Here is a 226,213-nt window from a genome sequence, read left to right as displayed (position 1 = left end):
GGGAGCACGGGGGGTAGATGGGCGGGGAGCATGGGGGGGCTTGGGGCTGGGGGGACGGCCCGGGGGAGGGGCAGTCAGGGCGTGGGGAGCACGGGGGGGTAGATGGGCGGGGAGCACGCTGGGAGGGGCGGCCCGGGGGGCGGGGAGCACGGGGGGGCGGCCGGGGGGGACACGCCCAGTGTGTGGGGAACGAACCACGTGGCAGCAGCCGCCCGCCCCGATTCAGCGCCCGGCACCGAGACGCGACGGCTCCGAGCCCCCCGCGACGCCCGCCCGGGTCCCTGTCACCCCCGCGCGGCCCGCCAGTGCCCGCCGCCCCCAGCCCGGCATGGAGGGGCCCGGCCGCGCCCTGCTCCGCCTCGCCGCCGCCTGCCTCCTCGCCGGGGTGCTGCTGCCGCCGCCAGGTACCGCCGCCGCCAGCCCGGCCCCCCCGCCCGTGCCCGGGGGGCACCCAGCCAGCGCCCCCCTCCACCCGTACCGGGGGGGCACCCAGCCAGCGCCCCCCTCCAGCCCATTCCGGGGGGCACCCCGCCAGCGCCCCCCTCCACCCGTACCGGGGGGGGCACCCAGCCAGCCCCCTCCAGCCGTGCCCGGGGGGCACCCAGCCAGCGCCCCCCTCCACCCGTACCGGGGGGGCACCCAGCCAGCGCCCCCCTCCAGCCCATTCCGGGGGGCACCCAGCCAGCGCCCCCCTCCACCCGTACCGGGGGGGCACCTAGCCAGCCCTCCCTCCGCCCAAACCGGGGGGGGGCACCCAGCCAGCTTCCCCCCTCTGACCATTCCCCGGGGGGGAGGCCCGGGGGACCCACCCAGCTCCCTCCCTTGCCCATACGGGGGGGGCGCCCAACCAGCCCCCCCTTTGCCTGTGCCCGGGGGGCACCCAGCCAGCTCCTCCCCCTCCACCCGTGCCGGAAGGGGCACGCAGCCAGCTCCCCCCCTTTGCCCATACTGGGGCAGCACCTAGCCAGCCCCCTCCTTTGCTTTTTCCCGGGGGGGGGGGGAGCCACTCACCCAGCTCCCTCCGCGCGGCTCTCCACTTCTCTGCCCATACCCAGCCAGCTCCTCCGGGGGGGGGGACCCGCCCAGCTCCCCCCTCCTCCGTCTGTGCCCAAGGGGGACCTGCCCAGCTCCCCCCCTCCATCTGTGCCCTGGGGGGCACCCGCCCTACTCCTGCTCCTGTGCCCTGAGGGGGCAGCCAGCCAGCTCCCCCCCTCTTCATCCGTGCCCAGAGGGGCACCCACCAGCTTCCCTCCACCCATGCCCCAGGGGGAGACCCACCCAGCTCCTCCGCCCCCTCTCTGACCATACCCCGGGGGGGGGGCATCCCGTCAGCTCCTCCCCCCCACCCGTGCCAAGTGGGGAGCACCCTTACCTCCCCTCCTCCCCTGCCAGTGGTAGTAACTCCGCATGGCCCCCAGGGGGATGGCTGGGGTGTGGGGCTGGTGCATGGTGCCCTCGCCACCTCCGTGGGTCGGAGCGCTAAGGACTGCCCCAGCTCCAGGCACTGCAGCCTGCTGCCCTCTGCACAGCTGGGGGGGTGCCTGGCTGGCACCTGAGGTCTGCACCAACGGGTGTGCGTGGTGCCAGAGCAGAGTGCCTGGCGCTGGCTCTCCCATCACCTGGGGCCGATCTCATCCCGCAACGCAGGCGTGTTGAAGGTATGCCAGTCACCTGGTGAATGCTATCAGGAGGCAGGGTTAAGCTCCCTTGCCAGTGCTGTTCACCCAAGCTCCTGCTGAGAGGTTGGCCCAGTCAGGACCTGCTGTTAATGTCTCTCCACTTCTTACCCATCCTTTGAGTAGACAGGTGGGATTCATCTAGATCAGTAGTTTTCAAAGTTTTTGGGCTCTGTATCCCCTTCCAGATAACATAGTCTACAGCATACCCCGGTCTGAGATAGGTGTATTGTTGTGAGCCTGGGATTAGATTGCCAAGCCTTACTAAATAAAATGTGTTGTCTGCCATTACAGGGTTTTTCTCGTGTACTCCCCAAGAGCTTGTGTACCGCTAGGGATATGCGTACCCCAGTTTGAAAACCACTGATCTAGATCCTTCTGGGGCTGAGTCATGGATCTTCAAGCTATAGGTTTTGCCGCTACTGCCTTCTGCCCCAGGGTGCTCACCCCTGCCTCTTGCACCTCTTTTAGGCTTCTTACAGCATACATCAGTGAGTGCCGAAGAAGACCCCGCTGCTCATGGTGCTGATCAGTGCCCTCGGATTGTTTCCTTGTACACCTGTTTGCTTATTCTTAGATTGTGCGCTCCTTGGGGCAGGGGCTGTTTGTTCTGTGTTTGTACAGCTCCTAGCACAATGACGTCCCGGTCCATGGATCAGGCTCTTAAGTGCTACAGTAAAATACAAATACATTGTTTAAAGGGGATTAACAAAGCTAAGAAACCCTTCAGTATTTGATGCTGAATGCCTCCCAGAACGCAGCATGTGTCTCCCTTCAGTGCATTGGAAGGGGGGTTGCTGTTGCAGGTTGTGGGATTAGGAGACCTGAGTTCTGTGTAGGTCCAGCTGGACCTATCTTGGGGGTGGGAAGCAGTGACTTTACAGGGCTGAGTCATTCACCTTCACAAAGTGCTTTGAAGTCTGTGGATTGAACGTTCAGTAGAAGGGCCAAACAATTAACAGTAATTTAAGTACTTGCCTCTGCCTGCTGTGGTGCCATCATGGACCCTTCATGAGATACCAAACCCACCATTTACCAGCACAGAGCTGGGGTGAAGTAAACCCGACGCTTTGGAGAAGTGATCAGCGTCCTTCGTTCAGAGTTGCATGTAGCTCTTATACCTAGGAGATAAAAACAGGAATGCTAACTTTAAATAAGTGCTCGAGTTGTATGAGTATTAGAGAGCATTCTTTCATTCTTGCAGTTTATACCAGGTTCTCACAAAACTGTTACAAGTCACATGCTACAGCATAAGTTGACCCCGTATCAATGAGACTAGTTAAGAGTTAGGGGAATGTTTCTGGAATATGGAAGGGAGACTAATTTTGTAAAGCACTATTTCAGTAGTGGGATTTGTCCTTGTCTGTTTGATCTAAGCATTTAGAGAACCTTCGTCGGAGCCCTGCCTGTGTGTGCGATAGTAATCAGTAGCACACGTGCTAGGGGCTCATGCTGAGTGAGAGCTAAGGATTAGGGGGAAGAGTTAGGTCTCTGTGGGCCTTCTGAAAGAAGAAGTGACAGAGATGGAGAAGTATGAGGGACTGATCCTCAGCCCACTGAAGTCAGGGGAAAGTCTTGACGTAAGTGGGCTTTGGAGCTGGTCCTAAGCAATTAATGTGCTGAAATGACAGGTGGGATATTTAGCACATAATACTAAAGGAGGGTATGGATGGGTTGACTCATCGCTGGAACCTCACCCCCATACCCTGGCATGACAGACTCTCCCCCATCTGGTGATCCCCACTGACAGCTGCTATGGCCCTGTAGTGGTCAGCCTCTTCTCATGCCAGACCTCCAGCCAGGTCAGATTTGGACCTCTCTCTTCTGGGCCAGTAAACGGAGCTCAGACATAACTGCTCACCCTTAGCAGGGCTTGCTCCTTGGCAGACTCTTCAGGGCTCTAGTCTGCAGGGTCGGTCTCCTGGCCTGGTGCTGAGCAACACCTCCCAGGGCTTTCTCCCTGAAGCCCAGCTCCTAATTCAATAGTGCTTCTCTCTCTTCCCCCCCTCCCCCTAGTCAGGGTGTTTCTGCACCATCTTTCCCTGTGGTCAGCAGGGGAACCCAGGCCCTTCCTCTCCTCTGAGTTCCAGTCCAGGGACCCTGCAGCGAACAGCTGAGGTCTGCTTCTGCTGCCTCCCTTGACTTCTTCCTACCGTGGCCTTCCCCACAGCCCCCTCCTGGGCTTCTGTGCATCTGCCTCACAGTAGGCCCTTCCTGGAATCTCCAGCCAGCACAGAGAGACCTTAGGATCCTTTCCCCTCTGGGCTTCTTCCTTTTATGCTCATCACCCACCTCCTCCTGCATCTGGGCCTCATCTTCAGATGGGCCTTCCCAGCCCTGGTGCCTTCATTAAGCTCTCTAGCTCCAGTTTAACCCTTTTAGTGCCAGTGTGGGGTAGATACCCCATCACAAGAGGCTTCTTTCTTCCCTAGCCCCCTGGTAACCTGTTTCAAGGTATAAGTGGGTGATCAGCTGGGGATCAGAAAAATCTCCACTTCTGGGCTACAGCCAGGTACTGTCTGTGGCATTCTTCATTCTTTGGATTATTTGCTTTCGGCCACTGTTTGCCCCTGTGTCTGTTCTAATGTGGCAGTTTCTGTGTTCCTGGATCCTTAGCCAGAATCCGAGATGCAAATCTCCTGAACTTTGGGGAAGTTCTGGTTAGGATCCGAACTTCTTTGCAGGTTGGGCTGAGCCCTGACTGGTGCCAAGGGCCTTCAAACCCCAGAAGTCTCGGATGCTCCGTTTGTTAGAGAAGAAGCTTGTCTCGCAGGATCTAATACCAGAAGGGATGTCACACTTTCTCATACCTCACACTGGACCTACGTGAAAAGCTGTTTGTTACTTACCCCTGCCCCGAAGGTGACTTGTGCAGCCCATGCCCCTGCCAAACTGCTTGTGCACTGTGGCTGATGCGGGGTTGCTCAGAATCTAGGTTCCTAGGAAGGAGAAATCTACTGAGGATGACGCTGAGTTGTGCCTTACAGGATGTGTAAGCAGTTGTCTGGGGGAGAAAAACTCCCCCGTTTACTTTTCACTTATTGTAGAATTGCAGGGCTGTCAGAAACTTGCATGTAGGAGCTGCCATGTTCAGTTGAGCCTTCTTTATCCTAGATCTGTGTAATTCTTCTTGTTGGTCCTCACTGCAGTGCCCCCAGACACACATGGGCAGGCGCAGACGGAAAGACATAGTAACATGCTTGTGGCTTCGCAGTGGGAATATTCGCCCCCGGCCTAAGCTAACCTGAGTGCTTGGACCAGGCTGCTGATCCATGTGGATTAATTGTGCAGTGCAGACATAGCCTGAGTGTGTAACTTGGTTGACTTAACATGTGATCCGTTTAACACCTGCGTCCTAACCACACTCCTAGCACAACACTTAGGCTGCATCCTGGTTCTAACAGCTTTGCTGCTTCTCGCAGTGCCTGGGTAGTGAGGTGAGACAGTCCTAGCTCTCTGTGCAGGGAGACAACCTGAAAAGAGCGCACCGTGGGAGACACCCGCAGGCCTCTGCCCTTGGCCCCAGCAGTTGAGGCAGTAAAGGAGAGCTGCCTGTGTTTTCCCAGAATGCACCAGCACAATTACACAGTGTGGTGGGTGTATGACCAATGCACAGTTGCACTGGGAAAAAATCCTGTGTGCATGCGTTGACTCGTATCGGCTGTAACCACATCAGAGTAGTATGTAAGATACCAAGCTCCTCTCACAATCCTAGAAATTGTCATATGGCTTTGGGATGGTGGCCATCTAGACCAGTGTCTTGTCTGACAGTTGCCAGTTCCAGCTGCTTCAGAGGAACTGCAGCACAATCTGTAGTGGACAGCTGTGGAATAACCTGCCTGCACAGGAGGCTTTTTTCCTACTGAGCTGTTTTCTCAGTTAGCCATTGGTCAGCTTATGACCTGGATAGGAAGGTTTATCATTACATCAGGCAGGATTTTTAGACAGCTCGTGAATGAGATAATGGATGTTCCCGGAGTGAAGGCACTAGTCTTAGATTTGGGAGAAACAGTTCAGTTCTTGCTCTGCCACTGATTTCCTGTGTGAGCTTGAATGTCGGGCCCGGTCTACACATAAACGTTTTGCTGGCATAGCTGGGAATGTAAAAAAATATCACCACCTGAGGAACCAACACAGCTGTCCTTGCAAAAACCCCTAGTGTAGGCTCGGTTATATTACTAAAAACCCCTTTTGGCAGCAGTGCTTATTTAGTTGCCCATGCAACCGTAATGCAGTCCTTTTGTGCGCTTTATGATCCATTCTTTAACTACACAATTGTGTGCCATTTTTTCCATGGGACCTCTGCCTCCTTCATTGCGCAGAATAGACCTGCTCTGGGGTGGAGCAGGGTTGTGTGCGAGGGAGGCTGTTTATAGGATCCCTGCCTCAGCTGTTGTGGAAGGTCTGTAATGATGTGGCAGGGGATGCAGGAAGAGAAAGAATGGGGTCATGGTTAAGGCAGCGGAATGCTGCCCTGGAGAATTGGATTCTGTCCCTGCCTCTGTCACAGTGTGCCTGTGGGATGCTAGTCAAATCACCTTAAACCAGACTTTTCACAGGAGGCCACTGATTGTGTGTTCCTCGTTTTCTGGGTAACTGAGTTGAGACCCTGGGATCTGATTTGAAGAAGGACTAAACGGTCGCAGCTGCAGGTGCAGTCAGAGGGAGCTGTGCTTTCAACACACAATGTGCTATATCATGCTAGGCATCTCAATTATTTGATATTTTTTGAGTAATCTCTCCAATGGGGATAATCACATTTCCTCATCTCACAGGGGTTGGGAAATGTAATTGCAGTGTGTGAAGCACTCAGCCACCCTACTGATGGGCACCACAGAAGAGCCCACGAGGAAATGAATAATGTTGTCTTCAGAGCCAGGTTTGAATAGCGTGCAGTAAATAAGACCCAGTGCAATACATTGAACAATATGGAGAAAACAATATTGAATAGCTGTTCATTGATTTTGCACCATCTGTCCTTTGCCCTGAAGGAGGCAGAGGTCCTGTGGAAAAAGTAATATCTGATCATGTAATTGACGATTGTGTCGTAATGCAGCTGCACAGGGAAGCTGGATTAAAGTTGCATGAGCAGCCTTAATTCTGACTTTGCCTAATATTGAAGTTCTTGGCTTTGCAGCGTTCATGTTCTTTTAATGTAGGTTTTTGTGTGTGTGTGTGTGTGATCTAGAACTCAGGATGTTTGGAACATCCTTTGAACCTTGCTGCCTCTGTGACCCCGTTTCCGCCAAGGAAACTTTCTAAAAGTTGCCAGCAGTAGTCACCCTGCTACAGCTCTGCCAGCACTCACAATGTTGGGATCCCTAGTGCAGGTGAGACTTGGGCAGGTGCTAGCTGCTGCCATTAGGGGTAAAACTTTCTAAAGTCCTTAATGCCCATTTGCAGAAGTTACGCAGACTCCTGACTTCCAGCCAGACTCTGGCTTGTCTGGTCACAAGAGTTTTACTGCTCTAACTATATTGCTAGAAGCTTTAGTATGAGCAAAATTATACTGGTATAAAAGTGCCTGTATGGAAAGGAGAATAAACTACTGGTGCAAGGCACCGTAATGCCCCTGTGTCTGCGTCCACATTAGGCCTTGTACTGGTTTACCTATTTCAGTTAAGTCCCCCCCAGCTGACTTAGCTGAAACAATACAAAGTTTATGTAGACCAGGCCCTGGGAGCTTCCGTCACTTTTGAACTTATTCCCCTAGACCAAGCTGAGCGGGGCTACATGGAATGGCTGGGGCAACAGCCCACATGCCTATCCAAGGACTTCCAACATTGCTAACACTTGGAGGAAAACTTGTACCTATCCGGTCCCACTGCTGCAGTCAGGCTGGAACTCTGGCAACTCTGCCTGGTGATAGGTATTTAAAGTGCTAGAGACTTGCATGCATGCCCATTTAAAGACCTCTTTCTTTTGTTAAAAAAACCAAGGGACTTGGGAGGATCCCTCTGGAAATGTTCTGGCTGCTGCCGGCTGTTTGTTATAACTCGCCCATTCACTCTCTGCTGAGGGTGAGGATTTGGCCTGTGTTAGCGTCTGTCAATAGTGTCTTTCTTTGCTGCCTTTGGAAATCCGTTTCCTTCGGCAGCATTGGGCTTGATTTTAAAAATAAATGTGTCGAGTATTTTGGTCCATGAAGCCAGCTTGTTCTCCCAGCCACCTTGGGCTGTGCTGGGGTTGCTTTGTTTGTTTTACTCCCGGGATAAACGGCTCCACTCACAGTCTGGGGAGGGGCAGCAGCTATGCATAAAGCTTGGATTGTCACAGCTCCAGCTCCCTGCCAAACTGTCTCATTGCTGTCCTGAGGAGAGAGATGCATAGAACAGTGGTTTGCACAGGGGTTATGGTGGAACTAGCTCACCTTGCCAGCTCTGCAAGGGAGGTGGAAGGCCTGTGATGTAAGGGAGCCGCGTTTACAGCCCAGCCTAGACAGAAGAGCTTCTCTTGGAGGGTGGGAACGTGGCCCCTGAAGCTAGCACCCACTCTAAAAACTCCGCTTGGGCAGGGTCACGGTTACAGGGTGAGGCTGCACTTTAGATCCTGTTAGCCCTCCTTGAGGGCACCCCCTTGCTGCCTTCCTCTCTCTCTGGGTGGAAACCACAGGATCCCACCACTCATAGGCTGGCTCTGTGGGCTCCAGCCCCCTGTTCACCATCAGTCAAGCTGACAGGCCCAAGGAAGTTTGCACCTGCAAGCCTTTTTTTCCCTCCAGGAGCCTGTGATAGCAGCTGACTAAAGGGACTCGAACAGCTTCTTCAGAAGAAAGCCTTGTTCATTCATTCACCCCAGTGTGCATGGCAGTCAGAGGCAAGGCCGGTCCACCTCTTTCCCCTTAGGTAAGCCTTAGTCATTCATTGCACACTTCAGAAAGTCCCATTCAGCCGTTACTTGTCTCCCTAGGCTGCAGTTAGCAGAGCAGCTCCTGACAGCCCGTTGTAGGCTCCCTTCTTCCCTAGGCCAGCATCTCCAAGTGATGGTGATGGATGGGAGAGGCGAGTGGCTCTGCTGTGACCTCTCTGCCATCCTTGAATCAATCCATGGCAATTTGTTATGAAGGGTGAACAGTGTTTCCTTTAACAGTGAAATGTGTTAGCGCTGTGAAGCTTTTGTTTTAAAACCAGTCAGCCCCCCCTTCCCCGGCATGTGTCTTAGTGAGGGAAGTGACCAGGATTGTCTGGGTAGCGAGCAGTGCTCAAAGATGGAAGAAAAAGGAGCTCAGAGAAGATGGGGTGCAGGGACCCCACCCTGTGACACTGCAGGGCAAGCTGAGATGGGCTACAAGGGAGCAGGAGAGTTTAAGGGAGGCACCGTGCTAGGTTGCAACAGACTTACTGTGTGATGTTGGGCGAGTCCCTTTACTTCCTGTGCCTCTATTTGCCCATCTGTAAAAGGGGGCCGTGGACACTGTAAAGCATGTGAAGATCTGTAGATGAGAAGGCCTGGGTGGCATTAGTGCCGAGGAGCAGATTGTTTCCTCTGCCTCCACGGCCCAGGAAATCCTTGGCCACCGCTGCAGGAAACGCCAGCAGGGCTGCCAGTTGCGGGGGTGGTTTTTGTGATGTGGACACTTAGCCCCTTATGAAACCACCGGCTCATTTCACACCGGTACCCAAGCAGCCATCGGACGGTAGTGACCTCTGGTCCTTACCACCCATGGCTGGATTTGGAGCAGTAGGCAAGAAGGGACTGATGCTGTAGTCCGTCCCCTAGTCCCCTGGATCATCCCATTCCCCTGGTGGGGTTTGGTGTTGTAGTGGGGACGTGGGTGAGACTTGTACTTGTTGTGCTGGATACAGAGTTATAGCTGGCTGGCCTCCCTGCTGATGCATAGGGGCCCCACTGTGGTGGTTAGTTTTCTGGTAACACTCCGAATGTTTTCTTGCTGGTGGCTCTGACTCTTGTATTTTAAGAATCAAGGCCAGGTCTCAGCTGGCGCCAAGTCTTCTGTCTACTTTTAGATTGATTAAGCTTGCAAGTTAAAGAAAGAACCAACTTTAAAATCCCAGCTGGGTGGGCACCCGGAGGGCAATCTCCACAGTCCCTTGTGGGGAAGAGAGCCCATTCGCTATAGCTTGGCCCATGGACAGTACCCAGGTGCGAATTAAACAGAGGTGCAAGGCTTGGCAAGAGGAGATTCCCAGAACCCCTCTCCCAGGGGTGTCATGCTCTCACGGGATCTTTCACTGACTGGCAGCAAGGACGTCACTTAAACGAGAGCAGCCCTGAGCCAGGACTTCCCATCCTTCGCCTCAGCATTAGGTGCGGGGCCTCCGCTTGCTAAGCCGTTGCCTTCCCCTCTGAAGCGACACCTGTTGACCCTCCCACCTGTGCTCAGCATCACAAACAGCTTCGGAGCTTTGCAGTTCCCATTACGCCACCTATGAGTGTCACCATACCCGGGGGGTGGCCAGCCTGCGGCTCTGGAGCCACATGCAGCTCTGCAGAGGTTAATAGGCGGCTCCTTGCATAGGCACCGACTCCGGGGCTGGAGCTACAGGCACCAACGTTCCAATGTGGCAGGGTGCTCACTGCTCACCCCCTGGCTCTGCCCCAGGCCCTGCTCCCACTCCACTTTTTCCCCCAAGGCCCCCGCCCCTTCCTGAGTCTGCTGCACCCTTGCTCCTCCTCCTCCCCCTCCCCCCAGCCTTCTGCACACCACAGAATAGCTGATTGTGGGGGGCGGGAGGCGCAGGGATGGAGGGTTAGGTGCTGCTGGCGGGCGGGAGACACTGGGAGCTGATGGGGGGCTGCTGATGTGTTACTGTGGCTCTTTGGCAATGCACATCAGACTGCTGGTGTCTGTAGGCTGGTCCCTGGTACCCCAGGGACCTCCCGGAAACAGGGCTGAAATGCATGTGAGAGGGGGAATGGCTGTCCACTGGCACTCTGCTTCCTGTCGGTTACACGCTAGGAAGTCAGACTGTCCAGCTGGCAAGCCTGCAGACATAGGGGCTGAACTAGGGGTGCTGGGGGTGCGGTAGCATCCCCTGGCTTGAAATGGTTTGCATCAGATCCAGGGTTTACAGTTTGGTTCAATGGCTCTCAGCACCCCCACAATACAAATTGTTCCCACCCCCCCGCGCACTGTGACCCTTCCTGGGAGGGTGCGTTAGCAGCCAGGAGCAGGGTGGGGGGAGGCAGTGGCACTACCCTGCCATCGTCACAGGAGGCAGTTCCTGGCTCTCCACTCAGCGGCTGTTGAGACTGTCACATCGCTATGTAAACTGTCTCCCTCCCATGTCTCTTAGGTTTGCTCCTTCCTGGCTTGTTGTCAAGCCCTGGCACTGTGTCCGGTTCATTAGGACTCTGAGTAACTCATTAGCCTGGTCCTCATCTCTTTTAAGTGTTTGCTTGGGTAATTTTAATGCCCACAAACGGAAAGGGCTGGTGGCCTGGCTCTAGGGGTGTGCAGGTCTTTTCCTGATACGCGCTCTCAGTATGCCTGCATCCCAGCCCGCACCACCCCCTGCTAGTCCAGTGCCAGGGCTCTGAGCAGAAACCACACTTTTACCCTGTGCCTTTGTTTTTGGGGGGTGGATTCTGAGGAAACTCCTCCCGGAGCAGGTCGTGCAGCCTGAGGTGGTGCATTTCCCCATGGTGCCAGCTAGTGCCTTCCTGACTGCAGGCTGCACACGTACACACGCAGAAACCCTCATCTAGGCAAGTGTGGTCAGGTTCAGAAAGTGTCTTCAGAGCTGACGTATAGGATGCCAGCTAGAGTGGTTTGAACACTGACTTCCTCTGGTGGGGGGAGGGCGGGTTGTAGCGTGACTGTGTGTTCACTAGTTATATGCTGAGCTGTATGTTTACCAGGGGCTGCAGGAAGTGCAGGGTTAGTGATGCAGCCTTTAAGTAAAGCAGGATTCTCTGACAGAAGAGCCTTAATCCTAGGGCTGTGGCATGCACTCCTTGATCATCTTCTGATGGAGAAGGCTGTGAAACCCTGCACCTGCTGGACACAACATCTGCTATCTGCCTACCAGGGACTGGTCGAGCATTCTCTGCCAACATCTCTGCACCTGCGTGCTCAGTCCAGTACTCCCACCTGCAAACCCTCGTCAGGAGCCTCACTTCCACAGCTCCTCCCCCAGACCGGTGTAGAGCTCCAAGTGGAAGGAGAAGCAGAGTTTGGGGCTGGGGGAGGGTAAAGAAGAGGCACAAAGACTTTCTGCACATGCCCCGTCTCCTTAATGCCAGCTGCTGATGCTCACAAACTCTTCCAGAACAGCTGCTGCCCGAGGGTTAACTTACTTACCTTGATGCTGAGTGATGGGGTTTCCGCAGAGCCAGCTGCTGTATTCCCAGCTGTGCTATGGTGCAGGGGCTGTCCTGCTTCTGGGCTCGGGCAGGGGGCTAGTAGTGACCTGTTCTGATAGATTCCTAGGTTAGGCAGGGGAGCGAGGACCTCGAGAAAGCACTGGATAGTCCTTTAATGAGTATTGGCCTGGGTAGCCAGGAGCATATAAAGATTGGGGGTGGGGAGAAGGGGGAGGCGAGTTGCAATTGCTGTAAGTTTCAGAAGGGACTCAGTGCACATGCTGCCCCCCCCCCCCGTTGAAACCCTCCAGACCTAAGCACCTCGGTGCTGCAGATAAAAAGAGAGGGCACATGCAGCCTTCACGTAAGGCTGCCAATTCCAATCCAGCCCAGGTCAGCAGTGCCTGAAAGCTTTTCCAAAGGGTCCCCCAGATCAGGAGCTGGTGGGCAGGCCCATGCCTGGTGGGCAGGCGTCTCTTCGAACAACCCATCTCAGTTGGTACCAGTTGGCTTCCTGGGCAGAATCAGGTGCCACAATGTGAATGGGTCAAAAAGATTGATCTCCTCACGCATGGGCTTCGCAGGGCAGGGTTGAGGGGGAGCATAGAGGCCCCTTGCCCTGCCATTGTATGTGCTGTATCTGCGCGGTGGATAAAGAGGGGACAAGATAGCGCCTTTCCCCAGAAGTGATTCCAATGGGAAGAACATAGAGAACAAGAGAAAGATGCACTCAGACTGCTCTATACTGAAGGTCCCATAAACCCACCAGACTAGTTATTGCAGTGCCAGACAGCCACCTGCCCCCTGTGTAACAGATACGCGTCGGAGTCTCTCTGACCTTTGCTGTGTGTTTGATCAGGCTGTTGCTGCTTTATTGACTGGAGCTGGAAATATCTGCATGAGCATCTGTTGAGATTTACTCCTGGCCTCTGGCCTTTGGCGGAAGATCCAAGTCCGTTGTCCATCACTTAGGGAGGTGGGAGGGCACAGACCTTGCTTGGGAGTTGAAGGGTCACGTGGAGCTGCAGAGTGCTTGTCAGCAGAATGCTGGGCGTCCTGACAGTCTATGACAGTGGTTGGGTTTAAATAGAAACTTGGTCTCTGCAGGCTGGAACCAGCTGTGCCTCCCACGCAACTCAATATCAGAAGGCTCACGGGGGAACAAAGAACCCTGCTACCTCTGTCTTCTCAGCTGGGGAAAGGAGCCTGAGTCCAGGCCCAGCTGCTGCTGGCCACGCCCTAGTTTAATTCAGAGAGTGATGCTTCCAGCTTTGGATCTGGATGGTGAATTGATTCTGAAAGTGAGCACGGGGGCTCCTGGCTGAGATTCCAAGAGACAAGGCACATGGAACTGGGGGGGCTCTGGTTCATCAGGCAGACGGGAGGCACTCTGTCCCTGTGTGAGGGGAACCCTCCTTGTCTCGGGGATGGCCTTGCAGACCTTGGCTCCTGGCGAAAGGCTGCCTAGGCTGGGAGATGGGGAGTGAAACACGCTTTACATTGGACTCTCCAGGAAAGCGCAGGCACAAAGCAGAAGCCTTCGGGACAAGGCTCAGCGGCAGCTCTGCTTGTGCCCCTGGTGCAGATGTCTCCAGCCCCACCAAGAAGGCAATTTAGATCTGGAGCTGGTTACAGATTCTTATGTGTTCATAAACCCCTCAATCACTTGGCCTGGCGCACTGCAGCTGGATTGCTGGGGCATGGCTGTGAAGTCTGAGCTAAGCCATTGCACCTCACGCTCAACTGGTGTCCTTCTTTCTTCTGCTGTACTGTGGCACATGTATAGTGTATTAGCCTCAGAGCTGGTGTCAGCTCAGGTTAACCCTGGAGATCTAGTACTGTAACAGCACTGCACCACAGAGCAATACCTAACTGGCTCTCATCCTTAGCAGATAGCCCTCTCTTCTCAGCGGGGACTAGGTGCATTTCCCACCAGTGTCTGCATCGGGGTGCATTTCTTTCCTCAAATGGTTACAGCCCTCCTCCTCTAGGACTCCTCGTGATCAGGGAACTATCCCCTCTGGTTCCCCAGCCAAAGGTCATTGCAAGGAGCTGCATCTTTGCTTGTGTTAGTGCGCTCTTTGCCTTTCCTGAAGTGCCAGTTTCCTCAACAGGAGAGTCTGAACCCAATAGTTAGAGAAAGTGCTGGATCTTTGGGTGGGAGAAGGGCTCTACAGCACATTTGGTATTCAACAGAAAATAGTTGACTGGTAATCATTAAGTTTCAGAGTTAATGTCCAGTGAGATGAGTGAGCAGCTGTTGCTCCAAACTGATCAGAGTTGGTTTTTAAAAGTGATCACATTACAGTCAGAAATGCTGTAATGTTGTGTGTCGTAGGTGGGTGCAGTGCCAGAGCACTGCCTCAGGGTCTGGAATGGTCCTGCAGGCACCCTGCCTCAGTTTCCCCTTGAATTCTGAGAATAACCCACTTAGAGCCACCTACATCCAGAGTACAATATTCCCCCAGCCTTGGGACTATTTTAGTCAGATTAACTAGCTTCTCTCCCCTCAGAGCTCCCTTTTAGGGTATGTCTACACTGCAATGTAAGCCCAGAGTTTGAACTCATGCTCAAGCCTGACCCTCCTTCTGTCTACACACAAATCACTCTAACCCAGGGCTTGGATACAGGGTCCTTAGACTCCTGAAAGACGGTTGCACTAAGATCCCTGCGGGCCACACACCTCAGTGATCTTGTTGGGGCAGCAAGAAGAGACAAAGCCCAGCCCATCTCTCCCAGACCCTCCACCCTGTGAGTTCCATATTCCCCCTCTCCCCTGCAGGAGAGAGGTGAGAACCCCTCTGACTGGTGTGTGTGCGTGTGGGGGTATTGCTGAGAGCCATCTGGTCCCTCAGCACAGCCAGGCGGCTGTCTCCAGGTAGACAGACTGTAAGGCCTGCCGCCTGGGTACAGCACAACCCCCAGCAGTGACAGGAGGGCCCTGACTGCCGTGGGAGTGGGCAGGGGGTGCACAGGGACAGATAAAGGGGTTTCTTGTACCCAGGGATCTGTTGCACCATGAGACAGCAGAGACCAGCTCCCCTAAGCAATATAAATCTCCAGGAGCTCCCTCAGCCCAGCAGCAGTGAAAACCCGAAGGCTGTTCGCATAGACAAGCCCCTGCCTGCACCCCCAACACTTGCTCACTCCCAGGAGCTCAGTCAGCCCCCGGTTCCAACTTCCCTACAGCGGCTGAAGGAAGGGAGAGGAGCTGGTATTTTAGGGGCCCCCTGCTCCTCCCCTTTTCCAGCATGCTTTGCCATGGAAAGCGCCAGAGTCAGGCCGTCCCTTTCCCTGCTCCGAGAGGGCCTCAGCCAGCCTCATGTGGCTTAGGCCTTCCTGTAAGATGTAGAGCAGCAGCAGGGCTGCTCCGCACCATTCCCTGACTCCCTCCACCCGTCCGGTCTGAGAGCAAAACTTCCTGGCCTCCGCCTCTCCCTGGAACCAGAGCACCCCAGTCTAGCACTGGGGAACTCAGCCCCCGAGCCCGGGAGCTCAGCGCTTCCGCAGCATGCAGCCTTGCGCCTTCCTGTGTGAGGCCGGGCTAGTCCACCCAGCAGCGGCAATGAGGGCTGGAGGTCGTGGGTTAACCCTGCACCCTGCTTTGGGCCAGGCTGGTTCTCTGAAACTTGGACTCTAGGGGCACTTTGCTCTTCTGGCTTCCACCTGGGAGCCTGCCCTGTCCTTGGAAAGGCAAAGCCAATCCTCCCCGCTCGGCTCCCTCTTCTCCAGCTAGCTGGCTGGGTGAGCGTCTGCACGCATCTCTGAGCAGCTTCCAAATGGGGAACAGGCCTTGTGAGCCTGGGGCGGTGCTGGCCTCCCAGCCCCTCTCCTCTCGTACCCCCTCCTCCTGTCCACATACAAGTACTGCCTGTTTACAGGGTGTGTGTCTGTGTCTATCAGGAGAGAAGTGGGTGCGTGTGTGTATTTATTCCCAGGCTAGATGGCTGAGTGCTGCCTAGCGTGGCCCAGGAGATCTGGCCTCTTACCAAGTGCTTGTGAGTAGGGCAGGGTAGTAGTAGACACACACCACTTCGGACCCAGCTTGATTCTTGTCAGAAGGCACCTGGGCTGTCTTAGCCCGTCACACAGCGTGAGCTTAGCGGGTCCATCTGCCAGTCCCTAAACCCCTACTTACGCCTGTGTATTTTTCAACCGTGTTATTACCAGATCTTAGTCCTCTGCTATATATTTCCCTTCAGATATTTATAGGGCTTTCACAGTCCCATAAATACCATTTCCTTTAGCCTGTATAAATTTAGCTCCATCAGCCTCTCCCTTCTAAGGCCTCAGCTTGGTGCCTTTTGTTGGACACACACACACTCCCTCTCTCTCATGCCTTCTTAACATGCAGTCTCCTTGCTGAGTCACCGGCTTCTCTCAGCTCTGTCAAGAGATCCCAAAACGATGCTGGCAGCGTTTCTCCACAGTGTTCCTTGGGAGCCAGATTTGTAAGGGAGACATGATGGGGGGAAGGAGGGGTCTAAGCTCTTGAAACCAGCCTAAGCTGGACTGATGCAAATTACAGCGAGCTTTGCCTACACTAGGGGTTTGTACTGGTGCCAGGCCACTGATGGCTGGAATCAGGGCAAGACCTATGTGAGTGTAACTTACACCGTCTGGCCTCTCACTATGTATGGTGCACCACTTGGGCTCCCCTCTGTGGCTGCCGTACTGCCAATATGTACACACAGTTGGCATCGGTTGTATTATTAGGGTGACCAGATAGAAAGTATGATAAATCAGGATGGGGTTGGGGGTAATAAGCGCCTGTATAAGAAAAAGCCCAATATATCGGGACTGTCCCTATAAAATAGGACCATCTGGTCACCCTAGATATTATACATGTGCTTAAAGTTAAGAACATGAATAAGTACTTGCAGTATTTTCAGAGTCACGGCTTTCCAGGATATTGTCCTGCATCTTGCTAGATGTACAACTTTGCATTTGGCTGTATTAAAACACATTTTGTTTTCACAGACTAGCTTACTGAGTCATCCAGATTCCTCTGTATGACTGCCCTGTCCTTCTCATTATTTGCCATTCGCCAGTCTTTGTGCCAGCTGCATATTTTATCAAGTGATTTTATATTTACTTCCAAATCACTGATGAAAATATTGAATAGCATCAGACCTAGTACCCTGCAGAACCCCACTATAAACATCCCCATTTAATGATGGCTCCCCAATGACAGCTGCCTTTTAAGATCTGTCAGTCAGCTCTCAGTCCATTTAACATGTGTTTTGATATTGCATAGTACTAATATTTTAATCAGAGTGATGGGCTACATTGAATTAAATGCAGCACAAAACATATTTATATCTTTATCAACCAAATGTATAATCTCATCAAAGTGAAATCAGATTTGTTTTGACAAGACCTGTTTTCCAGAAAACCAGTTGAATGGCATTAATTCTATTCCCATTAGTTATTTATTGAATCCTGCATCGACTTTTCCATTATTTTGCCCAGGATAGATGTCAGGCTAACCAACGTATAGTAAACCGGCTCATCGTGCTTGCCCTTTCTGAATACAGTATTGGCCCAATATTAGCATTCTTCCACACTTGAAATTTCTCTACTATTCCAAGATTTATTAAAATTTAACATTAGTGGGCCAGAAATCTCAGTCAACTCTTTTGGAATTCTTGGATGCAAGGGATCTGGGCTTGCTGATTTTTTTAAATGTCTGTTTCTCGTAGATGCTGTCTAACATCATTCTCCTTTACAGATACAGAACAGAAATATTTATGGAACATTTCTGTCTTTTCTGCCTCAGTAACAATTTTACCATCTCCATCTAGTAATGAGCCTCTATCATTGTTAAGATTCCTTTTGTTTCTAATATATTTAGACACCTTTTTAGTTTTTCACCCTCGTGTCCTTAGCTTCCCTTATCAATATTTTACCTTTCATAACCTCTGATTTATAACGATTGCTATCTACTTCCCCTTTTTATCCTTTTGTTATGTTTTTTTAAAATTTATTTTAAAATGGCACCTTCACTTCCCGATTGTACCAGGGTGGGCTTTTTTTTTGCCGTCATCCTCTTTGTTGACTGTGGAATTGTGGCTCTTTGGCCTTCAGACACTCTTCTTACTGAACTTCCAGTATTTAGGGGAGTGTGGAGAGGTTCCAGTCACGTCCATCCTTTACAGTGCGATAGGAGTGGGAGGTTTGGTAGTGGAGCTGATGTGGCCTCCCTCTGATCAGGCATCCTGCCTTCGGTAGAGACCAGCACCTTCTGCTCCAGAGTCAGGCTTGCTGCCCGGACCCCTTCTCTGGTCCCTGTGCGATGCTGTATGCAGCACAGGCCAGCTGGGGATTGGTTCCTTCCCTCCCTCCCTAGCCTGTCTACGTCCTGGGTTCCCTATCGTGTGGCATGGACATCACCCCTTTCAGCGTTTCTCTCTTTCTTTCCTGCACTAGGAGATGGGCAGGAGACCCTGACTGAGCAGACGGTGTCACCAGCTCAGCCCAGCACTGGGCCAGGCTCACTTCCACTCACTGAGGCTGGTGGCTTCAGCCTGGAGACGACCGCCCCTCCTGTGACTAGCGCCGATAAGGACGGGGTGGCCATACACCCAAGTTTTAGCACCCCCCGCGCTGTTGAGCTGGACGAGTCCATCCCACCCGATCCCAGCGCAACCACCACCAAGGGTGCCAGGCTGCAGACTCCTGCCCCAGCCATCTCAGCGGATGCTACGACGGGGCTTCAGAATAAGAACCAGTCGGCCAACAGCAGCTCAGAGCTCCCCACTCCGGCTCTGGCTGCCAACACCACAGATGCAAACCAGCCTGGCCAAAATGGAACAGAGCCCTCCAGCCTCACGGGGCCGACTGGCACCGCGACTGTGGCTCCAACGCATCCACCACCACAGGATGCGCTGGGTGAGGCTTCTTGCAACCCCGCCACTCACCTGGGCGTAGGGGGCACTTTCTCCCACAGCACACCCAGCATAAGGACGTAGGGCCTGGCTCCATGTGGTGCTGAGTGCCTTTCTACCTTTATTGACTTTGCCTGGAGTCAAGGGCACTCAGCACCTCACAGGATTGGGCCCTTGGTACACGAAAGGGGGATCCTGATGCTAGGGCAAGTGGGAAAGGTTTGCGGCAGCTACTGGTTCCTCTTTCATATGCAGATAGGGACCCTGCTTCCTGGCTTTTACCACATCAGCCAGCTGTCCTGGGAGGGGGAGAGTTATAAACCATTGCTGCTAAAGGCCCTTACAGCTTTCTTCAAAAGTATAACAATTTAACCGTTTCCTTCCTAGGTACACGCACGCTCACCCAGGGGCCGAGTGCTGCTCTCCTTTGTACTCACGTCACTCCAGAGCGGCTCTTGTGACTGTGGTGAGGTCACACCAGTATAAGTGAGAGCAGTACCTGGCCCGGCTGGCTTTAAAGCAGGATTGCCCAGCTGGTATCTGGGGCTGGCAGCTTGCACGAGCAACCCCTAAATTTTATAGCATGGGGTAGATAGAAGCCAACCCCTGTCCCTCCAATCATCAACGAGAAACTGTGAGGAAAATCCCAGCATGCAGTGCGGCTAGGTGGCTCTGAGCAACAGAGCGCATTGCATACTGGGATCCTTAATGGCAGCAGGGCACAGCTGCCAGCGTAATCTCTCTTCTCTGGCCTGACGATGTTTCCAGAGAGGCTATTGCTGTTGATTTTAGGCCGCCTGTTAAAGGGGAGGGTGGCCAAGGGTGACCTGGTCTACCACACTGCCCTAAAATCATTGGATGGCATGGGGACTCTCACTGACTCGGTTTTCTGGGCTTTGCTGCTGATGAGAGGGGGGCTCTCAGCTGAGAGACCTGTTCCCCTCAGCATGCCTGGGCTCTGAAGGGGGCTCTCTGGCTCTGACAAGTTGTGAAATACTTACTGATTTGATGATTAATCTGTATGGCGTTTGTTACTGAGAGCGGTGGGCAGGCTGTCTCCAGGGCAGCGCCCCAGCTGTCCTGGGTCGTGTAGTTTATTCCTGATCAACAGTCCTGTCGCCCTTTCCAGTGCCGTAGCTGTCAGGCACGTCCGCAGGCTACTGGGGATCCCTGCTCTTCTGGGGCATTGTCATGGAGATTCATCTGCTAGGAGATGAGCACCATTTGGTGGCCACGTGGAGGTGATGGGATGTAGCCATGGAGAGGTGGGGGAGAGGACAAGATAGGGTTAATGACCTTTTCAGAGTCTCTCTCAACCTCCAGAAGAAGTAAATTTTCAGTGGTGCTAAAGAATCTTCTTTGATGGGGGAATCGGCCTGCTAGCCTGGAGAGGCTTGAGATGCCCTCCCAAGCCTTGCCCACGTCCCATCCTACTCTGTTCTCCGGCACCGAGCCAGGGCTCCAGTTGGTGGCCTTCTGAACAGCTCGACACAGAACAGCAGGGGTCTCAGGGCCTCTCCACTGCCTCCCTGAGGATCCCAGGGGGAACCTGGAGCAGAGAGCGCTCTGGGCTCATGCCAGGGGCTGGGCATGTCCCCTAGGTGACAGCAGCGCTGCCTGCTTCCCATTTCAGGCCATGCAGGGTGGGGATGGGCAGACTCAGGATTTCGCCTTGTAGATAACTGCCTCTTTTTCTTCTGTGCAGCAACAACGAGCAGCGCCCAGCTGGAGCCTTCTGCATTCAACACCTTGGGCCCCACGACAGGGAACCCTGAACCCACCCCACAAACAGCCCAGGAGAATGCCACCGAGGAGAGCATCGCAGGGCCCGCTACAGTCCCTGCTGTCACGACCACAGGGAGCACACCTGCAGCTACCACCCCCAGCACCGCCACGGCAACCCTCAGAGTTTCCTCCCCCAACAGGACAGCCACAACAGCCGCAAGGCAGCCATCAGCCGATCCCGTGCACGAGAAGGCTTCTGTGTTGGATGTGGGAGACGATGATGGTCAAGGTAAATGCTCTCGAGGACCCAGTGCTCCCATCTCTGCTCTCCCTAACTGGTTATTGAGAGCGTAGCAAGTGCAGGGGCATGGGAGAGGCATTTGACCTGTGGGTTTGAGCTGGGGGAGCCCTTGTGGTGCTGTAGGGCAGAGCCCAGGGGGAGACTGGGATTGGCTGCTCCAGCCCTGGGGACTGCCCCGGGACCTTACCCTCTCGGTACCGTCTCCTCCTCTCTGCAGACCTGCCCAGCTCCGCTGTTGCTCTCAGAATGGGGGCCGACCCCCTGGTGATTGGTGTCATCTCCATGTTCGTTGTCATGGTGGGGATCCTGGCCCTGGTGGGCTTCCTGAGATACCGGCAGCGCCACAGCCGGATGGAGTTCCGGCGCCTGCAGGACCTGCCCATGGTGAGCAATGCCCCTGCCCTGCCGGCCGTGTCCAGGGCCCTTGTGCCTTGAGCGCCTGGCTGGCTCCCAGCTGTGGGGCCAGGCCAGGCTGCAGCTCCCCTTCCAGCTGTACTAGCAGCGATGGCGAGAAGCTGCTCAGAGGGAACTCGGCTCATTCCTCATGCAAAGGAAGAGGTGCCAGTGACTGGGAGGGGTGTGAGGCTTGGGGTGGGGTCTGGAGAGCCTCCTCAAGGTTCATTGCCAGGATGTCAGGTGACAAGAGATTTAGCGACAGGATCCACTTTGCCAGCCCTGTTCCAGAAGACAGACAGTGTGAAGGCAGCCTGACATCCTGTGCCATGGTTCCCTCGTGCTTCCAAGTAGTCAGTATTCTTCCTCACTCCTGCCCTGATGTGTTATGCAGTGTTCACTCTGTGTAGTCTCTGAGATACAAAGTTCTTCTTCGAGTAGATGCAGCCATGTATTCCAGTCAGGTGTGTGCGCGCCCAGCACACTGAAGCCAGAGAAATTTGCCTAGGAGCACCCATAGGGGGTAATGTGCATGCCTCATGGCCACAGCCCCTTCCCTGGCTATATGAGGCAGTGCTGCTCTGACCCTCCCTCAGTTCCTTCTTATCACCCCTCGGCTGGAGTCAGAACTTAAGGGTCTTAACCTCCCAATATCTCAGCGAGTTTAGTTTTTCTGTCCGCTAGATAGATAGATAGTACCCTTTGTGTTAGTTGTATTTGTTTGTTTTCCTCGAGGATGCCCTCCCCAGGGTTTAAACGTTGTCCTTCGCGTGGGGGAGCGATCCCCACACACAGTGCTTGCTCTGTCTTGGCGAGGCCCACATTAAAGAGCGTTGTGTGATCTGCACATCATTCAAGGGACAGGCCCAAGGGGCTCACGGCCTTTGCCTGACACAGCACCTGCTTCAGTCCCAAGGCATGCGTCGGGTTGGAGATCGGCTGCGGACTCCCATCGCTGCCGCTTCACGTTCCCGAGCAGTTGCCTCCCCAAAGAAGCGGAGGAGCCCTTCCCTGTCGCCTCTGCCAAGGAAAAGGTTGCATAATACCACTCCGGACTGCTCCAGATCTCGGAGTGATTCTTCTGCCTCCCCAGGAAAAGCATGGACTGCCACGGAGTAGGTACTGGCCTGTGGGATGGCACGAGTACCGCTAACCCTTCTGAGTCGGGAGCGTAGAAACCCTGTACCGTTGACTCCCGTTCTGGCCCCCGGGTGTCTGCTGAGTCCGGCACCAATGAGGGAGATGCCAGTACCAACTGTTTCCAGGTCAGTAGCATACCAGACAGCTACAGACCTCCTTTGCCTTTTGGTCCTGACCTCTTCTTTGGTCCAGGGCTGTGTTGTCTGTAGCCTGGTCAGTCGACTGAACGAGCCACTGAACCCTCAGGTCTGTCTGCACCGCACCCCAGTATGCAGAGCCAGTACCAGAATCAGTATAGGGGACCTTGGGAGTGGGATTCTGCCCAGCAAACACTTCCATGGCGGCTTTTACCACCCTCGACATCGGTACCGTCGAACACTCCCATGCTGCTGCTCCTGACTTTGGGATTGACACTGCTTCCGGCACCGGCATGCTCGCTGACGACAGTAACACTTCCATGGGCAACGCCGCTTCCTGCCTCATTCTGGGCAACGGACAAGTCAGTTACATGCTTCTTCTGCTCTCTCTCTACGCTTATCCCCGGGATCCCAAGGCTCCCCAACCTCTGAGTCGGAGCTGTCATCCTCCCACGCTCCATCCCCTGATCAGCATTGGGGACCGCTGACAGACCATTATGGGTACCAGGATTGGCGTTCTTCTCTGGCTCGGTGTCTGCTGGCTACTAATGCCTTATCCAGGCCAGTGGCCTCCATGGAATCTGTGGGATGCTCTTCTTTTGTGAAGGTCCCACCCTGTCTTGCTTGAAGGCGAAATCACTGGCCAGGTCTGCAGTGGTGACTGTCAATCCGCTGCAGGTCCAACCCTCCGTAGTTGTCCCATCCGGGTCCGTCAGCCCTTTAACAGGATCCAGCTTTGGTTCAGTTGAGGACCTCGTCTCTGTCTCCAGACAATGCTGTGCTGCCTTGCTCATTCTTGCCTTCGATACCAGAGGATTTTAAGGTGTGCTAAGACCTTTTGTGGCGTGTAGCTGCTTCTCGCAGTATCCAAGTGGAGTTCTTGCAAGAGAACACACACTTATTGGTGGATATCCTGCAGCTGTCTGCCCCTGGGAGAGTCACCCTCCCTATCAGTGATACGCTCCTTGAACCGGCTACAGCCCTCTGGAGCATGCCTGCGGCTAAGCGGAATTTGGGCATTGCCCCAATGTCCAGTAATCCATTGAGGATTTGGCCTTCGACGGCCAAACACTGTTCTTGGACAAAACTGACAAGATGCTACACTCCTTCAGGGACTCCAGGACTCCCCTGCGGTCTTTTGGGGCCAACCATGCAGAGACGTGCAACAGCAGCAGCAGACTTTCACTCCTGCGAGGCACAGGGGCTATCCCAGAAAGGAGCACAGTTCCCACAGGAGGAAGCAGTCGGGCTCAGGGTTCGGCCAGTCCACATGCCCTCTCTGGAACTCTGGAACTTCCAGTGGTTGCTCCCTCCCTCCTCATCTCCCCACTTTGGGGACAGACTGGCCCACTTTCACAATGCTTGGGGCTCGACTGCTACCAATAGCTGGGTCCTAAGCACTGTCATGTCAGGTTATGCTACCCAGTTCCTCCACATCCCTCTTCAGGGACCCGTCTCATGAGATATTGCTCTTCGAGCAGGTCCATTTTCTCCTGGCTTTGGGAGCAGTGGAGGAGGTTCTGCTGGAACACCAGAGTCATGGCTTCTACTCCCAGTATTTCCTCGGACCCAGGTCCATGAGAGGAGTAAGACCTGTCCTCGACCTTCACAGCCTCAACAAATATCAAGTACATGAGGTTCCGAATGGTACCTATTGACTACTCTTCCTGCATGGTCTCAGAATGACTGGTTTGCTGCTCTTGATCTTCAAGATTGCCACATTTAAGTGGGTATTTTGCCAAGCCACAGAAAGTTCCTTCAGTTTGTTGTGGCAAAACACCACTTTCAGTGTGCAGTGCTTCCATTTGGCCTCTCTTCTGTCCCCCCTGGTTTTTATCAAATGCATGGTGGTTGTTACAGCATCTCTCAGGAAGAAGAGAATTCACACCTTCCCATATCTGGACGACTGGTTATGAAGGGGAAGTTCTTGTTCACATCGGCATCACAGTGCATTTGCTCAATCATCTGGGTCTCATTCTAAACACTGGAAAGTCAACCTTGGCTCCCACTCAGAAAATAGAGGTCACTGGGGCCCTGTTAAATTCCACGACGTCGAACGTTTCTTCCAACTGACCATTTTCAGCCAATTCCCCATCTTTGCCTTAGTCTGCAGTCTCAGCCTCCCACAATATTTCAGATGTGTCTGAGGCTCTAGGGCGCCATGTCTGCTTGCATGCACGTGGTCCAGTTTACAAGGTTGCACTTTTGCCCCCTTCAAATGCGGCTCAGGATGGTCTACTGTCTTACTCGTCACCCTCTATACGGTTTGGTTTGTCTTCATCCACTGGTCCTGGACTCCTTGCCGTGGTGGATGTGTCCAGAGAACATTTGCCAAGGCGTTTCGTTTGTCTGGCCCTTGCCAACCAGGTTGGTTGTTACCGAAGCATCCCTGATGGGTTGGGTTGGCGCACCTGGGAGTGCTGACAGTACAGGGGCTGTGGTTGGAGCGGGAGGCCTTGCTCGATATCAATGTGCTGGAGTTTTGGGCCATCTACAGTGCATGCTGTGCCTATCAAGAGATTCACACAGTTCCCACTGCCATGTATTATGCGAACAAACATACGAACAACTCCAGGTTGTTTTGCCTAGAGATGATCAGGCTATGGCATTTCAGCATTAAGGAGAATGATCCGATAGCCATTCACTTGCCCAGGGTTCAGAATCATCGTGCGGACTGTCTCAGCAGGTATTTTTCCCTGAGTCACAAGTGGTCCTCGAAGACTAGTGCTCTCCGGGTCATCTTCACAGCTTGGGGCATCCCTACAGTCAAGCTGTTCGCTACAAGAGACAACAGGAAATGTCATCTGTTCTGCTCTTGGGGGTTCCCTGTCCGACTCCTTCCATCTAGCTGGCAGTGGGCTGTCCTGTATGCCTTTCTCATGATCCTGATCATCCCTCAGGTCATCCTCAAGTTCAAGGCCAATCAGGCCAAACTCATTCTCATTGCCCTGGCCTGGCCAAGACTGTGCTGGTTCTCCGACCTTCTCGCACTGTCTATTCAGCCTCCCATACCACTGCCTCCTCATCCCAACTTACTCAGAACCAAGGCCACACCTCGCATCCTGTGCTCAGCTCCCTGGATCTCACAGTGTGGCTGCTGCATGGCTGAAGTGGGGGAAAGAGCAGCATTCGGCAGCTGTCCAAGTTCTCCTTAACAGTAGAAGACCCATCCACCAGGATGGCCTATTCAGTGAAATGGAAGCGATTTTTGGTGTGCTCATTAGCCCGCAGAATCCAACCGCAGCTGGTCTCCATCCAGGGCATTTTGAAGTATCTGCTGCACCTTCAGTTACTGCGGCTTGCATTCAGTTAATTGAAAGCATGTCTGGAAGCAGTATCAGCATTTCATCCTCCCATTCAGGGAAGATCTGTCTTCTCCAGTACCATGGTATCAAGATTGTTAAAACTGCTCCTTTGTCTGTATCCCCCGCTCAGAGAGCCGGTTCCTCTGTGGGACTTTAACTCAGTCCTAGCGGCCTTAATGGGATCTCCGTCTGAGCCTCTGGCATCTTGTCCCTTTCCACTTTTGTGTCAGAAAACTGCATTTCTGGTAGCAAGGACCTCACAAGGAGAGCATGAGCATTGCAGGCTCTGATGGCAGAGCCTCCTTATACACCATTCTCCAAAGACAAATGTGACTTTACGACCACATCCAAAATTTCTGTCTAAAGAGGCTTCTCAGTTTCATTGGAACTGGGCGGTACCTGTGTTCTTTCCTAAGCTGCATTCATCTCCGGAGCAGCAACGTCTCCATACTGTAGATGTCAGGTGATGTCTAGTCTTCTGTCTGGACTGGACTAAACCGTTTCATGCTTCGTCTGCCTGTTTGTATTATATGCAGATTATATGAAGGGTCAAGTGATCTCTTCACAGGCGATCTCCAAAAGGATAACACTCTGCATCAAGACACCATATGAAATAGCTTCAGCTATGCCCCCTCAGTAAGTGTGACTCACTCTACTTGGATGCAAACAAAGCCCATAGCCTTCCTCAGTGACTTTCCATATTGGATGTTGACAGGGCTGCTACGTGGTCGTTGATACGTAGGTTCACAAGCCATTGTGCCATAACTGCATCTTCCAGGGTGGAGGCAGGCTTTGGTAGGCTTAGGTAGACTCCGAGCCCTGCCTCCAGGGAGCGTAGGGGGAGGTACTGCTTTGAACACGCGTCCGCATCTACTCGAAGACGACGAAACGGTTACTTACTGTAACTGTGGTTCTTTCAGATGTGATGCAGGTGTGTTTTGCACAACCCACCCTCCATCCCCTCTGCACTGGGCTCTTGGGTCCTGGCATTCAGTGCGAAGGAACTGAGGGAGGGTAGCCAGGGGAGGGGGTATGGCCACAAGGCATGAATGTCACCCCCTACGGGTACTGCTAGGCAAATTTCTCCAGCTATGGTGCACTGGGCCTGCACGCACCTAAGTGGAACGCACGGCTGCATCGCATCTGAAAGAACCACAGTTAGGTAAGTAACCATTTCATACCGGTCATCCTGCGTAGTGACGCCACAGAGGAACAGCGATATATTCACCATCCTAGGCGTGGTGTTTGCCTCGCATCCTTCCACAGAGACCACCCATCTGTGTGATGAATCCTGCTGATGGGGGACCTCACTGGCCAGACTGGTGGTGGCCTTGAGGGGGATAGGATGAGGGAAAGGGAGCCTGGTCCCAGCACACCACCAGGGAGATACTGGTCTGGGCCTCTCTGAGACTCTCCTCTGCCATCTGAGCAGCATGCGTGGGCCTGTGGGGCAGGGGAGTCTCCCAGCCGTGTTCCCACACTGCCTCCTCCAGCCCCTTCCAAAGGCCATAGGAGGAAGGGAAGGTAGCTCCTCCAGAGAGGGCAAGCCCTTGCCAGGGGCTAACGGAGGCACTGCTCAGGGGGCACAGGGGCTGGAAATGGCAAAGCAGCTACACTGTGAGTGGAGGGGCTGTGGGCCTGGCACTGGACCAGTCCCCCTCCATGCCATGACGTGACAAACACTAATGTGGGTCTTTCTCTCCTTTGCTCATAGGACGACATGATGGAGGATACGCCCCTCTCCCTCTACAGCTACTAGGCAGCGAGAAGAGGACCCTCCATCCAGGTTTGGGGGAGCGCTGGAGTTCCCTGAGCAGTAGGCCCCTGAGGATCTGGTCCAGGAAGATCCCCTGAGGATGGGGGGAAGGCGGCTCTGGTTTTGCACTTGACTGAAACACTCATTGCAGATGGGTGGGTTGGTTTGTTTTAAAAACTTTTGTAAAAGTTTGGTTTTAAAGTTTATTCTGAGAGCTGGAGCCAGTTAGAGCCCAGCACTGGCCCTTCCCTCTGCTCTCCATACGCCGAGTGTCCTAATCCTCCTCAAAATGCTGAGGAGATAGGTGAGGGGCTTTTCACCTTGCATTTTAGCCTGGCGGTCGAGCTGATGTTTTGTCAACAATCTCTGGAGAAGACTCGCTTGGAAGGCTCAGAAGCTGCTGCTCTCAAAATGTGCCTTGTGTCAGGAGACGCAGTGTCGGTCCTCACAAGGCAAGCAAAGGAGAATGTTACTTCCCACTGGGAGACAAGGGCAGGGAGCAGACTGGCTTCCTCTTGCTTTGTGTTTTTTTGCACATGTTGTTCCTATTTCAACTTCAGCAGTGGGATTCACTCCTGAATTCCCAGAGAATCTAGCAGGACTGTGGTAAACTGCAATCCTCTCCTTGCCCCCTGGCTGCGGGAGGAGAATGTGCCCCTAGGGGTGGGCTGGAGGTTTTTCATCACGCTGCAGAGGGAGAGAACAAACGTAATTGGGGCTTGTGTGGCCTTGTCTTGGGTGAGACTCTCCTGTCTGTCTCAAAAGAAAACAAAATCCCTGGTTCTCTGCCTCGAGGCAGCAGCACAAGCCTAAACCATTCCCTGCAGGCAGGCTGGCCCGTGGGAAGGGAACGTGCAGGCTCTTCTCCTGGGTATCAGAGAGTCGCTTGTTGCACTTAGTCCCTGCTCTGAGCTCTGGCGGCTGCCCTGCGCGGCCTGTGCCATGACTTCCCTCCCCAGTACCGCGAGCTGGGAGCGCCTTAGTTCACTATGGAAATAGCCTTGCCCCGTGGCAAGGGCCTTGTCGAGGCTGCTTGGTGGCTCTCAAGGGCACTTTATGCCCCGCACCCCCGAATTAGCCTTTGCTATTTTTTTGTGCCTTGTCCCCCCCCAGCGTGTTCGGTTTGGAGGTCAAGAAATGCTGCTTCTCTGCTTCTCAAGTCCCTTGAGCAGTCCCAGCAGCTGCCAGCTCTGCCCCTGCGTCTCCTGGGAGCCTTTGCAGCTGCATAATAAGCAAACAAACAGGAGCGGGTCTGGGGATAGCCAGATGCCTTTGGGCTCCCTAAGGACAGACGTTAGCGTGTTGGGCAGGATGCGTCTTGTCCATGTGTGCAGCTAGCGAGAGGCTGTGTGGTTTTTTCTGTTCTGTGTTACCACCTGTCCCCATTCTCCAACACACACTGGGGTATCTCTCTTCCCAGACAGTGGCTCCTGCCTATTTCTACTTCCTATCTTGTTAAACCTCCTGAAGGCTCCTCTGGGTCCCGCTCAGCTGTTCCTGGGACCTGGGCAGCGGTTGGTGAGGGCTCGCTGTTGAGGGTGATGCTGGGATGGTTGGTATAGTACAAAAGCCTTGCTTTTCTCAGGTCTCAGCTTGTTGTCTTGGCTCGAAGGCAGCCAGTGCTCGTGCTCCCTCAGGCCAGCAAAGTCTGGGGAAATTGTGGGCAGACAGGATCTCTTCTGGCGAGGCTCCTGCCCCGTGAAGTTGCACCATTTTCACAGCCATGCTATGCCCACATTAGTTTTCAGGAGGGCTTAGTCTCCCACCAGCAGGGCATAGATAAGTCCTGTCATTGGCTTTAATGGAGATTATTCAGGCCATGCAGGTGGAGAACTGGTCATCTGGAACCAGGGCAGATGAGCTGGAGAAGGTGTCTTCCCCACTCCCTGCAGACATTTTTTTTTTTTAAGACTTTGTTCTTTTGTGCTGTTTGTCCCGGGGTTGTGAGTGAGGCTTGCTGAGAACGGCCAGGACCAAGCAGACCACCTGTAAATCCACCGGTGGTAAAGCCCCCCGTAAGCAGCTGGCCACTAAAGCTGCCCGGAAGAGCGCTCCTGCAACCAAGGGAGTGAAGAAGCCTCATCGTTACCGGCCCGGCACTGTTGCCCTGCGAGAGATCTGCCGCTACCAGAAATCCACTGGCCTGCTTATCCGCGAGCTGCCCTTCCCTGGGGTGAAATCGCCCAGGACTTCAAGACCAATGTGCACTTCCAGAGCTCGGCCGTTATGGCCCTGCAAGAGGCCAGCAAAGCCTACTTGGTGGGGCTCTTTGAGGATACCAACCTGTGCGCCATTCACGCCAAGAGAGTCACGATCATGCCCAAGGACATCCAGTTAGCCCGGCGTATCCGAGGCGAGAGAGCTGAAAAGCTTGCTTACACCCACCAGCTTTTGGCAACTAGAAAACTATTACAAAAGATCCCTGCATCGCTCTGTGGCTTTGGGAGTAGCTGGTGAAGAGATCATGCAGTAGTTAGGGTTTTCCTGTTGGCTGTAGACTTGGGTCTGTTACCTGTGATGAGACACACCCAAAAGTAAATGTAGGAAGGAGTGTATTTGATTCCCCTGTCCCCTCCTTGTTGTGTGAAAATTAGAGGGCAGTTTTCACAGGCATCAAACTCCCAAGTTGGAACCACAAAAATTTCACTGGCGCTGCAGCCTTGTTTCCCTGGCTGGAGGGCAGGGTGTTGCCAATTTTTGGCACCAACAGATGTACAGACAGTACTAATGGAAATAGCGGAACTTCCTCCTGGCTGAAACTGGCACAAGGGTGTCAATGGAGTTGTTGTTGCCAGAATGAGCCACTCCGCACACAGCTTGAAGGGAGAGGACTGACTGTCCTAGCCACGCCTGCATCTCTGTCCCCCAGGGGCGGGAGGGGGGTGGGGAACAGAACTCGCCAAACACCAAAGTGCAACTTTCTTTGTAAAATATGTTAATAGTGGATTTTTCTGCAATAAAGTTACAAATGTTGAAGGCCTCACTTATGGTGATTGCACTTATCTCCAGCAGCTGGTCTGAGTGGATCATGTGCTGCACAGCAGACCCTGTGATGGCTAAATGACACCCCTGCCATACTGTTTTGGTTTGAGGATGTGTTCGGCGAGTCAGAAGTGCAGAGCAGGAGATCTCCCAGCGCTTAACTGAAGAAACAGGGTGTTGAATCCTTAACAGGGAGAATTTCTCTCTCAAGCAGCAAAGCACACTCAGTTTTAAAGAGAAATATTCACCCCCCCCTGTGCCCCCGTTCAATCTGATTTCCCTGCCAGGGCATAAGTGATGTAATCCTATCAGTTCTCCAGGCAGCCATACCATCTTTTAGGGCGGATTCATAGATTATAAGGCTAGAAGGGACCACTGTGATCATCCACACTGACCTGCATCACCCAGGCAACGCCACAGGTAAACAGCTTGAACTACTAACCCCTTTCACAAGGGGAAATAAGAACACCCTTCTCTTGTTACAGCATCAACAGGACTCTCAACCACTCTTTCCCCCTCCTTTACAGCTCACTTTTAAAACAAGGCTGGACAAAGCCCTGGTAACAGTTTTCAAATGTGTTAAGTGCTGATACAAAGAGGAACTGAAGGCAGGACAAGAGGCAATGGGCTTAATCTGCAGCAAGGGAGATTCAGGTTAGATGTTAGGAAAAACTTTCTAACTCTAAGGCTATGGCTACACTTGAAACTTCAAAGCGCTGCCGCGGCAGCGCTCTGAAGTGCGAGTGTGGTCACAGCGCCAGCGCTGGGAGAGAGCTCTCCCAGCGCTGCACGTACTCCACATCCTCATGGGGTTTAGCTTGCAGCGCTGGGAGCCGCGCTCCCAGCGCTGCGGCACTGTTTACACTGGTGCTTTACAGCGCTGTATTTTGCAGCGCTCAGGGAGGTGTTTTTTTCACACCCCTGAGCAAGAAAGTTGCAGCGCTGTAAAGCGGCAGTGTAGCCAAGGCCTAAGGGGAGCTAAGTTCTGGAACAGGCTTCCCAGGGAGGTTGGAATCCCGTCACGGGAGGTTTCTAAGAACAGGTTGGACAAATACCCACCAGGGAAGGTCGAGGTTTACTTGGTCCTGTCTCAGCACAGTGGACTGGACTGAATGATCTCTTGAGGTCCCTTCCAGCCCTACTTTTCGATGAATAGGCTGCAGGGAACAATCCTGCCCTGCTCAAGGATGGGAGTAGTGACCTAGTGCTGTTTATGTGCTAAATTATAATTAACATATAATTTTAATGCGTAGATTTGTCTAATACAATTCACAATGACATGGTTGTTTTCCATCTCCCATTTCTGGGTGCCTGTAACAGGGATATGATCACAGTGTATAGCTTATAAAACTCCTTCAGATGAAAAGTGATATAAATTCAGGCTCCTCAAGTAGCATCGCAGTCGGTGCCCCACTTCAGGCACACGTATGCCTCTCAAGCCCTGGGTCGGAGATTTTCTGTTAGCAGTGCGGGTCCTGCCCACGCACATGCTCTACACAGCCTCATGCCACACACCAAGGGTATACAGATCTGCACGGGCGAACAGCCCAGTTCCATCTCTACAGCCTTGGCCTGAGATGGAGCCTTGTGGTGCCTGAGCGTGTCCTACATTTGTTCTTTTAGTTTTGTGTTTCTAGTTCCCGTTAGTTGTCCGTATCGGCGGGTAGTGATCGATCTATCAGGGATCGATTTATCGCTTCTCGTCTAGACACGGATAAACCGATCCCCGAATGCGCTCCCTGTCGACTCGCAAGAGGCAGAAGTGGAATCGACGGGGGAGCAGCAGCAGTCGACTCGCCGCCATCCACATGGCCAGGTAAGTCGACCTAAGATACGCCGACTTCAGCTACGCGAAGTTGCATATCTTAGGTCGACACTCCCCCTTAGTGTGGACTGGGGCTAAGCCTATCCGTTGCTTGGGAGAGTCTGATATCTGTCAAAAGCGTAACTGTCGCCCGGCTCTCAGATCTAGAGCTCAGAAGTACTGGGAGACCAAACCGAGGTTTCTGATGATGGCGTGCTCCCTTTGACCTGCTTCTGAGTCAGGAGACTCACTCCCCTGTATATCTGTCTCCAGACAGATCCAGTGCCCCTTCGACCTTGGCTCCGGTCTCCCCTAAAAGGGTGAAGACTTCAGAGGACTCAGGGAAAGCTCTGAAGAAGGGGAGCTCAGTCTCCCACCACCAGGAGATGGCTCCCAAAAGGCCTCGATCTCCCACTAAGTCTGTGCCATCAGAGGCCTCGACTTCTTGGTTTGGTACTGTGAAGGGGAAGGATTCTTCCTCCGGTACCAGCAGGACCAGGAGATCCCGGACTGCTTTGGAGAAGCACAGCTCCTGGTACCATGTATGAAGGACAACGAGGTCCAGGACAGACATTTCTCTAAAACAGCACCATCTACATTAGACTTACCAGCAGTGCTTTCTCACTTGTCTGTCAGTACCGGGAAAAATTCAAGTGCTAGACGCCTTCGGACCCAGCATCTATGTGCTCCAGGTTAACGGTATCATCTAACTCAACCGCTTCGTGGGTACCCACCGGAATGCTGTTGCACCAGGGACTTGTCAGGTTTAGACAAGCCAGAGTCCTCACTGCTTATGGCTACCGAATGACTATTGGTACCAAGACCCCCGTCTCTGGATTACCATTGCTTCCCAGTACTGCAGGATTCTTCTCCTTTTTCTACTGGGGCCTCCCCACTGAGGAAAATCTAAGATGACTCAACAAATTTGCAAAGTCTCAGAAGTTCCGAGTGGTGATTCTGGCAGCTGTATTCCCTTTTCTAGAGGCAGGAGATCGGTTTTTGCAGGGCTGGCTTTAGGCCTATTCTACCAATTCCCCTTAATTGGTCCCCGCACCTAAGAGGGCCCCGCGCCCAGTGAGAATCCTTTCCCTGGCTAGAGGCACCTTTTTAATTTTTACTCACCTGGTGGCACTCTGGGTCTCCAGTGGCACTTCGGCAGCGGGTCCTTCGCTTGCTCTGGGTCTTCGGCAGCACTTCAGTGGCAGGTCCTTCAGTGCCACCGAAGACTTGGAGCTCCGCTCGGTGAGTACAAGCCCCACGTGTTTTTTTACATGTTTTTTTTTCAAGTCATCCCTGCCGGGGCCCCATCAAAACTGTTCGAATTGGGCCCTGCACCTCCTAAAGCCAGCCCTGGGGTTTTGGGCCTTGACTTACAGTCGTCTATTTCCATGTAGCAATTCACCCAGCACATAGGAAATAACTGTTTTACCATGGGACAGGCATGTTTTCAATACTGAGTACTTCACTTCAGCCTCTCTTCAGCTCCAAAGGTGTTCTCAAAAGTTCTGGGGGTAGTGGCACTTACCTTCAGCAAGGGGCAATTTTAGCCTTTCCGTATCTCGACAACTGACTACTCGAGGGCTGATCTTACAAAGCAGTGCTGACCTCCACCCAGAAATCTCCTGTTTTCTCCTAGGACTGGGGTCTCCAGCTAAATGTAAAGTATCAGAGGGGTAGCCGTGTTAGTCTGGATCTGTAAAAAGTGACAAAGGGTCCTGTGGCACCTTACAGACTAACATACGTATTGGAGCATAAGCTTTCATGGGTGAATACCCACTTCATCAGACACACGTGTAGAGTGTGTGTGTGTCGGGGGGGCAAATGGACACTGCTAACAAAAAATCTCTGATCGAGGGCTTGAGAGGCGCATTCACACCTTAAATGGATCTCCCATAGGGTTAAATATCTCAAAGAATTGCAGTTACTGCACGAAGTCAGTAACCTCTTTTTATTGTCCTGTGAGCAAGTGTCACAAAGACATAGTCTTCCTCCTGGGAGCAGCAGCCACAGATCCGTGCTGAAGGCCGAAGCTTTAAAAGGGTTTCTGCCCTATTTACCATGCATTGCTGTTTCAGGGAGCAGGATCTCAAACCAGATCAAGACGCAAAGTAGGAAATTTTCATTTTGTTGTTAGGTCCTATGAATTTGTGTGAAATGCAGGACTTTTTAATCATGCCACTAGCAGAGTAGTGCTCTGGGCTCTTACTCCAGAGTGTTTCCCTTGGGCATGGAAAATTCACAGCATTATTTCATATAACCCCACAAGGGAAATCTGGGGACAGCAGCACTATACTGTTCCCTTTTCCTGAACTCTCTACAAATGTGGGTTCAGGAAAAAAAGATTGCCCAACCTGTGTCAGTATTGCCCCATGCAATTGACAGAACTCTGATCAGTTGCAGCAGGGAATAAGAGGGTTCTCTTTCCCACGCCCCCTGTAAAACAGAGAAGGAATCATTTGTTTATAATCTGTAGAAGAACTAAACCAGTGACCACACTGACGTTCCAGCAAGTGACCAGGTGCCAGAGCTTCAAACAAAGATGGAGAAATGCAATTGCCTAACAATGGGCCTGATCAGCATCAGGCCCCAACTCTCGTGCTGCATTCAGGGCTAGACCGCTAATGCTTGCAGATCCTGATCAATGGGAATGGATTCTTTTTGCACTGAGCCATTTATGCTAGAGCTGCCCTCAAGTCTCCAGCACTGAAGTGAAGACTCCTGCCGCCCTGCCACGCTGCTGAGGAGGGCAGGCTGGCTCCCCCCTCAGCTCCAAGAATCAGCCATGTCTGGCAGCTAACTTTAGAATGATCTGAGAAGGTAGTTCAAGCACCTAGTCCTGTTCATTGTACAACAGGAATCCTGTTAATGTTGGTTGTGACACTTAGATTGTGATCGGGTCTCCTGCTATGGTTGATTCTGCAACATCAGTAGGCCCCCTTACTGGAAATAACCACGTTTAAAAGATGGAGATCAGTACCATTCTGATCTGAGCACAGCCAGGGCCCTGGGCTAGCTGTTTCTCTCTCTCACACACACACTCTCTCTCTAACAATTTTTAGCCTCAACCACAAGTCCGGCATGGTGTTGATCACAGATGCAATAGCAGTAGGGTGACCGGACAGCAAGCGTAAAAAATCAGGACATGGGGTGGGGGTAATATAGGACCCTATATATGACAAAGTTCCAAATATCGGGACTGTCCCTATAAAATCAGGACATCTGGTCACCCTAAATGGCAGTCACAGCCATAAGGGATTAAAGACACTTTCTGCAGAGCCCCCGGTTCCTGAACTTGCCGTTGGATCCAGCCCAGCTCAGCTAAAGGAAGAGGTAAAGAAGTTACCCTGTACTTCCCCCGGCTGTAAACCAGCTCTCCCTGTTAGGAACTGCCCAGAATGAGTATGATCCTGCAGCACTGGCTTTTTGCCAGCACTCTTTCAACTGTAATGCAACATCTGTTGACTTAATCTCCCACAGGCTAATTTCCCCCTCCCCCACCTTTTAATCCTCTCTTCTGAAGCACTTTTACCCTGAAATTGGACATACTTCCCCGTTCACACAGGCTTTGCCAGCAGCTGAGGAAGGGAGATGAGTGCCGTCAGCCCTATTTGATGTGTTCTTAACAACTTCTTGTGTCAGCGCCACAAAGACTCCGGATGCTAAATGACAGGCTGTGCGTGGAGCAAGACGAGGCTTGCGCACTCTGGAATGTACCTGAGTCGGCTTTAAGCCGTTAGTGTGACTCAGCGACTCATTAAGCAGTGTTTTATCGGGTGCAGCTATAGACAATTGAAATTAGTGTGGGGCTCCTAGGTTCTAATCATAGTGCTGCCCCAACTCACTAATAAATTACTCAGTGCCTCAGTTTCCCCATCTGTAAAATTTCTTGCCTGCCTTTGTCACACATCGTGAGCTCCACGGGTGTAAATACTACAGCCACGTTCATCACTGTCTGTGCCTGTTTCGGTGGAAGGAAAGGGGAATCGGGCATCTTCCAAAAGGGACTGTGCGGAGCTTTCAGGGAAAATCACCTCATTCGTTTTTCAGGCAGCCAGGTTGTAGGCCAGCCCCGAGACCATCCAGCTCAGGTGCTGGGCAACGCACCATCATTCCATTGGGCCTTGTCCAGTTTTAGTTTCTGGATTCCGGGGCACCAAGTCCCAACCGAGCACCAGCAGTCTCACCTCTGTCCAGGCAGGCTCTGGTATCCCAACCAGAAGCTAGTGGCTGCCATTCACTCCCTGTGGTCCTCCCCAAGGAAGCGGAGCTGGGTGCTGGGCAGTTGGGAAGCAGCTGCTCCCCGTTTAGAAGGCGACTGCTCTCAGCCTAATCTCTAAAGTGGCTGTAGCTACCACCGTGAGAGGCACATTGTATTAGCACCTGAAATAATTCCTGTCTTTCCACCCTCCACCCATCCTCACTCGGCCAAGCCCTGCCTCATTAGCAGAGTTAACCTCTGCCCCTCCGTCTTTTCCCTTGCTCCTCTCTGGCCTCCGACCGGGGTGGGAATAAAGTTCTGGCAAGGAGATGCCTAGCACTGACCCCAGTATGGTGGCAAGAGTCACACCACAGTTATTTAGAGAGGAAGCACTCATCCTGCACCAGCCTTTCTGGCAGCCATCCCCCATTGCAAGACCATACTAAACATGGCACCCACTCTCACCACAGCAGGTCTCTAGCAGGGTCACCGCTGCCCAGCTTTCCTGTCCCTTCCAGGGTGGGAATTGTCATTACGCTTCCCCAAATATACAAACTAAATGGCACTGGAGCACTTTCTGCCTGTGTCTCTGCTCTGTTGGTCCTCGATGACTCACCTGGCTGCTGCTACTCCCAGGTTAGCACCAACAGTGAATTTCATTCCCAGGCTATTTATTCCCTTGGCTGGCTGTTCAAACACTGAGCTCTACCACACTGCACTAAACAGTGTAACCCCCAAATCAGTGCCACCCCCCTTTGCTACCCACTTTTCAGGATGAGCAACACTGGTATCTCAGCGAAGGGTAGGAGGCAGGGAAAGGTTAGTGGCATTTCTGCGTCTCTCCTGCTTCACAGCCCCGTAGCCCACGTCCAGACTACCCCGCCGTATCGGCGGGTTAAAATAGATTGCTCGGGGATCGATATATCGCGTCTAGTCTAGACGTGATATATCGATCCCTGAGCGCGCTTACATCGATTCCGGAACTCCATCAACCCGAACGGAGTTCCGGAATCGACACGGAGATCCGCGGACATCGATCCCGCGCCATCTGGACGGGTGAGTAATTCGATCTTAGATATTCGACTTCAGCTACGTTATTCCCGTAGCTGAAGTTGCGTATCTAAGATCGATTTTCCTCCCCTAGTCTGGACGAGGCCTTAGACGACGACTCTCGCTCACTAATGCTGGACCTGGAATGTCAAGCACACCTACTCCCCTCCCCCCCCTTCCCCTTGTCCTCCCCCAGCCCCGGCTATAAAGTAGCTCCTGTAAAATCAGAGTAGTTACTTAGGAAAACTTTATTTAAAACACCCCCGACGTGCAAGGCCTGAAGAATGGGAATGGCAGGATTTTAGGCCACAGCCTCTCTCCATTTCAGCCGCCTTCTCCTTAAAGCAATTTTCCTTTTATGAATGACATGAAAACACTGTTCCAAGAATGGAGCTTTTTAAACCACTTCAATTACCTGCATGGGAAGGGATTTACCAGCACCTGGCAAACTCAGCTGCCACTTAGAGGCTTCTGACACTTACCTGGGTAAATGTATGGATCACCTACCAGGGCTCTGTTCCCCAGCCATGCAGAGAGGGGAGAACAGGTCTCCATATAGGTGCCCAGCACGTTAGCTGACAAGAGTTAGAACAGATCTTACAATCTGAAGCTCAGAAATACACAGCCCAGTCAGTTTCTTCTGGAGAGTGCTTGAAAGTCAAAGTCAGTGGAGGTTCAGACTGCCTGATACCAGGCTGGGCAGAGCCCGTCTCCCCGCAAAGGGATCACTTTGGGCCACTGCAACACCCCTCCACCCCCCTCCGCCCAAGTGGCTGACAGTTCAGAAGAGGAGCCTGTCCATTTTGAGATGCCAATTCCCTTTCCATCTTTAATTTTTCTTATTTGACAGATGGGGGCTTTCTTTGGCTAAGCATTAAAGATCACTCAGATTAAGTTCAGGCAGACTGTCAAACAGGTCACTGCTGAGGTCCTCATCCGACATGCTTCCAGCCTCCTCCTTGGGGGTGCTGTCCTCCAGCTCCAGGCTTGGGGTGGAGAGGTCTTTGGATCCTACAGACACATTGCAGAGGAGTTAGCCATACTGTGGACTCAGGCTCAAGTCCTCACCATCAACCGAGAAAAATGGCCCACGACCTCCCTGTAACTGCAGAGTGATGGCAAAGCTGATCTGCTGCTGGTTTGGCGTCACCAATGAACTTGAAGCAATGCCAATTCGTCATCCACTCAGGCAAATACAAATACAAGAAAATACATTGACAATGTGGGTTTGACTAATTTATATTGGCAAATATTTTTTAATCATGGCCCCTGCCTCCTAGCAGGCTTTGGGCACTCCACTAGGATATCAATATTTACTACCAATAACATAGGATAACTAGCTTCCTCTTATGCAATTATGCATGTTACCTGACAGGGCTTTGCTGATCAAAAGTTAAACTCAGTCCCTGGCATGTGCCTGCAAGTAATATTGGAGAAGGGAATTTAACCCCTCGATATGTCCTGGGGAGACTGCTTAGGGAACATCCCAGCAGCAACTGGACATGTTACAACTGCATCTGCAAAGCTGTTAATTGTAGCAGCTTTACTAGCAAAGACTGACTCAGCAGGATTTGTACTTAGAAAAAACAGAACTCAAGGCAATTTCATGTGCCTTAAAGCCCCCATTCACGAGAATCTTAAGCATCTTACTGAAGTAGGGCATGAATTTCCTTTAAAAGAACATTACTCCTTTGTTCCTGGAGCTGGGAATTCCCCCAGGGCTAAGTGTTAATACAAACAAAAGGGTCTTTAACATCCTGAAGCAATGCTGAAATCCAAAGGGATATAGAGTGTGGAAGATGAGCCTTTTGAAAATTGGTGATTTTCACCTTCCTAACCTCATTGGCTGAGTGTCAGCACCAAACCAAACATGGAGTGACATTAAAAACTGACCTCCTGGCACCCCTGGGGAATGCTAAGTATTATTATTATTATTGGTAGTATTATAAATGGCCCTCATACTGCAGCTTAACGTTACCCTGAAACAAGACTGGAAGGGAGGCTCAAACAACGGACACCATAGGGCCCCACAGTTTTAACCGTGATCCAAGTGCTTTGGATGCCAGTGTCACAGGTCCAGTCAAGTGCCCCTCTTGGCCACTCACCAGACTGTTGTAAGCCTCCAACGTCTGAACAGAACCCATGTACTGTCCCTATCTTGGGGGCCTCTAGGCTCACCCTCAAGGTGCAGATCCACTATCTAGCACACCCTCCTGAGAGCTGTGACTATGCAGCCCATTGCTCAGCCCCTGGGAAACAGTGATGGCCACTCAGGTTTTTCTTCCTCTTCATCCTCCTCCAACCCCCCTCAGCTGAAACATTTCCTCTCTCAGAACACCAGCCGGGGGGTGTTCTGGGTCTGTCGTTTACTTCTTCAAAGGGCGTGTGTTAGGAGCAACAGGCAGCACACAGACACTTTGCACAGAACTCTCCTACCACAGCTTGTTACGTAACTGCACAAGAAATACACAGATCGATACAAACAATAAACTCTATTTGCATTTCCCTGACTCAGTTTCCTCACTACTACTCAGCTTTCTTTGGGCTAGTATCAGAGTCCTCTGGGGCCATCCAGGGTCCTTCTGCTGCAGGGCCTAGCCTGCGCTCTGAGACACAGAATCGCCTCTCCCCACCTCAGCTCTCTGACCCTGGCTGTTCTATCTCCTTACCCTCTCCTGCCCAAAACTCCCCGTGTGGCTCTCAGGGGCTGTTTAAACTCTCCCATTCTCATGCCTCTCTTTGACCTTTCCACTCTCTCCACTTCCCCCACGCCCTGCAGACAAGTTGGGGAAAGTATCTTCTGGCCTCAACTAATCCATTTTCCTTCAGGTGTTTCCACCTGGATAGGCAGCCATTAAATTCTGGCCACCCACCCCTGTCCCTAGTATGGACAGACCTGACACAAGCATGGTGGATACCATATATACATAAAGGCATTCCATGATACAAAAATTTCTCAACAACTTCACAATACTAATCAGTTCACAAGCTGTGTAGATGGGAGTCCCAGATCATCACAGCCAGCATTCTAGATTGTCCTTGTCCGATAAGATGCTTTGGTAAAGGGGGAAAAGTGACGTTCTCCAATTCAGACCACAAACAGTCTCAATCTTTAGTACACAACTTGGACAGACTAGACAGCAGCACGCAAAGGAAAGCCTCTGGGTCACTGCATGCTAGAAGATACTGTCCCTCCCTCCTCAGGGCTGCCACTCAAGAGTAAAGGTGAGAGAGGCTGCAGTATGCTCTGTTTTATGCAAAATCATACTTCTGTTTACACAGCACCTTCCACCTGATTAGGCCTGACACCAGACAGACAAGGAGCTCTGGAAAGTAAATCTGTTAACAAGTGGAGAGCTGGGATTAGAACCAAGTCTGACTCCTAATCCAATGCTCTGACCATTAGGCCATACTGCCTCACACATTTAGATGCCAAATACATGCACCTACATTGGGCACGGCCTTAGGGCTCTTGTCAAGTTGTGCGTTTGACCTTGGTTTGGGCATTACAAATACTGCAACACTTTTAGGGACACAAAACAGGGACTGGACATACAAAGAGATCCCCTCTCCCCACAAGGCAGTCACACATCTAACATTCCCACTGAAAACAACTATATTCTTAGGGTACCAAGGGCTTCTCAGCCAGCCATACTTCTCTTACCTTCAGGCTCCTTAATCTCTGTGGCACTAGAGAGCTCGTCAGAGCTGACATCTGTGAGACTGAGCTCAGAGGCAGAATCATCACTCAGGGAGGAAGAAAATGTCTCCTCTTCTCTCAACACATTATTGCTTTCCACTAAGAGAAACACACCCACAGGCAGGATAAGTTAAGAGCTGAGCTCATGGTTAAAGAGCATAGGCCTGATTCCTCACTGTCTTCGTAAGCAATACAACCATTCTGGTTTCATAGCATCGTACTCCTACTCTGCACTGGTGTAAATAACTGAACAAAGGGAAGGACAGCCAGGCCCTGAATCATGTAAATTGAGACTAGACGTGCACCGGACACGCACTGGGGGCAATGCCCCTGCAATGAACTCTCCCATCTCTGACTCTGTGGTTAAAGACAAACCAAGCAGGATCATAGGAGAGATGAAGGAAACAGAGAAGCCAGCCAGATTCCTGGCCATCCCCGACCCATAAACTACTCCTTGCCCTTGGGAAGTGGTTATCCGGAGAAGGAGTCCAACAAAGCAACATTACTAGAATTCTCAGGACTTCCAGGCTCTCTGCTGCAAACCAGGGAGTCGAGCCTCAGTTAGATCCAGGACTTCTGAGGCTTTCAGGCAGGGAGCCTGCAATCCCTGACATGGAAGGGCTGCTCAGAGTCACAGACCAAGGAAGCCCCCTGCTCCCTGGCCCCCAGGCAGTCCACATGGTGGGGCTACCCCAGAGCCATGGACCCTGGGAGCCCACCACCAAACCAGGCAGGTTTCCATTGGAACCTGCCTGTGATTTGATGAAAGTTTGTCAAACCCAAGGATGTTTCCACTAAGCATTTCAGGTTCAACAAACCAGCATTTGCCAACGAAACTATTTTGTCAGAAAATTCCCAACCAGCTCTACCAGAAGGACTAGCATCACTTACTTCCATAAGCACTTTCTTTTTCTACGGGCTTAGTGTATGACTTCTCTTCCAAGGGCAGATTTTTCATTTGGTCTTTCAGGTCAGTGACCGTGGATCTGATTGAAACAAAACCAACAATACTGATTAGCTCCAGGGACAGAAACAGCTGCCAGGAGAGAGACAAAATTCATTCTTGGGATCTTCTGCAATGAGGGATTTTGGTAAACTCATGGTTCAAGGTGGATTCAGCTCTGCTGAGCAACTCATTGTATGTGGAGTGTAGGGCATGGGGGGCAGGGAGACCTGAGGCTTTTACAGAAAGGGAAGGGAATCAATACTTAATTACAGGAGAACTGCAATTAAATCTCATTATTGAAGAGGACTCACTGAGCTGACATAACATCCTTCATGGTGGGTTATTATAGTACAGGAGGCAAGTTTGGTTTCTGATGTCAGAGCAAATTCATCAAGGAGATTCTAATAACAGAGTCATGCTGGACCATGGATGTTTCCACAGATGTTTTCCACTAAGAACATTAATGGTTATTTATGGATTTTGGGGAGTAGGAGTGAATATAAGCAACTAACGGGGGTATCAGAAGAGAAAAAGAAGTCAGGACACCTGGGTTCCAGTCCCAGCTCTGGTACTGTTCTTTTCCCCGTCTACCTCGCTGGGGTGATGATGAGGACGATTGTGAGAATGAACTGTGTCTGAAAAGGGCCTTGAGATCCTTGGCTGGAAAACACTAGGGAATGCCGAATGTTTTTAGTATCATTCCTCATCAATCTCCCTCAAGGAGAGACCTGGACATGGTTTCTTGCAGAGCCAGCCAGTGCTGCATGTGCCCATCAGATGGGGCACTGCCGAGTGATGTGAAGGGCTCATGGCTGCAAGGGCCATGCATGCGTCTCCAGTGTCCCAGCTCAATTCTATTTGCAATATAGGAGAACCTCAGAGTTAGGAGCAGCAGAGTTACAAACTGACCAGTCATCCACATGCTGCATTTAAGTACGCAATCCGGCAGCCGCAGAGACCCCCAAAAAGCAAATGCAGCACAGTGCTGCCTTAAACATAAACAACTAAAAAAAAAAGGAAAGTAAAAAAAAAAAAAAGATTTGACAAGCTAAGGAAACTGTTTCTGTGCTTGTTTCATTTAAATTACGATGGTTAAAAGTAGCATTTTTCTTCTGCACAGCAACGTTTCAAAGCTGTATTAAGTCAATGTCCAGCTGTAAACTTTTGAAAGAACCAAAATGTTTTGTTCAGTTATGAACAACCTCCATTCCCGAGGTGTCTGTAACTTGGAGGTTCTACTGTAGTTATACTCTGCCTTCCTAGGCTCCTCCCACCCCATGCATTTTCAGGTAGACAATATATGCATCACATCCTGCCCCAAACTGTTGTAAAGTGTTGCTGTTGGGTGGTAAAGAGCCTACCAGGTGCTACCCAGTAGTGACAGCACTGCAGTGGTGGGTGTCACCACGCTGCACACTGTTTGAGATATTGCTTGGCATTGACTTACCTGCTACATCTCTAGAGAACACAGGGATTCCAAATAAAGACCTTCCAGGAACAAATATTTAATAAATAGTCCCAGCCCTGCTGTATTGCAAAGGTCTTCAGTATCAGCCTGATGTTAATGAATGGACAGAGTGCTCCCGTAGGAAGGGAGATCTGGGGCACACCATTGAGGAAACACTGCCTGCCAACTGAAGGGGTGGTTGGCATTCCTGTGACACGTTATCCCATTGTGGCACCTGGGTGTGTGGGAAAGAGGGTTAGAGACAGTGGCACACACAGAATCCCCAGATACCCCTGGGTCAGCTGGGTTGGAAAGACAAGGGCACAATTAAAGGAACAGTAGCACAGAGCTAAGAATCATTGAAGGGAAAGCTCTAATGTCACCATCCTCTCCAGGGAAAAGGCCAGAGTCTGCAAGGCCCAGCTGTGTGGAGATCGCAGCCAAAAGTAGAGTCAGTTTCCTTTCTCGGCATGGTCCATCATGGGAACGTGACAGCACAGGAAAGCAAGAAGAGAGGAGGGTGGTGCAGGGGTTTAAGGGACACAAGTGGGCATCTCTTCAAGAGAAAAGGTCCCAGGCTGAAGGGAATTCCTGCTGAGGTGACAGAAAGGGAAAGAACTAAACAGGGGAATCACCACTTTCTGACCAGTGCCAAGTGGGTTCACTCAGTGAGTGACAGAGAAGGAGCTTCAGAAGTCAGCCAGTGCCCATGGTAGAGGGTTTGTGGACGGGGAACATGAGCATGCTTGCTTACACAGTGTATAGCCGCATGGACTAGAGGGCACAGGAGAGCCGTGATTAGATATGGAGCCTTTCATCTCCAGGCCAACCGTCTAGGGTCAGCCCAGAATAGGAACAGCAAGAAGTCATTCACACTGAATGGCTGCTCTTTCCCTGTGGTACTCAGTCTAGTTCAAGGTATAGGTGTCTCCATCACAAACAAACAGATACCATCACAACTGCTCCCCTAGTTTGCTGCCTCAGCAGAGAGATCAAAGACTGAATGGATCACTGAGCCTGAACTCTCCATCTGCCCCTAGTTGGGACTCCTCTCCTAGGCAGTGGGCAAGCTTGAACTGAGCTGCCCACGTTCTGGAACCTCCAGGGCTCGCAGTTTGGCACTTTATGCGTTTAAAAACTGGAATACCTCATTGGCCAAGGCGCTGGATTGCCAACCCTGGAGATGGATGTTATCTATCCACCAAGCAGGTACAGTGATGCCCTCCCCACACTGCCTCGATAACAGGTCTCAATCGTGACCCGCAGAGACCCCCTCTAGAAGCAAGTGAGGAATTCAGCACTGACTTCTCTGAGGGTGCAAGAAAAGGGTCTATTAGTGTTAGTTGTGATGTGGACACCTGCCTACTAGCAACTGAGCTGATATTACCCACAACTCCTTTCACACGGGGGTACTGTACAGTGGTCTCACAGCAGAGCGCCTACTTGTGCCATTCCCTTGTGGTTTGTGGTGAAATATCTCTTGGATATAAGAGGAGCTGCACTTGCAGCTGATGTCCCGAGCTCAGTTGGGTGAGGAATGCACCCCATATTGCCAGCAATGCATGGTGCGTGCACACATGTGGTGCCACATGTCCCATAAGACCCGTGGAAGGTGCATGTCCCCTACTTGATGTGGCCAAGCTCCTCCTGGGTGCTCCGCGTCTCCAGCCTGGCTTTGTCCAAGTCATCAGATTGAGTTTTGTGACTGATCATCAAATCTTCCAGCATCTGTGGATGAGGGGGGACAGTCAGTCACTGCCAAAAGTGCACCCCACAAAGAGCCTCTGATTCTACACTGCAGTGCTGAGCCCAGCAGAACATGCGTGTGTGACTTGCTCTCTGTACAGACCTGGAACAGCCTAGAAAAAGCACAGCTGACACAAAACATGCTATCCATGGCAACAAGCACTTCACCTTTCCAACACAGAAGGTGGTGGGCTTATGTTCCTTTACAGTTTGGTGTGCTCAGATCAAGATGGGGTACAGCATAATGGAACCTGTACCTCTTGACCCAGCCTCCTTAATGGAAATTAGGGGCACACTGTAGATCTCTGCTGTCCATGCTTGGCCCACTGACTGCATTTTAACCAACCATAATGTATAAAAACCATCAATCAGTTTGAGAATGTGCTGCTAGAGTCTCTTGGGCAGCAGGTTATGGGGGCTACTTGTCCAGAAGCGCCAGGCAGCAGGTGGTTTCTAAAAGGGTTAGAGGGGCTGCAGCTAGCTGAGAAGTAGCCAGGTCTGATTGTTAGCACCAACATATTTTAGGCCCTTCACAACTCTGCCCCTCCCTACTTGTCCATGTGTTTCCCACCACATTATCTCTTCTCTCCCTCTGCTCTGCCAGCCTCAAGCACAAATTTCTTCACGCCTTATGCATGGAATGCTCTCCTTGAAGTGACCCGTAAGGGCAGTACCCGTTGTTCCAAATCCCTCCAACTTCTGCAGTGACGTCTACAAGAAATCAACCAAGTCCTGGTGGCTATGATGGGGACAGCGAGAAACTTTTAGATATATATGCCGGCTTTTTTCTACGAACATGAACACTTGTATATATTTTGAATATACTCTTCTCCTGAACTCTTCATATATCACTTGTCTTCTTACATTGTTAGCTCTTTGAGTCAAGGACTGTGTTTGTCATGGCACTACTGCAATACCAATACCAAATAAAAATAAGCCATCCTCTGCAGACTGTAACCATACTGATCTTAGTTTTCAGTACTGTCTGATAAACACTTATATTATATAGGAAAGAGAACTGTTACAGTTCGGCCTCACGATTGAGTATCAGTGTTTAATTTAATTAATGTGGCCCCTTATGAACAGGGATTACAGTACCCCTCCCATAATTCCAGGTACACACAGGAGTTGGTTCTAGCCTAAGGAATAAATACTGAAATCAGAAGCACACTGGAAAACACAGTAATATCCTCGTGTTGATTAATGTAGCACCAATAAATCTTTTATATAATGTTAACACAGGAAGCCTGAGAAATAACGGTTCCGCCATATGGGAACAGATCATCAAATCCATGATCTTTTCTCCAGCCTTCAGAGGAAGATATAAAACTCCCATAAATTTCCTGGACAGTTTTACAATACTATTCAAAGAGAAGATATACTTCCTGCCCCCAGCTGATGATTAGTATACGCCAGAAGCATAAGGATCGACAGCCAATGTCATTTACTCTAGCTGCTTGGACTGCAGCTACTATTCATACATGTGCCTAACCCCTCTTTTAAGAACTTTACTTATAATTTTCCTATCATCTGGAATCAGTGAGTTCCACAGGTTACCAAACTATCACATGCTTTAAAAATGCATGTAATGATTTTGCCTGGGGAAGGTGAACCTGTAAAGCTATGTACCTTGCAGTATCGACTTTGAGTTCTCTTCATTTCATCAGTTTCAGACATCTGATTGACTAGATCCTCCTCCTGTCGGTCTAAGAAGGAAAGCAATGTAACTTTACATAGTGAACTGGACTGGTTTTGGCCACAGAGCTGAGTCATAGCAGAATCTACTTCTATTCTGTGCCTGATTTTTAATAGTCACCTCAGCACTCACTTTTCTCTGTGCATATTCAGTCAAAAGTTCAGTGGGCACCTCTCATGCCAGGACTACATTCTACTGAAGAACTCGTGAACAGCAGGAGCAGTTGCCAGATCTCCATGGGACTCTCATACAATACCCAGATCTATTACTTTCACAGCTATATAACAGGCACAAATGGGAAAGCTGTTATTGACACAGAGCCCTTTACGTACAGACTCTGACAAATGACTGTGAAAATGACATTGGTGGTTCCCCATTTATTGCCGTTCAATGACTATATTTGACATGCTCAGTTTATAGTAAGTAAAAAAGGATGGTTATATTCCTTTCCCCTACTCTGTGTTTTGTTTATTCAGACTGTAAGCGCTTTGGGACAGGGACTGACTCTCACCATGTGTTTATACCGCACCTAGCACAATGGGGACCTGATCCTGGTTGGGAACTTTTGGCCTTACTGGAATGCAAACAAGCTGCTGCAGTAAACTCAGCTTGGCATCTGAGAATCAAGCTCAGTTCCTTTTGTTTCATGTCATTACCAAAGATTCCGCACCTCAAATTCTGCCTTTGGTTACAGGTGGGACACTTAACTGCCTCCACAGAAGCTGCTGCAATATAGGGAGGGCAGAATTTAGCCCATAACTGGAGATTCTGTTTCTGGTTCAAGAGCCAGAATAGAACACAGCTCCCTCTCCCATTGTTGTCAGCTCTGCACCCCTAATAGGAGTGATGTAGTTAAAACTTCAAACAGACGCTCTGACTGAATGGTGCTTATGAGTATGAAGGGGTCACTTACACACATTCACTTTGAAGAGTAGAGAGACAGTTTGATAATCTAAGACCAAGGCGTTTTCAGGACTGTCTCTGGCTTATGCCCAGTCAAGGTACATCTCTACCCGATATAATGCCACCCCATATACCACGAATTTGGATATAACGCGGTAAAGCAGCGTTCCGGGGGGGGGAGGGGGGCGGGGGCTGGGCACTCCTGCGGATCAAAGCAAGTTCGATAGAACGCGGCAAGATTTTTTGGCTCCCGAGGACAGCGTTATATTGGGGTAGAGGTGTACCTGACATCCTATAGCATCCTTGAGAAAGGCCCAATAATAATAATAATGGCAGCCAGCTCTCACATAGCACTTTTCAGCAGTAGATCTCCAAGCACTTTACAAAGGAAGTCAGTGTCATTATCAATTCCCTCCCCCTCTTGTCTCTCTAAGGATAGAGTGGGGGTGAAGTTTGAAAAACAGCTACAGAAGTGTATTGCAATGCACCAACCGTTCACTGAATGGACCCCATCTCTCAGAGCACCACAGTGCAACAGCCAGAGTCAGACAGAGTGGGGAGACCCAGTGCATGTTCCTCTCCCACCGCTCTGCCCATGCCCTGGTGGGAGTCTGACTGAGCTAGCAAGCCCTGTGCATGCTCCCACACTTCCCCTCCAACTCTGCCAATTCACCACAGCATCCCCTACTCTTCCATTCCTGAGCAAACTGTCCACTACAACAAACAACATGATGCTCCTAACTTCAGGCTGCTTCCCTCCCACTTCCAGTCATCTGTCAGGCCCACAGGGCAAGGACCCGCACGGGGAGCAGTCCAGAGCAACACTCACTGAGCTTGTGCTTCAGTTGCTCCACCTCTCTCCTCACACACTCATATTCTCGCCACAGGAGCTTTTTGCTGAAATCAAGGAGAGAGAGGGTTACCCCTGGGGAAAGGAAGCAACAGCCTTAATTTCCCATGACTCACATGGCTATAAAGGCCCAGAGCTGACCTCTCATGCACCTCCTGCATGACGCTGGAGCTGGGATACAGATCCGGGGTGCAATCTCCATCCGGCTGGTGAAACACTTGCTGTCGCAAGTTACGAAGCTCGCTCTTCAGCCCTTCCATTCTCCGCCCCAGCAGGGACTCTAAGCCACTCTGAGGGCTGTTATGCAATCGCCCAACCTCCTCTGCAACAACAAACAAAAGGACAGAAAATGATTAGGCTTCAGCTTGCAAGGGGAAAGGGAGGGATTGGATGTTTTCACCTCTTAGCTCAGAGAGCCGAGAAGCGACACAGTACAATGGTCTCAAAAGTCAGTTCACGGCTGATGTAAGGCGCTGGACTGACCGTGCAGGGCACTGGGGGCCTCTGCTGATCCCCTGAAATGGTACAGCATAATCAGTGCCAGTTCAAGAGCTCCCTTCACTACTCTGCCAGCACACTCCGGGGCATAAGCGGAGTCCGGTCTTCATGGCATATTCTGAACAAGTGATACTCTTGAGTAGAACACAAACCAAGTGCTGGGTTGTAGATGTAAAGGTTGTATTCCGTAAGGGTTAGGGCAAAGGACTATGAGTTAGAACACCAGGTTCCTACTCTAGGTCTGAGTTCTATATATTCAACAGAGTAGGGAACGGGACTGGGCCCCATTGGGGAGCTGCACTCACAGCCTGCTGTCTCATCAACAGGACCCCAAACAGTCAGATGGGGAGCAATCGCTGAACATCCCAGAATGACTGCAAAGCCAAGGGATTCATCAGTACCTTCCAGGTGATGGATCTGCTGCTGCTGGAACTCCTTCTCCTGCTTCAGTCGATTTACCGACTGGGTGAGGGACTCAATGACCTGGGGGGAAAAGCAGGATGAGAACAAGTCTCACATGGAAATAATTTAGTGCAGGGAAGAACTCCGTTGCTTTGTGCAGTTTCAGAAGCTGGGAATGTTGCGGGGCACCTCGAAACTGACTCAAAAGCAACCATACTCGGCTGAGCAGGATAGAGGGGCTTCCAAGGAATCTCCTATGACCCTCCTTGTTGGAAGGATGAAGGCTGTGATGAGGGGCAGGGAGACGATTCAGCGCTCAGAGGGATACAGGGGGCCTCCGAGACAGGAAAGGAAAGTGAGTGCTCCTGGGAAGTTACTGTGACGGTACCTCCCATAAGGCTTGATGGAAATATGCTTAGAATGTGTTTTATGTTACATATGCCATGTAACATATCTCCGTAAAGGTTATGATCTACTGAATGGATTAATCCTCTTTGTATGCATGTATCATTTTTGTATTTGAAGTTATGAATGTTGACAGTGTACTGGCTTGATTTCTAAATAACCTTAGTAGAGTATTTGGTCAGTTCCTGGAGAAAGAAATGTTGAAATTAAGTACTAATCAAGAAACACTTAAAGGACAATGGATCTTGGAACGCTCCAATCCACATAAGAAGTCTACTTGAAGACATTCAAGGTAGCATGTAAACAATGGATACTACCTGTAAAAACTGAGAGTCGTGCATGGACATGTGACTTGCGCAGGTGACTCCTAAACTCCATCTTGGAGCTGGACTTTGCATAGGAAAGAGGAGGGGGTCTCCACTCGCAAGAGAAAGTCTATTTAAACCCCCTGGGAAACCTCTCCATTTTGTCTTCAGCTGGCTAAAGAGAGAGCCTCTCCACCCCCCAGGATACTTGAAAGAAATTGGAACAAAGGATGGTGTGCAAGGGATGTGAGCAATTGCTGGACCCAAGCTAAAAAGGAGATTAGTCTGTAAAAGGGAGCATTCTGGAACTGGTGAGGATCTTATCTGTATTCAGTTTGATTAGACAAAGATTTGTGCATTTTATTTTATTTTACTTGGTGACTTACTCTGTTCTGTCTGTTACTACTTGGAACCACTTAAATCCTACTTTCTCTATTTAATAAATCACTTTTTACTTATTAATTAACAGAGTATGTGTTAATACCTGGGGGTGCAAACAACTGTGCATCTCTATCAATGTTACAGAGAGCAAAAAATTTATGCGTTTACCGTGCATAAGCTTTATACAGGGTAAAACAGATTTATTTGGGTTTAGACTCCATTGGGAGTTGGGCATCTGAGTGTTAAAGACAGGAACACTTCTGTGAGCTGCTTTCAAGTAAACCTGCAGCTTTGGGGCAAGTAATTCAGACCCTGGGTCTGTGCTGGAGCAGATGGGAGTGTCTGACTCAGCAGGACAGGGTGTGGAGTCCTGATCTGGTAGGGAAAGCAGGGGCAGAAGTAGTCTGGGCACATCAGGTGGCAGCTCCCGGGGGGGTTCTGTGATCTAACCCCTCACAGTTACTTTCCTTTAGAGGACACGTGAAGTGTCCCTGCAGCTTCAGCCACGTGCTGGCAGGAACTGGGAGTGCTGCAGAGGCAACACACTCTCAAGCAGGGTGATGGGGAGAGAAAGGAACACCTCAAATCTTCATGTGGAGACCTTTCCAGCTGTCTCAAAGAGCAACATTCACTGGCTCAACAGGGAGAGGCTTCTCCCATCATGTGACAAAGAGAGGATCTCCGCAGTCCAGGGCATCCAGTGTAAGGAGTGTGTATTTTATGCTCGCTAGTTAAACCTGTCTCTTTCCCCTTAGCTGAGAACTAATGTCATCAGCACTCTGGAGTTACCTTTGCTTGCGAATGCAGCTGACTGCTGATGGCTGCAAGCTCCTCTGTTGCCATCCTGCAGTGTGGAAGACTTAGACAGGTAGGACACGAGTGCTGAGATCCAGCCAGAGACTCATCAAATGCAACCTTCTCAGTGTTTATTCTGTCAAGCAGCAAATCCACTAAGAGATCAAAAGTAACAGGAGTTACCAGGGCTGCAGGGAAGGGAACCCACTTGTTTACCACACTGTTAAACTTGCCTCAGTTAGTGCCCAAGTCAGGGAACTTGGAAAAGGGAAAATTGAAGTTTTAAAAAGCAGAAACTAGATTCTTTCCAATCTCTGCTTCAATTATACAATCACATGTAGAGTCATTAGAACTGGCAGGTCTGCACACCATGGAACCACTGTATGGATAACCAATAAGAGGGGCTTGAAATGGCCATTTCTTTGCTACGTGGGTACAGAAGTTACCTGGATTTTAAACCCAAGGCATCAACAGCTCTTACACAATACAAATAAAGAAGGTATAATAATCCATTTGAGACACAGCAATAACACATGCTTGTACAACGCAATGCATATTCCTACAGAACCTCAATGCTATGGTAGCAAGTGCTTTTCAAAATGCTTGAGACAAACAGGTTGTTACCTTTGGAAGAGATGCTGGTTGTGTTCAGACGCTGCTGTAATAGAGAAAGAGAAACCAGATTAAGTGGTAAAGACACTAAAGGACAGGGGAAAGTTACACACACAGGAAGGAGTGGTAGGGTACTTCACACTCCTTTCCACAGTGGATGTCTTCATACAGAAGCAGGATGGGGTGTTAACAGTAGAGGACAGATTAGAAAGTGCCCTCATGTTCTCAACGGTGACTCCTCTAATCAACTAAATTGCAACAACAGTGATAGAGGAGTGGACAAAGGTACAGAAGGATGAAGTATGCAGGGCAAATCCAGGAGGGAAACCAGTTGAAACAGGAATGAATTTAGGGAGGTCCTATGGTCTGTGTTACATGGGAAGTCGGACTAGATTTCACAGTGGTCCCTTCTGACTTTTTAATCTATGAAAAATGTTCACAAAGACACGTTTTTAATTATGTGAAACAATTACCATATTAGGTACATCAGGATAGTCACAGAACTTGGCAAAATCTAACAGCATTCCTAGAGCTCTCTCTAGCCAGACTGAAAGTGCAGTGCAAATGGGTCCCTTCCCCTGTGGCTGATTACAGAGCTCAGGTCTACATTAGCCAGGGGGGAGGGGGGATGGCAACCTAAGATATGCAACTTCAGCTGGCATATCTTAGGTCGATTTACCTGGTCGTGAGGACCACGGCGAGTCGACTGCTGCCACTCCCCCATCAACTTCGCTTCCACCTCTCGTGAGCTGGAGTTCTGGAGTCGACGGGGAACGCGATCAGGGAGTGATTTTATCACATCTACACTAGATGCGATAAATCGACCTCCAATAGATTGATCCCCGATAGATTGATCACTACCCGCTGGAAGACCTGCCCTTAGGAGTAGCACCAGTAGCTTGAAAACAGTAGTGTACCTCTAGCACCCTCTATAGCCCATAATCTCCCATTTTATAGATGGGGAGAACTGAAACAGAGAATATCATGGCTTGTCCAAACAATAAATTGGGGCAGAGGTTGGAACAGAGCTCAGCAATCCCAAAGCACAGTTCCCCACTCTAAGTACTAGACCACTCTCCCCCTAATGTTATTGCTGCCTTCTCTATAACACAGCCATCTGTCCTGGCTCTAATGATAAAATAATACATCTCAGAGCTGCGTGTCATACTACCCACAAATTGGCTCCCTGTCATGTCGATCTATGCTTTTATGGGGTGGCTATTGCAGCAAGGCCTGACAAAACCCGAGGTGCTCATCTGCTGCTCTTTAAAGAAAACCACTTGCATCTATCCAAGAGCACACCCCTTCCTCTGAACTGTTGTATAATAAAGGTTCTATAGGGCTGACACAATAATCCTGCTCAACAAAAGATCCAACTTTCTTGGGGAAGTCAAGAGAATCTCTGTTCACTGAAGGGACAATGAGCTGCACAGAGGACCTTGAGGACATAATTTCTGTAAGCATCTGCAGTAAACATGGAGGTGAATTTTATTTTGGCAAAGAGGCCTGGATTGTGATGTTTGCAAACAGTGGACACCCATCCAGTTCTAGAAGTTGCTTATTACACAGGAATTAGGTGCTTCCTCTCAGTCCAGTGCCCTATCCATGCTGCATTCCCATTTTATCCCTTTTCTCTTCTAGGCCTTGGAACACCCTGAAGAATTGCTCCCTCCTCCTGGGCATTTTTGTCCTTGAAATATTTGCAGAAGCATTTCCATTTTCATCCCTTCTAGGGACACTGGAAGCCTTGATCGCTCCTTTCTAGCACTGAAAAAGACTTGTGTGAGAGTAATTTTTCCTGAATCCAACTATCAACGTGAAACATTCAGCCAGTCTCTAGAGGGAAGGGAAGTCTACAATGGTTACAATATGTGGAAGTGAAATACTAGCCAAAGCAGCTACAGAAACCAGTCTGGTGACTTCACCTACAGCAACGTTACCAACATGGTTCAAGGAACCAAGGCGTCCAGAACTCGTTTAAATAGGACTTTCCCAGAGTGAGAGTCTAAGCCACAAGAAAGTGATGACAATGCAGCTGAACTTGCCTTTATTTTAGCCACGTTGCTGTCTGTTGCAGTCAGTATGGAGTTGAGCTGTGTGTCCCAGTTCATGTGGCTGGTAGGCAGGTGCTTTTAACTGTTTATCAATGACAAAGTAATCTAGGATCAACCCTTGGTGTATAAAGCTGAGGGATGGAACAGAGCCCAACGTGGTGAAGATAGTTGGATTGACCTGTAAAACCATTAGCAAAGAGATTTTTCTCCCTATACAGTCTATGCTCCTATTACAGTTAAAATAAATATACATGTATAGTAAGAGAAATAAATGAGAGGATATAAGACTGAGGGCAAAGTGCAGGGTCTAAAAATCCTGAGACTCCCACATAATTCACACCCAGAATGGATTTCATAAGCTAGGCCTGATGGAGGCTCACTGGTACAGGTTCAGGGCAGTGCAGAAGCAGATTTCCATACAGACTACCTCCTAGGGCCAAGCACAGCACCCTGCCATAGCACTGGCGATGCAGTAAAATACACACCATCCACTTTGTGAGAGCCTTAAATGAACGCTGGGGCAGGGCCATGCCCTGTCCTCAGAGTGGTGAAGGAGGCAGGGAAAGCTCAGGGCTCCCACCATCTGCACCACTAAGGACACAGAAATCTGCCAGATGGTTTCAGGGTGTTGGCAGAGGAGGGGGGTCAGCTCCCCCCCCCCACCATGGGGTGTGAGGTCTCAGAAGGGTCTGGGGAGGTGCCAGTGGGGGGGAGCTCTGGAGAGGGGCTGGCAGAGGAACCTGGTGGATGGGTGGGGTGAGGGAAGATATCAAGGGAGTGGGGTTCTCTGGGGAGGTGTTGGGGAGCCTGGGAGAAGGGTGGAGTGAGGGGGCTCTGGGGAGGTGTTTGGGGGCCTGGCAGATAGGCAAGGTGAGGGGGCTGGCAGATGGGCGGGTGAGGGGGCTCTGGGGAGGCTGGCAGATGGGCGGGTGATGGGGCTCTGGGGTGGCGTTGGGGGGGCTGGCAGATGAGTGGGGTGAGGAGTTCTGGGGTCTGGCTGATGGGCAGGGTTGGGGGGCTCTGGGGAGGTTGGGGGCTGGCAGATGGGCAGGGCTGGGGGCTCGCAGATGAGTGGGGAATGGGGCTCAGGGGAGGTTTGGGGGTTGGCAGGCTTTGGGGGGCTAGCACATAGGCAGGGCTGCGGGGCTCTGGCAAATGGGCAGGGTGGGGAGGCGTGGGGGGGGTGGCAGGGCTCTGGGGAGCTGGCAGATGAGGCTCTGGGAAGGTTTGGGGGCTGACAGATGGGCAGGGCTGGGAGGCTCTGGGGAGGCATGGGGGGCTGACAGGTGGGCGGGACTGTGGGGAGCCGGCTGATGGGCAGGGCTGGGAGCATTTGCAGATAGGCAGGGTTGGGGGGCTCTGGGGAGGCATGGGGGGGCTGGCTCATGGGTGGGGGGCTCTGGCAGGTGGGCAGGCAGCTCTTGAGAGATGGGGCTGGCAGGTGGGCAGGCTCTGGGGAGGTTGGGGGGCTGGCAGGTGGGCAGGGGGGCTCTGGGGAGGTTGGGGAGCTGGCAGGTGGGCTCTGGGGAGGTTGGAGGGCTGGCAGGTGGGCGGGGGAGCCCTGGGGAGTTTGGGGGGCTGGCAGGGGGAGCTCTAGGGAGGTTGGGGGGCCGGCAGGTGGGCAGGGGGGCCCTGGGGACGTTGGGGGGCTGGCAGGGGGCAGCAGGCTCTGGGGAGGTTGGGGGGCTGGCAGGTGGAGCTCTGGGGACATTGGGGGGCTGGCAGGGGGCAGCGGGCTCTGGGGAGGTTGGGGGGCTGGCAGGGGGCTCTGGGGCGGTTGGGGGGCTGGCAGTGGGTGGGGGGCTCTGGGGAGGTTGGGGGGCTGGCACGTGGAGCTCTGGGGCAGTTGGGGGGATGGCAGCAGGCAGGGGGCTCTGGGGCGGTTGAAGGGCTGGCAGGGGGGCCCTGGGAGATTGGGGGGCTGGCAGGGGACGGGGCGCTCTGGGGCAGTTGGGGGGCTGGCAGCAGGCAGGGATCTGAGGATGCTGGGGGGCTGGCAGGGGGCTCTGGGGAGGTTGGGGGGCTGGCAGCAGGCAGGGATCTGAGGATGTTGGGGGCGGGGCGGGGGGGCTCTGGGGAGGTTGGGGGGCTGGCAGCAGGCAGGGATCTGAGGATGTTGGGGGCTGGCGGGGGGCTCTGGGGCGGTTGGGGGGCTGGCGGGGGGCTCTGGGGAGGTTGGGGGGCTGGCAGCAGGCAGGGATCTGAGGATGTTGGGGGCGGGGCGGGGGGGCTCTGGGGAGGTTGGGGGGCTGGCAGCAGGCAGGGATCTGAGGATGTTGGGGGCTGGCGGGGGGCTCTGGGGCGGTTGGGGGGCTGGCGGGGGGCTCTGGGGAGGTTGGGGGGCTGGCAGCAGGCAGGGATCTGAGGATGTTGGGGGCGGGGCGGGGGGGCTCTGGGGCGGTTGGGGGGCTGGCGGGGGGCTCTGGGGAGGTTGGGGGGCTGGCAGCAGGCAGGGATCTGAGGATGTTGGGGGCGGGGGGGCTCTGGGGAGGTTGGGGGGCTGGCAGCAGGCAGGGATCTGAGGATGTTGGGGGCGGGGGGGGCTCTGGGGCGGTTGGGGGGCGGGGCGGGGCGCTCTGCGTCGGCCCCGCCGTCTCCGTGGGGACGAGGCCTAGGGCGGAAGCGGAGGGTTTCGGGTCCCAGCGGCGATCCCGGGCTCGGGCCGCGCTGGGAGGCCCAGGGCGGGGAGAGGGGCCCGACTACCGGTGCCACAGGCTCCCGGACCTGCCGCGCGGCTCCCGCGCCCTCTGCGCGCCGCTTCTCTCCCTCGGAGGGTTTCAAAACGCGCACAGCCGCCGTCGCCGCGCCGCCCTGCCCGGGGGGCTGCTGGGGGATGGAGTCCACCCTGCGCTGCCGGGCCCAGAGAGGAGCTGCCTCGGGACTACACTTCCCAGCAGCCATGGCGTCATGGGAGCGGCCCGCCGCCATGGTGCCGCCACCGCGCGCGGTGTATCATGGGAGGCGTAGCCCTCTTTGCTGCCGCCGCTGCCCTTCGGCGCAGGGCACGATGGGATATGAGGCCTGTCTGCCCGCGCCGCGCGCGGCCATAGCGTGGGAGCGGGAGGAGCCGAGCGTTGCCCGTGTGCAGCCGCGGGGTGCGGGAAGGACTCTCTTTCCCATGATCCCCCGCGCGCGCAGCCATGGCGGACGGGAGACTACACCTCCCGTGAGCCCCCGCGCGATGGGCAGCATGGAGTCAAGAGTGGCTGCGCTGGAGAGGCGGGTCCGCGGTTGCCTGTGCGACTTCGGCTTCGAGGTTTCTCCCCTCAAGGTATGAGCCGCGTGGCTGGAGCGGGGGGCTGCTATGGCCGCCAGGCTCCCTGGGTGGTGCCCACGTGGCCTGCGCAGCCTCGTGGTCTGTGACATCATGCAGCTATCACTGTGACATCACATGGGCACTGTGACGTCATGCAGCTGCACTGTGACATTCCATCCCCACGTGGGCAGCATCACGGCTCTCTTCATGGGGCAGCGGGTGGACACGGTGTGTGGTGACGGGGGCCACCAGGCCAGCCCTGAACTCAGGCTTTTCCCTGGTGCTGCAGGCGCTTTGGGGTGCAGGGTCCTGGTTATATTCCAGACGTGGTGGTGTCATTGGCAGTTGCCAATAGGGAAAACTGTGGCTGTCCAGTGGATTTTAGAAGATAAGAACAGACATACCGGGTCAGACCAAAGGTCCATCTAGCCCAGTATCTGTCTACCGACAGTGGTCAATGCCAGATGCCCCACAGGGAGTGAACCTAACAGGCAATGATCAAGTGATCTCTCTCCTGCCATCCATCTCCATCCTCATTCTCTGACAAACAGAGGCTAGGGACACCATTCCTTACTCATCCTGGCTAATAGCCATTTATGGACTTAACCATCATGAATTTATCTAGTTCCCTTTTAAACACTGTTATAGTTCTAGCCTTCACAACATTTTGAGTCAAGTGGGGCACAGTGGGCCCGCACACTCCCCCCCCCACCCCCCCGTCTGTATCCCAAAGTATAGTATGTTGGTGACCCTGTATGGAATGTACATGGTGTAATTACTTCTTCACTAGGGCCAGGTGCTGGAAAAGGTGGCATTGAAGTGATGAGCAACATGTGGTAGCTTCTCACCCAGACATCTTCATGTATTCCTGAGTCTGCAACTCTTCCTGAATTACATTTTGTTGGCCAGGGCATCCAGACATGAACTGAGTTTGCCCCATATCTTGTTGCTTTTTGTCCCTTCACTTATTTCCATCGATTATTTTTATCTTATTTCCTCTGTCATGCTGTTTAGACCATCAGGGAAGATGACATGCCCAGTCTCCTTCAAAACTGGCATGAGTGCCTTTCTGTAAAGGGCCTGATCCTGTGAGAAGCTGGGTACCTCTTGAAAGCTGTGAAGGTCCTTTGACTCCCAATGATATCAGTCCTACCATAGTGTAGTAGCAACCTGTCCCCTGGAGGATGTCTGAGAGCTCCAAAGTGTATTGCATCTCCATCCTTTCACATTATTTCCACAACTGCCATGTTGTTCTTCAGAGTGCATCATGGGACAGTATTTTATTTGTGGCAGTTGATACTGGGGGGCTTCTGAGAAAGGCCAAGTATAATTTTTAAAATGTGTGGGAGGAAAAAATTCTCCATGTATGTTGTGAAAGGTATAAACTTGTTGAAAGTACAAGGAAAGAAACGGAAACTAGCAGCTGAAAAAGTCAGAAGTTGACTGGAGAACATCAAGAGTAGGAGATAAAAGTGGAGGAAAGTGTAAGAAGGGATTGCATGACTTCACAGGTGAGCTGCACAAAATGATACTAAACAGATAATTGACTTCTGTTAAGATTAACATCAAACTGTATTGTCTTGAAAGTTAAATATTGACAATAGTCAGGTAACTGACTACTGTAGAAGTAAAGTTTTTATTGACTTGAGAATTAAATATTAACCCAGGCAAAAGTGAAACTAAGATTTGCCGCCAAGGTCAGTGAATGTTGATTTTCACAGAGACACAAAGTCATTATGTGCCAAGGTACGTACATTCTGAAAACCTTCATCAGGAATCTCCCCATTGAAATTGTGAATTTCTTAAATGAAGCTTTTTTGTAAACTAACGTTTTAGGAGAGATGAAGTTAGGTGACTGACAAATAAGACTATTGTTGACTGCTGACAAACCAATCTGTTAGGAAAAAGAACAAGGATTACTTGTGGCACCCTAGAGACTAACAAATTTATTTGGGCCAAAACCCACTTCATCAGATGCATAAAGTGGAAAATACAGTAGAAAGATGTGTATATGTGTGTATACACACACAGAGAACATGAAAAGATGGGGGTTGCCTTAACAACTCTGACAAGTCAATTAAAGTGAGCCATTATCTGCAGGAGGAAAAATCACTTTTGTAGTGGTGATCAGGGTGGCCCATTTCAAACAGTTGACAAAAAAGTGTGAGTAACAGTAGGGGGGAAATTAGCACAGGGAAATAGTTTTTAGTTTGTGTAGTGACCCATCCACTGCCAGTCTTTATGCAGGCCTAATCTGATGGTGTCCAGTTTGCAAATTAATTCCAGTTCTGGAGTTTCTCACCACGATTTGAGGACTTCAGTAACTCAGACATAGGTTAGGGGTTTGTTACAGGAGTGGGTGGGTGAGATTCTGTGTCCTGCATTGTGCAGGAGGTCAGACTAGATGATCATAATGGTTCCTTCTTACCTTAGAGTCTATGAGCCTGTTTTTGAAGTTTTTTGTTGAAGAATTGCCACTTTTAGGTCTGTAATCGAGGGACCAGGGAGAATGAAGTGTTCTCCGACTGGTTTTTGAATATTATAATTCTTGACATCTAATTTGTGTCCATTTATTCTTTTGCGTAGAGACTGTCCAGCTTGGCCAATGCACATGGCAGAGGGGCATTGCTGGCACATGATGGCATATATCACATTGGTAGATGTACAGGTGAACGAGCCCCTGATGGCGTGGCTGATGTGATTGGGTCCTATGATGGTGTCTCTTGAATAGATATGTGGATAGAATTGGCAACGGGCTTTGTTGCAAGGATAGGTTCCTGGGTTAGTGTTTTTGTTGTGTGGTTGCTGGTGAGTGTTTGCTTCAGGTTGTGGGGCGGTCTGTAAGCGAGGACTGGTTTGTCTCCCAAGGTCTCTGAGAATGAGGGATCGTCCTTCAGGACAGGTTGTAGATCCTTGATGATGCGCTGGAGAGGTTTTAGTTGGGGGCTGAAGGTGATGGCTAGTGACTCCCAGAAGCAGTGGCATGTCCCCCTCCGGTTCCTATGGTTGGGGCAGCTAAGGGGCTCCGCATGCCGCTCCTGCCCCAAGCGCAGCCCCCGCAGCGCCCATTGGCTGGAAACGGTGACCAATGGGAGCTGCAGGGGCGGCACCTGCTGACCGGGCAGCGCACAGAGCTGCCTGACTGTGCCTCCGCATAGGAGCCAGAGAAGGGACATGCCACTGCTTCTGGGATCTGCTTGAGGTAAGTGCTGCCCAGAGCCTGCACCCTGGTCCCCTCCTGCATCCCAACCCCCTGCTCCAACCCTGATCCCCCTCCAACCCTCTAAACCCTCCTGCACCCCCACCCCTCATCCTCAGCCCCATCCCAGAGCCCTCACCCACAGCTGGAGGCCCCCTCCTGCCCCAGCCCAGAGCCTACTTCCACAACCCGAACTCCTAGTTTCTGGCCCTACTCCAGATCCCACCCCCCCAGCCAGAGCCCTCACCCCCTCCTGTACTCCAGCCCCCAGTTTCTTGAGCATTCATGATCCGTCATACAATTTCCATACCTAAATGTGGTCCTTAGGCCAAAAAGTTTGCCCACCCCTGATTTAAGGGCACCTCCTGAAATGTGCTAAGTGCCTCTTGAGAGGGTCCTTCACGTCCTTAGCTTGTACTGGCTTCAGTAGGATGACTAAACGCGGACCCAGTTCCGCTTTCGGTAAAGCCAATGGAAGGAATCCTCGGTGGGCATTGGAGCCTGTCTGTGGGAGTCCTGATGCGGACCCATAGCTATGAAGAGACAGTAGATGGCGCCGCCTCACCAGGGTTTTAGGGCTGAGCAGAAGAAATAGCTCTTTCTATAGGTCAGAGGGACTGCTCCTGTAGATAAAGCTCATCATATGTTTGCAGGTCCTGGGCCTGACAGAATGCAGGAAATTGCACCTGGTATATTACAGTATTTCTAGGGAACTTGGAGACTTTCCTTTGACAGAAAATAAATCCATACTCGTCCCTATCCGCACAGCCGTTTGCTTGGCACCTGTCCAGGAGTAATGATCTGTCCATTGGAACCTACAGAGATGCATACTGCATGGCTAATAATTCAGTTTTAATGTATTAATTATTATTATTATTGTTTTATTGTTTATTTTATTATGGTAAAAACCCAAACATACAAGATGTCTGTGTGTGGGATGGTCCCCATTGCTCTTCCCTGGTGAAAAACCCCACATAGTATTTAAAAAAGATAGTCCTTCAAAAAGAATCTTAAGGGACAGTAAGAATACATTCCTCCAGGGCTTTGGAGCGGAGCTGGAGCAGGGAGCAGCTCCGGAGCAGTGGAGCTGCAGGTTTTTGCCTGGAGCCGGAACACAGCTCCAAAGCCCTGCATTCGTCATTCCATGTTATTTCTATGCTAGTAGTTAAACTGGATCATGACTAATAACATGTGCAACCTCTTTTCAACACTGTGTAATAACGTGCAGGCCAACTAATTATTTAAACCAGTGGTTCTCAATCGGGGTTACACATACCCCTGAGGTACACAGAGGTCTTCCGGGGTACATCAACCCATCTAGATACTTGCCTCGTTTTACAACAGACGACGTAAAAAGCACTAGCAAAGTCAGTTCAAACTAAAATTTCATAGAGATACTGACTTGTTTATACTACTCTATATACTATAAGCTGAAATGTAAGTACAATATTTATATTCCAATAGATTTTATAGTTGTATGGTAAAAATAAAAAAGTAAGCAATTTTTCAGTAATAGTGGTTGTGACACTTTTGTATGTTTGTCTGATTTTTGTAAGCAAGTAGTTTGTGAGGTAAAACTTGCGGGTACGCAAGACAAATCAGACTCCTGAAAGGGGTACAGTCATCTGGAAGGGTTGAGAGCCACTGATTTAAATGAAGGCCAAACCAAAACTTATCTCCGTTTTACTGGTGTCAGTCCTGAGTCCATTGAAATCAATAGTTACTCCAGATCAGTGGTTCTCAATTTATTACGGTCCACAATGTGTTACCTGGGCCACAGGGGCCTGTTGGCATGGACCGCTGCTGTGCAGGGCCGGCCAGCTGCCTTCCCTAACCACCCCTCCATGTTTGTAATTGGTTTCTAAAATATAAAACCTAAATATGGAACACTAGATATTTAAGAGCAATCTCCATTACCCATTACAAAATTAAATGCTCAGTAACACTGCTGAAGCTGGCTGCCCTCATTCTGCCTCTCCCCCACAGGCAGGGGTCGAGAGGTTATTGATTGTCTTGTTTCACCCACATAGTAGTTGTTGGGGGCATTTGATGCACTGAATGAGGGACACCACATGTTGTAAGATAGGTATATGTAGGACACATGGATCTTGAAATGTGTGTTATGGTGGGTATTTCTGAGCAATAGAGATATGTCTGCAGGTTTTGCATGTCTCAGGGTCTGGTGCCGGTGCTGTTTTTAAGTTGGTATGTCCTGGTCTCAGACAGACTCTGGTTTCATGACTCATTACAACAATCTGCACCTACCAACCTTCCCTTGCCCTATAACTTCAGGTTGTTAATTGCCCACGTCATTTTAAGGCAACTCCCATCTTTTCATGTGCTGTATATTTATACATGCTTGCTGTATTTGTCACTCCATGCATCTGATGAAGTGGGTTATATCCCACGAAAGCTTATGCCCAAATAAATGTGTTAGACTCTAAGGTGCCAGAAGGACGACTCATTGTTTTTACTTCATTTTAAGTAGTTTCTTGAGTTACATGTTAACCTCTCATGCTTAACAGCCTATCCCACTGTATATTTAGTTGTGATACCCTGGCTTCCTTTTCCAGACCTGAATAAAGGTCCGTGAAGCTTTCCACTAACAGAAATTGGTTCAGTGAAAGATATTACCTCACCTACCTTGTCTTGCCCGTATCCTGGGGCCAGCATGACTACAACAACATTGCAAACGAACATCAAATATTGATTATTTCAACCAGCCCAGATAGATGTTGGATCAATAGAAAGAGAACTACTGGGATGTTAATTGCCCTTATTCTGTTTGTTTTTAATTGTTAATTATCAGGATAAAAAATTAAAGCATAATTTCTCTTTTGGATCTGATATTCCTGAGAGCACCATACAGGATTATAACCTCAGCTATGACCTGCTATAATAGAGGAAGCAAGAACTGTTTTTTGGTCATTTGTCGTAGGCTACGTTAATTCTGGAACAACAAGAGCTTTATATGTAGCAAATGAAATATTGAGGCCTTTCCTAGCTAATGTCAGGATACAATCCTGGTCTGATGGCCCAAAGGAAACAAGGTCTTGTTAGAAGTGATTCTTCTAGCATTTGGAGCAGAATTTGATACCTTCCCATTTCCACAGAAAGATGAAGCAGAGTGATTGGAAGAAACGGGCAACAAAAAACGCTCTAGCTACCAAATAAAAGAATGGTAGCATTGTGGCTCCTTCAATATACAGTTCTCATGTTTCTAGTGGCATCTTATTTCTTGATCTCAGCTGCAAAATCAACAAGCTTTAGATTCAAATATTTCAGCTGATTTTTCAGAAGTCTCAGTTCAGCATCTTAAACTGACCCCATTTCTAATTAAACAGTGGGACTGACATTGTAAGGCAGCTAATTTTACTGTAAATTTCATTTTCTTTCTGGATCCTGATCCTGTGTGGTGCTGTGTACCTCCTCCTCTCATTAGAGTGACTTGCACTCATATTTAAAGCTGCTCAGCGCCTGACAGTTTCTGAAACCACTACCCTCCTTTTTAAATATTAGCCATGGCCTTTATAACCTCCTAAGGGGCAAAACTGCAAGAAGCTAATACAGTCACAGGGTCCTATACAAAAGAATAAACTTGCTATGTGTAATCAGGTTGTGTAATACGTTGTTTGTGAATTATGCTAGTATTTTTAGAGTTATTACCTGAATGTGCTTAGCACTCCTGGGGCCGAGTCTCTGTTCCCCTGCTCATATCTTCCTGCCTTCTTGGCTTGATCTGCCCCCTCATTTCTAATACTGTCAGCTGGGCTGCATTATGACCCATCCAGCCACAAAGGTAACTCTTGAAATCTGGGAGCATCATAATGTGTGTGATGCACCTAATGTTCCGCTGAGGGATTATTGTGCTCTTGGGAGCAGCATGTCATTTACCTTCACAAATAACGGTTTATGCCTAGAGAAGTAAAGCATGTGGCCTGTCTTGATTGAATAGAAGTATCAATTTCTTTCCAGCAGCCTGTCATGGCCCTTATGAAATCACAAGGGGCAGGGCAGCTGTGTGTGAGCATGCTTATTTGATCCTTGGGGATTTTTTTTTTTTAAAGGTCACCCCCTCAACTAAAGGGAGAAAACAAGGATCAACCAAACAATGGGGGACAAATAACAAAACACAAAACAAGAACAAAAAAAAATCCCACACCCAGCTAGGAACAGGAGTGAGATCTCTGGGTCAAAATAAAGGATCCAGCGAGGACACCAGTCAGAGAATCCCAGATAGTGTCGACCACCTACGGCTCCAAGAGAGAATCGAGAGGGGCAGTGGATTCCACTCAGAACGAACTCTGTCCCAGTGTGTGAATGGTGAAGTGCCGGGAAATATGCTCCACAGTCACTGACAATACCCCCATCCAGCCTCCCCTGCGTTAGCGAGAATGACGTCAGAGAAGTGTTTCTCGTTATTTCTAGTAAACGGGCTTGAGGCAGACATGGGTTGTGAACTCTTCAGCTCAGTGCTGTAATTTGTAATTTCTCTGCTTCAGTTTCCCTATCTATCAAATAGTGATCCTGATGCTCACCAGCCTCAGTGCGGGCCTTGTGAGGCTGAATTAATTGACGCTTATAAAGCATTTTGAGATCTTTAGAAGGAAAGTGCTACTGAAGGGCCAAGCATTATTATCATTTTATTATATAGATGCAGTAAGCTGCTGGACCCTTGTCTTGAGTGATGAATAACTGTGGGGAGGAGGGGAACAGAGAAGACATGATAACCAGGCATTTCTTTCAAGGATCTGATTTGCATTGGCAGGTCTGGCTGGTGAGATTTTTAATGCATCCGTTTCTATGGCAGGACTGGCCAGTATAGGGCTCAGTGCCACATAAGGCCATCCTGTTTTTTTTTTCCTGTGGAGGTGACCATAGACAGTAAACCCCGACATGCAATGCTCCCTCTTGATTTGAATGGAAGGCAGTGCATTCTGGGATCTAGCCTGGGCAGGCTGCACATCCGCATTACATATGAAGATAGCCACAGTCTCTTTCATGTTATGAAATTCTGCAAAGCCATGGTAGGACAAAATCTAGGGGTCTTTTTTCTAATGGATGTTTTTCTTTATTTGCTGAAGGTTGGGTGGTACAATGCTGTTCTTCAGCCATCCTTTCATCTCCGATACTCCGAGGATACACTGGCATTCATTGTCCTCAGCACGCCCTCAATGTTTGACAGAGCCTTTAAACCCTTTGTGGACAAACAGCTGCTGAAGAAAATCAATGATCCAGTGGATCAGTGTGTTTCTTATCATCTGTCACTTGTGAAGGAGGTAAGAACCTTTGAAAACAGTGTCCTCTTGCTATTGAGAGTGCGGCCTAGTGGCTAGAGTGGGAGACTGGGAGTCAGAACCCTTGGGTTTATTTCTGTTTCCTAGCTGTGTTCATGACCATGGGAAATCACTTATCCTCTCCGTGCCTCGGTTTCTCAATCTGTAAAATGGCAATAATGATATTGGCCTATTTTATGGGTGGAGAGTTTGTGACTGAGGTTTTTTTAAGTGCTTTGGGATTGTCGGATGAAAGATGCCATGTAAGTGCACAGTATTATTCATGCTGCCAGGCTCACGGTTAGAGTACCCAACAGGGTGTCGATTTCCTTTTCTCTCACACGCAGCCCCTTTTATCATTGTACCCTTGGTATGTACATGGTGCTCTATGGACATGGAGTAAAAACACAAAGCTGTTGTTGGATGGGTTCAGGGGTTGGGGTGATGGTGTTCACCAGGTCATACAGAAAGAAGGTCAACATGGGTCTGCCCCACTATAAGGGGAATGGACCTGAAGGAGTGATGAGTCAAAAATGTCTGACTCCTGCCTTGAGCTTTGGGAAGCTGAGAGAGGAAGATTTGGCTGACAACTGACACAAGCCTCGATCTGTGCTTTGGTGGAGGCTGCACCTCCGTGTTGGAGCTGAGTCGTGGGGCTGGATGCCCTTGTGGTACCAGAATCCAACAGGACATTTGGGGCCTGATCCAAAGCCCATTGGAAGTCTTTCCACTGACAAGAGGCAGATTAAGGTTTCCTGGGGCTCTGGGCCAGAGCAAGTGGGGTCCCCACAGGCCCACCCTTTTCTGCTCTTTCCCCGGGGCCTGCCCCTGTTCCAGCCAGGGTCCCCCCCATTCCACCCTCTGCCCTGTAACCCACAACCCCTTTTGCTCCTTTCTGCCCCCTCCCCTGCAGTACGGCCCCAAGACCAGAGAAGCTGTGTCCCTGTGCCACGGCCCCAGGATCACAGTGGCTCCAGTCCTAGGGCTGCAGTGGGGATCTGGGTCCTGGAGCTTCCCCTACCACCCCCTGTGCTTCTGTGGGGGAATCGGGTCGGGGTGCTGGGGCTTCTCCCACCCCACCCACCTGGCGCTTCTGCCTGAGAGCAGGGTCGGTTGTGGGGGCTTGCTCTGCTGCCCCGCAGCTTCTGCCAGGGACAAGTGGGGTGGAGGCTGCTGTGGGGGGGCTCCCCCACCCCACTGTTTCTGCTAGGGATACATGGGGGCTACTGGGGGGGCTTGCCCCATCCTGTAGTTTGGGACGGGGTCCAGGCATGGGGTCTTCCCCTGCCCTGCTGCTGGGGAGTGGGGTCAGGGCATGGGAACGTCCCCCGCCCAGCCCTGCTGCTCAGTGGGGTTGAGACAAGGGGGCATTCACCTGCCTGGTAGCCAGGGCTCTGGGCTTCTTTCCAGGGCTCCTGGGCACAGGCCCTGTCTTCTCAGTGGCTAATCCACCACGGCCACCAACTGCACTGAACTTTGGAACAAACCCTTGGAGGAGATTGTCCTGCTGAACAGATCATGCAAGCATGTATATAACTAAATATCTCACTAAATACAGAAGGGAGCTTGCTGAGAGAAGTCATCAGAGCCTTTATTTTTACTTCTATGACCACTGCAAACTCTAATCGAGACACTGTAAATCAGGGGTGGACAAACTATGGCCCGCGGGCCAGATCCAGTCCACCAGCCATTTTAATTCAACCCTCGAGCTCCCGCTGGGGAGTGGAGTCTGGGGCTTGTCCCACTCCGGTGCTCCAGCCGGGGAGTGGGGTTGGGGGCTGCTCCACACGGTTCCCGGAAGCAGCGGCATGTCCCACTCTGGCTCCTATGTGTAGGGGCAGCCAGGGGGCTCCACACATTGCCCCTGCCCTGGAAACTGTGGCCAATGGGAGTTGCAGAGGCGGCACCTGCAGGTGGGGCAGCGCACCACAGAGCCACCATGGGGGAGACATGCCTCTGCTTCCAGGAGCCGCTTGAGATAAGCACCGCCCAGAACCTGCATCCCTGAGCTACCCCTTTGCGCCCCTGCCCCCTCTGAACCCCTCAGTCCCAGCCCAGAGCACCCTCCTGCACCCCAAACCCCTCAACCCCAGCCCCACTCCAGAGCCCGCACCCCCAGCCAAAGCTCTTAACCCCTCCCGTACCCCAACCCCAATTTCATGAGCATTCATGGCCCACCATACAATTTTTATACCCAAATGTCAGGCCAAAAAGTTTGCCCACTCATGCTGTAAATCCTCAAACCTGCATAGGAGTTTTTGGTAGTGGTGATACCCCATGTTACGACTTTAGAGATCATGGTGTGACAGAAGATTTCAGGGTGGAGACTTAGAAAAAAAATTAAAACTTTCTCACTGAATATCTCCATTAATCAGACTGCATTGGCTATTCACTGGTATCTTTAAATGTAATTCAGTGATACAGTGCTGGAAGACTGCAAAGCTTACTATGTAATCCTTGTGTCTCCTTAATCCTCCATTTCTGGGTGGTTAGCATCTCCCTTGCGGGAGCTGACTTCCTTTCAGGTGAACCCAGGGATTTGGGTTGTGGTTCTGCTTGCAATTCACTGTGATCACCTTAGCGAGTCTGACGTTAGTCCAGCACCTGCAGACCTGTTCTCTGAGGGCAATGACCGTCTTAATCAGTGACCAGCCAGCCTCAGTAAAGTACAGCCGTTGATCATAAGAAAAGCATTACAGAGAAAATATATGGTAGAAGAAATGGCTCATACACATGCTTACCAGGTATCTACCACGTAAGACCTTGCTAGCTTTCGAAGTGCTAAGTTCAAACCTTTCTGCAGGATCTGTCCTTTGTCATATGTCAGTTCTTGGATGTAATCAGAGTGACCCCTCAAGCTAGTCATGTTATACAATTCTCATGTCTTTGTTTGCTAGCCAACTTCAATCAGTTAAACCAGGATATGCCATTCCCCAGGTGGATGGGGCCTCTCTAGATTTATTTCCCTGTCCAAGGATTTGCATTAATTACCCTCCAGTGATTTTGGTTCTTGTAGGAAACTCCAGTGATTTTAGTTCCTGTAGGAAAAACCAGCCCATGCAAGTACGTATTCATAAAGCTAATACAGTCTTTGAGTATTCTGATTCTATAGCTCAGTTCACAGGTTGATAGTTCACTCGTGCTTATGTGATGTCCCCCCACCCATTACTGCGTTGCTTGTCCTGTTTTAAAGAAGACATTAATCCCATCGTGCCGGCTGGTTACAATACAAGGTCAGAGGGGAAACCGAGACACACGTATCTTTTCATTAAAATAAATCAGAAGTTTCCCAGTTCTCCAGTGTCCACAAGGAAGAGAGGAGGGACATGCCAAAAAACTCCCTTATAAGGGGATGAAACTCATTCATAATGCACTTTTCGCTGTAGGGTCAAGGCGCTTAGTATGTGGAAACTAAGGATCACTCAGAAGTCATGTATGGAACAGGGCCTGATCCTGCAAGCCCATTGATTAGAAAGAGGGAGTTCAGTAGCCAGCTGAGGGAGGAAGCTTCAAACCCATTCCCCATATCTCCAATGCGCCTGTAGCCAAAACTTTTCAGTACTTCTGAGCTGATGCTTTTCTTCCTCCAGAGTCTCCCTGACCAGAGGGTGGACATCATTTATGATTATGAGATCCTGCCAAACCGGAAGCCCAAGTTTCTGGCCCAGACAGCTGCCCATGTGGCTGGAGCAGCATATTACTACCAGAGGAAGGATGTGAGGTGTGATCCCTGGGGAGAAAAGGTGAGCTACAAACCATAGCCCAAGAGTCCCCCGGGAGCAACTGAATGTAAAACTTTTGTTGGTTCACTGATTCCGTCTTCAGGGAACTCATGATGTATAAATGTGACAGTTATTTGAAGTGTGTCTGCCAAGGAGTCGGGAATTCTTTGGAATGGTGCAGTGGGCATAACTAGGTGAGGAGAGATGAAATTGAGCAGAGGAAAATGTAGGCTGAATAGGAGGGGAAATGTCCTGATCAATGAGATTTATTAACTTCTAAAGGAAGAGACGGAAGACCAATTGCCTGGGACATCTAAATCTAGCCTAGATAAAAGCACAGGCAAATGTAGCATAGGGAAAAATGCTGGCTGAGGACAGGCAAAAAGGGCTAGAGAATGAAATAGGCCTTTTCCATTTCTCTGGGCCAAATCCTGCAATCCTTACTCAGGGAAAACTTGCACTGTGTTCAGTTTTTATTCTGGAATTTTAACAAGGGGCTCCTGAGATCCCCCTTTCAGCACATCATATTTGGGGGTGTGAGGGAGAGGGGTGCATGTGCATGCAGGTGTGTGAACCAAATAAGGGGAATCTAATATAATAATGTTTTGGAGTCTAAGGTCAGGAGAGAATTTCTCTTTCTTCTTGGACAGCGCTGCATCACTTGGCCATGTGCATTAGAGGTTCTCTCAAAGGCCAGAGACTAGGCACTGCTAGCGACAAGGCCAACCCTTAGATATAGAGCGTCATACCAGTCCTCTTTCTTCTTTTCAGAAGATCTATGGTGTTTGTATCCATCCCCGGTACGGAGGCTGGTTTGCTATCCGAGGTCTCCTCATATTCCCAGATGTTCAGGTGCCATTCCTGGAACAGGTTGCCCCTGTTGATTGTGTGGCTTCAGAGGAGAAGCGAATAGAGCTGCTGAAGAAATTCAATTTCCACTGGCGGGACTGGAGCTATAGGGACATCATTGAAGTGAAGGAACGGTACTCGGAGGAGCAGAAAGCCTACTTTGCAGCTCCTCCAGCAGAGAGATTCAAATGGCTAGAGCTGCAAGGAGTTGTCCAGAGAAGTGTGTACTGCTGAGTAACACGGTTCCGAGTGTGGGGCAGGGAATGAACAGAGTGCCGCTCACAGACGCCCGCATCCTCCATAGCAGTTATGAAGGGGTATGTGACAGTTCAGAGGTGGCAGATCCCACATGAATGAGTACTGGGTTTACAATGGCACCATGGTGCCGGGGCCCCAGCCTGGCACAGCCTGCTCCACGTTTGCTGTGCCTGGAGCAGCTGGCTTCTCTCTACCCCCAACCCCAACTCACCTCCCACCGCTCACTCGTCTCGGCCCACTGAGGGATCCTCTCTGCCCCCGTTACAGCAGGCGACTGTCTTGGGGAGTTGGAGGGTCCCTCTGCCCCTCACCCGTGCAAGGAAATGCCTCCTCCACCACAAGCACCATCAGTGCCAGGTGGGTAGAGCTGGGTGGGGCCCTGGGAGACAGGGGCCGCTCTGTGCTCCTGAGCTTCAGTGGTCCTGCCCCCTTGCACTGTGCTGGGAGGGGATGATCCCTGCTCTGCACTGGCTCAGCAGGGTTTTGGTGGCAGGGTGTGGGGGAGTGGGTCTGTGGGGGGGATACTGGGATGTGAGGTGGTGGGAGGTGCTGGGCAGTGAGGGAGTTTTGTGTATTTTGGGGTGCTAGGCAGTGGGGGTCTGTTGGGGGGGGTGTTGTGGTGATGGGGCTGTGGGGAAGGGTACTGAGCAGTGGGAGTGACGTGTGTGTTGGGGTGCTGGACAGTGGGTGGTCGGTATTGGGTACTGGGCAGTTGTGGTGGGGCTGAGGGCAGGGGGGTGCTGGGCAGAGGTGGTGTTCACGATGCTGTGCATTTGTGCAGGGGGTGGGCGCTGGGCATAGTGGTTCCAAGGGGTGCTGGGGGGGAGGCTGTGTGGTACTGCATGGACCCACCCCCACGGGGAAGGGGCCCACTGGCAGCACAGGGCTGGGCAGGCCAATGTGCGTCTAGCGACTGCCAGTTTGTAAACAGCGCCCTTGCACTGTGCGGAGCAGGGCTGCCCCTGCCGTGCCATGCCCCATTGCCCCGGCCAGCCCCTTGCTCCAAGGACTGACCTTCCCGTGCCATGTTCCATTGCCCTCAGAGGGGCCCACAAATGTTTGGAGCCGGGCCCACAAAAAGTTAATCCGGCCTGTATGCTCCATCTCAGTCTAGACACCTGCCTCTTGGATCAAGATGGAGTATCGCATGCTGGGGTTTGTGGTCTGGCCCCATCTTATAGAGGAAGGTGGCTGCAGTCTGCTCCGTGTTCTAGCTAATAGGACTGGATTCCTCTGGCTCCTGGTAAGTTACCAGTTGGGCAAAGTTCGGGTGCCCGTGAGGCTAGGAGATCCAGGCTGCTCTTTAGAAATACTGATTATTTGTGGTCTAATAGGACTTATTTTTTTTAAAAGCTTAGTGGTTGTTTTTATTCTATTTAATAATAAGGATTTACTGAGTTGTCTGCAACTGAACTGTGAAATCACTTGCCTCTTTGTATGACCTTAGAGGGGAGATTTTTCAAACATATCTAGCACCCTTTCTTCTGTGATGCAGTCTCTCAGCGGAGTGAAGGTTTTAAAGGACACTGTCACTTTCAAATCTAGTCGTCTTCACTCAAGATTAGGAAAAGGAGCTGGTTTAACTTGATTGAAAACCCCTCTTACTACCACCACCACCCCAAAATCACACACACACAAAACACTTAACACCCATGTGGATACAGTTCAACACGTTTAGTTCAATTTTAGGATCTTGCTTCAGCTGTAACTTCACAAGGTAAAATGATGGGAAAGCAGTTGCACTGTATCTGTGCAGGTGCAGAGTGGGCTTTTCAATCAAGATCAAGCTCGGTTAGCGGGAAAAAAAACATTTTTTCTTCTGGTCTTAGACAAGACCTGAGTTGAAGTTTTTCAAGTACTTCACTTGCCACAGCCACATTGTGTGTGGGGAGGAGCGGGGGGGCTCAATACGTAAATGGGAAAGCTTCCTAATTGAATAACTAGGGGTATCCACAAAGCTTACCATACGTAAAATGCTGCCAAATGTAGAGTAAACAGGCTGAAAAGAGAGAGAGACTTCGATTTTCTCTGATCTGTGTGTTAGTGATCAGAGGTGTTACTTGCATCACTGGGTAAGATATCTTCAGATGGACTGTGTCTTTTTATGTTCGCTGAGCTCAAAGGAGCGCTGGAAGTCGGGGATTAATTTATTTAGAAGCCATTTGTAAGGCCAGAACCTTGTATACTAAGCTGACAATTAATGGTGCAATTTGAAAGGCTGCTTACTTCTTGGGCTCAATCCTGCAAGGTGCTGAGCTCCTTCTCTTTTCCTTGACATCAGCAGGAATGTGGAGGGTGCTCTGCACCTAGATTGTAATTTGTGCTATGGTTCTGCATTGTTTGTTGTTTGGTACCCAGACCCTAATGATATTATTTAATGTATTCTGTCATGGTCTGTGCTCAGGCTAGGTCCTCTTGCAGCAGGGCTACAAGCTTTAGTGCCTTTCTGCCCTTCTTCACACATCCTAGGAGAGTTGGAACGTTCCAGTTCCCAACAGCATCTGCTTTATAAATCACTTGCGTTTAGTCACTGTGAGCTCTGCCTACTGCCGCCCTATAGCAAATCAAACCCTTGCTCACGTTGGAGGTGAAGGTGTGTCCATGGCATAGATGTCACGAGGAGCCCTGCCAATTTCAGGGCTCAGATTGAACAGCCCAAGCGAACGAAGTATGGGGCTGGGAGACAGGCAGAGCAGGCTCCAGGCCCCAGCATGCCAAGCGTGTGCTTGGGGCAGCATGCCGTGGAGGGCGCTCTGCCGGTTGCCAGGAGGGCGGCAGGCGGCTTCGGTGGACCTCCCACAGGCGTACCTGCGGAGGGTCCGCTGGTCCCGCGGCTCTGTTGAAGCATCTGCAGGCACACCTGCGGGAGGTCCACCGGAGCTGCGGGACCAGCAGACCCTCCGCAGCCAAGTCTGCGGGAGATCCACCGGAGCCACGGGACCGGCAAGCGGCAGAGCACCCCCCGCGGCGTGCCGCCGTGCTTGGGGCATCGAAATGGCTAGCGCCAGCCCTGGAAACAGGGACTCCCAAGTCCTAATCATAGCTCTGCCATCAGCTCTCTTGCACACCTTCAGACAGGTCACTTTACCTGACTGTACCTGACTTCCCCAGCTGTAAATTTGGGGAATATCCCAGGCTCTTCCAAACGGGAGCAATAATCTTCACCACTGGTTTCTGAAATGGTACTACCCTTATTACAAGGTAACATTTGACACAGTAACATACTGAGGCACATAGCTTAGCAGTGCCCTTAAGTGGATATTGTTACAATAATTTGCTTTATGAGCTTCTATTACAACACTAATTTCTATAAAGTTTATAAGGCAAGATTGGAATTGCAGATAACAAGTTCTTAGTCAGTTTTTTGCATACTTGGTTTAGGCTGAGATTGCGTAAACTATCGTTTGCCTTGGACCCTTCAGTACTTTAGCTTTCTACAAGAAAAACAAGGACAGGTGGCTGTAGTTGATTGTTACAAAGTAATTGTGAATATACTTTCTGGTGAGCTTCAGGAGACACTAGAAGCAGCTTGGAATCATTCTGCATATTTGGGGTTATTGTTACATTAATTGATTTGCATGTGTCAGAGAGCAGTTTGGCTATGACTAATCATTGTGTGGTTGTTGGATTATGAGTATTTAAATTCTAAATTTCTGACTTCAGAATTACTTCTGGTTGAACTGTTACAAATGGTCCTTCTGTTTGTTGATTGGAATACAACTGACTTGGAATATAATAATGGCACATATTAAAGGAACCACATTAGTATGCAAATCACGCTCTCAGAATAATATAAAATGGAATTAGGTACATTTACCACTTTTGATCAAACTTTGGTTTGTTTGAGTTGTTATCCGTTTGCCCATGTTGAACTCTTTGTGTTGAAATTAACTCAATAAATAGTAATGCTATCATATTCATCAGTAGTTTACTTTTTTAACTTATTTACCTCTATTTTATTTTGGTTAATGAAACTTAGAAATATCTAAATAGTTCTGAGTACTGAGTGTACTTTTGCATAAGCAACATGATACTCAGTGAATTTGTTTGGGAGCTTGAGATGCTTAGCCAAGAACTGACTATTGTGTTTTTAACACACTGAAAATATTTACACCCCTGAGACATAGAAGCAAATAGTTTCGGAATGAGAGAAAGTAGGAGCTGGGATCAGGCAAGGTATGACAACAAGCACGTCAGAGTTTTAAAAAAAAACAGCAGTTTCTTCAGGAGTATAGTGAGGCAGAATGGCCTCCCTCTGAACCCAAGGGAGCACTACACTCCCCTGGTGGGTGAAGCCAGCCCAGCCCCACCTCCCATCAGAAGCAAAGGGGTGTGATGGGAAGTATAAAAGGCGGGTCCTGCAGCTCAGTTGGGCTGGAGCCGCTGGAGGAGACAAACACCTCCTGCCCACTGCTGGGGCTGGAGCCTCAGGAGGACCCCTGCTGCACTGAGGACCTACCTGAGCTGCCAGAGCCACCAGGTGACCAGGGCACCGAAGAGCTCCCAGGACTGCCAATAGCAGAGTACCCCATGGAGATGGAAGATGACGGGTACACCTCGAGGGGAGAGTGGGAAGGTGTCCTGGGACACGAGACTGTAGTTTTGTTGTGGTGTTGCCTGAACCCCGATCAGTGTGTTTTGGGTGGATCCCCGCTGATCCAGTGGGCGGAACACACCGTCACTGTTAGGGTCCTGGGCCAGGACCTGGTGGAGTAGGGGGGACCTGGGTCCACCCTGCCCCTGCAGCCACCCCACCCCTGGAGTGGCTACCTCCCCTCACCTTAGGCCAAGAGGCCTGCGTTTGTCTGCTATCTGCCTGATTTAAGACAACAGGCGAGAGACTGTTTGGTGTTCCATCCTGCCTGAGGGCCTGAGCCCTGTGGACTGTTTGTTTGCTGGCTGCCTTAGCCGAGAGGCCTAGGCAAAAGCCTGCTCTGCGCTCTGCCTGCCAGAGGGCCAGAGCCCTAGGCTGTTTGTTTGCTGGACGCAGCAACACAGAGTGGCCTCCCTCTGAACTTGAGCCTGAGGGACCACTGCAAGGGGTAAATCTACTTTATTTGTGAGTACCTGACCAGATCACTTGTATAACAAGAAACTAACATGTCAGTGCGCACCACAAGAAGATTTAATTTTTTTTTAGATCTTGTAATAATTTAGAGTTAATAATAATCCATGAAAGCCTCTAGTACCCAGCAAGATATCATTGATAGTTGGTAACTTTTCTTCAGTAGCTCAGCTGTAATGCTGGAGTCCTGCAAATCTGATCAATAATTATTGGAATTCTAATTTGCTAAAGCTAACCCTGTTCATCTTTGTTATATCTATCTTGATGCTTTGATTACAGCATAGGAATAAATGCTTGGAAGTGCTGAGAACCTAGAACTCCCTTTGATTTAAGTAGGATTGGCAAATGCTCTCCATCTTTCAGGAATTGTCCCTTCAATGTTCTAGCATATCAAAAACCTGACTAGGAGAGCTGCATCAGAGTGCATGCTCCTTGTGCTTGTGGCACTCATCCAATTCCATGGAGCTCTAGAGGAGACCGACACAGTTCTCTAATCATGAATTACTCAATTCAACTCTGGCTGACTTCAAAGAGAATCGGATTGTATCTTTTATGCCCTTTAATAACCAACTTACAGAGCCTCACTGTTGCTGGTGGTCACTTTCCCTTCCTGCTAGATGGAGGTACAACACCAAGACAGTTTTACAGGAGTAAATAAAAGTTCAATATATCTAGGAGATTAAAGGGAACCCCTACTGTGAAACTTTAAACCCTGTAGGGCGGAGTCTGACCTGTTGGGGCAAGGTGAGGAATGAATCATTCTTGGATTCTGGGATACCACCATGAAAATGTATTTAGCTGATTTCAAATGTCAAATTAATAGAAGAACTTAACATTCAGTAATGAAAAACACGAAGCCTAGCTGTTCGGTCATTGTATTTTGTAGACAAATTATTTTTTCGTTAACACCTTTTATTTATAAATGTTCAATAAAATAAATTACTTTTTTCCTTTAAAAACAGTCTGAGTATATTAGAATTTGAGACTGAAAAGATTTAAAAACAGGTGCTTGAACTAAAATTCCTTCTTCAGTTTGAAAATAAAAATCTCTTCAGTATATTTCAAGCAACCAAAATACTTCTTGTGGGCTTAACTGAATTCAAAGTGCTTGCACATGCATACATTCCTTATTTATTCTTCTTTGATATCTTCCTCTTTCTTGTAGCTTCATCATTGACCTTAAAGGGGAAAAATGCAGGTTTTTATATAAGGATTGAATAAATGGTGGCAACTATTGATTAGACAGGTGCCTGTTATAAGATGAACACCAAGAAATATGGAAGAAGATAACTGAGGGCCTAATCTTTCTCCCACTGAACTCAACCAGAGTCTTGCCACTGACTTCAATTGTGGAAGAGTAGGCCCTTATTTTATGGATATAGACAAGGGGGCTAGAGATTTCCTGGAGAACTCCCTATTCTCCACTTCCTTACTCCTCCATGTTGCAGCAATCCTCCCTCTGAGTGAAAATGGCTCTATACCATAGGTGCCATTGTGTGTGTCAGCCAAAAGTGTTCACTTGAGGCAATTGGTGTCTGTAGAGGCAGAGCACTCTCTTTCTACAGTGCTGGACCAAGGGATCATGGGACCAGAGTCTGGATCCACATGGTAGTTTTGACTGGCTTGTCACCCTTTGCCAGAAGCATATTTTTTCTTGTTTACAATATTATATAAGTGGACTCCTTATTATGGTCGCCAGAAACTTTGTTGGCTATTAAACATGCGCTAAATCCTGGAAAATGTTCACTGACTTCAAAGGGAGTTTGAGCAAACACGGAGTGAGGACTTCTGTGTTTGGTTGTTAACAGATTTCAGGCACTTATGAATACTTTATTCGTCCCGCTCCATGCAAAGAGTAGCATTAAGAATAATGTGACTGATAGCTGACTTTACAGACTATGGTTCCAAATCTGCTTCCTTTTAAATCAAAGCAAGTTCTGCATTAACTCCAGCGAAAGCCAGCCCTAATCCTGCAACCTTTACTCTCTCGCAAATACTCTTGCTGAAGTCACAGTGAGTTCTTACATGATTGGGTTTTGCAGGAGTCAGTCCTTTTAAAGCATGCTGAAATTTTACAGCATGAAGAAATTTTCTATATATATTTAAAATAACAACCTAGGAGAATAGATATGCTTTTAGCACAGGGATTGGCAACCTCTGGCACGTGGCTCGCCAGGGTAAGCACCCTGGTGGGCCAGGCCATTTTGTTTATCTGCCGTGTCGGCAGGTTCAGCCGATCGTGGCTCCCACTGGCCGTGGTTCCCCGTCCCAGGCCAATGGGGGCAGCGGAAAGCCATGGCCAGCACATCCCTTGCCCGTGCCGCTTCCTGCCGCCCCCATTGGCCTGGGATGGGGAACCGCAGCCAGTGGGAGCCGCGATCAGCCAAACCTGCCGACGCGGCAGGTAAACAAACTTGCCCGGCCCACCAGGGTGCTCACCCTGGCAAGCCACGTGCCAGAGGTTGCCGACCCCTGTTTTAGCACAACATGGCAGGAGTGAGTGTTTTTTCCCACCTGGGAGACCCAAATACAGGAGGGGCAGCAGGAATCCAACTTTGCCCAGCAGCGAACCTTGCATACATCACAGAGAGAGAGAGTGGTTCCAGAAGGCATAGAGTTTACTGCTATATGGGAACAGCAGAAAACACTCTTTGGGGGATTTAGTAAGTACATTGATTTCAATTGTCTTCAGTTTTACCACCTTATTGTAACTTGCTTAAATTCAAAAAGCATGTATTCACTTGAAAGAGTTATGATTTATAGAAGTAAATTTTCGAAGGCACAGAAATTACATGCACAAATCATGTAATTTATTAATGGTAATTTTGTATACAACTTCCGTGCTCAGTTGTTAAAGTTATTCCTTCATGAAATCTTTAAGAAACGTCTGTGGAGACCAGCATAATCTATTTCCATTCACAGTGCTGTGAGTTTTGACTGGGGCTGGAGCCATGCCTGGAAAAGCTTGGGAATTTCTGTCCAGTCTGAGGAAAAATCCCCTCTGACTGGCTGCCTTGTCCACTTTTCAGCCTCTGGGGAAGAGCCTCCAATCAGAACAATTACAAGAAGCAACCAAGAACTTTTTGAGGAGTGGAGAGGGAGCTGGTAACACCACTCTTATAGGAGGGAGTGGGGAGCGGACAGACCCCAGCAACTCAGGGAGGCCTGGCTCTCTAGGCCTCCTTCCATGCTGTGAACAATAGATCAGTCTGTTCTGTGTTCTACCCCCTCCTTTCTTCATCCCTGTCACACCAAGCTTGAGAAGGAGATGAAGAGCCTCTGGAGCCTCTTGTGAGTGACAGGCTGTGTTCAAAAATCAAAAGGCAGTCAAAAACCACAGCATAACCTTTTTCTAAATGTTCTTATTTTGGTGATTTTTTTGGTGTCTGACCCGTGATTTTTTTGGTGTCTGACCCATGATTTTTGAACTTGTGGGAGAGGCAGTACTGCATACAGGGCATTTGGAACTGAAAGTGACAACACAAACTTTACAACAAAAGCTAACATATTCTTAGGATTAGATCGTCGCTCCCACTCCAGCCCCTTTACACTGGGGAAAAAGGGCCACGATGGCATAAAGGGCTCTAAAAGCTTTGGATCCAGCGGAGGGAGGTTTGCCCAAGTACTGGAACTGTGGAAGGCAGCTGAAAGGCTGACTTCTGACAACTCAGCAGCTGGGCTGGGGACAGGGCTGGAGCAGGAGGGAGCACTAAGGAGATTGCAGGAAGGACTTCTACCCATGTGTCATGGAGTCATGGGGTATGGTTGATGCCCCAGCCTGTAACCAGTCTCCTGGGAGTGACCCCTTTAGTGGGCCAGGAGTGGACGCAAGGACCCACAGAGTTGCAGAAGGGCAGGCCTGTGGCCTCTATGACTCCTGAGACTGGTCCTTTAGCACCAGTGATCCCTGTCTCTTTCTGTGGCTCCCTGCATGCAGCAAACCTAGCCAAGCCAGAGTCCTGCAGGAGTTTGCACTGTGTCCCTTCAGGGCACAATGCTCTCCGTTAGAAGCCTTGATGATATAACATAAGTGATAGAAATGAAGTTACAAAAGAATACAAACATCAGACAAATAGGATTATTCTGCTCAGTTTTTACTATACAACTGATTTCATAATGACTAGAAAACAGTAAAGGCTAAATTCTATGCTGGTGCCCAAGGGAAGAGGGGGGTCAGGCAGTCAAACTATATGTCCACTCAAGTCTCACTAATTCCCGCCCCCCCCCAGTAGCCTCTGATATACATGGCCATGGGAAATCTTGACAGGAAAATGGTAGGCTTATGTACACCATTATTGCATGCCCATAATGAGTGAAGTTTCAATTACAAGAATCAGGTTTGGCCTAAAGTCCAGTCCAGTGAGAGAGTACCCTATCAGGTATAAGCCAGCACTGTGTACTATGCATACACTGGGCCTTTAAGAAGTAGCAGCAAACCACACCTTACAGCATAATGAGCAAGCCCCGTGTTGACAACCCATTCTCTTGCAGTGGGATGACTGTGCTATTATGACTGCGTACTTTACAGCATGTTTGATTACCCAGAGTGTTTGTGCCTTGGCTTGTATGGGGCCACCAGAATTTGGCTCTAAATAGACTATGAACATACCTTGTGGTATTTATCAACAAATTCCTCTTCAGATCTCGGTGGTTCATATTCTAAAAAAGACATTTATAAAAATACATTTATCTTTTACCCTAGTGAAATTTTATTCTCCTTTGTACACTAAAAGTTCTGCTGTTTAGAAGATTTTTATAAAAATTATTTGTATGTGTTTATATTCATTGACATTATACTCATCACTAGTACTTCAGCACTTTTAAACAATTTTTATATTGCTACCCTTAGTCCTGTGAAGTAGGTAGGTATATTATCCCCATTTTACATGTGAATAAACTCAGACACAGAGAGAGAAAATGATTAAGCTCACATATTAAATTTGTCACAGAGCAAGAAACAGATATCAGGTCTCCTGACTCCCAATCCTATGCCCTACACACAAGACCTTTTTTTCCCTATGTTAAATGCTCTGATATTAAAAATAAATACTGAATTTAGCAACTCCTTTCGATCAAGAAGACTTCACCAGGATTTTTCTAAACAGGCAAATGGAATGATATATAATTTGTGATGGTGACCTAGTGGTTGAAAGGTCTTTATTTTTGATTCTGCATCAGTTTTAAGATCATTCTTTTTGTTCTATATTTAAAAATGACATCTTCATTATCAGCAAGACAGCAGTTCTTTATTACATCATAATTATGATTTCCTGGTTTAATATTCAGATTGTGCTTCCCTTTGGACTACATATATTAAAATATTCAGAATACAGATGCCATGAATTTTTGAGTGGCGAAAGACAGGAAAAAGTGGTCTTCTCCATTGGTGCCGAAGCATCTCATGGTGTTCTCTGACAACCGTGTATGAGTTTGGCCTGTTGCTTCACATCACTACCACTACTGTTTCTCCTTTATATGGGTGCTCTATCCACTGGTGAAAGGGGCACTATTTGCTATTTTTTTTTCTAATGGCATCATTGCACATTTATTCAAATTGTATCATTTGATGTGAAAATATAAGAATCAATGAAAAATTAAAATAAGACACAAGCTTATATTTCAAACTGTAAATATGGTAAAACTGTGTCCAGCAAAGATTCAGTAGTAATGATGGATTTACATTTTCAGTAGCTTGTGTGTATGATGTTTACATGAAGATCGGTCACAGCCATAAAGGTAAAATAAATGATGCCAAAAATTACATATGGTTCTATTCTGCTCCCATTGAAATAAACAGCAAAACTCATTGACTTCAAAGGGAGCAAGAGCAGGCTTTAAATCTAAATATCAGCTAAAAGCTAGTGTAATCTTAAAACAGGAGAGAAAGAAGAAATGCCTTTTTAAAATGTAAAACAAACACCATTACAAATCTTGACTGTACATTCAAATGTAGCACAGAGATTAAAAATGTAATTGATAAATACTTAAATGCATTGTGCAAATTGTAAATACATGTATTTAGATCTAAACAAAGAACATGGAGCCTACCTGTATTAATGTATTCTCCTAAAGTGTCCCATCTCTTTAAAGGAAACAAGTACAAACAGACTTTTATTAAAATGCAATATTTGACACGAACCAGGATTAAAACAGATATCACCATACCTTGTAATTTGAAACCTATTATACATTAGTGGCTCTCAAACTTTTGACTGGTGACCCCTTTCACACAGCAAGCCTCTGAATGTGACCTCCCCGTATAAATTAAAAACACTTTTAAATATATTTAACACCATTATAAATGCTGGAGGCAAAGCGGGGTTTGAGGTGGAGGTTGACAGCTTGCGACCCCCCCCCCGCCATGTAATAACCTCGCCACCCCCGAGGGGTCCCAACCCCCAGTTTGAGAATCCCTGTTATACATGGTATGAACCTAAGAAGTCCAATAGGAGCTGACATCACTATGTTGAGAGTATGAAACCCATTTAGCTGAAGGAGGGAGGGGAAACAATTTAAAACTTTTTTGATTTGTATTTGCTAATACCTATTTAACTTAAATACCCTATAAATGTTTGAGAGAAAAAATCTGTGTATTTAAATTAAGCATCCCTGCTCCTTCAGTTAAGAGCTGAGAAAGCTCACAATAGATGGCTGAGACCTCTGAGTAGTCCTCCAGCAAAAACAAAAAAGATAAGGCTTGACATTTCTGAGGTTAGAAACACAACAAACCTTTTTCAAATGTGTAAAAAAATTCTGGTTTTCTTTACACATCATAAAGAAAAAAGGCACAAATGATATAATCAAAGGTTTTTATGCAGATTTAGTAGTTGGGGTGAAATGTATTTGTAACAAGAAATGAGCCAGAAATGTTGTATTAAAAGTACAGGTGAAAAATGGCATTAAAGGTAAAACAATGAAGTAGTTTAAACTTTTAAGGTGAATAATTCTATATACAGTATCTAATTATTTATATTACCCTCATCATTGTGCTTATATCAGGCTAGTCTACTTATATATTGGACATAAAATCCTCTAGGAGATTCAAGGCCATATTCTCTTTTACATTAAGGCCTCTTCATGCTTCTCTGGCAGTGCGAACAGGCCTCAAAGTAGGAGTAAACCTTTACACTGCCAGAGTACTGTAAAGGCGCCTCATTGTAAAGAGGAATCTGGCCTACAGTTGTGATGTGCAGTACTGGCTGTTGTGTACTGTATATCTACCTGGGATTGCCAACTTTCTAATTGCACAAAACAGAATACCCTTGCCTGGCCCCGCCCCTTCTCCGAGGCCCTGCCTCCACCCACTCCAGCCCCCCTCTGTCGCTCACTCTCCCCCATCCTCACTCACTTTCACTGGGCTGGGGCAGGGGATTGGGGTGTGGGAGGGGATGAGGCTCCAGCTGGCAGTGTGGGCTGTGGGGTGGGGCTGGGAATGAGGGGTTTGGAGTGCAGGATGGGGCTCAGGACTGGGGCAGGAGGTTGGGGTGTGTGAGGGGATGTGGGGTGTGTGCTCTGGGAGGGGGCTTGGGGTTGGTATGCAGGAGGGGGTTCGGGCACTGGGAGGGAGTTTGTTGGGTGTGGGAGGAGATTCCTACCTGGGGCATGGAGTTGGGGTATGGATGGGGGTGTGCAGTCTGGGAGGGAGCTAGAGTGAGGAAGGGGGTTCTGACCTGGGGCAGGGAGTTCAGGGTGCAGGAAATTATAGTGATGATAAAAGGAACATGAATTTTTGCTAGGTATTTATACCTGTTCCTTTTCTCTTTCTGCATCTTCTCGACATTCTTTCAGGATACCAGGTATATCCATTGAATCTATCCTCTCCTCTGTTTTAAGAATCTTCAGCTTTGACATATGGAAAGATGTTTCTATTTCTCCCACCTTCACATGCACAGGAATGCCTTTGAATAAGATAAACTCTGACTCTCCCTCTTTAAAGCCAGGAGGCTGGTATTCTGGAGGGGTCACTATTAAAAACAAACACACACCTGAGAGAATCCTCTTGCTCATAAATGCACTACATTAATAATAATTCATCATTATTATAATTAATAGTAGTAATAGTGGCTCATTTCTAAATGTGGGCAATTCTATTTGTATGAACATGAGTCCTTAATTCCTTTAAACACCAATAGGAAACAGGAATGTATTTAAAAAAACCTATGGTTTTCAAATATTTACAATTTAGTTGTCATTTTATTGTGGCATTATGGAGACTGATCAGATGTTTACTTTAAGTACATGTTAAGTAACTAAGGCCAAAATGTGGAGTATGAAGATCTATGATGATAAAAATTGAAGGTCATTCCCACGCCTGAATACTCACTCTCTGATACCTCAAGGAAAAATTAAAACTAATTTTATTAGAGAGAGTTCTGCTTTTCATATCATACTTATTATTTATTTGTAATACAGTAGTGCCTAGAGGCCCCAGCTGGAATTGGCATATCCTTCTGTTGGCACTGTGCAAACACAGATAGAGCTGGTCCCTGCATGGAAGTACTGTATTTACAATATAAATACACGAGAGACAAAAGGTGAGAGAAAGCAGTGTAAGATATAAGCAAAGTGATAACTGGTATGTCAGGTTAATTTTACTTTATTTTTTGTCTTTTTTCTCTTTTTGTGTAAAATGTATGTGTTCCATTCTATTCAAATTTTTGTTTATTTAAATAAAATTTTACAAATAAATCTCAATACTTGCCATCTGCATAATAAAATAGCTTCATAGTGAGAGAGACATCATTAGGAAGAGAAACAATATTTTCCATCAGAAAATAGAGGTTATGAATTAGAAGAAGACAGGTCCTCTTTATGTCTTCTGTTGCATCATTTGTTAAATTAGTTTTCTTATTGCTGGGGAAAAATAAGTAAGGAGTTGTAAGGATTTATCTACCTGAATACATCCATCTGTGGTTCCTTTGATGTATATCTGAATTTAAATTGATAAGATTCTATCATTTTCTAAATATGAACAAAAAAATACAAAAGATACTAATTACAAAAGGGAGACATGATTCCTTCACAGTAGTGTCAGTTATGATCAAGGAGCATTTGTTAACCCTTATAAGGTACCTTTAGTGCAGGGGTCGGCAACCTTTCAGAAGTGGTGTGCCGAGTCTTCATTTATTCACTCTAATTTAAGGTTTTGCGTGCCGGTCATACATTTTAACATTTTTAGAAGGTCTGTTTCTATAAATCTATAATATATAACTAAACTATTGTATGTAAAGTAAATAAAGTTTTAAAAATATTTAAGAAGCTTCATTTAAAATTAAACAAAATGCAGAGCAACCCAGACCAGTGGCCAAGACCCAGGCAGTGTGAGTGCCACTGAAAATCAGCTCATGCGCCGCCTTCGGCACCCGTGCCATAGGTTGCCTATCCTTGCTTTAGTGTAATGTAAAGCTTAAGCAGCAGTCAATAGGTTTATTTTTCTAATTTAAAACATTAAAAATTTTAAATTAGTTGAACAGAACTTTTTACAGTCTAGACTTTTTAAAAATCAATGTTAAAATAAGATTACTTTATTTCATAGCAAATTCTTGATTCATAAAACTAGCTGCATAAGCAAATTGATGAGGATCACTTAATATTTCAAATTAAATGGTTGAAGCTATGTTACTTGAGACAATTAAAAATTTACTGGCCAAAGATCTAAAAAATATACTACAAGGCACAATCCTGCATTGGCAGGTGAATGGACTAGATGACAGTGTATTTTTCCCCCACCACTACAATCTTAACTACACTAGTAAGCACTAATATAATCTATTTGTATTGTATTGTTAGTGTAAGTAACATGTCACTCTGGTTTTACTGTTATTTAACTAGATTCATATATTCATAGAGCCTTACATTTGGGTTAGCTGTGTCCTTCTGCACCTGCAGGACATTAAGAGGATACACCATTTTAAGGAGCAGGGGAGCACAAAAACACATTCTTGTTCTTCATTTTTATTTAATTTTAATATTTAATCATAATTTTGTTGATACTGATATAAATAAATCAATACAATATGTACATACACTTTTGAGTATCCAGCAGCTCTACTGGGTTGATAAATTAATTTATCTAAGTGCTTTGTACATGTGGCTCTAATCTTTCAAGCATAGAAATTCTGATCTGGCAGCACAGCATGCCTTTATATTAGCATCTATTCTTTGATCCAACCTCCACTTTGTAGAAAAAACTCTAACCTGAGGTCAGGAAAACTTAATAGGTTGCTCCCACAAAGACAATGGCACAAAGCTCTACATATTGGCACATCTTAGAGGAAATAGAAGCATGCCAGTAACATGATTATCATTGGCTTGAATACATTGTGCTAGCAGATTCTCACTTTTATTTCATACATTGCATAAATAACTATATTAAGCTGAAAGCAATTTATTTTGCAGTCATAGTAGAGCAGGGGGAAAGTCTGATGTTAAGAAAGAGCCACATAACGGAAAATTTGTTAAAGCACAGTGGTTTTCATATTTTTTTCACTTTGTGGATATTTCCCCTCCCAGCCTCCACATTCTAATTTCACACCATTCCTGTTGTTACTGTAATGCCTAGTTACATTAAAAAACAGGATAATCAACTAAAAGTAGTGATTAAAATTATCTGCAGTAGTATATATTATACAAATGTATAACTTCCCTTTAAGAGATTTTGCAGTAAAAAACAGTAACAGAGAAAGTGAAAACCATACTGAGTCCTTACATAACAATAACCAAACAGGGTCTCTCCTCACTATCTTTCTGATATGGTAGAAACCTGTTAAACAGATAGAACCTGATACTCCGGCCATTAAAATAAACAGGAGTGGGATACCGCCCATGAACATATTGCCTCAAACTTCTATTATTTTAAGTGGATTCCTTTTACAGGTTTTCACCTAAGTGAACTGTTTTATGAACTATATTTTTGTATAATACTTAAACTGGAGTTAGAGAAATTAGAAGAGTAAGAGAAACATCTAGTTGCAATATTTTTTGACTGTTGCTTCCTGATCCAAATTAAAAAGCAAAGTTAAACTTTTACAATAAAAGCACAAACTATAGAAAACAATAATAAAATTATAACATGCTGTAGACATATATATACATACATGCTTCGAGAATCATCATTTGCAGCTATTAAAAAAAGAAAAGAAATGCAACTTAAAGGTAACTACACAGTTTTTAAATGTAAGTAGAGATAAAGAACAATAATTTTAAAATAACCTTTACATGCCCATTATGATGATGAATGGTATTACTGTAAATGCAAGGAGGCAATGGGATTTTTATAAACAGATTATTTTCTAACTGAAGTGCATAATTTCTCAATCTCTGATGTATTTACACTGTTCGATAATTTTAATGTATTGATTTGTTGGGCATGGTGCATGTATTGCAAAAACTTAAAGGCATTCTGAATAGAGAGGAGTGGGGGATAGAGCAGTAGTTAGGGGAATAAAGCAAATTTTTAACCTGGTGACCTATTTGGAGAATTTGTTAAAGTGGAAAAATCCTCTTTTATAATGTAGTGATTTTTTTGTTTTGTTTTTATAATAATGAACACTTCATCTCAAATCCAGGGCGGCGGCAGCACACTGGCCAGCAGAAGAACCGGACAAATTGCTCTGTTCTGTGTGGGTGCGGCACACAGGAATTGTTCTGAAGCAAACCCAGCCCTGTATAGACCCTCCCATAATCCCCCTTGGCCCTACTGCAACCTTCTAGTGTGCTTGTGTGCAGATCCTCACAGAACTGAATTTAGCTCTCTGCCACACAATGGATGTGCACCTTCTGCTTTTCTCTCTGGAATCTTGCCCCATCCAAAGATTTTCCACCACTTCCACTACATAGGACTCTCCACTGATCTGAGGATATGATTTACCTACTTTACTGTAGCCAAAAAAGGGCCTGTCTTCACCCAGGAATTGGTCACTATACCTCACTTCATGCCCTGCCATTGCCTGGTGCATTGGCAGTTATGGTTGAGACTTCAGAGTGTGTATACACTAAGAAAATTTGTAATAGCTTTTCAGCACCAGCATGCCCCACACCACCACCAAAAAAACCCCACAGCTAAAACTAAGACTGACTTACATATTTTTTTTCTAGTGCCTCAAAGCATGCTTTCATCCTGGAGGAGGAAATAGTTTTAAATGTTTAGATGAAAATGAGCACATTCCTAATATAACAGTGAGCCTGATCCGAAGCCCTTGCTAAAGATTGTTTTCCCCCATAAACTTGTTTTATAAAAAATAAACTGTTTGGACAGCAAGTCATTTAGTTTAAAATAGTGTATATACTAAATTTAGAAAGGTGAGACTACAGGTAGAAAAATGTTAAATTTTATTTAATAAATATGTTAAACACGTGTATAAGAAGGAAATACGATGTGCTGTTTGTGTACATACCGTTTAACAATTTTGGATACTCTTGGATAGATGCTGTCTTCTCGCAAAACTTTAACGCACAGATCTGCTGCAAAAATAGAAGAGAAATATTCTTCATTTATAATGAGAGAAATAGATGAAAAACATAATATGTGGAAGAATTATTTCCCCCTACTTTTACATCCGCTCCAATCAAATCATTATAAACTCACTTTAGTTAAATTGGTGTAACCCTCTAGTGTGGAGCTGTTAATGTTGATATTATCAGAACAATCCATACGTATAAAAATCCAGTGATATTAATATAACTGAGTCCACTCTAGGAGGTTATGTCAATTTAATTAAATCAGTGCAAAACTATATGTAGAGGAGACCTTTGGGAACAGGGACACAAATTAACAACTAAACAGCCAATTTCACTAAAATATTCATGATAGGTGAATACTAATAAATTTATTTCATTTCTAGTGGCATTCTGCCTTAGAGAGGGATGAAATATTATATTTTATAATTTGCAAAAGTTACATGCTGATATTTAAACCATTCAATATTTTATTTTTGCATGCCATATTTAGATAATATTTTTTAATACTGTGAAACACATTATTTAGTAAAATAGTAAGCCTGTTACATAGAAGCTCATATACCATGGTTAATTATAATGAGTAGATAAACATACATATATACTTATATTTCTTCTCCTGATTATACCATACAAGATATTTTGAAGAAATAAATATTTATAATAAGTACCACTGATTAAAATCAGTTTTACAATAGGCATGCAAATTAGAGAAACATATGCAAACACATAAAAAACAAGATTTAGAAATCATTATCTTTGTACCTTCTAAATAATGGGTGCTGTATGCATCTCCAGGGAAAATTCCACGTAAGTAAGTAATACTTGATACTGCAACAGCCATTATTCTCTTCACCATAACTAGAGATTGCTGACGTGTTTTTATCTCTCTGGGAAAGAAGGTAGCCCACTGATTTTGAAAACAAAAACAGTAACATTAATTGCAATAGATATGTATCTTGGTACATGAAAATTGTTATTTAATTAATATAGAGTTCAAATTAAATTAAACCACAGAGATAGTATATTACTAGTATGTCACAATGGTGAAATTAGAGATGGAGCTGAACTAAACCTCGGTATGAACATCAAGGGAATTGTAGGGAAATTCAGAACCAGATCTGGATCCATACTGGACTTAAATGCAACCCCAGATCTGAATGCTTTTGAACTGTGGGAAAGATCAGGTCTGGGAATGAGCAACAGGGGATGGATCACTTGATAATGACCAGTTCTGTTCATTCCCTCTGAAGCACCTGAAGGACCAGTGCATTGGCCACTGTCGGAAGACAGGATACTGGGTTAGATGGACCTTTGGTCTGACCCAGTATGGCCGTTCTTATTAATACCAACTGGCAAGCATTATGCTCTCATGTGATTTTACCACACTGTAAACAGACACATTAGTTTCACACACTGCCAAAGATGGGTGAATTGGGCACAATGTAGTTCAATTAATTCTCACAATAATTAATTTGATACAAACACATAAATTTAGTTCTTACCCCACAAGTGTCTTACCTGGCTGGTCTGAATTTCTGTATTGTAGCCATTCACAAATATGCTATTACGGTGTCTAAACATATATATATATATATATATAGTTACAATATTATATATTGTAATTTGTTAATTTGTCAACTATAACAAAAATCACTCATCTCTTTTTTTAATCAATTCAAGATTTTGATATTGCTTCCAGTAAGTAATTAGGTACCAAGATTAACAATATACCAAAAACCAGTAATCAGCGGATAATTACATATTAAAGCCATTACTGTAGGACAATTTAAAAATATGGAACCTAATGTCAAATAAGGAAAATATTGTTTACCTATAGACTTTAAGGTCAGAAGGAACCACCATGATCATATAGTCTGACCTCCTGCACATTGCAGGCCACACAATCTCACCCATCCACTTCTGTAATAGACCTCTAATCTCTGGCTGAGTTACTGAAGTCCTCAAATCATGATTTAAAGATCTCAAGTTACAGAGAATCCACCATTTACACTGTTTTAAACCTACAAGTGACCCCATGCTGCAAAGGAAGGCGAAACCCCCCAGGGTCTCTGCCAATCGGATCTGGGGGAAAATTCCTTCCCGACCCCAAATACGGTGATCAGTTAGACCCTGAGCATATGGGCAAGACCCAGCAGCCAGACACCTGGGAAAGAATTCTCTGTAGTGACACGGAGCACTCCCCATCTAGTGTCCCATCACTAGACATTGGAGATATTTGCTGCTACCAGTCACTGATCGGTGACGTGCCATTATAGGAAGTGTCATCATACCATCCCCTCCATAAACTTATCAAGCTCAGTCTTGAAGCCAGTTAGGTTTTTTCCCCTCACTGCTCCCCTTGAAAGGCTGTTCCGGAATTTCACTCCTTTCATGGTTAGAAAACCTTCATCTAATTTCAAGCCTAAACTTGTTGATGGCCAGTATACATATTTTATGTATAAAAAGTTATAGATTACAAATAGAGTTATGTATAGGAGAGATTTTTGTCTGTTAATTGCTAATCAGACTCTGGAGTAAATTTGATCAGTTAGTTAAGCCCCCCATATCAAAAACTAAATTTCTCTATGGCCAACATTAGGAGGAAAGGATTTAATTAATTTTAACTCAATTTTTTGGGAGGTGGAGGAAACGAGGAGACCACCATAAAAATGGCCATACTGGATCAGATCAAAAGTCTATCTAGCCCAGTATCCTATCTTCTGACAGCAGCCAATGCCAGGTGCCCCAGAGGGAATGAACAGAACAGATAATCATCAAGTGATCCATCCCCTGTTGCCCATTCCCAGCTTCTGGCAAACAGAGGCTAGGGACACCATCCCTGCCCATCCTGGCTAATAGCCATTGATGGACCTATCTTCCATAAACGTATCTAGTTATTTTTTGAACTCTGTTATAGTCTTGGCCTTCACAACATCCTCCAACAAGGAGTTCCACATCATTTATTTTATGGAACATTCCTTATTCGATGCTTGAAATCCCACATTCTCTGAAAATCTAATTCAGGATGCACTTTGTTCCCTTTTTTTTTAGCAACAGTGATGCAAAGGATCACTTGCAGTGACAAATGGTTGTTTTTCTGTTTTTGTTTTTGTTTTTTTTTACTGTGTATAATTTTGTACTACCAATAAAACACGAGAGAAGTTATGGAAGTCTTTTTTGTCTTGTATATTTCAAACTATTCACCTTGGGAAACTGAACACTTTATACAAACCTTTAGAGAAACCTCAAATCTACACCAAATTTTCTGCTGCATTGGGTTTTTTTTTTTAAACTTTTTGAGTAGTTAATACCTGGTCCATTAAGGTAGGTGAGGTATTAAAACATCTGTTGACAAGAGAAAAGTTTTAAAGAACTATTTCAACAAAGTGATGCCTGGTCCACAGTGTGGGTAAAAAAAGCAGTGTCTATGTGGCATTTGAGGTTTCTTTAAAGGCTTGTATGGGGGGTTATTTAGACTTTTAAACTGTCCTTCACATTCTATAGTATAGAGTCTATACTCTCTTACCATACATTATCAAGTCAAGTTCAAGGTTTCAGTCCTTATTTTAAAGGCATTCCGCTCAGTGGCTTCAGGCCAGCATAGCTAAAAGATCACCTAAAGCTTCAGGGGAAAATTGTGGAAAACAATGCTGCTCCTCAGGTACAAAGGAACTTTTTACCGTACGGGTAAAAGGCATGTCTGTGCTTTCATAGGGGCCAGACCCCCCGACAGTGGAACAAACTTCCCCAGGAACTAAGGACCAACATAAACTTCACCACCATCCACTCCCAAGTGCCAGGCGCATTTCTTTAGCCTAACTTCTCTTCACACAAAGCAGCATGGACACTTAAAAAACCCCAACAACCCTATGAAAACAAATCACTGCACTGTGCATGCAATTCTCCCCCTGGGGTGAGGATGAAAGAACCACACATAAGTACTGGAAGGTGCTCAGATATTACAGTGATGGTAAGGGCAGTCTGAGAACATATATCACAAAGAAACAATAGCTTTCATGTGGGAATCAGTGCCATCTACATCTCTAAATCCAGGGTTAAACTGAATTAAATGCTGGTCCCCCAAATATTGGGAAAGTCACCCGATTTAATGGGGGGGAGATGCAAAGTTATAACTGAGGTTACCAATGTCTGAGCATCTGAGTGACATGTGACACAGGCCAAATTACACTACAACCCCACGTGACCTTTTCTAAATGCCTCATTGACAGCCAGACACGCCCTAGCTGTGAGGATTTTAAACGGGGAGCCCGGGAGCTCGACACGGTCTCCTGATAATCAGGAGCTGGAACCGTGCACAACCCTGCAACGTGCCCTCAGGGCGGTGATCTGCAAAGAGACTCTGGGGGCGCCCTAAGAGTCAGCAGCGCGGCAGAGGCGTTAGGAGGGGCGCGCGCGCGCGCGCCACCCTCCCTTTCCCTAGCCGCTGCAAGGCGCGCGCGCCCCGAGCCGCTTCCAACGGCTCTTTAACTGCCGCCGGCCGGGGCTGGGAGCCGCTCGCGCCGCAGCGAAAGCGCGGGAAGAAGCAGAGGTTCTTCTCTCCCTCCCTCGCAACGTGAGGGGAGCGTCCCCGCAGCCTGGCTGCCGCCCGTCCCACCAGACTCCTGCAATTTCCCGTCAAGGAAGAAAAAAAAACCCAAGCAAACCCAGAGACTTGCAACCAAAATGAATTAAAAATAAATCTCTTAATTAGCACAGGCAGAGCTGGCTGGGGTCAGAGTGAGGCTCTTCCGCTCCAAGGGGGAAGGGGAGGAGCCGTAGAGGCCTCCCCCCCGTGCAGTGCACCCCTAAAGCCCTTCTCCCGCCTCTGCCCCCTAGAATACTGGTCCTCAGCCTTTGCAGAGGACTGTATCCCATTCAGGAGCCTGATGTGTCTTGCTTACCCCCCCCCCAATGTTTCACCTCACTTGAAAACAACTTGTTTACAAAATCAGACATAATACAAACGTGTCACTTCACACTGTTATTGAAAAATTGCTGACCACCCTATTTTTACCATCTAATTATAAAATAATTTGAATAGAAATAGTGTGCTTATATTACAGTGTATCGTGTATAACGGGGTCCCCAACGTGGTGCCCATGGGTGCCATGGCGCCCGCTGGGGCATCCAAGTGTGCCCACGTACTAGCCGGTGGACAAGCATCTGCAAAAATGGGCAATGGAGCCTATATAAGAAAAAGCTCCAAATATCAGGACTGTCCCTATAACATCTGGACATCTGGTCTCCCTATTCTATAGTAACTAACAGAAGCAACAGGGCACATGGGACGGTTTGCAAGAGTGGGCCTTTATGAAGGGTGTACACACAAAACCATAAATTGGCACAAGTCTCATTGATTTCACTGAGATTCTATGTAAATGTAAGGGTACACATGTTCCGATTGTAGGATCAGGTCCTTAAGTCACATACATAGAAACATTCAATATATTTAGGAGAACTTCCTTTAGGTTTATATATTTATTTCTTTAACAGTTTTTGGCCAAATGCAGCCCTGATGTAAGTAGGCACAACTTATTTTAACTTCCATAGGAGTTGCACTAGTTGCCTTTGGTACTATGTTTCTACAGAACAGATCAATATCTCATGTGTATATTTCATACATTCCTGATTTCAAGCAGATTAGCCCAATTTAAATTTCTTGCTAACCCAGCTAAAGCTATGAGAGCCTCATTTGCTGAATTAAAATAAATGTGAAGATACATATGCCCCTAAACACTGGAATGGATTAATGATTAATTTTCTTTATACCATTAAGCCATTTACCAAAAAAAAAAAAAAGTCATGAATACTCTGTCACAAGCATTCACATAAAACATACATGGTGTCTAGATGCCATGTTATCTATGTTGACCCTATCGGTCCCGCAGTAGCTGTTTCACAATGCCCGCTCACCACTGTGAACTCCACTGCCCAGGGAGTTGCAGAGACTGGAACACGAATCCCCTCCCTCTTTAAAGCCTCACGAGTTTTTTAAATTCCTTGTCCTGATTGCCCAGCTTGGTCAGCATACCTAGCAGCTCTTCACTGTTGAATGCAACTGCCCAGCTGACCATGCTGGCTACAAGCTCCAGGTGCACTCCATCTTGGAGTAAACAAGAAAGATTGGACATCCTGAGCCTGTGGGGAGAAAAGGCTGTGCAGGAACAGCTCTGAACCAGCCATAGAAACATCAACATGTCAATTGCTCAGCAGATGTAGAACGGCTACAACAGCATTGCCATGTGAAAGCCAAGGAGTTGTGGCAGGAATACCAGAAGGCCAACAACTGAGCCAGTGCCAAGCTGCAGGCCTGCCACTTTTACAATGAGCTGCATGCCATGGTCAGTGGAGACACCATCACCATCCTGCACACCACCATGCAGTTGGTGCTATGCATGGCACATGTACAACCTCGTCCCCCCGCCACACACTACCTAACTCAAGGGGACTGAAAAGGAATACCAAAATTACCTCTCTTGGTTGTACCACTGCCTCTTCTAGCATGAGTAAATTAATGAAAAGTCAAATACTGTCCTCGTTTTGGGGGGGAGGGGATCCTGGCTCACTGCCCCCCAGAATGGACCCAGCCCAACCCAAGTCACACGCCCCTGCCCTGAAGAGCAAGACCGAGGAGGTGATCAGGGAAGAGAAGGACAGGGGGGACAGCCAACTGGGGGATCCAACTGTGAGTGAACCTAGACTTCTTTTGACTCCACTGCTGTCCAGCCAGTTCCACCAGTCAATGCAGGAGAAGGAACCTCATGTAAGTGTACACAAGTTTTCCATTACAGGATCCCCTCCCCCCCAAAACGAGGACAGTATTTGACTTTTCATTAATTTACTCATGCTAGAAGAGGCAGTGGTACAACCAAGAGAGGTAATTTTGGTATTCCTTTTCAGTCCCCTTGAGTTAGGTAGTGTGTGGCGGGGGGACGAGGTTGTACATGTGCCATGCATAGCAGTTTGTTTTGTACAGTGGGATGTCTGTTGAATCCTCCTGAAATATCTTGATAAAACTTTCCTGGAAATCCTCTGCCAAAGGTTTCTAGGGATGGCTGCCTTATTTCTTCCCCTGTGGTAGGACAGTTTCCTATGACAGTCAGAGATAACTTCAGCAGATACCATTGCAATACACAGGCTAGCAGCATATGGGGTCTGGCAGGCTTTAGGATGCCATCAGCAACTGTGCTCTTTGCCTTTGTTACCAGAAGGAATAAGATATCAGCTAAAATCACCACAACCTGTGAAAAATGGTACTATTGTTCAGTGTTAATGCCCTATGCTACTAGTTTAATGCAAATGAGCAATTCCCTCATTGTCCTAACCCCCAGCAGACCATATTCAATGTCTAGTGCTGTGCAAAAGCAATCCTCAGCAGAAGTGAGAATGAGCATGTAATGCTTAAAACTTTAGAAGAGCAAGGGAAATGAATTCTTTATCTTAAGTATTACATAGTGAATATAGTGACAATGGTACCTGTGTATGTTTTAGCTGAAGCTGCTGCTATTGCAGCCCTGAGGGTTTGCCCCTCCACACCAGTGGAACACCTGACCCTGATAAGGGGGAAAAAGAAGAGGACTTAGGATGACATTTTCAATGAGATCCTGCAAGCCAGTGTTATAGACCATGAGCACAGGGCCTAGAGGATGAACACTGGGGACAGCCCGGAGAAGGGTAGAGAGGAGAGAGAGATGTACCAAGACATAATGGGACTTTTCAGGCAACAAACAGAGATGCTGCAGACTCTGGTGGATCTGCAGGTTCAACAATCCTGGGCTTGTCTCCCTCTACAGCTTATTGAGAATGCAATCTCAGGACTCCCCTATATCCCTCCCCCACAACATTCCTTGCGGCATCGTGTCTGCTACACTACCCCTTTGTGGGAACACTACACTAGATGGACCACATTTCAAGGGGTTCTAGAGATTATCAAAAAGGGGTATTGTCTTTAGTTCAAGGCCCTTCCTATTACCCATCCCTCCTCAAGGAGGAACCCCCTTCTGTGAGCAGCTGTTGAAGCACGATCTGGACTCTCCTACACCTCAGAATAGTGGATAAGTTTGTCAGAGTTCAGGGTTTTTTGTTTCCATTATTTTCTCAGCCCATTCTGGACCTTTAGCATTTCAACAAGTTTATCCTTCATTTCAAGTTCAAGATGGTGACTTTAGCCTCCATAATTCCTTTGTTAGATCCTCAAGATTGGTTCATGGCTCTTGATCTTCAAGATGCCTATTTTAATATAGCCCAAAGGAAATCCATCAAATTCCTGTTTGGAAGATCTCACTACCATAGAAGGTGCTGCCCTTTAGCCTTACCACAGCACATAGGGTATTCATCAAGTGTTTAGCAGTCATGGCAGCTCATTTAAGGAGACAGGGGAATGAGGTCTACTCATATTTCAGCAACTGGTTGATGTGGAGAAGATCAGCCCAGCAAGTGACCAACTCAATTCAAGTAACCTTAAAGCTCTTTGCTACCTTTTTCTCAGAGAAAAGTCTGCACTTCACCTGAAAGCGTAGAGTTTATAGGAGCCATGGCCAAGAACATTGTTAAAGAGTGTTTCAGGCTTCCAGGACACATGACTCCATGCACTTATCTGATGTAGTTTGCCAGACTTCACTTACATTATTCATCAGTGGGTGAAATCAGTTTCCCTGCTAACCAGACACCATGTGGACCTGCTGGTCATGGTCAAGAATTCCTCTTCTTGTTAAACGGGTGAAAAAAAACCCACCTGAGGTGTGCAATGGATTGCCCTTCTCTGCACCTTCACCTATTAAGTCCCACTAAGATCCTGCTTGTGAATGCAGGGGGCTGGACTCGATGACCTTTCAGGGTCCCTTCCAGTTCTATGAGAAAGTATATCTCCATATATTTATTTTATTTTTGTTTTTAATTTAGATGGGGCCTCATCTGATCACCTTAAAATTAAGAGCCTATGATCCCTTCAGGATGTTTGTCTCCACATCAACATCCTACATCTCAGAGCCATCTGCCTAGCATGCAAAGCATTTCTACCTCCACTCCAGGCATCAACAGTCCAAGTGCTAAGAGACAATACCATAGCTATGCATTATGACTACTACAGCACTTTGGCAAACCTCTAGTTCCCAGCCCATCCCTGCTCACTGCCCAGAGGCCTCCTGACAACCTACCTGCAGACCAACTCTAGTGCTGCCTGTGGCACTCAGCAGCCCCCTGCTGGCAGGAGCACTGGTGCAGGCTACAAGACCCTTCAGCCAGCCCCAGCCCAATCAGAGCAGCAAATTTTTAATTTTTTTTTAAGCACACAGCTGGGCTGCAGTTGTGTGCTAATTGGCCACCTGCCCAATAAAAAACAAAGTGTTGCAGATCAGATATCAGATTTGCCAAGCATTTTGTTATAGAGAAGGTTTCAGTCTGGGCTCCCTTTCTCATCCCATGGAGCAGGATGAACATATACCTTCCTGCCAAACCTCACAATACTAAGGAAACAGACAAGATGCAGAATTTATGAGCATGATGGCCCCAGCATGAGCTAGTCAGTTTGATATTCTGATCTGGTAAGCCCCAAGTGCAGTCCCTACCCACATTACCTGCTCTGTCCAATGGACTTGCAGATAGGGTTGCCAACTCTCTAGGATGGTCCTAGAATTTCCAGGAAATAAAGATTAATCTTTAGTTAAAGGCTATATGATGTGATAAAACCTCCGGGAATACATCCAGACAAAACTGGCAACCTTACTTGCAGAACAAGAGTCAGATCCTATACCTGGACTCACCAGCATTACATCTGATAGCTGCATAGCTTCTTTGGTTAATGTCAGTCAGCATCCAGGCTGAAGTTCAGAAAATACTACTTCACAGCAGGAAAGCCTCAACTTGTTTGACTTTTGAAGCTGAGCGGAAGTTTTCTATTTGGGCATCTCATCACCAGTTGCCCCACTTAACAGAGCCCATCTTATTTACCTTGGACTATTTACTAGCCCTGAAAAAAACTGAGCTTTCTATTAGTTTGATAAGGGGCCATCTAGCTGCAATATCTGCATGACATCCTTCCCAGGGTGATATTGTATTTTCCCCATCCTCTAGTGGCAAGATTGCTCAAGGGTCTCTTATTCTCCTGCTCCAGTTGGAGTCCCTCCCTTTGAGCCATTAGCAATTTGTTTCCTATACAGTCACAGGGTTAGCTACACATCTGCCCCTCTCTCTCTCTCATCAGAATACATCCTCCGCTTGGAGTCAGGCCTTATCCCCTTTGGGGTGGAATAATGCAGTTCTCCCACTCTTAGATTTGACCATGGGCTATAGTATCTACTCCCGGGGGACAGAAAACAGATATAGCCAACAAGACAAAAAACAAACAAGACTGTGATGGCAAATAAAACATTTACCAAGCAGTCAATAAAATGTCAGGATAATTAGAAGCAAGCACTTCCTAAAGTACCCAGCTAGGCCCAGGACAGTTAGCAAAACTATGACTTTCATGTATGAAAGTGTGAGCAATTTAAAATGACATTCTAATTTTTTTTTTGGCTGTTTGGTGTTCTGTACTGAAATTTAAATTAAAATCCAAAATTGTAACTGGAATATAGGTTATTAGTTACCAAGTGTTTGTAACTTAACTTTCATGTTTTTAGGAAACACTAAATAGTTAGTGACCTTTCTGTCTTGTAGTTTAAATAAATTATCAAAACAGTTGAAACTGATGTGATTACATTGCATGATTTTGACACCAAGTATGCAGAATTTTGAGTTTTTTGGCACAGACTTCCCCCCAGGAGTAAGTATCCTGTTGATCAATCAGGCTTAGCCATCAAGTCTCACTAAGTTCTTCCCTTCAAGAGTTTGACCAGTGGTGACTAGACAGCTGCCTTAAACCAAAGAATCAGAAAAAAAAGTTAAAAACAAACTATATATACATTCATGTCTATCTTGCCTAGAGCCTTATTATCCTGTCATTATAGGACAGGCAAGCCTGGCTTCTTCAAACAGAGGAGAGTGTTCCCCTCCAGCAGGTGCCTGTTCCCTCTCCTCTCCAATAACAGGAGTTAGAGACCTCTGTCTGGAGTTCTAACTCTTTCTAGTCCTTTTGACTCAGTAGCTGTAAGCCAAGTTTTATAACTGACTGCAACCCAGAGGTAGGCTCCTTACAGCTAAAATTTTAGGTACTGCCATAACCTTTAAGTAAGAGGTGGGCAAACTACAGCCTGTAGGCCAGATGTGGCCCACAGGATCCTCCTGCCTGGACCCAGAGCTCCTGGCCCAGGAGATTAGCCTCCCTCTTCTCCTGTTCCCCCTCCCCTGGAGCCTCAGCTCACTCTGCTACCAGTACAATGCTCTGGGTGGTGGGGCTGCGAGCTTCTGGGGAAGAGCAGCTGCAGAGCCCAGCCTGACCCTGTGTGCTGTGCTGTGCTGGTGGTGGTATGGCTGGCTCCAGCCAGGTAGCATGGATGCAAGCACTGCCAGCCACTAATATGCCAGGCAGCACAGTAAGAGGGCAGGGGAGTTTGGGGTGGTGGTCAGGGGTTGGGGTAGTCAGAGGGTGGGGAATGGGGCAGGGGTCCCATGGGGGCAGTCAGGAAGGGGGGAGTGTTGGATGGTGCAGGAGTCCCAGGGCAGGGCAGGGGCTGGGCCATGACTCCCTTCCCTAACTGGCCCTCTGTACAAATTTACAAAACCTGATGCAGCCCTCAGGCCAAAAAAAGTTTGCCTGCCCCAGCTTTAAGTAGTTACCAGATTTCTTATCTGGAGCCATTATTGTGTTTTTTTGAAAGCCAGTTGATTGAACACAGTATCAATACTGTACACATCATATACACCTCTACCCCAATATAACATGAATATAATGGTAGCCCTTATTTCAGTTCAAAACAGGTGCCCCTTACACAGTGTTTCTTATGAACTCATCTCAATTTCCTGCCCACAGGACTTTGAGAGTTCAACATGAACCTCCTAACTTTTCTTCCAAGCCTAATTTCACACACTTCTCTTAAACAGAAGAAAGATTTAGAAAAACCTGGATTGCAGCCTTGAGGTTAAACGTCGGTGATATTTACACTTTAACATCCAGCATGTGAATTAGCCAGATCAGATACTAGTGGAATGAGCTCCAATGCTTAGGGTATTCAGGGACATTTGTCAAACAGCAGCTGAGGCTGCATATTTCCAAAGTTTGTAGTGCAGCTAGGTGAAGCTCAGTCTACTTTTACAAGACACTATTCTTGAATAGAGGCTTCCAGATCCCATGTCTATTTTAGAAAGAATCTTACTACCCACCTCCAAACAAGGAGTGGTCTGAGAGATACATGGAGGACACTTATGGATTGTTACATGACCAACAGACACTAATTCTTGGAGATTTGTCTATATGGATCCCACAACCTCCCCTGTGCATTTCCTGCTCAGAGTCCTATAATATTGGGATACAATATTGGCAAGGAAATAATTGGGATTGCTCCATTTTTATACCCTCAGGTGATGAGGAACACAAGGACACCTAGGATGTAGGCCCCAGACATTGCTGTCCAAAAAGGATCTCTTATGTGCCCCAGATGTGGTATATGTGGACAACACATTTTGAAGAATCAGTTACTGTAAGATAGTTAACATTCTGTCCACTCCTGGCTCTGGAGGGGAATGTGCTTACTGGACAGACTTGTCTGGGTAAGGGGACTGAAATGAAACGTAGAGAGGACTGGCTAGGTGCAGAGAATGGGATGAGAAGCCAGGAATGGGGAACAGATAGGATTGGGAGAGAGACAAGAATGATGTCCCTAGCCTGTTTGCCAGAATGGGTGACAGGGGATGGATCACTTGATGATTCCCTGATCTGTTCATTCCTTCTGGGGCATCCGGCATTGGCCATTATTGGAAGACAGGATACTGGGCTAGATGGGCCTTAAGAATGGCCATACTGGGTCAGACCGATGAGACAATTTAAAGAACGTGAATGTTAATTTGCACAATGGACCAAAGGAAAGGTGTTATTTTCAGAGTTGCTTCACATCCCTAAGTCACTGCTGGAATTCTTAGAGAAACAATAGACTGTTCTAGTTTCTATGAGTTTAATAGTTACAAAATGTCAGATACAGCTGGGCTACATGCAACACTGACCCAAACTACTTACACTCTGTATTGGGCATTGAAGTCAACAAGGTATGATACACAAGTATTGATCATTAGGATTCTATATCAAGGTATTGTCAGTAAGGCTAGTAAAAAGGATGGTTGACTCCTACAGACAAGACTTCTCTTGACTCACAGTATGCAATCTTTAAATAGTCAGAAAATTCCAAAAGAATACTTGATGCTCTTGTTCTTTTCCAGAAGACACTCTGAAGATACTAGTCTAACACAGTTGAGCACAGGCAGCAAATTTACTGCTGCTTGGAGAAGAATTCTTTGCTTTTCTGAACATCAGGTTTGATGGTTTCACTCCCAGGTTTCCAGCCAGCTGGGCAAACTGAAAGAGAAGTTTTATTAACTGCTTGTAAAAAAACATGTCTTACAGGAACTTCTACAAGAGAAGAGAGCATGCCAGCAATTCAAAAGATTGCAAATACAATTACTTATTGCTGTAATCACATTGTGTTACTGACATCCACCTTTAACACTCCATCCTGTTTTAATTTTATTTTGTGCTTCAGTTATCAGTGCCTAAGGAAGTGACAGACAACTTTAATTCTGGCATTTCCCAACTTTTAAATGCTTTTACAGCTATTTGCTGACTGAAGAATCCTAGAGGGAAAACATACTCTAGTGGTTTAAAGCCTTCTGCCCCAGTTTGTCCCTGTCCTCCCCCACCTCCAAAACTCCAGCCAGGCTGCTTCTTACTTCACTGCCTGGGCACCACCAGGTGACAACTGAGTACACAGGAGTCTCCCTGCTCAGTTCTGGTATCTAGCACCAGTGGCCAACAGCAGCTAGGAGAAGCAAGTGTACAGAAAGTATTGCTCAGTCTCTAGATCTGGCATACACCCAGCCAGGTCAGCACATAAAAACTGTGCTGCAATGGCACATGCCTAGTACAGGCATAGTCTTTGGAGACTTCAACAATAAGCTTGGAGCATGTGCCAACTCATTTTTCAGAGGCTTCTAACTTGGACAGCAATCCACTCAAATTTGACCTAGTCCAAAGACAAGCACATCCTTTAATCAAGGGCAGAAACACCAGCAAATTGAGTCCACCCTAAAGCATGGAGGCACTAGTGCTTAACAAAACGGTTGGAAGAATTTACTGTGGGCAACAGTATTTTGCCCTAGTTTTGTTCTGACCCATTTAGGAGACTAAGATACAAAGATTCAGCCTGCAGGAGACACTGGAAATGAAAAAAAAAAAAAAAAAAACTGAATGGGTAGTTGAAGTTCAGCAATTCTAAGCAATTTAAGACAGTCTTGTAATGGAAAGTGTTACTTAAGCTACCAGTTCTGCCCGTAATTAAGAGCAGATTAAGCAGTGAGCAATTGTTTGGTTAGAAATAATTGCACTGATTCAAGACTAACAGTGTTAGCTACCAGAAAGGCAAGTTCTCATTAGAGGATCTTTAATGGGTTTGTTTCAATGCAACAGATTCCAACCTCCAGCACCACAGAATATATGGACACTATTAACAGGGCAGCTTGAGCCACTAGCCAGTTGCTCTTCTGCCCTTCCTATCTGATTTGCCCTATGGACTACAGAGAGAGGTGAGAAGCATACATGGAGAGCTGCCATGCCCATCTGCCCAAGCCTTCCCATAGGGTGCTTTATCAAGCCTGGGGAGAGATGCAGCCTGCCCAGGAATTTACTAGGGAGCCACTGTAATATTACCCAAGTCTTGCATAGTGCTTTTCATCCATAGATCTTTTCAGTTGCATCTAGTCTATCCCTGGAGGGCACAAGTGAGTGTGGCCACTGGTTAAGAGTACATTTGTTCTTCAAAAATGTTGGAGGGAATAAGCCACTGAACTAGATCAAGCAACAACTGCTACCAGCTGACATTGCTTGATGTTACTCAGTAAGTGCCCAATACCAGAATTGGTCAAATTTCTAAGTGATGTTTGTACATTAGATGAAGCAATACTGATGAACTAAAATAGGAGGTAAAACAGCATTGTGTTGCTTTTTTACAGATAAGAAAAAGAAAATCTATACAAGACAAGGTTGTTCTTTGAAGTAAGTTTTTGCAAAAACATGCAGGTGCCTTGAGTTTACCAAGGCCCTGGCTATGTGGCATAATCTTACCACCTGGAAAAGCAAGTTTCCTTTACAAAAGGAAAAGGGGTACTTTTAAATACTTAAAGCAAACTAATGCAAGAGCTTACCTTCTCCATGTTTATCTGTGAACTGGAAAGCCTGGACTAATCTGAGAGTTTCATCAACTGAGCGGCCAACAGGGAGATCATTAATGGTTATTTGACGCAAGATTCCCTTATCATCAATAATGAACAGGCCTCTGCAGAAAAGCACATAAAAGTTTTGGACACAAGTAAAACAAAGAACAGACTTTGAAAAAGATTATGCCTGCCAACGGAAGTTTACAAGCTACTTTTTTTTTTATTAAGGTGTGATACTAAGTTACGAACTTTCCAAAAAAAGGCAGACTACACAACAATACTATCCCTTGTATGTAAAACACTGAAACAAGTGTTTGCACCACAACTACTACATAGCATGCTTATCCTCAACACAAGCTAGAGGTGCCAGGAGAACAAATTTTAATCTGGAGACCATTTACAACTCCCATTGCAATAGGAAACACTCAGGAAGAGAGCCTTCCATGCATATGAATCAATGTGAAACAAACAGAACAGAGGAGGACGGTAGCAAGGGCAAGGACAGGGAAGCTCCTTTCACATGGATGAATGGAACACTCATGTCAGAGATCAAATGAAGCCATAGCTGAACCTCCTTTCAAAGCAATATTGAAAATTAGCAGGTATTGGTTGCAGTAGGTTACTTCAGTGGCCTCACCTCAAGATTAGAGTTTTAGCTCTGAATGGCAGGACAAAAAAAGATTTGGTGGTCTTCCAGACCTATCATACAATCTGAACTCAATATTCAAAGAGGTGTTATGAGATGTTCAGTTCCTTAGACTAAAATAGCAGTCATTAGGCAGAAATATACAGGAAACACACACCCAGCTTGATATTTCTTTAATTAGGCTAGTATTTACATTTCTATAGTTCACTGCAAATCTTGTGTCCTTTGCAGACTACATAGAGTGCATCACTATGGAAACAGTGATTTGAGTGAAGGACAGCATACTAGCTAGTTGCCACTCAATAGTGAGGTTAGGAAAAGGAAGGCAGCTTTCAGGTTAGGAAATCAAGATGTGAGCGAGTGCCTTTGGCATCCAAGCCCACCAGGCATGTTTGAGAAAGCTTAGAGAATTTTAATTTGAGCAGGGAAGCAAGCGAGCTAAAGATTAACAACTTTAGTTTGCAAGTACCTACAAGTTTTAGGATTTATTTTGGTAAAGACACTCCAGAAGTTCCCCTTCCCCCTTCTATTTGAAGAGATCTGTGGATCACAACAGTCATGAAGATACCCTGCCAGCAGCCTTACCTGTACGCAATACCTTCATCGTCTTTTAATACTCCATAATCTTTAGCAATGATGCGTTTTGTATCTGAAACCAGTGGAATGTTCATGTTACCCAATCCACCCTGCTTCTTAGGAGTATTGACCCTGAAGAGGAAGATGAGAATGTCAGGAAGGAGAGGACATAGCAGTGAAGGAAACTACAGGAGTACAGTGTACCTGTGCTGGAATACCTATACTTTTTGCAGAATTAATATTGCAATTAACTGCATAGTTAATGTCTTGGGGAAAGTTGGTAACTGCAGTAGTTAAGCAATATTCTTAGGTCAGAAGCCAATTCTATTAATTGATATTGATCTCAACAGGACACTATTATACAATTGCTGCTTGCCAGCTTTGCTGTAGATTTGAGTACAGCAGAGAAATTTAAGATAGATCATTTCTTTAGTATACTCTGTAGAGGAAAACTAGTATAAGTCACAAGCATTAAAGATGGATGCTTACCAGGCAAGGTGACAGAAATGAGAGTCAACAGAAGCTCCAATTACTTGACAGTTAAGTTTCTTAAATTCATCAGCCCTGTCACTGAATGCAATAATCTCAGTTGGACAAACAAAGGTGAAGTCAAGGGGATAGAAGAAGAACACAATGTATTTTCCTAGGAAAAAAATAAGTCACAAATTAGTCCTTTGGGTAAGTTACACTTCTTTAGCCTACGTCCACACTACAGCTTTAAATCGATATTAGTAAAAATCGATTTTATAAAACAGGTTTTATAAAATCGATTTTACGCGTCCACACTAGGGCACATTACTTCGGTGGTGTGCGTCCATGGTCCCAGGGTACCGTCGATTTCCGGAGCGGTGCACTCTGGGTAGCTCAGTAAAAGAATAGGACCAATAACTTCGATATCTGTCCACACTAACCCTAAATCGATTTAGTAATATCGATTTTAGGGTTACTCCTTTGATTTCTGTACTCCAGCTAAACGAATTTTAAGACCCCTTAAAATCGATTTTAAGTGCATTGTAGTTGGACGGTTACAGCGTTAAATCGATTTAACGCTGTAGTGTGGACCTGGCCTTAGACAGTTACAGTAGTCTCAAAAGCACAAACCTACAAAGACCATGTGTATTCCAATTAACAATTTGGTCAGGACTGTTTCTTCTTTAGGCTACCTAAAGCAGAGGACCTCCCATTCTACTAGCTTCCATACAGAAGCTGCATATTTGGCTACAAAAATGTTCAATTCCACTGTAATACATAATATAACAATACGCCAAGAATATTATAGAGATCAAGGACTGAAGTTTTTTTTTTTTTTTTTTAAAGTCTTGCTCTATTTTTCCCCCGCTAAGGCAGCCAGTTTTCTAGTGCGATAGAAGAATACTGCTTCCAGCTAGCTAATGAAGATAGGAAAGCACTACAAGAGTTTCATTTTAAAAAGAGGGAGAGATTTGACTGTTCCAAATATTTGAGATATTGCATCAGCTCTTTTTCTGGAGTGATAAAGAAGCCAAACAGGTCTGATCCAATACATTTTAGCATAAATTAAGCTCTCATTAAAGTCTATGTTTCACATTTGCTACCACCAAGCATAACATAGGCAAATACTGCCAGATTCCTCCCACAGCTTTGCAAGTATACATCAGTCTTCACTAGCAATAACCCTACAATGCTAGCTCTGGACTTCTCAGATCAAATCACTGGACAAGTTACATTCCAAATGGGTAATTTAAAGGATTACCACCAACCCTGACTTTTGAATCAATCCAAGTCACCAGAAGTGAAATGCAGTACACATGCAGCCTTGTGGAAGAGGGAAGTAAGCAATCTACAAGTGCAACTATATACTTTTAGACTTACCTTTATAGTCAGAGAGGGTGATGTCTTTGAACTGCCCATCTGGCATCACAGCTGTGGCTTTGAAGTCAGGGGCTGGTTTCCCAATAAATGCATTTCCTGCAGACATCTTGATATGGGCTAGAATATTAGAAACATGTTAGACAATGTAGCTTTCTAGGCATTGTCAACTCAAGGATCAACATGCAGTTCTGCCATAATAATCCAGTGGTAATTTTTTTAAAAGATGGTCAATATAAATGACAGAAGTTTCCTGAGTTCAGTGAGTAAGTTTAGTTTGCCAAAGCCTTTGGTGCCTAGGTAACTTGTAGCTATACTAAGTAGGGTTTTTTTTTTTAAAGAAACCTCTGTATTGACTACTGACATTACAGGTAGTGGCTATTGCCATTAATTTTACACACACTGTTTAGGGAGAGGAAACAAATCCAATCCAGGTATCAAGACCAAACTACTTGAGACACTACTAAACTGAGTTCATACAACCTTAATAAGATTCCATAGACTAGAGTTGTTCCTTTTCTGCCCTCTGCCACATGTAATTTAAAATGTATCATGCACACAGTTAACATATGAACTTTGAGTTCACCCAGAGTCCCATTACAAAATTCAAGATTTGAAAAGAAAGAAGCTGGCCTGCCATTATATTAGTACTGTGTGCAGCACGGCTCAGAGACAGAAGAGTTAACAGATCCAGCCCACACAAGAAAGCCTGTCTGTTCCATGTTCAGAATAGATACATGCAGTGCAAGACCTTGACCATTCCACTATGCTATTGGTTTGATAACAGTCTTACTAGGCATACTGTACTGGCAAGGCTTATGTCCTTCCTCCAGTTAGAGTACACCAAAGATTGTTCTAGCATAAGGTTAAAAGCTTTCATTTTATTTGTTAGTGAAAAGGGAGCTGTGTGTGCGCGCATGTAAAAAAGCCACACAAACTGGAAAATTTAGGAATGCAAGCATTTTACAACATGATGGATCACTGTGTACTATGATTGTTTATTAATTCAGACTTAAGCTGTTTGTACCAGTTCTACCAAATTAATTATTTGATTGTAGTGCTGAATTAGCAAGTTTGTGATTACAAGTGCTTTCTCAACACTACAGAGCATTTACTTCTTAGAGGTTATTTAAGATTGTGCAACGGCAACAATGTCTCTTTTGTTCAATCTAAGGGAGGTGACTGTTGCAGAATTGTCAGACTGCACTTTAGTTATTTCAGAAATTAACAAGATGCATCTGGTGTCTTTTCTGCTTTTGAGAGCTTCATGCCTGTCTAAGGGTAAACATATTTAAAGCCCTATGCACAGTATCAAGCTGCTTTAGTTTCAGTAAAGTTATGTTAGAATACATCTTTAACAAATTTCATACAAAACTTGGTCATTTTTCTTAAGCAACACTGTTGTTAAGAATTAACACTCAAGTGAGAAGACTGCATTATGATTCCCCACAGCATAGTTTCTGCTTCGTTTGGAGTCTCTGCCATGGTCTGGTATTATCACAGCACAAGGCAACTAACACAGGAGAAAAAAAAAACACCACTGTCTCCCATACTCTATGTTCAGAAAATGCTGTTAAAATTTAGGTAGTGTGGTGAAGACACCTAATGATCAATATTATGTTATTTCCTTTCAACTTATACACCATTAAAAGCAGCTGAACTTTGCTCCAAGCACTGTCGGTGATTTAAAATGGCATCAAATATAGTTTTTTAAATCAGCTCATCGTTAATCTTCAAGTCTCCCTACAGCATCAAAGGCCAGCTGAAACAGTTGAGTCCTGCAGCATCCTCTAGAGATAAGATCAGGTTATGTGAACCGGGGTGGGAGGGGATTCCAGAAGGCCCCCTGCCAGCGGCCTCCCTATGGAAGCAGAGGTGCTGATACCAGTCACAATTGTGGTACTATCCCCTTTTACAGTTTACATAGACAAAACTTCTGTTCTACCATGGCTAGAAAAAGACACACTTGTGCAGTTCTGAGACCATTGAACTAGCTTCGCTAAACATGGCAGTCTGAGCCTCGCTCCAGAGCCAGCTCACCCGCACGGAGGAACCCAGGCCACAGAAACCAAGCCGGGCATTAGTCCTAGCACTAGATAGGGCTAGTTCCCTCCAAGCTCCCCAACTTCGAGAGAGCCTCCATCCAAACCAGATTTCCCGGAAGTTAGAACCCAAAGGGGCCAAACCAGATTTATTCGCTAAACTTCTGCCATTAAAGGATTAAATCGCCTGCTAGGACAGTGGTGTATCCAGCCCAGAGAAATCACTTCATTCCGGGATTATAACACGCCATTTCAGGGCCACTTTAAGAGCATTTGTTTCCCCTACTCGCGCTGTAGGGGAGAAGCTACCCTAGAGCCAGTATCACATCCTCTGATGGCGACTGCCAGAGAGCTTCCAAAGTTGGTTCCCCTCACACTCCTGCGCTTTGCTCCTAGGAAAAAGCGCCGCATTAGGAGCAACATTTGTTTCAAGGAACCAGATTCATTAAGAAGACTGGAGATTTCTGCAGATTCATCCCCGCAGGCTACGCTAAAGAGAGATTTTCAGATTGTTCTAGCTAGAGTCTCTTCCCCCCGCCCCCTGAAAGGGGAAAGGGAGCTTGTAGGCGTCAGTAGGCTTGGTGTTCCTAGCAGAAAAATTAGTTCACCACGCTCTGCTCTTCAAGTCCCCAGGTGCGCTGCGGCACAGAACAGTTAAAACAGATAAAACATCTTATTCCAGAAATTACATTTTGCCACAGGCAGATAACTGAAGAACACTTACAGAAAGGAAAGGTGGGCTCCTTAACCGCCACTTAACACGCGCAGAGACGAGATCCACGGGCTAACTACAGTCCCCACACTCAAGCTCTCTATCTGTGGCTTTATAGTCTCCCGGATCTCGCGAGGAAACAGGGCAGGGTGGCGAGGGGGAAAGGATGAAGGAAACACAGCCGGCTCCTGCTATCCCCTTTCGAGACGCTACGGCTGCAGCGCCAGCATGACTTTGCAGATTTACACAGCTTCCTTGAGTGTTTCGTTAAGGGAGGACGTGCGTGAGGTTATGTAGAGACGGAAGCAACCTTAGTATCCCTAGTGTTGCAAACTGAACGCGTGGAGATTTCAGTCTAGATACTACAGTGGTATGTGCTTTAGAGAGGTGCAGTATAACAGTAATAAATGTGTGATCAATTTATGGGAAGGTGGTTTCAAATGGCTCTTAGAAATCCTTTGTGTCCTTCTGTTGCAAGAGGAAGAGATCATTTAAAAACTGTTTAAATTTAATTTATAGTCTAGTTAGCTAGCAGTGCTTTACCACTTCTGACAGGAAATATTTTAGACTTTGGGGGAAAGTAAGGTTAATGGAGTTTAACCTGTACCAGTGAGGTCAGTGGAAATTTTACAATTGCCTTATTAAAAATAGAATTGGGCCTATATTGGCATTATAGTATATAAAATATGTTATATATGGGATTAAATAAATCATCCTCACTATATTATTGCAAGCAGTCCCACTAGCTGTATCTATGCTAGCCTTTTCCTCGTAATATTTCTTGCCTGTGTTCTCACTGGTACAGTTCCATCAGTGGAAACATTTGGGGTAGGGGGAAAACTGAAAACAAAGGTGATCTCAGAGCTCTGACCGGGACATAGAGCAGCACTCTGCTGGAAAAAGCTAAATCTTCCCTTGGATCATGGGGTTTGATCCAAAGTTAATTGAAATCAGTTGAAAGATTGTCATAGAGTTCTTTGCATTAGGCCTGTGGAGCAGCTATTCTTAAGGACAGGCAGAGGAATTTCCAGGACTAAATGACCTGTGTGAACGTCTACATGTGTTGTGAAACTTTGGATCCAAGAATATATCAAACCGACCTTCTGTTTGGTTTAGGCCCACAATGTTAAAATTAGGGCTGTCAAGCAATTAAAAATTAATTGTGATTGATTGTGTGATTGATTAATTGTGCTGTTAAACAACAATAGAATACCATTTATTTTAAGTATATTTGGATGTTAACTACATTTTTAAATATATTTTAATTACAACACTGGATATAAGGTGTACAGTGTTCACTTTATATTCATTTTTATTACAAATATTTGCACTGTAAAAAACGAATTTTATTTTTCAATTCACCTCATACAAGTGAGGTGCAATCATGAAAGTTGAACTTACAAATGTAGAATTATGTACAAAATTAACTGCATTCAAAAATAATGTAAAATTTTAGAGCCTACAAGTTCATTCAGTCTACTTCTTGGCCAGTCAATCACTCAGACAAACAAGGTTGATTACAATTTGCAAGAGATAATGCTGCCTGCTTCTTGTTTACAATTTCATCTGAAAGTGAGAACAGGCATTCGCATCGCACTGTTGTAGCTGGTGTTGCAAAATATTTATATGCCAGATGCGCTAAAGATTCATATGTCCCTTCATGCTTCAACCACCATTCCAGAAGACGTGCTGATGATGGGTTCTGCTTAATAGTGAACCGAAGAAGTGTGGACAGATGCATGTTCATTTTCATCATCTGAGTCAGATGCCACTAGCAGAAGGTTCACTTTCTTTTTTGGTGGTTTGGGTTCTGTAGTTTCCTCATCAGAGTGTTGCTCTTTTAAGAATTCTAAAAGCATGCTCCACACCTTGTCCCTCTCAGATTTTGGAGAGCACTTCAGATTCTTAAACCTACCTATTTTTAGAAATCTCATAGGGGTACCTTCTTTGTGTTTTGTCAAATCTGCTGTGAAAGTGTTCTGAAAACGAACGTGTGCTGAGTCATCATCCGAGACTGCTATAACATGAAATAGATGCAGAATGCGGGTAAAACGGTGCAGGAAACATACAATTCTCCCTCCTAGGAGAACAGTCACAAATTTAATTGACATGTTTATTTTTGTAATGAGCATAATCAGCATGGAAGCATTTCATTTGGAATGGTGGCTGAAGCATGGAAGAGGCATATGAATTTTTAGCATATCTGGCATGTAAAGATCTTGCAATGCCAGGTACAAAAGTGCCATGCGAATACCTGTTCTCACTGTCAGGTGACATTGTAAATAAGAAGCAGGCAGCAGTATCGCCCATCACTGTAAACAAACGTTTGTCTTATTGATTGGCAAAATAAGATGTGGGACTGAGTGGACTTGTAGGCTCTAAAGTTTTACACTGTTTTGTTTTCGAGTGCTGTTGTGTAACCAGAAAAAAATCTGCATTTGTAAGCTACACTTTCTCGATAAAGAGATTGCACTTCAGTACTTGTATGAGGTGAATTGAAAAATACTATTTCTTTTGTTTATCATTTTTACAGGGCATATATTTGTAATCAAAATTAATAATATAAAGTGAGCACTGTGCATTTCTTATTCTGTGTTGTAATTGAAATCAATATTGAAAATTGTAGAAAAACATCCAAAATATTTAATAAATTTCAATTGGTATTCTATTGTTATAAGTACGATTAATCGTGATTAATTTTTTAATGGCAGTTAATATTTTTAGTGAACTCTGTGAGTTAATTGCGATTGACATGTCACCGACAAAACCTCAGCAGTTACAGTGCTTGCTTTAATTATAGTGCTAAATCCAGCTAGCAGAAACGTTTGTTCATTGTCTGCACTACAATTTACAATAATATTAGCTAGCTCCTTAAAACACAAATTCCCACCTAGAGTAACTCAAAGAGGCTAACAGCAGGGCTGCCTGCCAGAGCAGCCTGGAGTGTTGCTCCAGAGAAATCCAGGACCCAGCGAAGCTTTGGCACTGCAGATATAATGTCACTGGGCCAGCCAGCCTGCCCCCCCCCCCAAAAGAGGAGCCAGGAGAGACTGGTCCCTCCCTGGTATCACCACTGGAGCAGCCCAAACACTAGGGCTGTGTCTGCACTACATAGTTTTGATGATGCAAGTTACATCTGCATACAGCCACTACAGTTAGTATATTGCTTGTGTACACGCTCTTTGCATCAGTGCTGTGTGCTCTCACCAGGAGTGCTTGGACTGATGCACCGTGGAGTCTACCATAGGCAGGTATCTCAGTGAGCAACTTGCCACTGTTCAGCACACTGTCTTTTGGGTAAGTTTTGGCAAAGCATGGTGGGGGCATAAATGTTCAACTCCCCATAATTCAATGTTCTCCATCCCATAGTTTTCACATCTATTTTCAATTTCCCACATACCCGCACTGGACTTATTTCTGTCTGCCATCTCTCACAGAAACAGAGAGCCTTGGCAGCTTTATACTATTGCAATGAGCATAGCAAGCACAGGATGTATTTGCAGAACTGCAGAGAACACGACAATTTCTTTGAGGACAGACTACCGTGGGACGTAGTGTAAACCAATTCAGGGATGTTGGCATTCACAGAGCAGCTCCAGATGATGGAACACCATTTCTGGGTCCAAGAAGCAAGCACTGACTGGTGGGATAGCCTCGTAATGCAGGTTTGGGGTGATGCGCAGTTGCTCCAGAACTTTCAGGTGCGCAAGGTCACATTCTTGGACCTGTGTGCTGAGCTTGCCTCAGCCATCCAATGCAAGGACAACAAACTGAGAGCTGCACTGACAGTGCAGAAGTGAGTGGCAACCCTAGGCGCCGACTCTGTGGGTGCTCCGTGGCTGGAGTACCCATGAGGAAAAAATGATATGTGCTGAGCACCCAGCGACAGCCCCCCTATCAGCAACCCCCCAATCTCCTAGTATTTGCTGCCTGCTGACAGGCCCCACTAATGAGCACTTCCCCCTACTTCCCCGCACCTCTCCATTGTAATCAACTGTTTTGTGGTGTGCAGGAGGCTTTGGGAGTGAGGGGGAGGAGCAAGGGCATGGCACACTGGGGGGAGGCAGCAGGAAGGGGCAGGACCTTGGAGGAAGGGGTGGAGTGGGGTCGGGGCCTGGGGCAGAGCTGGGGGTCAAGCATCCACTGGCACATTAGAAAGTCGGCATCTGTGGTGGCAGCCACACTGTGAAAACTTGCAATGCCATATTGCTACCAGTCAATAGGAAGTCATTTTGGAGCTGGAAAATTCACTGTTGGTGCTGTAGTCATGCAAGTGTGCTGGGACATTAGTTGTCTCTTGCTATGCAGGACTTTGACTCTTAGCAATGTGCAGGACTTAGTGGATGACTTTACAGCTATGGGGTTCCCAAACTGCAGTGGAGCAATAGATGGCATGCACATCCCTATTGTGGCACCAGAGTACCTTGCCACAGAGTACATCAACAGAAAGGGCTACTTTTCCATGGTTATGCAAGCACTTGAGGATCACCAGCAGTGCTTCATTGGCATTAGTATTGGCTGGTCAAGGAAGGTGCATGATGCTCACATCTTTAAGAAAACAAGACTTCAGAAAGCTAAAAGCAAGGACCTTCTTTTCTGACCAACAGATTACTTTTGGAAATATTGAAATGCTTGGGGGATCCTGCCTCTCTCTTGTTCCCCTGGTTTCTGGAACCATACACTGGACACCTTGACAGAACCAAGGAGAGATTCAGTTACAGTTTCGGCCAGTGCAGAATGCCCATTGAATGTGCTTTTGGTAAATTGAAAGGGCGCCGGCATTGTTTACTCACCAGATTGGATCTCAGTGCAAAAAATATTCCAATGGTTATAGCTACCTGTTATGTCCTGCATAATATTTATGAAGCAAAGGCTGAGAAGTTGCCTCAGCAGTAAAGGTAGAGTGGCTGTCTGCTGAATTTGAACAGCTGGACACAAGGACTATCGGATGAGCTCAATGCAGAGCTGTATGGCTTAGGGAGGCTTTGAAAGAGCACGTTAACAGTGAGCCACAGTCATGTGCTGTGGTGTACTGTGCTTATCCTGGCACTGCAGTTTGGGGGCCTGTTTGGTGCTTGCTGCACATCTGTGCATATGTCATGGTAAGTGCAGCTAAGAAAATGTTGGGTTGCTTGGGGTACATGTATGACTACACTGTTTGCCACTGATCCTCTGGGTAGTGAGCATATAAGCCCATTATTTTCTCTGCCAGCAGGCATTATGTACCATGTGTTGTGAACTAATAAAGATCAATCACTTTCAAAATAATAACTTTATTCAGTTATGAAAACAACACCTAACAAACAATCTGAAGGACATAATAGTAAATAGATTTTTAACTTAAACAAAATGCAGAACCTTAATAAATAAATAAGGGATAGGAATAGGATGACCAGATAGCAAGTGTGAAAAACCGGGACAGGGGGTGCGGAGGTAATAGGAGCCCATATAAAAAAAAGCCCCAAATATCTGGACTGTCCCTATAAAATCAGGACATCTGGTCACCCTAGACAGGAACATTGATGTCCATTGTAGCTACACATACATCAGCTGTGGCTCTTGCGGGTCAGTGTATGTGAAGCTGTGGTTATCCATGCTCTCCCCCAGTGTGAAGTGGTAGGGGTAAGCATGCTGGCTCTGAGGCCACGCTGAATGGTGAGGCAGGTGCAGGGAGGCACTATGCTGCAGCACTCCACCAACTGCAATGGCAGTCAAGCCTGGGATTGTTGAACCTAGAGGTCCACAAGAGTCTGCAGATCTGTGTTTGCTAATGGAGAAGCTCCATTATGTCCTGGTGCATCTCCCTTTCCTGTTCCTGCTGGGACTACTGGGCATTTCTCCTGTCCACTCTTTTCTTTTCCATACAGTCTGCGATATTCACTTTCTAGTCCCTCTGTTTAAGGTCTGACGCAGCACCACCTTGCAGGATCTCACAGAACATGTGTTCCTGTGTCCTCTTTTTTTCTCCTCCTTATCTGGGTCAGTCATTTGACTGGTGCAGAGGGGAAACACCTTAAGGCCTCAGTGGAGGCAGCTGCAGATAAGACATGCAAAGATATCATTGTCAGTATAGTATGTACAAAAAGCAAAACTTAGGATTTATAAATCCCCCCTTCCCTTGCTCACCTAACATGTTAAATAAGACATGCTTGTTGGCACTTCTGCTTCTGAGTGCTTGTTCACAGCACTACTAACAGTTCCAACCATGGTGAGCATGACCTGCCTGGGGTGATGGAAACAAGTAGGGAACTGCTTGGTAGCATGAAACTATGAGTATAGGGCACTGGCAGTGAATACTGGCAACATTTCACACAGGTGGTGGTTTTAGCTGATATCTCACTGCTGAGGGTAACAAAGACAGAGAAAGCACAGCTGAAGTTGCCTGTATGCTGCTAACCTGCCAAAATTATTGCCCAATAGTGTGGGAAAGTGTCCTACCAAGAAGGAAGAAATAACGTTGACATCCCTAGAAACCTTTAGAAGCAGATTGCGGTGTACCTCCATGAAAGTTTCATTGAGATATGTGAGGAGGATTCAATGGACATCCCGATGTACATAGACAAACTGCTCCCCACAGCTCTCCCTGACTAACTGTACAGGGGAATGAAAAGCAGGTAACAACTCTGCCTCTCTTTGTTTCTTTAGCTGTTCTACTATGAGTAAATTAATTAAAATCAACAGCTATGTCCTGGTAAGTTGGGGGAGTCATACTGTAATGGAAAATTTATTTACACACTTACCTGAGGTTCCTTCCCTGTTTCAGGCTTACCTGTGCTCAACTGTAGGGGCTGGCTGGACTCAAAAACAGGTCCAGGCTCCCTGCATAGCTGGACCCCCATGGTTGCCTGCCCCATCCTCCTCCTTCTCCTCACTGTTCATGGCAAGGGCCTGTGACTCAGGCTCCTTGGAAGTATCCATAGTCGTGTACTAGGTCATGGTAGGGTCTCTGCAAAGTATAACAGGCAGCTCTTTGAAAGACCAACAGGTATGCAGCTCTGCACCCAATTGATTGTTGGCCTTCCTGGCATACCAGAATGCATACTGTTCCTCGGCTTTCACATTGCGCTGCTGCTGGCCACTGTCGTAGCTGTTCTCCTCTATGCCCCTGCCTGAGCAATTTGCTTCTAGATGTCAACATTTTTGTGGCTGGCTCAGAGCTGTGCCTGTACATTCTCTTCTCCCTACTAGTCCCAGAAGGTCATAGAATATCAGGGTTGGAAGGGACCTCACGAGGTCATCTAATCCAACACCCTGCTCAAAGCAGGACCAGTCCCCAACTCAATCACCAAATCCCTAAATGGCCCTCAAGGTTTAAACTCACAACCCTGGGTTTAGTAGGCCAATGCTCAAACCACTGAGCTATCCCTCCCCCCAGCCCAAGTTCAATATTTCCTTTCTACTCCAAGCGGGAGCATGTCTGGAACATGTAGCTGGTATGGTCAGCAGCACAATTGCACACAACAATGTACCATTACTGGATTAATAAGAGAAAACTCGCAGCCTACTGTAAAAGCAGCAAAGAATCCTGTGGCACCTTATAGACTAAAAGACATTTTGGAGCATGAGCTTTCGTGGGTGAATACCCACTTCCTCAGATGCATGTATTTACCCACGAAAGCTCATGCTCCAAAACGTCTGTTAGTCTATAAGGTGCCACAGGATTCTTTGCTGCTTTTACAGATCCAGACTAACACGGCTACCCTCTGATAGCCTACTGTAGAGATTTTAAGGTAACAAAGGTGAAAAAAAAATTATCATAGTCTCAATCTAATAGGCATTTAGCTACCATTGATGGGCCTCAGAATAAGTTAGGTCTAGTAATATTACCTTTGCAAACTTTTTGAGAAACAGCTCTGAAATTCAGTCTGTGCAATCACATAATATATGCTTATTTGTACTTTTTTCTGCTTTAGCTCAAAATGATAGATGTTTGATTTTTAAGTTAGATCAGAATGTCTAGTGCCCCTTTTCCTGTTTTGCAAGTATGCATTTCAACTGGCAAATGTTATGTCTGTCAGAATGGATCATTACAGCCCTTTTTCTGACGCAAATTTTAATATATTTTCTTCCATTCTCTTGTCTACTCCCTTTTTAGTTACTGGGCATTTAGTTCAGTGGACTAGGCCTCAGGAGACCTGCGTTCTAGTCTCAATTCGGCCACTGGCTTGCTGGATAACCTTGGGCAAATCACTTCACCTCCCTGTGCCTGAGTCCCCTATCTTTAAAATGGGGATAATGATGCTCACCTGCTTTGTCAAGTGCTTGGAAATCTTCTGATGGAAAGTGCTATATAAGAGCTAGCTGGTATTATATATTTGTTGCAGTTTTAATACTTAAGGCCACATTATTTAAGCAGCCTCTGCAGCCTTAAATTTGTCATATTCTTGGCAGTGACTATTAATAGACAGTTTCTAGAGGGACAGGAACTTTCATTACCTTCTCTTCTTGCATTTTACTCTTTCCTTTTTTTCTTCTCCCCCTCCCCTGCTTTGTTGTCTTTCCTTTTTTCTCTCTAGTCTTTGCTCCTTTATTCTGTTTGGTAGCGACAGGATGCACCATGGAGAAGTGTGATCGTGTGAGTGGCCAAAGGTGATTTTCCTATACCCCTGATCCTTCTGGGTTTGAACCAACTGAGTACAGCAAAGATGAAAGAGACTGCAGCAGAATGGCATTTTGGTAGACAATAATACCTACACCAAAGTCCCTGTTGCAGCTATCACTGTTTTTCCATTCTAACTCTACTTTACTTCCCAGATCCTCAAGCTTTCCAAGGTGGTTGTAAAAATGGAAACCTGGAGTACAAAGTCACAGCTGAATGTGATTTTCCTCAGTCATGGCCATTTTTAGTTATACAAGTACAACAAACATAGGAATATTCCACACTCACAGGGACAGATCCTGCTCCCACTGCAATCAATTAAAGTTTTGCCATTGACTGGAGTGAGAGCAGGATCATATCTACTCAGTATTAATCTATATACTCGTACCTAGGTTAACCTTGATTTAAACCTACTTGCTTAAATAAGGAAACGCATATCTGAGGATGAGTGTGTTTGAATAAAAGCTGTCTGTTGTCCCAGTACACATCCTCCTCTTGTTGCACCTTCTAATGCAAACGTTAGAGCAAGAAAAGGGGTGAAAAAACCTGACACTGGATTTTCTGTGGAATGGTAATATTCAAAACGATGGATGTAAATAGTGTAAGAGACTTGGTGGGAGAAAAATATCTCCCAAAAGAGAAGGACAAGTTGTTGAGGGAAAAAGCAAAGACTTTTCTGGAAAATACATGCTTGAACAATGTTTTCCCTTAGAGAAATCTATGGTTCATCTTTATTTAAAAAAGTGCCCTCCTTTTAAATAGATTGGAGCAGTTTGTTATCCTGTTAAGATCATTTTAAACTTTTTCTATGAATTTGAAAATCCAAGCTGTTGAAATGTACCACTATGAAGTGTAAGGCAGAGACAAAGGAACAGCAAAAGACAAGAGGCTTTCTATATAAATGATTAACAAACAGCATAATTAAATTAACTAAAACTAAATGATCCAAAGTCCATCCAGGAGGCGAGTCCACTATACCATTTCTCCTGTGATGTGTGTGTATTCTCTTTTTAACCCTACTGGGATCAAATTGTGATTTCCCTGGTTGTTTGTCACAGGGGAGCAGATCCTACCAACCTTTACTCAGATTTGTAACTCCACTTACTCCAATGAACTATTTAGCTGAGAACGAGTTTGGAGGATGGGACCAAGAGCTGTGTCTCAAACTGTGAGAGTTTGAGTGAGGGACATTTCAAACAGTGAGGAGGAGGAAACACTGACAATTTTTCCATCCGCAGAGGAAGAAATTTAAAAAACCAAACTCCTCCTTTACAAGAGAGAATAGCTTTAAATGCAAAATCCTCCCTCACAAAATTCTACATGCAAAACTCGCGGTGGCAAGAGAAACGCTACTTTAATTTTAACTCCAGAATAACGAGAATCTTCCTTTCAAAAGAGAATAAATCCTGGCAGGATTTTGCCACTTAGGGGCTCCTCTTTTGTCAATTTCAGAGCCGCCACCTCCATACAACACCCCCAGCAAGCTTGCAAAGCCTGCCGTGGAAGTTGTGCTGCAGTAAGGACTTTGCAAAGCAGAGGAAATACAGTAACACGTGCATTCTCCAGGCCCACGTGGAAGGGGAAATCTGCTGGCTCTGACTGTGGGGTTAAAGATCAAACCCGGAAACGGAAATGTAGAGTTTTTGTATTTTGAACTCTCTTTGGGAATAGAGAAGGGAGAGTAACGGGTGTGCGGTGAGTTTCCCGATGTGATTTCCTAAAGCTGTTTTAATTCCCGTTTCTATTTAACCCGATTTGCATGAGACTGGTCTGTGCATTCTCCCGGGGCGATTTGCAAAAGCGGTGGCTGTCTTGGACTAAATGTCCCATTTCCATTAGCTTTTGTCGCAGAAGTTGGTGGGATGATCGCTTCATTGAGTCTATAAATGAAAGGGGAGAGGGATGCATTTGTGCTGCCTGGTTTGTGCATGTGGGTACCCGAGGTTAAACTTGGTTCAAAAAGATTATTGTAGAGTTTAAACAAGAGTAATGGAAAAACTGGAGCGCTAACCTCTGAGCTGTGGAGCAAGAGTGACCGAGTGCTACAAAACGATGGCACCTTTGATTTGTGTTTGTAATCAGATTAGTGCACTTCCCACCGGCCCCAAGAAGAAGTGAGATTTAAAGGGAGGGGTGATAAATTCGTGTAATTTACATCTCTCGCTATTAGTCATTATAGACTCCCTCCCCCCCAGCTATTCATGTTACTTTCACATCATCTTTGATTCTCACACCATTGAGTTCAGGTTTTCTTCCCCCGGCTCCACACACATGCGCAGAGAAATGAACTTTTCATACCCAGGTTTAACCGTGATTGCTTAACTATATATTAACTTATTGACAGACTCTGTCTGTTTCATTTTTGTCTTCACTGCTACAAAAACCGTCCCACATTTTTATTGCAAAAATAACTGCAGGCTGCTGAACCTCTTTATGCGTTTCTTTACAAATGATCCTGACTTCAAAGCAAATAATGTGAAGGGAGACATCTGGACAGAAAAATATTAGACTTGAGCGTATGCCTTTCCCCTCCTTCCAGACTTTCTAGTTCTGCCACCTCTGCACCATGCAGTGTTAATATAAAACTATGTGGAGTAGGATAATTTTGTACTTGTGTGCTATCAACCGTTACTGATTAGGTATGCGTACTTTGCCCTCTGGGTTAAAGTTTTGAGTTCAGGGTGAATGTGAATTGTGTTTATTAAAATACAGCTGAACTAGCATGTTACTTATGCTGCCTGCTGTGAAAGTAGAATGAATTATATTGTAAAAATAAAAAGGATTAAAAAAATGCTGTCTGTACCTTTAAGTAAAACTGTTGGAATGCCGCAATCCAGGTGTCAGGAATACAAACATTTACATAGAACAATTGCACCATTTAAGGGCAATTGGTGAAGTATTAGCCTTAAATCAATAAGATTTAGTAAGGAAATAAGATATGCATGCTATGCCCCTGGTGAAATTTACTGTTTTGCTTTCTTTGTCCCTTTGTCTAATTTCCACTCTTTTATCTGTATAAATAAGACTGTTTGGGTCTTGCATGGCCACTTACATTATCTGGGTGTTATTGGCGGAGCGCTGCGCTAATAAAACAGAGTGGTCTAACAAATTGTAAGTCCTGATTCTAACTTTGACAATTTGGAGGTTCCACTGAGATGGCAACCGTCTTCACTACCAATGAGGTAATAAATCGCGCTAGCCACTTAGAACAAATCGCATATCTTCCCCATAAAAAGTCGAGTTCTTTATGAAAGTGGCTAAGTAACCTGTTCAATTTCTCTGGCATAGGAAACTGGTGTTTCAGGGAGCCCTAACTATCCTGTTTGAAATCGTAGTGATTTTTGTATGCTTTCAGTTAATCTCCTGTTGTATCCAGAATTGTGTCACCCAGATAACTGCCCCAAAACAAAGTGCTAATATAATAATTTTAAATATCACTGATGAACAAAAAAATAAGGAACGGTTAACCTGTGGAACCCAGTAATTGTTGGTCATGGCGTACGCTTGACCAAAAGGAGGGATTGTGAAAGTAGAATGAATTATATTGTAAAAATAAAAAGGATTAAAAAAATGCTGTCTGTATCTTTAAGTAATACTGTTGGAATGCTGCAATCCAGGTGTCAGGAATACAAACATTCACATAGAACAACTGCACCATTTAAGGACAATTGGTGAAGTATTAGCCTTAAATTGATAAGAGTTAGTAAGAAAATAGGATATGCATGCTATGCCCCTGGTGAATTTTACTGTTTTGCTTTCTTTGTCCCTTTGTCTAATTCCCGCTCTTTTATCTGTATAAATAAGACTGTTTGGGTCTTGCATGGCCACTCACATTATCTGGGTGTTACTGGCGGAGCGCTGCGCTAATAAAACAGAGTGGTCTAACAAATTGTAAATCCTGATTCTAATTTTGACACTGCCAACACTGTTAAAATTACACACAACTGTAATTATACTTGGGTGTAAATAGACCTATCTTTTTTTTAATGTATTTAGGTGATTAAAACCAAGTTCTGCCATTCAATTCCCATTTACCCTGAGCTGTAGATGTATAAAGACAAAGTCCAAGGAGCAGGAGCTAGCAGAACATACCTTCTTTCATCAGTGCCCCTGTCCCAGCATGAAGGGTTCTACGTAGACTGGAACAGCTATTGCAGAATAGCCACTGTTGAATTTCACCATGTAGATGAGTCTTAAGCTGATGCTACATACTGTTCATGGATCTTTACACGTAGATTATCTAGTGTGGGTATAATGCAGTATTGTTGAAGCTGTGTCAGTCCCGGGATATTAGAGAGGCAAGGTGGGTGAGGTAATATCTTTTATTGGACCAACCTCTGTTGGTGACTGTCATAAACATATAAGTAAGAGTTAATAGAACAAAAGTGCTTCATATCTCTTTTGCCTGGAAAGGGTTAACAAGAACAGTGAGCCTGGCTGTCACCTGACCCGAGGACCAATCAGAGGACAGGATACTTTCAAATCCTGAGGGAGGGAAGTTTTGTGTGTGCTGTTAGTTTTTGTTGTTGTTCACTCGGGGGGGCTCAGAGGGACCAGACGTGCAACCAGGTTTCTCTCCAATCTCCCTGATATACAGGTTCTTATAGATTCATAATAGTGAGTACTAGGTAGATAAAGCGAGTTAGGCTTATGTTTGTTTTCTTTATTTGCAAATGTGTATTTGGTTGGAAAGAGTTCAAATTTGTATTTGGCTGAAAGGATTTTAATTTGTACTTGTATACTTAGGCTGGGAGGGTATTCCCAGTGTCTATAGCTGTAAGACTCTGTACCTATTCCATTTTTAAATGTACAAAGATAGTTTTTACTGTTTTTTTCTTTCTTTAATTAAAAACTTTTCTTGTTTAAGAACCTGATTGGTTTTTTATTCTGATGAGACCCCAGGGGACTGGGTCTGGATCCACCAGGGAACTGGTGGCGAGAAAGGAGGGAAGGGGGAGAGAGAGGTTAATTTAATCTCTGTATTAGGATTACTTTTAGGGAGAATCTGGGAGGGGGAGAGAGAAGGAGGGGGGAAGGTAAATTTTCCTCTCTGTTTTAAGATTCAAGGAGTTTGAATCACAGTGATCTTCCAGGGTAACCCAGGGAGGGGAAGCCTGGGAGAGGCAACAGTGAGGGAAAGGGTTTACTTTCCTTGTGTTAAGATCCAGAGGGACTGGGTCTTGGGGGTCCCCGAGCAAGGTTTTGGGGGGACCAGAGTGTACCAGGCACTGGAATTCCTGGTTGGTGGCAGCGCTACAGGTTCTAAGCTGATAATTGAGCTTAGAGGAATTCATGCTGGTACCCCATCTTTTGGATGCTAAGGTTCAGAGTGGGGAATTATACTATGACAGTGACCGAGCTTGTCTCTCTAGTGTGGGTAGAACTTAATTCAGGAAGCAGCACTGTGAAACCAAGCTAAATAGCTGATCCTGACAAAAGCTGAGGAAGTTAGCAGGCTTTGGAATGCATCCTGAAACATGATTTCCTTTAACTGTTCAATCATAAGAACAACCATTAGGACATGTTGCAAGACCTTCCTCTTTGATACAAAATTTCCACCATCAGCAACATGCTATTTATGTGCCTCCTTTCCCTGCCCCAAAATCAAAGTTTCCTATAAAAATTGTAGAAGAGCAGAAAGACTCCACAAAGTCCACTAGGAATTTTGCTATGCCAAATGTATACCCCCGGAAGTGCTTGGATACTATAGTGTACAGCACGAAAGATAATCCTAAAATCTCTGTCTGTCCTAAATCAAAAACACATCTTGCACAATTGTTCCTCTTTCTCCAGCAACAGAAGACTACTACTCCTATATGAAGCTGTGCTAAATCGGGCCTCTGGCCCTGTCCACACTGACACTAATAGGTCCTGCATGTAAAGTACAGATGCAAGGTGTTGTATCTAATCACCAAACTTTTATTTCCAATAGAGCATGTTATAATTCAGCTTTTGGTGGGGTGGGCCACTCTTTCTTGAATTTTAAGGAACTGTGTCCTTTCCACTGGTCACTACAAAAATTGTATAGAAAGAACAGGTGAAAGAAAAATATATTTGTAATAATAAAATAACAGAAGTGTGTTAAGGAACTGCTGGGTTTTAACTCCAGTTTGCATATTGTTTTACATTGTTCTATGTTGCATAGTTATTCAAAATTCATAGCTCTGCCTGCCTAACTTGTAAAACTCCTCATTGTCTTGCTCTGTCCACTGAGATGAGTTTTTCTAGATTCTATATTTCTGAAGAGTCTCCTCCCTGTCGCCCGTCTCCGCAGCAAAGGAGGTGTAAAACACTACCAGTCTGATGTGGTAGAGTTTTATGCTTGCTCTGCATGGGTGCAAATACCAACTGTTGGTACACGTTGCAGGGCAATGGTAAATTGGAACCTAAAAGTTTCAGCACTGGGTCTCTGGGACACCTTACTGAATAAGTTTGGATAACAAGATATGGCTCTGCTATTGTGCTGGTGAAAATCGGGAATACCTCCATTGAACTCAATCTGGTTATCAATACCACTGTGAAATCAGATATTGGATAGAATGATGGGACTAATTATGCATCTAACTGAGTTTACAGTCTGCATTCTGCCCAGATTTCTTCATCTCTCTCTCTCCTGCACACACTTACTCTTAACACCCTATGACCCCAAAGTTTTCCTCCCAAGGTGCACAAAGGAGAGAAGGGAAGGCATGATGTGGGTGGGCCTCCTTTTATCTGTTTTGGTCCCCAAACCACAGCCTGGAGTAGGTAATTTGGACAAGATCAATTACCCCTCCCCAAATGCAGCAGGTATGCACCTGAACCAGTTGGTGGCAAGCTGTTAAAGCAGTAGAACTACAAGCTCCTTGGGTGCATAACTTCATCTTCTGAATAGGTGAAACGCCATATTTTTTGCTGCTGTAGGATTTGGCATAAACCCTGCAGAAGCACTCTGTATTTAAGCTTGAAAAATGGCTCTCTAGTTTCCTTCTACCCTTACTATTCTTATTACTAATTTCTGGGATGTTATAGAATCTCTCGTCACCTGAGCTTGTACTTGGTATAGGTGGCTCCAGGTTGCTGCATTGTGTACTCCGACACCCTGGGAAATCTGAAACATGATGCATTCAGTTTTTTATTTTTAATGCATGAAAGTGGCAGATACACTATATCTTTCCATTTGAGGGCCTCTACTTAAAAAGACACCATGAGCAAATTTATGGCCAAAACTGTACACTGCTATAAACACTGATGTAATAAGAAAAGTCCTCCCGTGGGGAGAGGAGGATAAATCTTTTCCAGTAAAATCTTCCTTTATAGGACAGTAAATCCCTTCTTGCCTATGTAGTGGCAGTGCATTTCTCTGTCTGTATCAACATACAGTGCAATACACATTGTTTCCTTGCTGTCCTTTACTTCCCTGACATGTGAGTTAAGTGCTTTTAGCAACTTGCAGGATTGGGCCTTTGATCATTTGGGAGGTCATAGAAAACATCTCCCAGTAAGTCTGCATGCTATGTTGTTAGGCCTCTGCTTGTCTGGGGTGTGAGAGACAGGAACCATATTTCTTGGATGGGTTGAATTCATGTTTTTGAAAGCAGTGTAATAGCTTTATAAATTATGGACCCAGTTCTGTAAGCCTTTACTCATGTGAGTAGTCCCACTGAGTTCATTGGGATTGATTGTATGAGGAAGGGTTTTCAGGATGAGACCTGTAATGTACATTATCTATCTCTCCCTATACACTCCATCTATCTATCTATCTATCTATCTATCTATCTATCTATAATAGCCAGGAGATTAATCTTATGTGCGCAGGAGCGCCAGCAGCCTTTTTCATGCCCTAGGTGGTGGAAGGTTCCGCCCCCAAAATGGCACCCCTGACAGAGGCAGCGGAAGGTCCCGCCCCTGAAATACTGCTGATGACTGCGGCGGCTGGATGTGCGGCTGCCACGGTCGCCACCTCCCAAATGTAAGCACCCTAGGAGACCGCCTAGGTCACCTAATGGGTTGCGCCAGCCCTGTATGTGCGCTGAGATATTCATTGCCAAAAGTGGTGGTCTCCCTAAAGAATATAGTGCAATAGAGAATAAATCTTTTGACTTATACCACTATAGTTCTTAAGTTATATAATTTTTGCAGCGCTGCAGCTGCCCAACAGATGTAAATCACATTGAGGAGAGAGGACGACAAGAGGGAAAGAATAATATTTTATTTTCCCTAGACTCTTTGGGAAAGTTTTTTTGATCTGCTTTATGTGAGTTGTCATGGTATAATTCCCCACTCTGAACCTTAGCGTCCAAAAGATGGGGTACCAGCATGAATTCCGCTAAGCTCAATTACCAGCTTAGAACCTGTAGCGCTGCCACCAACCAGGAATTCCAGTGCCTGGTACACTCTGGTCCCCCCAAAACCTTGCTCGGGGACCCCCAAGACCCAGTCCCTCTGGATCTTAACACAAGGAAAGTAAACCCTTTCCCTCACTGTTGCCTCTCTCAGGCTTCCCCTCCCTGGGTTACCCTGGAAGATCACTGTGATTCAAACTCCTTGAATCTTAAAACAGAGAGGAAAATTTACCTTTCCTCCTCCTTTTCTCTCCCCCTCCCAGGCTCTCCCTGAGAGGGAAAGTAATCCTAACACAGAGAGAAAATAACCTCTCTCTCCCCCTTCCCTCCTTTCTCCCCACCAATTCCCTGGTGGATCCAGACCCAGTCCCCTGGGGTCTCATCAGAATAAAAAACAATTAGGTTCTTAAACAAGAAAAGCTTTTAATTAAAGAGAGAAAAAACAGTGAAAATTATATTTGGAAATTTAAAAAATGGAATAGGTACAAGGTCTTTCAACTATAGACACTGGGAATACCCTCCCAGCCTAAGTATACAAGTACAAATTAAAATCCTTTCAGCCAAATACAAATTTGAACTCCTTCCAACCAAATACACATTTGCAAATAAAGAAAACAAACATAAGCCTAACTTGCTTTATCTACCCAGTGCTCACTATTATGAACTTATAAGAGCCTGTATTGGAGAGAAACCTGGTTGCACGTCTGGTCCCTCTGAGCCCCCCGAGTGAACAACAACCAAAAAACTAACAGCACACACAAAACTTCCCTCCCTCAGGATTTGAAAGTATCCTGTCCTTTGATTGGTCCTCGGGTCAGGTGACAGCCAGGCTCACTGTTCTTGTTAACCCTTTCTAGGCAAAAGAGATATGAAGCACTTTTGTTCTATTAACTCTTACTTATCTGTTTATGACATGAGTATACCTATGCTGGACTCAGTGATGTTACTCATGATTTACACTATCATATGCACAGAGTTTAAGGCCAGAAGGGACCACTAGATCATCTAGTCTGACCTCTTGTAGATCGCAGGCCACCACCACTACCAGCACCCATACATTAAATCCAGCAACCAAAAATAGAACTAAGAATGACAGTCCACAGGAGACTAAGCTATTATAAGAATGGCCATACTGGGTCAGACCAATGGTCCATCTAGCTCAGTATCCTGTCTTCCGACAGTGGCCAATGCTGAGGTGCTTCAGAGAGAATGAACAGAACAGGGAATCCTCAAGTGATCGATCCCCTGTCATCCACTCCCAGCTTCTGGCAGTCAGAGACAAGGGACACCCAGAGTGTGGGGTTGCATCCCTGACCATCCTGGCTAATAGCCATTGATGGACAGTTTTGGCCTTCACAACTTTCTGTGGCTACGAGTTCCACAGGTTGATTGTGCGTTATGTGAAGAAGTACTTCCTTTTCTTTGTTTTAAACCTGCAACTTATTTATTTCATTGGGTGACCCCTGGTTCATGTGTTACGTGAAGGAGTAAATAACACTTTCCCATTCACTTTCTCTGCACCAGTCATGATTTTATAGACCTCTGTCATATCCCCCCTTAGTCGTCTCTTTTCAAACTGAAAAGCCCTAGTCTTTTAAATCTCTCCTCATATGCAAGCTGTTCCATACCCCTAATAATTTTTGTTGCCCTTCTCTGTACTTTTTTTCAATGCTGATATATCCCTGTGAGATCCCTGTGTAACTCTTTGCAGTCTGCACTGGACTTAATTGTCTTGAGTAATTTTCTATAATCTTATCAATTTTGCCACCTCACTGTTTACTTCTTTTTCCAGATAATTTATGAATGTGTTGAACTGGTCCAGTACAGACCTTTGGGGAACACCACTATTTACCTCTCTCCATTCTGAAAACTGACCATTTATTCCTACCCTTTGTTTCTTGTCTTTTAACCAGTTACTGATCCATGAGAGGACCTTCCCTCTTATTCCATGACTGCTTATTTTGCTTAAGAGTCTTTGGTGAGGGAGCTTGTCAAAGATTTTCTGAAAGTCCAAATACACTATATCCAATGGATCACCTTTGTCCACATGTTTGACCCCCCTCAGAGAATTCTAATAGATTGGGGAGGTCTGATTTCCCTTTACAGAAGCCCCTCCAACAAATTGCGTTAAACTATGTGTCTTATAATTCTGTTTTTCACTATAGTTTCAGCCAATTTGGCTGGTGGTACTGATGTTAGGTTTACTGGCCTATAATTGCCAGGATCATCTTTGGTGCCTTTTTTAAATTGGTGTCACATTAGCTATCCTCCAGTTATCTGGTACAGAAGCTGATTTAAATGTTTGGTTACATACCATAGTCAGTAATTCTGCAATTTTACATTTGAGTTCCTTCAGAACTTTTGGGTAAACACCATCTGGTCTTGGCAACTTATTACTGTTAAATTAATCAATTTACACATGTGCCACATGTAGAGAATAGGTGGGATGGAGACGTACACTTGTGCAACATGAGAGCAGAATTGGGACTTTTGTGTTTTCTTTTTTTTGCGTAGAAAACGTAAGTTGTTGCAACTTTGTAGTTATAATGAAAAAATAACTTTTGCTTTAGGTAAAAATGTCTTCTACGTGTGACTTTGTTGTGCTCCACACTGGGCAGAAGATGCCTCTTATAGGACTGGGCACCTGGAAAAGTGAACCCGGCCAGGTAAGGCTTGCACTTGCTGTAAACTAGTGCTATGATTTCAATCTGTATTTGTGCCTTATGTGCACATGAAGCACTTTGATTTGAAGGTTTTTCATGAGTACTTCAGTCACATAATGTGTATGTAGATTTTTAGGCCCCAATCTTTGACATATGTATGTGCTTAACTTTATGCAACTGAAATTACTTGCGTATGTGCGAAGCAGATATGAACATGGTTGCAAAACTGGGGCTTGAGGTCACAATTTGGCACTCCCTCCCGAATTTGACTTCCTATTTTATGATCTAACCACTAGACTCTACTCATCCCATGACAGATATAAGAAATTAAGCAAAGTACTTGAAAATTTGGACATCCCAATCTTGGCTGTATCTCTCTAAAGAAACTAGGGTTATTTTTGGATTGTAAACTTTATCTGGTGGTGCTTTACCCAAAGTAACACCATCCTATTAAACCTTTCAGTACATTTCAAGTACAGATTTCTTGTGATCCCAGCTCTGATAATCTTTCTAGTCCTTTCATTCCTATTCATTGCATGCTGTCCCTGTACCAGCCGTGTGGTTTTTCATAGCTAAATCTTAGTTGTACAAATGAAAGTGCCGCAGCATCTCCGTAGTGAAGCTGTAATATATAGTTCTTGGATTTTCCTGAGCTTGTTTACTATTTTTCAGTCTGGTTTTTAAATTCTTTGTTTAAAAATGCAAAACGTGTTGCTTCTCTTACCTACACAGCCAAACATTAGTGGAGAATTTGGTGTTTTGTGATGTTACCTTAGGAACGAGATGAAGAGATATTTGAGTGGAAGGGAGCACAACACAGTAGCATCTTAGGAAATGACAACAGGAATGAGATCAAAGATAAGTCTGTTCACCCAGTAGCATCTATCACGAAGAACATGAATAGCATGGATTTTAATATGAATGCCTGGGTAGCATTAACCATTTCCTCCCTCACTGTAGTCTTTTTTTCCTTTGGCATACAGTTCTGAATGCTGCTGCAGCTGTTGATGAAGTCTGGACATGTGCATATTTGATATATTTGTCCAGGATAGTATCAGAAGAGGTCTCTCTTTTCCATCACAGATGTCAGAAGGGCCTACTGCACTGGCAGCCAACTGACAGTGGATGGAGGCTTGGTAGGGAAAATGGATCCCAGAATGAAAGGGGTCAGCAAAATCTTGAGGCTCCTGGAAGAAAGACTTCTTCGCAAAAATGATAGCCATTTAAAATGGATTTTTAAATTGTTTCCTTAGCTTTGAGCTAGGCAATGCTTTCAACCAGCAGCATTCTGTCCCAGCAAAAGAACAGACCAACCTGCAACTGGAAATTCTAGTCACCCAAACAAGCAGTTGCTCCCAGTTAAAGTGTGTGTTAACTGTGGCAGAAGGGGGAAGGATTTGAATTAAATCCATTTCTGGAAAGGAGACAAATCTTTGTTCTTTTGAGGTGTTCTATGTCGCCAACCCTAGTTGGAGCTCTTAGGATACATCTACACAGCAATTAAACACCAGGGCTCGGGCTGCAGGGCTATAAAGCTGCTGTATGATCCCGTTCAGGCTTGGGCTGGAGCCCGAGCTCCAGGACCCCATGAAGGGGCAGGATCCCAGAGCTCAGGCTCCAGCCCTAACATGAACGTCTATGTGACAATTTTGAAGCCTGAGCCTGAATCAGCCACGGGTCTTGTATTCTGGTGAACAGGTAACCTTAGTTTCCTCATCTGCAACAAATGAAGGAGCTCTGATGTAGTAATGCAGTGTGTCCAGAAACCTGCATCTGACAATCCTGTGGTCTTCAGTCAATTTCTCCTTCCATTTCCCATCTGTAAGTAAGCTCGAACTTCTAGATTGCAGCAACCCTCCTCGGATACAGAGAGACTGCCATAGCTTCCTCTAGAATCCATCATCTCCTTTCTGAGCATGGGCCCAATGGGGTGGCTGCACGGTGGTGTGATATTACAGGAAAACATTGAACAGCCCCTTCATGATGGCTTGGAGCACTGCAGATGCCTGGCTACCACTGTGAGGGGGATATGTAAATACCTACATAGATTTCACCTTGCAGTGGGCTGAATGGAACTGGTGAATTACAGTTAAGACGATGGATCCTGTAACAAGTCTGGACTCCTGAGTTCTGTTCCCAGATCATCTACTGATTTACTATGTGACCTTGAGCAAATCACTTAACCGCTCTGTCTTAGCTTACCCTTGCAAAATGGGTTTAATAATATTTGCTCATCTCCCTAGTGGTATGGATGGGTTTTTGAGATCCTTGAGAACGTAAGAACGGCCATAATGGGTCAGATCAATGGTCTATATAGCCAGAATCCTGTCTTCTGACAGTGGCCAATGACAGATATTTCAGAGGGAATAAATAGAATAGGTAATCATCAAGTGATCTATCCACTGTTGTCCATTACCAGCTTTTGACAAACAGAAGCTAGGGAAATTTTAGAGCATGGTTTTGCATCCCTGCCTATCCTGGCTAATAGCCATTGATAGACTTATCCTCCACAAACCTGCTAGTTTTTTTTTCAACCCTGTTATAGTCCTGGCCTTCACAACATCCTCTGGCAAAGAGTTCCACAGGTTGTGCATTGGGTGAAGAAATACTTCCTTTTGTTTGTTTTAAACCTGCCACCTATTAATTTCATTTGGTGACCCCTAGTTTTTGTGTTATGAGGACAAATAAATAACACTTCCTTGTTTACTTTATCCACACTAGTCATGATTTTATAGACCTCCTATCATATCCCCCCGCTTAGTTGTCTCTTTTCCCAAGCTGAAAAGTCCCTGTCTTATTAATCTCTCCTCATATGGAAGCTGTTTCATACCCCTAATCATTTTGTTGCTTCCTGCAGCAAGGGGAGGTACCCAGAGGTGGGTCTGATCTCCCCCTGAGAGTAGCTGTGCACGGGAAGTGTAAGTTCTGTTCCTCCCCAGCCTGGGGACTAGCAGCTGGAGCACAGGGAACAGTAGGAGCCCTTGGCTAAGGGCCCCCCAGTCGTCTCCCCACCCCAATAGCTAGATTTCACAGGGGAGGGCTTATTTCACTATCTATGACACATTTTTCACAGTCATAAATTTGGTAGGGCCCTACTTGTTATCTATCCCTTTCCTAATGTTTCCCAACATTCTGTTAGCTTTTTTGACTGCCACTGCACATTGTGGATAGTTCTCTGAAAACATCCACTCATTGACTCAGATCTCATTTTTGAGTGGTAATGGCTAATTTAGACCCCCATCATTTTATATGTATAGTTGGGATTATATTTTCCAATGTGCATTACTTTGCATTTATCAACAATGAATTTCATCTGCCATTTTGTTGTCCAGTTTTGGTCCTTTGGCAAATAGCTACCTTTACTGCAACAGGTAGCCCATAGTTACAAGGTATTTGACCCTCTAAATACTTCCTGTCGAACCTGTTTCCCTGGAATGCTTGTTACTCTGCCAAAATGAGAACTAATCCTGTTAATCAGTTTTTCAATCAGATTAATTTGTTAATATTTGTACAGGGCTTTGAAAATATAAAGCACTCTGTGGAGGCAGTGTGGCCTAATAGATAGACTGTTGGACTAGGACTTGTCAGAGCCAGGAATAGAGCCCAGGTCTCAGACTGGCCTACTGGATGACAGCAGGCAAGTCACTTCACCTTCCTGCACTGTACTTTCCCCACCTGTAAAATGGGGGTGCTGCTGCTTACTTTGTCGGTAAAGCACTTTGAGATTTACAGTTGTAGAGCTGTATGACATCTAGGAATTATTAATACTATTACTATTCTCAAACCTTGTTTTCAGGTTAGAAGTATTTTTGCTCTCAGATTCTTTCAATAAACCTCTTTAGCAGATCTGGAAACCTGGTTAGGATGTTTGCCTTTGTGTGGAACAGTGACTCACGCAGTTCAAACGTGAAACCTTTAGTAGCTCTCAGGACAGGAAAGACACATGCAGATATCTTGACTAAATCTATAAACCTTGTGAAATGACCAGTCCTGGTTTCCCAGTACTGGAAATTTAACTTGCACATGTAGGCAGGAGACGGCATCTCCGTGTTTAAGCTGTCTTGTAAAGGCATGTCCAGAGCTTTTTGTCCTTAGGCACTGCCTAAGAAATCACTTTGTCTGTGGGGTTCATGTGCTGGTTTGGATGTGACTGTCACAGTTTCAGGGTTAACTGCATCTTTGACATTTCCTTCCTCCTAGTTCTTCCTCGAGGGCATCCACTTTTAAGGTTTCAGGCTCCCAGGTGTCACCTCTCTTGGGCAGAGACCCACATCTCTCTCCCTCTAGACCAGGGACTTAGACTTGCAGGCCTGCACCTCACTGTGATTTCCCCAGCAGGTCTGATCTTGGTCCAGTGCTTGTGGTTAACCGTTCTCCAGGGGCTGCAACAATATATGGAGAGCCCTGCACAGATACAATATTTGGATCCACATCCATTCGCAATCCACAAACATGGTCTGCAGATATCTGCAGATTTGCAGGGTTCTAAACATATATCAATTTCCAACCAGCCTTCACAGAGCAAAACACATTTATTCTTAGGGTACAAGCATTACAGAGAAAACATATAAAAGTAATAAACGTTCCTATATGCAGGCTAAAAGCTTACCAGAGGTTACCCATCCGTTTTATGGGATCCTCGTAGGCTTTCCAACCCGTCAGCAAGATTGGGGCCCCATGGACAAAAGTTTGCTTGTTTGCAGGATCAGAAAGAAGACCCTGTGTCAGTTTAAACTCAGCCTCATTATATCAAAAGGGCTCTCTTTGTCTGATCCCTGAAAACCCAGTTTGAACCTATATATGAAAGCCTCCCTGGGGGTGATACCTCTCCGAGGTTGTTTAGACTTTCATTAACTTGCCTTAATCACCTCCTCCTTCCCCAGTTGTTTTTAGTTCCTGGAGGAGCTGTTGTAACGGCAGATGGAGTAGGACACAATCAATGGCCCACGATTATACGCAAACTTAATACAATATGGTCTCCAAAGATACTGCATGCAGTTGCAATATCTGTCAGTGGCACTTTTGCAGAGAGCTTTCAAAATCAAGCCCTCTGTATCCTCATTCTCCTGAACAATTACTGACACACATCTATCTTCCTGCTCTTTACCCTTCCATCCTAATAGACACCGTTGCCCATAGGGTCAGGGAATAGATTGGAGCTCTACTATGGAACATGTTTAAGTTCCTTCTCAGACCAGATGCTTCTGCTCCATGGCTTTCTATAATCCATAAGTCAGTATTGTTCTGTTCTCTTTGGGGGTGATTGGACTGCATAAAACATTAACATGTTTAGTGATTTCATAACCCAGGCACTGTTTGTAGTAACCATTTCAACAGAAAAGTGTGTGTCATAGTGAAAGTAAAGCTTATAAATCCTGTCTATGTTGAAGAAGGAAAAAAAATTTTTTTTTGTCATAGTGACTAAGGGAAATTTGCTCTTCAATGAGTATATTGTCTTAGCACACCAAAGAACCTCATCAAAATATCCTGCATGTAGCTTCCCCTTTCCTTTCAACAACAAAAAGAAATAAAATCTAGCAGGAACCAATAGATCTACTCCATACTTGATTTCTTTTAAATCTGCCTTGTAAACCAGAACATTTTATTGTCTTTCCTCAGTATTAATTATTCCACTAGCTTTGAAATGGAAAATGCAGGTGCTTTGATAAATTAGTTAAAAGATCATCTGTTTCATCTTTAACTGTCTCTGAATCCTGTGGAAATTCTGTTGTGTTTTTTTTTGTTTTTTTTCTCTTCTTACAGGAATGCCACATGAGAATATTTTTGTTATTTGTATTATGGTAGCACTGGGAGTATGTCTACACAGCAAGTGCAAGAGTGCTTCCCAATGTGGGGAGCCAGATATGGGCTAGTTTTGCTTGAACTAGGATGCTAAAAATAGCAGCATGGCCTTGGCAGCACAGGTCAGTCAGCCGAGTACAATCCTGCCCGACCCTCTGGGTATGTGCTTGGGTGGCTAGCCCATGCCACCGTGACCACACTGCTATTTTTAGCATACTAGCTCAAGTGGAACTAGCCTGCGTCTGTTTACCTGCACTGGGAACCACCCTCCCAGCTGCTGTGTAGACCTTCCAGTGAGCACTGAACAGATATCAGGACCCCATGTGCTAGACTCTATACAAATGCCTTGCAAGAGACAGCCCCTGCCATGAAAAGTTTACCATCTGCACAGACAAGGTTGCAAAATAGCAATACAGTGTGGGAAGAGATTAACTTCCTCTGTTTCCATGGGTGGAAGCATATTACAGCCACAAAAGCCTGTGCTAGCTCAGGATGCTAGCTCTTCCCACACTGATAAAATAGACTCAGTGTTTAGGTCTAGATCATCCTAAAAGAGACTATATAACTACTGGCCAAATGGTCCCCAGTGGGCAGCTAAGAGAAAAGATGACCCTGTCTAGGCCGTACCTTCTCTGCCCATGGATGGGGCCATCATTCTTTGTAGCAGTCTCTTGCGGCTTATCAAATAATGGGGTTTGAATTTTTATTTTTTCTTCCCCAAAAGCAGCCTGAGAAGTCTGGAGAGTGCACTCTACTAGTTTGTCTCTAGGCTTACTACACTCCTAAGGCATGCCCTGCAGGGGTGTGAGTGCTTCAGTGTGGAGACTTTGTTAGTGGAGTGGCTTTCGTTGTTGTGGAGTAGAGGAGAACATAGGAAGTGAACAAAACCATAAGAGAGCATGGTACGTGCATTGGAGCAGATTACATCCCAATAAAGTAACCTTCCATTGCAGAAATGCAGTGTGAGGAATTTATCAAAACCCTGTACTCTAATAATCTTGGAAGCCCTGTAAGCTAGTAATTTTGGAATTTAAAACCTAACTCTTTCTCCATGGATTGTGCTTCCAGGCACTAGCTGTAAGGTGGCTGTGAATATACCAGTAGGAGCTCCTAGAGCTTCTTGGCACATAGGGAGAATATGCCAGCTGTGCCATTCCTTGAGAGTAACCTCCATCTTTGGCCAGCGAGCTCTACATGCCTGCATGGAGGATCAATGCTTTCCTGTTCCCTTTGGAGTACTTAACAGTGCTTGCCTTGCATAGTCCTTGTACTCAAGACGAACACAAGGGCTGCAGAAGGCTCCTTGAGTACTTCTCAGCTTGTCCTGCTTTTGCATCGAGGAACGTCTAGTTCTTTTAAAAAAACAAAAAATGCTCATTATAGATCTACAATAGCTTTTTCTTCAAAATAAACCAGACCTTCCCTTCTCAGTGATTATGCTGAATTAATCTGTATTTGTTTGTGATTACAGGTGAAGGAGGCAGTGAAGTATGCTCTCAGTGCAGGTTATCGTCACGTTGACTGTGCTATAGTTTACAGCAATGAAGCAGAGATAGGAGAAGCCTTCCAGGAGAGCGTTGGGCCAGATAAGGTGAAAAAGGAACGGTGAATGTAAACTGGATTGTAAATTGCAGCTGTACCCTGAAAAGTGACTGTGTAAAAATGGCATTGCAGAGTTCTGCATATGAATGTATCCTGGCTATTTCTAGCTTAGGTAGAATTTTCTCTCCCAGATCTATGCTGGTTTTGCAGGCCAGACTTTAGTGAAATCTCTTCTCACTACAACAGATGATTGCTCAGAATGCAAACAGGGAACCTGAAGAGTAAGAAGGAGCCTTTTTCGCTCTGCAGTTGCTTTTCAGGGACCCCTGGGCCCTTTAAATCACCCCTACCTGGATCCCTGGGGCTCAGGGGCGATTTAAAGGGCCTGGGGCTCTGGTCACCACTACCGCAGAGGAGCTCTGGGCCCTTTAAATCACCGACGGAGCCTCGTCGCTGCTACCTCGAGGATCTGGCAGCTGGGCTCGGGCACTGATTTAAAGGTCCCAGGGCTCTGGCCGCTGCGGGGAGCCCCTGGCCCTTTAAATCACCGGCCGAGCCCTGCTACTGGATTCCTGGGGTTGCAGCAGCAGGGCTCCTGTATGGATTTAAGGGCATGGGGCTCTGGCTGCTGCAAGGAGCCCCAGGCCCTTTAAAGTGCCACCTGAGCCCTGCTGCCGGAGCCCTGGGGTAGCGGTGGCAAGGGGCGGGGCTCCCCGCAGTGGCAGGAGCTCCAGAACTTTTAAATCCCTGCTGGAGCCCTGCCCCTGCTACCCAGGGCACCGGCAGCAAGGCTCCCAAGGTGATTTTAAAGGGCCGTGGGCTCCAGCTGCTGCGGGGAGCCCTGGGCCCTTTAAATTGCCAGCCTGAGGAAGATGGTCTGGTCTGGTCTGGCACCATATTGGACCAGACCGGCTTATTTTCACCTCTGCCTGAGTCTTAGACTCAGCACCTCACTTTTGGAGCCAAGAGGAGCTGAGGAGGGCCTATTAAAAAAAAGTGTGCTCAGTCTTTGTCGGGGAAGGAGCTCCTCCATGCTTTTTTTGGGCAGCCTCTCTGAAGCATTGATTTAAGTGTTTTCAGTCCACTTAGCTGTCCTCTCCAACTTTTCTCCCCCAGATTGCACCATCCCTCCTGGTGCAAGATAGGCAGGAATAATCAATACAGGGGAGGATAGGACCGTCTACTAGGCAGACTGCATCCAGTAATACTTTAAAAAATGCCAGAGTGGTTTATAACGAGTACTTTAAAAAAAATAAAAATTTCTCTGAACATCGTAGGTCAAGCACAAAAATAACAGTGAAATCGATATGGAAAAAACAAACTAAGAAGATTATAGTTATTGCTCCGATGTGTCAGTTTCCTATTCAGAGACTGCTGAAATCCTGGTTCCGTTGAAGTCAGTGGCAAAACTTCCAATGACTTCAATGAGGCCAGGATTTCACCCTTTGTATATAGTATGTAACATACACATTTTCTATTTATTTATAAATATCAAGCTGCTTAACCTTATAACTGTTTCATATGCTGGGCTTTAAGCAACTGGGCAGAGTACTTGAAACACATTTCTTACACTTGCCAAAAAAAAGTCCAAGTAGGAAGATTTATTGGGTTATTTTTATTTTTGTTGTTCTTTCCATGAGTAGCACTCTTGGTAAATAGTGTCATGAACTCAGCAAGTTACAGAAGCTAGTTGGGTCTGTCTCATGGGCATGATTCATAAAACAGAAATATAAATAAATAACAGTTTACATCTGCGTAAATGGAATAGTCTGTCCACTTTGGCCATGTGTAGTTCAGTAATGGCTAAAAAGATCAATTTGCGTGTGGAAATAATTTTTGTTGAAATTAGTTTAGAGGACAGTATTTAGATTAGTGATGGGAGAACTTGGAGAAATGTTTGTGGTTTTGCAAAACTTACTTTTTGAAACTTAATGGATTGGGAGATAGGAGGGGAGGCTGTGAGATATTTTAGAACTTTACTTTTCAATATAAAAATCTTTTTCTCTTTCCATTCTGCATCCCATGCATTTCTAAAAAATCTCATTCATAGGTTCTAAATTACTCCCTTCTTTATTTTAATTACACTCTGGTGGTTGTTTGCCTTAGGAGTTTTTTTTTTTTGAAGCATTTCAAATTAATTTATTTTCATTTAAGACTTTCCTTATGCTTTGCTAACTGCATTTGAAAAGTATCTTAAACATGGTTAGGACACAATATTTGGGTAAGGAGTCACTGGCCATTCCTTTTCTGACTAGTGCCTTTCATGTATTCAGAGAAGCCTTTGATGTAAACATGTGCAAATATGTTTTTTCCCCTCTGTCTCTAAAAGCCTGTTAAGAGGGAGGAGCTATTTGTGACATCAAAACTATGGAATACCAAGCACCACCCAGAAGATGTGGAGCCAGCCTTAAAGAAATCTCTGAAAGATCTGAAACTGGATTACCTGGATCTGTATCTCATGCACTGGCCACATGCCTTCGAGTGAGTCCTGCATGGGAGGAGAGCAGGAAGTATAAAAGTAGTGCAGACCATCTGTTTATAACTGGAGGCTAGTTACTGTGCAGCTGTGAATTTCTTGCCACAGATATTGCCTGCGAGGTATATCCTGATGTTGTTAGTATGGTGAGCTTGAAATGTCTAGTCTGGGCCACCATTGCTGTCCCTCCAAACTTGCATATGCATTTTGCCTAAGGACAGATAGACAAAGAATGTTTCCAGTTCACCCCAGTTCTTTGCATTTGAAATGAGTTTTAGCATTAGTAAAATCTGGAAACTGTCTACAAGGAAGATGGATATCTCCTGATAATTGTTCTCATTAGTTTGCAATTATAAAGCTATAAATAGTGGATTTAAACTTGAAATTAAGTCTTATCTGATTTTTAAACTGCACTAAATGTTGTTTAATAGTCAGAGCAATTAGGGAGCAGAACCAGTTTTCAGAGAGGCAGTGAAATCGTCATGATTACTAGATACGTACTGTCACAGTTCCCGAGATAACTGCACCTCTGATCCCTGCATTGCCTCTAGGAGGGTACCCTCACTTAGGTCTCAGGCCTCACCGTTTCAGGATGACTCCTAGATGGGATTTTCAATTCCTTCTGCAATTCCCTGTGATCACCTTAGCAGATCTGACTGCAGTTCAGCACCAGCAGTCCTGTTCTTTCAGGGGCAATGCCAGGGCTAACCAGTGATCAGCCAGCCTTCATAAAGCAAAGTATTATTTATTCAGAACAAAAGCATTACAGAGAAAACATGTTAAAAACAATAAATGCAGGTTTTGGTTTACCAGACAGACATCCATCTTCCACATGGAGATCATGATAGGAACAAAGTACTTCAAAGCCTTCCCACAGGGCCTGTCCCTTTTGGTCACAGTGTCATGTCAGTTCTTGGACTGAGTGAGAGTGACACCCCCCACCCCACCATTCCCCCCATCCCCAAAGTCAGGCTGGTTACTTTGTACAGTCACAATTCTTTGTTAGCTGTCCTTAACCAGCTCAAACTAGAATATGCCATTTGCAGGGGGTGGTAAGGGCGGGGGACTTCTCCAGATTTATTTACACTGTCTAGGAATCTGTATTAATTATCTCCCAGTGATTTTAGTTATTGCAGGAAATTCCTGTAACTCTTCTCTGGAGCTAACAAATTCTTGGCCCATACAGATTACATATAATATTTATAAAGTTGGTCTAGTAGCCTTTGAATATTCCATGTGTCCATAATATCTGTCACACCTCCCGAATCACAGCACTAGGTGGGCTTGGGATCTGAGTGAGTTAGCTGGAAGTGGCTTAACTAGGAGTAACAGGATTAATGAAACACATCCCTGCTGGTGTAAACTGGTGTAGTTACATTGACTTAAATGGAGTTATGTCAGTTTACACCAGCTGAGAATCTGACCTGTTATGAAGGAAAATCTTCCCGAAGGTAAGATCTATTAGCGTGGAATAGTCTCCCAGAGGAATGGTGAAGTCCTATCAGGCTTAAGTTTGGGCTTGAGTCATTTAATACTGGACTGGGTAAAACACTTAAGTATACACTGTAGGGGCCAATCTTATAGCTGTAGGAGGATGGACTAAATGTGACCTGCTATTACTTAAGTATGAGCCTCTGTCAGACCAGCTACACAGGAGATCCTCTCAACAGGCCAGCTCTCTATCAGCAGGGCCGGCTCCAGGCACCAGCTGTGCAGGCTCGTGCTTGGGGCGGCAGATTCCAGGGGGCGGCATTCGCCGCTTCAACCGCCCCTGCAGGTTTTTTTTTCTTTTTGGTTCGCTGCTCCGGCCGCCCTGTAGAGGGCAGCAGCACAGAGGAGGGGCACACCCTGCTGGGAGCAGTGCCAGGTCTGTAGCAAGCGCGGCAGGGCAACCCGCGTCCTTCCCTGCCCGCTGACCGGAGTGGTGCGGAGCCCTCCTGGCAGGCAGTGTGGCAAGCGCCCTGCTGAAGGAAGCCCTGGCTGGCCCCCTTTCCCCCTCCCCCCCCCAGCTTCCCAGGGCACTTTTGCAGGGCCGGGAGTCCCCCTGCACCTGCGCTCCAGACGGCCCACAGGTTTGTTTGTCTTCCTCCATTTCGCTGCTCCGGCTGGCCCGCAGGTTTGTTTGTCCCCCCACTCCCCCTTCACTGCTTTGGCCACACCACAGGTGTTTTTTTTGCTTGGGGTGGCAAAAAAGCCAGAGCCAGCCCTGTCTATCAGATTCAGAGGAACTCAAATTCTTGCCTCCTGGGAGCTCTCAAGGAGGCGTTTCCATTTTTATAAGTGTCATGTAACCCAAACTGGACGAGTACCACATTGTGAGTGATATAAGAAAAGACTGTTCAGCACTAGTTATATCCCTTTAGGTAACTTAGTGAGGCAATGCATTAAAGGTTCTAGTCTCTGAATGATCAGATGTAAAACAAAAACTGCTGTATGGGGAAGTTGAGCTGAAGGGTTGTACTTAAATGGGAACTGATACTTTCAGTTAGAACCACAGAGTCCATGGGTCTTGAGGACGAATCCTCTCATCCCAATACACAAAAAGCTAGAAGTGAAACCATGTTTCAGGGGCATTTCTGTTGACGTGATGCTGTTTTCCCCCTACAGCATCTCATAAGGCTGTATTCTAAATTATATTTGGTGCTCAGTCTACCCACGCACTGAGCAAGAGCCCTCCCATTCAGTCTGATGCCCCTGATCCCTCACTCCCAACTCCTGCCACTTTCGCAATCCCAACATTTTCCTTTCAACTGGGGGAGCATAGGAAAGTGTGTGTGTCTCCAGACTGAGGCAGCAGTGCAGCCAGTCAGAGATACTCCTTAAATAGCTTGGTCAGCCCCCTTCTCACCTTGCTTTCCTCAGAATCCAGTTGTATCCCTCCCACAATGCATTGTTGTGTCACCAGGCCAGCCGGATTCTGTGTTTGTTGTATGTGTTGCTGGAAACACTCCTAACCCAGGAGCAGGAAGGTGTGATTTTTATTTTTTTAAGACATATTCCCACTGGGAGCTGAGCTCATATCCACTGCTGACATTGCACTGTTCCAAGCGCCCTCTTCTGGATGAATGTAAAACCAAAGTCCCTTCGGTAGCAGGTTGGCTCCAGATGGAAGTTTAAAATTCCTATAGGAATCTTCAAAAACTCTGAAGGGATTACCTCTGTCCTGGCAAACGTTCTCTTTTTCAATCCAATATTTTCTAAGATCAGAGTCTGTGGGTGAACTGTTGCTTGAGTGTATAATGATGGCCATGTTCTCATATAGTTACTGCATTATAAGTAGATAGCTTTGAGTACAGTAAGTTACTTTGACTAAGAAAGACACCGTATACTAAGCAGTTTTCCATATGGTAAATAAGCATATTGGAATCTAAAGGAGCTGTAAGCTTATCTCACGTGGTGCCTTGTAAAGCATTTATTGGACTTTTATGAGAATTTTAAAGAATATTTCTGTTACTGGACATTTACTATAATAAAAATCTCCATGCACTGTGTTTATACTGTGTTTTGCAATGTTATAGACGAGGAGATACTCTTTTCCCAAAGAACCCTGATGGCATGATGCGTTTTGACTACACCGACTACAAGGAAACTTGGAAGGCTATGGAGAAGCTGGTGGAGAAAGGTCTGGTGAAGGCCATTGGACTGTCCAACTTCAACAGCCGTCAGATTGATGACATCCTCAACATGGCTGCTATCAAACCAGCTGTACTACAGGTGAGACAAACGCAGGCATGTGGGAATGGGCCTCTGTGTGAAAGGGCAAAGTCTGTGCAGGAAAGGTACATTAGTGTCTACTCTTCTTTATGCAGATCCTATCCATATGAGGAGTGAGCTCCTATGACCACTATTCGTTGAACACAAATAATGTGCATGGTGGTGTATGACCATAGGAGCAGAGTTAGCCCTGCACTGGAGCAGGCACCAGTGCAGGGACAGGCCTGGCTCCCACCCTATTTGTGTGTTTGGGTGAATGGGTTTCACCCTGCATGCAGGCTAGTGCAGCCCTGAGGGCTGCCCTCGTGTAGTCCCCATGAGGCTTTGCAGAAGTGCAGAATACTTGGAGTGCAAGAATGCCTGGTCATGCCTCCTCCCATCCCCTGTCTGCCCCTTACCTTCCCTAGATTGACCCCTGTAGCCAACACTTCTGCAGAGATGGCACAGATCTGTGCCAGGCACAGGAATCCCTTGTGCTGGGGCAATTCCCTGGGGATGGGTTTATGCCTGTCCTGCAACCCTTTATGCTAGCCTTTCCAAATAAAGTTAATAGAAGAAAAGTTTGCCTTCAGGGATTTCTTGGTCTAATTTGTTCCGCTTCAGCTGAAGCACTTCCATTAATCACAGCTGAAGTGGTAAGGACCATGGAGAAAGTCCCTTCCTCAGGTAGGAAAGTTCCAGAACATTTAGGTCTTTTTAGGCCAGAATTAATACCTGTAAACTCAGCCTTGAAGCCAATAAGCAGCCAGGCAGAACGTGAACACTGGTGTCAAGAATTCATGATGAGAAACTCCACTAAGCATGCAGGCTGTTGCGTTCCGCACTATCATTACTCTGAGTGGCGTTATGGCGAGAGTGCATTGCAGTAGCTTAATCTTGCAGTGACAAAGGCACGGATTATAGCAGCAAGAGCCTCACCTGGAGGGGAAAAAAGGGTCACAGCATCCTAGAGTGACGTAGATTTTAAATCAGCCATCATGGCCATTGCGAGCAGCTGGGGAATCAGCAATTTTCTGATTGTGATCACTCTGTAACAAATAGCCATCACACCCTCACAATTCAAGGGGTAAATACAATCCTGTGGGTGCTATCTAAGAGATGGAAATGAAGCCATGGAATGGCAATCTTACCTACTCCCGGTAGGGTGTGTGGGCAAGTCAACATTGCCTCAGAATCAATTCTACTAAAAGCAGCTGATCTAAGAAAATGGGAACATTATTCTAAAAATCCGTTTACAACACTGACCAAGCATGGATTAAGCTGACCAGCTGCATTCCGTTATACTGAGTGCTGTGTAAACAGGCTTGCTCAATAAATGCATTTTAGGGTATGATGGGAGGTCTTAGTGGGTCGAGCGGTTTCTCAGGCTAAGGCAATAAGTTTGCCATTCAGCTAAAAGTATTTCCAATTGGTCAAATCCTCTGTTACGTGTTGTACCAGGGAACAGGTTGTGGGGACGCTGAGTCTGTCTGAATTCAAGTTCACATCTTGCACAGAGAATTCTAGTATCTTCAGACAAGGTAGGTGAGGGTAACTTGTAGAAATCCCCACCCGCAGCTACCTCCCTTTAGTAGCTATGCAGCCTAATTCCTTTGCCATAACCTTCAAGGTGACTTCTCAGTCCTGCTAGCAGTAAACTATTGTATCATGGGAATCCAAACAACTGAAACAGACTTCAGTCCTCGTTTTCTGTTTTGTTGTGTGTTGTTATAACAGGTGGAATGTCATCCCTACCTTGCTCAGAATGAGCTAATAGCTCATTGTAATAAGCAAGGGCTGGTAGTAACAGCATACAGTCCCCTTGGCTCTCCTGATCGAATGTGGAAGCACCCCGATGAACCAGTACTTCTAGAAGAATCTGGGATCAAAAAACTGGCAGAAAAGTATGGCAAATCACCTGCTCAAATCCTCCTCAGGTACTGAACAGTTCTGAGAAAGGGTGGTATTCATCAATGGCCCTACTGACGCAAGTGGCACACAGTTAAAGGGGTTCTGACTGAGACAGTGTTTTTATTGTCTATAGAGTATTATAGGCATTAAGAGCCCTAAAATATAATTGCCTACTAGTTCATCTCTCTTCCACTTGGCAAACCATTATTTTCTCCACTATTTCTGCTGCAGCACAAGCCAGCCTAGGATTTTGATCCAATACAGCACTGAGGACTTTCTAAGGCCTTGGCTATACTGGCGCTTTATAGCGCTGCAACTTTCTCGCTCAGGGGTGTGAAAAAATCACCCTCCTGAGCGCTGCAAGATACAGTGCTGTAAAGCGCCAGTGTAAACAGTGCTGCAGCGCTGGAAGCCCGGCTCCCAGCGCTGCAAGCTAAACCCCATCAGGATGTGGAGTATGTGCAGCGCTGGGAGAGCTCTCTCCCCGTGCTGGCGCTGTGACCACACTCGCATTTCAAAGCGCTGCTGTGGCAGCGCTTTGAAGTTTCAAGTGTAGCCATACCCTAAGAGTCATAGTAGTTGTCAATGGGAAGCAGGGGGCCTCAGCAACATCTAGGACAGAGGTGGGCAAACTATGGCCCGTGGGCCACATCTGGCCCGCGGGACACTCGTGCCCGGCCTCTGAACTCCCTTTGTCACACTCATCTTTAGTCACAACAGCACAAATTTGGAGTTGGCTAGTCAGCTGGTAGAAGGTGGATGAGAGGAAGGATGATATTATGCTCAAGGGATTAGAGAACAGGAGTCTCTTCCTGGTTTACCTTTTGGAAGTTAATGGGGCCAAAATTTTCTAAAGGGTTTAGCAGTCCAGCTTGAGACATCTTGCTCTTATTTCAGTTTTTTCAAAACTGATCAGCTGCAGCTCTCAATGAAGTAGTCTAGTGACTATTCTGTCTTGCTCAAGATTGGTGTTGACCGGTTCTAAGGTAAACCCTTGTCCAGCTCACCTCACAGCCATCAATGCTCAGAAAGGGGTTCAAGGTGCAGGGAGTAAATATATGTAAAATACCATCAAGTGAAAGAGAGAATTGTTTGCTTGGAACAGATGTTTCTGGGTGTCATCATGTTCTTCTTCCCCCCTCCTTACCCCCCCGGTTGCATGTGTAGAAGTTGAGGTTTTTCTTCCTTCCCTGTGTAATAGGTGGCAAGTACAGCGTAAGGTTGTTTCCATTCCCAAGAGTGTCACTCCGGCCCGCATTCTGCAAAATCTCCAGGTAAGAGCTCTTTTATTAGCAATGCAAATACTTAATATCTTTCCTTAGAGGGAAAATCTGTTAGTAACTGCACAACACAAAAAAGAGGGTGCTCATCCCAAGACTCATTACCAGCTCTCCAGTTATATACAGGTCTGTAGACGCAGATGGGTGGAAAGAATTTTTGGAAAAGAAACTCATTTAAGTTTTGAGTGACAGAAGGGTTTGGTCACCCACTCCTTGTTTTTAAATGAAAATCCCTTGTCTTTCCTAATTTAGCAGTGGAGTTTGCCCTTATATAGATAAGTAAACAGTAACTTGTCTTAAAATGGTATTGGCAAAACAATTTTTGGAAAGAACTGCCACTCCTTTTTTATTATTCCCATTCAATGGCTAGGGTGTCTGGAATCAGCTGCTGTTCTGATTATACTCTTTAGCAGAAATAGGATTAGTGAGGGTAGAATTTTAAAGAAACTCTTTCCTGAGCTACAGTTGAGCCAATTCACTTCACTTTAGAAGTCCCTGGAAACCAAAGTTTTAAAGTTATTTTAAGGTAAGTCTGTCTGGGTCAGATCTTGAGATCTTTGCTCAGCCCTTACTCAGGCAAAATTTATTGGGAGTTTGGCTGGATAAGATTAAAATCTTGGGTGTAATTCTGCAACTCTTGCAACTCAAGCCAAATTCTGCCCTCCATTACACTGGTATAAATCTTGAGTAATACCACTGAGTTTAATGGCATGACACTGATGTAGACACAGAGTAACTGAGAACAGAATTTGGCCCATTGATTAGCGCTTATTCACAGAAGCAGTCCCACTGATTTCTGTGGGACTGCGTCTGTGACAGAGCACTATTCAGTGTGAGCAAGAATGCACGTGTAGTATCAGGCCCTGAGTAAAGACCTCCAGATTTAGCCAGCCCTGTATCTCATTTTTTGTCAAATTGCTTCAACTCCTGTTAAAGAACAAATGTAAAAAAGACAGGACCAATCCTGACTCGGTTCTTAGTTTGAGTTTTGCTTGAGTACAAACTAAGTAGAAACTTCAGGATTTGGCCTGTATAGAGAGATTTTCTCTTAATCTCTAATTTTCAGTGCTTCCCAGTGGAAAATGAAATCTCTGCATCAGGAGGCTGTCAAGACTACAGCTTCCAGTATGATAGTTAATTCTTTTGTAATACTGTTTCAAACACAGTGTTTAATCATTTACCCTTTTAAAATTTAAATACAGTTATTAGAATTTCTAATATTGCAGTGAGCTTTTCCTTTAAAGTCCAGACAAAAGCATTCTGTAATGACATTTTAAATTATTCCAGTCTATTGTTCTTTTGTGTGTGTATTGGTACTGTTGCAAGGCCCCAGGTTGATGCTTCTAGATGTTACTATATCATTCTGTGTCTTGGTATACTGAGGCATGCAGGTGCAAGCCACCCCCCCTCGTTTGTTGGGTCTCTGAAGGAGATCAGGCTAGAGAGAAGTGGGCTGTAATTGTTACACAGGGAACAAGACAGGGTGGCAAGGTTTGGGAGCTACGGAGACGGGCAACCACAGTCCAAGAATAAAGCTTTAATTTTTTTTGTTTTAGGTGTTTGACTTTAATCTCACAGGAGAAGAGATGGATCACATTGGAACCCTGAATAAAAACTGGCGATACATTGTGCCAGTGGTTACAGTAAGTTTCTCTGGCTGGGTCGGGGGAGAAAGTGTGTATGCGTGTGTGTTTTTTGTCTCAGTGCTCTTCCTTTCATCATCCCCTACCAGAGCTATTGGTGGACAAAACATTGCATCTTATTAGGGTAATGAAGATGGAGATAAACGTTTCATAAAAGATTAGTGAGGGAATTGTAGATGAGGCATGTGGGGGTACTGGACGGCTAGGTTAGTGGCTGTGTTGATATATTAAAGCACCTTTAGCTTGTCTCAGTATGCTCAAAGCCCAGGCACAGCCAGCTGGCTTGAAAAGTGTGCAAGAGTCAAAAGGAAGAGGATGCTGTTCTCTGCAACTAATGCCCAGAGAGGGATTATTGAAGAAATGCTCCCTGCTTCCCCACCCTCCCTATCAGCATCATGGTGATTCATTAAGCAGATGAGACAAAAGAGGGTAGTTCAAAGTGCTAGCTCATCCAGCTGGGAAGAGGCTAAATGCTGTGCAGCTGGGCTTCAAAGATGCAAACGAAACAGGAAAAAATGAGATGGGAAGTATTTTAAATGGGAATCTAGTGCCCCGTCTGAGTGAGACCCTCCACAAGTACTCCTGTTCTTTTTGCAGATACAGACTAACACGGCTGCTACTCTGAAACCTTTAAAAAAAAATGCTTTAAAAAGAACAGGAGTACTTGTGGCACTTTAAAGACTAACAAATTTATTTCAGCATAAGCTTTCGTGGGCTACAGCCACTTCACTGGATGCACAAAATGGAACACAAAGAAAGAAGATATTTATACGTACAGAGAACATGAAAGATTGGAAGTAGCCTTGCCAACTGTAAGAGGCCAATCAATTGAGATGAGCTAGCATCAGCAGGAGAAAAAAAAAACTTTGAAGTGATAATCAAGATGACCCATAGAAGGTCTTCACTGAGAAGTCTGAAGGAATGTCTAGTATAGTGAATGCTTACTGGAAGAGGGTAGGTTTAGAAGATAAAATAAAAAAAGAGCAAGTAAAAAATCACTTAGAAAAGTTAGATGCCTGCAAGTCACCTAGAATACTCAAGGAGTTAATAGAAGAGGTATCTGAGCCTCTAGCTATTATCTTTGGGAAATCATGGGAGACGGGGGAGATTCCAGAAGACTGGAAGGGGGCAAATATAGTGCCCATCTATAAAAAGGGAAATAAAAACAACCCAGGAAACTACAGACCAGTTAGTTTAACTTCTGTGCCAGGGAAGATAATGGAGCAGGTAATCAAAGAAATCATCTGCAAACACTTGGAAGGTGGTAAGGTGATAGGGAATAGCCAGCATGGATTTGTAAAGAACAAATCGTGTCAAACTAATCTGATAGCGTTCTTTGATAGGATAACGAGCCTTGTGGATAAGGGAGAAGCGGTGGATGTGATATACCTAGACTTTAGTAAGGCATTTGATACGGTCTCGCATGATATTCTTATAGATAAACTAGGAAAGTACAATTTAGATGGGGCTACTGTAAGGTGGGTGCATAACTGGCTGGATAACCGTACTCAGAGAGTAGTTGTTAATGGCTCCCAATCCTGCTGGAAAGGTATAACAAGTGGGGTTCCGCAGGGGTCTGTTTTGGGACCGGTTCTGTTCAATATCTTCATCAACGATTTAGATGTTGGCATAGAAAGTACGCTTATTAAGTTTGCGGACGATACCAAACTAGGAGGGATTGCAACTGCTTTGGAGGACAGGGTCAAAATTCAAAATGATCTGGACAAATTGGAGAAATGGTCTGAGGTAAACAGGATGAAGTTCAATAAAGATAAATGCAAAGTGCTCCACCTAGGAAGGAACAATCAGTTTCACACATACAGAATGGGAAGAGACTGTCTAGAAAGGAGTATGGCAGAAAGAGATCTAGGGGTCATAGTAGACCACAAGCTTAATATGAGTCAACAGTGTGATACTGTTGCAAAAAAAGCAAACGTGATTCTGGGATGCATTAACAGGTGTGTTGTAAACAAGACACGAGAAGTCATTCTTCCGCTTTACTCTGCGCTGGTTAGGCCTCAACTGGAGTATTGTGTCCAGTTCTGGGCACTGCATTTCAAGAAAGATGTGGAGAAATTGGAGAGGGTCCAGAGAAGAGCAACAAGAATGATGAAAGGTCTTGAGAACATGACCTATGAAGGAAGGCTGAAGGAATTGGGTTTGTTTAGTTTGGAAAAGAGAAGACTGAGAGGGGACATGATAGCAGTTTTCAGGTATCTAAAAGGGTGTCATCAGGAGGAGGGAGAAAACTTGTTCACCTTAGCCTCTAAGGATAGAACAAGAAGCAATGGGCTTAAACTGCAGCAAGGGAGATTTAGGTTGGACTTTAGGAAAAAGTTCCTAACTGTCAGGGTAGTTAAACACTGGAATAGATTGCCTAGGGAAGTTGTGGAATCTCCATCTCTGGAGATATTTAAGAGTAGGTTAGATAAATGTCTATTAGGGATGGTCTAGACAGTATTTGGTCCTGCCATGAGGGCAGGGGACTGGACTCGATGACCTCTCGAGGTCCCTTCCAGTACTAGAGTCTATGAGTCTATAAGGTGTGAGGAGAACTTAACATGGGGAAATAGATTCAATTAGTGTAATGACCAACCATTCCCAGTCTCTGTTTAAACCTAAGTTAATTGTATCTAATTTGCATATTAATTTGAGTTCAGCGGTCTCTCTTTGAAGTCTGTTTTTGAAGTTTTTTTGTTGCAAAATTGACACCTTCATGTCTGTCACTGAGTGGTTAGAGAGGTTTGTACCTGGAGAGTTCAGAGGATCTGACTCAGCAGTTGGTCAAACTTTTATGTATTTATAATATGCTTTTATATCTGAAGATTAATCACGTGTAAAACTCTTAGCATGTTTCCATGTGCTGGTTAGTCCTCTGCTTTTTAATCACTATTTCCAGTGTCCCCTAGTGGCCCGGGTGAAGAACAAAATGTACCACACACTGTAAATAATTCACTGGGGCCCAAGCTGTTGGTTTCAAAAGAGTAGGTGGAATATTTACTCGTAGAAAAAAATCCCTGAGATGTTTTTTCATGCAGCAATCCTAATCTGTCTCTCTCTAACATCAGATGCGTATGACTGGTAGTGAGCTTTACAGAAGAAAGCGTTGGCTGACTGGCAGGAGCTTGGCACCTTGAAAAGTGCATCTCCTCTCTCTGGAAGCTTTCTGGTGCCATGCTTAAATGCCACCCCCTCAAAAGTCTATATTCAATTAGAGGACATGGATGAAATCCTGCTCCTAAAGAAGCCAAATGGGAGTTTTGCCAAGACTTGGGTGGAACCAGAATTTCCAACTATGTGTTTAGTGGCTAGGAGTCAGGACTCCTGAGTTCAATAACCAACCCTGCCGCTGCCTCACCGTGTGACTTTGAGCAAGTTACTTAACTTCTCTGCCTCAGTGTATTCATCTGTCAAACTGGCATCACCACACTTTCTCTGTGATATCTCACAGGAGTGTTGAGAGTTAGACCAATAATTAATATTTTAAGTGCTTTGCAAAGTACACACATTATAGCAATTACAGGGAAATCCCGCTATAATGCGCCCCGCAAGAACGCGAATTTGGCTATAATGCGATTGTAAGGTGGCTCTGGCCACCCCAGGCCAAAAAAAAAAAAAAAAAAAAGCAGCTGGAGCGCCACGGAAGCACAAAAAAGAAAAACAAAAAAACCCATCAGAGCACCGCCGAAACGTGCAAAAAAAAAAATATGGCCAGAGTGCCGCAGACGTGCAAAAGAGGAAAAAAAAAGAGAAAGAAAAAAGAAAAAAACGGCCAGAGCATCGCTGAATCACAAAAAAACCCAAAACAAGCAAACAAACAAAAAACGGCCAGAGTGCCGCTGAATCACAAAAAAAACCAAAACAAGCAAACAAACAAAAAACGGCCAGAGCGCCGCTGAAGCGCAAACAAAAACAAAAACAGAACGGCCGGAGCGGCACTGAAGCGCAAAAAAGAAAAAAAGGGAAAAAAAGAGGCTGGAGTGCCCCTGAAGGAAAAAAAACAAATAAACAAACCAAAAAATGGAATGTGCCTTCCCCACTGCCTCCTCCCGCCTACACCCGCTCACCCTTTTGGTGAGAAGAGCCATTCTCCTCCCCAGCTGCTCCTTGCTCTTCCTTTGCCCCTTGCACGTCTCCCCTGCTCTCCCCAAGTGTTTCCCTCTCTCGCTGCATGGCTGAGAGCCCCCACTGCTGGAGCTGCACCCTTTCAGTTACTGCTGTGGGCAGTTCACAAATGAAAGTAGTTTTCTGCCCAAGAGAAATCGACAGGCTTGAAACTGACCAGCTTGAAATGGTAAACCCCGCTATACCGCAACCCTGCATTTAGCGCTACCCAATTTTTTGGACCTCAGACATGTTTCATAGATTCATAGATTTATAGACTCTAGGACTGGAAGGGACCTCGAAAGGTCATCGAGTCCAGTTCCCTGCCCTCATGGCAGGACCAAATACTGTCTAGACCATCCTTGATAGACATTTATCTAACCTACCCTTAAATATCTCCAGAGATGGAGATTTCACAACCTTCCTAGGCAATTTATTCTGGTGTTTAACTACCCTGACAGTTAGGAACTTTTTCCTAATGTCCAACCTAAATCTCCCTTGCTGCAGTTTAAGCCCATTGCTTCTTGTTCTATCCTTAGAGGCTAAGGTGAACAAGTTTTCTCCCTCCTCCTGATGACACCCTTTTAGATACCTGAAAAATGCTATCATGTCCCCTCTGTCTTCTCTTTTCCAAACTAAATAAACCCAATTCTTTCAGCCTTCCTTCATAGGTCATGTTTTCAAGACCTTTAATCATTCTTGTTGCTCTTCTCTGGACCCTCTCCAATTTCTCCACATCTGTCTTGAAATGCGGTGCCCAGAACTGGACACAATATTCCAACTGAGGCCTAACCAGCACACAGAAGAGCGGAAGAATGACTTCTCGTGTCTTGTTTAGAACACACCTGTTAATGCATCCAGAATCACGTTTGCTTTTTTTGCAACAATATCACACTGTTGACTCATATTTAGCTTGTGGTCCACTATGACTCCTAGATCTCTTTCTGCCATACTCCTTCCTAGACAGTCTCTTCCCATTCTGTATGTGTGAAACTGATTGTTCCTTCCTAAGTGGAGCACTTTGCATTTGTCTTTATTGAACTTCATCCGGTTTACCTCAGACCATTTCTCCAATTTGTCCAGATCATGTTGAATTTTGACGCTGTCCTCCAAAGCAGTTGCAATCCCTCCCAGTTTGGTATCATCTGCAAACTTAATAAGCGTACTTTCTACGCCAACATCTAAGTCGTTGATGAAGATATTGAACAGAACCGGTCCCAAAACAGACCCCTGCGGAACCCCACTTCTTATACCTTTCCAGCAGGATTGGGAGCCATTAATAACTACTCTGTGAGTATGGTTAGCCAGCCAGTTGTGCACCCACCTTATAGTAGCCCCATCTAATTGTATTTGCCTAGTTTATCGATAAGGATATCATGCGAGACCATATCAAATGCCTTACTAAAGTCTAGGTATACCACATCCACCGCTTCTCCCTTATCCACAAGACTCGTTATTGTATCAAAGAAAGCTATCAGATTGGTTTGACACGATGTTATAGCGGGGTTTCACTGTATTAGGTAAATGTTGCAAATAAGGAGCCCTAATTGTTCTTAATCCAATTCCTCAAGCCCTAGCCACTAAAAGTTATATTTGTTGCAGGCTACAGAGAATTCTCTTGGAAAAAGATTTTCTAGTAATCCTATGCCTTGGGGAGAAGGGGGAGCTGTGATTGTTAAAGATATCCTTGCTAAGGACTGGGAAGTAAAGGAAACTAGATTCTGCATGGTTCAGTTTTTAATTTAAAGCAAGAACTGGATTTTCATCTTTCTGACTCAGATTGTCTTTTTTTATTTCACAGGTGAATGGAAAACTAGTAGCAAGAGATGCTGGACACCCCCTTTATCCTTTCAATGACCCCTATTAACTACAGTAGATTGGGTATTAGAATAGGACTCCGTGCACTCGTTCCTCAAGTAAAAAGAACAGGAGTACTTGTGGCCCCTTAGAGACTCAAATAAATTCGTTAGTCTCTAATGGGCCACAAGTACTCCTGTTTTTTTTTTTGCAGATACGCGGCTGCTACTCGGAAACCTGTTCCTAACCTAATTGTTGCCTTTGTTTATCAAAAATCTTTCCAAATAAAATCTGATGTTCTAAATATTAGGCTTCTGTGGGTTTCCTTGTAGCATAAGTATATTATGTATAATGCATCCTCTTCCTCCAGATGATGTAATACCTACATCAGTGCTTATTATAATACACTGTATGCTCCTGCTATGAGGAAATGTATGATGTCCATGGGAGCAGGCGAGGGAATCGATATCATGAAAGATGTACAGACCCTTAAAATATAAAACTAGGATAATACACTAGTTTTGAATGGGGATATGTGCATAAAACAATTCTGAAGTCTTTCACAAGTGTGTGGATTAAAACCGAAATAACAGGGTTTAGTTCTTATAATTTGTCTTATTTCTTTGGGGCTATACAGGGGTCTGTAAGATTACTCTTCCTTCCTCGGCTTTATTTGCCTGTTACGGAAAAATAAATGCAGAGCATGGCTCTAGTTCATCCCCATTTCTACTTGACGTTCAGTTTCAAATGTAACAAGTTTCAGTTGTCCTGTCCTGAAAGCGTCTCACCTTGGCAGCTTCTGAAGGAACTTTTCTGGAAGCTTTGCCTATCTTTTCACCTAACCCAGACTCAGCAGCAGCTATCCAATTCAGATTTTGGGAGGATCCTGGATTAGTTCCTAATGATACCACAGGTGCAGCTAGGGCCTGTTACAAGATCCCTTCCAGCTTCTTTACTGAGTAGCCAGCATGGTCTAATCTAGCAGATGCTGGACTGGGAGTCAGAAGAGCTAGCTTGTATTCCTGGCTCTGCCATTGTCCTCTAGCATGACCTTGGGTAAGTCACTTCCTCTCTAGGCCTTGTTTTTTGTCCTCCCCCACCACCCCTTTGCCTTACCTTGCCTGTTAGCTCTTCAGGGTAGGAACTATCTATCTTACATGCTTGTACAATGCTTAGCATGATGGGACCTGAAACAAATCTCCCCCTCCCAGAGCACCCACTTCTGCCAAAACATAGTGTGGTCACCACTTTGTCTAGTTTGATTTCTTTCCCTCTGGTCCACCAATGCTGATACTGAGCCTTACATCCTGTTTAATGCTTTTTCTTCAGGTCCCCTTATTATTAACAGTAAACCAAGGAGACTCTGCCGCCTCCTGTAGGCTTTACATGGTATATAGCACATAATTCCCCTTCAGTCCAGGGTTTACAATATAGATAGCTATTCAGTTCTGCTCCACGCCTGAGAGATGAGATACAGGCTTCACAGTGTCTCTAACAAATAATTCCCCTTCCCATCAGGGATCAGGTTTCTGTTGTTCTCTCTTTTCTCATTCAGTCCAGGGACCCCTGCAAGAATTCACTCCTTTAATCTCTGTGCCAGCACTACTGAATGCTGCTCAAGCCTCCCTGTTCCCTGGAAGGGCCTGCAGAATTTTCCACCCTTGCAGCTTTGCCCTGAAACTGAACATGGTTCTTCCTTTTAAGACCGTCCCTGGAAGTCTACTTCTTTCTTCAGATGTTTCATTTTGGGCTGATTATCCTATTTCTCCCTTCCTAGCTCCCAAGCCTGATTTGTCTCCTCACTCCAGCTGCTATCCTACTCCTAACCAGGCCAAACTATCCCTTGTTAGGTCATAGAACTGAGAACTACTTCCTTTAAAAGGGCTCAGTTGCTGTAGACAGGACATCTAGGAACTAACCATACATTTAGTTTTGTTCCTTATTATTTGTAAGCAGCAGCATGGTCTTATGAAGTAAGCACGGGACTTGTATGCAGTAATCCTTTACTCTCTAATACCATCAGACACTGATTCCTTCTATAGCCATGGTGCAGTCATTTAACTTCCCGATTTAGTTTAGCCACCTGCAAAATTGAGTTAATTTACAATGCTGGAGACAGGGCATTATAAAGGGACATGTTGGCCTGGATTGTCAGACTTAAAACAAAGGGCTGCCTTAAATTTTTGAGCTTGCCACTTGGACACTGTCATAAGCTGTAAGGAAAAAAATAATTTAACTGCTAGTAGGTGAAAAGTAATTTAATTTCTTTTTCCATAGTACTGGATAAAAAAAATGAGAAGTGAAAGTGTGATTCTGTGTATAAAAATGGTAAAAAGATAATGCTGGGTTTAACAAATTTTGGCATCACACAAAATTCATAGATTTTTAGTCCAGAAGGGACCATTATGGTCATGTAGTCTGACCTTCTGCATAACAGAGGCCATTAAAGTTTCATCCAGAGATTCCTGCATTAAGCCTAACAGTTTGTGGTTGAACTGGAGCCCATCTCTTAGACATCCAATGTTCATTTGAACTGTAAAGGATGGAGAGTTTTCACTATCTCTTGGTAACATATTCCACAGTATGTAAATTATAGTGCTTTCTTGCATTAATATAATTGCTAAGCAACCAGACATTTTCTTTAGCAAACAATTGTAGAAGTTGAAGATGAAGCCATACTATTCCTGTTCTGTGTCATCTTGACTTCAAGAATCCCTGTTTTAATTGCTGTTCTAGGTTAATCAAACATGGATAACTATTAGAATGTGTTCTCATTGCTGATTGGTAAAGTACTAGTTTCTTTTATTGATTCTTCTCTTTGCAGATGATATAGTTGAAAGTACTGTGTATACTGTAATTAGACACTAACATCTTTCCAAGGAAAATTATTTAATCTACATGTATTATTTCCCCCCTTTTTTTTTTGATAATTGTATGCTCATAAAGAATTTGTTCAGTGTTTATGGCTTGACCTAGATGTAGAAAATTGCAAATACCAGAAACCTAATTAAAGTATCTTAAAAAGGTACTTCAGTGGAAAATGCAAGGAACACCATATTAGATAACGAAGGAATAAGCAGCCTGTAGCCAATTTTTTTCCTAACCCACAAATTATACCCTGAGGCAGGAAGGCTTGTACTGATTGATAAATATCTGTGAATGTTCTCTGTTCCTTTTTTGAATTGTACTAAATTGTTGACATAAATTATACCTTGAGGCATTGAGTTTCACATGTTAATTATGGATTGTTTTTGTTTATTTTTTTCCCTTTGTATTGGGTTTAAATTTGCTGCCCTTCAATGTAATTGTTCTTGGATTATGCACAAGGATAAGAGTGTGTCCGACTCCTCCTTTCTATCATTCACAATTGGTCTACCTCTATCATGTCTCCTCTTAGGCACCTGTGCTTTTGCCTCTAATTGTCTCCTTGCACCTAAAAATTCCCAACCATTCCACTCTCTGAGTCCTCTCATAAGGAAGTCAATGCCTCTAACCCTTTCTGTTGCCTGTTTCTTAGTTCTGTGCTATCCCTTTTGAGGTAGGATGACCTGAACTGGACACAGCATTTCAGGGAAAGGTATAGCATTGACTTATATCAGGGGTGGGCAAACTTTTTTGGCCCGAGGGCCACATCACAAATTGCAAAACTGTATGGAGGGCTGTGTAGGGAAGGCTATGTCCCCCCAAACAGCCCCCCTCCCACTTCCCGTCTCCTGACTGCCCCCCTCAGAACCACCAACCCATCCAAGCCCTCTTGGTACTTGTCCTCTGACTGCCCCCTCCTGGGACCCCACCCCCTATTGAAACCCCTCCTGACTGCACCAACTCATATCCACACCCCCACCCCAGGGCTTCCATGCTTATCCAACCCCCCCTGACTGCACCTTCCCCCCCAGAACCTCCTCCCATCCAACTGCTCCCTGGGAGTCCCTACCTCTTATCCAACCTCACCACCCCCTTACCATGCTGCTCACAGCAGCAGGAGCTTGCAGCCCTGCTGCCTGGCCGGAGCCTGCCACACTGTTTGGCAGGAGCCGCAGGCCAGAGCACTGACAGCATGGCAAGCTTAGGCTGCAGCGTAGGGGAGACAGCAGGGGACAGCAGTCCTCCCCAGCCGGCAGCTCAAGGGCTGGGCAGGATGGTCCTGCAGGCCATAATTTGCGCACCTCTGATTTATATGATGGGATTATTTGAATGTTCACCTCTATTCTTTATACCTTTTAGAACATTGTTTACTTTTTATGACTGCTATTAGCTGTTGAGCAAAAGATTATTGGCCTGGGGTAGCGGGAGGGCTGTTCAGTGTGGGAAAGGGGGTGGCGTACACTTTGTCTAAAGGGCAGCCCCAACACTCCTGGTGCTGTCCCTGTGTGGAGCTAACGCCCCCTTAGGCTGGGGAGCACCCACTCCTCTATTTTAGCACGTTTTAACTGCGTGCACCTCGCTGCCATGATAAAGGAGCCGCGGACGTGCCTTGGCATGTGCTCCTGCGGCCGGTGCGGCCCATGAGAGGCAGATGTTCCCGGGAAGTGCCATGGGGCGCGCACAGTGGCAGCAGCGGGTCCCCTGCAGCGGGAGGGCCTAGGCCAGTGGAAGGGGCTGGGCTGAGTGGGTGCGAGTCTCGCCACAGGGGTTGTGCTGAAGGAAAGTGCACGGGGCAGACCCCAGCAGCAGGGCTGGGGGCGCTGCACCAGGGGCCTGGCTAGGCCAGGCAGAGGGCCTGGGCTGCGGGCTCCCTGGAGGGATCGGGCCTGCACGGTATACTGCAAGGACTCCGAGGCTGGAGGCCGCGGGGAAGATGGCGGCAGCCGCAGCCCCTCTCTTTTCATCGTTCGTCCCCACAGCGGGCCAGCCCCTGCAGACTGCCCTCCCCTCCGACTACGTTTCCCAGCATGCTCTGCGAACTACCTTTCCCAGCAAGCTGCGCGGTTGTCTCTAGACTACCTTTCCCAGCAGGCCGTGCGTCGGTCACGCAGAGGCGCGCCTTGGGGACTACGTTTCCCTGCACTGCCGTGCAGCCCCGGCTTCGGAGAGGGCCGCGCTCGAGGGCCGCGAAGGACGCTGGGAGCAGCAGTCCGCGGGGCTTGCGCGCGCCGCGAGGCGGGTCCGGGGCGTGTCCTCCGGGTATATAGGCAGCCGGAGGGGCCGGGGGCTGCACTCTGCTGTCGTCGCCCCTATCAGGCTCCATGAAACCTGCTGCCGCCCGTGCTGAGCTCGCGCCAGGCCCCGCGCCTAGGTACCGCGGCACGGGCTGGGCTGGGCGGGGCGGGGCGGCCCTGCTTCGCGGGGGCGGGGGGGCCGAGCTGGGGGGGCGGTAGCGCGGGCCGACCAGCAGGGCCGAGGCTCCGCGCCGCCGGGGCGGGGCGGGATGAGGGGGGCGGCTCCGGGAAAGGCTGGGCTCGGAGACCCGAGCTCCGGCCTGAGGCCCCTCGGCGCGCCGCCCGCCCTGCTTGGCGGTTCGTGCCGCCCCTTCCTCGGGCGCCGGCGGGGGCTCTTTCGGAACGCTGATGAATCCCACGTGACTCGGCCCCGGCTCCGCCATGTTTGTTGGGGGCAGAGAAGCCCTACGAGGCAAACCTGCCGCGCCGAGGGGGGCAGAGCTGTCGGTGTCACGTGGCTCGGCCGCTGCCTGTGAGCAGCCACCGTTGGGATTTGGCGCCAAACGGGGGGGCGGGGTTAGACGGTGGAAAGGCGGGAAAAGGCCCATTGTCTCCGTGAGGGGCGGCGCCTTCTCAAGGAGCGAGACCCCGCCCCGAGCCTGGGGTGTGTAGTGTGGGGGGCAGTCATCGCTCCGGCCCCCCCGGGGGCGGTCACTCACCCCCTCCACCCCGAGAGCTGAGGGGTGGGGGGAGGGTGCCTGTAGTGTGTGTCACTCTCACACATACACACTCCTCTCCCCCAGTGCTGGGGGGGGCGTGGTGCTGATTGTGCCCTTGCTCGGGGATGCTGCTGTCTCCTCACACGTGGAATAGGAGGCCCCACGGTACCTACATTGTGTAAACGTGGCATTGGCCTTGGCTATGGGATGCCTGGTCTCTGGCCCTGTGGTTTCCACTCCTGCACCAGGCCTAGCTTTGATAGGAGCCTGACTTTGTGACCTGCTCATTGTGAAGGCGCCTCCATGCTTGGCACAGCCGGGGGGGCTGTATAAGTGATTAACACCAATGGGCTGAGTCTCAGATACCCCTGTATGTGGGGGACCTAGGATCCCATTTCTAGAAGTCAGGAGTTCTGAAGGGCAGACTTTAAATGACTTACCCAAGGCTGGGGCAGAGTAGGATTTGGCATTCAGAGATGTAGGTATCATACCCACAGGCCACACACACATCTGTATACTTGCAGCCCCAGATACGGCTGTGGTTCTCTACAAAATAACTTCCCTAACTTGTACAGCAAGGGTTAGGAAGGCTGGTTTAGTGGGTGAGGCATTGGAGAGCTGAGTTCAGTCTCATCTCCCCTACAGATTTCCCAATTGACCATGTACCAGTGAATGTGCCCAGTGTTTTCATTCCCTGCCTGGAATACTACCTTCTCTCTGTGTTGGGATGATAAAGTCTATTAATAACTGAGAAACTGTGGCAATGAGAGCTGTATAAGTACCTAGGTAGTATCCTGTGTCACTGAATGAGCTGTCTACATACAAATTTGTATGTAATCTGAATTGGTTTCCTAAAACCAAATTGGTTATTTTGGTGCAATTCTGTTTAGATGTTCGTCCTTTGTTTGAACCCTGTGAGTGTCAAACCACAAAACTGCACTAATTGCTTTAACTATCTTGGGTTTTAAGTTGTGCAGGTAGGTAAAAGTAAAGAGATGCAATATTATGCAGCCAGGTCTAAAGAGAGGCTCTGAGCCTAGCTGGATTGTGTATACGAAGCAGCATGCCTTGTTAGCAAATCCCCACTTAACAAGTGCTGTCCCCTCTCCTTAAGGCATACTCCAGTGTAGCTCCTCTGGCTATTAGGGCTCGGCTCCATGTGGTCCTGCTGGGTGATGGTTCATAGTTAAGGGCACATTTTGTAATCCCATCTTTGAGCCAGAGGTAGGAAATGGGCTGTATTGGCTACCTCAACTACTGTGCTCTCTTTTAAGGGCCATTGTCACATTAAGTTCTTCTGACAAAAACCTCAGATTTTTAAAAAGTGCTTTTTGCTTTAAATAAAATCTGTTCACAATCTATACTGCTACGCTTGATGTAGTTTGGGAGGGGAAGTGAACTTTCAAAGTGAGAATGGTACTTGAGTCCGTTCTAAGAAGATGCATGGGAAAAGTTAGTGCTTTTTTTTTTTAGCACTAGATGAGATGTTTCCTAAACTCCAGAACAGTGGTCCTGTGGGCTAGAGCTAGCTACATGTGTGATGCTGGCTCCTTATTTCCAGCTGCAAAACTGCCTTAAGATAGGTAAAATGTATTCATTATTTCCCATGTAAGCAGGTGCTATGGTTGACATGGGTGTTATGCAGTTGATTCTGAGTGGGATGGGAGGTGTTCATGAATGGTTGAGCTAGCCAATAGTCCAAGACTACCTCCTCTTGAAATTAGGGCTGATCAAAATCTTTGTCAATTTCTTTTGACAGAAACTTGGGTTTTTAATTAAAGAAAAACTTATGTGAAAAGGGTCCGGTTCTCCTTCCTTACTTTCTTATTAGAAAATCAGCAATTTTTGTTTGGAAGGGGAAAACTGAAGTGTTGGTTACTGATGAAAAGTTAATTTTCTACATAAATTTTTGATCTGCTATAATTACAGTATTGTCCACAGTGTAAACAAGCTTGCAGATACCTATTCTGGAAAGTCAAAGTTTGAAATTGTGCACTAGATTTCTCATATTACTGATTCTGGAAATGTGAACTTCTAGTCACTTCGTCACCATTTGGTAACACCATGTACAACACTGCAAATCCATTCTAATTGCTTGTTGAATCTTCAGTTGTAGAATGGAAGAGGAATTGGCTGCTCCCTCCACTTCTGCAGACAAAACTGATAGGTAAGGGATTTGAGTTAGCAGGCTAAGGTTGGCAAACAAAAAAAAAAATAGGGTACTAGTGGATCTTATTTCAAATTAATATTTAAATCTGACATTGTGCTTAGCTCTAGGTATTAAAGGTTATAGATGTCCCATGTTGCCGTTCAAGAAACCACAGTTTAGGAATACTCTTCTGTTTTCCCCCTTTCTGGGCTAACACCGGTTAAGTCCTTATTCCAGAGAAACACTGTATTAACAGCCTTTCACAAAAGTTTGCTCTAGGCATGGCTGCGTGACAAATGTGTGGGGGCTTTTTAAAGAGCGATAATAGGCCAACATTTCACTCTTATGCAGGTGAGCTTCGTGTCTTCATGAACTGTCCCCTTCTTTCTGCAGGACTTCATACGGTCTTCTGTCACATTTTCAATGTAAACAACTCTTGTCATATTGAAGTGTTGTATATAAGCCTCTGACTTAGCGGAAGACTGAAGGTTGGCTATTGCATTAAGCAGTCTTTCTTTGATCTGCTTCTTGCAGTTAACAGTTAAATTTATTCTCATGTGAGAAATGGAAAAATCTTTGTCCCCTTAGTGCTGGTGCACATGAAAGTTCTCCAGCAGTAACTGAATAATCGTGGTGAGGCTCTCTATTTAGCACTTCTATACACATTGCTGGTTGATGTTTGATTCTTGGTGGGAGGAGGTTTGAAGGCTGGATTTAAAGATTCTGGGAAATGGAAGCGTGTAACTGAACAGAAAGGGGCTACAAACATTCCTCCAGTTTGTACACGTAGAGGTGTTCTCACAACAGTACCGCGACTAACCCAGCCTGTGTTCTATAACTTTACAGTATGGATATGGATGGAGAAGCCAAGAAACTACTGGGTTTAGGACAGAAACACTTGGTATTGGGAAATATTCCAGCAGCTGTTAATGCATTCCAGGAAGCTGCTAGTGTATTGTAAGTAACTGAACATACCTTTTTCTTTTCTCTTTTTAACTTGAAATCCCATTTTGGGTACATCATTGAAGTGAATCAAACTGAAATGTAGATACTTAACTCAGGCCTAGATAAGCTGTGTTTATAGGCAGTTTGCAAGTACCTGAATATAATTACCTGGAAAACTGAGGATTGTACCATGTCTGTGTAGATTTCTTTTGAAATAATGCATTATTTGTGCTGCTTAGACACTTAACTATTGGAGTAGTGACCTACAATGCCTCACAAATCAACATATCAAGAAACCAAATCAGCCCATACATTGCAAAGTAGGGAATGTTCTGCAATGCAAATGTCCTTAATCTAACCCAGAGGTCAGCAACCTATGGCACACGTGCCAAATTTTAATGGCACGCTGGAGCCTGCCAGGACTCCAGCATGCCATTAAAAATCCTGCCCAGCCAGGCCCGCTCTCCTTTGTCCTCTGCTCCCCCCGTGGGGGCAGGGAGCAGAAGCATAGCTGTGCACACGGGGTGGGCAAATGGCCCCACTCTTCTGGAACGGCAAGCCGCGAGGTCCATGCTCCTGGGCCGGAGCGCCGGACTGAGCGCAGCAATCTGTCGGCCCTCTCCCCTGGAACCCTGCCGCCGCGTGCAGCTCTCTGAGGGTTGGGGCTGCGCGCTCCGGCAGGGCATCGTTTGACTCCGCGGGGAGGCAGACACGCTCCCTGCTCAACTGGAGCCATGCCGCCACCATGCGCAGTACTCTGAGAGCCAGGGCTGTGCTCTCCCGTGGGGCAGTGTGTCTGGCTCTGCATGGAGGCTCAAGGTAAAGGGCCCTGGGCTGGGGGTGTTGGATAAGGAGTGGGGGCAGTCAGGGGCCAGGGAGCAGGGTGGGTTGGATGGGGGAGGTGGAATCCCGGGGGGTTGATTGGGGCGAGGGTCTCTGGAGGGGGCAGTCAGGGAGGAGGGGAGTGGATAGGGGTCAGGGCAGTCAGGGGACTGGGAGCAAGGAGGGTACTGGGAGGGGGGGCAGTTGGGGGGGTCCTCTGGAGGGTGTGGTCAGGGGACAAGGAGCTGGGGGGGGTGTGAGTTGGGAGTTCTGGGAGTCCTGTCGGGGTGGGGAGCAGTTGGATGGGGCATGGGAGTCTTGGGGGTCTGTTTGGGGATGGAGGTGTGGATAAGGGTCAGGGCAGTCAGGGGACAGGTAGGGGGAAGGGTCCAGTCTGGGGACAAGGAACAAGGAGGCTTAGATAGGGGGTGGGGAGCAGCTGGGGGCAGGGGTCCCAGGATGGGGTAGTCAGGGGACAAGGAGCTGTGGGGTTGGGAGTTCTTAGGGGGGCAGTCACCCAGCCCTCTCCCCTGACCCTCTCCTGCACACACACACCACGCTGTCTGCACTGAGCCCCGCACACCCCCCTGGCCCCTGTTCTGAGCCCTGTACCTCCCTCATACACACCCAGCCCTCTGCTTGACTCCTTCATCCCTCCCCCCCCAACCCAAGCCCTGACTCTGGCACCCCCACCGATACCTAGCCCCCCCCCTGCCCTGACACCCCCAGCCCTGACTCCAGCCTGCCCCAGCCCTCTGGGTCCTGGCTGCCGGCCCCGCACAGTCCGCTGCTGGTCTGGGGTTCTGGCTAACGGACCCTTGCCAACCGGCGTCCCGGCTGCAGGCCTCACTCAGCTCACTGCTGACCTAGGTGAACAGAACCCCAGAGCAACAGCGGGCTGAGCTGGCCGGTGGCGTAAGATCAACATTTTAATTTCATTTTAAATGAAGCTTCTTAAACATTTTGAAAACCTTGTTTATTTTACAGTACAACACTAGTTTAGTTACATAATGTATAGACTTTAGAGAGAGACCTTCTAAAAAACATTAAAATGTATTACCGGCACGCGAAACCTTAAATTAGAGTGAATAAATGAAGACTCGGCACACCGCTTCTGAAAGGTTGCCGACCCCTGGTTTAACCACTAGAGAAACATAATCTATAAATTGCAAGCAAAGCGGAGACAAATTGCTTAGCTTATAGAGGAAAAGAGCATTTAGAACAGAAGATTTTAGTGGGTTTTCCAGACCATCAGAACTTCCAGTAAAACCATTCCAGTTATCAGAAGGGAGAGAACTGCCATTTGCCTAAGGGTGGAGGTCATGTGGGAGGTAACAGCTTAGAAACTGACTGTCCCACCCAGAAAAGATTTAAATGTTATATATCTGGCAATGTAAAGTTATTTCAAAACATGGTGCCAATAAGCTGTATTAACTTCTTTCTTACTTTATAGGGGTAAAAAGTATGGTGAGACAGCAGATCAATGTGCAGAAGCCTTTTTTTACTATGGAAAATCTCTCCTGGAGTTAGCAAGGTACACTAAGAAAGACCCTCTAGTTGGCTTGTCAGTCCTCTGAATACATAGTATATCTCCTTCCTGGATTTTGACATCTTAAGATGGTATTTTAATTTCTTTATAAAGGGGATACAAATGGGGGAGTACTTTGATAGTAGCAACTGAAAACTTTAGTTTGGAGCCCTTTGGATGAAACACCAGTTAAATGTAATTGCTTCTCTTAAAAATAAAAATTTAAAGGAGGTAGCTGTACCTTACAGGTGGGGAATGGGCATTAGAATAAGGGGGTAGGTTATTGATAGAATGCTTGAACTCAAGGAAAAATAGGAGAAATATACTCTGTAGGATGGGGCAGGCAAAAGGGAATTGTTCTTACCTAGATCTCTAGCAAAAGTCTAACTGGAGTCACTGGGCACCAGTCCGTCTATCCTAAATATTTTTAGAGCATCATCACCATGTTCTCTTGCCACACAAGTATGGCACGATGCTCACGATCTACTGAAATCAAGAGTCTAGCCTGGAGTAAGAGGCTTTTGCAGTCTAGAACAGGGGTATAGTAGAATAAGAACATAACATAAGAACAGCCGTACCGGGTCAGACCAAAGGTCCATCTAGCCCAGTATCCTGTCTATCGGCAGTGGCCCTTGCCAGGTGCCCCAGAGGGAGTGGACCTAACAGGCAATGATCAAGTGATCTCTCTTTCCTGCCATCCATCTCCATCCTCTGACAAACTGAGGCTAGGGACACCATTCCTTACCCATCCTGGCTGTAGGTAGGAGAGGTGCTAGGTAGATCAGTCAAATGCTATGTTCCTTTGTGCACAAAATGTATTCCTTGGTGCTTGTGTGCCGCTGACTTGCTTCTATTTTTCTAGAATGGAGAATGGTGTATTGGGAAATGCCTTGGAAGGAGTGCAAGTGGAAGAGGAGGAAGGAGAAAAAGCAGATGATGACTCAATGGTAGAAAATGCTGATAACATAGATGGTATGTAGAACTGTCTAACATGCCATAGAGATGCCAAGCTGTATTGCCTTGTGTAAATATCGGACCTGGATTCTTTACTTTGCTGCTCTAGATGATCTGAAACTTTGTACCAAAACTTTTAGCAGGTGGAGGAGTCTTGTTCTATAAATTTCCCAAACCTAGCTAAAAGATTTTTTTATTTTGCAAGAAACACTTCTTTCACACTAGTTTTGACTCAAGGGGTCACAGAACTTGTCAATTGTGAAGCATTACACTCAAACTTCCTTTCCTGTTCTAAGCTTTCAGCCAGCTAGGACTGCTCTGTGCACTTGCAGCAGTACAGTGGAATGTGGTATCATTCATTTAAGCTGGTCATAAGGGGAGAATTTATTTTGTCAGACTCACCAAACTGTCCTCTCTGTAAAAGTTCCAGGGCAGCTTTCATTCTATAGTACATTGCAGAGGATTATTGCACGAGGACGTTTTTATCCATCTAGACAAATGGATTTAACTTGGCATTTCTTGCTCAGCTGTGACTAAAAATGCTAATGCATAAAACTGTATATTGCTTGAGTGGTCATTTACAAGACTGTAGTATCTCCCAGAGTTGGTTGCTTGGGACCCAGCTTCTTTAGATTTAAAGAAGAATCAAGTTTAGGAACATGTGCTATACACACACATTGGAGGGTCTGAGGGTGGTATTTTCAATTTCCGTTAATGCTTTTATCACTAAACTCGAAGAAATGTTTATGCTTCATCTTCCTTAACTATGTAGAAGAAGCAAGGGAGGAGTTGAGAGAGCAGGTATATAACGCCATGGGGGAAAAGGAAGAATCCAAAAAATCTGCAGAAGAGTCTCCAGTACTGAGTGAAGCTGGGAAGGAAACAGAAGGAGAGAATGTGGAGATGGGAGTTAAAACAAGAGAAGAAGAAGCAATTGCTGACATGGAGACAAAGTTTAAAGAGAAGGCAGAAGAGCAGGTAGAGGCAGATATGCAGGAGAAGACAGTGGCAGAAGAGCAAGTGGCAGAAGCTATAGGAGAGCAGGCAGAGGTGGCTGTGGAAAAGGAGGCTCTGGCAGAAGAGCAGGTGACAGAAGCAGCAGAAAAGCAAGCTGAGGCAGCTGTGGATGAGAAGGCAGTGGCAGAAGCCACGGAAGAGAGGGTAGAGGAGGCAGTAGCAGAAGCAACAGAAAAGCAAGTTGAGGCAGAAGCCATGGAAGAGCGGTTAGAGGCAGCTGTGGAAGAGAAGGCCGTGGCAGAAGCCACAATAGAGACAGCTGTGGAAGAGAAGGCAGTGGCAGTAGCCATAGTAGAGGCGGCAGCTGTGGAAGAGATGGCCGTGGCAGAAGCCACAGAAGAGCAGGTAGAGGCAGCTGTGGAAGAGAAGGCAGTGGCAGAAGCCGCGGAAGAGCAGGTAGAGGTAACTGAGGAAGAGAAGGCAGTGACAGAAGCCACAGAAGAGAAGCTAAACAAGTCAAAAGAGGCACTGGCCTCAAAAGAAACACTGTTTGCAGCTGGAAATGCCACTACATCTGCAGAGGGCAAAGAACTAGCTAATGAAATGCAAACTGAAGAAAAAGTTGAAGTAGCTGTTAAGGTAGAAAAAGAGAGAGATCACCTGATGGAAGAGGGAGATGGTGCTAAGGTAGAAAAAGAAGAGGAGAAAGATGACCTGATGGAAGAGGGTGAAGGTAACAGGGATAGGAGAAGTACTTGTGGGTGGATTACTTGATGGATTTGACTTGCTAACCAGGGGTAAAAGTTACTTTTCCATTCAGAATTTTCTGTTTGCCATAGTCTAATGGACACTTGGGTATAAAGTCAGACAAGGGGCACTTGGGTATAAAGTCCTCCAAGTAACTGGCTTCAGTTAAGTTTCAAGGAGCAATGAATAGTTTTAGTTTCCGTCTAATGCTTAACTAACTGCAAAGCAAAATCTTTGTGGCTATCATTTTGGGGGCTGTGGCTAGCTTCAGTGGTAATGTTTGGAAAGCAATAACCAGGCTGGTAGAGAATACTGAATGGATGTCCACTTGCATGTATCTGGGTTTATTGCACTAACCTTCAAATACTTGGAACCACAAGTTGCCTCTGGTCCTAATCTCCAATTCTAGACCATGGGGCAGTAAAGTAGAATCCACTGAATTGATACATAAAATAGAAATCTCCTTGTTATGAGAATTGGAACTCTTCTGTGGAATCTCAGTGAGTGAAGAATGAACTTCATTGTGAAACTTAAATTTAATATCTGATAGGCTTTAAAATTCCATTGTAAATAGGTGCTAGCTAGTACAAGCTTCTTCCTATGTAGCTTTTCATGTCATTCTGCTTCCCTGCTTCATTTAGCTGCTTAACTATTCTAACAAACAGAAAACACACTCCATATGCTTTCCAAAATAACATACACTTGAAGAGGCTGCAAATCATCACATGGTATTTTGATATTCCGACAATCAGTCAGAATGACTGCATGCCTGTGCCAGTTGAGCTATTCACAGCCTTACTTAATAGTGACCAAATATCCGTGCAGTTTCTTAATTTCTTTAGCAATTTCTGGACAATATTAAAGGCATCTTTCATGTTGAACATGACAGTGGAACTGTCTGTACCAATCACAAAGGATGTAATATAGCTGCACTGTAAAGCAGTGGCTCTCAACCCTTCCAGACTATTGTACGCCTTTCTGCAGTCTGATCTGAATATAAATATTACTTATATTTTAATGTATAGCATATAGAACAGTGTAAACAAGTTGTAGTCTGTATGCAATTTTAGTTTGTACTGACTTCGCTAAAGCTTTTTATGTTGCCTGTTGTAAAACTAGGCAAATATCAAGATGAGTTGATGTACTCCTTGACCTCTGCATACCCCCAGGGGTATGTGTACCCCTAGCTGGGAACCACTGCTCTAAAGTATCTTCAGTTACCATATATTGTGCAGGTAGACCCTTGTATTCTTTCTCTTGCCTCAAACTCAGTCTGTACCCACAAGAAAAATAGTTCTTAACTTTTATTTCCCAGATAAGGAAAAAAAGCAGCTTGACATCCATTTACTAACTTTGGGAGTGCTTATTTGACAACCACATCATGGTCTAATAAATGTCTTGTCCTCCAGCCTTAAGTTTTAGTCACATTTGCAGAGGTACATTATCTAAAAGTGTCTTATTAGGAAGCTAAGCACCCAGCATCTTTATTCTCACTCTAATCAATTACGTCTCATACACAGAAACTTGGTCTGCTTTTGTGGCAGGTAGCCATTGCCAATATGGCTGTTGAATCTGGCTCTAGTTATGGCAGTTACCGCAGTTGACCTCTCTCAACCATGTTTTTTGTCAAAAGTAATGGGCTTCCTCAAGAAAAGTAAAATTTGACCAGCTCGCAAGCCTGTTTCAGCTTCCGAACATAACAGAGCCTTCTTTTTCCAGATATACACCTCTACCCCTATATAACGCTGTCCTCGGGAGCCAAAAAATCTTACCATGTTACAGGTGAAACTGTGTTATATCAAACTTGCTTTAATCCACCAGAGCGCGCAGTCCATTCCCCCCCAGCACCACTTTACCGCGTTATAACCGAATTCGTTCATCTTATATTGGATCGCATTATATGGGGGTAGAGGTGTATAGTAGATTGCCAAGCTTGTATAGGATACTAATTGTGTATAGCAAGGCTTCCCATCCACTTTCCTTATGTATCAGGTAGCTTGTGCCCAAAAGTAAATGCTGGCTGCCATCCACTCCCCTTCGCCTCCACCTGCTTTCCCCTGGCTTCCTATTGCCAGGATTAATTATGTAACTCTACATTTAAAGCACTTTGCTGCCCCAAAAATTCACAAGCTGAACTGGTACTGCAAAATAGCAAGTTGCCTCATAAAATCTTCTAGTTGTCTGAAATCATAAGCAGTTTGCATTTGAGTTTTAGACACAGCTACCACACATGGGGTCAGAAATATTATCTTGCTGAAAACATTTGTGACTTGTAGGATGACATACCCGTCATTGGGTGTCTGTTTACAACTCCATTGACTTCACTGGGAGCTCCCAGGGAATATGTCCAAATTTACCCCTAAATAAACTTCCATTCTAGGTAGTCCTAAGTCAGAAAATTTTAATGTTAAACTGCTACTGTAGAACTACAGTAACTCATGTTTTTAGCAAGGTGGGTAGTGCAAAGGCTGCAGTGTCACTTTGACTGTTCTAAAGTTGCACATAATATTCACTGTGAGAAGAAGGTGCTTCCTTTAAAATAAAAAATAAAGTCTGTGTATAGCAAATATCCTCATTCTCCTCCACAAACTTTTCTTGCAGAAACAGAAGGATCAGATGAGGAAGATAAAGAAAATGATAAAACTGAAGATGATAAAGAAAATGACCTGACCGTTGAAGATAAGGTGAGCTTTATTGACTTAAATTGATGATGTGTTCTTTCTCATTAAATGAGAACTAATGCTTACGGCTGAATGGCATTGGTTAAATCCAGGCACAGAAGTGTTCTATTCCTGACTTTGAGCCCTCGTCATATTCTGTTAATCCTGACACCTTTGGAGACATTTCACAGTGAATATATTACAATTGGCATATTTCTAGTAGTCTTGGGATCAAATTATTGTTTCTTGTGAGCTAATGCCCCCGAGACGATGGTATTACACTTGTCCTACTTTGCCTTCTTGGTCCTTGCCTGACTAATACCTTTGCGAAGTGGTAGTGGTGCCATTACACATTTTCTCTGGACCAATAACTACATTCTGGCAGCCAGTGCAGATACAGATTGTACCAGACTGCAGTAGTCTGACAGTGACCATGCTTCAGCATCACCATTTGCAATACGCCACTTGTAACACCCATCTGATTCTCCACTAATCTGTTAAAAGATTATATCCTCCTCTTTACTTCCACACCTCAACGATTTGGGGTAAGGTGGATTTGACAGGGTTGGGAAGGAAGGAAGTAGTTCTGTCAGCTCGTGGATGAGCCTCTTTTGGGCAGTTGCAGCCAGTCAGCACAGGGATATGCATAATCACTAGCGCATGGGGACTGTGTGGCTCTCCTGTGTGTCATTGCAGGGATTGCATCATTTTGAATTTTAACTATGGTGCTGTAGCAATTCAGCACACCTATGCCCTGACTTAAAGGACTTGCTTAACATGGGGTTTCTCAGCCCATGGGTTGAAACGCAAAAATTGGGTCACCAGAATGTGTCAGTGTCACAGAACTGGCTGGGCTCAGCTCTCCACACTAGATGTTGTGGTCTGGTGTGCTGGGTTCCAGCATCACTCGAGTTTGGCCCCTCTGTCACAGTGACAAAGTCGGACCAAACCTGAGCAAAGTTGTGACTGCCTAGAGTGGGGAGCGGAGCCCAATCAGTCCCACAGGACACAAGTTGAGAGGGAATTGTTGGTGTCATGTTCACCAGTAATATCGTCTGCCCATGGGTGTGTGTATGTGCGCACTTCTTTTTGGAGAGTTATTGGCTCACCACACCTCTACCCTCCGGTTCCTTCTCCAGACCCATTAACTCCTTCACTGAACCCTAGGCCCTCTGATCTCTGCCCCTCATGGGCCACGTGGGAGCTGTGCTTTTTGGCAGGGATGTCTTGGTTTTCTTTATCCATTGGTGGGGGGTTTTGCCAGTTCGCATCTGGAATTTTAGCCCTGAGCCCCCTGCCAGATGAACTCCTGTGGGGAGGTAGGGCCAGTATAGAGTCTGGGGGCATCTTAAGATGTGGTAGTGGTGTCTCTGGGTTGCGACAGGTTATCAGGGTTCACATATGGGTCCTGACCCTGACCCAAAAAGGTTCAGATTATGTGGTTTAACATACACCATATTTTAGCAGGCCACTGCACAACTGCTTTAATTAGAATTTCTTTACCCTGTTGTGTTGGTATTGCCATTTGCATCTAATGGATTACCTGGCTTTAACAACCTTACTGAGGTTTTGCTTTAGCTCCTTTATCTTCTAATTCCTCGTCCTCTTAATTAGTAGTATCTTAAAATTAAACGGAGTTCCAAGGTAATGTTGGCAGAGATTTTCAGTAGTAGTCAAATGACTGTAAATAAACTGGAGATGTAGTCTTAAACAGAAACTGAAATCAAGAACTCATCTTGAGTCTCCACTAACTTGAAAATAGACTACTGCATCAGCTTGGGACAGTCTCTAGCTGCAGTGACAAACAAAACAACTCACTGTGGCTTTAAACCTTAAATTGCTGATGAGCCACCTTTGCTACATTGTTGCACATTGCTTCACTGAGACAAGTCTCCATTTTTTAAATAAAATTAGAATATAATTCTAGTCTCTTCAGGAAAGTGAAGAGGATGAAGTTGGAAATCTGGAGCTGGCCTGGGATATGCTGGAGTTGGCAAAAGTAATCTATAAAAGGTAAAACTTGAGCTGAGTCTTCCTTTATTTTATTATTTTTTTAAATAAACTTACAGGAAACCACTGGGGAGTTGGCATAATAGAGGTACACTAGATAAAGAGGTGGAAGCCTCTGATCAGGGTTTTTATAGCAAACTAACTCAAGTTTTCTTGATTTAGACAGGAAACAAAAGAAGCTCAGCTCCACGCTGCTCAGGCTCACTTGAAACTAGGAGAAGTTAGCGTTGAATCCGGTAAACTGCCTATCTGAAATCTGATTGTACATAAAATGCTGCAGTATTAAAGTGGCTTAATTTCTTGCTAACTTTCACCCTATCTCACCCACCACATACTTATTTAAAATTGCTGGAGAGATCAGATAAACTTCAGACCACATGGGGGGGGAGATGCCCACAAGTTTGAATAATCTTGGGACAGATCTGGGAATAAGCCAATTACCTGCCAGCTAAATTCTTGAGCAAAGTGGGGGAAGACCATGTTGAGCCTCAACTTGCTTTAATTTCTGGAATAGAAATAGCAGTGGCTTAGAAATAGGCGTGTACACAATAGCTGCTCTTGAATGTGGCTCCAGCAACTCTAGGATATGGAGAACTTTTTCACCTTCAGTAGTAGGCCAGAAGCCAAACACACCAAACTGCTGTCAGAATGAGATAGAGAAAATACAAATTGAGAACATGTTGGGTTCTAGAAATGGGCGGACTCCGCAAAGCACTCAGGTTGGCTTTTTCATGGTGTTGAATGCTGTTGCTTAATCCTGAGACTTTTGCCTCCACTTGAAGTCTGCCTCTCCCCTTGAAACAATGTAGTTCTTTATCATCTTTGCCGTTTTCTGTTTGGCTAGAAAGTGGTTTCAGACTGAATTCATCTGGGAAGGTTCTGTGGGTTAGGACTGCAAAACTAGGGTTTGCAGTTTGTCTGCTTTTATCACACTGTCCCTGCTTCACCTGTATAGTTGTCTTCCCATGCTTGTGTAGGAAAGAGGAAATGCACTTTTAAAGTAACTGTCTAAATTGCTGCCAAAATGTGGGGGGAGAGTTGGGAAGGGAAGTGTAACACTATATGAAATTGACTAACTCAAGTTGAGTGTCCCTTTTATTGTTAGCATCCCTCAGTGAGGCAACTGCTTTCAGTTCATACAGAATCTAAGAGCAGTCTATGGAATAAACTAGATGGGGAGGCAGTCTGGTAACTTTGTTTGTTTGGCTTGATACTTATTGTATTTGTAAAGGTTTATGGCTTTTCTGTTGTAGAAAACTATGCACAAGCTATAGAAGAATTTCAGGCATGCCTTGCCTTACAGCAGAAGTACCTCGAGGCCCATGACCGCCTGCTAGCAGAGTCGCACTACCAGCTGGCACTGGCATATCACTACAACAGCCAGTTTGATGAAGCAATTCTGCAGTTCAGTAAATCAGTAGAAGTCATTGACAAAAGAATGGGTGAGTAGACTTGCGAAACTTAACTAGCGAATTGGTTAACTGTCATAGGAAAGCTGGATTGAGCTGAGGTTAGTAACATGGAAGCACACTACTCTCCACAGTTCTCTGAATGGTCTCTAATGAAGGCAGAGAAGGCAAGGGCACTTGAGCTATACGTTGTTGGTTTAATAAACTGCTGACAACTTAAACCTGTATTCCTTTAGTGATGCTGACTGAACGAATAAAGAAAGCAGAAGGAGGATCTACCGAAGATGAGAAGGAGATCGAAGAATTAAAGGGACTACTTCCTGAAATTAAGGAAAAGATAGAGGATTCAAAGGAGTCTCAAAAAAGTGCGAGAGTAGCTGAACTGGCTTTGAAAGCAACTCTGGTTAGCTTTTAGTTTAATTACTTTTCTAGTAAGTTGGCATTAACTAATGGTATAGCTGAAGGAGAGTAGAATCGCCCACAACAGCAGGGTTGGCTGTATTGGTCTAGAATTAGTGATTGTCTGCAAATGACTTACCTTCCCATGACCAGAAGCTGTTAAATCACTCAGAATGAAATATGGCTCACTTCCCTTTCCCTGGGGGGGTGGGGGGGGAAGCATTGGACTATCACATGTCACCACTCTGCTTTTCTCTCTTGATAAAGCTACCTCTTATTGGCCAATCAGCTGGCTCTCAACAAAGGGGCTTGAGGAGACAGTGACATCACATGTCGGCTATTTTGTTTAGCACTAAATAACCATAAGGGCAATGCTCTTTGGCAAGGGTTTCGGTTTTTGGCCAGATGTCAGTAAACTAGACCTGCAGAGATTCCTGGGTACAAAGATACAGCCTAGTTTGAGAGTCCTAAATTTGGTTTAAATCTGGTTCAGCATCTGGTGGTGGCATATATCCTGAATAGTTGCATCGTGTAGCCAGCCGTTCTGAAGGCACTTCTACATTGAAGACCTTTTTAAGGTACCTCTTAGGCAGAACTTAATTGTTCCCCTGCTTATCTAAGTGATAGGCAACCTGTTTGCTCATTCACGGTGACAAATTAATTTGTTGAGTTGGAATAAATGTCTACAAATTGGGTACTTGGTAGAAGAAACAAAATAACCAACACTGGAGATTAAGTACTTCATAATTTTACAGTCAGAATTGCATTTGTTAATGCAGATATAATAAAACGCCACATCCATAGAGAAACTAAACAAACCTATTAAACCATAACTTACTTCATGGTACAGTAGGAACCATGGATTTGTAGTGTAAAGTCCCAGCATGCTATGGGAGCTCAGAAATACAACTGGAAGCTAGTACTTTGTTAATCACTATAGTTTTCTTTCATTTTAGGTTGGAGGAGCTACCTCCAGTTTTACACAGAGTGAAGAAAGCTGTTCTGTTTCCACAGTGAGTGAATTAAATATGAGTTCTGACAGGCATTTAAATACTACTAAATTGGAAGGTTTTAATGTTTGATGTCACTCACATTACAACCTCTATCTTGTAATAGATTCCTGTAAGAAAACCAGCTGATGGAGCATCCCAGTGTGTTACAGACATCTCTCATCTTGTCAGAAAAAAGGTGTGTCCAGATATATAGCTATTTGGACAAACTACCACTGGCTTGCACTGTGTATCGTTTGATTTCTTGGCTAAACAAAGCCTTTAACTATCACTGTTACACACAGAACAAATTCTGAAAAAGTAAGAATACTGCATAAAACTCCTTTCCACTGGGAGCCAATCAGTCTTCCTGGAGAGTAGCTTTTGATGGTTCCTTGTATGCTTTACAGCACTCAGCCTGATCCACATTAGTTTAACTTCAAAGCTGAATTGTGTGGGTCCTGTAGGCACTCTTTAAATAAGTGCTCCACTACGCTGAGGCCCTGCATGAAGGAGCACGGCAGGCCAGGCCATAGATAATATAAAGGCAAACAAACAGGCTGAGTTGGGTTCCCTTATTTCCAAGTGGAAATGGAGCATTGGACTTAAATAATAAAGTAGCAAAGCCAGTCTAAATGTGTAGTAATCTTACTACTAGTAAAATCTGACGACTTGGAGTAATGAAATATGGGCAACCTTAAGGGAAACCAGTGTTTGGTCTTTGGGTGTTTTTTTTGGTTGTTTTTTGTTTTGTGTTTTTAACACTGAAGTGTGTTCTCATTAGTATTTTCCTAATCTAAATCAAATTTCACAGTACTTTTCATTTGCCTACTATATGTACTATTACGACACACCATGGCTGTCTGCATTTTGTCACAATAGCCTCTTTCAGTCCATCTCTGAGCAAGTTCGAAACATCTACCATCAGCTTTGAAGCTTAGATCAGATGTCATGGGTACTAAAAACAAATTTACTAAACAATTTTGTCTTCAGAGGAAACCAGAGGAGGAGACTCAACAGGGAGACAATGAAGCTAAGAAATCTAAACCAGAACCGGCTGTCAATGGTGGTGGTGATGCTGCCCCCAGTGGAAATGAGGGTGCAGAAAAAATGGAAGCAGAGGTGGGCAGTTGAGTCAGGAGTCTGTGCCATGTATATTTCCTTCTCTGTTCAGGCATATCTTTCATGCCTGGTAGATCTAATGCTTTATTGCCTGCTGGTTGTCTTCCTAAGACTCCTATAGAAGGAGCTGGGGATTTCCTCAATTCAGCAGAGTGCATGTTACACACAAGATGTCTGGCCCGTAGTCATTTGGAAAGTAAACTTGACCTGTAGCATTACCCACTTGGGAGACAGCAACTTGGAGTTCAGTGTATGAAATTACAGCTGAACTAAAACACAAGATTCTCCTTTCTCCTAAAGCACTGGTGTGCAATGAAATAGAAGTCTATGTTGTTCTTAAAATCAAAGGGCTCTGAAGCTGTGAACCTGTCTACATATATATTTGATTTGTGCTTGGTTTCTGTAACTACTGGTGAAGCATAGGTAACCAGTCAATGCAATTCTCCAAGCTACCAAAACTTTCCCAGCTGGTGCATGAATTAACTGATGTGGAACATATAATACTGGCTCTTAACAAAATTCATTCCTCTCTTTCAGACAGAGAAAAGGCCACAAGTGGAATCAGGGGCTGCAGTTGAAAGTACAGTATGATAGGTCTTCAGAGTGGACCACTCCTCTCCTCTCAAGGAGAATGGTTTTGTATATAGTGTATTTTTTCACTTTGGCAACTTTTGTATGACTTCAATAAAGATTGTAAGCAAATGTTTTTCAGTTTTTTCCTCAATGGGGCGAGACATAATCCTGGTACAGCAGTACAGATGAACAAATTCTCATCTATAGTGCTGTGAACAAAATGTCCCAAGGAGCTTGACCCAGCTACTTGGTGTCTGCAATGACGTAAATTGCATGTCATGGGTGTCTTGCTTGGCTGATATAGTGGTCCAGGAAGAAGATACAGTTGACTTTCTAGATGTGATCTAGAATTAACAGCCGAGCCTGAAATAAGGAGAAAACTGAGGCAATAATTCTGTTAACAAAGAGGAGTTACAGACAAAACATAACTTTTTTTAAAAGTGTAGGATGCCTCTAGAGTTGGGTTCTTTACTACCAAAGAGATAGGAAAAGCAAACATTCCAATTCTTATGTTAGAAAATGGTGAATGAGGCCTTTATTTGGATGGAAATGCAAATTAAAAATGCACAAAAACCCCATTCTAAAATGGTATTTTTATTATTTAAAGAAGCTTTAACTATGCATGATACTTAAGGTCTCCAATTTTTTTTATATTAACCCAATTTATTAAACTAAACAAAGGCAGCATTAGCTGTAATTACTGCATTGAGCTGATTCTGGTTATGTCCTCTAAGATCATTTTCTGTCTAGTTTTTATTCATAGACTAAAAAGAGAAAACAAGCTTCCAGGTTGCGTTTCATCCCCCCACAACTCACCGATATCTTAACTTTGAACTAACTAGTCACTGGAACTATTCTCTCTGCACTTGCTGAAGAGGCTACTGCTGTCAAACTGGTTATTGCACTTCAACAGACTCTGGTTTCAGGAGCTTCTACCAGTTCCGTGTTCTGACTTTCTTTTAAAACGGGGCAGCAAATGCATAGTATATTTTTAATCTAATTTTAAATCATTGGGTCCTGGTAAATATTAGTGGTGCACTTCATATCTTGTCCTCTTGATGAAAGGCAACCAACTTGTAAATTATTCATAGGAACTAAAAGTGGGGAAACCCCCAGTGCAGATTGTGAGTGGGTGTGAAAAGAAGGGAGGCTGTCTCCATTCTGCAAGAGAATGTGATGTTACTAACATCAATGTAGGTTTGAGTTTATCAGTTAATAAAACCATAGCGTGAGGAGGACCACAAATTATGTAACTACTTCTAGTGTACCCCCCTGCCAAGATGGATGGCTGAGAATTGCCACTGAAGGAGCTTCCCCAACTTCCCTAAGGCAGTTTGTTCCATTGTCTTGCCTCTTGTCCTGCCCTCCGTGGCAAGAGAATTATTCTCCATCTGTATGGCAGCCTTTCAAGTAGTTGAAGACATACATTATACCTTCCCCCATATTCCAAACTAAACCTCCCTAGGCAATTTGTTCCAGTGCAGAACCAGCCTGACAGGAAGCTTTTCCTAATGTCCAACCTAAATTTCCCTTCTTGCAATTAAGTCCATTTTTGTCCTCCCTCTTAACAATCTTTTATCTACTTAAACTGTTATGTCCCCTCAGTCTTCTTTTCCAGACTAAACCAACCCAATTTTTTCCAGTCTTCCCTCATAGGTCATGATTTCTAGACCTTTAATCAGTTTTGGTGCTGGGGACTCTCTCTAATTTGTCCCTGTCTTTTCTAAAATGTGGCACCCAGAACTAAACATAATACTGCAGTTGAAGCCTAGTCAGTACAGAATAGAGAAATTACTTCTCATGTCCAGCTAATAACATCCCAGAATTTTTTTATTTTTTTTTTCAGTGTTTGACTCATGTTTAGCTTGTGATCAACAACGATGCCCAGCTCCCTTTCCACAGTACACTCCTTCCCAGGCAGTCATTTCCTATTTTGTATGTGTGCAGCTGATTGTTCCTTCCCAAGTGGAGTACTCTGCATTTGCCCATGGTGAATTTCAGTCTGTGTACTTCAGACCATTTCTCCAGTTTGTCCAGATCATTTAATCCTGTCCTCCAAAGCACTTGTAACCCTTCCCATCTTGGTATCCTCCACAAACTCATAAGTGTATTCTCTACTGTTGTTTAAATAATTGAAAATATTGAACAGAACCAGACCCAGAACTGATCCCTGTGGAACCCCACTCATGCCCTTCCGGCATGACTGAACCACCGATTACCCTCCAGGAAGGGTTTTGCACCAATGTCATAGTAGCTCCATCTAGGTTGCTTACGAGAAGGTCTGGTGAGACAGTATCAAAAGCTTTACTAAAGTTAAGATCAGTGAGGAATTACTGTAAGGTGGTAGTTATGGTCCTGAAAATGCAACTTTAAGCAAAATGATGTTAAGTGAATCCAATTTCCCCACAAGAATTAATGTAAATGAGGGTTTAGGTTCTAGGGAATTTTTTTTCATCAGACAAAAGACTGCATGCGTGTGCGTGCATGCACAGACACACACTCTAAGTTTTAAACAATTTAATACTGATACACAGTGATAATTGTGAAGCTTGGTTGAGGTGGAGGAGTCAGGGTAGGATATTTCCCTTACTGCTGAAATGAACTAGCAGTTGGCTGAGCCCTCAAGGGTTAACTGACTCCGCAAGGCAACAGGAATGGAGGGAGATATGCACATTTCCCCTTTAAGTACACTGCCTTGTTAATGGGATCATCTTGCTGAGACCACAGCTACTACAAGCTCCCTTTGTCCTGAGCCCTGCTCTGTGGAAGATGGGGTAAGTGTGGTGCAGGGGGACACCCTGACATTAGCCCCTCTCTTCCTTCCCCCCAGCACAGCAAGCAGGAGTCTCAGGGAGCAGCACATGGGCAGTGGGGGGAGAGACACAGTTGAAGTGCAGGCAGCTGCTGCACAGGGAACTTACGGGGGGGCAGGGAGCTGATTGGGGGCTGCCAGTCCACCCTGGTTCCACGTCCCCACCAGCTAGCTGCAACAAGCTGCTCTTCCTGCAAGCAGTAGAAAAAGCATGCGGCTGCCAAACAATGTTAGAAGGGAGCATTACAGAACTTTAAACGAGCATGTTCCTTAATTGACGAGCAACGAAATACCGTTAACTGGGATGACTTTAAGTGAGGAATTACTGTATACCCCATTTACTGCTTTCCCCCACTCCATCCACAAAGCTTGTTACCCTGTCAAAGAAAGCTGTCAGAGTGGTTTGACAAATTTGTTCTTGACAAATCCACGCTGTTATTTATCACCTTATTCTAGATGTTTGCAAATTTGATTGCTTAATTATTTGCTTTACTATCTTTCCAGGTACAGAAGTTAAGCTGACTGGTCTGTAATTCCCCAGGTTGTCGTTATTATTGATTGGCACTATATTTGCCCTTTTCCACTTATCTGGAATCTCTCCTGTCTTCCATGACTTTTCAAAGATAATTGCTAATAGTTCAGATTGCTCCTCGAGTATTCCAGGATGCATTTAATCAGACCCTGGTGATTTGACAACATCTAACTTGTTTAAGTAATTTTTAACTGGTGCATTTCCTATTTTACTGGCATTCACTATGTTAGAGGTCCAATCGCCACCAACCTTGGTGAAAACCGAAACAAATAAGTCATTAAGCACCTCTGCCATTTCCACATAGTCTGTATTTGTGCATTTGGGTTTTCTCACCTAAGTGTAGCCCCTTACATTTGTCTTTGAGGAATGTCATTTTGTTGGCTATAGACTCATTCTACAAATTTATCAAGAGCCCTTTGAATTTTAGCTATATCCTCCAAAGAGTTTGTAACCCCCCAACTCTGTCATCTGCAGTTGAAATCAGTATGGTCTTTATTACCATGTTCAGATAATTAATAAAAATGTTACCACCACCAGACCCCCAACAGATTGACATGGAACACCACTTGCGACCACTTTCCAATCTGACATCATTCCACTAATACTCTTTGGTTAAACAACCACAAAGAATTATGTATCTATTTAATGTAGTTCTACCAAGCCTGCATTTCTCCAGCTTGCTTATGAAAATGTCAAGGGAGTGTGTCAAAAGCCTTGCTAATGTCCAGGTATTATGTCCACTGCCTTTCACCATCCACCAAACCAATTAGATTGTCAAAGAAGGTTAATACAGTTAACATAGCTTTCTTACCTCTTGCTGGGTTTCTGCCTTCTCCTGTAGCATCAGATCTGTAACTTTAGCACCATCTGGCTCCTTCTGGTAAAACTCTATGCCTTCCTTGGGGAGATAGGACTGATTGATACCCTGAGGATAAAAAATGGAAAGCTAACAGAGTGGGGAAACTTAAAAGATAGCTTCAATTGTGCAGTGTTTTTGAACATTTTTGATACCAGGGACCAGCCTGCTTTCTAAACTGTCAGGGAGATCGTATGCACCAGCACTGCTCCAGTGACCAGTTGTTTAGAAACACTGCTCGGGTACATGTAAAACAATGAAAATCAGATGCCTGCAAGTCACCAGGGCCTCCTAGAATACTCAAGGAGCTAATAGAGGAGGTATCTGAGCCTCTAGCTATTATCTTTGGAAAATCATGGGAGATGGGAGAGATTCCAGAAGACTGGAAAAGGGCAAATATAGCGCCCATCTCTAAAAAGGGAAATAAAAACAACCCAGGAAACTACAGACCAGTTAGTTTAACTTCTGTGCCAGGGAAGATAATGGAGCAAGTAATTAAGGAAATCACCTCCAAACACTTGGAAGGTGGTAAGGTGATAGGGAATAGCCAGCATGGATTTGTAAAGAACAAATCGTGTCAAACCAATCTGATAGCTTTCTTTGATAGGATAGCGAGCCTTGTGGATAAGGGAGAAGCGGTGGATGTGGTATACCTAGACTTTAGTAAGGCATTTGATACGGTCTTGCATGATATTCTTATCGATAAGCTAGGCAAATACAATTTAGATGGGGCTACTATAAGGTGGGTGCATAACTGGCTGGATAACCGTACTCAGAGAATAGTTATTAATGGCTCCCAATCCTGCTGGAAAGGTATAAGAAGTGGTGTTCTGCAGGGGTCTGTTTTGGGACCGGTTCTGTTCAATATCTTCATCAACGACTTAGATGTTGGCGTATAAAGTACGCTTATTAAGTTTGCAAATGATACCAAACTGGGAGGGATTGCAACTGCTTTGGAGGACACGGTCATAATTCAAAATGGTCTAGAAAATTGGAGAAATGGTCTGAGGTAAACCGGATGAAGTTTAATAAAGACAAATGCAAAGTGCTCCACTTAGAAAGGAAAAATCAGTTTCACACATACAGAATGGGAAGAGACTGTCTAGGAAGGAGTATGGCAGAAAGGGATCTAGGGGTCATAGTGGACCACAAGCTTAATATGAGTCAACAGTGTGATACTGTTGCAAAAAAAGCAAACATGATTCTGGGATGCATTAACAGGTGTGTTGTGAGCAAGACACGAGAAGTCATTCTTCTGCTCTACTCTGCGCTGGTTAGGCCTCAACTGGAGTATTGTGTCCAGTTCTGGGCACCGCATTTCAAGACAGATGTGGAGAAATTGGAGAGGGTCCAGAGAAGAGCAACAAATATGATTAAAGGTCTAGAGAACATGACCTGTGAAAGAAGGCAGAAAGAATTGGGTTTGTTTAGTTTGGAAAAGCGAAGACTGAGAGGGGACATAGCAGCAGTTTTCAGGTATCTAAAAGGGTGTCATCAGGAGGAGGGAGAAAACTTGTTCACCTTAGCCTCTAATGATAGAACAAGAAGCAATGGGCTTAAACTGCAGCAAGAGAGATTTAGGCTGGACATTAGGGAAAAGTTCCTAACTGTCAGGGTGGTTAAACACTGGAATAAATTTCCTAGGGAGGTTGTGGAATCTCCATCTCTGGAGATATTTAAGAGCAGGTTAGATAAATGTCTATGCGGGATGGTCTAGACAGTATTTGGTCCTGCCCAGAAGGCAGGGGACTGGACTTGATTACCTCTCGAGGTCCCTTCCAGTCCTAGAGTCTATGAATCTATGAATGTCTTACTGGGGTAGTGATGAGGTGCCTCTAACCTTGTTAATCTAAGAGTCCCAAACATTCAGTGGTGCTGGATCTCAAAGATACTGTCTTGGAAACTAAGGTTCAGTGTTTACTTCTAGACCAGGTAACTAGAAAACTCTAGCTGGACAGATGTGTATGTATATAACCTCATTCAATTATTCAAATAGGAATACAGGAAGACATTCCCTCCCTTCACAACCCTTTGCAGGAAGTCTGACTTTTTTTCCTTGCCATTGTCAATAAACTGCCCTCCAGAACCCTGCTGATAGTGACTAGTCAAATTAAGTGCCAAGCATAATACAGCACGAAATTCTTCCAATTTATGCTTTAATTTCACCCTCCATTTAGTAATATATATATACACACACACACACTCCCAAAATCCCTCTACCTCTCTATTGCTGATAGAAGGGATAATCAGACCTCAAGTGATTTTTAAGATCATAGTGTGTGACAGTAAAACTTGGGTGTTCAGGCTCCCAGGTTATATGCACTTTAACCACCGTCCTCTTTCCCTCCTTTAGAGGTAATTACTACATGTCCTGTAATGTTCGAAGGGTAAGCAATCTTGTGGAAGTTCCCTTCGGTCTATTTTTTTCCCCTCTGCTATTGACACTCCCTGTAGATGTCCTGTTATACCTGGTACTTCCGGCTTTTGTAGCAAGTATCTTCCATTGCAGTCAGATATTCTAAAGTACTGGGGTCTATTCCTTCATGTGCATGCCACTGCCGTTAGTAGTGGTGAGCTGTGGCTGTCTGCTTGGAATCTGCATTGTGAATAACTTTGGTACTAGTGTGGGAACCCACCTGTACTCTTCAAGAAAATCCACGACTTATCCCATCCATCAATGTTCCCATGCTGGTGCTGACTCTTCTTTCAAGTACTGAGCAATTAGAGCAGTGCTACTGGGCAGTGATGTGTTGTTAGCAATTCTGTTTTTTAGCTAAGACCTAAAATGGGTTTCCTGACCACCACTGAGCATTAAATATTGCATGGCACATGCTCCCAAAGTGGTGGCACTGTGGTTTCCTGGACAGATTCCTACACAAATGGGGTCTGCCTCCATATGTTCATTGGTAGTATCAAGGGTGAGGAAACCCTATGGCCAAGTGCCAGTTTAGTTCAAAGGAGGACACCTGCACCCCTCTACTGACACCGACGCATCAAAATGCTCACCTGTTTGGGGGGCAGGCTAAGCTCTTCATCCCGCCTACCATCTGCTATACGGACAACCACAGATGCCCCTTTTACCAACTGAATCTGTGAGATGGAGAACACCTGTCAGCCTGGTGTTTGGGGATAACTGAACAGCACCCACACTTGGAGTCAGATTTAAAAAAACCCTTGGCTCCTAGCTGATCTCACTGTGACACTGACCAGAGGGATAACTTGGCCGGGTTATGGATTCTGTGCTCTCAAAAATCTCTTTGCACTCCTGATAGTTACCGGCACTGCACTATGTTGGTCTTGACAGACACAGTAGCCTAATACTTCAGGCTCTGCGCTAAAGTGAGCGCATGTGGGGAGATCCATTTTAATTTGCTAAAGGAGGTTACTACCCTTGTGCAAAGCAGGTACAAAATGGCACTCAATCAGCATTCTCTGGGCAGCCCAGGGACAGCATTGCACAGCTGTGAATGAGATGAAGTGGGAGGCAGTGCAGTGCTCCATCAAAGCTCTGGCACGTGAGTGACTCCAGGCTCAGCTGTATGGTATGCAGGATGTCTACGCTCAACTCACTGGTACCTCTTAAACTGCAACACCAGACTTTTCGTACGTAATATAGTCCACTTCGGAGACAGCATTTCTCTATAGACAGGAGGCATAGAAAGCATTCAAATTTGGGACAAACCTAGAAGCATTTGGTCCGAGACTGACATGTATCTGTGTTGTACTTGCGAACAGATTGGTGCATCAATAGACATCAGACCAGCCTAAAGTTCAGTGTTGGAGGAAAGATTAAAGGGAAACCCCTTCTAACCTACTGAAGAAATTTTTTGTTTTACACTTTGCCAAAGGTGCTAACCAGCATAATATATTACAATCCACCCAGCACCCTCTTACATTTCAAACAACTAAAACCAGCTGGGAGGCTAATGGGCCTTTGATTCCTCCAAGACCATGAGCAGTTTGAAAAGAAAATGCATGTTCTTCTTCGAGTGATTGCTCACATCCATTCCAGTTAGGTGTGCGCGCCGCGCGTGCACGCTCGTCGGAAACTTTTTACCCTAGCAATTCCAGTGGGCCGGCAGGTCGCCCCCTAGAGTGGCGCCGCCATGGCGCTCGATATATACCCCTGCCGGCCCACCCGCTCCTCAGTTCCTTCTTACCGCCGTGTCGGTCGTTGGAACTGTGGAGCGCGGCATTGCTGTCCTCCACGTCCCTAGCTCTTCTTGTTACTACCGTTGTTACTACCGTTGTTAGTTAGTGGTTAAGTATAGTTAGTTAATTAGTTTGTAGTGTAAATAATATTGTACATAGTTGTTAGCCGGTCTGGGCTGTAGCCCTTCCCGGCACCCGGCACCGGGCTCATGCCTGGTTCGCCGGGCTTTAAGCAATGTGCGGCCTGTAAGAAGCCTATGCCAACCAGCGACCCTTACGACGCGTGTCTAAAGTGCCTGGGGGAATCGCACAGGTCGGACAAGTGCCGCATTTGCAAGGCTTTTAAGCCCAGAACAAAGAAGGAGAGAGACCAGAGACTCAGGACTCTCCTAATGGAAGCGGCACTTGACCCGGCAGCTTCGCAGGCCGTGATCTCTACGCCGGCACCGGATCGCACCGGCACCGGAAAAACTCCCCGGCACCGAGCTTCCCCGGCACCGGGTGCAGAAACAAGACCATCGAAGTCTGCAACTCCAGCCAGGCAGACTCGAATGGAACGCCCGGCATCGACATCTGCCGCGGCGCTACTGGCACCGTCGACTCCGGGCCCGGTGGGTCCGTCGAGTCCGGTACCGCCGAGCTCCCCCATAAGATCTGGGGTTGAGCTGTTGGTCCCATCCACTCCAGAGACCTTCGCCTCGGCACGGGACCTCATTGCCCTGACTGAGTCAACTCAGCCGCCACCCCCGGTACCTCCGGTGCGGGTAGCTTCCAGGGGCAAGCCCATGATGACGGCGCCGTCTCGGGACTCACGCTCGCGATCGAGGTCCCGACGCCACGGTCGCTCGAGATCCCGCCGCCGCTCGCAGTCCCGGCACCGCTCCCCTCAGCGGTACCGGTCGTACTTGCGGCACCGATCGACCTCCAGATGGTCACGGTCTGGTTCCAGCCGCCGATACCAGCACCGTGACTCTAGGAGCCAGTCTCGCCGTCGTTCAGCGCACCGGTCAACCTCCCGGCACCGAGCTGGTGGCAGGTCCCGGTCCCGGTCGACCTCCCGGCACCGCGTCAGTGGCAGGTCCCGGTCCCGATCCCGGCACCAAAGCAGCAGCCGGTACCGGTCCAGATCCCGGCACCGAGACAGAACTCGGTCCCGATCCCGGCGCCGGTATGACTCCCGGTACCGATCCCCGGCACCGAGAACATCTTCGGTGCTGGACCGCGGAGACTCTTACCAGCCGCGGTCAGCTCCACCATGGCCTTCTAGACAGCCGTTGGTGTCATCACAAGCGGACAGCGTATATGCGCTGGGCACCGACAGACAAGCAGCTCTATTCCAGGACCCTCCGCAACAGGACCAGGGTCCGCAGCAGTGGGGGTTTTGGACACCCTGGGCGTACCATCAAGCCCAGGGCCCCCAACAGCTTCCTCCTAGGCCTGCAACGGCGGAGCACAGGGTGCCAGAGGCGTCGTTGTCTCGCACCCCTCCCTCCCCGGATGGAGAGGAAGGATGGAAGCAGCAAGACCCTGGTCTTGCTCCTGAGCCAGAGGCGAGGGCTGAGGCGGACCCCCCGCTGGACACTTTCTTGCCAGGGGTCTCCTCATCCTCCTCTCCTGACGAAGCGGTGGCTGGCACTTCCTCCAATAGCCCTCCTCCGCTAGATCTCAGGGCACACCAGGACCTCCTTAGGCGAGTAGCACAGAATCTGAGCCTGCAAGCCGAGGAGGTCTCTGAGATCGAGGACCCCATCGTCAGCATCCTCTCCTCCGATGCTCCCACCAGGGTCGCCCTACCCTTCATTACGACGATCCAGGCCAACGCCAATACATTCTGGCAGTCACCGGCCTCCATCCCCCCTACGGCGAGGGGCGTCGAAAGGAAGTACATGGCCCCCTCCAAGGGCTATGAGTACCTCCACGTTCACCCGACACCATGTTCCCTGGTGGTGCAGTCGGTGAACGAGAGGGAGCGCCACGGACAGGAAGCCCCAGCCCCCAAATCCAAGGAGGCCAGGCGTATAGACCTCCTCGGCCGCAAGGTCTATTCGGCTGGGGCCCTCCAGCTCAGGGTTTCGAATCAGCAAGCCCTTCTTAGCCGCTACGCTTTTAACTCATGGGTGGCAGCGGACAAGTTTAAAGAGCTGCTGCCACAAGAGGCTCGTCAAGAATTCGCGGCGATTCTTGACGAGGGCAAGAAGGTTGCACGAACCTCGTTACAGGCCTCTTTGGACGCTGCAGACTCGGCTGCCCGTACCCTCGTCTCGGGGGTAACGATGCGCCGCATCTCCTGGCTTCAGGTTTCTGGCCTTCCACCGGAGCTCCAATACACCATCCAGGACCTCCCGTTCGAAGGCCAGGGCCTGTTCTCAGAAAAGACAGACCCCAGACTCAAAAGTCTTAAAGACAATTGGGTCATTATGCGCTCCCTCGGGATGCACACGCCGGAGACGCAGCGCAGACCCTTCCAGCCGCAACAGCAGCAGCGGCGTAGGCCATACCCCCAGTTCCGCCAGCGGCAGGACCTTAATAGGCGCCGCGGCAGGAATGGAAGGCGAAGACAGTCGGGGAACCAAGGGGGGCAAAATCAAACCTCCTCCAAGCCCCCGCCCGGGCCCAAACCTTCGTTTTGAAGGTGCGCCCGAGGGCGCAGTACCAGTTTCCCCCACGGATCCTTTCCCCCCATTTTCCAACCGCCTTTCATTTTTCCTCCAGGCGTGGTCCCGGATAACATCCGATCGCTGGGTCTTACGCACGGTGCAGACGGGATACCGCCTGCAGTTTGTATCATTTCCTCCCTCCCGCCCCCCTTCCTTGTCCCTCTTCAGGGACCCCTCTCACAAGCAGTTCCTTTGGCAGGAGGTACAGACGCTCCTCGACAAAGGAGCTAAAGAGGCGGTTCCGGAAAACGAGAAAGGCAAGGGGTTTTATTCCCGCTACTTTCTGATCCCCAAGGCCAAGGGAGGCCTCAGGCCCATCCTCGACCTGTGAGAGCTCAACAAGTACCTAGCGAAGTTGAAGTTCCGCATGGTGTCCCTGGGGACCATTATTCCATCCCTGGATCCGGGAGACTGGTATGCCGCCCTCGACATGCAGGACGCCTATTTTCATATTGCCATATGGCCACACCACAGACGATTCCTTCAATTCGTGGTAGGCCGCCTTCACTACCAATTTGCAGTCCTCCCATTTGGCCTTTCTACAGCTCCGAGGGTATTCACAAAATGCATGGCCGTCGTTGTGGCACATCTTCGGCGCAGTCGTATCCACGTGTTCCCTTACCTAGACGATTGGTTAATTTGGGGCACGTCGGAGCTACAGGTTTGCAGCCACGTCCGCAGGATCACCGGCTTGTTTGCTACCTTGGGCCTCATGATCAACGTGGGCAAGTCCACCCTGCTCCCCTCGCAGAGGGTGGAGTTCATTGGGGCCACCCTGGACTCCACCGTGGCCAGGGCCCTTCTACTGTTGCCAAGGTTCCAGGCGTTGTCGGCGATCGTTCCGCGCTTGCGGGCAGCCCCCTTGACATCGATACGGACATGTCTAACCCTGTTAGGCCACATGGCTGCATGCCCATTTGTGACCGGTTACGCTCGGCTCCGCATGAGGCCCCTCCAGTCGTGGCTCATCGCACACTACCGGCCGGCAAGGCAACCACTAGACATGCTGATCACTATCCCCCAGGGGGTGTTGGATTCTCTCAGCTGGTGGCTAGACCAGTCCGTAGTGTGTGCGGGGCTCCCATTCCACCCGCCCCAGCCCTCGGTGTCCCTTACGACGGATGCCTCAGATCTCGGCTGGGGGGCCCACCTGGGAACCCTGAGAACACAGGGCCTGTGGTCCCCACAGGAGGTGAAGCTGCACATCAACATGCGGGAGTTGAGAGCGGTCCGCCTTGCTTGTCAAACGTTATGTCACCAGCTTCAGGGTCGTTGTGTCGCAGTATTTACTGACAACACGACGACCATGTACTATATCAACAAGCAGGGCGGCACCAGATCCTCTCCCCTATGTCACGAGGCGATGCGACTCTGGGACTTTTGTGTAGCCCACTCCATTCACCTCACGGCTTCCTGCCTCCCCGGAGTGCGGAACACGCTGGCGGACCGCCTGAGCAGATCCTTCCTGTCCCACGAGTGGTCCCTTCGCCCGGACGTCGCCCTCTTGATCTTCCAGAGGTGGGGTTGTCCCCGTGTGGACCTCTTCGCGTCCAGGGGGAACAGGAAATGCCAGGCGTTCTGCTCTTTTCAGGGCCGGGAACCCGGGTCTATAGCGGACGCCTTCCTTATTCCGTGGATGACCCACTTGTTCTACGCGTTCCCCCCGTTCCTGCTGGTCCACAGGGTCCTTCTGAAGGTGCGCAGGGACAGGGCCCGTGTGATCATGGTAGCCCCGGCGTGGCCCAGACAGCATTGGTACCCCATGTTGCTGGACCTGGCCATAGCCGACCCAGTTCCCCTGCCCCTTCACCCGGACCTGATCACCCAGGAACACGGAACTCTCTGTCACCCGGACCTCCAGTCGCTGCACCTAGCAGCATGGCTCCTGCGTGGCTGACCAGTTCTGAGTTACGCTGCTCCACCCCGGTACGGGAGGTACTCTTGGGCAGCAGGAAGCCTTCCACTAGAGCGACATACTCGGCCAAGTGGAAGCGTTTCTCCTGTTGGTGCGTGGAGAAAGGTCTCCGCCCGATGGAAGTTTCGGTGGCCAATATTTTGGACTATATTTGGTCCCTCAAACAACAGGGCCTGGCGATATCGTCCCTGCGGGTCTACCTGGCGGCTATCTCCACCTTTCACCCAGGTGGGGATGGCCGCTCCGTTTTTTCTCACCCGACGGTTACTAGATTCCTGAAGGGGCTGGAACGTCTATACCCTAACGTCCGACTCCCTGCCCCGACCTGGGATCTTAACCTGGTGTTGTCTCGGCTCATGGGGCCCCCCTTCGAGCCGTTAGCTACTTGCTCCCTACTCTATCTTTCTTGGAAGACTGCCTTTCTAGTAGCTATCACCTCAGCTAGACGGGTGTCGGAACTCCGGGCTCTCACGGTAGACCCCCCGTATACAGTCTTCCATAAAGATAAGGTGCAGCTGAGGCCACACCCTGCCTTTCTCCCTAAGGTGGTCTCAGCCTTCCACGTCAACCAAGAGATATTCCTCCCGGTTTTTTTCCCGAAACCTCACTCTTCAGGCAGGGAGCAACAGCTCCACTCGCTTGACGTCCGTAGGGCTCTCGCGTTCTATGTGGAGAGGACCAAACCGTTCCGCAAATCCCCCCAGCTATTCGTGGCAGTAGCGGACCGCATGAAGGGGCTTCCCATTTCTGCGCAGAGGTTATTCTCATGGGTAACTTCCTGTATCAGGACCTGCTATGAGCTGGCCCATGTTCCTACGGGCCGTGTGACTGCGCATTGAACCAGGGCGCAGGCGTTGTCGCTGGCTTTCCTTGCCCATGTGCCCATCCAGGAAATCTGTCGGGCAGCGACCTGGTCGTCGGTCCACACCTTTGCTTCCCACTACGCCCTGGTCCAGCAGTCCAGAGAGGACACGGCCTTCGGATCTGCAGTGCTCCGTGCCGCGACTTCTCACTCCGACCCCACCGCCTAGGTATGGCTTGGGAGTCACCTAACTGGAATGGATGTGAGCAATCACTCGAAGAAGAAAAGACGGTTACTCACCTTTGTAACTGTTGTTCTTCGAGATGTGTTGCTCACATCCATTCCACACCCGCCCTCCTTCCCCACTGTCGGAGTAACCGGCAAGAAGGAACTGAGGAGCGGGCGGGCCGGCAGGGATATATATTGGGCGCCATGGCGGCGCCACTCTAGGGGGCGACCTGCCGGCCCACTGGAGTTGCTAGGGTAAAAAGTTTCCGACGAGCGTGCACGCGCGGCGCGCACACCTACCTGGAATGGATGTGAGCAACACATCTCGAAGAACAACAGTTACAAAGGTGAGTAACCGTCTTTTTCAGGGTGAGAGCTCTGCAGCATGGGGGAGGTAACATTTAGTCTTGATGATTTCACTTTAGAGGGCTTGTGGAAAGACTCGGTAAAAGGGGTTAAAAGCGACCCAGGAGAGGGCTGTGGCAGGGGAAAGGCTGGGCTGATTGGGGAAGCAGTCAAAGCTGTGGCCAGCTCAATCAGGGCCCAGCTGGGATGATGAAAATAAGAGGACAGTGGGCCAGGAGCTAAGACTCTCTCGCTAGCTTTCAGAAAGAGAAGGACCCAGCTGCCTGGGAAGCTCAGGAGGGTACCTAGGGTGGAGCAGGGCTGGGGAAGGGCAGAGGGAGCTCCAGCCTCGCAAAGCCCCAGGGTGAGTTAAGGGCCCACAAGAAGGTATTGGAGTTGCAGGGGGCAGCCCAGAGATAGGCAGAGGCAGCTGGTCCAACCCCCCTTGCCGATGATGCAGTCTGCCCCAGTGAGTGGGGTCTAGATGATGACTGGCAGTAGCCACTGAGGCAAGGGGAGGATAGAGGGTTGGGGGCTCCCCTGGGTGGAGAGACCCAGACTGTGGGTTGCTGCTAGGGGGCAGAACCCTGATGTAAAGGGCACTAGGGTCCGGGAGGGACACAGGAGCCAGCAGCAGGTGAGACACCGGCCTGCAAGGGGCACTCCAGAGGCTGGAAGAGCTAATTCCCAGAACAACCAGCAGGAGGTGCTGCGCTGGTGAGTCGTCGCCCTGCCGCAGGGCTAGAGATGAGTTTTCTACTTGTCTGCACTACAAAATTCAGCCTTGAACTGAGCCCAGACGGGTCTGTTCTGCCTGTCCTCTGGGGAACAGCCGTATTGTGCAGCTGGCACATACAAGACAGTGCTGAGGCCTGAAGCAGAAAAGAAACTCCATTGGCTCTGCAGGGCTAACAAGATTTTTACTCCTTTAAGGCCCTAGTTCTGACCCAATTGGCATCAAGGGGAATTTGACCATGCAGTGGGGTGGGTCAGGAGTCATTTTTACAGGTCATTTTTCATCCCAGCCTTAACATGTAGACTTGTCTCACTATTCCACAGTGGTTAAAAACCACAGTGCACTGGCATGGCATGATTACTCACCACTTTCCTGTCCACCAGCCCCTGCGTAACGCTGGCACACGTGGCGTGGCATGATTACTCACCACTTTCCTGTCCATCAGCTCCTGCGTAACACTGGCACACGTGGCGTGGCATGATTACTCACCACTTTCCTGTCCACCAGCCCCTGCGTAACGCTGGCACACGTGGCGTGGCATGATTACTCACCACTTTCCTGTCCACCAGCCCCTGCGTAACGCTGGCACACGTGGCGTGGCATGATTACTCACCACTTTCCTGTCAACCAGCCCCTGCGTAACACTGGCACACGTCCCTTGGGAGATGGAGATCACAATGTTCTGTAGAAACACGAGCAATTCTCACCCTTAGCTGAAGAACTAGTCTGCACACACAACAGCAACTGCAATGTGTCGCCTCCCTCCCCACCCCCATCATTCTCCCCAGTGGCAGCACAAGATGAGTCCAATGGAGAGGAGCAGCTGCAGAAGCAGCCAAAGATGGGACCTTTTGCCAGTCAGAGAACTCCTGAGACTGGACTTTCTCTGCCCTGTGCTGATCGGCTGTTTCTCCATCCCTCAGAAGCATTTCACCTCAGTGTCACGCCCACACGTGACCCAGCTGCCCTGTCCCCTTCACTTAATGTCTCTCTCCCATCACGTCTCTTTCCATTTAGCTGATCTCCTCCAAATTAACCCCCGGCCACTCACTCCAAAACCCTGTGCACTAACATGCCCTTTGCTGCCCTCACACTGTTCGTTCTGCATGTGTGTTACCCTAGTAGCCAACACAGGGAGGGGGAAGGGGAGTATGTTGACAACGGGATAAAAATCCACAGCGGGCCCCGGTCAGCTGGCCTGGAAAACTGCTGTGTAGACGTTTGGGCTCAGGCTGGTGCTCGAGCTTTGGGGCCCTGTGAGGCAGGGACCCTGCCAGCTGTGGGGTTTTGACCCTGTGTAAATGTATCCTTAAAGCGTAAGCTTTTTGGGACAGTGACTGCTGCTTTGTACAATGCCCAACTGTCCCGCTCTTGGCTGGTCCTGGGTCACTACCGTAGCAAAGATGACATCATAATCCTTACAGACTAGGGCACCTGAGACCAGGATGCTGAGTACTAAGAGACCTGACTAGCAAGGGAAGGGGAAATGAACCCTTCTCTCTGTGCAGCACTTTTCATCCCAAAGGTGCTACAGAAAAGCATGAAGGCACCTGGGAGAGCTGCATTTGACCACCCGATGAGAACTGGTCTGTACCTGGCTCGGAGCTCCCTGGTACAGAGGCAGCTGATAAACATCAGTGTTGCAGTAGCCATTAGAGAACACTTGGAGAACAGCCCACGCTTCCCTCCCCAGTACGTAGTGCAGCCTTTCGCACTCCTTCCTCATGATTCCTTTTGGCACAGGCCTGCTGGCTGCCTCTTTGCCCAGGGTGTCTGGCTCAGGGTTCACTAGGACTTCGTACAGGTGGATAATCACCGTTAGATACTCATTGTAAATCCTCTGAGGAAAGGACTGGAAGGAAAGAAAACATTCACTGTGGAAAACAAGAAACCAATCATGAAACTCGAGACCATTTCATGGGCAGAGGCGGAAGCTCTGTTCCTAAAAACATAACACTACAATGTATAATCTAATGGAGCAGTGGTTTGACAGCTGGCAGCCTGGGTTCTGACTCACTATGTAACTGCTGAGCTTCCATTTGTCCTAGCTGCAAAAATCAGGACCCTCTGACCCTGCTTTGGAGTTCACCCCATGCCTCTTGGTCTGACGGGGCCCGAGTCTATTGCCCTTCAAAGCCTGGATCTCCAGGTTCTCTCTGCGAGCAAGGCAGGGTTTTAACGTTGACGCTGGCTCGAGCTATGTTGTAACGTATATTTAAGACGTTGAGTTGTAGGTGTGCTTAGAGCCTCATCAGGTGCATTGTATCAGGACAACCAACTCTCTTAACCCGCTCTACTTTCTTCCTTTATGTTCCTATGTAAAGAGAAGCACCTGCAGAAAGCATTACCTTGAATCCATCCAGCCACACAGGCCATCGCTGGTAGCTGTCAAGGTCAAGCTCCTCCACAAAGACAGGACGATCGTATTTTAGCCAGGATCTCCCAAAATAAAAGGCCCCAGGGGGATTGAAGCAGAAATGAGCCACTGTCAGACCAGACCAGGGTAGATTCTTGGCACCATCCACTGCAAACTGGAACAACCAAGAGCAAAGAGATCAATAGCCAGGGACATTTGTAATCCAGAGACCGTAGATGGACGGACTAATACCAGCTGCACACCACGAATGGGTGGTCAGAACTGCCCCACAAAACCAGGAGTCTGACTGGGGGAAGGGAAAAGGAAACACCTCTCAAATTGTACTGTCAATTCCAAAACAGTTGGCTGGTTCTGCTAGAGTGACCAGAAGTGGACTAGTTAACGACTGACATTTTTTAAGTCATTGGCAGAGTTTAGCATTGACGTGAGGGCAGTGTGCCTCTGATTCCTGCTTCCAGACTCCGTGTCTCTGCGTCTCAGCCAGATAACCCCGGCCTGTTTTCCTTTGCAACCACAAAGGGTGGAAACTTTTTCTTTTCTTTGATTTTTGGGTGGTGGTGGTGAGAATAAAATCTTAAATTCTCTAGAAAGCGGCAGGGCCCCAAAGCAGGATGCGTGCAGTGTGTGTCTGTGGATCACCTGGGACCAGCTCCATCCAAGCCCCATGTGGAACCTACACAAACACAGCAAGTGTGTGGGACGAAACCCTCTGCGCTGACAGTGGTCTTGGACACTCTCCCCTGGTGCCAGGAGAACATCAGATTATTGAAGCAAGCCAATGGTACGGTCATTCCATTACCTATGTGGGGCCCAGCAGCTGTTCTCTGACTGAGAAACGCACTCCATGAATCACCTGCAAGATAGGTCTGAGCTCAGCCCAACCTCTCTCTTTGTAAGCCCAATTCCAGTGTCCACCAGGACACAATACAATCATTTAGGACTATGATTTGCAATTGGACCTGCAGGGGATTCAGGCAGGCAGCATGCAATTACCGGAGTTAGAATTTTGGGATTTACCCCTCTCATCTTGCAAAATTGCCATGGGCTCTTTAACTCTCCCAAGCAATCAGCACGCTGGTTTTAGATCTTATCCAAAAGACAGGGCTGATCACTTCTGGCAGCTCTCACAAGCTAAGCAGAACCAGGTCAGTACTGGGATGGGAGAGCGTGAGCTCGTAAGCAGCAGCACTAAATCAATGCACTCCCATGGGGCAATGTCTACGGATGGACTGGTAGTTCCGCTGCAGGATAAAGAAAATACATGGCCAGTTCCTCAGTTTGTCTGAGGCTCAAATCCTTCCACTCAGGCAGTAACTGGGGAGCGCAGAGGGATGGCATCCAACTGTGAAACGTTTAGTGCTGCCTCAGGTGCTATATTTTTAAGTCACAGCCACAGTAGAACCTCAGAGTTAGGAACACCAGAGCTACAAACTGACCGATCAACCACACCCCTCATTTGGAACTGGAAGTGCACAATCAGGCAGCAGCACAGACCAACCCCCACCCCCCCCAAAAAGTTAAAAGTAAACTACTGAAAAATACAGGGAAAGTTTAAAAAAAAGATTTGACCAGCTAAGGAAACTCTTTCTGGGCTTGTTTCATTTAAATGAAGATGGTTAAAAGCAGCATTTTCCTTCTGGATGGTAAAGTTTCAAAGCTGTATTAAGTCGATGTTCAGCTGTAAACTTCCAAAACAACCAGAACGTTTTGTTCAGCGTTATGAACAACCTCCATCCCCAAAGTGTCTGTAACTCTGAGGTTCTACTGTACATACTATTGCTCCAAATCTGTGGCCAGCTGGACTTCACGGCAACAGTAGAGGTAGAACTCAGACCCTCTTGCTCAAGGACACTGGCCTTTATGATAAAGGAAGGTCTCTGCTATCCATGAGCAGCATAGGGCCAGTGATACACAGCCAAGTATTTCTTATTTCACCCAGAAGAGGACAAGCCCACACACAGGCATTAGCCAGTACATTTCACTATACCCATTTGCTGTTCACCTTAATGCCATATGTAGGGAGGTATCGAGAGACATAGGTAAGGTTGAAAGGCTGAGGGCTGCTGTCTGTCGTCCTGGTCAATTTCTCTTTGATCCAAGCAGAGATCTCCTCATCTGTATTCAACTCCAGGCCTTTGTTTCCTGCAAGCTGAGGGGCAATCTCCCGAACCAGCACTGCAGACCTGAGCACGGGGGGGAAATGAACAGAAAGCCACGACGTTGAACAGAGGCATAAAGTCAGGAAAGGCTGCAGAGAGAAGTGCTCCATCCATCTCAAAGCAACACCCCGCATCTCTCACTCAGGCCCAGAGAGAAGCACCGGGAGACAGATGCTACCTGGCTGGAACCATCCATGGGGGGTGACCAAAGATTACATACAGTCTGCTTAGACTGGAACTGCAGAGGGCACTGTAGGTCAGGACGGAGGCACCGGCTGAGCTGTAGCGGGCTGGCTGCAGGTCCAGAACAGACCAGGAGAGCTGGTGGGAGCGTGTCTCAGGACTGAAATAATGGAGGGGAGGCTGCGGGTCAGGCCTGAGATGTCTTGGTGGAGCTGAGTGGGGGAGCCCAGGATAGCAGGGGCTGCAGATCAGGATTGAGGGGCACTAGCAGAGCAGCGGGTGGGGCACCTTCTTGCATTCGAGCTGGTGGCACACAGTCCTAGCAATGCTATGCCAGTGCCCCTGCTGTCCCTGTCCTTTCAGGGGCAGCAAATTCAGCCACACAATTAAGCCCAAAGAAGAAAAGCTCATTATTCTCAGGCCCCTGGCACCAGCTCACCTGTTTCCCATGGCGCTGTAGAGGCACCTCTCTCCGGCAGTGGGCACGACTGAGTCTGAATAATAGACCCCATCTGAATAGTCAGGCCTGGGCTGGAAGAGGCCGAGTCTGACCCAGTCCGCCTGGGGAACCAGGCTTCTCTGCAGGGTTTGATGGCTGGAGTCCATGGGGGCTTTGAGCAGCCTGACTAGCAGGCTGGCACATGGGATGTACCTGTGGGGAGAGGAGCAGCACAGGGGTAGAGCCTGCACAGTTCACAGCAAAGCGCGGGACGTTACAGAGACAAGACACACACAAGAGGGGAGTGAGCCGGCTGGGAGCCGGGTGCAAGGCGTTACCGTCCTGCGGAGGTGAGGGCACCGACAGAGAACGGCTGGTCTGTGGCAGGGCCACTGTGGTACAGGCGAAGCTGGTGGGCACCCTCGTTCAGAGAGACCTAATCAAAGCAAAAGCTACAGGTCACTCGATCCACTCTCCACTGCTAGCCACAGCTTCCCCCTCCGGAGGGGCAGGAATTGCTCTGTGAACCCATGGCTGCCCCCAACACTTTCCTGGACAGACCCTGCAGGGCATGGACGAGCTGCCTCCTAAGCACATTCCAAGCCTACAGCTGATCTCCAGCCTTGGCCTGGGAAGCCCCTGAGGTCATTGGATTCCTGGTTTCAGCAACAATCCATCTTGCCCGGATCCCCACGCCTCGCCTCACCCCACCCCACCCCAGAGCACGGGGGGGGGGAGGTCGCCAGGATCCCCCCCACACGCCTTGCCCTTCCCCAGAGCACAGGGGAGCTCGCCAGGATCCCCGTGCCTCGCCCCACCCCAGAGTACAGGGGAGCTCGCCAGGATCCCCACGCCTCACCCCACCCCACAGCACAGGGGAGCTTGCCCGGATCCCTGTTCCTCGCCCCACCCCAGAGCACGGGGGATCTCGCCCGGATCCACCCCTGTCTCGCCCCACCCCAGAGCACAGGGGAGCTCCCTCCATCTCACCCTGCCCCAGTGCACGGAGGAGCTCCCTCCGCCTTGCCCTGCCCCAGAGCACGGGGGAACTTGCCCGGATCCCCCCCGCTGCAGAGCACAGGGGAGATCACCCGGATTCCCCCGCCACAGAGTATGGGGTACTTTCCCAGACCCCCCCACCTGCTCTGCCCCAGAGCACAAGATGGGCTCACCAGATCCCACTGCCCTGTCCCCAAAGCATGGGGGGGGGGGGCTCACCTGGATCCCCTGGGAATCTGAAGCAGGGGCTCTGTGCGTCCCAGATTCCACAAAGAGATTGAGAGCTGCCCAGCCAATTAGGACGAGCTTGGAACTGAACCGATCCAGGGAGTAGAGCTGTAAGAATCAAAGGCAGCTCGGTGTCAAGTCATAGCCCCCCAGGGGAGACCCTGCACCTGCACTAAAGTGCAAGGTGCTGGCCCAGCTGTGTCTAACACCTCACAAACTCTTGCCACTCGCAGGGGAAGAGCAGCTCCCCGCTCCCACCCCACACAGCAGTGGCTTGTCATTTCCCCGGCTGGCAGGATCTCTGCATCTGTCAGGCCGCAGCACAGACCTTTAGCAAGAGCGTAGCGGAGGGCGGCACTGCTGGATTCCGGATCTCCACGCTATAGCTGTACAGTGGCTCGAAGATATTGCTGCTCAAATCAATGCCGGTGGAAATGTCTGGCCCAATTCTGGAAGGAAAAGGCCAGGGAGAGAACATAAACCAAAGATCAATATCTCCCGGGAGAGAAGTTTGGGGCCGTTCCACTGTTCTCCGAGCTCAGACCGGGGGGGTCTCGACATGCTGCACTAGGATCACTTCAACCCTTATGTATTCGGGACTGAGATCCATCTTGCACCGGTTAGACAAGTCACCCTGCACCTGCCCAGCGGAGTGGGAGCAGCGTGTCTGTGTGCAGGGGTAGCATGCACCATGGGGTCCCCAGAAGTCTCCACCTCATGACCCAGCATTTGCAAGGTCAGTAGTTCACAGTGACGAAGGTACGAGAGGCAGAGGTAAATGTGGATCTGCATGTGCACTAAGGTACACACATTTTCATGACCATTCCTGGCCCGCCTGCACCTCCCCAGGCCCTGGTTCTGATCCAGAGCCCAGGGCTTGTCATTACCCCGCTGGACCCGACAGCTCTGGATGACATTTTGAGAGAGAAGAGATGACGGCCCGTGAATTGCTCCTCCTTACTGGTGGTAGCTGCTGTCAAAGATTCGGCCCGTGACCTTAGTGACGGTGACGGCATCGGGCAGGAACCGGGCCCCGTCGATGTGCAGGTCGAAGCCGTCTGCGGCGCTGAAGGGCTCCGAGGCGGGTGTCTCCCTGGTGTGATGGATGAACACCGCCTGCAAAGACAGCACCGGATCTTATTGCGGACCCCCCCTCAGCCACCAGCTGGGGCGTGGGGGTGGGTCCCGTTCTTCGGGCAGGGAATGAGATGGGGCTGTCTCTGCCGATTACAAGACCCTGCCTCTTGGCAGGGGGTTAGACGAGACGGCCCTTCTGGGTCTGTGGTTCTGTGAGGACAGGTGGGGATGCTGAACCTAACAAGCCCCACATCTCCTGTGCGTGGGCACTACACACAGTGAGACACGGGGCAGCACCATGGGGCATTGTAGTGAAGGCTGCGCTGGCCCACGCGGGAGATGGGGATGCACAGCCCACTTCACTCCTCCCCTGGCTGAACTGAGGAGACCCCCAGAGTCAGGACAGAGGGACGCCCCACCCAGGGCTGAGGATGCCGGCTCCAATGCAGATCCAAGCAGGGCAGCATGTTTCCCACGCCAGCCCGGTTCAGAAGTGAATGCTCCATTTCCAGTGCGTCTGCCTACTCCCACTACGTGCCGGGGGGCGGGGGGGTTGCTGGATCGGGGCTGAAAGCACCTCTCACTCAGAGACAAGCCCTTGGGAAAAGGGAAAGCCCAAGTCCGGAGGCGTATCAGAAGCCAGTGGGCTGAAGGCTGCTGGTTGGCTGCCATGTGCTGAGCCTCCAGTGGTCTCTCCCCCGCTCAGTGGACTAGGGGGGCAGCAGTGACACACGCAGAACGTGGGAGTCTCAGACCAGGTCAGGAGAGAGACATCTAATGCCAGCAATCATGCCAAGGGCAAGACTCTGCCTGTCTCCCTGGCCTGGCTCTGCCTTGAACCCCTCTGTGGGCAGGAGACTCAGCCCTCCTGCTTTGCTTGGAGACCCCAGGGCCTGGGCACTGGAGCACTCACCCAGGGCCAGTCCTGCGGCTGGCTGAGAGGGACTGGTGACTTGGGGGGGAAAGGCTGCTCCGGCTTCTTGTCGCTGAACAGGTGCAGCCTCACGCTGGCACTGCCGTATGGCTCGAAGCTCTTGTGCTGCCGCTCCTCGGGCTGAGACGGGCACCATGCCGCACCCACGGAGACAAGGCGGGGGGGACATCAGTCAGGGTGTGATGCTGGCTGTGCCCTGAGAGGTGGGGTCTGTGCTGGTGCTGAGCAAGGGGATCAGGATGTCCCTTCATCACAGGCCTGACTGGGACGTGAACAGGAGCTCTCCAGCCACTCTTCTGCTAGCTCCTTCCACAAACACGCCAAGCCAGATCCTGAGCCCCTGCTGTGGGACTATCCCTGGGCAAAACACCCCTCCTCTCGCCATCAGAGCCTGGCACAAACCTTCCTATGTTTGCACAGGCTCAGGCCCAGCCAGTCAGACCATGAGCTTTCCCATATCCGGGTTATATGGTAACAGGCCCCCAATGAATGGGGGATAATGGAATCTTATGAGGGTCAACCAGGGTGGGAGACAGAAATCCAGGACATCATAAAGAAATAAACTTCCAGGCCGTATTTCCAACACTGTTCCTGTTCTCTCAGCTCCCTGCTTAACTAACCCTCCAAAATGCCAAAAGGGGATGCTGTAACTCAAGGCATTGCAACATCTCTGTGCTGATGCCCTCAGAAGAGCTGGGAGCAGCATTGCCAAGTCTGCTGTGCCGAGGCCTGCAGCCAAAAAAGACATTCCTACGTTTGTTTCCATGCCATAGTGTTTGCTCCCCAACAGCAATCAGGGAACAACCTAGAAACTTTGTTCTCCTGGCAAATTTCAACCCTGAACGGGATGGAATGGAAAACTGGAGAAATGCGTTAATTAACGGCGCTTAGAACAACATAATGAGAAAAAAAAATCATGGAATCAAGGAGGGAACATTTTTGTGCCAGGCGAAAGCCTCCGTGCACCTGCTGCGCTTTCCCACAGGAGGAACCAGCATGGTGGTGCAGAACGTGCATTGGCCACGGAGGTCCCATAAGCATCACTTTATATATCCCCTGTTGACTGCCACTGTTCACAGAGGCCCTGCTCATGCAGTCCTTACTCAAGCAAGTCACTGGGAGTTTTGCCAGAATTAGGACAGCAGGCTCGGGCCCTCAGCCGCCTGCCTTTTTTGTCCCATTATTACCCTCCAGTGGGGTTAATCCCAGGGACATCACATCGGCTTCTGTTGGCCTAGCGATGGGGACAGACTTACCAGGACTGAAAGCGTACGGGCAGGAGGCACAGGGCCATGATATAGGGTCAGATCATGGGGCCCCGTGTTCCAGGTCACTGCTCCTAGGCCCCCTTTTCTCACCACATCTGTAAGGACAAGATGTAAAGAAACTAACGTCACCGTTTCTCGCTGGGAACGGAGCCCCCAAGCCTCAGGCTGGCTGGGACACCATATGCACCAACGGCTTACCGGATCCGGCAGGCTTGGTCAGTCTGAGGACGGCCCAGGCAGCCAACCACGCGTCAGTTCCCAGCAGCAGCTGCTGCCCGCTTGACCCCTGGTCCCACGGGGTGGTGGCCACCCCTCCACTGGGCCAGTGGTAAAAGCGGACAATCAGGATCATGTCCTCCTGTGGCAGCAAGTCCAGGAAAGTCATCTGGGGGAGAGAGAGATGGGCTGCGTTTATAGAAACCTCCCTTGAGCGGGCCAGGAGTCTGTGCCCGTCTAGCATAGCTGCTTACACAGCCATGTCTGAGTGCCCCAGAATCACTAATGGACTTCCCCTCACACATCCCTGTGAGGCAGAGCAGGGCGGTTCCTGCCATTGTGCAGCAGGGCTCCTGACACACAGAGAGACTAAGGGTCTGGCCTGGGGTCATGCACGGAGTCCATGGCAGAGGCAGGATTTGAACTCAGAGCTCCTGAGCCCCAGGTCAGTGTCTTAACCACACTGCCCTGTGCCCAAGCCTCACCCAGGAGCTGGTGCTCTCCAGCCTTCCCAAAGAGGAAGCGCGTCTCCTGGGCCAGCTTCCTCGCCAGCCCCTGCATGGTTCTCAGAACGCTCCCTTCTGCAGGCTACCCGGGAAGGCTCTGCCCCCCCACCCGCCGCCCTGCTCGCTGAAACGTCCCAGGGGTATGGTGGGCTCTGCATGGCCCTCACGCCTCAGACGGAAGGACCTGCCACCTTCCTGCTTGTGCCCTGCTGGGCCTAGTGGAGGGCAATTCGATGTCATGGCCCCCATGGCACAGCGACCAAACCTCCCGATGCCATGGTTCTAGCATCCCACTCAAAGCTGCCCTTGGGAGCTGTGGAGAAGGGTGTTCCACATGCCAGAGCCCACCATGGGGGTGCCACCCAGAAGAAATGGGCTTGTGGGCAGAGGAAGCAGACATCTGTCCCCCTGTTGCAAATACATCCCAACCTCCTGCAGGAACCAGACCTTGGGACCAGGTGTCGTATTTTTTGTTCGTCCACTGAGCATGGCTAGGTCTCTCTGCACCCTGCGTCGGGGATCATGTGGTGTGCTATGGGGCATTGAGGGGAAGATTGCAAGCACCCTGGGGTTTATGGGCATGATGGAATATGCAATGGAAGAATAGGGCAAAGTTGCCAGTAGTCTGGCGGGGTTAGGCATTAGGGGACTGTGGGTGTACTCTGAGCAGGCCAGGGCAATGGGTGCATTGTGAGTACTAGGCCTGGGGAATTATGGGTGTATTGTGAGCAGGCTGGGGCAGCAATCAATATGTGCACGTTTCCTTTTGCTGGCTACACCCATCGGGGTGCTGTCCGGTGGAACAGGCTGCCTGTGTGCTGCTTTGATAGATCTCAGGCTCCCAGACACCCCACACACTGGGGCTGACTGCTGCGGTCAGGGAAGGCAAACAGAGCTGTACCGAACTCTCCCCAGCTGCTCTTCAGCTTCGCGGGTGGGGTGTCATTTTAACTTGTGTCACTGATTGGAACAGGGCTCCCCTGCTCTCTCTCTCTGGCCAAGGACTCAGGGCAACCGTGTGAAATCCTCAGTTTGGGGATCCCGCCCTTAAGTGACACCCCAAAGTTTTGTCAAGCTACCTCCTGCTCCCCGAATATGAAGTAGCCGAGTTTAATGTTGGATCTCACAGGGGTAGTGTAGCAGGTCATCCCGGCGTTCCCGGTGCTGATCACCTGGACAGACGGACAGACAGACACACAAACCTATTAACAAGGGGAAGCCGTAAAGTCCTGAGTGATACTCCAGACTGCGGGGCAGGTTTTAATTGCAGAGCAGCAACAGGGATCGATTAAGCAATAGCTTCCTGCAAGTGATCTGCTCCCATCTGAATGGTGGAGGGACCAAAGCAGGGATGAAATGGGGCTGGAGGTTCTGGTTCTTGTGGGGGTGGAACTGCTGTCTCCTCTATGCCCTATGGTGGCAAATGGGCCACTCTCCCCTCTCAGGAAGGCCTACAGCTAGCAAAGTGCGGGGTACCCCTGAACAGCCCCACCTGACGTGGAAATAATCCCTCTCTTCAGCACCTTCCCTTCTAGCCCCGGCCCAGGGACTGGGGGGTGCCGTTGATAAATTCAGACTCACCATTCCCCAGGCACAACAGCGTCGGCTCCTGATGGGAGTCCTTCACCAGCTGCTCCAGGGCGTTGGGGATCTGGCAGCTGGTGCATTCACCCTGGCAGTGACCATGTTCAGATGCAGAGGTGAGTCCTACCTGCCCCGTTTTCTGGTGATAGCCGGTCAGCCTGAGGAGCCCGTCTCCCAGCGGGGCGCCTTTCACCCGGTCTATGATGAACCCCAACCTCTTCCCTGCATCGTCATCATTCCTGGGGTCTCCCTGCTGGGGCTGCGCCCTGCGTTCCTGGGCCTCCGTCAACTTCCCGCCCCAAAGGGTTGCTCCACCATGCCTGGAAGGGTTCGGCCTGATTACTGATTGCTGCATGCTGGGCCCTGCAGCAGCCTCACAAGGGGAGGGTTGGCTCAGCAGCGGGACCCTCCAAGAGCCTGGAGGGCACAGATGGAGCAGAGGCCTAGTGGTGAAAGGCCCCAGCACCCTTCCCTGTCTCACTTCAGGGCTGGAGAGCTCAGTAGCCACCCTTATGCTCTGGGCCACCTCCCCTGACCCAAATGGGACCGGCACAGGCCAGTGCGAGACACACCGGCCTCATGGCCTGCAGCTGCACAACCTGGGTCCTGTGATTGCCAAACCAGGGGAAAGGGCGGCCAGCAGCCAGCCTTCTCGTTATCCCCTCCAGGGATGTATTTGGGGGGCACCTGGTGTCACCTGTCGAACAACAGGGGCAGGGGGCAGGCTGTGCATGGGGCTCAGCTCTGAGCAGCAGCAGCCCCACAGACCGACCATGCTACAGTACAGCCCGCTACTGTCCCCAGCTCCATAGCTCCTGCTGCGACACCCGCAGCCCGGAGAAAGACAGGCAGCCAACGGGAAGAACCAGACAATCCAACAGTCTTTACCTGCAAGGGCCTTGGAGTGGTCTGTGATCCCTGAACTTCTGGGGTCCTGCCAGGACCCACAAGTGAGAGTGGGGGTGAGGGGGAGGAAAGGGGGATGGGAAGAAGGGAGCGGCCAAGCTGGCTGCAGTACAGTGTACAGGATATGCGGGGCCCGCAGGGGTATGCGCTGGGGTCAGTGCACCTGGTGCTGTCCTGTGCTTCCCTCCCTGAGTCAGCAACTCGTAGGTGATGGTGAGGACATGAAAGAGAAAGCCAGGGACGTGTTGCTGGCACGGCATGGCCCATCAGGATGGTACTGACCCCTTGGCCTGCTAAGGGCCAGCGCTATGGGGCAGACTTGGAACAAGGGATACGCAGGCTGCTCTTCAGAACGCGGGGCTCATTGAATTAGCACCAGCACGTTTTTGGCATCATCACGTGGTGGCTATTTATATAGCCCCGTCCATCCCAGGCAGGACAGAAGGGTAACAGGACAGGAGCCAGGAAAGGGCTGCCCCCACCAATGTAGGTGGGAAGGACAGGGCAGCTAATGAGACCCAGCCCACATGCACTTGGAAGGACAGGGCACTAGCTGCTAAACTACAAAGAAGATCTGGGAGAAGGCACGCAGCAAAGGCAGGGATGCTTGCAGTACGGGGACACTGAGATCAGGGTCAGGGACAGGGTTACCCCGAGCAGAGAGCCCAGGGAGGAGAAATTAGCAGGTCAGCGTCAGACAGAGAAAGACCTTGGAGAATCAGAGACAGCTTTTGTTAAGCAGTGACAGCCCGGGCCAAAACCACCAAAGGTGAGAAAGAGGAGCTGGACTCTCCCCAGGCTGGGATCCCAAAAACCCGGGACACCTTGTTACTGGTGTTATTCACACGCCCATCAGAACATGCCTGGAGGCCCACATGGAAAATCTATGCACACAGCCAATGGGTAGGGTCTATCTTAACCTAATGTCAAAGTGACCCTCAAAATACCAAGCCCCTACCTTCAGCTCTGCTGTCCCCAGGAGAAAGCCTTGGGGACTTCACCATGTGCTGGGAAGGCCCATGAACCCGAGCACTGTCAGAGCAAGTGAGGGGAGCATATTCCAAAGCGTGGGTGGGGAAAGGCTCTACCCCACCAAAGGAAAATGCACGGCTGCGCGAGCCAGGAACTTACACAGATTGATCATTAACACCAGCTGAGGATCTTGCTGCTGCTGTTTACTGCTCAGAACAGAAAAGCAGCCTGAACTTGGGATAAAAAACAGTCTGCAGCATTTGCAAGCTGGTAATGAATCTATGGCTCCTTCTTTAAGCACAGCTGCCCCAGGCCAGGCGTCGTGCATTGGCAAGCACGGCTTAGTATGCACGGTCATAGAACCACAGAAATGCAGGGCTGGAAGGGCCCCTGAGAGGACATCTAGTCCAGCCCCCTGTGCTGAGACAGGACCAAATAAACCTAGACAGGTATTTGCAAATGCAAATTACAGAACCTACCCATCCTGCCATGTGTTAATCCTGTCGGAGCACAGAATCTGGGCCTGACCCACAGTCTGTACTCAAGCAAAGTTGCCAGTCGTGGGTGTTTTGCCTGCAATCATGAGTGCTGGGTTTTAGCCTCTATCATTTACATGTGAAAATGGCTGGAAAATTGGGCACCTGGATTTAAAGGCCTTTACAGAAAAAAAATTGGTCCTTTAAAAACAAAAACTCAGTGTGACCCCAAAAGGGACATATTCAAACCATTCACGGAACACGCAGTCAAAGGCCCAGAACCTGCTGCCACTGCATTCAAAGGCAAAACTCTCATTGATGTCAATGGGAGCTGGGAATCCTAAAAAATTACACTAATTACCCTGCAAATACAGACAGACTCGTGGTACAAAGATTCTCAATGTTACAGGCGGAAGGATATGAAAAGTAGTTCTCCCTGAAATGCTGGCTGAAATGTTTCTAACATTCCTGCCCTTTCGCCCCCTTCACCTGCACTCTGCTCCCTCCCCAGCACTTCCGCTCACATTTACAAAACCAACCCACCAGAGAGGTGTTTCCTTCTCCTGCCTCAAATGTAGAAACACCTCTCTCCTTCCACTCAAAAATTCCTGCTGCCTGAGGCCCAGGCAGGGCAACATTTAGCTCCACCCCCGGGACACCTTCTGCAGACAAACAAAGCCACGGCTTTAATGTCAGATATCTGGGGCCAGGCAGTCTGGAAATGGGGGCTTGCTTCTGCTGGGAAAGGCAGGTTTCCCCTCTGAGAGACTCAGCAGTAGCTGCAAGCCCTGGAAGGGCCTGAGGTATCCTGCTTTAAACCCCTGGCTTTTATATCTAGGAGAACTGTTCTAGGGGTGTTTGAGATTTACTAACTTTCAATATGCGCTCTCATCGAGCCCTGCGCACAGAGAGTTGTGGTAACGAAGGGCACGTCTACACAGCAAAGGCACTCAGAGATCAGGTCAACTGACCCGAGCTCATGCCGCAGGGCTAAAAATAGCAGTGTAGACATTTGGGCTCAGACTGGACCCCAAGATCCTTCCTCCTACCTGGGTTTCAGAGCCCGGGCTCCAGCCCCAGCCCAAACATCTGCACTGCTATTTTTAGCCTCATAACGCAAGCCCAAGTCAGCTGACCTGGGCTCTTGCTACCAGGGGGTCTTTTAGGCTGGGTAGACGTATCCTCTGCGGTGCCTGACTTTTTAAGTAGAGGGGTACAAGAAGTCGTCCCATTACAATTCCTAAAACAGTTTTTCTGCAACATGTGAAGCATGCACAGAACACAGAGTAGCGTGACGTGGGCCAGTACCTCCTTCCCTTTGTCCGTCTGTCTATTTGGATTATAAGCTCTTTGGCCAGGGAACTCTCTTTGGATACATCTGTACAGAACCTGGCACAACAGGGCTCGGATTGCCTGGGGCCTGTGGACCAGATCGTAATACAAATACTCATTTCTATTACTAGAATTTGTTTGGATTGGTCCCATAACTCACAGATGAGCTTGTCACCTACGAGTAATGCAGCCACCCCAAAGGAGCACTGATAAAACCCTTTCACCACCCCGTAGTGCCATGTATTAATTATACAAACCCACATATGCACATTTACACACACACACGACTCCTGGGCTGTGTTTATGCGTCTTTCCATCCCCTTTTAATACTATATTTTGATCATTTCCTGACTCAGGGTTAGGGGAAGGGAAATCCCATTCCTGGAGGGCCACTCCTGGAATGGGGGGCAGGGCTGGAATAGCCCCTTTCTCACCTTTGACTAGTTTTGTGCTGGACGGGCTGAGCCTGAATAGGAGGTGGGTCAACAAAGCCAGCGTAAAAAGGAGCAGAAAGGTACAGGCTGGTGGGGGCAGGGTGGAAAGGGCGTTGGGTTGGAAGGCTGCCTGCAGGGGCCGCTGTGCGACTGGACACCTGTAATCAAGAGAAGAAAGCACATTAATTACAGACAGCAGCCAGGATGGAGGGGCCACTCCTGCTGCAGAAATAACTGTCTATTGGCGATGCCACATGGACGGGGGGAGGACAAAGCTTCCTGGGGGACATGATGCTGTCAGAGGAGTCACTGGGCAGACAGGGTTGAATCTCTGAGCCCTGGATCTGAAAGCAGGAGCGGAGCAGACAGACCCTGAAGGGAGACAGAGCACCTCGCTGTACCTCAAATAGCAGGAGGCTTTGCACAGAATCTACCCTGCGACACCTGCCTGGGAGCGAGCCCTTGAGGCACACGTACACAGGGTGGAGTCCGTGCTGCTAGCCGAGCGCCTCTCAGAAATGGGCAGCGCGTGGGCAGAGCTGGGGAACGAAATCCAGGAGGAAGATGTGCCATTGCAGGCTGGCAACAAACCCTGTGACCAGAGCACTTCTTACACTTCAAGGATCCCAGCCTGAGGAGACGAGCCCTCCTGGGTGTGTGTTAGCTTCCTGCTCTAGGCTAAGCAGGGTGCTGTCCAGGCCAGTGCTGGCATCAAACACACGAGGGCTCCTGCTCACCGTGGGAGGGTACTGGTACATGGTGGCTTTGCCAGGGTCGATCTCAGCCATCGACTGCATGTCGGCGTCTCTCGCATTCACCACCCGAAGGTAAAGCTCTGTCTTGCCAGCCTGCGGGAGGAGCCAGAGGTCAGGTTTCTGGAGGGCGGGTCTGGGACTGGAGAGATATCATCACGTGGCTTTGGACAACGCAAGGCCTGGAGTAGCCAGGTTGTTCTGCATTTCAGACCTCCACCATTTTTTGCTGTAGCCCAGTCTTAAAAACAGGGCTACTGCTTGTTTTTTCCACACTTGCCGAGCCCAGTAAGGGCTGCAGAGATTTTGCTGAAGCTTTAAGCGAACAACTAACTGACCTCAAAGGCAACAGCGTGAGAGCCTCGGCCCAGAATGAGGAGGGAACGACCAGAGAGGGGAAAGGGCAGGTGTCCTGGATCTCAGGAAGGCCCTACACACCTGAGGGGTCCCATTCAGCTGTTCCGTTGTGAGGCCCGGCTGCACCGGAAGCAACCGGACTGGGATCTTCCATCGCCCGCTGATCAGCTGGTGGAGCTGGTCAAAAAGGTGGATTTTGGCCCATCCTCGGGAAGCCAGGCGCTGGATCTCCTGCCCGTAGGCATCGAAGCCCCCAGAGGCCTGCAGCTCCATCACCAGAGCGATGGAGGTTGAGGGCCGGACTCTGGAAGGCAGGGATGAGGGAAGCCGTTATGGACAGAGGTGTCACAGAAGCAGGAAGATCTTCCCTCCTCATCGCAGCCGCTTCACAGCCTCCCATCCCCGAGCTGCTCTCTGTGCATTGCCTGGTTCAGAGCATAAGCTCTCCAGGGCAGGGACTGGGGCTGGTTATTAAAGCATCACACACATTTACCATGCAAGGGGAATGGTTTCTGGGTAACAGTAATCGATAGCCTCTCGCGTGTTCACAACATCCCAAACAGCACTAATCAGTTCACTTCACACCTGGCTGGGGCTCTCAAATAGGGACTGAAATCCACCCCCCACCCCACCCCTCAGGTCAGCAAAGGCATTCTAGCAGCTCTGCCTAGGAACGCTAACCTAGCCAACCATCAGTGGGACGAAGCTCGGGCACCCTTGCTATAGCAACGCTGCACAAAAGAACACAGGATCTGTTGTTGCAGATCAAACCACGGCCCCACCCAGTCTGGGGTGCTTTTTCCAACAGGGACCAACACCAGATGCCTCAAGGGAAGGGAAAGCAGATGACACCCAGCTGATTTTGCAATGCTGTCCATGGAGGGAAAGTGTTCCTCAGCCATGTTCCCAACCACCAGTTAAAGAGACACCCAGTGTAGCAGGGCAGGAAGAAGAGGGTTAATTCATTCCATACATTCAGGAAGAAGGCAGCAGGAGTTTGCCAATGCAGCTCACCTTGGGACTGGCTGTTTAGCTGATAGGATTGCACTGTTGCCTCTCTGCCCATCTACTACATACAGTGGGGACTGGCCCATTTGGCAGTAAGCGACAGGGAGAGGGGTTGGCTTGCCCATCTTCTGCCCATTACGGTAAAGCCCAGCCACCAGGCAAACCTGGGAGAAGGTAGGGTCCAAGCCCAGCAGGAAATCGTAGAATATCACAAAGCCGGCCCTGTGAGGGAGGGAGAGGAGGCAGAGAGACAGGTGAGGAGAACCCTCTGCACTGCACGAGCATCCCTGGATGGGGAAACTGAGGCACAGAGCGGAGCAGTGACTTGGTGATAAAACCAAGTAGTCCTGATACCCAGAGCTCTGCTCTAGCTACTAGGCCACACTCTGGAAGGCAGATATTAACTGCAGTGAAAAGCTCCTGGGTATCTGGGGGAAGCTCCCCCTGCTAGTGCGGGTCATTTGCCAGCAGCAGCCTTTGAAGAGAGAGTGTTGCAATGACCCTACTACACAGAGGAAGCATTTGATGCCTGGCTTCCTCCAGAGGTGGAGAGCAGCAGCTGCAGTTTTACAACAGGGATTGTTAACAGTTATTGCTGGAGAGACATGAACCAGCTCTCTCGTGCCCTGTTGCCTTTCTCCTGCTGAAGCAGGCTGGTCAACATGTTCTCAACCCACCCGGGCAACTCATGATGGCCAGTTCCCGATGCCTCCTACAAAGCAGAGCGGGAATTGCAGCAAAGGATTATGGGATATAGGGCTGGCTGGCCAATGACAAGACACGTACGCTGGGTCATATGGAGCAGGTCCCAGGGCGTCGGGAGGGTCCAGCAAGTGTCTGCTCAGATGAGTCTGAGGTCCCATTCGGTCCTGCAACAGGCAGAAATAGCATGAAGAACTTCCAGACTGGCCCCCGTGCATCACAAACAGCAGCGCAGATCAGCCATTCAGCCAGACGCCGGGCCGTGACTGCTAGAACTCACCTGCTGCCCACAGAGCCCCAGCCCTGCCAGGGGGCAAATCGGGGTCAGAGAAGGAAAAGAATGTGATCTAGTGGAATCGTTCCTTCTGGTGTTCTCGTACATTCTCCAGTTTAGTTTTTAAATGCCTCTACTCACCTGCTGAATATTAAGCCCATGATTAAGTGCTGACTTGAGGCCACCGTGACAAAAATGACACGTGGAAGTGGTCAGGGATGCGCAGGGAGCAGGCAGGGTGGATGGGACAATGACACCGTCACATTTCTGGCTATGCAGATGTTAACCTGCCATGTGGAGACCTGGAGACAAGTGGCATGCTGTGCACACGTGGGGTTCAGGTGTAGCTGTCAGTATCAGGACAGACACACACCTGGGGATCTACAGCTAACCATCCACCAGGTGCTCTGAACCCACAGTCACACCCAGCTTCCTGTGAGGGGTTCTGGATGGTGCTGCCCAGGCAGTATTTCCTGTAGTGAGCAGGACTGTAATTACAGCTACCACTAGAGGACACTCAAAGCACCATGGGAACTATTAGCACATGCCGGGTCTGGGCACTTGGGAGCCACAGAAGACCCGGTACACCAGGATGTGGCTGGGGGGTTATGTTCTTCAGGAAGCCAGAGCAGAAACAACCTGGGAGCTGGTCTGCACACAAGCTTTCTTTCAGTCACGAACTGGAACACCACGAGCAGCCAGATCCTGGATTGTTTCAGCCCCATAGATGGCTCCCGGAGACATTAAAAGTCAGCTACCAAGCCAATAGGAGACCTTGTGGGCCCCATCCCTGGGGAAAGGACTCACCATGAAGGGGAGCTCCCGCAGGCCTGGCAGAGGCAGGGGCGGGGGAGGTGGCAGGGGCGGGGCCACCGGCGGCGGGAGCATGGGTGGTGACCTCCTCCCAGCCCATCGTGGCTGCATCCTCTCTGCCTCACGTCTCAGCATCCCGACCTCAGCATGTAGCTGAGCCATCTCCATCACATGCACCTGCTGCTGCTCCGCCAGCTCTTTGTCCAGAGTACCTGGGGGAAGGGAGCCAGAGAGGGGAGGCGCACTGCCTGAACACAGGGTGCCATCATGAGTCCTGGGCCACCTGGGCCACGGGGAGGGAGGGAGAGGAGCAGGCAGCCCAGATGCCCCGCTCCTTGTGCTGGCTCTCCATTAATCTTCACTGGGTGTGATTGGATGGATCCCTGCTCCCCCCAGCCTGCCCGGCACCCAGGAGAACGCTCACACAGCTGGGCACAAGGAGCTCTTGGGGAAGAGCTCCCAGCTGCAGATCAGGAGCACGGCACAAGGCTCATCTCTTGGCATCCGCCTTTTCTTGACGGAGGAGGCAGCAACTCTCTGGCCAGCAAATCCTTCCGCCCCTTTGTTCTCTCCACCGAAGGGCAAGGCCATGTATGAAACTGAGCCGGGGGCGAGGGGGCGCAAGGAAAGAGATCTACGAGGATGTCACTGACGTTTCATGTCCTCCTGCCCGGTGAGCAGATGTCACAGTGAGGGGGGCAGCAGGAATAGGGAAAGATAAACACTAACAGATGTGCAGGGACACCCACCCCAGCCAAGCACCTGCCCTACTGCAAATGCCTGCAGCTTCCCTTCACTATTGCAGTCGTGAGCTGGTGCCCTGTCATGGCATCAGGGGTGATGGGCAGGAGACAGGAGAGCACAGCACATACTGCAACCAGTATCAGCTCCCTCCCCTGATGCTGGACAGGGCCATCGGGTCAGCAGCTCCCGCGACAGGGCTGCTGTTAATTAACATAGCGCTTGGCTGGTGTTTTACGAGACATGTAACTGGAAAACATCTGAGCTACACTATATGCACAGCAGGCCGGGGGTCTCCCACCAGCAGCTGTGTGCAATAATTAGCATGGCTTATTTAATGCCCCCACACACACCATGGGTCATTGGCAAGGACTGACCCTCCAACCTTCAGCCCCAAAGCACAGGCCTCCACCACTAGAGCTGAGGGAGTGACACCAATAACTGGCAGCAGTAGTAGGTTCTTTCCCTCTGTGTGGCATCAGCAGATGACACCACATGCATCTCAGGATGCATTAACAGCCCCCTCTCCCAACACGCTGTGCTATCAAAGCATCAACACAGGCACCACACAAGGAACACACCAGCACTGACCAGAACACCCTCACTCAGCCGGGTGCTGAATCCTGGGGCCCTGGCAAGGGGTGGGTTGGGGTCATGTTCACAGTGATGGCTAGTGTATTTACACATTTACCCACAGCCAGCAAGGGAGGGGGACACAGACCACACCGGGCCAAGCCGCGGCAGGTGTCAGAATGGTGCAGAGGGATGGCTGACAGCCCAGGGGAAAGGGCAGCACATTTCCAGGGCAGGACACCCTGGGATTGGTACTGTCATGGAAATGGACCCAAACTAGAAGATCCCTCTAGCTGTGCAGCCTGCTGTGGCCCCCAGATGGAGGCTGAGATACGGAGTTGGCTGGCAGCTCTTGGCCACAATATCACGGAGGCGACAGGTGCATTCTCCCAAAGGTACCCCACACCCCACTGCGCTGCAGCCGTGGTGATGCCACCAACAGCCAGCCCCATTTGGGCTCTCACGGAGATCCCTCTGCGCCACCTGCTCCGTGCTGCGGAGAGAGGCTGGACGTGCCCTACCTACCGTCATCCGCCCTCCTCTTATCCCTCTGCATCTTCAGCTTAAAGAGCTCGTCCTCCAGCCGCTGATTCTCCAGCTCCACAGCCAGCAGCTCTGCGTCCAGGCCCCGGGGGCCAGCGCCGGCAGCCTGGTGTTCTGCAATCATAGCAAGAGGAGGCGCCCAGAGTGACACATGGGAAGAGCTGTGCTGGGGGTGGTGAGAGAGCACAAGGGACTTACACTTTCCACTGCAGGCGCTGGCTGGGAGGATTCAAACTCAGACCCGAGTCCTTGGCTTCATGGGGCCTGTTGCATGCTGGGTAGAAGTGCGGTGGCTTCTGGGGTTAGTGCTTTGTAGCTGTTCAGGTGCACAGCGACATTAATGCTGCACCTGAGTGCGCTAATCCCAGGCTCCCAGACACCTGGAACAATCCCCAGCCCAAGGGGTGGGAGGGACTTACTTTTCTTCCGCTCCTTGTGTTCCTGCCTCCCAGCCGCCGTCTCCAGCGCCGTGGCCTCCACCTGCAGGTCGTACATCTGCGCCAGAACGGCAGGGTCGCTCCCTCCACCCTGCAGGTAGGCCAGGTGCAGGGCTCTGAGGGGAACCAGAACGGAGTCAGGCTCCTGGCAGCCTGCATCTAAGGGAGCCTCTCTCAGCCAGGGGGGACATGCTCTGACTAACTGAGAGCAGCCCCAGCCCGAGCCCCCGGCCCAGCCCCAGCCCCGCAGTGCAAAGCTGGCAGCGTTCAGACACAAAGCGAATCACCTCCCCACAGCCGGCAGGCAGGCAGACATACAGACAGGCTGCAACAGCAGTCACTAGACAACCCCCCAGCAGTGGGCAGAGACACATCAGACAGACGCCCTCCCAGCAGTTAGACAGACAGAGGGAGGTGGGGACAGACAGAGAGCAGAGACAGCGCACACAGGCACACAGAGACTTATTAACCCCTTAGCTGCTGGGTTCCAGTGCCTGTCCGTGAGGCCCAGAGGTATTCAGGCAGCGAACGGCCCTTGATTTCAGTGCTCTGAAGGCAGTTCCATGCAGCCGTGTGCGCATGCTGAAGGGTGGCTGTCCCCCACCCATGGTGGGGACACTGAGGCACTGTTCAGGGCAGTTCACTGTTGCTTATCCTCACTGCAGCATTGTGTGCGTGGCCATAGGGGCCACAGAGGTCCCTCCGTCTATGTCTTCCCCCTCACAGGCAGCCAAGCTGTGCCCCACGTTGTGTACCCCCACTGCAGACCCAACACAGTCCTAGTGGAGAGCTGTTAAGCTGGAGGCTCTAAGGGCCAATCTGGCCTGGCCCCCAGATGCTGGGCTAGACGGGACCTCGAAGGCCATCTCCAGCTCTCCCTCCCGAGATCCACAGCAGGAGCAGCCCCATGTAACTGCACCAGGGACTCCCCAGTTACAGAAGGGCTGTGTCGGCCTGGGCCCTCCCCCCCACTGCTTTGGTGGTGACACTGGCAGCTGGGCTTGTGCACACCTGATTTCCGAGGAGAGGGGCCCGGCAGGCAGAGGGAATGGGATGAGACTGATGGAGACCTTCCCGCCCGCCTTCTCCGTGGCCCCGGCTGCATTGCTATGGCTGTCTGGCTCCAATCTGCTTCTGAAAACGAAACCAAAGCAGGGCAGGGAGTGAGATCTACCTGGGTTGCTGCTTCCCACCGGCACTTCCCCTCTGGCCCCATCTCCTAAATCAAACCCAGGGTGGGAGCTGCCCTGAGATAGGAAACACCGAGGAACCCAAAGGTCCCTGGGATTCTCTCTGAGTCTTTGGCAAACAGGAGAGAGAAAGCCAGCATGGCCTAGAGACACCTCCCTTCCCGTCTATATCATTAGCTTTGACCTCACTTCGCACTGGACTGGAGCCATCTCCTCTGCAGCTCCCACTGCCTGGGGCAGCCCCTGTGTGTCCCTCTCCATGTATTTTCAGATCCCAGCTGGAGGGTGAGGCCCATCCCCCTCTGCATTCAGCCTTGTGTCTGAGAGCTCCCCTCATTCACCATGGAGAGCCTCTGACTCGAGCCGGGCTCAGATCGACACCTCACACAGCAATTCAGGAGCCTCAGGGCCCAGGGAGCGTCCAGGATCAGGGCACCCACCATCAGCACCCAAGTCTGGAGCCTGGGCCCATGAGGTCCACATGCCTGCTTCCTGGAACGGAGTTCTACTTGTGACCGTCCCTTCTCCAGCACTGCTTAACTCTATGGAGCATCCTGGGGCCCGGTCAGCTCCTAGGGGGTCTGTGTGCGAGACTGTGCTCTAGGGAATCACGATGCTGAAGACTGACAGATAAAAGCATCAGCCCCACTCCCCTCCCCTCCACTCCCCGTGGTAGCAACACAAGCTCTTCCTCCCACCTAGGAGTCAGAGACACCTCCTGCCAGGCCAGGGATCAAGAGACCAAAGAGCAGGGTATGGCGGGGGGCTCCCCCGTCTCCCCAGCACAGCCCTACTGCCCCCACACTAGGCTGGGAGGTTGCTGGGTCCTCACCTCGTGTCTGCAGCCTGCATGAGCCCAATCTGGTCTCTCAGAGCATCCAGCGCCAGCTGGTTCTTTGCCTCCTGGGCCTTCAGCTCCAGAAGCAGCTGCTCGATGTGCGCCCTGGAAGAGTTGCTGGCTGCCAGCTCCAACAGGCGCCTGCGGATTTCTGCGGGACACACAGGAATAGCCTCACCGCACAAGTCTCCAGTCAGTCCAGCAGGATCCCTGCCTCTCTGCCAGGCCACATCACAAACACAGTCTGGTCTCCCTGCCTCCTACCTGATTGGATCTGGATCTCGCTCCAGCACATCCCTGGATGCTGAAGAAGGCCCTCGTTGCTGGAGACCCAGCAGGGGTGTGTGACCCTACCCAGTGGGTGTGGGGTTCTCCCATCCATTTAGCGACATCCCCCTCTTCTCTAGGATGCCCGGGCCAATGGGAACCATGCGTCAGCCCACATACAGTGTCAAGGCTGCCTGTCTGCATTCGCCTGCTTCCTGAGATGCTCCAGGCTCGCTGCCCCACTGCTACTTGGGAACAAGTATGAAGGGCAGAGAATTCAGCATAGGGGTAACGTGCATGCTCCCCTCCTCCTACCCTCTCCCTGCTGTTCCAGATGCTGGTTCCTGGCCTGGATGTCAGCCATCTGGTGCTCGTGCGCCTTTGCTATCTCCTGCAGCCGCTCCCTGTACCCCTGCCGGTGGGAAATCCGATGGCTGGCATCCTCCTGGAGGACAAGCAAAGCCCACAGGAGCAGAAGGCACAACACCACAAGAGCCAGTTCAAGTCACCCTCCATGCAAGGGTGGAGGAGCCCATGGGGTGCTGGAGATGACCCCATTCTGGATGAGCTCAGGCAGGGAGGGGCGACAGACATGCTGTCTGCCCAGTTCACATGCAGCACAGGGTTAGGGCCCTGATTTAAACAGGAGGAGGCTGGGAGCAAGGTGTGGGAGGGTATCCCCAGCTCTGGAACCTGCTCTCCACGCTGAGACAGTAGAATCAGGGTTCAGCACGAGACTCATCACTTCAGCTAACAAGGCGGGACGGGACACACTGGGGCAGTTCTAGCTACCTGTGGGTCTCGTTAAGTTTGCAGAGTTGCCAACTCTCACAACCTGGGATTTTCTTAAAGCTGAAAGCCTTTCCCTGCCAATAACCTCCTCTCTCTCAGACCCTGGAGTGGCTTCAGCACCATGCCCTGGGTCTATGCTACGGGTTTGTGAGCCACATCTGCTGCCCCCCCAACTTTTAACTAGGTACATATGTAACCAGTTGCTCTAGTGACAAGAGTGACCTCAGGCCTCTGCAGACCTGGGCAGGATCTGGACAGTGACCAAAAGCCTTCTCTCTGTATCCCAATGTCCGAGGCGTTCCACCCTCCTCTGCACGGGTTCTAATGGCCTCCCCTTCCCTGCATATTTTCCAAGTCACAGAGTTGCCGCTCGCTTGGGTTTACCTCTGGCTTCAAGGGCTGGAGAGTAGGGACAGTGTCCTCCAGAGACATCCTCAGTTTGTGGAACTGTTAAAAGAAACAGAAATGATCATGTCCTGACAGACATTCCCTCCTTTTGTATCAGCACAATATAAAAGCTAGGATAGGGACCCAGAGGTAGCTAGAGGCTGCTGATGCATTAAACTCCTTCAAAGGTGCTGGTGACAGAAATAACTCAGCTAACCCTGAAGACCCTTTAAAGGTACAAAACGAGTGACTGAATCTCGCACCATACACACACACCACTGTAATCTCATGTCCCTAGAAATGTCATGGGTCTTTTGCTAGCTTTTCAAATCACCCCATGATTTTCCCGGAGCTCCAAAATACACCAGCCAAGAACCCCGGGCCACACTTATGGACACAAAGTGCAGCAATCTGCATCGAACTCAGAGGGAGGAGCACAGGTTACAGGAGGGAAGAGTTTGGAGAAAACACCAGGCCATTAGTCTGTGTGCACATGGCTGGAATACACTTTCTGCAGTAGCAGCACCTCTGTAAATAGTGCTCTTACTAAAGAGCTAATTTAGTTTTACACGCATGGAGTCCTTTCATGATATTACCCAGCACACAGTACATGAAACACAAAGGGTCACTGCCCCATCTACCCCGTGCTGTGGCGTGCAAAGCAGCACTGGTGACTCCTGGGTTCGTGCCAGGTGGCGTGAAACTCTCCCCTCAATGCCCTGCTTTTTAACAGCCCTTGAAGTCCACAGGACTCAGATCTGCATCCCAGGAGTATGCGGAAAGGGGCAGCAGTCTCCCTCATCCATACAGGGTGCTCAGTTGCCAGACGCATCCATATCCCATGCCCCGATTCCATCTATGGGCCCTTGGAATGGGGATCTATGGGATGCCTGGAGGAACCATGGTTGGGAACAGTGGAGGGTGAGGACCCAATGTGGAGAAGCAGGGAGCTCCAAATTCCAGCCCAACCGCCACCAGTGCTTGCATTCAGTACCGCCTCAGTCAGCTTCCTCAAGGCCCGGCTGCCTGAGGGGCTCGCTTTACGCTCAGAGCCTCCGAGAAGGTTCCTCTCGCGGTCGCTCAGGAAGTCCCATGGCTGCTGTCCCAGACGGACTCTCCTCACCTGCGGGTCGCTCAGCTGCCGCCGCTGGAGCAGAAAGCAAACGAGCATAGCACATGTGAGCGACAAACGCACGGGCCCAGTAACGTACGTGTGTGTGTGTGTGGGGGGGGGTTTGGCTACATTGCCTGGAGCAGCAGGTCTCAGACTGAGACCTGGGAAACCCTGCACTGGGTCTACCATGGCCAGGATTTGGGTCTGGGTCTTACTGACACTGTACTTTAAACCAGGGGTTCTCACCCTTTTTCTTTCTAAATGCTATAAAAATGCTCCAAATGCTATAAAAACTCCACAGTTTATCTGTGCCACAACAGTTTATCTGCATATGCAAGCCGGGGCTGGCGTTAGGGGGTACAAGCAGGGCATTTGCCCAGGGCCCCATGCCACAGGGGTCCCCACAAAGTTAAGTGCCTCAGGCTTCAGCTTCAGCCCCCTGCTTAGTGGCCCCCATGAAAGCTGCTCGCAGACACATAGGGGGCCCCATACTCCTGGTTGAGAACCGCTGCTTTAAACCATTCCTCATGTCACCTGGCTGCAGCCCCTATGCCAGGGGTGAGGGCCTGGCCCCCTGCAGTCAACGAGGAGTTTTGCCACAGATGTCAATAGGGCCAGGATTTCAGGGAAGGGATACAGGCACCGCGGTCTGAGAACCGCTGCCTTTGGAAATCTCTGGCTTCATATCCATGTGCCCAGCTGCATGTTAGGATGATCCCTGTTCTCACCTAAAGGGGCTGTTGCTTTAGCCCAGAGCTGGGGCAACATACTATATTTGATTACCTGCCCCACCCCTCTGCCAGGCCTCCTCCCAAAAAAGCAACACACCAGGTGAATCTCCCTCTGAAATAGCTATATGCCCCCAGGAGACCCTTCAGGACTAGGGACGGGCTGAATCTCCAAGGGACAGCCACACGTCCTCCTGCGCTAGGATACACTGTTAGCCACGGGAAGTGGAAGCTGTATGGAGAAAGCCCTGGTGATGGGAGTTGGCGGCAGCGATGAGGTGCTGGGAAGCCTGTGAAATGGGCTCAGCCTCTCATAAGAGCAGCATAGAGCCCAGTATAGCATCTTCCACGCCCCCTTTGAACGTTCATCAATTCTCAATGCCCCACAGTGAGGTGGGCAACTACCATTATCTCTGCCTCACAAGTGGAGAAACTGAGGCATGGAGCGGGTAAGTGAGTCATCCAAGTCCACAGAGCCAGTCAGTGTCAGAGCCAGGATTAGAATTTAAGAAGCATCCAATTCCCGTAGAGATAGGCACCAGTATAAAAACCAAGTGAGACAGACACATCTATAGGAGCTCACGGCTCCCAGGTCAACACTCAGACCACTAGACCCGGCTGCCTCTCTACCAGCATCTCTCAGCCTGTGGGGCTGTAACCAGCAATTATCTGGGGAATGGATGTGGTAATTCTACATCTTAAGTTCTTTTATCGTGCATACCCGGCAAGGTACCTGAACACCCATTTGTTTTAAGATCAGTGAGAAGCATCTTTTGCAGAGAATCTAAGAGCTGTGACGAGCTCTGAATCTTGGTGCTGTCTGCCCAGCATCAACGTTATAGAGCCCATGGGGTACCCGCTGCAGTGAGAACAGGGTCTGGAGAGGAGTGTTGAATTTTGGCAGCATGTACTATTTGGCCATCACTAGCCACTCCAGAGGTGGCTGCATTTTCCACAGAGCTATAGAGCTCGTCAGGGTGGACAGCCCTGTAGAAATATAAGCTATGACAACGGAATCAGAAGGGGGATTTGAATCCGGATCCCTTCTGGAGTCTGTTCTGCTTATTTGCACTCCGCCCGCAGAATTCAAATGCAGGAGGCTTTGGGGCATGGCCTGGGAGGGGGCAGGGCTGGCTTACCCACTTGTTTGCTTACATGCCACCATCTCCTAGCAACTCAGCAGACAAGCCTGGTGCAACAATAGGTTTCCTCTGGGGAGCAAACGGCTCTTTCCAAGGCTGGTTCGTGCCAGGGTTCACACCCACTGCCAAGTGCTGAGCTGAGGAGAGTGCGAGTCTAGCAGAGCAGCTTCTCTCTCTTCCCAATAGCTGAGTGCAACACAGGGTCTCTACGGGCTGCCTGCTGGTGAACGCACTGTCCCCTCAGCAGGGGAGGGAACACACATGGAGGGGATGGGAGGAAACCCGCTCCCAGAGGTCTCAAGCCCATTGTGCTAGGGGCTGTACATACACACAGTGAGGCAGCCCTTGATTACATTAAGAACATAAGAACGGCCATACTGAGTCAGACCAAAGGTCCATCTAGCCCAGTATCCTGTCTTGCAACAGTAGCCCATGCCAGATGCCCCAGAGGGAATGAACAGAACAGATAATCATCAAGTGATCCATCCCCTGTCGCTCATTCCCAGCTTCTGGCAAACAGAGGTTAAGGACACCATCCCTGCCCATCCTGGCTAATAGCCATTGGTGGACCTATCCTCCATGAACTTATCTAGTCCTGTTATAGTCTTGGCCTTCACAACATCCTCTGGCAAGGAGTTCCACAGGTTGTCTGTGCATTGGGTGAAGAAATACTTCCTTTTGTTTGTTTTAAACCTGCTGCCTGTTAATTTCATTTGGTGACCCCCAGTTCTTGTGTTATGGGAAGGAGTAAATAACACTTCTTTATTTACTTTCTCTACACCAGTCATGATTTTATAGACCTCAATCATATCCCCCCTTACTCATCTCTTTTCCAAGCTGAAAAGTCCCAGTCTTATTAATCTCTCCTCATATGGAAGCTTCTCCATACCCCTAATCCTTTTTGTTGCCCTTTTATGAATCTTTTCCAATTCCAATAGATCTCTTTTGAGATGGTGCGACTAGATCTGCACACAGTATTCAAGGTGTGGGCATACTTGGGATTCCTATAGAGGCAACATGATGTTTTCTGTCTTATCATCCCTTTCATAATGATTCCCAACAGTCCATTCGCTTTTTTGACTGCCGCTGCACGTTGAGTGGAGGTTTTCAGAGAACTATCCACAATGACTCCAAGATCTCTTTCTTGAGTGGTAGTACCTAATTGAGACCCCATCGTTTTGTAGATGTAGTTGGGGCTCTAAACAGATGAGAGAAACCAATGCTCCAGAACTGTTAGAACTAAATCAAGATGAAAAATTGTGCCCTTTTTTGGTTCGTGATGATTTATTGCCGGGGTTTGTTCCCTAATGTATGAAGGTCCCACCCCCACCCAGAAGAGTGTGCTTTTTCCTGCTTGCTTTGTACATTAGAATTTCAGGTCTCTTCTGCCCTGGAAAACTCTATGGCTGACTGGAAAGCTACTGGGTTTATGACAGCACAAGTTCTGAGAAAGGAGAACCTGAGAGGGGGCGAGTGGGTTTTAGCCAGATGGTTTCAAGTTCTTTGGTTTTGTTAACTCCTCTTGAACTCAGAAATCTAGGGGACAAAAGTCTCTTTGCTATGGATTCAGCACCTCCTGTCTTTCGGGTTAGGGCTGAGAGAGTTCCCAGTGCAGTAAGCGAAGTCTATGATGAAGCCCAGCCCAGCCGGGTGCACCATGCTGAGACAGGAATTTGGGAACCTTCCCTCTTTTCATGCTTCGGGCCTGCTCCAAAGACGTTTCCCACGCTGCATGCTGGGAAGAAAACCTCCCTACGCTCCCTCCAAGGTACTTCTTTGCCATATTTCTGGGGTCTAGCTACCAGTGGGGAGGCAATGAGCAGCACTGCTGGCAGGACAACCCAGTGTTCCCACACCAGGCAGCATCCAGAGAGTCTGCCCTAGCAGTGGCTGCCTGGTTAGCTGCACATCCCTGTAGACTAGCCCTTGATACAGGAAAGGGCTTTGATTACCGTGTGGTCTGGAGTCTCTGTGTTCCTGGGCATCTTCTTCCCCTGAAGGCCCTGCTGCTCCCGGTGTCTGTCACTGAGAGCAGAGGGGTCACCTGCTGCCTGACGGCCAATGCAGAACTTCTCCACATGCTTGTCCAGCAGGTGCTTGGAGCGGAAGCCCATGTCGCAACTTGGGCAGCGGAAAATCCTCAGGGTCATCATGCTGCGTGGGAATAGGGGCCCCAAAGTGCCTGGTTCTCCTAGGGGGGCTTTCCCCCAGGTCCACTGGTCACAGCTGCTTCGAATACCTAACCCAGGAACAGAGACTGATAAACAGATGATGAGTGTTCAGTTGGCTGTTTCCATCCTCAAGGTAACTTGCTAACCCTCCCCAACATGAGGCAGCTTAGCATCATCATAATTTCCCAACCAGCTCTAATTATTATCCCCATTTTACTGATGGGGAAATAGAGGCATAGAGAAACCAAGGGACCACAACAGGAGTTGGTGTTAGTGCTGGAATTAGAGCTTGGCTCCTAGCCCCAAACTCGGTCCACTAGACCTCCCTGCCTGAGACAGGGGGGCATCAGGCTGGAAAGAGAGTCCCTAAGGAGACAGACACACACCAGGACAAAACAGAAATAATATTACTAAAGACACTCCCTGCTTTGCGGGTCGGGGAGAGACCAAGCTTCCTTCTTCCCAGTTAGAGGCTGCAGCCATGTCCTTGCCCGGGGATGCTCCAGCAACTGGAGCAAATGAACTTTTGTAGGGCTTCAGGTTTCCTAGATGTCTAATGAACCTGCTCTCCTGCTGCCCCATTCCCTGAGGGTAGGGGAGGAATGGGATGACTACCTCCTCCCCCTTATTTTTTGGTCCTGCCTGCATCAGGCTGGGAGTGAGGAGGCCAGCCCATTCTTGCCCTGGCATGGGGCACAGCTGCCTGTCAATGCCATCTACCAAGCCTCCAAGTTATTCATAGAATATCAGGGTTGGAAGGGACCTCAGAGGTATCTAGTCCAACCCCCTGCTCAAAGCAGGACCAATCCCCAAATCAACCCCTCAAGGATTGAACTCACAACTCTGCATTTAGCAGGCCAACGCTCAAACCCAAGTTCAGGGGCAGAGAATCATCGCGCCACATGGTTCCACTGAGATTGCGATTCAAGGACTGACCTGTTCTGCAGCCGAGTTGGTTTTAATGGTCCCATGTGCGGACTGCTGAGCTCTGGCTTCAGGGCTGTGAGCTGCAGTTGCTAAACTGGTAACCAGGGGTGGTGCCAGCCCAGGTGTGTGAAGGGGGAAGGGACAGGAGCTGAGAAGCCAGGTCTGTTAGCAACGGGAGGATTACCATGGCTCTGGCCTGTTTGTTTGGCCAGGCGGCCATTGGTAACAGGGTCACTGGCAGAGCAAGAGGTTCCTAGCACTGAAGGGAGATGAGCTGGTTCGACAGTCAGAGTAACACCAGAGAGAGGGATAGGAACACATGGAGCAACAAGCCCCACTAAGACATCTTTTAAGGACTCTTTATGGGGGGAATTGCCATCCAAGGGACTCTCCCTTAAAGAGCTGACAGCCTGGCAGGAGCCGGGGTGCGAGGATGATGCCCACTGCTTTCCAGACACCCCGAAATGAGAAAAACATCTCTGCTCATTGTGTAGAAGGGCTGCCCAGGCAGGTGCACAGACAGCGCAGCCTTTGGGGATCCCAAAACAAAAGTACAGAAGTTTAATAAAACCTTTGCTCAGCCTAAGGGGCCACCTTAGGAGGCACTTGAGGACACAGTGCGGTTCCTCTGAATGCAAGCAGCTCACGAAGGTGAGTGATCCGGCCGTGCCATTTTCGGCCAAGGCCTGGATGTGACCGAACCAGATTCCCGAGAAGAGGACACCAGACCCCCACTGAAACAAGCATCACAGGAATATTTTTGCAGAGCACCCATTGCTGGAGCGGTTCCAAACAACACATTCTGTTACGCCCAGGCCACCTTGCTGCCTCCAGTGCAGTGCATATTGAATTTCCCATTACTTAGTGCAACTTTGCAAAAATGGTCATGAAAATTTACCAGCCCTCATGTTTTTAGTGATGAAAACTTTGTACTTACCCATCCACACAAATGACCTGCCCTTGCTCAGGAGGAGAACAACATTTTGTAAAGCTGGCGTAGTGCAAAAGATGCATCTGGAACAAAATCTCTCACTATCCATGTCTCATTTCTTTAGACCTCAGCTTCAAGTGATTAGTATCTAGTGAGAAGTGCTGTTCTCCAGCAGTCAGACATCTAGACTTTGTGTAAAGGAGAGGGAGTGCAGTAACCATCTCTGAACCAGGGCACTTGCTGACATACCGAGTTAGTGGGGAGATGTGATGAGTGGGAGAGGATAGGCTTCCCTTCCTTGTTTTAATGGGAATAGACTTGATCATTAGACATTTATAAATGATGCAACCGAGACACCTCTTTATCCCATCAGGCCTTTAACCTCCGCTGTAGCCCTGAGGCTGTTGGTTCTGCATGCTTCATTAGGGGAACTAAGAAGCAGTTTTTATTTAGAAGTTCCCAATGCCTTCATGTGGGTAGCTGCTGGCCCGTTGTTCTGCAGTTGCCTACAGCAATGCACAAACACACTAAACTGGTTTTCAAAGCAAAGGAGGAAAAATAGGACGATTAACTCAGTTAAAGGGTCACTTCAGCAGTTGAGCTCCAGGGGCATAGTGGAAGTACAGTGAAGAACATACAGTAACAAAAAAATTATCTGCTGGCAATGAGAAATCACCAAGGTAAAACCTTCTTCATGTAGCTGACATGGCCTCAGATTCCTTTACATGTTGGTGAACGTATGAGAGTTCAACAGGAATCCAACCCTCCCTTTACAAATCCCCTCAATGTCTCTGGCAGGCTGAGCTCCCCTGTAGATTTCCAATGTCATTCTTCGTTGCCCTCTGCTAGATTTAACAGCTCTTTGCAAAAGTTTGAGGGTCTGAAGATGACACTCTAAACACGGGAAAGCCTGCAAGAGCCTGGCCCTGCTGTCCCCCTTCTGTCCCCCTAGAAGTTAAAATTACAGCTATTCATAACAAAATCCAGTCACTGCCCTGCAGTGCCTCAGCTACTCTTTAGCAGGCTACAGAAGTCTGTATAACTGAAATCAGTACCAAGAGCTCTACAGAACTGTGAGCCTTTGACTCAGCTAATCAGTAGAAGGGGGCTTGTTGAGCCTGACAAACTACCATTTAGCGTCAACTCACTCATCCCTCTGGAATGCTCAGTGCCTCCCATCTTACTTACTTCAGACTAAGTTCTAAGGAGATACCATCTTTAGGTTTTGTGTGTGGCACACAACAGCCCAAATCTTTCCTTGGAACAACACAGTAATTCATCTAAGAAGCCAGTGCCCCTGGTGAGAAACCCAACATCCTCTTCCAGTGGCTGGAATTCTTACTACACTGCTATCTTTGTACCCTGTTGTATTCTGTATCTATCTCTGGCTAATGGGTTCCTGATCAGCCTAGAGCAGGGGACAGTAACCTTTCAGAAGTGCTGTGCCAAGTCTTCATTTATTCATTTAAGGTTTCAAGTGCCACTAATACATATTAATGTTTTTAGAAGGTCTCTTTCTATAAGTCTATAATATATAACTAAACTATTGTTGTATGTAAAGTAAATGAGGTTTTAAAAATGTTTAAGAAACATCATTTAAAATTAAATTAAAATGCAGAACCCTCGGACCAGTGGCCAGGACCCAGGCAGTGTGAGTGCCACTAAAAATCAGCTCGCGGGCTGCCTTTGGCATAGTGGAAAGAGCTGTTTGCCATAGGTTGCCTACCCCTGGTCTAGAGTCTGCACTCTGGCTGCTGGGAATCATGGCAAAGCAGCTTTTCCCACTGAAGTCCCGCCCACTCTTCAAGAGCCTCATAGTTACTAGGGTTGGGATGTCTGTTACTCTACTTACCCAGCTATTTTCTGGGTTCACCTTGCCTCTGATCCTCTACAGCTGCTAGAGGCTCCCCCAAAAGCAAC

The 226,213-nt window shown here is 47.8% G+C and overlaps 9 protein-coding genes and 1 pseudogene across 30 annotated transcripts; 5 read left to right on the top strand and 5 right to left on the bottom strand.

Annotated features, from left to right (window-relative positions):
• The first annotated feature begins 328 nt into the window (after window positions 1–328).
• Window positions 329–29,640, top strand: LOC115656802 (flocculation protein FLO11-like). The gene is made up of 5 exons (XM_030573947.1): window positions 329–404; window positions 18,372–18,833; window positions 20,535–20,843; window positions 21,073–21,239; window positions 27,545–29,640. The coding sequence occupies exons 1-5, from the start codon at window positions 329–331 to the stop codon at window positions 27,587–27,589; spliced, it is 1,059 nt and encodes a 352-aa protein (XP_030429807.1). The 3' UTR covers window positions 27,590–29,640.
• Window positions 27,738–30,559, top strand: LOC115656801 (annotated as a pseudogene).
• Window positions 30,560–37,855: 7,296 nt separating this feature from the next.
• On the bottom strand, window positions 37,856–57,220 carry LOC115656340 (spindle pole body component 110-like). 3 transcript variants are annotated; one of them, XM_030572911.1, is made up of 12 exons: window positions 57,085–57,220; window positions 54,352–54,538; window positions 52,319–52,352; window positions 51,689–51,849; window positions 49,808–49,889; window positions 49,050–49,230; window positions 48,888–48,955; window positions 47,089–47,165; window positions 45,341–45,441; window positions 42,212–42,306; window positions 41,285–41,419; window positions 37,856–38,631 (listed from the first exon to the last, which is right to left on the bottom strand). In XM_030572911.1, exons 2-12 carry the CDS (start codon window positions 54,415–54,417, stop codon window positions 38,495–38,497), a joined length of 1,137 nt encoding a protein of 378 aa, XP_030428771.1. In that variant the 5' UTR covers window positions 54,418–54,538; window positions 57,085–57,220; the 3' UTR covers window positions 37,856–38,494. The 3 variants fall into 3 exon arrangements, with proteins under 3 accessions (XP_030428771.1, XP_030428773.1, XP_030428772.1); XM_030572913.1 differs by having other exon boundaries at window positions 52,319–52,349; XM_030572912.1 differs by having other exon boundaries at window positions 54,352–54,442.
• Window positions 57,221–57,487: 267 nt separating this feature from the next.
• MMACHC (metabolism of cobalamin associated C) lies at window positions 57,488–88,372 on the top strand. Of its 7 annotated transcripts, none has more exons than XM_030571964.1 (6): window positions 57,488–57,631; window positions 65,900–66,094; window positions 69,682–69,834; window positions 70,585–70,979; window positions 72,030–72,163; window positions 87,553–88,372. In XM_030571964.1, exons 1-4 carry the CDS (start codon window positions 57,542–57,544, stop codon window positions 70,894–70,896), a joined length of 750 nt encoding a protein of 249 aa, XP_030427824.1. In that variant the 5' UTR covers window positions 57,488–57,541; the 3' UTR covers window positions 70,897–70,979; window positions 72,030–72,163; window positions 87,553–88,372. The 7 variants fall into 7 exon arrangements, with proteins under 7 accessions (XP_030427824.1, XP_030427827.1, XP_030427826.1 ...); XM_030571967.1 differs by lacking the exon at window positions 87,553–88,372 and adding an exon at window positions 84,398–84,679; XM_030571966.1 differs by lacking the exon at window positions 87,553–88,372 and adding an exon at window positions 78,908–80,585.
• LOC115655924 (HORMA domain-containing protein 1-like) lies at window positions 76,845–85,112 on the bottom strand. Of its 2 annotated transcripts, XM_030571971.1 has the most exons (5): window positions 84,879–85,112; window positions 83,732–83,949; window positions 82,034–82,067; window positions 80,595–80,644; window positions 76,845–77,163 (listed from the first exon to the last, which is right to left on the bottom strand). In XM_030571971.1, the coding sequence occupies exons 1-5, from the start codon at window positions 84,886–84,888 to the stop codon at window positions 77,113–77,115; spliced, it is 363 nt and encodes a 120-aa protein (XP_030427831.1). In that variant the 5' UTR covers window positions 84,889–85,112; the 3' UTR covers window positions 76,845–77,112. The 2 variants fall into 2 exon arrangements, with proteins under 2 accessions (XP_030427831.1, XP_030427830.1); XM_030571970.1 differs by lacking the exon at window positions 84,879–85,112 and having other exon boundaries at window positions 76,877–77,163; window positions 83,732–84,406.
• Window positions 84,687–90,353, bottom strand: LOC115655925 (HORMA domain-containing protein 1-like). Its single transcript, XM_030571972.1, has 7 exons — window positions 89,963–90,353; window positions 89,207–89,351; window positions 88,381–88,447; window positions 88,067–88,103; window positions 87,082–87,106; window positions 85,841–85,867; window positions 84,687–84,838 (listed from the first exon to the last, which is right to left on the bottom strand). The coding sequence occupies exons 1-6, from the start codon at window positions 90,023–90,025 to the stop codon at window positions 85,848–85,850; spliced, it is 357 nt and encodes a 118-aa protein (XP_030427832.1). The 5' UTR covers window positions 90,026–90,353; the 3' UTR covers window positions 84,687–84,838; window positions 85,841–85,847.
• Window positions 90,354–101,476: 11,123 nt separating this feature from the next.
• On the bottom strand, window positions 101,477–109,702 carry PRDX1 (peroxiredoxin 1). The gene is made up of 6 exons (XM_030572188.1): window positions 109,578–109,702; window positions 106,815–106,931; window positions 105,453–105,606; window positions 104,973–105,095; window positions 103,730–103,860; window positions 101,477–101,888 (listed from the first exon to the last, which is right to left on the bottom strand). The coding sequence occupies exons 2-6, from the start codon at window positions 106,918–106,920 to the stop codon at window positions 101,803–101,805; spliced, it is 600 nt and encodes a 199-aa protein (XP_030428048.1). The 5' UTR covers window positions 106,921–106,931; window positions 109,578–109,702; the 3' UTR covers window positions 101,477–101,802.
• Window positions 109,703–109,841: 139 nt separating this feature from the next.
• AKR1A1 (aldo-keto reductase family 1 member A1) lies at window positions 109,842–153,567 on the top strand. Of its 2 annotated transcripts, none has more exons than XM_030572187.1 (9): window positions 109,842–109,935; window positions 129,059–129,154; window positions 136,425–136,544; window positions 138,825–138,976; window positions 142,490–142,685; window positions 144,402–144,601; window positions 145,777–145,849; window positions 147,412–147,498; window positions 153,404–153,567. In XM_030572187.1, the coding sequence occupies exons 2-9, from the start codon at window positions 129,065–129,067 to the stop codon at window positions 153,467–153,469; spliced, it is 984 nt and encodes a 327-aa protein (XP_030428047.1). In that variant the 5' UTR covers window positions 109,842–109,935; window positions 129,059–129,064; the 3' UTR covers window positions 153,470–153,567. The 2 variants fall into 2 exon arrangements, with proteins under 2 accessions (XP_030428047.1, XP_030428046.1); XM_030572186.1 differs by lacking the exon at window positions 109,842–109,935 and adding an exon at window positions 119,761–119,859.
• Window positions 153,568–158,477: 4,910 nt separating this feature from the next.
• NASP (nuclear autoantigenic sperm protein) lies at window positions 158,478–176,598 on the top strand. Of its 6 annotated transcripts, none has more exons than XM_030572250.1 (15): window positions 158,478–158,635; window positions 161,328–161,384; window positions 162,213–162,323; window positions 164,587–164,667; window positions 165,524–165,633; window positions 166,388–167,305; window positions 169,921–170,003; window positions 171,916–171,992; window positions 172,152–172,225; window positions 173,243–173,431; window positions 173,635–173,801; window positions 174,754–174,810; window positions 174,914–174,985; window positions 175,780–175,908; window positions 176,446–176,598. In XM_030572250.1, the coding sequence occupies exons 1-15, from the start codon at window positions 158,586–158,588 to the stop codon at window positions 176,497–176,499; spliced, it is 2,229 nt and encodes a 742-aa protein (XP_030428110.1). In that variant the 5' UTR covers window positions 158,478–158,585; the 3' UTR covers window positions 176,500–176,598. The 6 variants fall into 6 exon arrangements, 5 of the variants coding, with proteins under 5 accessions (XP_030428110.1, XP_030428109.1, XP_030428111.1 ...); XM_030572249.1 differs by having other exon boundaries at window positions 171,907–171,992; XM_030572251.1 differs by lacking the exon at window positions 161,328–161,384 and having other exon boundaries at window positions 171,907–171,992.
• Window position 176,599: 1 nt separating this feature from the next.
• On the bottom strand, window positions 176,600–223,440 carry CCDC17 (coiled-coil domain containing 17). Of its 7 annotated transcripts, none has more exons than XM_030572243.1 (32): window positions 223,372–223,440; window positions 222,217–222,521; window positions 218,275–218,427; window positions 217,278–217,340; window positions 216,417–216,546; window positions 215,829–215,985; window positions 214,818–214,940; window positions 213,789–213,922; window positions 213,352–213,483; window positions 211,507–211,724; window positions 210,510–210,592; window positions 209,730–209,945; window positions 208,797–209,019; window positions 208,344–208,454; window positions 207,607–207,764; window positions 203,614–203,806; window positions 202,982–203,074; window positions 201,379–201,565; window positions 201,169–201,275; window positions 199,892–200,032; window positions 198,863–199,017; window positions 198,230–198,350; window positions 197,893–198,009; window positions 197,013–197,110; window positions 196,675–196,887; window positions 195,896–196,076; window positions 193,865–194,047; window positions 193,111–193,368; window positions 192,130–192,198; window positions 183,688–183,771; window positions 180,637–180,750; window positions 176,600–176,844 (listed from the first exon to the last, which is right to left on the bottom strand). In XM_030572243.1, exons 2-32 carry the CDS (start codon window positions 222,415–222,417, stop codon window positions 176,815–176,817), a joined length of 4,446 nt encoding a protein of 1,481 aa, XP_030428103.1. In that variant the 5' UTR covers window positions 222,418–222,521; window positions 223,372–223,440; the 3' UTR covers window positions 176,600–176,814. The 7 variants fall into 7 exon arrangements, with proteins under 7 accessions (XP_030428103.1, XP_030428105.1, XP_030428101.1 ...); XM_030572245.1 differs by having other exon boundaries at window positions 222,217–222,503; window positions 223,372–223,419; XM_030572241.1 differs by lacking the exon at window positions 223,372–223,440 and adding an exon at window positions 223,275–223,362.
• Window positions 223,441–226,213: the final 2,773 nt, after the last annotated feature.

Source organism: Gopherus evgoodei, chromosome 8, assembly GCF_007399415.2.
Source record: "Gopherus evgoodei ecotype Sinaloan lineage chromosome 8, rGopEvg1_v1.p, whole genome shotgun sequence".
NCBI lineage: Eukaryota > Metazoa > Chordata > Testudines > Testudinidae > Gopherus > Gopherus evgoodei.
The sequence above is the reverse complement of the archived record's forward strand: the minus strand, read 5'-3'. Positions and strand labels throughout refer to the sequence as shown.

Excerpts from the sequence above, each read along its gene's own strand:
- LOC115656802 (XM_030573947.1), top strand. The coding sequence starts at position 329 with ATGGAGGGGCCCGGCCGCGCCCTGCTCCGCCTCGCCGCCGCCTGCCTC. Across the intron at positions 405-18,371 it reads GGTGCTGCTGCCGCCGCCAG|GAGATGGGCAGGAGACCCTG; the intron begins GTACCGCCGCCG and ends TTCCTGCACTAG. Across the intron at positions 20,844-21,072 it reads GGGAGACGATGATGGTCAAG|ACCTGCCCAGCTCCGCTGTT; the intron begins GTAAATGCTCTC and ends TCCTCTCTGCAG.
- LOC115656340 (XM_030572911.1), bottom strand. The coding sequence starts at position 54,417 with ATGAACTGGGACACACAGCTCAACTCCATACTGACTGCAACAGACAGC. Across the intron at positions 49,890-51,688 it reads AGCTGCATTCGCAAGCAAAG|GTCATTGAGTCCCTCACCCA; the intron begins GTAACTCCAGAG and ends TTTTCCCCCCAG. Across the intron at positions 48,956-49,049 it reads ATGCAGGAGGTGCATGAGAG|CAAAAAGCTCCTGTGGCGAG; the intron begins GTCAGCTCTGGG and ends CCTTGATTTCAG.
- MMACHC (XM_030571968.1), top strand. The coding sequence starts at position 57,542 with ATGGGCAGCATGGAGTCAAGAGTGGCTGCGCTGGAGAGGCGGGTCCGC. Across the intron at positions 66,095-69,681 it reads ATCTGTCACTTGTGAAGGAG|AGTCTCCCTGACCAGAGGGT; the intron begins GTAAGAACCTTT and ends TTCTTCCTCCAG. Across the intron at positions 69,835-70,584 it reads GTGATCCCTGGGGAGAAAAG|AAGATCTATGGTGTTTGTAT; the intron begins GTGAGCTACAAA and ends TCTTCTTTTCAG.
- LOC115655924 (XM_030571970.1), bottom strand. The coding sequence starts at position 83,992 with ATGAGCAAGAGGATTCTCTCAGGTGTGTGTTTGTTTTTAATAGTGACC. Across the intron at positions 82,068-83,731 it reads CAGAAAGAGAAAAGGAACAG|AGATGGGACACTTTAGGAGA; the intron begins GTATAAATACCT and ends TTTCCTTTAAAG. Across the intron at positions 77,164-80,594 it reads TTGTTGATAAATACCACAAG|GTCAATGATGAAGCTACAAG; the intron begins GTATGTTCATAG and ends TTCCCCTTTAAG.
- LOC115655925 (XM_030571972.1), bottom strand. The coding sequence starts at position 90,025 with ATGTTTAGACACCGTAATAGCATATTTGTGAATGGCTACAATACAGAA. Across the intron at positions 89,352-89,962 it reads CAGAAATTCAGACCAGCCAG|TGGGCTACCTTCTTTCCCAG; the intron begins GTAAGACACTTG and ends TTTCAAAATCAG. Across the intron at positions 85,868-87,081 it reads AATGATGATTCTCGAAGCAT|GTGCAGAAGGACACAGCTAA; the intron begins GTATGTATATAT and ends AATGTCCTGCAG.
- PRDX1 (XM_030572188.1), bottom strand. The coding sequence starts at position 106,920 with ATGTCTGCAGGAAATGCATTTATTGGGAAACCAGCCCCTGACTTCAAA. Across the intron at positions 105,607-106,814 it reads CACCCTCTCTGACTATAAAG|GAAAATACATTGTGTTCTTC; the intron begins GTAAGTCTAAAA and ends TTTTTTTCCTAG. Across the intron at positions 105,096-105,452 it reads CATTTCTGTCACCTTGCCTG|GGTCAATACTCCTAAGAAGC; the intron begins GTAAGCATCCAT and ends CTTCCTCTTCAG.
- AKR1A1 (XM_030572187.1), top strand. The coding sequence starts at position 129,065 with ATGTCTTCTACGTGTGACTTTGTTGTGCTCCACACTGGGCAGAAGATG. Across the intron at positions 136,545-138,824 it reads AGAGCGTTGGGCCAGATAAG|CCTGTTAAGAGGGAGGAGCT; the intron begins GTGAAAAAGGAA and ends TGTCTCTAAAAG. Across the intron at positions 138,977-142,489 it reads CACTGGCCACATGCCTTCGA|ACGAGGAGATACTCTTTTCC; the intron begins GTGAGTCCTGCA and ends GCAATGTTATAG.
- NASP (XM_030572249.1), top strand. The coding sequence starts at position 158,586 with ATGAAACCTGCTGCCGCCCGTGCTGAGCTCGCGCCAGGCCCCGCGCCT. Across the intron at positions 162,324-164,586 it reads CAGGAAGCTGCTAGTGTATT|GGGTAAAAAGTATGGTGAGA; the intron begins GTAAGTAACTGA and ends CTTACTTTATAG. Across the intron at positions 174,811-174,913 it reads AAAGCTGTTCTGTTTCCACA|ATTCCTGTAAGAAAACCAGC; the intron begins GTGAGTGAATTA and ends ATCTTGTAATAG.
- CCDC17 (XM_030572241.1), bottom strand. Across the intron at positions 211,725-213,351 it reads TAAGAGGAGGGCGGATGACG|GTACTCTGGACAAAGAGCTG; the intron begins GTAGGTAGGGCA and ends CCCTTCCCCCAG. Across the intron at positions 198,351-198,862 it reads TTTGACAGCAGCTACCACCA|AATTGGGCCAGACATTTCCA; the intron begins GTAAGGAGGAGC and ends TTTTCCTTCCAG.